The 288,358-nt window shown below is 47.8% G+C and overlaps 3 protein-coding genes across 5 annotated transcripts; 2 read left to right on the top strand and 1 right to left on the bottom strand.

Moving 5' to 3' along the window:
* The first annotated feature begins 59,241 nt into the window (after positions 1-59,241).
* Positions 59,242-127,512, top strand: VIPR2 (vasoactive intestinal peptide receptor 2). 2 transcript variants are annotated; one of them, XM_065883450.1, is made up of 13 exons: positions 59,242-59,428; positions 61,810-61,909; positions 83,726-83,833; positions 87,346-87,443; positions 105,214-105,311; positions 115,557-115,698; positions 120,233-120,383; positions 121,032-121,092; positions 122,026-122,095; positions 122,656-122,747; positions 125,699-125,828; positions 125,911-125,952; positions 127,237-127,512. In XM_065883450.1, exons 1-13 carry the CDS (start codon positions 59,366-59,368, stop codon positions 127,411-127,413), a joined length of 1,332 nt encoding a protein of 443 aa, XP_065739522.1. In that variant the 5' UTR covers positions 59,242-59,365; the 3' UTR covers positions 127,414-127,512. The 2 variants fall into 2 exon arrangements, with proteins under 2 accessions (XP_065739522.1, XP_065739523.1); XM_065883451.1 differs by lacking the exons at positions 105,214-105,311; positions 115,557-115,698 and having other exon boundaries at positions 59,366-59,428; positions 127,237-127,413.
* Positions 127,513-159,814: 32,302 nt separating this feature from the next.
* DYNC2I1 (dynein 2 intermediate chain 1) lies at positions 159,815-205,516 on the bottom strand. The gene is made up of 26 exons (XM_065883636.1): positions 205,502-205,516; positions 196,400-196,453; positions 195,191-195,590; positions 192,110-192,201; positions 189,721-190,011; positions 189,416-189,471; positions 188,060-188,114; positions 185,104-185,169; positions 182,440-182,517; positions 181,663-181,888; positions 180,383-180,479; positions 179,113-179,242; positions 177,689-177,800; positions 176,891-176,982; positions 175,516-175,645; positions 173,548-173,720; positions 171,794-171,956; positions 169,065-169,178; positions 168,906-168,967; positions 168,504-168,555; positions 167,375-167,435; positions 164,659-164,758; positions 164,386-164,517; positions 162,545-162,768; positions 160,740-160,910; positions 159,815-159,920 (listed from the first exon to the last, which is right to left on the bottom strand). Exons 1-26 carry the CDS (start codon positions 205,514-205,516, stop codon positions 159,815-159,817), a joined length of 3,252 nt encoding a protein of 1,083 aa, XP_065739708.1.
* Positions 205,517-215,791: 10,275 nt separating this feature from the next.
* On the top strand, positions 215,792-287,718 carry ESYT2 (extended synaptotagmin 2). Of its 2 annotated transcripts, XM_065883830.1 has the most exons (23): positions 215,792-216,103; positions 243,498-243,539; positions 244,385-244,519; positions 246,890-246,966; positions 250,914-250,986; positions 251,234-251,323; positions 257,890-257,945; positions 261,885-262,005; positions 264,023-264,199; positions 265,051-265,133; positions 266,580-266,628; positions 267,696-267,785; positions 268,207-268,302; positions 273,634-273,696; positions 278,610-278,684; positions 279,856-279,942; positions 281,569-281,718; positions 282,941-283,329; positions 284,476-284,574; positions 285,963-286,094; positions 287,063-287,168; positions 287,535-287,584; positions 287,673-287,718. In XM_065883830.1, exons 1-23 carry the CDS (start codon positions 215,792-215,794, stop codon positions 287,716-287,718), a joined length of 2,598 nt encoding a protein of 865 aa, XP_065739902.1. The 2 variants fall into 2 exon arrangements, with proteins under 2 accessions (XP_065739902.1, XP_065739903.1); XM_065883831.1 differs by lacking the exon at positions 273,634-273,696.
* The last annotated feature ends 640 nt before the right edge of the window (positions 287,719-288,358 follow it).

Genomic DNA, 288,358 nt, shown 5'->3' with positions numbered 1-288,358 from the left:
TTGTCTGGATTAGTATAGCTTTATTATACTTTTTTTTTTTTTTTTGCGATACGCGGGCCTCTCACTGTTGTGGCCTCTCCCGTTGAGGAGCACAGGGTCCAGACGCGCAGGTTCAGCGGCCATGGCTCACGGGTCCAGCCGCTCCGCGGCATGTGGGATCTTCCCGGTCCGGGGCACAAACCCACATCCCCTGCATCGGCAGGCGGACTCTCAACCACTGCGCCACCAGGGAAGCCCTATTATACATTTTTAAATCATGTATTTTAAGTTCTTCAAATTTAAAGTTTGTCAAAATTGTTTTGGCTATTCTACATCTTTTAATTTAACGTGAAATTTTATAATCAGCTTATAAATTTGTACGAAATACTGTCTTGGAATTCTTTTTTTTTAATTAATTAATTTTTGGCTGCATTGGGTCTTTGTTGCTGTGTGCGGGCTTTCTCTAGTTATGGCAAGCAGGGGCTACTCTTCATTGTGGTGAGCGGGCTCCTCATTGGGGTGGCTTCTCCTGTTTCAGAGCACAGGCTCTAGGTGCGCAGGCTTCTGTAGTTGTAACATGTGGGCTCAGTAGTTGTGCTGCACGGGCTTAGTTGCTCCGCGGCATGTGCGATCTTCCCGGACTGGGGCTCAAACCCATGTCCCCTGAACTGGCAGGCGGATTCTTAACCACTGCGCCAACAGGGAAGCCCCTCTCTTGGAATTCTGACTAGAGTTTTGTTGAATCTTTACAGCACTTTCAGATAATTGACATTTTTAACAATAAGACTTCCAATGAATTGACATGGTATCTCTATTTATTTGCCTTCTTTAAATTCTCTCAGTAATGGCTGCTGTTTTCAGTGTATGGATACTGCAATACTTCGTTAAACCTATCCTTGGGCAGTTTATGTTTTGTGATGCTATTATGGATGATGTTTTATTTTAAGTTCCAATTATTTATTGCTAGTATGTAGAAATACAACTGATTTTTGAATACTGACCTTGTACCCTAAGACATTTCTAAACATACTTTTTAATTCTATGAAATAGATTTTAAAAGATATACTAGATAGATAGTTATATTGTCTGTGAAAAAAATGAGTTCTACTGAATTCTTTTTAATCTGTATGGGTTAACTCTTTTCCCCCTTAGTGCTCTGGAAAGGACTCCTGGTACAACACTGCACAGAAGTGCTGACTACGGTGCCTAAACTGCCTTAGTCCTGATCTTAAGGGGGAAACAACCATCTTTCACTATCAAATGAATGTTAGCTGTAGGTGTTTTGGAAATGTCCTTCTATTTCTAATTAGCTACATTATACTGCTGTTGAATTTTGTGAAAAAAATGTTTCTGTGTCTTTTGGTTGGTTGGTTGATTCTTTTTAGTCTCTCAATGTGGTGAACTACATTCACTGATGTTTGGATGTTGAAACAAACTTGCATACCTGGGGAAGACTCTACTTAGTCATGATGAATTATCCTTTTTTTGTACTGCTTATTCAATTTACTTATATTTTGGTAAGGACTTTTCTATCTACGCTCATGAGGGATACTGGTTTTTGTAGTTTTCTTGTGATGTTTTGATTTGCTTTCGGTGTCAGGATGGTGCTAATCTCATAAAGCAGTGGTGAAGCGCTCTTTCCTTTTCCTTTTCTGGAAGGGTTTGTGTAGAAGGGTTTTATGTTTCTTTAAGTGTTTGGTAGAGTGCACTAGGGACTAGAACTGGGTTTCTTTTTCAGAATGTTTTACCATGAATTCAATTTTCTCTAATAGATAATGGGATGTCAAAGTTACACATTGAGTGAACTTTAGTAATTTATGTTTTTCAAAGAATTTGTCCATTTAAGTTGTCAAATTTTTTAGCATTCATAGTGTTTCTTTGTTGATAGTTTATACCTATAGCATCTGTAGCGATGTCCTCTCTGTTCCCCAAATGGGTAATTTGTGCTTTTCGGATGTTTTTTCTTATCAGTGTGGCTAGAGGTTTATTACTTTTATTGTTCATTTCAAAGAGTCAGCTTTTTGTTTTTAATTTTTTCTATAGTTTTATTTCTACTTCACTGATTTCTGCTCCTATTTTTATCTTTTCTTCCTTATGATTAGTGTGTGTTTAATTTGTCTTATTTTTCTTAGTTTCTCATGGTGGGAGAATGTTTTTGTTGACCCTGTTTATTTGTCGTTTAAGTTCTTTTAGATTTTGCTACACATTTTCTGAAGCTTTATTATTAGGTGAATACATATTTAGGATGGATATGTATTCTTGATGAATTGATCCATTTGTCTTTTTGAAACATTTTACTTTATACCTGACAATATTCCCTTTTCTGAAGTCTACTTTGATATTAAAATAGTTAATTCAGATTTTTTTTTATTGGTGTATGCATGGTACACTTTTTCCTTTTCTTATTTTAAAAAATAGACATAAATTTTTCCTTTTTGCAGAACATTTTAAAAATTGAGTTACAATAAGTAAAATTCACCCATTTAAGTATACATTTCTATGAATTTTGACAAGTGCATACTGACACGTAACCACTATCAATATCAGATATAGAACATTTCCATCAACCTCCAAAATTCCTTCACGGCCCTTTTAGTCAACACCTCCTTGCGTCCCCAGCCCCTGGTCAACACTGATCAGTCTTCTGTGCTTGGTGATTTGCCTATCACGGTTGTCATATTAGAGGAATTACGGCGTACTGAGCTTTCAGTTTGACTTCTTTCACCTTGAATGAGGCACATCTGAGACTCACCTAAGCTGTTGTGTCCTAGGTGCATCGTGCTCAGTTCCCACGCATGCTTTAGACCTCCTGCACAAGTCTCCTTGCCCCTTCCCAGGCTGGCAACTCCCAGTTCTCTTAGGTCTCCCTCTTGGGCAACGTGACACTACCGTCTTCATATTGTTTCACTATACTTAACACACTATAGAAAACTGTTTACTTATCTGCTTGTCTTCCTCACTAGGCTGTGTTGTTCTTTGAGTGTGGATCTGCAATGTGTTAATCTTTGCATCCAAAAGCCTGCTTAGTGCCTGGTTGTATTAGTTAAGGTAAGGCTGGATACTATTATAAATAAACCACAAAATGCCAGTGCCTTGGCACAATGAAATTTAATTTTTAACTACGCTAACAGATAACTGAGTGGGTCCCTGGCCATCAGGAAGAGGGTGTCATTAACATGAAGTTCATCATGCAGTCCATCAGCTCAAAGACTGACTGATGGGCGCTCTGTTGCCTCAGCTTCTTCAACCCCTGGCCTCCAGTGTTGCTTGAAATATTGATATTCAGCCATTAGGGGGAAAAGAACATGGAGCACCACAGGTGGGAGGCTTTTCTGGGGAAGGCCTGAGAGTAGCAAAGGTTATTCCTGCCACGTTTGCCTCCAAGTACTAGTTCACATGGCCAGACCACGGACAGCTGAGAAATGTATCCTATTCTCAGAGTGTCTGTGTTGGGCAGCCACTGCCCTAGGACAACCATGTAAGAAAGAGTGTAAATTGAGGTCTACAACTGTCTCTACACTAGCTGTGTATGGTAGGTACCCAGTAAACTAATTGAACGAGTGAAATCCTTTCAATTTCAATGTTGTGGCCCTAGGAGAGTTTCTTATGTATGTTTATATGCTATGGAATATTTACATATGTAATTTTTATTAAAATTGTTTTAGGATCATACATATTAAAGGCTTTAATATGAAATTATAATCATGAGCACAGATGCCCACAAAAGAGAGGTGTCAAATCAGATATAATCAATTGCTTCTGAGTAATTAAAGTTGGTATTCATTTACTCTTTATTTATTTTGCTATCTGCTGACGCTGGCTTGTACTCTAGTGGTAGCAAGTGCCAAAGGCTTAAGAAAAATCAATAAGAGAAAATAAAATAAAGAACAGTCAAGCTACTTGCTCACTACATTTTCAAAGGAAAAGACCAGCATTGCTCACTTTTGGTGAGGGAACACTCAGGACCCACTGGCAGAACGTCAGTGTTCCCTAGGACCACAGTTTAAAAAATCACTGGTTATGTGGAAAACTGGGTTCTAGAACGTGAGGTGCAGAAGTGGTCAAGAAAGGGGAGAAAAAACTAGAAAGATCCGGCATAGCTGGTAATATCTGAAGAGAGCAGATTGCATGAGACTCAGGAGAAGGCCCAGGCAGTGAGAGTGCAGCCCGGTAGACCCTGTGCTAGCCTGAGGTCTAGAGGCAAGTACGAAGAAGAACCTCTCTGGCTTTGCCTTCTGTCCTGAGCCTCGGCTCCAGCCACTGATTGCCTGCTGGCCGTTTCCATCTAGCTACCCTGATGCCCTTCAGATGCAGACAAATCCCCTTTACTCCCAAAGCAGTGCGCCCCCTAGCAGCCCCACTGCTGTAAACAGCGCTGGGATCTTCCGCTGCTGCTGGTTACTCGAGCTTGAAACTTTGGCTCTCCCCATTTCTTCCCCACTTGCCTGCCCAGAGGATTCTTCCTGGCTAATGCTCTTCCAGTCTCCTCCTTGCCATTGTCTCAGTCGCCAGCACGGTCCTTGTCCTCAGATGTTTCCACTGACTGTGAGTAACTGACTCCTCTGATCTGTTTCCTTTCCCTCTAATCAATCCTATGTTTCCTCATCATATTCTTGAATGCACTGAACTATTGAAGACACTGGGATAACTTGCTTAACTTTGTTTAATCAATTATTTCCCAGACTTTTAAACTGTGGATCTCCCCTTCTTTTTTGGAGGTACACTTATTAATAACCCAATGAACAAGCCTTCTGAAAAATAGTCTTTGGGAATGTGATCCATCAGATGAAGTCAAAATTTATTGGTTTGACATTGGTTTGACACTTGCCCCTATCCCTTGCTCCAATTTCATCCCTCATTATTCCTTTCTATTTGGTGTTCTTGACTGTACTACGCACACACACGGTCCATGCTACTATGTTCTCCATGACAGAGGAGTATCATCTCCGGGCTTCTGGCTTATTTACTGGTTTATCTCATTATGTTTAAGCCTCAGCCAAATGTCAACCCTTCCTTCAAGGACACCTGACTGTTCAGTCCCCCAAAGTTATCTTTTCATGGACTCGTGTGTTACTCAGCATGTGTACCACTCATGCGTCATGCCTAGAAGAGGCACCTTCAATGTGGGAATTGTTTTGTCTCTATCAGGGCTGGTAGCGCTCTCCCACTAACCCAACCTGAGCTCAGTGTTTGTGGGACTGCACGCCTCTAAGTTTCAGTCACATCCTGCATCAGCAGGATCTGTTCTCTTTTTGTATGGCAGCCCCTGCCAAGCCCACTGTACTCTAGCTCTGCTATTTTCTGTGTCCCCAAGGATGTGTGACTATTTCTGGTTCTTTCCACAGCACAGCACACAGGAGCTACAAGAAGCTTAGGTGCCGACTCCCCGCCCCCACTCCTTCCTGCTAGACGTCCTCACATTTGTTGGACTCTGCACACAGGGAGAATATTCCCAGAGTTCTAAGCAGGGAGTGGGGCACACATCCTTATGCATCTGGCTTTATCCACAGCCTCTCTAACTCCCTCCCCCAGTTTCTGGCATTTCAACTCGGACTGAGTGAGAAGCAGAAGCCAAGCTACTTGCTCACTTCCTGCTCGTCGTCCTTCCCACTTTCCAGGCCAGAGCGCCCTGCTTTCCTGCTCCTCGTATCAGGAGGCGTTTTCTCTGCCTTGTCTCCTTCTTCTCCCCAAAGCATTTGCCCACCCTTTCCTGATTCCATGAAAACAGAATGACATCTGGAGGACATACTCTTTGTGAAAGAGAAGAATTTTTAAAAATACTATCGGTTTAATATTTTCAAAATATTAATGTGTAACATATGTGGCAGTGTTATATAAATTATAAATCTTGCAAAAATATAAGGGAGCATAATATTATTAACAATTATTTGGAGAAATTGAATGTGGAGAGAAAACATTGAAGGTGGCTTTGCCTTTTGCCCAAGTCCATTCTGGGCTCAGTCAGGACACCGGGGTGATCTGGGAGAACCCCAAGTCCATTGTCCAATGCCCTGCGAAGTCCTAACGGTGGCCACACTGATGTCACTTGGAGGCAGAGGCCAGTGAGCCTGTGTGGCTACTGTCAGCATCATGGGACCTGTGAAAAGATGCTTCTCTCCATTACAAACTTGTTTATAAATTTCTCATGCCCCAGGCCTAGGGTCTGCCAAGGATAACACTGAATGTTTCTGTTTTGAGTGCTCCAAACTCAAGAGTCAGAGCGAGTGTCTTCATCCCTTGGTTATCACTAAAACAAAGCAGTTCTCCCTGTTACAGGGACATTCTGCCAAGTCTGACTGCAGATCTGTCCCCAGCAAAAACGCCATCACCAACAACAACAAAAAGACAAATGAAAAAACCAAAAAAACAGATCTGTCCCCAGCATCTCATGTCTCATTACTGAATCACCAAAGCCAAAAAGTCAAATGCCTAAAAGCGAAAAGGAGATTTGGGCCAAAATACCCTCCAGAGCCAAAGCTCAAGTTTCTGAAGAAATAGATTTATTTCTAAAATTAGCATCTTTCCAAATGAGATCATAGTCTGTAAAGCATTTACGGTCACAGGCCAAGAAAACAGGACCAGCATGAATTTGCATGTTTACTGAAAGGTGGTCAGCTCTTCTCAAAAACCAACCCAAAATTCCTAGGGCCAAGGGGATTTGGATAGACCTTCCTCACATAATAACTCCCAAAAAAGAAGACTCAGAAAGGTCTCAAGCACATCCTTAATTAGCATTCAAGTCTGGCAGCCACCTGACCATTTAGTCATCTTTTGATTAACGAACTCAAACATTCACCGAGTTTGAGAACATGCCAGGCAATGCGCTAGGAATGCGACAATGAGCCAGACAGGCCCCTCCTCCAGGGTGTCCAGGTCTGAACAGAGCCATGCGGAGCAGAGCCATATGCCCTCAGATGCTGTGCTGCTGTGGACGGGGGCACCGGCACTTTCCTGGACTGGCTTCCACGGCTGTTACGTAGCACCCAAGACTTAAATACACCTTAGGCTCAAACTCCACAGAAACAAAGCACTTCATTCTCTCCATCTCAGTCCAATAGAAAGTCTAGCAGTGAAAGAAGTTCCACTGACAGTTTGTTTCTTTGGTGGTTTATCTGGGTGGACATTCCTCTATTTTTGGACACAGAAAAATTTTGGAAACATTTTGGTTGGTCAAACTAATCACATTCAGGGGCCGAATTCAAAGGTGGTGTGGCCACAGCCCCATCTCCCGCACCTCCAGCAGCTGTGGCACAGGCTGTCACAGGCCCTGGTGGCTTGACAGCAGCCCCTGATCCTGAGCCCACCTGAGCAACCGTTAGAGCTGCTGCTCTCTCCAAGGAGCCCATTAAAAATCCTTGGTGGACACTGGGACCCTCTTACCACACCCTCCAGGGCAGTTCTCAAAGCTCAGAGCCTGTTTCACCTCAGGTCTCAGGTGAGGTTTTGCCTTCATGCCACAATCCTGAGTCTGAGGGTCAATCTGCTTGCTCTGGGCCTGCAACCGGAGGCCTCAAGTCCTTGGCCTGTCTCTCCTCGGAGGGCGTGCACGCCACACCATCAAGCTGGAGTAGAGAAGGAGGAGGTCAAGCACCACCTGCTGAGTCGTCTGTGTTCCAGCCTGTGGGTTGTTTGCGGCTGTGTTTAAAACTGGCTGATGTCATACAGATCCAGTCAGGGTATCATTTCCCCCAGGCGACAAGGACCTGGAGATTCTGCTATGGGGACTGTTACTCACTGCCTTCTCAAAAGCCTGAGGAGTTGAGCTCCACTCTTTTTTCATTCCTCTTGACCAAGCCATTATAAGAACTTAAGAGGGAGCCTGAGGGGCACAGATAACAAGTTGCAAACAGCCCATCACTCAAGTTTTGTGACTCCTCACTCCTGTCCTGTGTTTTCTATCCTCTGACTCCTTGCCAGAGTCTTTCCTGGTCTAAGATGCCTCCAAATCCCACCCATCAATTTGAGCTCCATCACTCAAAGCCCGTTTCAAATGCCATAAGGAAATGCGAGTACGTTTAAGCCTACTGAAGACTTCAGAGGCTCTGCCTTATGGAGATCCTAACAGGCAGTGGACTCGACCCATTAATGCAGGGTAGAGTCAACCTGAAAACACACTTGGTTTGGAAAACATGTCTTATGGTCTGGAGATAAGTGTCCATGCTTTATGTTGGTGTTATTGGTATGGAGCAGCATTTCCCAAACTTTGGTCACTAGAGTGTTACCCTTATGGTTTTCTACTTTATTTATATACAGCCTATACTGACAGTTCCTTAAGATGTTTTTCTTTGCAATTATTCCCTTTTAACTTACATTTATTTAAAAGAGTATCTTAAGTAATTTTCTGTTCTTTAAAATGTTTCAATTTTTTTTAGTTTGGGAAAATTACATCAATGGAAAAGCAGTATCACCTGTTTTATAGGAGGTAATTTTAAAAATAAATATTTTTAAAACAAAATAATATTGTTAATTACAAATTTAAATAACAATAAATAAGTGTTTTCATGCTGAAAAGTAGGCAGTGAAGAGAAGAACCCCAGTTCGCAGGGTGGGAGATGAGCCCTTCAGGGAGGACCACAGAGAGGTAGCATTGGCTTAGGGGAGGGAGTAGACCAATGGACAGAAGAGAAAGTCCAGAAATAGGTCCACACATATGGCCAATTTATTTTCAGAAAAGTACCAAGGAAAGTTAGCAGGCAAAGAAAGCCTGTTCAGTAAGTTGTGCTGTAATTTACTAGATATCCTTATGGTAAAAAAAAAAAAAAAAAAAGTCTTACTCTCAATCCTACCTCATTCTATACACAAACGTAATACAAAATAGATTTTATACCTAAATATAAAACCTTAAACTCTGAATCTTCTAAAAGAAAACAATAACTTTCTGAACTCGAGGTAGGCAAAATTTCTCTAGACATGAAACAAAAACAAAACAACAATAAAAAAAATAACAACCTACAAACCACAATGAAATCTGATAAACTGGACTTCATCAAAATCAACAACTTCTGTTCATAAAAATACACTTTAAGAGAATGAAGATAAACTACAGACTGGAATAAAATATTTACAATATATATATAACTGACACAGTACTCTAAAATATGCATTAAACTTTAATCAATCAGTAAGAAAAAGACAAACAATCCAATTAAAAATGGGTAAAAACTTGAGCAGACACTTCACAAAAGAAGATACATAAATAGCCAGTAAGCACAGGACAACTTGCTTGTCATCAGAGAAATCAAATAAAAACCTCAATGAGGTATCACTTCACACCCACGAGTATAGATAATCTAAAAATCAAACACTACCTTGCATTGAGAAGTGAGGCATCTTTCACATATTACTCATGAAGTGCAAGATGCTAGGATTGCTTTTGGAATAAAGGTGGTAGTTTCTTATGAAGTTAAACATAATTTATCCTATGACTTAGGCACTCCCCTCCTGGTATGGAACAAAGAGAACTGAAAACCTATGTCCACAACAAGACATATAGAATTTCATATCATTTATACATAATATAATATTCCATTGTATATATGTCCTACGTGTTGTTTATCCGTCATCTATTGAGGGATACATGAGTTGCTTCCACCTTTTGGCTGCTACGAATAAAGCTGCTATGAACAAAGCTGCTAAGAACCGCACTAAAGAATGAAACAGCAGTGGGGAGAAAACACACTAAAAAAGCCGCTGAAGTAGAGAAACTTACCAGTAACGTGGCCCTTCTGGCATCCTGCTGAACACTCTTCCAGGAGGAGTTCTGCATGGTTTCAGTATTATGCTGAAATATAAACCAAATACCACACCAAACTTACTGTATGTCAGATCTCTAGCTGTTTAACTATGCATGCTCAGCTACTAAACATTCTATCCCCATTTACACCCGAAGCCAAACAGCGGGACAGAGTGTAAAATGCATATTATAGCATGTCTTAATTGGCACTGAAAGTTGAAGAACCAGTTTCTGATTGGGAAGAAAAAAAAAGAATGGAAAATATCACTTAAAAATAAAATTCTCTCCTTCTTCCCTGTCAGTTTAAATATGTGTTAGAATTAAAGAAACATAATATACAAGTTCTACTTCCCTGTTAAATTCTCAAAATATTACTTTAAAAATTAATGTTAATGAGTTAAAACCCTATAAAAAGCTTCTGCTGCCCCATCCTTTTCTCTTACAGTATACACTTAAAATGACGCAGCTTCTTAAGCCAAGAAATTTTGGACCAATAGCTGGTACTGAAATGTTCATATAGCTGATTCAGCAAAGTGAATCAGCTATATGTATACATATATCCCCATATCCCCTCCCTCTTGCGTCTCCCTCCCACCCTCCCTATCCCGCCCCTCTAAGTGGTCACAAAGCACCGAGCTGACAGCGTGGCAGGAACTTGAACTGTTAACATTTTGTGTAATGTTAATTCATTTAATTTGTTCAGCATATGTCTATTGAATATGTGGTACATGCTGGGAAATGTTCTGAGGATAGAGTAGTGAAACAAAACAGGCAAAATTCATGTTTTCAGGGAGATTATGTTCTAGTGGGGAGCCAATGTTTAATAAAAGAAGAAAGTCCAACTCATCTGCAAGAAGAAAACTCAATGCTTCGAAAAAACAGGCATTTAATTCTGGCCAGACTTGCCAAGGATTTTGGTTTATGCTCATGTATTTTAGTGGACTGACTGTGCAACAAGCCCTTCCCACCCCAGGAAGAGCTAAGTGGCTCTTAGCACAACTACTACCGAATTTACCAAAATCCTGAAACAGCCAGTTTTATGATTGCTGCACACAAAATTTTCAACTCTCTGAGTCTTACTAGATAAAATGTAATCAAGCAACATGTAAAGGCAAGAATTTTTGTGATTTTGCTTGCAGTTTGTTTGACATAACTTGCGGTACGCGGGCCTCTCACTGTTGTGGCCTCTCCTGTTGCGGAGCACAGGCTCCGGAGGCGCAGGCTCAGCGGCCATGGCTCACGGGCCCAGCCGCTCCGCAGCATGTGGGATCCTCCCGGGCCGGGGCACGAACCCATGTCCCCTGTATCAGCAGGCGGACTCTCAACCACTGCGCCACCAGGGAAGCCCCCTGACATAACTTTTTAAGAGCTCGAAAGTTGAAAACCTTTTCACCAAATCCTTAAAGATAATTGCTGTTTCAAGAAGATGCACCTACCTTAATGCACAGCCTCTGTATATCATTGCTTGATCCTGACCCCTACACAACAGTTTGAGAAGTATAAGTGTAGAGAGAAAACAGTGACCTTTGGAGTCAGGTCAGCCAGGGTCTGAATTCCAGAGATGCTATTTATTCTGTCCCTAAAGTGGATATAATGATGCCTGCCCCTTATATTTATTGTAGGAATTAAATGAGACAGGTGATGCAGGAAAAGTATCTTGCACGTAGTAAGTGCTCAGTAAATATTACCCATCACTTTTGTATTATTGTTCAACGATGTTCATTGCGCCTCCTTCATATAAACAATGGAATAAATCATGGGAATGCTAATTTCTCTATGAAGTAGTGTTTTCTAAGAAGGTCTCTTTGAGAGACTATGCAGTTAGACATGTGGCAGAAAAGCTGAAAGAGAAATTTCCTCTCTTCTGACACTTTTCCAACTTGGTGTTGGAAACTTTTGTTCCACTCTTAACTCCATAGTTTTTTCAGTCAACATATTTCCAACCTCATCTTTTTGCCCATCTTTTCCTTCTCCCTCCCTTCACCCAACATATTGACATTTTGTCTCACATAACTCTAGAACACTCACACAGGACATTGTGTGTTGGGATTAACTCAACTGTGAGAACTGGAGCCCAGGCAGCCCCAGGGAAGAACCGGTTCACACCCTGCAGAAGCAGAATACAGATTCCCCACCAGAGGTGAAACAATGTGATTCTCCTATTTAGCAGGAAGCTGTAGATTCTTTTGAGATAACCTTTGAATTTGGGCCTCACCATAGGCTCTGCTTCTGAGGGACAAGGACAATGATTCCCCCCAGAAAATCCTCTCATGGGGACTTTGGGCTGCTTTCCATGTATGTGGTCCTCGTCGTGAGTCTCAGCTGCTGGATCTGCTTCAATGATTTTGTTTAGTTTTTCTCTATGTTCCTAATCATTGTTTTTGGGAGAAAAAAGCCACTTGTTTAAGGTAACTTATCCTCATATTTCTAGACTTAACTTGATTGCTGGCTATGAACACAAAGGATTAATTCTTCTCTTTTGAAAAGAATGTTCTTAAATATACACAGTAGAAAATGTAAGCACTCATGTTCCTTCATTACCTGAATTAGAAATAATGAGTGTAAGAAAAAAGTCACTGTAGGAATTCTTTATTTTAAAAGTAAAAAGATGTTTCCAAGAGACATCTCACTCTTGACCTTGTAATTTTAGTGGGAGGGATTCATTCAACCCCATAGCATTCAACTTCAATTATTAGAAACCACAGTAGGCTGGACCAGGGATTTATAAACCAGGGTCCTACTCTCGTGCAGTGCCCCAGTGGTGGGTCTTTGCTCGGTTCAAGTAGTTTGTTCCTGGTCTTCTTCTGAAAACTAGAAATGATAACATGGCTGCAGGTACTTCCCAGGTTTGCTGGTGGGGGCGGGGGGCGTCAAATCCTACAGTGCAGACTTCTCAACGGAGTCAGAGAGAATGTTTGTGGGAAAATGGGTTGCTTTGTCTCCTGCTTTGATTTGGTTTCAGTTATGCTCTTTAGTTGGAAATTTGAAGCATCATTAAGAGAGCTCATAAATAGTGGCGTTTGTCAGAGTGGGACATGGTTTTAAGAGTTTGAGAAGCAGTGAGTTGGGGTTTGTGCTTTGTGTAAATGATCTTATGCTAACAGCATTGTAAACATTCTCTTAAATGAATACAACTATTTTTCTCAAAAATAAAACACAATTCAAATATGTTATACTTTTTAAACTAAGGCAGAGAAGCAGTCAAGTACACTTTTTAAGATTTCTGTTGGACTGAGAAAGCTTTCTGGATTTCCTGAGTTAAAGCAAGAACTGCTTCAAATTCCTGCTCACTTGGATTACAGGTGTCAATTTACCATATTGCTCTCGAAGCTGGGTGGCTTGGGGTGATCTGGGGGGTGAAAGCATGACTACCCTGTGGGCAGATAAGAGGTCAGAGGGCTCATTACTTGGGATAGGACAGTGAGCTGAGGCGTCCGAGGGCCTGGGGAGCGGAGGAAGAGCAGCAGCACATTGTCTAGGGGGGTTGCTGCGGTCAGCTCTCACCTTCCCAGACCTCCGTTCCCATCTCCTCGGACAGAGGCCGTCTCCTTGCTTATTTTTACAGGATATCCATAGTTATTTGCCCCAGCCCTGTGCCTCTTTAGGAAAGACCCAAGTGAAAGGGAACCTGAGAAGCCATGAAGGACCCTCTCTCCCCGCTTCTCTCTGCCTGTCCACACCAGACCCTTCTGCCCGGGCTTTGTGTCCACTTCCACACCCAAGAAATGCCATTATATTCCAGGAACTGTGCCAGGCTCTGAGAATACAATGCTGACCAAAACAAATGAAGTTTACAATTTAGTGGGAGATACAATCGATTAAAAAGATAATTTTAAAGGGAGTGTGATATAGATTTGTATGGGGCTTAAAACAAGGAGAAAGAGACTCTCTCCTTTTCCCTGTTGAACTTGCTGTCAGTGCCGCTGCGGCTCAGATCTGCTGCTTCCTATCCATTCCACTTACACCCCAAGCTCCTTCCCCCTCTCACATATACACTTACTGGCAGCTAAGAATAGTACAAAATTTTCAAGGGAATAAAGAGTTGCTTAACTCATAAGTGTTTTCCAAGATTATTTAAAAATCACATCCATAAGTGATAATGTGAGACTAGATTCTCTGCCAAATTACCAGTTCCTCAGTCACAGTCTGGACTCTGTCAGGCTTGTTTTATTTATTAATCACTTAACTTCTGGAAAGACTCAGTTGTCCCAGTGAACTTGGACACAGCCACCAGGAAATCACCTGACTTCTTTTCCCTCTGCAATAGTTTTCAGATGGTATTATCTTGTTAGTGTGGGTGATACCTCATCAGTGCTGCCGATATTTCAAATCATCCTGCTTCTTTTATCATCATCCGAGAGTGGAGAAGTCATGGGACAGATGACATGATGGTTCAACCCAGACCAACACTTGGGCAAGATGGATCCTGCAACTGCTCCGCAGTGAGAATTTCCCAGCCAAGTGACCTTGCCACTTTTTAGCACTTGTTCCAATTAAGAATCCACAATTATTTTTTTTAATTAATTAATTTTTTATTTATTTATGTTTGGCTGCGTTGGGTCTTTGTTGCTGCACACGGACTTTCTCTAGTTGTGGCGAGCGGGGGCTACTCTTCGTTGCGGTGCGCGAGCTTCTCATGGCGGAGGCTTCTCTTGTTGCAGAGCACGGGCCCTAGAAGCGCGGGCTCAGTAGTTGTGGCAGGCGGGCTCAGCAGTTGTGGCTCGCAGGCTGTAGAGCACAGGCTCATTAGTTGTGGTGCACAGCCTTAGTTGCTCCACGTCATGTGGGATCTTCCCAGACTAGGGCTCAAAGAGTGTTCCCTGCATTGGCAGGTGGATTCTCAACCACTGCGCCACCAGGGAAGCCCAAGAATCCACAATTATTTTTTAAACCCCCAATTCCTGGTATTGGTCTATTGATTTGTACACACAACAGATAGCATCTCTCCGGAGAAATGTGTGCTCATTCAAGCTGAAACAAGACAAGTCCACCCAGCACGAGACAGAGTGAGGAAGCCCAACCTTCCAGCAGGGCTGCCATCAGCTCCTCATAAGCCACTTCTTGTCACTAGGGTGTTGGTAGCTTAGGGCTTAAAGATTTGCCCTGAGTATACTACTTTTATTTTTATATGAATATCTAGAAATTCTTAAGACCCAACAGAATGAGGCTAGAAGGGATGGAATTTCAGATACCATCTCAGAAAATGCACTTAGTAAGAAATCTTACATCTGCCATCAGTACTCAGGCATGCAAGTAGATGGTTATTCTCACTCTACAAACAGCAACTAAAATCGCTTATGGAGCCTCCATGAGGCTGAGGGAGTCACTGTAGGTCTGGCAAAATCAGCCCTACCCACATGCAAGTACACAGGTTCATTACTCTGCCAAGTGGAATTTTAAATGTATCCATGTCCCTGCTCCTGTACATCAGTAAAACACTCAAATGCTGCTACTGTAAGTGATCGACCTGACAGTAGGTGCGGTAGCATCCTGTTGTCGGAATACACATCATAAATACACGATGACGGACGGAACTCCTGGCCTCACACCGCCACCTCCCTCAGTGCGCGAGCTCTCTGCCGTGGGACTCTGCAGTTCCTTCCGTTAGAGGCAGGTGTACTGTCTCCACATTGATGTTAGGCTTGGCCCGTGCCTTGCACTGGCCAGGAGGACTCTGCAGCAGAGGTGACCTTACCAGAAGCTTGACATGGGGCTCATCCTCCCACGTCTCTGCTGACCCAGCCAGCTGATGGGTGGGGTAAGAGACAGGTAGAGCAGACCCGGACCCACCTGTAACTTGGAACCAACTAAACAGCCCAGATCTATTGACTTTCAGTCAATAACATGCTAAGGGAAGTGAACGACTGCTGTTTCAAACAGCAAGTGCTAACTGATAAAAATGCATATAAGTTATTGGTGGTTCTCCATGGAGTGTACAATTACTGAAGACTGTTTTCTTCATTGTCTTTTCTGTGTTTCCTAAATATGTTGCACTTCCGTCAATAAATAAGATGTTGCTGTGATCTCCACTGGCCTTAAGTGACTTGGAACTGAGACGGGCACTGAAAAACGTTAGAGGTTTTCCCTGTGCTATTTCCCAAGGGCCCTGCTGTATTCCCAGAAGACAGCCTTTGAAAACATGTGCAGTAACAGACATTTTTACTATTTCCACATTTGTACTATTTTCTCAGATTCGATAGCCACAGTCATAAATTAGATGCATTGTTTTAAGTCCAAAACTTGTACCCACCATTAACTGTTGAACTTTGATTCCAAGAGGTATTTTTAGTGCTTACTTAAGAGGTAGAGGGGCATGTAGAGGAGGTCTTTCAGAGAAAGGCTGGAACCCCAATACAGATTTTCAAAAAGACCCCAGGTTTAAACTTGACGTTTCATGTCATTTACTGTCTTTCTAAACACCAGCAGCAGTTAAAATGTTATTACAAAGAACTACACATATAATCCTAATAAAAATATGAGCTCTCGAGAAAAAAAAATCTAACAAATTATGTGCAAAATTCTTATGGAGAAAGTGATATAATTTAATTACGTTCATTAAAAAGACCTTAATAGAAAATGCACCATGTTCATGGGTAGGAAGGCAATATTATTAACATTTTCCATAAAAATTAATTATAAATTTAATTCAATACCAATCAAAATCCCAAGAGGGTTTCTTTAGTGAGTCAATTCTAAAATGTATATGAAAGAACAGAAGACCAAGTATAGTTAAGACAAATGCCTCCTAAGGTTAAAAATCTCACCACATGCAAGAATGTTGCATAAAGTCCTAGAGAATCACTTCAATGTGTACATTTCCTAATCTTGAAAAGTCAGCATGAGGTAATTTGATCCAAATACTATCAGTAACTTAATCTCACTCCCACCTTGATTAGAAGCAGGAAACCCCATGTGTTAAGTCCTACATTCTGTTTGCATTTACCGGCAGGATAGCTGGGACTCAGAGGACAGCTATCACTACAAATGTGAAGGACCGTCATGTGGAAGAATCCCATCCCCAGAATCCTGGAGTGAGGAAGACTTTTCTAACTATCAGAGTTTACAACAACTGAGGTGCAGCCTGGGCAGAAGAAGGCTGCCTGCCACAGACAACGTCTCATCCCCCCTCCATCCATTCACTAAACAACCCATTCAACAACTGCTCATTGAACACCTACTGTGCACTGATGTAAACCATGTAGATACACTACAGAACAAAACAGACATGGTCTCCACACACGCAACTCACAGTCTACTGGTGAAGACAGCAGTATAAAGAAACAAACAGACACTGATCACATTCTGCAATTGTGTGCATATGTAATTACATATGCACATAGTTATATACATTATTTTAGACTTATATATAATTTATAATGTGAAATATATAATTAAATTAAATATATACTTAAATAATTAAATATATAATTGCATATATATAATTATTATATGGCATATAATAATTGTAAAATACATATAATTAAAAACATGAAAAATATCTCAGTGAAACCAACAGAACACAGTGAGAGTGGGTAATGAACTGGGGCCCTATTAGGGAGGATGGTCAGGAGAAGAGTGACTAATGTGCGAGGGAGGTGACCTTCTGGCGGCGGGCAGTCCCTGGGCAGAGGAAAGAGCATGAATGAAGCAAGGAAAGAGCTGGGAATTCTCAGGGAAAGGAGAGAAGGCCAGTGTGGCTTGAGCTCAGTGGGCAAAGGGAAAGTGGCAGAAGAGGAGGCTGAAGAGGACACACACGGCCTCACAGGCTGCAACCATCAGCTTGTTACTCTGAGAGTAAAGGGAAACCACTGAAAGGGTCAGGCAGCTAACAGTGCTGTCTGAGTTTTGTGGGCTACAGCTGGAGGGTGGATTTAGAACTGGGCAGGAGTAGTAGCAAGGAGACAGGCTCTTATCATTGTCCTTGGGAAACAGTGATGCCCTGGCTCCGTGAAGACATGACGGTGCCTGGTTCCATCGTGGTGGCAACTGAGGTGAAGGGCAGGGAATATAATGGCGATAAGTGTAAGAGGGACAAGTCAGAATGCCTGGCTGGTGGCTTGACTGTCTGTTTTGAACAACTGGGATATACTGTTGTACCGTTCGTCTTGCGTCTATTGTCTGTCGACTACTGCGTTACCTTCCAGGCACAGTGCTGAGGTTACAGTGATTAGTGAGATCAATACACAAGAGTGAGGTGCTCCTGGTGGATATTAGAAAGGAGAGCCATGTGACAGCTCGGGAGATGCCCGAGAGTATCTAGGATGAAGTGAGGTGCTGTGGAGCCACTTGCAGGCTGTAAATAGCAATGGAAGATGGCACGGTTATGCTATGATTACGGTTCTACCACCTGATTCTCCTGAAATCTTACAATGAAGGGTTACCTTTTTTTTTTTGGCTCTTCCAGTTATTTATTTATTTATTTTTGTTTTTTGGTTATCTATTTTAAATATAGCACTGTGTGTACATGTTAATCCCAAACTCCCAGTCTATCCCTCCCCACCACCCTTCCCCATTGGTAGCCATAAGTTCACTCTCTAAGTCTGTGAGTCTGTTTTGGTTTTGTAGAGAAGTTCATTTGTGTCACTTTTTTTAAGATTCTGCATATAAGTGATATCACATGATATTTGTCTTTTTCTGTCTGACTGACTTCACTTAGTATGAGAATCTCCAGGTCCATCCATGTTTCTCCAAATGGCATTATTTCATTTTTTTAATGGCTGAGTAGTATTCCATTGTATATATGTACCACATCTTCTTTACCCATTCATCTGTCGATGGACTTTTAGGTTGCTTCCATGTCTTCTATTGTAAACAGTGCTGCAATGAACATCGGGGTGCATGTATAATTTTGAATGAAGTTTTTATCTGGATATATGGCCGGGAATGGGATTGCTGGATCACATGGTAGCTCTGTTTTTAGTTTTTTAAGGAACCTCCATACTGATCTCCATAGTGGCTGCACCAGTTTATGTTCCCACCAACAGTGCAGGAGGGTCCCATGAAGGGTTACCCTTAATTAACACTGAAACGCAGGGAATTTCTCTGGGCTGCTTCTGCCTTCCTCAGACCATCTCCCACTCCTCGGCCTCCCAGCTACCTTTCAGTCAAATGTATTAATATGGAAGCTGATAAATGGCTTAAGGTATTATTCTTTCTTGGAGTTCATGGATTTGAAATATGAATTTTTAAACACAAAATATCTTAAAGTTCAAAAGGAACAAATTTATAATAATCGATAACAGTATAATTTCAGAATGTGTATTACTAGTACATGTATTTGTTGAAGGTCCTGGGGATTATTTTCTAAATATACCTTAGCTAATGCCCTCATTGTGTGCATACCTGCCCCAGGTACATAGTAGAAGCCCTAAAAAGAAGCAGACTTGCTAGGAAACGGGTGCAGAGTGACTCCACAACAAAGAAATGAGGGCTCTGAGCCCCGGGTCCCCCCAAAGTCACTGTCGGCTGCTGGTAACACCTAAACTCACGCTCCAAGATACCTCAGTACCTGGGCATTGCAGAAGGGAGAAAGCGGAGCTAATAGGAGGAAAGGTCCAGAGAATGGAAAGTTTATGACCATAAAAAAGCAATTTTGGGGCTTCCCTGGTGGTGCAGTGGTTGGGAGTCCGCCTGCCGATGCAGGGGACGCGGGTTCGTGCCCCGGTCCGGGAAGATCCCACATGCCGCGGAGCGGCTAGGCCCGTGAGCCATGGCCGCTGGGCCTGCGCGTCCGGAGCCTGTGCTCCGCGACGGGAGTGGCCACGACAGTGAGAGGCCCGCGTACCGCAAAAAAAAAAAAGTGAGTTATGTAAGGAGCTGACCTCAAAATAGTAAGGTAGTTCATTACACAGTGTTTGGGGCTTGTTGACATCAGTGGGCGAGGAAGCACGTGTGCTGAGGAAGAGAAGAGACACTTTGGTTCCTCTTTAGAAGCTCCGTTAAGAAGCCGAGGAGAAAGAGCTTGAAGGCAGCTAGGCTGAGAGTACATTTGAGAATGTTTTACACTTGTTTGATGTCTTATTTATTCCCCCTGGGATGTAAATTATTTGAGAACATTAACAGCCTGAGGTAAAGAGCTAAGAGAAAGAAACGCTGACGCCTCAAGAGAGAAGAATAAAATGAAAATGATGCCAGTAGGCAGGGGAGGTTATGGAAAAGTCAAGATTCCCGAACGAGCTCTGCACACCCCCATCCTCCACGGGCCTCTGAGAGACTCGCTCATCAGCCAACTGTAAATCCTGGGAGTTTACAGCCCTTTTGAGAATTGTAAAAATGGGGAAACTTGGAAAATGGAAAGAACTGTAAAAATGGCTGTTCTTCCAAGTTTGGTATCTGTGACCTCTTTCATGTTTACCATTGCTCATGAGATGGGACGGGTTAGCATAGGTAAATAGCAATTCATATATTAATCTGGTTTGCCTGGAAAAATTCAAAAGTCAGTGAGAACTTTATGAAAATCCTCCTATTTCAAAACCAAATCAGGGACTTCCCTGGTCCAGTGGTAAAGAATCTGCCTTCCAATGCAGGGGACGTAGGTTTGATCCCTGGTCAGGGAACTAAGATCCCATATGCCACGGAGCAACTAAGCCCGTGCGCCACAACCGCTGAGTTCACGAGCTTCAACTAGAGAGAAGCCCGCGCACCACAACGAAAGATCCTGCATGTCTCAACAAAGATCCCGCGTGCCGCGACTAAGACCCGATGCAGCGAAAAACATAAATAAAATAAACTTTTTAAAAAAGCAAATCAATACTTGCTCTATGTGTCCCTTTTTAGGGGATGGCAGCTTGGACACCCTCTACCACAGAGAGTCGACAAAGAAGGGGATGTGGTTGGAAGATACAGTGGAGGCAATACTGAAAGAACATCAGGATCTAAACTACAACCCAGGTTAGTCTCCTTCTGAATCTAGTTGGCTGAACAGCCCTTGCATTTCATTCAATTTTCCTATAACATAAATTTGCCAGGCCGTCTGTTCTCATTTTATTTCAGCACATATGGCTTAAATAGAAATAGGATTCTCCTTTTTTCCTACATTTCCATCTAAATGAAATTCTATTTTTATTCAAGTGAAAATTCATTGGTGATCAGAGTATGTCTGTTCTAAAGATAGAGTTCATTGCCTAGCGATTCCTTAGGTGGCCTCACCTCGGAGTGGAGCCTTCAGCCGCTATGCATGTGCGACAGTGGGTTTCTGCTGCGGGTCTCTGAGCCATCCAGTGCTACTCCTGAGGCAGACTTCATGGGTCGTTTCATTTTAACAACTGGAAAACAAGAGGTCCTGATTAACAAAACAAAATATTGGGACCACCTGCTTCGTTAAATTTATGTTAACATTGTCTCTATTTTCTGATTCAGCTGTACAGTTTTTCCTTTCAGCAAACATGCTTTCTGTTTGCTACACAACATTGTATGGGGGATTCTCTGGTGGTGCAGTGGTTAAGAATCCACCTGCCAATGCAGGGGACACGGGTTCAAGCCCTGGTCCGGGAAGATCCCACATGCCACAGAGCAGCTAAGCCCGTGTGCCACAACTACTGAGCCTGCGCTCTAGAGCCCACGAGCCACAACTATTGAAGCCCGTGCTCCGCAACAGAAGAAGCCACCGCAATGAGAAACCCACGCACCGCAAGGAAGAGTAGCCCCTGCTTGCTACAACTAGAATAAGCCCACGCCCAGCAACGAAGACCCAACGCAGCCGAAAATAAACAAATAAAATCTATATTTAAAAAGTCGCACATATAGTCAACAATAACGTCTTGTGCACTTAAAATTTTCTTAAGAGGGTAAGTCTCATGCTAAGTATTCTTACCGCAATAAAATTTAAAACTTTAAATGCTATTTTTTTCAACTCAACAGGAATTTCTACCCTTCTCTGGCTTTAACTTTTTTCAGAGTAAACTCAGGAGCAACACATAGTTTTAGCTATTTTTTTTTTATGTTCTCAAATCTAAATTTTTAACTCTATCCTATGAAAGTGAGATTTTGTACAATATCTTAATATGACAATTTCTTTAGTTAAGAAACAAGACCTTATTATCATCATTATTAATTTTATAAAATCACTAGGTTTCCTTATCTGCAAGTGAACATGCATTTGTTTGGCGATTCCATGACGAGTGCCTTAAAGAAAAGCAACTGAAATGTTATGCCAGATTGGTAGGAAAGAAGAGTTACTTAAATATAAACTGTGCCTTTGGGGCCCATTATTCCTGCAGTATTTTCTATTTTACAAGCTCCATAGAATGCCGAGCTGTGAAAGTGGCTGAAATGGGTTAACACAGGCTGAGGACACTGTCCTCTCATTGTCCTGCAAAAGCCCTGATGCTTCCTACCCTCCAGGAAGCATCAGCATAGGTGTACGTGTGCGGAATAGGTAACTGGACCGCAGGAGATGTTTCAATATTGGGGGGAAATCTATTGGTCCTCCCAAATCCCAATATTACTTATTAAAATCGTTTTTTGGTTAATGACACATAGCCTAATGACAACTTACATTTATTCAATTTACTCTGTGCCAGACAAGTTAAAGTTCTTTCACAAGTTCTGACTTATTAGTTCTAGTTGAACAGGTAGAGTCCTGATGCCACAGAGTTCTCAAGTGTAGAGACGGAGACAAGGGCAGAGGTCTTTCATGCTCTGCATGAAAAATGAGAGAAATGTAGAGAGACCTGAGGTGTTGGGACTGGATGGTGGGAGGGGCCAGGGGAGATGAAGATGGCGCCCTGTGGGGCAGTGCAGACACAAAGCTCAGCAAAGGGTTTTTCACTCTCCACCTGTGAAATCAGGTTTATTTATGTTAATGGAATGATCTCAAGGTCTTGTTGGGGGGTGCACCTCGTGCTCACAAGGACCAGAAGTCACCTGTTGTCCAAGGAAGCTGGAGTGGCAGATGGTGGACCACTTTGAGTTTTAAATGCTCTGGGCTCTTTACTGTGCATCTCATATAATAAGCACCTAACAATTATATGCAGATTGAATAAATAAAAAGTAAACAAATCTATGAAAAGACTTAGGAAAATGTATATCAAAACATTGCAGATACGATCCCTGAAAGATAGAAATGTAGACAGTTTTAATTTTCTTTGAGTCTACCAAGTTTTCTACAATGAACGTTTATTATTTTCATGATTAGAAAAAAAAAAAAAAGATTTAAAAACAGCATCAACAACAAACTCATCAAGTGAAAGTAGCATCAGGGTAAGAAATGATGGCAGGCAGGGGGACAGAGGAGGCACCGAACACACCAGACTCTTGAGCACAGGTGTCCTGGGTGTGCAGGGCTCTCAGGGCAGAAACTCGGTGCTGTGAGGTAACTGCTCCTGGCCAGGTGCAGTTGCTGGGCACTTGAAAATGCAGATGTGCTGTACGTGCAAATTACACACCAGCCTTCAAAGAAAAAATGTAAAGTATTTTATTATGATAATTCCATGCACTTATGGCTTCTTTAATTCTCTCTGCATGTTTTGTAGTTTTCACAATACAAGTCTTTCACCTCCTTGATTAATTCCTAAGTATTTTATTCTTTGTGATGCTATTGTAAATGGATTATTTTGTAATTTCCTTTTCAGATTGTTCATGGTTACTGTATAGAAATGTAACTGATTTTTGTATGTTGACTTTGTGTCCTGCTACTTTGTCGAGTTCATTAATTCGAACATGGGTTTTTTTGGTGGAATCTTTAGGATTTTCTACATATAACAGCATATCATCTGTGAACAGAGATAATTCATTTCTTTTTTTATTTTCTTTTTTTAAATATATATAGCAGGTTCTTATCAGTTATCTGTTTTATATATATTAGTGTATACATGTCGATCCCAATCTCCCAATTCATCCCACCACCACCACCACCCTGGCCACTTTCCCCCCTTGCTGTCCATACGTTTGTTCTCTACATCTGTGTCTCTATTTCTGTCTTGCACACCGGTTCATCTGTACCATTTTTCTAGATTCCACATATATGCGTTAATATACGATATTTGTTTTTTTCTTTCTGATTTACTTCACTCTGTATGACAGTCTCTAGGTCCATCCATATCTCTACAAATGACCCAGTTTTGTTCCTTTTTATGGCTGAGTAATATTCCATTGTATATATGTACCACACCTTCTTTATCCATTCATCTGTTGATGGGCAGTTACGTTGCTTCCATGACCTGGCTTATTGTAAATAGTGCTGCAATGAACGTTGGGGTGCATGTGTCTTTTTGAATTATGGTTTTCTCTGGATATATGCCCAGTAGTGGGATTGCTGGGTCATATGGTAATTCTATTTTTAGTTTTTTTAAGGAACCTCCATACTGTTCTCCATAGTGGCTGTATCAACTTACATTCCCACCAACAGAACAAGAGCGTTCCCTTTTCTCCACACCCTCTCCAGCATTTGTTGTTTGTAGATTTTCTGATGATGCCCATTCTATCCTGTGTGAGGTGACACCTCATTGTAGTTCTGATTTGCATTTCTCTAATAATTAGTGATGTTGAGCAGCTTTTCATGTGCCCCTTGCCCATCTGTATGTTTTCTTTGGAGAAATGTCCATTTATGTCTTCTGCCCATTTTTTGACTGGGTTTTTTTTTTTTTATATTGAGCTGCATGAGCTGTTTATATATTTTGGAGATTAATCCTTTGTTCATTGATTCGTTTGCAAATATTTTCTCCCACTCTGAGGGCTGTCTTTTTGTCTTGTTTATAGTTTCCTTTGCTGTGCAAAAGCTTTTACGTTTCATTAGGTCCCATTTGGTTATATTTGGTTTTATTTCCATTACTCTAGGAGGTGGGTCAAATAAGATCTTGCTGTGATTTATGTCAAAGAGTGTTCTGCCTATGTTTTCCACTAAGAGTTTTATAGTGTCCGGTCTTACATTTAGGTCTTTAATCCATTTTGAGTTTATTTTTGTGTATGGTGTTAGGGAGTGTTCTAATTTCATTCTTTTACATGTAGCTGTCCAGTTTTCCCAGCACCACTTATTGAAGAGACTGTCTTTTCTCCATTGTATACCTTTGCATCCTTTGTCATAGATTAGTTGACCATAGGTGCGTTGGTTTATCTCTGGGCTTTCTATCCTGTTCCATTGACCTATATTTCTGTTTTTGTGCCAGTACCATACTGTCTTGATGACTGTAGCTTAGTCTGTAAGCTTAGACTGTAGTATAGTCTGAAGTCAGGGAGTCTCATTACTTCAGCTCCGTTTTTTCACTCAAGATTGCTTTGGCTATTCAGGGTCTTTTGTGTCTCCATACAAATTTTAAGATTTTTTGTTCTAGTTCTGTAAAAAACGCCATTGATAATTTGACAGGGATTGCATTGAATCTATAGATTGCTTTAGGTAGTATAGCCATTTTCACAATATTGATTCTTCCAATCAAGAACATGGTATATCTCTCCATCTATTTGTGTCATCTTTGATTTCTTTCATCAGCGTCTTATAGTTTTCTGAGTACAGGTCTTTTACCACCTTAGGTAGGTTTATTCCTAGGTATTTTATTGGTTTCGTTGCAATGGTGAATGGGATTGTTTCCTTAATTTCTCTTTCTGATCTTTTGTTGTTAGTGTATAGGAATGCAAGATATTTCCGTGCATTAATTTTGTATCCTGCAACTTTACCAAATTCATTGATTAGCTCTAGTAGTTTTCTGGTGGCATCTTTAGGATTATCTATGTATCGTATCATGTCATCTGCAAACAGTGACAGTTTTACTTCTTCTCTCCCAGAAAAAGTAAAAGAAAATCTTTTAGGATTTTCCACATATAACATTATATCATCTGCAAACAGAGATAATTTATTTCTTCGTTTCCAGTTTGGATGCCTTTTTTTTTTCCCCCTTGTATAATTGCTGTGGCTAGAACTTCCAGTACCGTTTTCCTCACACATTCTTTTCTTGACTTTCTTCACATCTTCTTTTAGTTCTTTGAGCACCTTTAAGGCAGTTGTTTTAAAGTCTTTTTCTGGTGTATCTGCCATCAGGTAAAGGTACAGTACATTCAGGGATGGTTTCTGTTGAATTTTTTTCCCTTTGAATGAACCATACTTTCTTGTTTCTTTGTACGTCTTGTGATTATTTTGTTGAAAATTAATTTGAATCTAATAATCTTGTAACTCTGGAAATCAGATTGTTTTCCCCTTCCCTAAGGTTTGCTTTTTTGTTACTGTTTTTGTATATTGCTTTTGTTTGGTTTGCTTTGGTTATTATAGGCTGTCTCAGTGCCAAAGATCAGCCTGAGGTGTAAACGTAAGATGCTCTCAGGTCTCTTCTGAGCCTGCACCTTTCCCAGGCATGTGTGGTCACTTTCTAACTTACCCTGTATATGCAAGTGTTTTTGAATGCCCTAGTCTTAATGTCTGGCTCCCAAAAAGTGAAAAAGAGAAAACTGCTCAAGCCTTCAATAGGCCCAAGACAGTTACATCAGACAGATTCTGCCAGTTCAGCTGTGGTCTAGGTGGGGGACAGCCTCCTGCTGCTCCTGCTTCACCAGTTTCCTGGAACCCCCCTGCAGTCAGCTCTGATGCTATCTGCCTTTCCAGGAACTTGTTCATTTCACCCGAGTTATCAGTTGCTCTTAGTACTTCCTTGTACCGCCTTTCATTTCATGAGGTCAGTAGTGATGTCCCCTCTTTCTTTCTTGGTTTCAGTAACTGGAGTCATCTTTCTTATTCCCCTAGTCAGTCTAGCTAAAGGCTTGTCATATTGATATTTTCAAAGAACTGACTTTTTGGTGTCACTGCTGTTTCTATTGTTGTCCTATTTTCCATTTCACCTGGTACTGCCTTAATCTCTGTCATTTCTTTCCTTCTGCTTCCTTTGGGTTTATTTTCTCTTATTTTCCCAGTGCCTAATGGTGAAAGTCAAGGTTATTGATCTAAGATCCTTCTTCTTTTTTAATATAGACATTTAGAGCTATAAACTTCCTTCTAAGAAGCATTTTAGCGGCATCTCATAAATTTTGGTGTCTTGTGTTTTCATTTCCATTAATCTCAAAGTATTTCCGAATTAACCCTCTGACTTCTTTCTTGATCCATTGGTTATTTAGAAGTGTGCTGTTTCATTTCCACACATTTGTGTGTTTCCCAAATTTCCTTCTGTTAATGATTTCTAATTTGATTCTGTTGTGGTTGGCAAAGATACTTTGTATAATTCAATACTTTTAAATCCATTGAGGCTTGGTTTGTGGCTGAGCATGTGGTCTATCCTGGAGAATGTTCCATGTTCTCTTGAGAAGGATGTGTATTCTGCCGAGGTAAGGTGGAGTGTCTTAAAGATGCTACTAGGACCCATTCGTTTACATTGTTGTTCAAGTTGTCTGTTTCCTTGTTGATCTTCTGCCCAGGAATTCTATCTAGTATTTAATGTGGAATTCTGAAGTTTCCAACTATTATCCTTGAATTGTCTATTTCTCCCTTTAATTCTAACAGTTTTTGTTTCATGTATGTTTGGAGACATGTTGCTAGGTGCATATATGTTATAATATCTTCCTGGCTGGTTGACACGTTAATCGTTATGCAACATCCCTTTTTAATCTCTAGTAACTAGTTTTGTTTGTTTTAAAGTTTATTTCATCTAATATTAGTGTAGCTACTCCAGCTCCTTTATGTTTGTTCTTTGCCTGGTATGGTTTTTCCCATTCTTTTACTCCCAATTTGTTTGTATTTTTCAATCTAATGTGTGCTCTTTTGGACAGTACATAATTGGATCTTGTTTGTTTTTTTTAATCTAATCTGACAAATTTTGCCTTTCAACTGGATTATTTAATCAATTCAGTTTGAATGCTGTCATAATATTGTTGAACTGACATATGCCATTTTGTTTTTTGTTTTTATATGTTTCATATTTTTTGTTCAAGTATTCCTCCCTTATTGCCTTCTTTGCATTTAGAGAATATAGTGTAACATTTAAATTGTTTTTATTATTTTTAAATATAATTTTTGTGTTATCGTCTTAGTGTTTGCTCTAGGGCTTACAGAATACATCTTAACTCATCGAAATCTACTTCAGATTTATACTAATTTATTCCAATGATGTATAGAAACTTCATTCCTATTTAGCTCCTTTCCCTCCCCTTTTTGTGATATTACTGTTATATATGTTCCAAGTCCAATGATACATTTTATTAATTATTGCTTTATATAATCTTATATCTTTTATCAAAGCTAAGAAAAGAAAGGAGCATAAGTATGCATTTGTAGCATCTGTCATATTAACCTTTTTAATTAATTCTTTTTGGTTTTCTTAAGTTATTTCTGTGGATTTGAGTTAGTCTGGTGTCATTTCCTTACTCCAATGCACTTTGTTCCCTCCCAGTCCATTGTACAGTTATTGGCCAATATATTACATTTCAGTATGTTATTGGCCCCCAAATTTATTATATACATATTGTTTTATGCAATTATTTTTAATCAGTCAAAAGAAAAATGGAGAAGAAATATGCAGTGTTGCTGTATTTTGTAATTGGCTACATAATGATCTTTTCTGGTGTCCCTTTCATGTGTGCATGGATTTGAATTACTGTTTTGTGTCCCTTGTTTTCAGCCTGAAGAACTTACTTCTTGCAGGCAGGTGTTCTAGCAAAAAAGTCCCTCAGTTTTTCTTTATCCAACAATGTCCTTGTCCTGACTTTATTTTGAAAGATAGTTTTGCTGGACTTTTTTTAGTTTCCACACTTTGAATATGCCATTTTGCCTCCTCTGACCTCAACTGTTTCGGATGAGAAGTCGGCTGTTAATCTGAATGTTTTGGGATGAGTCGGCTTTCTCTTGCTGCTTTCAAGCTTGTGGCTGTCTTCAGCTGTCAACATTTCAGCCATCATGTATCTATTTGTGGATTTCTTGGCTTTTATGCTTCTTTCTTTTCCTTTAATTTTTTTGATGGGTAGATTAATAGTTTTCCTCATGTTTGGGAGGTTACCAGTTATCGTGTCTTTGAATAGTTTTTCATTTTCTTTCTCTTTTCCTCAATTACCTCCTTTGCACATGTGTTGTGCACCTAATGGAGCCTCGACTTTGTCTTCAGTTTCCCCCCTCTGTTCTGCAGTGTGTGATCTCTACTGATCTTTCTTCTAGTGTGCTGAGTCTTTCCTCTGCCGGCTCGGATCTACTGCTGAGCCTCTCCAGTGAAGCTCTGATTTTGCTTATTGTTATTTTCATCTCCAGAATTTTTACTTTATTCTTTTCAGTAATTTCTCTCTTTATTAATATTCATATCCTCTGTTTAATGAGACACTGTCCTCCGACTTGCCTTGAGTTCTGTAGGCATTTAGCTCTTTGAACATCTTTATTATCGCTGCGTTGAAGTCTCTGCTAAGTCTACCATTTGGGACCCTTCAAAGGCAGTTTCTCTTGCCTGCTTTTCTCCCTGTTTATGGATCACACTTTCTTGTTTCTTTGCATATCTCAGAATTTTTGGTTAAAAACAGGATATTTCAGATAATACATTGTAGCAACTCTGGATACTGATTTTCCCTCCCTGGTGTTGTTGTTTGCTTGCTTGTTTATTTGTTTAGTGCCTTGGCTGACCCAGTTCTCTGAAGTCTATCTCCCCACCAGTTTGCCCCGCTGATATCAGGTGCAACCTCTAATATCTCCAACCAGATTTTCCCCTCATTTATTTTTATTTCTTCTAGTCTGGCTACCTAAGTTTCACCTCTGGGTCAGCACAAGTCACTTTTTTTGTCAAAGGCCGTGTTTAAGCCCCCTTAGGGAGATTTTTCACCCTTTCACATGCTATGTGTGTGGGGCTTGGAAGCAGCTAACACAGCTCAGAAAGTTTACCTTCTTTACCTCCTATTCATCCAGACAGCGGTAGCTTGTGCTTTCCCTTTCTGACCTCTCCTAAGAGACACTGCATGAGGCTTGAATACAGTCTTTCTACTGCCAGGGTTGACTCACTATTACTTACAGGCCTGGCTCCCTAGGAATTACCACTGGGTCAGAACAGCTTACTGTTTGCAAAGTTTTGGTCACAAGTCCCTTGTGCCTGTGTGACTTTGCCACGTGCTGATGGTCTGTGTGTGGCTGGGAAGTGTTTTCAAGTCTGCTGTTCTTGAGGTGTGCACAGCCTCATCAATGCCCAGAATTGATGTGAGCCCAGCAGAGCCCTTGCTGTCCCTGGTTGTCTCCACGAAACTTCTGGCTGCTCTGCCACTTTGCTTACAGCGTGGAGCTACCAGCCCTCTTCTTAGTTTCTCTCTACCAAGATGTCTATAATTGTTGACAAGGCGCTTGGGCAAGGGGCTCCCGGTGAAGTCAGGCCATCACGCAGGCTGCAGAGCCCCTCCAGGTTATGTCCTGCCTTCCTTCTGCACCACTGCCGCAGAGTGGTGTGGGGAGGGGGCCCTCTTCTCCTGGAGTGACACCCCTGCTCTACAAGTGGGTGCCAGGAGGGGAGAGGGGGCAGCCCTGATCTTCTTGCTTGGTTGCCCTCCCAGCATGGAGTCTCTGCCCTCGAGTGGGCTGGGGTGCAGATCATGGGGCTCAGCTGCTGGGGAAGAGCTTCCCTCCTACAGATGGGAACTGAGGAGAGGAGAGACTGGTCCCTTCGGCTGCACCTGCTTCGGCCACGTGGTGCAGGGGGAGGATGAGAAATGGCGGCAGCTCGTCCTTCCTAGGATGAAACCACAGCCCCAGCCCGGGAGCTGGAGGAGAGGGAGCCCATGTGCTCAGCTGAATCTGCCCAGGATGAAGCCTCTGCGACGCAGAGCCTGGGGGTGGGAGGGATCGGCCAGGTCGTGGCTCAGATGTCTCTACATTAACATGGTAAGAAGCAGGCGGAGAAGTTTTAAATCATCGTGGCCAATGCCAGTTGAGGCTCAATCAGAAATCATGATATTAAGTCACTATAGACGCTTGTACCTCAGCAACGAGTGCTTTTGCAGAGCTTTAGTAAGCTAGTCTCAATTTCCTAAGCAGATGAGAGTTTTTGACAGGCCTCCCAAGAGGCAAGAGGAAACATGCAGGGCAGGGTGGGCTTCCCTCTGGGACAACCCAAGGCCCCCAGGCAGCTCGGTGTGCACAGGAGTCCCAGACAGCTCGGACAGGAAAGGCAACAGAGCCAGAAGTCACGATGACCTGCTCAAAACTGTGCCCACAATTGACTCGAATAAATCAAGAGTCTCCTGCATTCCTGGATGAAAAATCTGCAAACTTTAAGAAGGTAGAATTTCTTCTGTCTGGAAAATAAAATCATAAATCCTGGTCAGGCAGGTCAGTCCACCCACAGGAAGTTCAGAAGCACTTTCTCTGGCTTGGTGTGTAGGAGTTTCTGGCTTAGATGAGGCACCCAGTAACGTACTGCTTTTCAGGGAACATGGAAACTAGCAGGGCCCAGGCCCCTTGTTGTATTAATGAGGCCCAGAGAGGTGAAATGATTTGCTGATGATCCCCCAGGCGTGGGGGCCAGTTCCAGCTGCAGTCCCTCTCTCTGATAGAGGAGCTTGAGAACACAGCATCCCTCCAGCAGCAATGGGCCAACAGGCTTGAAAGTGGAGACGTCTGCTCTCCAGCAGAGACTGTGTTGGACTCAGGAGGGCTGGTTGGTAAGAGAGGCTTTCCAAGATTGAAGTGAAATTTTAAAGCTTAACACATTAGCAAGTCTAGCCTCTCCCATCTCCACTTACTTTCTTCCTTCAGCTTTAATTTTTTAAAACTCACTTCTTTGGGTTAAAGTCTTGGAAGCTGGTATGAAAAGCCAAAAGCAGGTCACCTGAGTGGCTTGCCATTGTGACCACCATTAACAGCTTGATGTTTAATGCTTTGTTGGATTGAAGCTTGCCCAGTTGAGGAACATTTGGGAAAAAGCTCAGTGTGAGGAAGACCCAGGCTGGTCAGTCCACATGGGAGCCCCCGGGCAGGTGGGGAGGACGCAGGTGGGGAGATAGACCAGGGCCGTTAACAGAAGCAAGACCACCACGAGCAACTGCTAACTCCTGCCAGGTCCTTACTCTGTGCCTGGCACCGTTCTTATTTATGTTTCATCTTATTTAGTCTTCACAGCAACCTATGTCAGTGATATTATTATTATCTTCATTTTGCAGCCCAGTACCTCTACTGCCTTGTACACAGTGATAGCACTGGGATAAACTCAGGTTACGTTCTGGGTCAAAAGCTATGCTCCGCTCCACTGCCAAAGCAAAGCAAACACGATGATTTTCCCTAACACCATCTCCATGGATTATTGTCTCCCAGGGGTAATCTTTATAAATGACTCTCAATGACATCCCAAGTTACATCCAATGCCATAGGAAAGGCAAGGTGAAGGAGTATTTGACAATGTGCAAATCCATCTCCACCACTAGAAAAGTATACCTAAGTACCAGGCTTAGCATCAGATCCCTGGTTTCATTTAGTAAAGGGTATGGAGCTTTATATGTTCCCTCAAAGTTTATTCCAGGATGTGACAATGTCAGTTTTGAAATAGGCAACGGTAAATCTCCCAGGGCCAACAACTGCATCTCTACAGTTTCCAACCACCCAAACAACTTCTGGAAATTGGCCTGAAAGATGTAAACTTCAGAGCAGTTGCTTGTATTTCCTGGTCTTTTGCTGTTGCTCCGGCTCCCTGCCAGACCTCCTGCGATGAGGGCTGTGGTCTACACACAGCAGGTTTTTGTGGACTGAACTGAATTCTGGCTGTAAGAGTAAATAGAAAAAATTTTTGAAGTGTTGCTCTCTCCTGGAAATAAATAAAACTTGAGCTTTGGAGGTCTTCACGGAGTCCTAACGGCTTCACCTTGTTGTGCGAAGCACTGGGGACTCTGTATGGAAGGAAGACCCTGAGAGAAGCGGCAGACGCGCTCTACACCCCCCACACACACCCCGTAAATGAGACATTCAGGAAAGGACTTCATCTGCACCAAAATCTCTTAATTTTTTACATCAGGAGTAGGGAGATATTACCTGAAATACCTGAGTAATTATCTCCACTTCATTTTAGTTTTAAACCACAAATTTGTGACTTAAGAAAAAGTGACAAAGGTAAAAAGAGGTTTTTTTTGTTTTGGTTTGGTTTTCATGTGGGCCATTTTTAATGTCTTTATTGAATCTGTTACAATACATCTTCTGTTTTATGTTTGGGTTTTTTGGCTGCGAGGCATGTGGGATCTTAGCTCCCCGACTAGGGATTGAACCCGCACCCCCTGCATTGGAAGGTGAAGTCTGCACCACTGGACCGCCAGGGAAGTCCCAAAGGGAGTTTATTTTTATTTTCAGCTGTAACTTAGAAGCAATTCTGATGTCTGAGCACAGGGTGCATTGGAAATTCTTTCACGACCTCAGCATCCCCATCTCCAGGACATGTCCACCTCAGGCAACCCCAAGCCTCCACCTGGGACCTGGGGCAGGGGGAGCCCCAGTGGCACATGAGAACTGGAGGAGAAAGGCCTTGGCATTGGTGTTCCTTGGATGGGACGACCCTGGGGCCTCTCCCAGTCATCCACAGTGATACTCCGCTTATTAGTGACCTTCTCCCCACGGCCCCACCAGTGACTTGGGGGCCACCTCCCAAATAAACCACTTGCTCAGAGTTAGCTGCAGAGTCATTTGTGACATAGAGAAAAAGCTATAGTTTCCTACTGATGGAACCGAGAAGGGCATTGTTAAGAAATAGTGCCTGCTATTTGCTTCAAGAACTGTTTTTGATTGGCTTTTGGAGTATTTTCACTGTCTCTCAAAGCCATGTGAATGTAAAAAAATATTAAAATATTCTTAAAATCCAACTAACTGGCTGAAAAGTATGCAAAAAGTTAAATGTTAGAGTCCTCAGTCCTTCTCCAAGTGGACTTGAGTGGACGCCATGATCTGGGCAATGAAGCCACTTCCCTGTGACGATAAAAATTGCTGCTTCAGGGGCTTCCCTGGTGTCGCAGTGGTTGAGAGTCCACCTGCCGATGCAGGGGACACGGGTTCGTGCCCCAGTCCGGGAAGATTCCACATGCCATGGAGCGGCTAGGCCCATAAGCCATGGCCACTGAGCCTGCACGTCCGGAGCCTGTGCTCCACAACGGGAGAGGCTGCAACAGTGAGAGGCCCGCATACCACCAAAAAAAAAAAAAAAAAAAAAAATTGCTGCTTCAAATTTCTGGAAAAAAGCACATAAAATGAGCAAATCGTAAGTACATAAGTCAATGAATTTTACACACACATACAACCCCATGTATCCAACCCCCAGATCAACATATAGAACCTTTCTGACACCCTCGCCACTCATGACTCTGACCTCTATCACCATAGTTAGGATCTTCTGTTCTCAAACCTGGTATCGTTGGGCTCACCCTTTCTAGACTCTTGTATCTGGTTTCCTTCCCTTTCTGGTTTTCCTTTACTGAAAATTCTTAGGGTGATAAGCTGACAATGATCTGTCCTGTGCCTAAATGATCACAGATGCTGAGCCACTGAGTCCCATCCACGAGAGTTTGCATGAAAATGACACATACGGGGCTCAGCCTGGTCCTACAGCTGTAGAGTCCTTGGTCCTGTCATCTGCGTGACTGCGGTGGGTCACGTGGACATGCAGGCACAGGTTCTGCCTTGTTGAAAGTTCACAGTTCGTGGCTACTGCACTTCACCTACAGACACGAGCTGGGCATCCAGGTGCCCCCCGCTCCCCTCCCGTCCCTTCTGTCTTCTCAGAAAACAGCCTCGACTCCCATTTCCATAGCACCGTGCTGTCCAAATGCAGCCCCATCATGATTTGATTTGTTCCCGTGGTGACCTTTGAGACGGATGATGGGCATGACACGGCTGATCTCCATGATGAAGCCGAGTCAGAAGAAGAGCAGGTTCCTGGCCGACGTGAGGCTGCGGGGCCTGGAGGCAGGGCTGCGGAAGGGCCATGTCTCTAACCCTGGCAGCTCTTCCCTGCCCCACGCGTCACCAGGTGGCACCCACTCCTCCGGGCACCGCCCACCAGGTCACAAGCAACGGAGCCCCGATGCCACCTCCCCTGCTGCTCAGGGGCTGGGAGAGGCCCCAGGTAGGAGAGGTCACGTGGAGAGACAGGGAGGCGGACACACGAGTGAGAAGCCGCGTGAGGAGTGGCTCCTCCGGCCTCAGCCAAGAGGGTCAGACAGCGGCCCCGTCCTTCCTGCACTCCTGACCCAGAGTCATGTGCAAAAGAAAACGGGTGTTTTAACCCCCTAAGTTTTGCAATAGCTTGTTACAGAGCAATAAGTAACCAAACACACCCTGGTGGGGAGGGGTGCTGCCCACCTACGTGCTCTTCTGAGCACCCGATGCAGCAGGGAGCAAACACCCAACCACTGATTTCATCCCAGAAAAGGCACTAAGATCTCTGCCTGGGGCTCAGCGACATCGTGTCTTCTGCGCTCTTCCCGTCTCGTCTTCAGTGACGTAAACCTCAGGAGTGGACATCGTGGAAGCTGAGAGGGGCCTCCGGTCAGGGACCTGTGGGCTCTGTCAGCTCCTCCAGCAAAGTGAAGACAGAGGCTCGAGCCTCCTTCCTTAGGAACAGCCGTGCACGTGTGCAGTGAAGGGCTTGGTAAATGACACCCTGGTAACCAATGGCTCTAATTACGAGCGGGTGAGTCTTCTCTTTTAAGGACTTCTAGCTTGAGGCCTAAGGATAACATCCCTGGGGCTGCGTCTGAATCAGAGGCTGACTGGAAGCCTTCAAGGAAGGTGCTGGGTTTGTGGTCCCCCGCTCACCTGGAGGCCCTGTGTTTGAGGCCCGAGCAGGACCCCTCCCTGAGGATCAGGTGAGGAAAGGGATCATCTGTCAAGTTCCTTTTGCAGCTGCAAGATGTTCGACATCACTAGGACCTGTTTCGGCTACTTCTGCAGAACAAATCACTTCACAACTTAGTGCCTTCAAACAAGCACTTTATTTTGCTTTTACACAAATCTGGGGAGCCAGGAATTTGGCAAGAACGTGGCTGTGCCGTTTTCACTTGGGGCCTTTCACGTAGTTGTGGCCCAATGTCAGCAGAGGCCGCAGTTGTCCAAGAGCCCTGGGGCAGGACACCCAGGGGGGCGGGGAGCTCACTTCTGGGAGCATGGCTGGGCACGGAGCAGAGACCCTCATCCACACGGGTAACTCCTCACACAGCCTCCCACACTGGCTCCCCCACTGAGTGTCCCAGGAGAACCAGGTGGAAACCATGGTGACCCAGCTTTTAAAAAGTGAAAAATTCAGAGTTTATTTTTAAGGACAAATTGGAAGACTATATAAAAATACAGTAAATAAAATAAATTTAAAGAGCAAAATATTTCATGAACTTTAACTTCAAAAATAAGTTACAATTTCATTGGTTATTAAATTTACTGTGAAATTATTTCTTCTTGTGTGGAGCTTTGCCAAGCTCATCCAGACCTGCCGGAGGTGCGTCACTTTGCTGGGCTATAACTGCCTGGGGTGCAGAGGGAGGGCAGACGAGAGCAGAAGCAACGGGGCCAGGTGGGCTTGGTCACTACAGGGTGATTCTGAGTATTACTAAGGAAGGAACAGAGAGGAAGGAATGCCAGCATGGGAAATGGCTCCAGAGAAGTTGTGCCGGGTGGGAGTTCACTACTTTTACTTGGACTGAGCAGAGGGTCGGAGTGAGAAGGTAACAAAAATGCGTAGTGTAGTGGAGAAGTCAGGAGAAGAGGGAAGAGGCCACCTCTTGGCACTGAGCCATGTGGCTTTGGGGAAACACTCAAGGAAGAGCCAGCAGGGCTCCCCAACCCCCGTCCCTCCACCATCACCACACCGACCCCGTGAGTCCCCAGCCTTGGTCTCCAGCTCGAGACATGGCACTTTATTTTTCTATTTTCCTAGGAATTAAATTCTAAGAAGATGGCATTAAAATTGCATTTTCAAAAGAGCATTTCATAAACAGAACTGTAAGGAAATGGGAAATTAAAAGAAACATTTTCTTATTCAAAGGGAAGAGAATGAGAGCAGTGAAACTGCATTAATAAAGGTCACATGGGCCTGTTTCTCATGGATTCTTCAATCTCTTTAATTTGTCCTAACTTACTCTGATTCCCTGTCCAGAAATTAAAGGCTTGCTACAAGCCTTCTGGGTGACTATACACTTTGGCAGCGAAATAAATAATTAAAACTATATATATAGGGCTTCCCTGGTGGCGCAGTGGTTGAGAGTCCGCCTGCCGATGCAGGGGACACGGGTTCGTGCCCAGGTCTGGGAAGATCCCACATGCCGCGGAGCGGCTGGGCCCGTGAGCCATGGCCGCTGAGCCTGCGTGTCCGGAGCCTGTGCTCCGCAACGGGAGAGGCCACAACAGTGAGAGGACCGCATACCGCAAAAAAACAAAAAAACAAAAAAAACAAACAAAAATAACTATATATATATATATTCCTTTTCCACCTAAAAAACAACGAAAGAAAACGGGTCTACAGTATCTGCATCAGTGGCTGGCCTGGGCCTTGTCTCCAGCTGCGCAAGTCACGCGGCTTCTAAACAATAATGACCGTTTCTGGATAACTGAGGTTTTCTTCTTCAACGAACAAGCAAGCGCCCGAGCGTGGAGCCGGGGAACCCTCTCTGCTCCAGGACGAGGCGAGGTCGGCGGCGCGGTGGGCAGCGCGGGGTCCCTCCGCCCCAGCCCGCCTGCTGGCTGCGCAGGCCGGATGCGGCTCCCCACCCCGGGCCGGGCTTCACTCCGGTCCGTGAAGGGCAGAGGCCCAGCTGGTGCCAAGTTAAATCGCCAGGTCCTCCTTTCTGAACCCCAGAAACGAGGGGCCTCAGGAGGAGGAAGCATGAGGCAGACGTTAGTTACAGCCCGAAAATCAGACGCTGGGCCTCCACATCGGGCTCGCCTACCTCCCTTTTGTTTCCTTGTCCCTGAAACGGGGCCACTGACGTGGGGCTGAAGGCGTTTCCTAAGACAGTCACCGAAAGTGCCTCACAGTAAATACTAGCTGCGGGCCTCTCGGGCGGGACCAAGGACGGAGCCCTCCCTCGGGAGGGGCCGCCCCCGCCCGGCTCCAGCATCTCCCAGAAGCCGGAGCCGGACTGAACGCCAGCCCTGGGCGCCCGAGGCCTCTCCCTTCTTCCTGCCCTGACAGAGGCTGGTCATCCAGCGCCGTCCTGCCCTCCGGGCTTGGCCCCCAAATCCTTGCAACGTGCGTGGCCTTCCAAGAAGGTTCGACCAGCGGGTCACAGACAGCCACGGCCTAGGAGGCGGCCTGGGGGGCTGCGAGGCCGCTAAGCACCCCCGCCCGCGGGTGAGGCAGGCAGCCCTGCAGCAGGCCGCCCTCCGCCGGCCCCGGGCTGCACACCAGGGCTATCAACACCCTGGTGGTGCCGAGAAAACACCAGCTGCTGCGGAACCCGCGGGTACGCTTACCCGGTGACGACATCACGACGTCCGCCGGTCGCACACAAGCCGGTTACAGCCGCCCACACGCAGTGCGGAAATCGCCTTCCGCGGTCTTCCACGCAGGCGGAGGCGGGCGATGAACCGTCCTGCCCGCATCGTGCCTCTCCGTCTCCTCTTCCGGTTCCCAGCGTTCTCGTACTTTACAAGCTGCAGAGAGAGCGCACTGCAGAAAGAAACGAAGCAGGATGTGAACCTCTGAGAGATGAACACCTTAAAGCAATCAGCTAAAGTGCCCTCAGTTACAACAAGGCCCATTCTCAGGAGAAGCGTGGGTTGCTTTGTGGGTTTAACGCAGCTTCGTTTTCTGCAGTCACATCGCGTCCAACTTGGTTGTTGACTCATAAAGGCATATGAGTTAAAGCTCAGTGTTTACTTCATGTATAATCATCTGAGTTCTCTGTGACGGGCTGGTTGAGTGTACCGGAACAAAGCACAAGGACCGCACAGCTTTTCCCGTCTCCCAGCAGACGGTAAACCCTCCGAGGCCCGTGATGAGTCTCCAGTTCTCAGGGTTGCTTCTCCTCAAAGGTCGAGCGCTGCCTTGCATGCCCTGGGCTGGTTGCTAACCAGGTGGACATTCAGGTTTTCTAAGTTGCATGATCCTCCGAAGATGGGCTGGGGGCAGAAAGTTGCCCATCAATATGCAGCAAATACTGCAACTGAAGGCTTGCCCCTCACCGTGGGGGGTGGCAGAAATGTGGGCCACGGCCCGCCCCTGATGGCTTTTCAGCCCGGCTGAGAGGGGCGGACCTGAAGCAATCAGACAGCTGCGCAGATCGGCGTGTGATTAACTGCCAAAATGAGTGGGACAGACTCCAGCCATCATCTCTGCTGGACGGTCAGTCAGACCAGGTCCTAGCAGTGTTCTCCCTGCTGCCTTGCAGCTTCTGCACAGCTATATGGGGCGGTGAGATGGGACAGTGATGGGAGGGGGACAGCGGAGCCCCTGGGTTCTGGAAATGCCCTTGATCTGGTTCCCCAGCTGTTTACATACGCAAAACTCGTCAGCTGGACACTTGTGCGTTGTGCCCGTAGCTGTGTGTGATTTATGCCTCAATTTTTAAAAGTAAAGAGGGAAATGGTGTTTTTAAAGTACGGCCACGTGCACCATTTAGTTCATTCTGGAAACCTGTATATTCCTGCCACACAAAAGCCTTGCTGGCACCTGGCAGTATCCCCGGGGAAGTGACTGGCCACTGCCATACTTTTTCTCTCAGGTGAAGGGCTGACACCAGATTGCAGGTTGTAGGTCACATCGCACAGTGAGGGTAAGACCCTGCTTTGATAACAGGCTGCTTTCTCTGCTTCCAGGTGTGAAAACAGCCCTGAGCTTTTGTCTTTTAAAGATGCATCATAAAATAAATTATAGTAAAGGAAATTTTTTCCAGCTTTGAAAGCAAAGAAGGTAAAAAGCCTCATTCTGTTCCATTAAAGACTTTAAATAAATAAGAAAATGCAGCTGAATCTAATTTTAAGTATCGGTTTAGCTCACTTCCAGAGTGTTGGAGGTATTCAGAATAACCTATGAGCCTGTCTACCAGCTCACTGTACAAGTGGGAAGGCTTCTGTCCAAGAGGTAAAATGATGATACCATGGTCACGTGGCAGGACTGAGACAAAATTCCTGGATTCCAAGGCCCTTTTTTCTCAGCTACCACAGCTTACTTAGGGATTGGGCAGCTTTGTCCTTAGTGAGAGGGAAGCTCTAAGTAGCCACTAGCAGTACGAGGTCTCGGGAAAGCCTTATGTAGCTGTGGACAGTGACTGAGAAAATATTCTGTGTTCAGCGCATGACTCGCAGGACCCTCTCCCCTCCCTTTGCCAAAGTGCATCTGGAATTATGGAAAGGACCTCATAACAGGAATTAGAGAATAGGAAAAAAGACTAAACAACAGCAAATATACAGCAATATTTTAATGAAAGGAAGTAGGACCAAACTTTCCGATATTTTTATTAATACCTCTGGTTTTGTGTGTAAAAGGAGTCAGGGATGGAGAACCATTAGGCAAGAACATCCTGCACTTTCATGTGGTGCTTCAGCTGCTCCTGGGGGAACATTTGTAACCATCCAAAGGGGCCTTGAGTCATTAATTACCCTCCACTCTTCACTTTAGAAGCAAACTTTTAAATTTAGTCCCATTTGCCAGTTTACTCCCCAGAGTCTCATTTCTGCTGAATATGCTGTTAAAAACATTTCTTTATTTCGTCTTCCTTTAAACTTACTCATGTTCTTCTCTTCTCCCTAAAACAAGACGGAAACAAGTCATTCAAAAGGCAGCACCATCTCTCAGATCCTGTGCGTGTGAGGTCTGTCCACGCCACGGTCAGAGCTGCCCCTGTGAAAGAAACACCAGACGGGGCCCTTCTCAAAACCTTGCAGCCCTTTGCCCATGGGGCTCAGCAAATCCCACCCCGCGGTGTGTCCCCCGGGTCCTCCAGATCTGCTCTCCGGTCCCAGCCCCATGCTCCACCGCCCCCGGCCCTTCACTGCCCAGTCCCTCATCTCTGCCCTCCCCATCTCTCCCTTTTCTCCTTCTGGCCCTCCTCTCTGGACCTGTCACCCCGTCGGTGCCCTCTGGGTACCCCCACCTGTCTCCCCGCCAGCCAGCTCTAAGGGAAGGACCCCGCTCTTGCACAAAGCAGACACGTGACAAGCCAAGGCTCCGCCATGGACGTGGATGGAGTGATGAGCATCCCCCCTCCCCACCCCCCAGGGCCCTGCGGCAGGGCGCTCGCTGCCCAGGCTTCTCCTCTCAGAGAGGAAGGGTCTGAGTTACCAATTCATGTTAGACATGGGTGCTTTAACATCTGTCACCTGTGCCCCAAGGCCGGGGCCTGGCGTAGACCACAGCTTCTCCTCGCAAGAGCTGCCAGCTATGCCTCTGCAGGTCCCACCCAGCCTGGTGAGGGAAAGCTGGCACAGGGGACACTCCCCTGGACCCCTCGTGCCCAGCTCCCCGCTCTGTTGAGTGAGGACCCCGGCCTGGCCTGGCACTAAACTCTGCTTAGATGGGTGGAGGGTCTCCATTTTTCCCTCAGCAAGGAAAAACAAGATTACTTGCCAAGCCTGGGGGTCGGGGCAGCCTCTCCTGTAGCAGGGACCCTGGAGCTGAGAAGGGAGGAAGGCGAGGTGCTCACCTGGGGCTCGGTGGGACCTCAGATGGCCCAGTCAGAAGGAGCAGCTGTTAGGGGAGCAGTGGAGAAGGGGGTGAGGGTAGGGAGGGGCCAGATCACCTGTGGCCTTAAAGGTACGGCGACTGTGGAGTAAGTGCAAACCAGGACAGGCCTGAGAATGCAAGGGGCACTGGTAACGGTGGTGCTGGGGCAGCGGGAGGGGCAGGCATGGGCTCAGCTTGCGGTGCTGAAAGGCGTGTAGGTGGGCAGTGTAGAAGCGTGCTGGGCTGGGAGGTGTCGTGCGTGGTCACTGTGCATTTTGAAAGTGGGTTTGGCGGGTGTTCAGCAGCGCCTGTGTCTGCAGACCTCCCCCCGCCCTCCGCCCCATCCCTGCAAGGAGCTCATCATCAGGGCTGTCCTTCGAGCTCTGCAGGGACTCCGGTCTCACGCGCTCTCCTGTCATGGCCCCGACCACCTGCGTGCCCTGCACGGTGCCTCCCCCGGGTCACACCATCAGCACCTCTCACGGTGGCCTCGGGTAAGGTCCCCACGTCACTAGATCTTAGCTTTCTAAGCCGATGATGAGTTTCCGTCGAAGGCTGTGCCTCTCCAGTGGCTTTGTTGACGGTTTTGGAGGGTAGGTCTTTACGGTGAGGAACTGTTTGCTACATCTCAGGGTGCTGTGCCCCGGCCTCACTGCGCTGAGGCTCACAAGCCCCGCCCTTGCTGCACACAGCCTGGCGGGGACGGCTCCACCCGAGACAGCCAGTGGTCTGAGGCCTGCGCCCCCTCCCTCACAGTTCGTCTTCCTGGCGGCCAGCGAAAGCGAATCTGCCTCCCAGGTGGACCCTAGAGCTGGGGCTGAGGAAGAGGGTGCGGGGAGGACGGTGGGCGCGCAGGGCAAGTTCTGCCTGTCAGGACGTCAGCTTCGCAAAGGCTGCCCCGCCCCCGACCCAGCGTCCTGGGTAGAAGCGGCCCTGAGCCCTCGCCGGTCCCTTTACAGAAATATGTGTGACTCAGGCACCGGAGACGCTAACCGCCACGGAGAGGCTTGTGAAAGAAGAGCTGAGGAGATGACAGCTTAACGTGGAAGCAGCTGCCTCGTGTGGCAGTGACCGGCAGGCAGGAGAGGCCCTCGGAGCCCCCGGGGCCCCTCTGACGGTTGACCAGCCTAGGCAGCTCGGGCACGAGCAGGCAGCTGCGGGGCAGTCACGGCACCGTTCGGGGTCATTTAGAGCAAGAGGTGACAAGCACACGTCCAGACTGCAGAGCCTGCGTGGGGAAACCAAAGAGACTTAGAAGGTGCGTTGGAAGCTTTGCTCTGCTCTCCCCCTTCCCTCCCGCTGGGAGCGATGCACAGTCTGCGCTAAGTCCTGAGGATTCGACCAAACGGAGTCAGTGGAGCGGATGCAAAGGGCACTGTTCAGTCGAGGTCCCTACACTCTCCAGGCTCTTAATCTTCAGCTTTTTTCTTTAATTCATCAGCTCTGGAAAGTCAGCCTGCCATGTAAAACGTTAAAGCTACAGCTACCAAGGCTTTCCTGGTCTTAAAAAAGTACAGAATATCTCATCGCTTTGTCACTTAATCTGCTGATTGGTTAATCAGTTGATCCGTTTTCTCTGAACTTAACCAAATGTTGAGTAAATGTTGGAGTCCATCTGAGTTATACTCTGGAAAGCACTTTGAAAGGTAATCCAGTACATTTATGAAAATATCGTGCTATATTCCACCCACCTCTGGCTTCCATAGGCTTCCAGTTTCTAATTCGGGGTGTGGGGAGCTTGGAAGCCATTGCTCCCGCCTGCATAGCAAGAAAGAGCTGAACAACCTGGACATCAAAAACTCATCTTAGACACATCAGAAAATTGAGGTCAGAGGGCAACCGCTGGCCCCCCCAGACGAGAGACAGACCTGCTGGTACAGAGAACCACAGCTAACCAGACAAAAGCTCAGGTGCAGACACCTTCGTGGGAACCAGGGCTGGGGTGGGAAAACCTAATCTGTAATTTATTAATTGATGAAGGTTCACTGTGGACAAAGTTGAGAGTTAAAAACTCCAGGGGGGGCCCGGTACCAGGGGGGCCTCACACTTTTGTGACTTTTAACTTCAGCAGTGGACCAGGTACTCACAGTGAAAATCCCTTCGTGCTTCCAGCAGCAGGTGGAAAGAAGGAATCATTTTTCAGTACTCCAGAGCACCCTGTTCCTAACAAGGCCTGCCTCTAGGGGAGCTGGTTAACCAGAGCCTGACCTACCTGCAGGCAGGGAAATATTCAACTCCAGCCCCCTCTGGCCGCCCCATCCTGCTTAAGGGGAAGAAGAAAACTGAGAAACACTTGTGAAGTTCAGTCCAGGGACGTGGGCTTCTGTAAAGACTGAGGCCTCTCACAGGCCTGTAAGCCCCCTCCCCACACCTCACCTCTGTGTCATCAGTAGGACCCCTGTACAACAGCGGGGAAGTACACGGAAAGACCTGCACACCTCAGACCTTTTTAAAAAAAGAGATTTCTAAGGAAAACCAGAGACAACAGAGGAGGAGAAAACCAAGGGCACAAGAGGAAATTTTAGCCTCCAATACCTACAGCTATAGCAAACAGTAAACATAGCCCAACTTTTAGCCAGATGATCCTAAAAACTAACACCAAAGACCAGTTTACCTTAGTTGTTTTTTTGGGTTTTTTTGCGGTACTTGGAACTCTCACTGTTGTGGCCTCTGCTGTTGCGGAGCGGACGCACAGGCTCAGCGGCTATGGCTCACAGGCCCAGCCGCTCCACGACATGTGGGATCCTCCCGGACCGGAGCACGAACCCGTGTCCCCTGCATCGGCAGGCGGACTCCCAACCACTGTGCCACCAGGGAAGCCCTACCTTAGTTTTTTAACCGAGTACATCATGTCCAACTTTTAACCAAAAAATTACAGGACAAACTATAAGACAAAACTCAAAGTTTGAAGAGGCAAAGTAAGCGTCACTGGAATTATCAAACGTGGAAATTAAGACAACTGTGATTAATATGCTAAGGACTCTAAGAGAGAAGAGGACGACATGCAAGAACACACAGTAATACGAGCAGAGCGTGGAAGCCTGTGAAAGAATCAAAAGGAAAGTCTGGAGAGTTAAACACCATTAACAGAAATGGATGTCTTTGATGGGCTCATCAGTAGTCTGGACATGGCTGAGGGAATCAGTGAGCTTGAAGAAATGTCCATAACAATGTCCCCAACTGAAATGCAATGAAGAAAAAGAATGAAAGAGCTGGAACAGAAGCTCCAAGGACTGTGGGGCAATTACAGCATGTGTAACATGCACATGACGGGAAGAGCAGAAGAGGAAGAAAAGGAAAGAGAGAAATCAACAGGAAATATTTGAAGCAGTTAGGACTGAGAATTTTTCAAAACTAATGATGGACACCAAAGATCCAGGAAGCTCAAGAACAGCAAGCAGAGTGTGTACCAAGAACGTCTGCACACAGACTTATCACATTCAATTGCAGAAAATCAGAGACAAAGAAAAAAGTCTTGAAAGAAGCCACAGGCAAAAACTCTCTTACATATAGAGCAGCAAAGACAAGAATTACACCTGACACATCTTCAGAAACCATGCAAGGGAAAAAGCTTCCATTGTGGACTCAAATCAAGATGGCCGAGTAGGAGGACACGGAACTCACCTCCCCCTACTAACACACCAAAAATGCATCTATGTGTGGAACAATTCTCCGTAAAAACTAACTGGAAACCGTACAACCAAGGCTGCAAGAAAGATCCTCATGGAATCAGGTAGGAAGGGAAGAGAAGCGATCAGGCCAGGACCTATGCCCCTAGAGAGGCTCAGAGGGAAGGGCAATTACTCAGGCAGAGACCCTCCCTGGGGCATAAGCAGATCAAGCCACATATTGAGCACCTCAGTCCTGGGGTCCCACTAAGGAAAGACAGCCCCCTTGGCTAGTTGGAAGACCAGTGGGACAAACAGGAGGGCTGTGGGAAGCCTGGACTCTTGTGAGGAGCTTGTGGCGGGGGGGGACATATGAGTGCTGGCTCCTGAAGCTGGGGCCGGGGGGTGGGCAGAGAGGGTGGGTTGAAACAGTGGCTAGCTGACTGCCCAGGCGTGTGCCCCAGCCCGAGCCCAGCAAACACTCCAGCACCGCTTGCCTCACATGGCAGTTCCACACAGCAAGGGCCGCCATGACCAAGGAAGAAGCCTGGCTGAAAGATGCAGGGGAAGCTCAAACCCTATGCAGCGTCTGGGCAGGAAGGGCACAGCCATTGCTGGTGTTGGCACAGGCAGTGACCAGAAGCAGACCAGATCAGTGGGCAGACCGCCACAGCCCATGCCCAGACCCTCGCGGAAAACCCACAGCAGCCCCTCTTGCTCCAGCACTGCCCACCCTGGGCTCCCCTCTGGTGCCAGTGCTGGGAGGGGGAAGAGCATACATTTAAAGGAAACTGAGCCAGCTCAGACCTGAACCTCAGGGCTCCTATGCCAGCAACCTGGAACCTGACCCTAGCCCTGATAGAGTGGCGATGCCCCTGAGCAGAGGGAGAACGCTGCCTCACAGCTGGCCCCAGCCCTAGCCCCTCCTCCCCAGCCCCACCTCCTACCAAGGGAACAGCTGCCAGCACACCCTGAGGAAAGACATGACGTGTTCACATCAAATCCAGCTCTCCCACCGAAGCCACTGGGCACACGCAGACTCTATAGGGATGCTCCCACATAAGGACACCCTTCAAGACTGCCAGAGGAAACTGTTTCACCTAATTTCATAGAGAGAGAAAGATAAGCAAAATGAGAAGAGTGAGGAATTTGCCTCAACTGAAAGGACAAAAAAAAAACTCTGAAGAAACAACAAATGAAACAGAAATAAACAATTTACTAGATAAAGAATTCAAAGCATTAGTAAGAAGAATGTTAACTGAATTAGGGAAAAGACTAGATAAACACTGAGAATTTTAACAGGAACTAGAAAATATTGGGTTGGCCAAAATGTTTGTTCGAGCTTTTCCATAAGATGTTAAAACCCAAACGAACTTTTTAGCTAACACAATATTAAAAAGAACCAATCAGAAGTGAGGAATACAATAACTGAAATGAAAAACACACTAGAAGGAATGAACAGCAGATTGGGTGATACAGAAGACCATATAAGTGATCTGGAAGAGAGAATAATGAAAATCCCACAATCAGAACAGCAGAAAGAAAAACAAGTTTTAAAAAATTAAAAGTTTAAGGGATCATTGGGATAGTATCAAGCATACCAAAGTTCACATTATAGGGGTCCCAGAAGGAGAAGAAAGAAGGAGGTCAAAAATTTATCCAGTGAAATTATGGCTGGAACCTTCCCAAGCTGGAAGGAGGAAACAAATATCCAGGTACAGGAAGCACAGAGGGTCCCAAACAAGATGAACCAAAACAGACCCACACCAAGACATATCATAATTAAAATGGCAAAAGTTAAAGAGAGAATTCTAAAGGCAGCAAGAGAAAAACAAAGAGATATACAAGGGAACCCCCATAAGGCTATCAGCTGATTTTTCTGCAGAAACTTTGCAGCCCGAAGGGAGTGGCATGATATACTTAAAGTGCTGAAAGGGAAAAATCTGCAGCCTAAGATACTCTACCCAGCGTGATTATCATTTAGAAAGGAAGGAGAGATAAAGAACTTTTCAGACAATAAAAAATCTAAAAGATTTCATCAATACCAAATCTATCCTGAGAGAAATGTTAAAGAGTCTTCTCTAGGTGGAAAAGAAAAGGCTATAGGAAGAAGTGTCTACAGGAAAGGAAAAAATCCCACCAGTAAAGGCAAGTATATAGTAAAGGCTGAGAATCAACCACTTAAATAATTTAGTATGAAGATCAAAAGACAAAAAAATGTAAAATCAAGAATAACTACAGGGACTTCCCTGGTGGTCCAGTGGCTAAGGCTCCATGCTCCCAATGAAGGGGGCCTAGGTTCGACCCCTGGTCAGGGAACTAGATCCCACGTGCATGCCGCAACTAAAAGCTCACATGCCGCAACTAAGAGTTCACATGCTGCAACAGAATCCTGCACGCAGCAATGAAGATACCACGTGCCACAACTAAGACCCGATGCAGCCAAATAAATTAAAAAATAATAATAATAACTATCAACTGTAAAGGGATAAACATGAAGATGTATAAAATGACATCAAAGACACAAAGTGTGGGGGAAGGGAGTAAAATATATAGAACTTTCAGAATGTGTTTGAACTTAAAGGATGACCTGTTTAAAACAAATTGTTATAGGTCAGGATATATGAACCCCATGATAACCACAAATCAAAAACCTATAATAGATACACAAAAACAAGGCAAAAAGGAACACAAGCATACCACTTCACCACCAAACCACAAGAATAAAAACAAAAAAAGAAGAAAAGAAAAGGGAAAAACAAAAACAACTAACAAAATGGTAATAAGCATATACCTAGAAATAATTACTTTAAATGTTGTCAACTTAAAAAAAATGCACAACGTGAGAGGTGCGAGTTAAGTATTATTTGGGGCAAAATGAGGACTGCAGCCCGGAAAACAGCATCCCAGATAGCTCTGAGAAACCGCTCCAAAGTGGCAGGGAGAAGGTCAGTATATACGTGATTTTGGTGAAGGGGGAATACATGCAATCAAGCACATATTTTTTACAGAACATTTCTGTTAGTCTCGTGCAGGTTACTGCTAGTCACGAGGACCAGGCATCACCATGAAGGATTTTAGTGCTTTTCTAGATATGAGGAGATACAAGAACTGGGCTCATAAAATTGGCTCCTGAAAATATCTAACTATCTGAAGGCCGGTTCTGCCAGTTTTTCCCAAGCACAGAGGGCCTCATTTCAGCTGTCCACGCTGAACTCCTTTCAGGGGGTGTTGGAAGTCAGCAGCTGCAGCAGCACACGATTTAATCCTTGTAGATGAAGGTGGCAAATGCCAATGGAAAATGCCAGTTTGTAGTTGACAATGTCAATGGACTAAAGGCACAAATCAAAAGAGATAGGGTGGCTGATTGGATAATTATTAGAGAAATGCAAGTCAAAACTAAAACGAGGTACCATCTCACACCAGTCAGAATGGCCATCATCAAAAAGTCTACAAGTAATAAGTACTGGAGACTGTGTGGAGAAAAGGGAACCCTCCTACACTGCTGGTGGGAATGTGAACTGGTGCAGCCATTATGGGGAACAGTATGGAGGTCCCTTAAAAAACTAAAAATAGAACTATTGTATGATCCAGCAATTCTCCTCCTGGGCATATATCCAAAGAAAATGAAAACACTAATTCGAAAAGATACAAGCACCCCAATCTTCATAGTAGCATTATTTACAATAGCCAAGATATGAAAGCAACCTAAGTGCCCATCAACAGATGAATGGATAAAGAAGATGTGGTATATATATGCAATGGACTATTACTCAGTTATAAAAAAAAAATGAAATTCTGCCATTTATAACAACGTTGATGGACCTGGAGGGTATTATGCTTAGTGAAATATGTCAGACAGAGAAAGACAAATATCATATAATATCACTTATATGTGGAACCTAAAAAAGTAAAGCAAATGAATTAAAAAAAAAAAAAACAGACTCACAGAGATAGAGAACAAACTAGTGGTTACCAGTGGGGAAAGGGAAGTGGGGAGGGGCAATATAGGGGTGGGGATTAGGAGACACAAACTACTAGGTATAAATTATGATAAGCAACAAAGATATAGTGTACAGCACAGGGAAATATAGCAATTATTTTGTAATAACTTTAAATGAAGTATAATTTATAAAAATATTGAATCACTATATTGTACACCTGAAACTAATATGATATTTTAACTATACTTCAATTACAAGAAGAAACCATGCAAGCAAAAAGAAAGTAGAGGGAAATATTTAAAGTTTTGAAAGAAAAAAAAAACCCCACCAATCTAGAATTCTGTTTCCAGCAAATTAACTTTCAAAAGTAAAGGAGAAATAAAGACTTTCTCAGACAAGCAAAATTGAGGGAGTTTGTTGGAAACAGTCCTGCCTTGCAAGAAATGTTAAAATAAATTCTTCAGAAAAAAGACAAATTATAGGTTAGAAATCTGAATCTCCATAAAGAAAAGAATAGTGTTAAAGAAGGAACAACTGAAGGTAAAATAAAATCTTTTAGTTATTTTTATTTATAATTGATCTAACAGGTAACAATTTGCTCAAAATAGTAAAAGAAACAGTGTATTTTGTTATAGCTGATGGATGAGTAAATTGAATGACAAATTATAAAGGACAGAAGGATTTATGTGGGATACTTCGTTATAAGGTACTTGTGTTATTTTTGGTTTACTGTTGGATTTTTTTATATATATATAACTTTGTGAAATAAAACTTACTCAGAAGGACACTTCTATACTTTAACAGTTTCCCCCAAAAGACTTGTTAAAATTTCAAAGTGTTAGAACCAGAGTAGGGCTTGAGAGGTTGTCTTGGCCAACTTTCTTATTTTACAGATGGAGACTCCCAGGCCTGAGAGAGAAGGGCCACACAGTAATGCCAGTCCCCATCTGGGATGCAAACCCAAAGCTCTTGACTTCAGTGAGTTTTCTTTCCCTGTGTGTTGACCATCTTGTGGTTACACCTATGCAGGGATGTGTCCTCTTTCATAATATAGCATTATTTGAAAGTGGACTTGAATAGTTGTAAATGTACATTATATACTCAGGGCTATCACTAAAAAGTAATTTTAAAAATGTATAATTGACATGCTAAGAGAGGATAAAATGAAACCACATAAAATGCTAAAATAAAACCAGAGAAGAAGAGCGTGGAAGACCAAAAAACAAAAACAAAAAAAACACCCAAAAAAGGCAAGGAATAGAAAACAGTAACAAAAATGATAGATTAACCCAACTATATCAATAACCACTTTAAATATCAATGATTTTAATATACACCAATTAGAAGGCAGAGATTGTCAGAGTTGATTAAAAAACAAGGCCCAACTATAGGTTGTGTACAAGAAACTCCCTGGTGGCACAATGCTTAAGAATCCGCCTGCCAATGATGGGTTCAAGCTCTCGTCCGGGTAGACCCCCCGGGTAGACCTCAGAGCAGCTAAGCCCGTGCGCCACAACTACTGAGCCTGCGCTGTAGAGTCCGTGAGCCACAACGACTGAAGCCCGCGCGCCTAGATCCCGTGCTCCGCAACAAGAGAAGCCACTGCAGTGAGAAGCCTGCGCACCGCAACAAAGAGCAGCCCCTGCTTGCCGCAACCAGAGAAAGCCCATGTGCAGCAATGAAGACCCAACGCAGCCAAAAATAAATAAATTTAAAATAAATAAATACATAAAGATACAGCTAGATTAAAAGGAAAAGAAAGGAGAAAGATACATCTTGCTGACACTAATCAAAAGAAAGTTTGAGTAGTTATTTTAATTTCAGACAAAGCAGACTTCAGAGCATGGAAAATTATCAAGAATAAAGAGGGCCATTACATAGTCATTAAAGGGTAAATTCTGAGAGAATATATAGCAATCCTGAATGTGTATGTGCATAGCAACAAACCACCAAAATACATCAGGCAAAAACTGATAGAACTGCAAGGCGAAGTAGCTGAATCTGCTATTTCTGTTGGACTTCAGTACTCCTCAGTGAGTGGTTGGCAGATCAAGCAGGCAGGTAATCAGTAGAGACATAGTTGAACTGAACAACACCATCCATCAACTGGATCTAATTGACATTTATAGAATATGCCATTCAACAACAACAGAATACACATTCTTCTCCAGGTTACCTGGAACATTCACCAAGATAGATCACATTCTGGGCCATAAAACACACTTTAACAAATTTAAAATAATAGAAATCATACAATGTGTGCTCTCAGACCACAGTGAAATTAAACTAGAAATCAGTAACAAAAAGATAGTTGGAAAACCCCAAAATCTGGGGAGATTATACAACATACTTCTAAATAACATGTGGATCTAACAGAAGTTTTGTGAGAAATTTAAAAATATTTTGACCTAAATGAACATAAAATCCAACTAATGAAGTTTTCAAGATACAGAGAAAACAGTGCTTAGAGGGAAATTTACAGCATTGAATGCATGCATTAGGAAAGAAGAAAGCTCTAAAACCGGTCATCTAAGCCTGCACTTTAGGAAACTGGAAAAAGAAGTGCAAATTAAACCCAAAATAAGCACAAGAAAATAAGTATAAAATTTAGAGCAAAAATCAAAGAAATGGAATACAGGAAATTGATAGAAAAAAAATCAGTGAAACCCCAATGCTTTTTTTTGCAAAGATCAATAAAATTGATAAACTTCTAGGCAAGTTAACTCTGTGAGTTAACTAAGGAGAGAAGACACAAATTACTAATATCAGAAATGAAAGAGGGGCTATCATTATTGATTCCATGGACATTAAAAGGATAACAAATATTATGAACAACTCTGTGCCCACAAGTTTGATAACTTAGGTGAGATTAACCAGTTTCTATCAAAACTCATATAAAGAGAAATGGACAGGGCTTCCCTGGTGGCACAGTGGTTGAGAGTTCGCCTGCCGATGCAGGAGACACGGGTTCATGCCCCGGTCCTGGAAGATCCCACGTGTCGCGGAGCGGCTGGGCCCATGAGCCATGGCCGCTGAGCCTGTGCCTCCGGAGCCTGTGCTCCGCAACGGGAGAGGCCACAGCAGTGAGAGGCCCATGTATCGCAAAAAAAAAAAAAAAAGAGAGAGAGAAATGGATAATCTGAATAGGTCTATAACTATTAAAGAAACTGAATCAATAATTAATACCTTTCCAATACAAAAGCACCAGGTCCAAATGGATTGATTGGTAAATTCTACCTATCATTTAAGGAAGACAGTATACAAATATTCTACAACCTCTTCCAGAAAATAGAAGTAGAGGAAATATAGCTAACTCATTCTATGAGGCCATCATTACCCTAATAACAAAACTAGACAAAGACATCGTAAGTAAAGAGGATTACAGACTAATATCGCTCATGAACACAAATGCAAAAATATTCAGCAAAATATTAGCAAATCAAATTCAACAGTGTATAAAAAGAATTATGCACCACAAACAAATGAGATTTATTCCAGGTATGCAAAGCTGGTTCAACATTTGAAAATCAATTAATATAACCTTTCACATCAACAGGCCAAAGTAGAAAAATTATATTCTCACATAAAGTAGATGCCGAAAAAGCATTTAACAAACCCAACTCCCATTCATGATGAAAACTCTTAACAAAGTAGGAATTGAGGAGATCTTCCTCAATTTAATAAAGAATATCTAGGAAAAAAATAAAAACCTACAGCTAATATTATACTTAATGGTCAGAAACTAGATGCTTTCTTGCTAAGCTCAGAAAAAAGGTAAGGATGTCCCCTCTCACCACTCTTATTTAACATCATACTGGAAGTCCTAGCTAATGCAACAAGACAAGAAAAGGTATACAGATTAGGAATGAGGAAATAAAACTGTCTTTTTCACAAGTGACATCATTGTCTATGTAGAAAATCCCAAAGAACCAACAAGAAGAAAAGATCACTTGAAACCAATAAGTGATTACAGCAAAGTTACAGGAAAGAAGCTTAGTATATAGAAGTCAATTGCTTTCTTATATACCAGTAACAAACAATTGAGACTTGAAATTAAAAACACAAAATACCAGTAACATTAGCACAAAAAATCTTGAACTACTTAGATATAAATCTGTAAATCAAACAAAATATGTAAAAGATTATATATAAGGAAAACTACTGAATTCGGATGAATGAAACCAAAGGAGAACTAAATATCAGCAAATGGAGTGGTAGCCTATGTCCCTGGGTAGAAAGACTCAATATTGTCAAAACGTCAGTTCTTCCCCACTTGATCTGTAGATTCACTGCAATCCCAATTTAAATCCCAGCAAATTATTTTGTGGATATGGACAAACCGATTCTAACGTGTATATGGAGAAGCAAAAGACCCAGAATAGCCAACACAATACTGAAAGAGAAGAACCAAATCAGAGGACTAATGCCACCAGACTTCACAACTTACGATAAAGCTACAGTGATCAAGACCAGATGATATTGACAAATAATTATCAAATAGATCAGTGGAACAGAATAGAGAACCCAGAAATAGACCCTCACAAACACAGTCAACTGATCTTTGACAGAGGAGCAAAAGCAATTCATGTTAGTCTTTTCAGCAAATGTTGCTCGAACAACTGGACATCCATGTGCAAAAAAGTGATTCTAGACACAAATCTTATACCTTTCACAAAAATTAACTCAAAATGGATCATAGACCTAAATGTAAAATGCAAATCTATAAACTCCTAGGAGATAACATAGGAGAAAATCTTGGTGACCTTGGGTTTGGTGATGACTTTTTAGATGTAACACCAAAAGCACAATTCAGGAAAGAAAAAATTGGTAAGTGGAATTTTATTAAAATTAAAAACTTCTGCTCTGAGAAAGACACTGTTAAGAAAATGAGAAGATAAGCCACAGACTAGGAGACAATATTTGCAAACCACTTATCTGATAAAAGACTAGAATCCAAAATGTACAAAAAATTCTTAAAACTCAGCAATAAGAAAACAAATGACACAATTTTTAGAAATCAGTAAAAGATCTGAATAAACATTTCACCAAATTAGATAGACAGATAGCAAATAAGCATATGAAAAAATGTTCCACCTCATATGTCATCAGGGAAATGCAAATTAAAAGAATGAGACGCCACTATACAAACATTAGAATGTCCAAAATCCAGAGCACTGACAACACCAACTGCAGGCGAGGATGTGGGGCAGCCAGAACTCTCATCCACTGCTGGTGGGAACGCAAAGCGGTGCAGCCACTTTTGAAGTTTGGCAGGTCCTTACAAAACGAAACGTACTCTTTGGGGCTTCCCTGGTGGCGCAGTGGTTGAGAGTCCGCCTGCCGATGTGCGGGCCGCAGGTTCGTGACCCGGCCTGGGAGGATCCCGCATGCCGCGGAGCGGCTGGGCCTGTGAGCCATGGCCGCTGAGCCCGCGCGTCCGGAGCCTATGCTCCGCTACGTGAGAGGCCCGCGTACCGAAAAAAAAAACAACTAAACGTACTCTTACCATACGATCCCGCGGTTACACCCCCTAGGTTTTACCCACCCAAATGAATTGAAAACTTTTGTCCACGTAAAAACATGGTCACAAATGTTTTTAGCAGCTTTATCTTTTTTTTTTTTTTTTTTTTTTGCAGTATAGTTAATGTACAATGTTGTGTTTGTTTCTGGTGTACAGCACAGTGATTCAGTTATACATACATATATATATTCTTTTTCATATTCTTTTCCATTATACTGATAGTTTATTACAAGATATTGACTATAGTTCCCTGTGCTCTACTGTAGGACTCTGTTGTTTATCTTAGCAGCTTTATTCACAATTGGAAGAAACCCAGACGTCCTTCAGTAGGGGAGTGGATAAATAGACTGTGGTCCATCCAGATACTAGACTATTATTCAGTGCTAAAAATAAATGAGCTGTGAAGCCTCCAAAAGACATGGAGAAAACTTAAATGTATTTTATTAAGTGTAAGTAGCCAATGTGAAAAGGCGACACGCTGAGTCCAGCTTCATGCCATTGTGGAAAAGGCAAACCTATGGCGACGGTAACCACAGACTTTAGTTAATAATAACATTGGCTCATCAGTTTTAACAACGTGCCATGGTAGAGCAAGATGTTAATAAAGGGAAAATGTGTGTGGAAGGGTGAGGGATATGGGAACTCGGTACTTTCCACTTAGTTTTACTGTGAACATGTAATGCTCTAAAAATTAAAGTCTATTTACAAAACCACAACTTGCCAGATGCGTGTCATACACCACCTTGCTTCCTTTCCTCTTGGGAACCCCTGAGGACAGGTCTCTCTCCAGATGTCTCTGAAGGCCTCCGGGCCCCAGGCCTGAGAGTTAATGTAACAGACGTAGGGACAGCTCAGCCAGTTATGTCAGCGTTCAAGCCCAAAGGCCAACACAGTTATGATCAAGTCCCCCACATCCAAGTTGAGGGGCTAGACCATCAACAGCGTATTGCCAGGGGCGTGAGCCCGAGGGTCTGTGAGCTCCAGTTCGGGACCCACCTCCAGGCTGGTTAGAGAAGGCTCTGGCAGGGGGGGATTCTCGGCAGCAGGTGTCCACTGGGCTCAGCATCTCCCTTCTCCATAAAGGTGCTGGGGGTACTTTCCCGCCCTCAAACCAAGTGGAGGGGTCTCAAGATCCATTTGGGGAGCTCGGCCTGAGTCCTCTGCAGGCGGAAGGGATGGCTCTGACTCTGGCCTGGGGGTCAGAAGGAGAGGCCACAGCTGGCGGGCTGCCTAGCTGCCGCAGCCCGCTTCTTGTTTGGCAAAGCAAAGGATACGCTTTTCTTCTCATTAGCCAGATGCCGGCACCGGGGACCATCTGAAAGTCTTCTCCTGAGAGGACTGTCTGGGGAGGGAGGCTGATCCTGACGGAAGGGAAACTCTGGGGGCAGCAGGCGTCCTCCCTCTGCATTGAGGGGCTGCAGGACGCTGGGTCAGGAGAGGCCTGAGGAACTCACAAAAGCAACCCCAGCTGTACCAGTAAGTAGGGCGTTCTGACGCCTCCCACCCTCCCTCTGACCCTGGAGGACGCCCAGCCTGCGGCAGTGGAGGGGGCAGAGGAGAGATGCCCCACCTCACGCTCACACCGCTGTCCACAGCTCCTAACCGCAGTTTCAGGGCCTGCTGCAGGACTGGGTTGTGGGGAGAGACTTTTCACCTTTAAGGAAGTCAAGAGCTTTGCCATCCCTAGTACTGGGCTTTTTCATGTCTGGAAGAAAGACTATCACTAGAAAAGGGCCCAGGACCACTGGGATCTTGCAGGGATGCAGCTGTAAGGGAGCTTTGCCCTAATGAATCCGTCTCACTGGACAGGTCGGTTAGAGTTGAAAACAGAAGGGGCTGGAAACCACACAGGGCAGATGAGCAGGTCAAGCGGGTTGCTGACCTGTCCTGAGGCCAGAGCCCGGGCTCGGCCTGTGAGCGCCGAGGCGGGCACAGAGCAGCAGCGGGCCAAGAGGGGCCCATCCCCAAGGCAGCACTTCACATCTGTATACTTTAAAAACTGTTTGTGAAGGCTTTCCATGGCTGGTATTTGATTTTATCTTCATAATCATCTTGAGAAGTAGGCCAAGCACGTATTAGGAATTCTGCTCCAAGGCCTGGGCATCTAATTCAGTCTTATGTGACAAGCACGCGTGGGACACCAGCTCGGTGCCACAGTGTAGCGCGAGTGCTGGGGCCACCGAGGGGCCAGGATGCCCTGTGCCTATAGGAACCAGGACACAGCCAAAGAAGACATGCTCTAAGCTTTCTTCCAGGAACCCACGAGGCACAAGGCCAGAGTCCAAGCTCAGAAGAGTGCTCCCCCGACCGCCTGCACATCCCCTCAATCACAGCTGTGAGTGTGCAAAGGACTTAAAGCTCCAACTCCCCTGTCTTTTTTAGGGGGAGGAAGAAGAAAATTTTTCATTGAAGTCTGGTCTCCCAGCTTTCAAAAGACACGGAAAGAGGGACACAGGCAAATGCTGCGTTTCTTCATAGGTACAAGTTAAAGATGTACCTGGGGGTTGTGGGCATGTCCCCTCCCTCCAAGCTGATGTGGTCCCAGAATTACTCATACAGACAGAGCAGAGGGACCAGGCGAACCTCAGAGAGTCATGTGAGGCTTCCATCCTCTTTTGGACAAAGTATAAAGTCCCAGCATGGCATTTATTTCTGAAGCGATTTCACTCTCTCCTGATCACGAAGGCCCAAGGCTTCTCTCACTGAATCCATAGGTTTCCAGGCTTCTGACATGTGGGGTCAGCTTCCACCATCAGAGATTTGTTCTCTCCCCTCAAAGCTCAGCCTGGAAACCCGGGGAAGCCGCAGGTGTGGGAGCGGAGAGGGGCGAGGGTGCCCAGGCAGGAGGGTGAGGAGGGCAACTGACAAGTGCCTCACAGGGTCCGCCCCACCTGGGGCCTCAGAACACAGGCAGGCAGGTGCTGGTGTCCAGGGCCGCGTGGTCCAGGTCAGAAGAGGCCGCAGGAGCAGGAGCCAAAAGTGGGGTCCTTGTGACCAGAGAGGGGGCAGGGACCCACGCTTCCGCAGGCATCAGCACAGCACAGCCAGGGGGCTGCCACACCTTAGGGGGCCAGTGACAGAGGTCCAGAGACAAGACCACCAGTCCCACCACATCAGGTACCCACAGAGGAGCCCTTCTCCCAGAAGCCCTGAGTACACACAGACCACACCCCCTGCAAGGGGAAGTGGAAAAATTGTTGGAAGAATGGCCATTTACCCAAAAGAAACAGAGCAACCTTTAATTGACAAATATAAGTACCATCCATCCTAACATCCATTCCGAACAAGGAAAGAACAGTCAGACTATAAAGAACCTTGTGCTGTGCATTCACAGTGTTTAAAAATTTCTACTCTCATATAATCCAGATTTTGCTCTCCACTGAGTGAAGATTGTCTTTCAGGGCCCCAGGCCACCGGAGTTGACCATCTTTCTTACTCTGATGCTCCCAGCACAATCCTTGCCCCTTGGGCTTCTGTCCAGGTGCTCCATCTGATTGAGATGCCTTCTCCCTCCATTCTGATCTCTCACTCTTAACCCTTTTTCAGTCCCATTTAGACATTCACTCCACCAAGCTCCTCCCAGGAAAAATGGACTTCTCCTCCCCTCCCCTCCCCCTCCCCTCCCCTCCCCCTCCCCCCTCTCCTCTCCCTTCCCCTCCTCCTCCTCTCCCTCCACCCCTCCTCCTCCCTACCCCCTCCCCTCCTCCCCACCCATTTGCCTGTATCTTGTTCTTACCACACTTTTTCTCGCAATCACACACCCCCATCTGCTGGACTAGAGCACAGTATTTACACACACATAAAGAATCTAGATTCTCACTGCAACCTGACCCTCGAGGCGAGGAGCAGGTATCACCACTCTCATTTACACAGGCACTTGGCTCAAAGTTCATTGCTTGTCCGGCTTCAAATAGTGAGTAAAAGAAATATTTGTCAAATTGGATCCAGAGTCAATAAGCTTCCAGATCCCAAGCTGCATACCCAGAGTCCAGATCTCAGCCCGAGTCCAAATCCTGTCTCTACTACTGTTCCCCACCAGACAGAAAGACAGATGATAGGTGATAGATAGATGATTAATGGCTGATAGATAGAGAGATGACAGACAGACAAAAGTTATTGATGGATCTATTGGGGGATGAGTGTGGTCAGAGAGAATACAAATGACAAAGCCAGTGAGGTAAAACTTTAATAGCTGAATCTAAATAAAGGGTGAAAAGATGTCCTTTGTCCTAGTCTTACTTTTCTGTTAGTTTGAAATTATTTTCAAATAAAAAGTTAAAACCACAACAAAATTTCCTGTTTTATTTTTCATTTCCAGCGCTTCTCCTTGTGCTGGATAACAACTGGCTTTTACGCCACACTATCCTTCCGGAGGTTCCGAGGCAGGTGTGGGATGAGGCCGGGTCCAAGGCCCCTGCAGCCAGCGCCACCCATGGCCCACCTCTGCAGCAGGGGGAGACACGGGCAGGACTGAAGACCAGCCACCGCGCCAAGTCTGCCCCCACTAAGATGCACTCCACGCGTCTTTTTCTAAGTTTTCGGTTGCCCCAACCAACTCCAGTGGCTTCCAAGGCAGCCCACATGCTCTTCCTGCCACCTTCTTGGGGGTCTTTAGGTTGTTTAACAAGGACACAAGTAAGGGCCGGTCTCTGACCCCAAAGTGGGTCCCTCCCGAGTCGCTCTCCCGTCCACCTCTTCCTCCGAGTTGTGCTGGCCCAGCACGCCACCCCCTGTGCGCAACCCTCACCCGCTGCTGAACTGTCGGGGGGAGCGAGCCCAGCACGGGGGTTACGAGGGAGGGGCCAGGGGCACGGGGAGGGGGATACCGACGGAGGGGGTGCGGTAAGGGAGCGGGGCGGGACGTGGGGCGGATACCCGGCGCCGGGACGGAAGGGAGCTCGGGGGCGTGGGGCGCCGGGAGCGCGGGGCGGGGACGGGGTACCGCGGGGGCGGAGCGGCAGCCTCGGGGCACAACCCGGGCAGGGGACTTGTCGGCAGCCGCCGGGCGCCGCGCAAGGACCTCGGGAGGCGGGAGCCGCGTCGCTGCGCACGGGCTGCCCGGCCCAGGTCCGTGCCGCGGAGCCGGGATGAGGGCGCCCGCGCTGCTGCCGCCCGCGCTGCTGACCTGCTGCGGCTGGCTGCTCGCCCCAGTGAGTGCGACCCCGGCCCCGCCCGCCCTGCCCTGCGCGCCGCCCTCCCCGGAGGGAGCGCCCCCGCGCCCGGCTGCACTGCGCTCCCGAGTCCAGCTGCGGGCTGGGCTGGGGGCGCGGGGAGCGGGGCTGGTCTCGGGGTCCCCACCCGCCGGCCGGGCTCGCGGGAGGGAGCAGGGCCGCCGGGGACGCTCTGGACCCTCCCCGCCGAGCGCGAAGAACCGAGCTCCCCGCCCGGCCGGGTTGGAGATGGGCTGGGAGGATGCGTTTGCTGTGTCCCCTCCGCCGTCCCGGGTTCGCTGGGAATAAGATCCAGTTTCTTGCTCGACGCCCTTCCCAGCGGAGCGGGTCCGGCCGCGTCCTCCCGGAGGCTGTGGCCGGCGAGGACGGTTCGCGGGTCCGGGGACGCCCGAGTCGGGTGGTGGGTAGGGCTTGGTCACCTCCTTAGGCCTCACGTTTCCGAGGGAAATTGCAGTTAGATTTGTCTTTAACTACTTCCCCTTCCGTCTCCTAGTACTGTTGCTGCTTTTTGTCTTGCTTCAGTGTGTGTCAGGGAGACGCGATGTAGCTACAGAAAGTTGATTTTTTTAATCATTATTTAAGAGCACCGGAAGAAACGATATGCTGAATAGAAATTTGTTAAATGAGTGTATCTGTAGATTATTTAATTCTCAGCAATTCTTCCTTTTATTTGAAGACCCTTGAAAAAAAACCACAAAAACTGTGAACCCTATTTCTTGCTTCCCTCTCTGACAGACTGGAGTCAGTGTTGGCGTGTGTACACATTCGCATTTTATATCGCGGCCAGATCACTGTCTGTCTTGACTCATATCCCCCTTAAGGTTGTGGAGCCAAGGATGGAGCTATTTAGAGAAAGTTGTCATTGCTGAGGATCTTTCGGGTTCCAGGAGGGCATGAACCTAGCCCACCCCTCAGGGTTGCCAAACTCCCTTGTCTAGTGTGAAGGCAAACCAAGTCTTTCCTCCCTCAGAGGGATGCTGTGAGGATAAGAACCTCCCTACTAATTTTAGTGCTTTGAAAGAGCTAGTTAAAAGTACCAGGAATTATTACGGTTAATGCTGCTTTAACGTCTAGGATGTCCCCAAATAAGTCATTGCTGTGCATATTCCAAGAATGTCAGATATCGTGGTGTCTTTTAATATCTTAACAGAAATCCATTTTTCTTTTTAAGGCAAAATAATTTCCCTAATTCTGAAATTTAAGCTGTTGACTTGTTCAGGTGTGAAAAATACAGCCTGAAACCAGGAGTTTGTACAGTGATGGCTGCCCAGTGATGAGCCGGTGTTGGTGGGGGGGGGACCCAAGCTTCAGGTCTTTTTAAAAATGAGGGTAAATGTGGCAAAAGTATTCAGCATTAAGTGTCTTCTCTTCATTTTGTTAGGAAATGTTGTTCCTGGTTAGAATTCTGCTGACTTATTTCAATAGTAGGATAATTAAACATAGATGGCCATAATATACGCAAGGGTATGGTTTTCTTTAGTAAAAAGTTTGTTCTTACATGAGACCCGGGGGGGGGGGGGCCACAGCTCCAGCCTACAGCGTATTTGTGGGCAGTGGGAGGTGGCCAAAAAAAAAAAGAGGAAGTTGGACCTTTGTGAAAATAGAGACCAGAGAATATTATCTTCCAAGACTGAAACAGTATGTGGCTTTATCTTTTGCGCACATTGATGGACAACGTTGTTCACCGTTTGTGTCACATCTTTAGTTCCCGTGATGGAGCCTGACGGGAAGTCCCCCACGTCTTGCTCAATGGAAACCGCAGTGCTGTGACTCTCACCCAGGCCTCTCCCTACTCACCCCTTATCTTTTTGAAAAGCTCCTTCACACCAAATTCTAAAGTTCAGTTTTGAATGTGGCCTGCAGCCTCTAAAAATAAAGTTATCCTATTAGGGCTTTCCAGGGAACGCAGAGCCTGGCCTTAGATGAAGCACTCTGGCGTCTGGGGTTGTGTGCAGTCATTGAGAATGGGCTTAGGAGTAAACATGTATTTACTTTGATTAAATCAAGGGCTATGAAGTGGAGGACTCGAATATTGAAAGATTATTGGATTAAAGAGCTCTATTGCCACCAAATTAGTACTAACAATATAAAATGTATTACGTTAGTAAGTTTGCTTTCCTGCCCAGAAAAAGAATTCTATCAGGTTTTATATTTGTTTACTAATTCCTTTACAAAGTAAATAGTGAAGCTTTTTTTCAAATAACCATGCCAAAATATGAACGTGATTGCTTTTAAATGAGTGTTAGTTTGGAAGCAGTTTAGAACTGTGAACTTTTGAGGGCTTTTATGTAGAAATTTTACTTGACTTGCCCATTATAGTGGAATTTTCAGTTATTTCTATTTCTTTTAACCTTGAGCAGGTGAACAGCATTCACCCGGAATGCCGATTTCATCTGGAAATACAGGAGGAAGAAACAAGATGTGCAGAGATTCTAAGGGCTCAAACAGAAACATTCAAAGGTAAGGCAGATCCCTGGCGAATGAGACTGTGCCCTGGATGGTGTGCGTGAGCTGACATGCAAGTAGCTTTCACCTCACTCGGAAAACTGGTATTTAAGGTCACCTGTGTGTTTTTAAAAAAGTCTGCTCCCACTGTTTTTTAATGAACTGCTGGCAAAACTCATAGCATTGTGAGTAATGGGCAGCGGGGTGTGTTTGGGGCGGGGGGATCATTCACACAAACCTTTTAAAAGAAGGCCTCACCCTTAACAGTGATAGTTTCCATGGTCTGAGATAATAGCAGCAGTTACTAAAGTAATTTAATGGGCGTTGTTGCACTTTGCAAAAGCAACTCCATTTTCCATGGAATGAGTATTCATGCGATTTCTTGCATTTAAAATTCTTAAGTTACATCACAGATGATTTTGATCCCGTTAAAATGGTGCGAATTTATCAGAAATCAAACAGGAAAATGAGACTTTTGCTTTCCTGAAGGACAGACCGGTTATGAGCACAGTGGGCTTGCAGACTTTACTTCTCTACGTCCCAGAAGCAATGCCAGGACAACGTGCCCTCACCCGGGCACCATCTCGTATCTGTAAACTTTGAAGGCTCTGGGGTAACATCCAGATCATAAACAATAGCAAAAACCTTTTGTCCTTCCGTTTTCTTTTTCTCTGTTCTGTGTCATCATTTTGTTCTCCTCAAGAAAAAAAAATTAAAATCAAAGTACAGCCATGTGTTCAAAGTCTGGTGTCCTGCGGAGGCCTCAGATGGGAGTCACAGACATGGGCGTGTTCAGACCTGTGCTGCCCAGTAGAAGCAGGGTGCAAGCCTCACGGGTGATCTTGAACTTTCTAGTAGCCACGTTAAAATAAGTGAAAAGAAACGTGATTTTAATTTTTAAAATATATTTTATTTATCCAAATATATCCGAATCATGATCATTTTAACTTGTAATCAATATAAAACATTGATGAGAAATTTTACTTTTTTTTTTTTTTTGCGGTACGCAGGCCTCTCACTGTTGTGGCCTCTCCCGTTGCGGAGCACAGGCTCCGGACGCGCAGGCCCAGCGGCCATGGCTTACGGCCCCAGCTGCTCCGCGGCATGTGGGATCCTCCCGGACCGGGGCACGAACCCGTGTCCCCTGCCTCGGCAGGCGGACTCTCAACCACTACGCCACCAGGGAAGCCCAAATTTTACTTTTTTGTACATTAAGTCTTGGAAACTCAGTGTGCATTTTGCACTCACGGTGCATCACAATTCGGACCACACATTTCAGGTATTCATAGGTGACCAGCAGCTCTGGTGTGCCCCTTCCTGTGCCCCTGGAGCCTCCAGTCCCTCGGCTGAAAAATGAAGACTCTGGCCGTAGGGTTCCTTCCAGCCTTCAAGACCTGTGATTCTGCAGTGCACACGAGATCCCGAGAGCCATGTGTTCCAAAAGGTCTGCTCGAACTCTGTCCAGAGGAAGGCAAGCAAGGTGGCTCAAACGTGGCCTGAGGATCTACCCTGTACAAAGCCACGTGTGACCACTAGCCAGCTACTAGGATCCATGAGGCCAGGTCTTGCCAACCAGGGTCTCAGGACAAGACGGTTGTCATGGCCACTGAGGTCTGTTCCCTCAGAGAAATTTAAGAGACTTAGGGGAGCTAAAGGCCGAGAGGAGACAGGCTGAAACCCTTGGGAGCACCTAGTCGGTGGCAGGGACCAGGTCCAGTCAGAACAGCACACTGTCCACGAGGCCTCCTGAATGGGGGGGGCACTGTCTGCCACATCCGCAGTGGGTGACCCTTGGCCTCTGTTGGGAGACTCCCGAGGGAGGGGCCTCTGCCCCCTCACGCCATTATTGGGCAGTCTAGTTGTTGGGCTCTGAGGCTGCCCATAAGCGGCGTCCGCGCACTGGCATGAATTGGGGGCAGCCATGAACAGAACCCCTTCTTCACGTGGGGCATCTGCGGGCACTGAGTGGGCTCACAGCTCTGCTTCCTCTTCCCGGGGCTGAGTACCTCCAGTTCCTACGGCTGTCACCAGACACGCTGCCGGGCCCTCGGCCACAGGCTCCGGACACATGCAGACACTCTCGGAGCAGGAAGGGAGGAGAACTTTCCCACTGACATAATGGAAGGCAGACTGAATTGTAGTCAGTTGATGACTGTTGATAAATTCTCTGCCCACAGCCCACCTGTCCCTCACGTTCACCTGGGGACTGCTCCCCTCCCCTCGCCCCTCCCATAACTGCTGTTTTGGGGGAAGTACCGTCTCCCGAAGTACCATCTTAGTGTTTCTTTCTTGTCACTCTTCACTTCCCATACTCACCAAGAACATTTTGTTAACAAGACAAAACTGGCACAGCAGGCGGCAGGGAACACTTAACTTTTAAGGAATGGAGTTTGGCCGTGACTTTCCCTTGGAGGAGACGCCCTTGCGCTGGGTCAGGGTTGACCGGGCATCGGGTGCAGCACCTGCACGTTTGTGTCCACAACTCACCTTGACAGACGTGGCACCTGGGGGAACAGGGCGAGTCCAAGGAGGCTAGTTCTGTCCATTGTGCAGTAGGGTGTGTGGTCCTTGATCAGGTTTCTTTAATAAAAGGACTCTTCATCTCTGGTTGGCTCCGGTAGATGGAGTGTGGCCTTAATTAGCTCAAAACAGTGTCCTTTTAGTTCTGCTCCTTCCAAGGGCTCGGGTCTGTCCCTGTTCCCTGGCCAGCGGTGCCCGAGTGTGAGCCGTGGCGTGTGGCCGGGCAGGGTGACGTTTGGCCTCGGGGATGTGGGGAATGTCCCTCACCACCTACTTCTTGCTCTGGAGAAATGCAAGCGCCGAATTGCCCAGCTTCCTATTTTCACAGGACGTCAGAAATGCAAACTCTAGGTAAAATGTTCCAGTTCTTAAAGTTTGCAACGAGTACTTTTTAAAAAGTTCCTCAGGAGCAGGCAGACCTCCTGTGTGGTCGCTGCCTGAGCTGCCAGGTAGCTCTCTGTGTGGCAGCTGGGCCAGGCGGGCCCCAGTTGGGGAGCCCCTCGTGGTGCAAGATGGGCCGGGACGTTTAAAACACTCAACAGGGCTCCCTCGCGGGCCCTGCTGCCTGGTTCAGCGTTCCTCAGGGTGAGCTGTGTGTGACCCACACAGACGTGCTAGACAGTGGACGGCACAGCCTGTGAAGATCTTGGCATCAGCTTGAGCAGAAAGAACATCTTAGGTAAAGGCCATAAAACATCTCCCCTGTCTGGAGCCATAGGGAAAGGTGTCATTCACTCTTTGCAATGACAAGTATCAGTCCTTGGACATTTTCTTATATTGAAGGCTCTTATTTTAATAATAGCTCGACAGCAAAAATACCTGCCCCTGAGCCCTTTCACCTTTGACCCGTGGCAAGAGCTCGCGGATGGCAGCCGCCCTCGGGAAGGAGGTGGCGCCATGGGAGCCCGCCTGGTGCCCTTGGCTTTCTGTAGAAAGGCAACTCGTGTTCTAAATTCCCGTTTTTCTTTTTGCTCTTTGAAATCTGCATGGCTCGAATACCAAGGATATAAATAGTACTGAGTTACCAGAACGAAGACACTATAGATGAAGCAAGCTGGGAGCTGAGTGAAGGCCTTGCAGCTGGATGGGGTGCGGGCGATTCCAGGGCCAGCAATGTACACCTGCTTCACGAAATTGAAAGTGAGATGAGACATTGAGGGTCTGTAGGAGCTCCAAGCCATGGGTGTGAAAGAGCACCAAAGACGCAAGAAAACGAGTTGTCAGTTCCACTGAGATAATTTGTGTAAGTCTAACAAGGAATCCTTTTTATTACATGTTGAATCCAAATTCAAACAAACCAACACATAAATCTAGACAAAACCAATTTTAATTCTAAACCCCTTTAAGGGATTCACTTTGTAAAAAAGAAAAGCTTAGGAGGTATTTAGAGCTTTGTGAGTTAATACTGATTCATCGCTAAGACTAACTTAATCCTGCCAATGAGGCAGTCAGGCCACGGATGCCTGAGAATATAGCTCAAGGCAGCTCTGTCCCCGCACGGGGGGTGACGGCGGTGCTGAGCAGTGACTCGGCTCTCCAGCTCTGCCCGGTATTCCTGCCTGTGCGTGGGTCACATGGGAACTTCCCTGTGACTTCCCATCGTTTTCGCCCAGATCGGGGCGGGGAGGGGCCGCGGTGCTGGTGGTGGTGGAGGAATGTGACCTATATTTCGGAAGGACAAGGAGGTACCCATGTTTCTTGACAGCTCCACAGTCTGGGCCAGGTCCTGAAGGACCCACGGTCCTGGGCCGTGGCTGAGGTGGGTATGACAGTGAACATGAGCTCAAGACCGGGGCCCCGGGAGGTGCTAGACTAAAGAACTTACTTTTCTCTGACGTTTCTCAAACAAAGAATGCTGGACTAACTTTGATCCACTTGTCAAGGAGCCGTGGCGGGTATGGATACTGCCCCCTCAGGCTAACAAGTTACCCTGCCACGGTTTCCCGGATGCCCTCAGAAGGCACGGGCCCTGTCAGACAGCACCATCAGAGGCAACCTGCTCCTGGCAGCGCAGGCAGTGTGGGCGCCACGTTCCCACTCCTGTGGCTTCCCTTTTCCCCAAGCCCCTCAGGACCTGTGTGGAGAGGCCCATGGTGCGTTTCTGTCCTGGCTGAGGAGCCTGAACTTGGGAGACCCCAGCGTCACAAGGAGGCTGCTGGTGTCCTGCCCAAACTTCACTCCAGAGAAAGATGCATTCTTGGTTATTGAGATCAGCCTGAGGGCCGCACTCTCTGTCTGCCAAGGCTGTTGCTCTACAGACGTCCTCAAAAAGAGTCCGGAGCAAAGCTGCCAGTGCCTTTTCCCAAGACACGCCCATGCAGTGTCCCCAGCTCTAGGAGGGCGACTCTCAGTAGGCGTGGACGTCCTGCTTCTCTTCTCCAGGGCGTGCTGTGGCCTCTGGGCCATAACTCCCCACTCTGTGCTGTTGGTCCCTCTACGGCGTTGTCCACCGTCCTTGCAGCCACAAGACCCTGCACAGCACTTGGCACTTAAAAAGGTGTCGAATAAGCTTTTGCTGAACAAATTAATGAAAAACTTCATATTAAAAATTGTGATATATGCACGTAGAAAAAATGCCATAATACACAGCCTGTGCGTCCATCCCGCTTAGAACTCACGTGTGCACAGTGTATGTGCATCCCTCCCCGTTCCACTGTGCAGATGGAAGCCAGCTCTGGTCTGTACTTTGTTTTTCTTTGTTTTTTTTTTTAACTTTAGCAATGTATTTGGCAACCGTTCTGAATTGGTTTATACTTTCCTTTTAAGAGCTACGTAGTATTCTAACAGATTTCCTTAGTCTGTCCCAGGCTCCTGGACTTTGAGGTAGCTTACAAGCAATACTCTAGTGACTGCATTTCTTCATGACAGTAAAATATTTCACCAGCAATTGAGGGTTGACTTCAAGCCACTATGCATGAAATGAGAACGTCCTTCTCATATGATTAAATAACATCATTTTAAGAGACTTGCTTATTTCTGTGACGGTTGTGTCACACAGAACATAATTAATTACATCCCACTTTTCATCTCGTCTTTCCTTCCTGCATCTCTTTGTCACAGAGGAAACTAGGCAGCTTCATGAGCGTGTTCTCTTCAGAAAGTCCCGTGGGGGAGTGACCCTTGTCTGCAACTCTTCTCTGACCCCCCGCCCCCGCACCGAGGCAGCGCTGCCTCTGGCCCAAGGGCAGGTGGTGGTTGCCCCTCTCCCTGACGAGCGTCTGGTCCTGGTCCTTAGCTGACCTGCAAGTGGGACTTGTGAGCAGACTTCCCTCCATCTCACCTCCTTACATCCATGTGGGTCAGAGGGCGCCTGCTGCCCTTCTGAGGTCAGCGTGATGTGAGGCCCATCATTCCCTTTCAGTTTTCTCTCTGATGTAGTACTTCTTGTTCTCATCCAAATAGCTCTTTGAGCTGGTAAGGCAAACAGGCTGATCTGTTTTTTTCCTTAGGGTGGGTCTTTTTGTATGCAATTTCTTCTAACTTCTAAACTCAGTAAGATCAGCTACCAGCCTTGGATATTTAAATAATAATTACGCATTGGTTTGATTTTCTGAAAGTAATGGCTTTAACTTTACTTTTTATAGGAAACAAATCTCGCTGAAAACAATTCTACTCTGAGTTAAACTTTTATGCTTCAACCCATGAAAGGAATCATGCGCGAGAAGTCAGTTACTAGCAGGTAGAGCTTCAGCGCACCTGGAAGCCACAGGTGAGGAGGCTGTAACCCGTGCTCTGCGGGGCCACAGGAAGGGGCTTCGTGCCACTTGGCATTGCTGCTGTTGGGGACCAAGCTACTTCTCCCATGCATCTTTCTAAGGTGCTGGTGACCCCAAGACACAGCTCAGCCAGCTGCTCGCGGCCACCTCCCCCGCGAGCACCTCTCCGCCTTCCATGCCCCCACTTAGTGTCACGCAGGCCGCGTCCTGAAAAGATCCCGTCACTCTTCCCGCCAGTGGGGCTGGTTCTGAGGCTGCGGCTCCCCCTCCAGAGGAGCCTGCAGTGCAGGTTCCAGCCTGTTGAGTGGTTTCCTGTGGTCCACTGTCTCACATCCTGTGATATGAAAGCGCAGGGTCCCTCTCTGGGGTGGAAGAGCCTGCTGGAGGCTCCTCGGCACACTGCACTTCAGTCACAAGTGGCCAGTGAAGCTGCTGTCCCTGCTGCAGCCCCCGCCGTCTGGCGCTGGCTCATGGGTGCACGGCTGGTGCTGCCACGATGGGGGCAGAGTTACACGTGTCAGCCACGCGCCCCCCCCAGGTTCCCGGGGCTTCAGTTGTGCATGTTTTGGTTGCTTGGGCCGGTCGCAGCCCTTCCCGGGCACCCATTCACTTGCGAGTTTTTGTAGAGTTTTCTGGGTCAAGCATCCATTCCAGTGGTTGTCTCTGAGCCCTCGTAGCTGGGCCTGTTCTTGGGGGGTCGCCCTGGATCATGGAGTGGACTGTCATTGCTGGAGCCTTGGCTGGCTCTGTCGTTCACTGATTTTTCCAGCATGTTCTTATTGAGAAGATACCAGGCTAGAAGGGTGATGAGAAATTGGGCAGGACACGTCATCCCCTCTGGGAACTCCAAATCAAGCCCCCGATGGCGATGCACAGGGCGGGGAGCAGGGATAACGGGGCTTCGAGTCAAAGGACTGAAGGGTTTCTGGGGGGAAATCGGAGAATCTGAACATGGAATAACGTCAGTCTACTCTGAACGAGAAACTGACAGTGACAGAAAAATGGCTAAGGGCTTATTTTATCTTTACTCGGAGATTAAGGCAGAAAAAAGGTGAGTGGGGAAACTACCAAGAAGAATGGAAGCTTTTTGATCATAATCTAATTGGTGGTCGGTACTTTGGTAATTGACTATATAAACTTGCTGTGTGTTCAGGGACGGTGGTCTCGGCTTCCATGTGTGTCCTGTGCTCGGCCCTGGAGTGGATTCACTCCATGCAGCCCTGTCCCACCTGCAGCTGATCACCACCACCCAACCCCAGCCGCCACCTGGCCAAGACCCCCAGCCTCCTTGGCCTCTGCACTTGGTGTGGCCTTCCTCATGACGATGAGCGCACCCTCTTGTATTCCAGGGTAGGGGCCCATCTTGGTACTCCTCAGCCTCTTGGCACCAAGGCGTCTGCCAAGGACCCTCCTGTCCGGCGTCTGTTGACCCAGGAGCAGACATACGGACCCTTCCCGGTGCCCAGGACGGAGGGAAGGCTCCAAGTGTCCACTCTCAGGACAAGGACGGGAGATGTCCACAGAGCAGGCGTTGGGGGGTCCCAATCTTGATGCTGGAAGGTGGTCGTCAGCCCATCAAGGTGAGGAAATGGGAGTGGACTTTCTAGTCTCTCATCCAAGCTGGTGGCAGAGCCCAGCTCCCTGGACCCTAAGTCAAGCGCTCTTTTCACAAAGCCATACTTGGCATCTTAGAAAGAGAGGCATGCTTTAGATGAAGGTCTCCCTCTCTAAAGCCTGCTTCAAAGGTGAGGGACCTCCTCTGAACCGCCATGGCTACAGGGAGATTGGCCTCATGTCCATCTAATTGTCTGCACCTTCCACTGAAGCTTCCCCTTGGGGTGAGGATCCCCACCAGTTCACTCACTTTGTGACATCAGCCCCTTCTCTCCTCCGGCCATGGCGAGGGCTTTGGGGCAGCACGTTCATTTGGTGAGTCCTCCTTGACTTCCTGGCCGTCAGCTTCCTCATGGCACGCCTGGTTCTCTGTGTATCAACAGGAACCGTCAGAGGCGGCCGGGGTTCAGCTGCAGGCGGAGGCCCCGCAGCGCAGGACGTTGAATCAGGGCCCAGAGCGCCCCAGATGTCTGCACCTTAAACATCGCCCGGGCTATGACCTGCCCTGGGTAGGGCTCCCACAGCTCAAGAACTGACACTTTCAAGGCACCTCTTATCCACCCCAGGGGAGGGTTACTACTGCTTTGCAAGCAGTCTCTGACTTACAGCTACTTCCTTCTCTGCAAGGGAAGGACTGAGGCCTGTGTGAGGGGACACTGAGGGTGAGGCCAGGCCTCCTGGGTGCCCACTGGGCCCCGGCGATAAGGACAGCACGTGCCTCCTGTGTCCCCCCGGCAAGCGCTGTCGCTCTGCTCCTGTGTGGCCCCGTGCAAGGCACCCAAGCTCACCAAGTTCGGGGGGCGTGGGGAGCGTTTGCTCCTGGGGCTTGTTGCAGAGCTTGGAGCTGGTGGGCTGGCCGCGCGGGCAGGTAGGAGAGGTGTGTGTCGGCACCCAGAGTAGCCGGGTCCAGCCGCCGGGAGGGCTGGGGGCGCACACACGGGATGTGTGGGTGAAGGAAGGAGCACAGCGTTGACCCGCAGCCTGGAGCTGGCCCCAGGGGAATTCTGAAAAGTGCGCTGTCTGCTATGAGCTGTTTTGGGACGGTTCACGGAGCAGACACTTCTGAGAGGAGCTGGGGGGTGCCTCGCAGGCGGGTCACGTTTCAGGTGGAGGTGACGCAGGCGTGCTCCACGGCAGAGGACGGGAGGCTGGCGGAGCAGAGGCCAGGCCGCAGGGAGAGGGTGGCTGAGAAGGTGCCGCGGCCACATGGTGGTGAGGGCAGCCGCCCCAGGAGCGCAGGAGAAAGGAAAGCACACAGGAGGAGCTGGGGCCCGGGGAGGGCGCCTTCGGGGCTGTGGTGAGCAGAGGCCGCTTCTGGGGAGCCTAAGCAGAGGCAGAAGGAAGGGCTGGGAGGGAGGCTGGAGCCTGCTCACCAGTGGGACCATTTGGGGCAGCAGGTCCTGGAGGCAGGGGGAGTGGCCAAGGGCGGACCTGAGGGGCTCGGCCCAGAAGGAGGGGGAGGGAGGGGCCTGAGCGCCCGGCACAGCTCCCAGGGTGGACGGGGCTGGAGGGGCCAGCAGGATGGGACCCAGGGCACTGAGCTGTGGACGTGCCAGGGGCCCCTGGCCCCCAGCCCTCGCACACAGCCTGGGAGGATGGTCCCGCACGAGGCCGGTCTCGGCCGGGAGCTGTAGACGCCACGGCCAGGCGTCCTGCCCTGGGGGCACGCGCAGCTGTGTGGCTGCTGTACTGTATGAGGGCGATCTGGCTTCGCGCTGGTAGATGGGTGTCCCGGCTCGATCCCAAGACATCGCCCAAGTCCTGCTCATAAATCCACGCAAGATTACCCTGGGAATCCAGTCCCAGGACTCCCCACGCATCCAGTCCCAGCCTGTCAGCTGAGTCCAGACGTCCCCTCTCGGACGCGGCTCGGCTCTGCTTGCCTGGGAGCTCAGGTGGCACCACCAACAATGCCCCAAGTGGTCACAGACATTGGAGGGAAGGTTGAGAATTTGTACAAAAGACAACAGCAGACATCTCGATGGTGAGAGGCCCAGCATCTGCAAAAATTTACCTCCCCATCAGTTTTCCTAAACTGACTCCGTAGCAGGACCTCACCGGGACTCCCGAGGGCCCCCGTTGTACGGATGTCGGAAGAGAGGCGTGAAGGTGCTGGGCCCATCTCGGAGGGATCTGCAGTCAGTCCTCGGGCAGCCGTGCTGGCCGGGACCCCGACCGCAGGCACTAGGTTCACCCAGTTTGGAGGACGTTTTGATGTTTGGGGTTTATTGGATTCAGCGTATTCTTTAGACAGGTTCAAACTGGATCTCCGGATGTTCCTTTGAAAAACTCTTTTGTTCAGTTAACAGCTTTGGTTAGTTCTGGGTTTTGAGTCTTGGTTTAACGTTAGTTCAAGTCCCAAAATACGACTCCAACTAATGGAATCCATCTGAACTGAAGTTAAACTTTGCTACTTCCATATTCAAAGTTCCAAAGTGATTTGATCGAGGTGCCATCTGGTGGCATTGTCCCCCCAGATGGTCTTTCCCAGGCCTTGGTTCATAGGTCGCCTCTAGCCCACCAAGGGTGGGATCATTGTAGCACCCTAGTTAGAATATTGGGGTGTCCAGGAGTTGTCTGAAGAATGAGTTCCCGGTAAAATACTCCTTGCAGCCCTCTAAAGGCACTTGGAGTTGGAGCTCTGTCGTGGCGCCTGGGTTTGCCCCTGTGTAAAATCCAGGCTCTCATACAGGGGGCCTAGGGAGCAGCATGGCCCTGGGCCTCGGTCCACACCCGAAGGCTTGACCTGCTGTGTGGACTCAGTTATAAGCAGGGGGATGTTGAAGAGCCAGCCCGCCTTGGTGCCCTGGTCGGCTTGTGAACTTGCAGTGTTCCTGCTGCAGGAAGACCTGGTGAGGCCCTCCTGGCCCAGGTGCCTCCATCAGGTACCTCGGGCAGCCTCAGACCAGTGGGCGCTCGGTGAACATTTGCTGGATAGACGAATGCTCGTCACTGCAAGTTTTAAGAGAGCATGGCTGCAGCTGGTCCAAACAATGTGCCGAGTCGTGAAGAAAGGATGGTCTGCTGTTTGGAAGATGAACTGTTCCATCTCTGTCTGCACGGGCAGGGGTTTGTTATCAAAGGCCCTGAGCTTGTTCTGTAAGTTGCTTTTGAGTCCTGATTGCAGCAGCTCCCCTCCCAGCACGTGGCCAGATTTCACCTGCACTGACTGTCTCTGAGAAGCGCGCGGCCCAGACATAGGCTGTGATTAGTTCTGGTGGGTTGTCACTCGGGGCGTTTCCCCTCAAAAGGCTCCTTTCCACTCTGCTTCTGCCACTCGCAAGTACTGTCATCATGCCTGACTGCAGCATTACTAGAAAGGCGTTTGGCTCGGTACCCAGCATGGATGTAGCTCTCCTTATCTCACTACATGTATTTTAGGAATAAATGATGTAGATATGCATCCTTAGAGCAACAGAAAGAGAGACTCCTCCATTTGGTAGAGTTTGGTCATCACTGTTAGTGGAGAGATTAGCTGGACTCTGTAGGACACAGAGAAACAGGATATTTGTAATTGGACCCCTGAACAGGAAGCATCAAAGGTGCCCAAAGAGCAAATCCAAAGCTGAGGGCGGGGCTGATGGGGATGTGGGCCAGTGTTGCAGAGCTTCCAGGTCCAGGGCAGGGTTCGCAGCGATCGCGTCACCATCCACAGGGCCGGGGGTCTGGACCCGCTCAGCATCATGTCTGCTTCCGCGGTGAGCGCTGAGACGCCAGGATGCAGCAGGTGGAACAGCGGGGCGCCGCCGCTGCGGGGATAACGTCCACATCTCGACCCTGCCAACCCTGAGGTCAGGAAACAGACCCCCGGGGTCCTTCTTGTGCTGTATGGCCAGCTCACACCACTGGGGAACAGGGACTTGAGTGTCCAGGAATGGGAGTATTTGGAGGGGTGGTCTCAGCAGAAAGTCAAAGCAAGGTGTGGTGAGGATATGGCGAGATTTCTGCCGGTCATGACTGCAGCTGCCCTTTGAAGGATCCAAACGCAGGACCAGGGCTGAGAGTAGAAGTTGCACACAGCCCCATTTTGGCCGTGGGGCATAGGACAAATCTGACAGTGACCGGAGGCCCCAAGGGGATGGCTGCTCATGGCCGCGCTGCTCTCGCAGCCCTGGGACAAGTGAGAGGGTCGGGGCTGCCCCGGGCCACCTCTGTGGCCTTTTGAATGCGGGGCGCCCACTGGTCTGGGAAAGCACGTTTGTTGGTCAGAGTCCTCCTGGCCCCGGGGGCCTCAAAGACTGGCTTGTGTACTTACCTGCAGAAAACAGTAACTCACGTCCCCCTCCATAAGCCTGAAGCAGGGCCCTCAGACAGGCAGGCGGGCAGGAGGCAGCCTGTCCGGTGATTCGGGTCAGAAAAAATGGCTGGGTTCACAGAGAAGCACCCTTTTAAAAAAGGATTTTTCCCAACTCAGTTGGTGAGTCTGTCCATCAAGTTTTCAGTCCTTTAAAGTGATACTAGGCATGGGGGCGCTGGGAACAGGAGATGGATCAACGGCTTCGAGGGCCACAGTGAAGATAATTCCTCCCTATAGAACTGTTAAAGCAGAGTTTTAGCGCTCAGAGGATCCATGGAAATCTCCTGGATCAGCACGGTCCCCTTACGGGAGGAGAGGCAGGCGGCTGCCTGAATGTCAGCATTCTGGTGCCCGTTATGGCCCTCAGCATCCCATTATGCTGTTTGGTCACTGCTTAAAAGTGACTCCAGAATCTTGAAAATGAAATTCTTTTTTCCCTTTGCAGTTGGCAGGTGGTCTGTGGGGCTGCTGGGCTTTCCCAGGCTTTCCCACCTCCTGGCTTTCGTGCCCTGTGGATGATTCACGCTTGGTCAGCCGGTATTTAAGGTCCAAAATGTCAGCTTTTAAAATTCTAACCATTCTTTACATGTATTAATTAGCGTTCTCTTGAAAGAAGAGCTTTTCCTCATCATTTGGGGAAGAACTACAGTTCCTTCTGAAAGAGTGGGATAAAAGTCCAAGCACCTTGGGGGCACCTATTAAGTACTTAATAACTAGAATTCTGATCAGACAATTATTTCGTCTCTGCTATTTATAGCACAAGTAAAGTGGGTGTTGGAACATGTAGCCATTAAAAAAGATGGCACACGTCACAAATGACATGAAAAATACGAGATGTATATTGTTAAGTGAGAAAGCAAGGAATACTCCAGCATATAGGATATCCTGTGTTTGTGAGAAGAACATACGTGAGGTCTCTGTGTATGTGGTGTATGGGCAGGTGTATAGGATGTCATCGGGCCCTGTAGGGGCAGGAGCCAGACGCCCATGAGGGGCCAGGAGGAGGCTGCTAGGAGGGGGTGTTTCCCCAACACAAAGGGGGCGGGGGCAGGACTGTTTGGGGAGAGGGTTTCTTTGGGGAGAGTCCTTGGAATGCTCTGTGATGTCTGCTCTCCTGTGGAGGGGAGGGAGGTCCCCCACCGGTGAGAGGACTTTCATGTTGCTGGGGGACACAAGGATGAGAGGTGGCTGGCAGCCGTCTTGGTGCAGCTGGGCAGAGAGGTCCACTGGGTCTCTAGTTGTCCTCTACTCAGGAGGACAGCCACCAGGGCGAGGGCCAAGAGGGGTCAGGGGCCACAGCTGGGGGGAGGCGGCCCCTGGTCCATGGGAGAGGAGGTGCTGGCTTCCACCACGAGCACCTGTGCCAAGACCCCTGAGTGCCTCCAAGCCCCCTGGAGCCCCGAAAACCACCACCAGCAGATCCGAGCCCCAGTCTGCCCTCCACTCCCACTAGCCTGAAATAAGTCAGGTAGAGAAGGCATGTTAACTAAGCAGACCAGGCTGTGCCTTAGACCAGGGTGCTCAGAAACACGAGGGGCCTCACCTGAGTTTCCTGCAGGACAGAGACTGCCCTGAGCCAGTGGGAAGGGCCCAGCTCCACCTGCAGCACAGACGTCTCTCCAGGTAGTCCATAAACATGAGCGGGTTCACCCGCCACTGCAGGCTGCACATGGGCTCGCAGCACGGGCCACACCTCCTCGTGCCTGGACTGACGTGCTGTGTGATTGCACGGTCCAGGGCGTGTGCTGCTTTCGTAATTTAAAATCGCACGCCTGGAAGAGTCTGTCGAATTTTAAGGGTGTCTCAGTGAGGGGTTCGTATTGTCCCCTTAGGTACTGAGAAGTCCTTAGTGGACAGAGGCTGGTGTAACAGGATGTGGCGAAGGCTCTGATGTGCATGTAATGGGTCTCAAGACCTCGGGGGGTCACTGAGCCTCTTTAGGTGTGGACCCCTGCTGTGAAGCAGCATGTTTGTCGAGAGCCAGAAGGTCCTTCCCGACTCTGAAGTTCTGTGGTCCTTTTTTTTTTTTTTACTTTTTTTATTTTATTTTTTATTTTTGGCTGCGTTGGGGCTTTGTTGCTGTGCACGGGCTTTCTCTAGTTGCGGTGAGCGGGGGCTACCCTTCGTTGCGGTGCGCAGGCTCTAGGCGCACGGGCTCAGTGGTTGTGGCCCACGGGCTTAGTTGCTCTGTGGCATGTGGGATCTTCCCAGACGAGGGCTCGAACCCGTGTCCCCTGCATTGGCAGGCGGATTCTTAACCACTGAGCCGCCAGGGAAGCCCCTCTGTGGTCTTCTGGATGACCCCCCAGCTGGCCCTCTGCCCCGAAGTTCTTGTTCACCAGGCAGAGCCCCGGCACTTATTTAAGGGGTTCACGAGGAGGATGACAGATGGAGTGAGGAAACGTGACATTGCTTCCTAAAGTGCTTTCTTCCTGTTCAGAGATGTCCAGCAGTTAGTGTGGCCTGAATCAGCGCAGACGGAAGCACAGGAAACAAGAACAGCCCTGACAACAGCCCCTGCCCCCGAGGCACCGCCCAGCCGGCACGTGGCCTCTGCGTCCTTGGCCCAGCAGTGCGCTCTCGGACCCCACAGCGGGGAGAGCAGCCCTCACCAGGGGCTCCAGCGTCAGGAGCCCCTTGGGGCCACACTCCACCCAGGAGGTGCAGGTGGGTCGGCGACGTTCCATGCTGCCCACCCCCAGGCCAGGCTCAGTGCTGCCAGGGACGGCCAAGGGAGAAAGCGGCCTGGCTGGGCTGGGCCCCCGCTGTATGTCTGTGCCCCACCCAGCCCGGCCCACAGCACAGAGGCGCTGTGGGCAGGGCTGGGGAGCCTCCGGAGCTCAGCCAAGCTCCGTTCAATGCCTCGTTTACTCGTCTGTGCGATGAGACTGGGGACACCCCAGGCCTGTGAGTTTGGGGGATGAAATGAGCTCATGAGGGCGGGACCCGGCCCCGCTGCTGCTGTCACTGCCCGTCCCGAGAGCAGTGCTTTCCTCAGTGGGCTCGCGGGATGCGCTGGTCGTTGGCACTGCCTTCTGGGGGAGGTGCTGGGGGCCGTCAGGTGGAGCGTCCAGGGACGCCCGGCCCTTCGGCGGCAGCGTGAGACCGGGAGTCACCCCGCCGGCCGGACAGGCCTCCCTGTGCCGAGCAGGCCCCTGATGAGCCGCCCGGTTGGCTCACCAGCACTCACCCGCCCTGCACGGGAGGAAGCCAGGCTTAGCGAGGTTGGGGCTGTGGCCTGGCGAGCTGTGGGCTCCGAGCCCACCCTCCTTCCCGTGCCAGGTAGGGCGTGGCTGCCATGAGCCCCTGAGCGGTTCAGCACCACCGCAGGGACGGGGGTCAGCCTGGGTCTCTGGCGCAATGGCCTAGGGTGGAGCACGGGAGCTTTCTAACCACTCACCAGGGGCTGCTGCTCTGGGGCCCCGTCAGCACCCGCACTCGTAGTCCTTGAGGTCCCGTCTAGCACCTGCACCCCAGGACTGTGGGTCTCAGCCCTGGGTACACGTTGGAACCTCCAAGAATCTTAAAAACCGAGAAGTGCTGTCCGGGGGAATCAAACCAGAACCCTGGGTGCGGGTACTAACAGCGGGCCCCGGGGGCGTGTAGGAAGGACCCGGGCACACCCTCCACTGCCGCTTGGCTGCCGCATCACCAGCCTGGGCTGAGGGGCACTGACCTGCCCTCTGACAGGGTCGTCCACGGGGCACACGAGGTGCTGCCGGTCAGGTGAGCCTTGGAGACCGCGTCGTTCTGGCCACGGCAAATTCTATACAAGGAGTGACCAGGGAGCAAGAAGTGCCATTTCTCTGCTTTCTCTCAAGCAAGGTTAAGACAATAAAAAGCAAATAAAAATCTCTGTAATGAAGGGACTTGGCCTGGAGGGTGTGCTCATCATGGCGGGGGAGGCCAGTTGAGCTGAGCTGACCCCAAGCTGAGGCCTCTGCGTGGCTCTTCCTGCCGTCGAGCAGCAGCCACTCTTCAGTGTCCCTCGCCGTCTCCCCTTGTGTCGTCTTCACACTGACACCCGCGCTCGGCCGCCTGCCCACCGGGGTCGGGGCCAGGAGACAGGAGAGGAGGTGATGGGCCCTTCTTCCCATCTCGCTGCGCCTGTTCTCACCTGTTCACCGACACCGGCGTGACTGATGTACAGAAGCGCCTGGAGACAAGTAAACAGTGTCCAGTGCTGTGTCCACCACAACCAGGCAGTTGAAAGTCCTCTGACGGGACTGGACTGGGCTTCCCTGGGGCTCCGGCTTCATCACTGGGGGCAGAGGAAGTGGGATTGTGAGACCTCCACCTCAGGAGCTGCGGCTTGAGGGGTGTTTACCCGCCCGGTGATGAGGTCCCACCAGCCCATCCCAGAGAAGGACGGGTGGGCCAGGTCAGCACCTGCTGTCTGCGGGCTGGGGATCCAGTGACCAGCACGGCTCTGGCCTCGGGGCCCAAGAGCACTTCCTGGACTTCCCTGCAGCTTCTGATTCTGGAAGAAGCTTTGCCACTTAAGACTTCAAATTTAAACTAAACTTTTGAATGGAAGGTGTTATTGGTAATGTTAGCTGTCACCTGGCCTCACACGTTAGTGCCAGAAGCGGTTTTCTGTCTCCTTTTCCTTTGCCCGTGCCTGCTCCTGTGGCACTCCCCCTGTGCTCCGTCTTGAGCAAGGTGACCCAGGGGACGAGGCCTCCCGCCACTGGATGCCCGGGTGCTGGCCCGCCCACCCTCTCCTCACAGGCCGGGCCGCAGGAGCGGAGACCCCTCCCTGGAGTTCCTGGTCACGGTGGGAAGCACCTCCATCACACGGTGGCCGCCGTCGAGAGTCAAGCCTGCCTGGGTACCTCCGCTGTCCCACTGCTGTGCTGTCTCTCTCTGTGCGTCGGTGCTGGTAGGGGACTGGATTTCTCTCTTGGTAGAAATGTGGACAGATCGGAGCACGGCCACTGCTGGGGATGCCCCAGGAGCCTCACCCAGAGAGGGCGGGAGACCACGTCAGCCGTGGTCACAGCCTCGCCTGAGACATTAGCCCTGCATTCGCTGGACGAGTGCTCAGAGCCGTCTTAGTCTGCTCGCGCACCTGGACTCAGTTCATGCCTCTGGCTCTGTGTCCAGGGCTTTCGTCATAAAACACCTTGAACGTGGAAGACTGGAGTGGTAGGAGCACATCTCCCCAGGTCCCAGGAGGTCACAGAGGGCCAGTGGGGACAGTGGTCTTCAGGGAGAGGGCAGTGACAGCAAGACGGGTTCTGGCCCCAACCTTGCTCTGCGAACCCATGAGCAGGAAACACAGTGTTTGTAAAAGCTCTGCCCTAGACGAAGTGTAACACCTAAGTAGTGACTCACCTGATTTTCTTGAAAACGAATTGCTGTTTATATCATTGAAATAATGAGAAAATAAACCCGGGACTCAAAACAACACGTGTACCATCATCTGTGAGAGTATGACTTGCCCGGGGATATTTTGGAGAGAGAGTTGGTTTTTCGGGTACAAGCTTCTTTTCCATGGTGGTCGGTTCCTCCCCCTTCATAAGACTGCTTCAGGGGCTTCCCTGGTGATGCAGTGGTTGAGAGTCCTCCTGCCGATGCAGGGGACGCGGGTTCGTGCCCCGGTCCGGGAGGATCCCACATGCCGCGGAGCGGCTGGGCCCGTGAGCCATGGCCGCTGAGCCTGCGCGTCCGGAGCTTGTGCTCCGCAACGGGAGAGGCCACAGCAGTGAGAGGCCCACGTACCGCAAAAAAAAAAAAGACTGCTTCGGGCCAGGTGAACTGCAGCTGTCTCCTCTGAGTTCCAGAACACAGGCACGTGTTCTAATAGCAGCCTTTCCTGAGCACAACTCATCCATGTCCCGAGTATGTTCCGTTCAAGTTGCCATGAAGTTTAAGAAATTTCTGGAGGCTGCACCGTGCATAAGACCAGTTTTTCTGAACCTCTTGATCTAGAATGTTCCTTTCAGGGGACTAAGCTGCCTTCCCAAGAGGAACTTAGGAAGCCACCCCCGCCGGCTTACGCTGGGCTCCTGTGCGCGCTTTTCCTGCGAAGCCTGGCAGTTGGTTCACGGAGGCACCTCGGTCAGGCCCTGGTCGGGGCTCCTCCACCACCTCCTCTCTGCAGCTTCTGGGACACTTTGCCAAGTTTACAACGTGTCAGTGCCTCCCGAGTCTGTTACTCACCCAGGTGCTAAATTAAACAGTATGGAAGCTGAGGAGTACAAAAAGAAGCACTTGTTTCTGGGAAAATCAATTTGTGTGCTTTGGAAAAACTAAAAAATTGAGTTGCTACGCAGCCATAGGGTTGGAGGTGAGCATGACGGCTAGGATCGAGTCTGGAGACCTAGCTTTGCGGGAGCCTAAGTCAGCCCACTCTCAGTGCTCTGAAGTTGGACATCACCAAGGACAGGTCAGAGTATGATTTACACAAGAAAAGCAAAGAGGAGCCCAGTCAATAAGCCCACTCGCAAAGGAAAGGCTTTGGCTGTGTGTTCTATGTTGAAGGAATAGAAACACACTTTGTGTTTCAATCAATGGAAGATACTTAAGGTATTAAGCACCTACCGTGCTTTTCGGTTCCCCAAGCCACTGACCCCCACTTTGGATAAGAGACCTCCTCCTCCTTGTTTTGGGTTTTGAAAGACGGAGAAGATTTGTGTGATAAGTGATAAATTTTTACCAAAAAATTCTCATTCTCATTTATAATTTATTCATAAAATATTTCAGGTAATTTATATGGCCATTTTTAGTTGAAAAACCATGACCTGAAGAAAGTTGCATCTGTTTGGGCTAATTTACCCCCAGCAATAGCTTATGTACAGTAATGATGGGTTTGTTATTTTCTCTCTTTGCTTTGTTTCTTGATCATTTGTAGGAGTGGCTTTTTAGTTTTATTTTTTGCTCGTTTTAGCTACAGCTCGAGGGTGACGCTGTCCTGGGATGATGGAAATGTGTGTCTGAGCTGTGAGATGAGAGCCACCAGCCACATGTGGCCACTGCAGCTGAGGGGCTGAATTTTCAATTGCATTTAATTTCAGTCGATTTAGGCTTAAACGGTCACATGTGGTAACCACGTTGCGAAGTGCAGTTCTGGGGTTTCTTCTCTTCTTTATTTTAGCGAATCTGTTCAGTTCATTTTATCTATTGTTTTAGCTAAAGCGCTAATGTATCGTTGAAGCATGATGGTGACAGCAAGTGCCCAGTAGGGTCCTGGTTTGGGTTGTACACTGTGCTTAACCGTTTCTAATAATAGCTACTTCTTTTAACAAATGGTCTTTGCTACGTTAAGGCAGTCTCAGTATTTCGTTATTCTGTTTAGAGCTTTTAAAAATTAGCAATGGCTGCTGAATTTCGTCAAGTAACTTTTCAGTCTATTGATGTGAGCAAAATTTTCCTCTTTTCAGACTGAGCCTTGATTTTATTATCACCATCTCAAATATCTAGGTTGCTACGAGAGTGTAACAAAAATAAATTCTCACGCAGACCCTGCTTGCCTCACCCACGCCACTTTTTCTCATGCAGTCTGGACTATTCAGCACTTTTCAAACAAGACTCCTCTCCCCAGTTTGTCTTGGGTCCGGCTGAACTCTGCTGGGAGTCACCCCTGCCTGGCAGCTCTCTCCCCTTTCTCCAAGCTGCGCCCCACCACCCCCCCCCCCCGCCACCCCGCCTGCCGAGTCCCTTCACGGTTGTGGTTTACGTTATTATGACCACAGTTGACCCTGTAACAGTCCCAGGCTCCTTTCCGGTGTAGCTCTATGTTATTCCTGGAACTATAAGTTAGTTTTCCACCTCTCTATCAATAATTAGCATCAAACTTTGTACCAGAACAATGGCAAGACACTCTCGCGATAATCTAGTACACAGGGTGGTCACCAAGTGCTGTTCTCGGAGCCATTCCTGTGCCCTCCATCCCATGCCAGGCGGCCTGGTTGGTCCAGGGCTCCCTGGTGCTCCTCCAGCAGAGCTTCCAGAAACACCCAGCAGGGCAGGGAAGTCTGGAGTTCTCAGAGTTCAGAATTCAAACTCGATGTGATTCTCCCAAACGTAGGCCACCTGTGCCCTTTAAGGGCACCCCCATTGCTCACCTACTGCGGGCTGGGCTGCCGCCCCCTTTGCTCCATCTGAATCTTTAACACACATACATGCTGTCTGTCTTCAGTTTTATGACATCTCTAGGAACTGCCATTTCAAATTTCTCAACTGCCATTTTCATGAGACTTGGGAAATGGAGCGAGAAGCTCGTATGTCCCCAGTTGTCTGTCTCTTGCCCTCACCGCGTAGGCACATCCCTCCTTACCACCCTGCTCATCCGTATACTCCAGGTCTGCAGGCTGCACTGCCCACCGGCCGGAGGTGTGTTTCTAGTGATGTCTTTGTCCTTGATGATGTGTCCTAAGTAATTTTTCAAAAAGCAACGTTTTCTTTAGATATGTAAGAATGTTAATATAGTATGAATTTATGTACTCAATCTTCGGTAGGTAACTCAGTTTTTAGGATGAATGTATTTTCATTTTATTTTAAAAAGCCTTTAGAAAGTATTTTCATGGGTTTTTTGTTTGTGTTTTTAGCCGCACCGCGCGGCATGCAGGATCTTAGTTCCCCAACCAGGAAACGAACCCAATCCCCCTGCAGTGGAAGTGCGGAGTCTTAACCACTGGACCACCAGGGAAGTCCCTATTTTCATCTCTTTTTTTGCAAAACTTGGTTTGTAGCCAACTTTTCATTACCTCTGTTCTTAGAAGTAAAACATTCCCGTGGTCAAACCAAAAATGCATAACCCCATTGATGTGTTTGCGCAGTTATCGTACAGGTGTGGGTGGCGTGTCAGAGAGCAGAACTGTTGTTTCTTTCTTTGTTTTAATTGAGGCTAGCACCCTGCTCCTCCAATACTGAAGTTTAAATGAAGTATAAAAGTTTAGAGGTCACAAAATACAGTAGAAACACCTTGGACTTGTGATAAAAATTTCCTGGGTTCAAACGTGGATTCACTCACTGTCTGTTTAATGTTGAGAGGCCCCTGGACCATTCAAACCTCAGCGCTCCTTGTCAGTGAGATGATTGATACACTGTTGGTATGAATTACTGTCGTGGGGTGGTTATTAAACCAAATAAGAGATCTGAAAAGTGTTTTAAGCTATAACATAATGCAAATTAAGTTTTGATAACTCCATGAGGGTAACCTAAGATTTCACCGCTAATATGTCATCTTGACTGCTGAAATCAACTAAATCTTTTCAAATATTTAAATTTGCAAATTGTCCTTGAAGTCAGAATCCATAAACGCACAAGTATATGTGCATCTAGGGGACCCTAACCTCCAAGACTTACACAATACTCAGTGTTGCCCATTTTATCACATGGGGGGTGGGCGGGAAGCACTTCAGCAGGAAAAAGTAATGATTCTACTACAATTCGAAAGTGCGCAGTGCATGCTGGGTTCCTCAGAAACGTTCTACCGCAGATCTGCTTATTCCTCCAAAGCTGATTACAATGAACCCATGCCAAGTATATTCTCAATAATATCGTGGTGTGAGTTTCACAGAAAAATAATTTGCAAGATAATTACCTAATTAACAGGCTTTCTATTTGAAAAGCTTCTGAGCAGATCCGGTCCCACCACCCTGGGCACCCCACACGTGGCCTGAGGGTGCTGCCCTAGTGCTGGGCAGAGGGCCCTGCTCACCCACGTCTCCCCTCCAGCCTGCAGCGGCGTCTGGGACAACATCACGTGCTGGCTCCCCGCGGACGTCGGCGAGACTGTCACGGTGCCCTGTCCAAAACTGTTCAGCAACTTTTATAGCAAACCAGGTACTGTCGTCTGTGTTGTTTCTGAGCCGTGCGGGGGTGGGGGGGGTGCATACGAGGGGCCGGCTTCTCCATGGAGGCACAAGAAGCAGGGCGTCAGTTTCCTTGGCCCAGTGAGTCAGGGAGCAGCTGTGCTGAGCTGGCCTTAGAGACTGGGAGCACAGAAGGCTTCCTGCCAGGTCATCCACCCTACAGCACACACGGTGGGGCGGACAGGAGACCCTGGGCAGGAGCCAGACACACAGGTGCCCAGCGCAGACGAGGGGCCGCAGCACCAGGCAGGGAGAGAATAGAAACACCTGCCGCACTTGGGCACCCGTAACCCCCAGAGAGCGTCCTCCAGGGTGTCCCTTCTTGGCCGGGAACGCACGTTCTGCTTCACGGGAATCCTCTCCTTTCCTGGACCGACTCTCTGGGTTCTCAGCCCCACCCTTGACCCGGCCCCCTGTCACCTGAACACCTGCAGTCGCGTAGCTTCCAGCCTCAGAAGGTGCTGACCGAGATGTGCCGACCCCTCCTTCCGGGGCTTGCTCTGCACACAGGCCCAGGAAACCCAGATGTTCGAGAAATAGACCCGTTTTTTATAAAAAGTTGTAAGTGGGAAACTGGGGGGTGTCTCTACACATCAGTGTATGTTGTCATGGCAACCAGCACGTTGCTCTGCTCTCCCCGTGCGGGTGAGCCCTGGGGCCCACGCGAGGCCCCTGAGCCGGGCTAGGAAAGGGGGTGTGAACAGGCGGGTGGGAGACTCTACTTCTGTGGGAGGGGAGAGCTGGGGGACTGGGCACAGTTCCGAGAGCAGGTCTTTGCAAGGGACAGTAGCAAACCATCAGGTGGAGGAGGGCCAGGTCCCAGGACTCGAGGTTTATTCTGACGAATTGGAACCTTAGGGCATCATGGATACCGTCAAGTATTAGTGTTCTCTCAGCTGGGGAGAAGGCGCCTATGCTCTGCGTCCAACAACGACACAGCCAGGAGCCCGTGCCCTCGGCCAGGCAGCCCAGTTCTGAGTTCTGCTCCCCATCTTCTCCAGAAGCCACGTGGCCAGTCCCCAGAGGGCTGCGAGGGCCCTGGCCCGCCGTGGGAGCACATCCGGTGGACTGGCCGCAACCTGGAGCCTGCCCATCACTCCTGCCTCGGCCCAAGGCAGGACCCTCCTGACAGGGTCTGAGCCCAGATGGCCGTGCTCAGGGCCAGACGTGTGACTGTGGCCTTTTCAGGACAGTCACACTCAAACACACACTTAAGGACTGAGGACAGGAGTGTGCAATCAGCTTTAGGGAGCTGGGCTGGGGCTACCTACACCACTGTGCTGAGGCCCCAACACTTCAGCTAAATTGGGGACACAGTGGGGAGAGGCATGGAGATTGCGGGGGTCCTCACAACAGGTGACCAGATTTCTGAGTCCTAAGCTGTGCCCCACTTTCGTTCTCAGGTCCCTCTCTCGCCTCCCCTCACCCTCTCCCTGAGCTTCCCCTCACTTCCCTGCCCTCACCCCCCGCCCCCTCTCCCTCACCTCCCACACCCTTCTCCCTGAGCTCCTTGGCCCCGCTCTCACCCCTTTGTCCATCTCTCTCCCCCGATGCCTCTCTCACATCCGTGACCCATCCCTCACCTCTCTGCCCCTCTCTCATCTCACCTCCCTGACCCCTCCATCACCTCCCCAGCCCCTCTCTTTACTTTACCATCTCAGGCATTTCCTGGAAGCCCACCTTCCACTTTTGCCCAAGGTTCCACTGAGGAGTGTGAAGCCAGGCAAGGTGACAACCCTGTGGGCGAATCTCGACTTCGTACGATGAGGTTTATTTAAGTGTCCTCTTTAGTGTTTGCCATATTATAAGTGAGGAATGGCTAGCTCAGCACTCCTTGCCCTCCCACAGAGCTTAGGGTACAGGTCCCAGGAGCAGGTAGGTAGCAGGTGTGCTGTGCAGGCGAGGAGCTGACTGCCCAGGTCTGAAACGGGCACCTAGCTTGTAATCTGGTAGCTTTGGGCAGGTGACCCAGCTTCTTTAAGCCTCAGGTTTCTCACCTGTAAAATGGGATCATCAAAGGGCCTCCTCGTGTAGCTGTCAGGATTGCATGAGTTAAATACGGAAGAGCCGGGAGGAGCCGGTGAGCCCTACGCTGCCGACACCACTGTTGTTCTTGTCCTTTCTTGTTCCCGACTCTGACGGGCAGGTCATTCCCTTATGTGGGCCTCGGTCTCCCCTCTGTAACGTGGGGCAGGGGAGCCAGACCTCAGCAACCTTGCCCCTTTCAGGTCTCTGTCTGGCCCACAGCACTGCATCCCTGTGCCCGAGCTGCCCGCAGGCCCCCCGGGAGCTGGAGCAGGAGGTTTCGGGTCTGGAATCGGAGGACCCAGGGGATGGCGGTGTTGGAGTGAGGCCGGGCCGGGAGAGCCTAGGTGCTCTTTTCCAGGGGCTTTGCTGAAGCCGACCCAAGCCACTTCCTCTCCAGCGGGTTGGGGTCTGGACTCCTCCGGCCTCTCTCCCCACGGGGAGCAGAGTGGCTTATGCTTATCTCCTCCCCAGGGCGGACGCACCGCACTCTTGGTCCCACCTGATTCATCAGCCAGAGCAGGTGAACCGCTGCGCTGCCCTGGGGTAGAAGAAATGAGGGATCTTTAAGCACAAAACTCAGTTGTTACTGACCCTCAGAGCCTCACTTTTCCATCTATAAAATGGGAACAGTGATGCCACCAAGTGTGCAAATAAAAAGAGATGGTGTGAGGAAACGTTTGCTATTCTGAAAGCCCTGGGCCTGTGGTCCCAGCAGGAAGCAGAGAAAGCAGGGCCAAAGTCGCCACGCCAGCCTGGGTCCGAGCTCCCGAAGCCCAGCCAGCAGGTCCATCCCCTTCCCCTCACCACCCTGTGTGTCATCTGCTAAAGACGCCTCTTCCTGTGCAGGGGACCCTGCATTGCTGAGTCTGACGTGCACATCAGGTTCCTAGGAGCAAACAGTGGGGCTGTAAAATCAAAGCTGTCTCTTTCGTGCCACGCGAACCTGACGTCCACGGCCTTTCCTGCAACCACAGCGGCCAGTGGTGCCTGCCCTGGCTGCTCCGGTCACTGTGCCTCGGGGCCGCGAGGTGAGGACTGGCCCAGGGGAGCAGGAAAGCGCAGGGCAGAGCAGGGCAGAACGGCCAGGGTCTGCCCACGACGCCTCTCAGTGGACGGAACAGCCTGTTCGCTTCCACCCTGCTCCGTAGTGAGTAGAACACACCGGCACCTCTGTCCCATCATAATTGCCCCAGACGTCGCGCCCGTGCTTTGGCGCCGAATCCGCTCCCTCCAGCCGCCGAGGCCCCGGGGATGCAGGGGCCGCTGCCCAGGCTTCGTGGGCGAGGATGCCAAAGAGGGGGACGCACCCTGAGCAGGTGCCCCGGGTTCAGGCCCGGGCCCCTAGCCGGCCCCGAGGGAGAGGGAGCCTCTCAAGCCAGCGTAGGTGCAGGCGGGGGCCCTGGCCACCAGGCCAGCCCTGACGTGCAGATCAGACACTTAGCCTTTACCTTCCAGGAAACATAAGCAAGAACTGCACCAGGGACGGGTGGTCAGAGACGTTCCCGGATTTCATGGATGCGTGCGGCTACAATGACCCCGAGGATGAGAGCAAGGTAAGGGCTGCGCGGGCCTCCCTTTCTGGTCGTTTTTCCGAGGTGCCTGGTAAACCGCGACCATTTGCTGCTCCAAGCCTAACTCAGGTGTTCTTTCACTTCTGGCCAAATCCCGCCAGTGAGGTCCCTGGTTTCAGTTCAGCCACCCAGCCTTTGGAATTATGTGCTGGTTCCGTAGTCTTGGAGCTGGGAAAGGCTGGTTTTCTCCACCTGCTGTGGTGTATCTGGAAGGTGACACCGAGAGTGGCTCTACCTGCCGAACTGAGCTTAGCCAGTGTCCCTTCTGCCATGAGGGTTTCTTTGTTCCCTTTAGGGTGTTGCCACCCGTGGGCTGTCGAGAAACCACGTAGTTGTTCTCTTAGCCCTGAGCCGGCAGCGGGGATGGAACCAAACTTGGAGCATCTCTGCAGACTTAGAGCCCGCGTTGCTGGTGTGGGCTGCCCAGGCTCAGCTGGCCGCTGGTGCCTCTCTCAGGCCGTGGTGGAGACTCGGTGTGGGGCAGGCATACTGTGAGGAGAGCCTTTCTCCGGGAATGCGGTCCTTTAAGCGGTGGGTACCCTCAGCCCGGCACCCGCACCCGGCCGTGCCCCATGGTGGGGTCTGTTTTGTTTGCCACCGGGAATTCAGGTCAGTGTCTCCCCTTGAAGCCCATCGCTCGCCCTGTGACCCCGTGTGGACGGGTAAGGGCCTTGGGAGCCGGGAGCCGGGCTGTTTCAGACGTGCTCCCTGACGACGGGTATGAGGCCCTGGCGAGTGCCTGCCCCCGACGCCTGAGCCCACACGGTGCGGGCAGACCGTGTCTGTGCCGCCGAGGCCCATCTCCTGCCCTCCGCCCATGCCACCTCACCTCCGCTGTCCCTGGGTCCTGCCCCCAAGTGAGGCCCTTAGGGATGTGGCTGTCCCATGACTTTTCTTGGGTAACGGAGGGGCTTTCTTTGCTCTCCTCACTAAGAGTTACAATTTAAAGCCTGTTCTTTTCCTACCAAATTAGTAAACCTAGGAAAGGAAGTTCATTGTATTTTAGCTGGTACCCCTCTAACTGGATGACAAGTGACCTGTCACCAGTGGTCAGTGAGGGTAATCATGGTGGTGCAGCTCTGAGCCCTGCGTCATGTGCTTCTTACTGATGGACGTGGTATATATTTAACGTACACGATGTGATGTTCTCACATCTATACAATATGAGATGATTCCCCAGTCCATCGCCTCACAGATTCCCTTTGCTTTTATATATATATATATATATATATATATATATATATATATATATATATATATAATTTATTTATTTTTGGCTGCGTTGGGTCTTTGTTGCTGCGCGCGGGCTTTTGCTAGTTGCGGCAAACGGGGGCTACTCTTCACTGCGGCGCACGGGCTCCTCATGGCGGTGGCTTCTCTTGTTGTGGAGCATGGGCTCTATGTGCGAGGTCTTCAGTAGTTGTGGCGCACAGGCTTAGTTGCTCCGCAGCATGTGGGATCTTCCAGGACCAGGGCTTGAACCCGTGTCCCCTGCATTGACATGCGGATCCTTAACCACTAGTCTACCAGGGAAGCCCCTCCATTTGCTTTTGGTGAGACACAGAACCTATTCATCTTATCACTGCAGGTTTGTGCTTGTTGACCGATGCCCCCGCATTTGCCCACCCCTCATCTCATTTAGTCTGGGTGACAACCCACTTTACAGATGGAGAAACTGAGGTTTAGAGAAATGATGTGATGTGGCCAAGGGCCCCACCATTCTGACGAGAGCCAGCCTCTTTGACCCCCTCCTCAGGGACCACTCCCGGGCCCCCCGCTCTCCCTACACAGGTGGAAGCAACAGCAATGGTCCTGGGACACACCTGGGCGGGCAGCCAGGCCAGGGCTGTGCTGACCCTTCCCAGCCATTGTCCCGCCCGCACCCGTGGACTTGTGCCCCTGGGGCATTCTGCACGAACCCCTTTTGTTCTACAGGATCCCACAGAGAAGGCCCAGCCTTTCCCCATGGGCGTGGCCAAGAGGCAGGTCTTGCGGGGCCCCCATGACAGCAGCACAAATGGTGAAGCCCCCCAACGCTGGGCCCGAGGCTTGGGCAGCGTTTAGCCTCTCCCGCCATCAGCCGTTCCCCACCCCCACCCCACTCCCTGGAGGATGGGGGTAAATGCCACTGCCCACGTGCTTGCCGGTGGCCGGGTGCACAGCCAGGTCAGAGGCCACTCGTGGAATCAGGGTCCAAGCACGTTTTCATTGGACAGTGAGGGGATCTCAGTTTCCAGACTCGTAGCAAACTGCTGTTCAGCTACTTAAATGTGTCCAAACCAGGAAGCCGTCCTATTGGTGTCTAAGAATAAGACCTTAACTCGTGTAGAATTTAACCCTAGTTTCAGGGCTGTTTCCGTAGAGAAAAGCGTCCCAGGCCCTGTTCTGAAGACCCTGAACTCTGACCAGGGGTGATGACAGCCCCATGGTGGCCGGGACCCTGTCACGTCCCACCTGCCTCCCAGGTGGCCCTGCAGGACGGGGGCAGCAGCTGGAGAGTGTTCAGACTTCTGTAGGGGTGGATGGGGTGGGGCCTCAGCAGCCGCCTTCCATCACCCACGTCTCCCTTCTACCTCGGCAGCCAGCCCAGCGTTCGTAACTCCGAGGCCTCAGGACACACGTCAGGGTGAAGAACACAGCGTCCTGAGGCCTCGCCAGCAGCATTTATTCAGAGCCTGTACTTGTTCCACAAGTAAACATTTCCCGGAACCGCAACGTTCCGACTCTGGCCTTGGGTTACAGAGAGCCCAAGGTGGTTGTAAAGGACATCGTCGTGGGAACCATGTCAGCTCAGAGCCCACGAGGACAGAGCACCTGTGATCTCCTAATGCTTTTCTGTCCAGTGCCAAGAGCTATTTTTCTTCTCAATTAAACATTTCAGAGATTCTGCAGTTATCATGAATGCATATTCTCTGCCAATGGATTAGAAACTCAAGATATTTTAACATGCGAAGGTGAAGAGAATAATGGCACAAGACCAAAATGAAAAATGTTCTTCCTGATTGCAGCTTCCACTGCTCTCACGCTTCGAATTCTCGGTTGTTTAAGGAGTCACTTGGAAGATGAAAACCGCAGCCCAGAGTGAGGCGGGGACGGTCTTCCCCGGGGGGAGGGAGGGAGCGGCCCCTCGATCCACGGGGCCTCCTGCTTCCACGTCACTCTTCATCTCATCAGCCACTCTCTTTCTTCCCAGTTTTACGATTTTAATTGGATTTCCGGTGCTCGTGCAGCCAAACTCTGCCCTGGGCGCTGTGTGTGCAACCTTTGTTGGTTTCAAAATTAATTAAATTCAAGGGAAAAAATTAGCTTCCACAAAAGCCACATACAGTGAGGGAACTGAGAGACAAAGCAGTTGGGAATGGGAGTCCCGTGAAGGAAAAACGAGTTTGAAGACCCCAGAGGACCCCTTGGACGACGCGGGAGCCGTGATTGCGAAGCTGCTCCTCGTTTGGACCATGGGAGCCCGCAGAGTCATGGAGGGGGGGTGGCGGTGGTCCAGGCCTGCGTGTCCTGGTGCAGTGAAACCCTGACGCCAGCCAGGCTCGGCTCGGGGCGCCCCGTCACCACATCCCGCTTTCCATAAAGCAATGTCTCCCCAGTCTGTGTCGCTCTCCCAGCAAAACCTGCCTCAGGTGTGTGCATCTTTGTCTTAGGCCTTTTTTCTTTCAATCCTTGGATAAAGGGTTTAATCCCATTAAGAGGCTTTCAGGACCCCCTGCCAACCCCAGACCCACGGGGGCCACACCGGCAGCTCCTCTCCCCCTTTTGCCTTGTCCCAGCCTGCTGAAGCCTGCGGGGAGAGCAGGGCAGCCGGAGACCACGAGCCCCTCTCGCTGCCCCCACCCTTATCATGGGAGCCTACGGGTCTCCCGAGCCAAAGAGGCTTTCCTGGCATCAAGGTCTCAGCCTCAGGCGGGCGGTCGTTCCACCTGGTGCCGTCTGCCTGGTCACCTGCCCCCCCCAGGCCCCCCGACCCATCATGCCCCAGACCCGGGGACTCTCCTGACCCGGTGGCTCCTACTGCGGCCCGTCGGGTGGACCCTGGTATCCTGACCTCCTTCCTCCACCGACGGCTGTCTGGAGGCTTCTGGTCAGAGCACTCCCTGGCCAGCCTCCCTGCCTCAGTGTGCCACCCGCTGCCCAGTGTTCCCGTCTCTCTGATCTCCCAGGGATGCTGAGAGTTGGCAAAACATGAAAAGCGCTAGAAATGAGCACCCATGACAAGTCTCGTGGGCCCAGGGTGGTCTCCTTTTCCCTGTTATTGGGAGTCTCCCAGATGAATCTAGAAGGACCCCAGGGCTGTCCCCACTCCATGGCCACCACCCGCGACTCAGTCACCACATAAGATTCTGCGCCCGGCCTGCTGCCACGCCGCCCTGCCAAAGAACAGCAGCGTCAGTGACACGCAGGCACCCTGTGCTGGGTGGACACACCAAGCAAAGCGGTCCATACGTCTCCTGCATTATATATTTGCTACTATAGTTCTTAAATAAAGAGCACTTCTGCTAAATTTAGCCAAGAGAACTGTTTGGCATTTCAGCCTTCCCGTGCTCCGAGTGCACACATCTCCTCCACGTTCTGCCATATTCCCGTGCTCCGAGTGGACACATCTCTTCCACGTTCTGCCATACTTTCCTAAAAATAGTCTTGCAGTCTCTTCTCAGCTTTCAGACCGTTGCAGTAACTCTTTGCCACTGACCGCTAACGTCACCCCCCCAAGGGTCCCCATCCCTGGCGTGCTCAGTCCTTCCATGTCAGGCACCCTCGAGCTCTCACTCCCAGGCCCTGCAGGACCCCTGATGTACCCATGTCAGAGGACGGTCGGGCGGAGACATGCTGAGCAGCCTGTGGGAGGTGGAGGCCAGGACTGGAGCACCTGGAGGTGCAGGAGGGCCTCACACTCGCTTCCGTTACGGTGGCCGATTGCGTTCCGCTTCCGAACAAGCACCAAGGGCGGTGGCTTCGCTTCATTCTGCATCAAAGGGCGGGAAGGAGCTTCGCCGCGGCTTTCAGGGGCACGTGAGGGCCACACTCCCGCGTGGACAACTCGTCGAACGATGGCGAAAATCCATTTTCCTCTGACCCGTCCGCACCAACAAAGGAGCGCTCCCCACAGTGACTGAAGACAGGGGCGGGTTGGGTCAGCGGCAGCGAGGCAGGCAGGGCAGGACCTGGGGGTTCAGGACGGGGGAAGCGGTGCCAGCGGGACTGGGCGGCAGCTGTAACCAGCACTACATACCACGCCGCCCGCTGACGGTCCAGGCAGAGATCTGACCGCCGGCAGAAGCGTGATCAGAACATTCGCGAGACAGACGCGATTACTAGCCAGTTTCACCTGAACCTGTAAGCGTCATGCTTAACACTTGCCCGATAGAGAAGTGAGTCTTTCCAAGGCCAAAGGAGAACCAGGGCGAGGGAGAGGAGGTTAGCCAGGACATCTGCAGAAGCGGGGTAGGTGCCTGGCTCCGGGAGGTTCTCCTACAAGAAAGGAGAGGAGGGCACAGAAATTGGGGTCGAATAATGGAGAAGCAGCTCGGGAGCGCGTAGGAAGCAATGCAGGTGTCCAGGGAAGTACAGAGAAACAACCCGCCTTCGGGGAAGGAGATGCGGGGTGCCTGCGAGGCAGGCAGCCCCAGCCTTGCAGGGGTGAGGGGCCGAGCCAGGAGCCCACCCCACTGCGGACACCAGGCCGTTTCTGTAAGACAACCAAGGAGGCCAGCCGTGTCCACAGTGCTGGGGCATCAGGCAGGACTCGGGGCTGGGGCCCCGGCACAGCGCTGGGGGCACCAGGCCGGTCTCAGCCAGGAACAGGTCTCTGAGGGAGGGTCCGATCTCCCTGATGACCCCCTCTTCATTGGGCTTGTACGTGACAGCCTTGCCTGGGGGAAACAGACATTTGGGGCCCAGGCAGCTGGCAGTCGGCGAAGCTGGGCGCACCGGCCGTCCCAGCCAGGCGCTTGAGGTGGGGACGGGAGGGAAGGCACCGTTTCTGGGGCAGGTTGGGGGCAACCAGGACATTCACTGGGCGATCCGGTCAGTTTCTCCACGTGACGTACAAGTTCAGGACTAAAAGTCTGTGGTCCGAAGAGATAATTGAAGAAAATATGGCAATTAGCAATATTTGCTTTACTGGGTACTCGCAATCTCTGTTAAAGACCTAGAAAAAAGAAGACAGAGTTTTGGAAAGGTTCACCTACCAATTGTCAAGTTGACACTACCTGTCACATGGGTGTCATTTGGGGAATTCGAGTGGCTGGACATGGGCCTGGAGAGGCCGCAAGCCAGGAAATGTGCTGATGAAGGACAGTGGCCTCGTTACTGCAGGTTCCCTTTAACAGTTTGCCTATATTTTCTACTTTCTCAAAAATCAGCAAATACTTAACTCTTGTGTTCAAATAAAATCAAATTTTAGCCCCCCCCCAAATCACTTAAATTTATGCTGTTTGACAAATCATTTCTCAGTGACATTTGCTTCCCACCAGGGACCCTGACAGGACAGCGAGGAAATTTCCCTCTGTCGTGCGTTTCCGGAAACCTGTTTTGAAGCGATGTAGTAGCCGGGTTGGTGCAGGGGCGCCGACTTGCTGGGGCGCCCTGCAGCCTCCGCGATCAGCGCGCGGGTGCGCGGCGGGCGTGAACGCGGACATGGCGCCCGCGCTGCACACATGCGCCTCCTCCGCTCGTGAACGGCGAGGCCGTCCTTCCTAAAGGGGCGTGTGCTGTGACGTAGCCTCAGCACCGGTAGCAGACCTGGGAGCTTTCTAGTGTTACACAGCTGTCATCTAACCCGCCGTCTGGGTCCCAGGACGGCTCTCAGGGCATGTCTGCCAGCACAGGCGGCACTGGCGCACGTGACCCAGCCTCTCCCCACCCCTCAGCCTTGCTCTGTCTTTCATGTGTCGTGTTTGGAGAACATCGGCCTCGACCTCACAGACGTCACAGGCTCTCGGAGGGGTTTGTCTGATGTTCCTAGAATCAGATGCGGGTTATCTGCCAAAGGTGAGGACGCTTGGTAGCAAAACAAAGGCTCCCAATCTCTCTGTCGGTCGCCTTTTCTTTATCATAAACTCTGTGCTGTAAATAGGTCTCAGTGGGAGAAACTGCTGCAGAATATCTGGATGTTTCTTTGCCTCAGAAACATCGTATTTGGGTTTTTAAAAGAAAATCCATTTTCCTCTAACACGTTCACACCAGCAAAGGAGTGCTCCCCGTAGCGACTGAAAAGAGGGGCTCTTTGCCAGCCGGTCACACAGCCCTGGCGACTGTGCCGACAGCTCCAGCCCCGCATCCCCAGCGCCACCTCCTCTGAGATGTCACCGCCGGTGCCCTGCTCCCAGCTACACAGCAGTGCAGCTTCCATGGGAGATCAGCCCTGTGGCGAGTGGGCGTCAGTCACCATGAGCACCCGGACGCCCCCCTCTCCTGCCCCTCCACGAAGCATCAGACACCTTCCCGACATCTCCGCTCGTCCTCAGGAGAGAGGTGATCTCGGGGACAAGGAGAGCAATGTCACCTGTGTGCCACCCAGACTGGCTGTGCCGGGTGCCTGGTCGCTTCCGCCCGGGGCACTGCTGTCCAGTGCCCTCTGACCTGAGAGCCCAGCGACCCCCTGGGGTCGGTCCGCTTCCTCAGACGGCCCTGAGGGCTGCAGCGGGACTGGAGGAGGCCCCAGCGCGAAGCCAGCGTGCTTGCGTCTCCCCTTTGGGTTCCTGCAGTGCCTCTGACCGCCCACAGACTGAAGGGGGCGCCGCCGTCAGCAGGAGCCCCGCCCGTCCGCCTGTCCTTGCGTCCACCCGTCCCCTCACCCTCCACCGCAGCGCTGGTCAGGGCCGCGCGGGCGGCGGGAAACACGCTGAGCGTAGGGGCGGGGGACCCCAGGTCCTCTGCGAAGCCGACTGTGTACAAAGGAGGCTTGACTCAGGACTCGGGTCGTTGGGCTGAATAACCTTGAAGACCTCTTTCGTCATAAAAATGGTTTTCATTGTAAAATCAAACCCAGTCACATGAGTCACGTAGGGGCATTTACTAAGAGTGTTTACAAGCTCTTTACATGGATTATCTCGTTTAATCCCCCGACAAGTCCATGAGGTAATGCGCTGGTTTTCATCATCCTTTTATGGTTGAGGGAAACTAATGCACAGTCTCATCAGTGAATAGAATTTAGACCACAAGCCCCAGAGTCCTCACGCCCCTGTTCGCTGTGGGTTTTACTCTTGGTTGCGTTAGACCAGCTTGATGATACCACGGTCTGTGCTTTGGTGTGGAGCACCTTTTCATTTGCCTGCTTGCCATCCGGTCTGTTCTGTGGCGAGGTGCCTGTTAAGGTTTTTGGCCCATTTTAAATTGGGTTGTTTGTTTTCTTATTGTTGAGTATTAAGAGTTCTTTGTATGTTTTGGGGTTTTTTGTGGTTTTTTTGCGGTACACGGGCCTCTCACTGTTGTGGCCTTTCCCGTTGCGGAGCACAGGCTCCGGAGGCGCAGGCTCAGCGGCCATGGCTCACGGGCCCAGCTGCTCCGCGGCACGTGGGATCTTCCCAGACCGGGGCACGAACCCATGTCCCCTGCATCGGCAGGCGGACTCTCAACCACTGCGCCACCGGGGAATCCCTCTTTGTATGTTTTGAATAACAATCCTTATCAGATGTAACTTCTGCAGATATTTTCTCCCAGTCTGTGGCTTGTCTTCTCATCCTCTGCATTTCTTTCACAGGGCAGAATTTTTAAATTTTATTGAAGTCCACCTTATCAGTGATTTCTTTCATGAATGGTGGTGCCTTCAGTGCTGTATTTTAAAAAGCATCATCAACTCAAGGTCATCTAGGTTTTCTCCTATGTTATCTTCTAGGAGTTTCATAGTTTTGCACTTTACATTTAGGTCTATGACCCATTTTGAGTTAATTTTTGTAAACGTGTAAGGTCTGTGTCTAGGTTCATTTTTTGCATGTGGATCCAGTTGTTCCAGCAACATGTGTTGAAGAGACTGTCTTTGCCCCATTGTATTACCTTTGCTTCTCTGTCAGAGACCAGTGACTACGTGAGTCTGTTTCTCGGCTCTATTCTGTCCTTTCAGCCACACCAGTGTCTTCACTCCCGCAGCTTAACAGTCAGTCTCATGACTCTGCTCTGGGAACCCCCAGCTCCTGCTGCCGCCTGTCCCCCCACTGTCCTGGGGCAGCTGTTCGTCCTGTGGACCCAAGGAGGTGGGTGATGTTCCAGTCCTTTCAGAGTTCTACTCATTGTTAGGATGTAGTGGTGACGTCCACGCTGCTTACACGCAGAACCGACCAATTCCTCTTAAAGGAAGAAAGCTGAAACAGACAAGCAACGTTCCCCAGGGAGGGCGCCCTCTGAGGGAGGGGACACTGGGGTACGGGTGGACTCTCAGCCCTGCACCTTGGTGGCCTCGTGTTCTTAAACTGACCTGTCACCCCCAGACGCAGGTCCCCCATCTGCATAAGGGGAACGTGGCAAAAAGACTCCATCTGCTGCTTCACAGGCCGTTGGGAGAAGTGAATGGATTAACTTTCGTGATATATTTTGCAAATTGCAAAGCACCCAGCACTATTGGGTTATCATTACAGTCTCCTAAGCAGAATAAGCGGGTCTTAAAAGATATTTGCCAACGACTTTCAGGCAGAAAAATTCAACTCATAGCATTGTTGCAAATGTGACAGCGAGCCTCACTCATCCTGAATCTGAGATGGTGCCTGAGTCTGGGGAGTAGCTTGGATGACCTGTGTGCGCTTTGGACCACATTCCCATGAAAACAGGCTGTCATTTCTGCTGGTCTCTAAAACATCTGCTTGAAAACAAAGAAGCCTCAGCCTTCCATTTTTCAGGTGAGAACAGGCACCTCCTTGCACCCAAGACAGAGGCTGTCCCTTGGCCCCGGCGAAGGCTGCTGGTCCAGGGGATCCGAGGTTCTTGCGCAGCCCTGCTCCAAAGCCGCCACGAGAAAAGGCCCCGGGCTGGCCGCTCCACTCGGCGTGCTCTTCTGAGTGAAGCAGACGCTGCCCGCTCGGCCCTCTGCCTGCTGCCGCACGGGACATGGCGTGTGTGGGCCCCTGCAGCGCCTTCTCGGAGGAGCCCAAAGACCTGGCCGAGGAATCAGAGCTGAGGTGCTGCCCTGGGAAGCCAGGGAGCCGGGCAGAAGCAGAGTGAGCGTCACCCGTGACTAACGTCTCCACGGAGAGCCCAGACGACCCTGCCGCACCGGCCAGCGATGCTGCCCAGGTCCCCAGCCCTTGGCACGTCTCCTCCGGGCCACCCGCCCATCCATGCTGCCCTTCAGCTACTAGGTGCCCCTGCTCATGCCCCAGCCACTCGCTCTGAGTTCAGAGTAAGAGACGCGGGTCAGCGTTTTTCAGGGTCTGTGTTGGTCTTATTTACCCAACAAGACCTACATACCCTGGAGACAGGGGCTGTGCCTTCTGTTCCAGGGCGACCCGTCCTTAGACAGATGCTGGGTAGCAATGGTGGTTTCACTCGCATTCCCTCGGCCCTTCGTGCGAAGGTTAATCGTTACTAAAAGGTCTGGGAGGAGCCACTGTTTCCCAGACAGTGATGCACGTGGCATCAGCAGGTTCAGAAGAGAACACGTCAGGGGGTTTCACGTCAGCCGAAGAGTGAGGCGTCGGGCCAGGCAAGGTTCTAATCAGAAAGTTTCCTGAATCAGGAACCTCTGGTCTAGCCAAGGGGCTTTCAACTTTTTTTAATTAAAATCCACAGTTAGAAATGCATTTCACACTGTGACCCAACACAAACATTTCACAAAGCCACATTTTCTGTGCTACCTTCTTTAAATGTTGGTTGTTACCTAGGAAATTGATTGCATGGCCCACTACTGAGTTATAAATAGGGTCATCGTGTAAAAGGTCAGCCAAACCTGGCCTCTCAAGAGAAAAAGGGGAGCTATTAATAGTCACTCCGGGACAGCAGACATAAACCAGGCCTGGCCCAGGCAAGGGAAGGCTTCAGTCACCTAGTTATGACTCAGTGTTTGGAAACACTGGCCGGCCTGCAGTGTTCCTTGAGGAGGGCTATGCGTGTAGCTCCAGGGCGATGTATGATTATGGAAAGTTAGAGCTGGAAGACGACTTGCACGTCACCCGGTCCCACACACTTGCTGGGGACTAGGAAGCCGCCCTGGGTGACAGCCAGTGGGGAAGGGCCGCCATCTCCTCCCAGGCAGGACCCCCAACGGAAGGCTCAGAGTGGCGGGTCCTGTGTTTGCCCACCGCAGGCCCCTCAGAAGCATTGAGAAAGGGGAGCATTCCTGACCTGTTTTCCTCGCTGCCGGATCATGTGATGATGGTGACACATATTCAACTACTTTTTTACAAGTAAATCCAGTCTCAAACTTGCGATTGTAACGTGAGACTGTTTGAGAACATCTTCCCTGGTAAAACCTTGCGGTGACAGGAATCCTGGTACGTGTGCATCCGGTGTCAGTGGGGGGCTCATGCCGAAGCCCTGGAAATGTGTCCCCCGGCTGCCCCTCGGGCGTCCCACTGGCGACATTCTCAGGCCCACCAGTGCGGACCGGTGTTCGTGGACACCTGTCATTTAATCATCTTCGGGGGCAAGTGCCCCCGACCCCGGTTGTCTTCTGCTCTCCACACTGAGTGAGGCCACAAGCCCAGGAATCGTCCTGTGGGCCTCACGCTTAAACAGTATGAGGACTTTCTGTAAGAAAAAGAATACAACCTTAAATATAAAAGTGAATTTATTCAGGATAAGAAAGGAGATGGCAGGTTCCTTTTCATGGACCTCAAGCATAGTGGATGCCCAAAATACTTACAAAGAAAAGAGTTAAAAACTGCAGAGTGTCCTACATGTTCTTTGAGCACCTTTTGTTGGCTTAAGGAAAACAAGCCCTTATAGATGTCTAGTCCTAAGACTTCTATAAACTCATAAAGCTCATAAGAATGAGTGTTGGGAGGATGTCATTCTATCATCCTGATAGTGTCAAAAATGAATATTAAATTCACCAGACGTTTGGAATAAATCTTTTGTGTATCAAAAAATTATCACAATGGAACATTTAAATAAGTTCCCCACCCTGACAGGGAGCAGCACATTCTAATCTCAAAGAAGTTACGAGGGGAGAGTGAGCCCTGGACTCACTGCGTTTCCCCCAAGGACTTGCGCCTTTAGTTCTGTTTTGTGAAGTTTGTGGTGCAGATTATGGATGTTACAGGTGGTAAAGAAAATAGGTATTTTCTCCCTTAGGGACTTGATAGTAATTTTACTAGGAACTGAAGACTGAAGGCCCTGCTACAAACCCGTGAACAGCGGACTGTTCTCGTGTGGTGCGTGCGTAACTGGTTCCCGTTTCTGCCCCTCTGGTCATACCTGCACGAGTGTGAACAGGAAAGGGGGGACCTTCCAAGAGGAACACATGAGCAGCACACCACCCCCGTCTCTTCCCCGTTTTTATGTATTTACTTCAAAATTACCATTGTACTTAATGTACACTCTGCTTGTTTTGTTTTATAAAATATATCATGAACACTTTCTTAAATCAGTCAGTATCCTTCGAAAACAAGGTTTTTAAGGACAGTGTGATATTCTATTTTATGAATATGCTGAATTTACTCAATTGTTCACAAATTAGGTTTTGTCTAATATCTTGTTATTTTAATCAATAAACAAACCTGTGCACAAATCTCAAATTCCTGGTTAAAGGATGTGAAGTAAGACAAGGATATTTTTCATCTTTTTAATTATACTGTCAAATGGCTTTCCAAAAAATGTGCCAGTGCACCTTTCCACTAGGAACAGATGTGATGCCCATTTAGCTAATACCTTCACCAGCAGTTTCATATTTTTTCAGTTATCACCAATTTTATAAAACAAACAAAAATGCTCTCTTATTATTTTAGTTGCACCTGGTTCACTGCTGATGGGCTCAGGCTTTTCCTGGTCATGATTAACTTGTTTGCTTTGCCAGCTCCCCTGCTGAGGTGTCTTCCTTCCCATCTACCAGGCTTTCCTGAGAATCTGTCACGACAGGTGTGCCTTCCTCCAAGTTGGGTTTTCTTGTTATGCTGCCCAGTATGGAAACTCTGAGCTGAGACATCCAGGTAGAGCGTTCATGAACTGGTAGCATTGGGGAGCCTGGCAGATGCAAACACGGGTTCTTCTGGAAGAAAATCCTTGCCCAGGCCTCCCAAATTCCCATAGATCAACCCCAAAGATGAGCTCACACCTAAATGTACAAACTACACAAAGAACCAGTCAGCAGATGACAAACAGTGAAATTACATCCTCGAAACTGGAGACGATGGATTCATCTGGCAAAGAATACAAATAAGTGCGTTTAAAATGTTTTGTTAGGGCTTCCCTGGTGGAGCAGTGGTTAAGAATCTGCCTGCCAATGCAGGGGACACGGGTTCAAGCTCTGGTCCAGGAAGGTCCCACATGCCGTGGAGCAACTAAGCCCGTGCACCACAACTACTGAGCCTGGGCTCTAGAGCTCATGAGCCATAACTGCTGAGCTTGCAAGCCACAACTGCTGAAGCCCACACACCTAGAGCCTGTGCTCTGCAACAAGAGAAGCCACTGCAATGAGAAGCCCAGGCACCGCAACGAAGAGTAACCCCTGCTCGCCGCAACTAGAGAAAACCTGTGCACAGTGACAAAGACCCAACACAGCCAAAAATAAAAATAAACAAAATAAATAAATTTATTTTTTAAAAAAAGAGGAAATTGAAAATAACCAAAAATGAGATACTCTAAAAAGGACCTGATCTGGGGGGAAAAAATAGACCTTAAAAAAAAAAAAGAAAATTAAAACATACAGAAATCTGTTGCATTTCTTTACAGTAACAATGAAATATCGGAAAGGGAAAGTAAAAAAAAAGATCCCTTTAAAAATTGCATCAAAAAGAAAAAAATACTGAGAAATAAGCCTGACCAAGGAGTTAAAAGACTTAAATGCTGAAAACTATAAAACATTGATAAAGGAAATTACAGATGATTTTAAAAATGGAAAGCTATCCCATACTCTTGCATTGGAAGAATTATTATTGTTGAAATGGCATATTACCCAAAGCAATCTACAGATTTAATGCCATCCCTATCAAATTTCCCATGACATTTTTCATAGAACTAGAACAAGTAACCCTAAAAATTATATGGAAGCATAAAAGACCCAGAATTGCCAAAGCAATCTTGAGGAAAAAGAACAAAGGGGAGGCATAACCCTCCCAGACTTCAGATGATGCTACAAAGCTACAGTAATCAAAACAGCATTGTATTGGCACAAAAACAGACACATGGATCAATGAAACAGAACAGAGAGCACAAAAATAAACCCACACACCTACAGTCAATTAATCTTCGGTAAAGGAGGCAAGAATATACAACGGAGAAAAGACAGTCTCTTCAGCAAGTAGTGTTGGGAAAGCTGGACAGCTGCATGTAAATCAATGAAGTTAGAACACTCCCTCACACCATACATAAAAATAAACTCAAAATAGCTTAAAGACTTAAATATAAGACGGGACACCATAAACCTCCTAGAAGAGAACATAGGCAAAACATTCTGTCACATAAATCAAAGCAGTGTTTTCTTAGGTCAGTCTCCCAAGGCAATAGAAATAAAAGCAAAGATAAACGAGTGGGACCTAATCAAGTTTATAAACTTTTGCACAGCAAAGGAAACCGTAAACAAAATGAAGAGACAACCTACGGAATGGGAGCAAATATTTGCAAAAAAAGCACCCAGCAAAGGCTTACTTTCTAAAATATACTAACAGCTCATACAACTCAATAACAACAAAAAAACTCCAAACAACCCAATCAAAAAATGGGCAGGGACTTCCCTGGTGGCACAGTGGTTAAGAATCCACCTGCCAATGCAGGGGAAATGGGTTCGAGCCCTGGTCCGGGAAGATCCCCCATGCCGCAGAGTAACTAAGCCCGTGTGCCACAACTACTGAGCCTATGCTCTAGAGTTCTTGAGCCACAACTACTGAGCCCCTGTGCCACAGCTACTGAAGCCCACGTGCCTAGAGCCCATGCTCCACAACAAGAGAAGCCACCACAATGAGAAGCCCGTGCATCACAACAAAGAGTAGCCCCTGCTCGCCACAACTAGAGGAAGCCCACGCGCAGCAATGAAGACCCAACATAGCCAAAAATTAATTAATTAATTAATTAAAAAAAAAAAACGGGCAGAAGACCTAAATAGACATTTCTCCAAAGAAGACATACAGATGGCCAATAGGCGTATGAAAATATGCTCAGCATTGCTAATTATCAAAGAAATGCAAATCAAAACTACAATGAGGTATCACCTCACACTGGTCAGAATGGTCATCATTAAAAAAAAATCTACAAATAATAAATGCTAGAGAAGGTGTGGAGAAAAGGGAGCCCTCCTACGCTGTTGGTAGGAATGTAAATTGATACAGCCACTATGGTAAACAGTATGGAGGGTCCTTAAAAAACTAAAAATAGAATTACCATACAATCCAGCAATCCCACTCCTGGGCATATATCCAAAGAAAACTATAATTTGAAAAGATACATGCACCCCTATGTTCATAGCAGCACTGTTTACAATAGCCAGGACATGGAAGCAACCTAAATGTCCATCGACAGATGAATGGATCAAGAAGATGTGGTACATATATATACAATGGAATATTACTCAGCCATAAAAAGAATGAAATAATTTGCAGCAACATGGATGGACCTAGAGATTCTCATACTAAGTGAAGTAAATCAGACAGAGAAAGACAAATATCGTATGATATCACTTATATGTGGAATATAAAATATGATACAGATGAACTTATTTACAAAACAGAAACAGACTCACAGACATAGGAAACAAACTTATGGTTACCAAAGGGCAAAGTGGGGGAGGGATAAATTAGGAGTTTGGGACTAAGATATGCACACTGCTATATGTAAAATAGATAAACAACATCCTACTGTGTAGCACAGGGAACTATATGCCGTATCTTATAATAACCTATAATGGGAAAGAATCTGAAAAAGAAAATATACGTGTGTGTGTGTGTGTGTACACACACACATATATAACTGAATCACTTTGCTGTACACCTGAAACTAACACAACATTGTAAATCAACCTTAATTTAAAAAAATGAAAATCAAGTAGGTATATCAAACAGCAAATCAGATACAGATGAAAAGAGAATTCTGGAACAGGGAAGGTAGATCCAAAGAAACTGCCCGGATGCAGCAGAGGGACGAGGGGGTGGGAAATAGAGCAGTTTCTGGGCACCAGGTGGTGGCCCAGCATCAATCTGATCACAGTCTCAGCAGGAGAAACGGAGACCCTGACCACCGCAAGCACCGTGAATAAAAGAAAATGCACAGCCAGGCCACTGTGATGAAACTAGAACACACCAAATTGCGGAGAATCTTAAAGACAGACTGCGCGGACGCAGCCGCCTCCCAAGTGGGGGCCTCGTCCGTACCCAGAAGCCACCCGCTGAGCTGCTGCTCGGAATTGAAAGAGAAACAAAACCCGATGGGTCCACAACCAGCAGACCCCCACTAAACGTGCGTAGGGAGTGTGCTTCAGGGGAAAGAAGAAACCAGAAGGAAGAACTGAGAATCAAGAAAAATGTAAGAAAAAAAGGTAAATATGGGGAAGCCCAGCAAAGACAATGTAAAGCAATACTAAAGGGCGGGCAGCTAAAAACAGGCGGAAGCGGCGCAGACACACGCGTGAAGGTGTAAAGGCTCACGGGGGGCGGGGTCGAGCCTCGGGTCGGCAGTGGGCCCCCCGCAGTTTTACTCAATTGCCGGTTAGGTTCTGGCGTCTGTCTGCAGGTGCGTGTGCGGTCATCACGTTGTTTTCTGTGCTTTCAGTGGGTTTGAAATATTTCATTTTGCAACTGTTTAACCTGAACTGTTGCCACAGGTGACGCGGTGGCAGCTGCCCCGAACACCCCAGTCCTGCCTGTAATCCTGCGTCAGGAGGCGAACAGGAGAGGGACAGAACCTGAAATCAGGGTTTCCAAGGACGGTTCAGAAGCCCAGCTCGCCCTCTGCTTTCTCCCCCGCAGGCTGGAAGCCACGAAGCGACAAATCCCACACGCCGACCTGCGAGGCCTCAGACGGGGTCGCTCGAGGCAGGATTTGCTGTTTCTTCACACTTGGCTCCGCCGTCTTCACTGCCTTAAGACACAGATCACACCAGGAATTCACTGGGGGAGGAAGAACGCACCCTGCGGGAGGCAGGCGGCAGCCCCTACGTAGGGCGGTGCCTTCCTGGTCCAGACCCGCTTGGTTCTAGCGGGAGCTGGCAGGGTGGCCTCGGGGAAGACCGCAGGGCTGGGCCAGCGCCCACCTCAGCGGGCTGCTCGCTCCTGGAGGTTAAGACGGGCTCAGTGGTTTTCCTCTCTCCCACCCGGAAGGCTGAGCGCATCCAACCTGCTGCTTCGGGGCGGCGCCTCGAGGCCTCCTCCGAATGTGGTCCCCACGTCCTTGCTTCCTTTGCTTCCCCAGGCGGCTCCCTCCATGCAGGTTTGCTTTATGGAAACCATCCCAGGTTGTTCACAATGAATTATAGGGGAACAGGTTGGTGTTTAGAGTGCCGTTTTGGGCTCAGGATGGAAGTGGAACTCCAAGACAAGGCTGCCTCGTGTGTTCCAGCGTCAGCAGCCCATAGCCCGACCTGAAGGGAACGCACGGGGGGATCAGGAACCCGGCCCGTTGTCCAATGCCGGCCACCAGTAGCTTACAGATGCACTTTCCTCTCTTTCAGATCACGTTTTATATTCTGGTGAAGGCCATTTACACCCTGGGCTACAGTGTCTCTCTGATTTCCCTTACAACCGGAAGCATAATTCTTTGCCTCTTCAGGTAAGTGGCAGAAATGAGCGATCCTGCCAAAAACGTGAGACAGGAAATCATCCATGTAAGCTGTCTCGGCCCATCAGAGGAGGGCAGAAACCACTAGCTCCAAGCCCTCCTCTGTGCCGAGCCAACCACACTCCCTGGGGAAATGCCAGCATGAAATATGATGCTGACGTTGACATTTGTATTTAAATACTCTGCATTGCTCATATGAGGAGACAGTACTGACCATGGATAAGAATGCAGTTCAGGGGCTTCCCTGGTGGCGCGGTGGTTGGGAGTCCGCCTGCCGATGCAGGGGACATGGGTTCGTGCCCTGGTCTGGGAAGATCCCACGTGACGCGGAGCGGCTGGGCCCGTGAGCCATGGCCGCTGAGCCTGCGCGTCTGGAGCCTGTGCTCCGCAACGGGAGAGGCCGCAACAGTGAGAGGACCGCGTACCGCAAAAAAAAAGAATGCAACTCAACTGTTATTTACTAAGCAGCAATATGCAAATGCTTTGAAAATACAGAGGCACCCTGGCCTTCCCCTCCCACTCAGAAGCACCCACATCTGGGCCTCACAGTGGGTGCTGTGTTAAGAGACACTGTCATTTGTTCAGGAGCGTGAGGACAGGTTCAAATCCTGGGTCAGTCTCTTAGCAGCTGTGTGACCTTGGACAAATTGCTTAACCTCTCTGTGCATCTACATGGAGGCTGATGGAGCCTACATGGCATGTGGGAGGTGCTCTCTGAACGGCACCTGTTTTTCCCCTGCTCCTGGACCCTCCTAGGCCTGTGCTAGGTCTCTGGGAGTTAATGACAGACGTTGTATGGCTGGTGGTCAGGGTTCAAGGATGGAGGTCGACGCTTCTATCTGGGAAAAGGTTCTAGTTTTTAGGATTAAATCTGTCTTAAACATCACTAGCCTTAAGTAAAATGGGTGATATCCAGCTTATTTTAACAGGGTTTTGATCACCTGTCAAAAAATAATCTGTAGAGAACAGAGAGCATTATTTGGGGTCTCAGGAATTGCAATTCGAGAAACACAGACTCAGGTAAAGCTGAGAGGGTTCCAGGGAAGAGAAGGAGTCGGGGCTTGTAAAGGCAAAAGCCACAGGTTGTTAAAATTGTCTGGCAAGAGTTAGGATTGGCTCTGATGCAAAAGGAAATATTGTCCTTAAGGGACAGGCTGTCACAAGTTGTTCAGGGGGTGGGGTCTGATATGTATCTGAGTTTCTGGAACACTGTGCAGACCTTCTGGACGCCTCGTCAGGACAGTGAGTGGTCAGAGCTCAGATCCCGTCTGGCTGAGACGTGGTGGCCTCAGGCTCCATCTGGAGGTTCTCTTGGCAACACCAACTCCACTTTTATTTTCCTCCCACACACCACATATCTTATTTCCTTTTGCTAAAATATAGTTCAAATGTTAGCCGGTCTTCATATAAAATCAGTGATATAACAAATGGAGTGTTTTTAGAACATTAAGAGGTCCATACTTGGAAGGAAACTGAGTGAGTGGAGGTGATGGAGCAGGTAGCGGAGATCTCAGCAGTCGTTAAGTGGTGCTCCTCTAGTTTCAGGCATCTCGGCTGTGTGAGGTAGTTGATAATTCTCAGAAAGAATGAGGCAATGCCTTTAAACCAGAACTGCACTTTGAAAAGTGTGGGGAAGACCTATAATATTTTATATGATAAAAAAAGTTCTTAAAAAAACACTGGTATTATATTAATATTTGTTCTGCTATCTTCTGCATTTTATTGTACATTTTTAAATCTTGAAATTGTTAAATATAAAAAAGAAAGGAAACATTTAGGGAGGTAAGCCAGCACAGGGTAACTTGAATTAGAAAATTTTCAGTTTGTTTTTAAGGAGCTCCCATGTTGAGCAATCCATATTCTTGACACAGCAATTTCCCTCAGGTTTGCACTTCGTGATGTATTTAACAACTAGCCAGCAATAGCATTCTGGAATTATTGCAAATACGGTCATGATCCATTAAGAGAGTCTCAAATGCTTTTATGCATATCACAGTCTTCTTTACGTGGACATCATTCTTCAGCTGCAGGTGACACTTCTTAGTTAGAAAAAGGACGTGTCTGCATTGGCTGTCCTTCTGCTGGTTCAGTGTGTAATGATCCCAGGAAAAAGTGCCCAGAGCCCAGGGATGGAGTACAGTCCCAGGCTCTGCCTTCAACTCGGGCACCCTTCCCACTTCCGTCTGCTGATGCCACCTCCCTGGAGAGCTGAGAGACTGAGTTAATTCTAAAATCCATGTTATAAAAATAACACGCTCCATTGTCATGGTGAGTACACCCAGGAAACAGAATTCTTTGCAGTCATCGAACATTTATTCTCCAAAATATAGCCCATAAGCTACGAAAGCATCAAGCGACCATGTTCTTTTTTTTTTTTAACATCTTTATTGGAGTATAATTGCTTTACAATGTTGTGTTCGTTTCTGCTGTATAACAAAGTGAATCAGCTATACGTATACATATATCCCCATATCTCCTCCCTCTTGCATCTCCCTCCCACCCTCTCTACACCCATCTAGGTGGTCACAAAGCACTGAGCTGGTCTTCCTGTGCTATGCAGCTGCTTCCCACTAGCTATCTATTTTACATTTGGTAGTGTATATATGTCCATGCCACTCTCTCACTTCATCCCAGCTTACCCTTCCCCCTCCCTGCGTCCTCAAGTCCATTCTCTAGGTCTGTGTCTTTATTCCTGTCCTGCCCCTAGTTTCATCAGAAGCTTTTTTTTTTTTTTAGATTCCATACAGTGTTTGTCTTTCTCTTTCTGACTTACTTCACTCTGTATGACAGACTCTAGGTCCATCCACCTCACTACAAACAACTCAATTTCGTGTCTTTTCATGGCTAATATTCCATTGTATATATGTGCCACACCTTTATCCATTCATTTTTCAATGGACACTTAGGTTCTTACTTTACAGTGGAGAAATGGAACATCTCATTTCTTCATCTCTTTCTTTCCCGAAGGGCATGCAGACTTGGGTATCAAATGCGGGGCCTAGTTCTGTGTGGGAGTCATGGGTGGTCACTGTTGCTGGCATCCTCGAGTGCGGCCGGTGGTCCAGGCGCTGACGAGGCAGCCCCGGTCCTCACAGCCCCAGGAACAGCCGCAGTAATCGCTAACACACTGTACCATGCATTCCATAGGGGCTTGTTAATTTGGTCCTTACGACACCTCCACCAGGTAAGTGCTGTCACGTCCCAGCTTTACCAGTTAGAGGAGGAGGCCTCGGAGGTGCCATGTGTCCCAGGCTGCTGAGCGGACGAGCACAGGGCCCCAATCCACCACCACCTTCACCCCGTTCGCCTTCGGGAGTCCATTCATGCCACCATCAGGGGGCGGATTCCAGCCTGGCTCATCTGGAGACACACTTTCAGTTACATCCGTTAGATCTGTACCTGGAAGTGAAACTTCAAATGTGTGGTGAAGGCGTCGCTGAGAGACCCGGCAACATGACTCGTTTGGACAGCTTGCTGACCTGGAGGGGCTGTGCTCACCTGGGGGACAGCAACAAACCCCAGCCCCACTCAGTGGAGAGACATGGGGAGAGGGAAAGGGAAGAGGAGTGGAGAAAAGAAGAAAAGAAAGAAAAGGGTTTGGAGAGATGAGAGCTCCCAGCACGAGGAGCACACGAGGCCGAGGCAGCGTCGAGCCTGCAGCCGTCGGACCACAGCGCAGGGTCACTGAGCTTCAGAACTGCTCCTGTGTCGTATTTAATGTCGTCATTACTGAGGTCCGGGGTCATGCTGAATACACAGAAATAGACTTTTCTGAGTAAAGTGTGCATGCAGGGACGTGGGCAGGGCTCCACATGCAGCGTGATGCTTGTGCCCAGGGAGCACAACGCCCAGGTCGCCGTCCAGCACGGTTAGCACCAGGAGCCAATCTCCAGGTCGCTGCGTGTCCGTCACCACCCACTTCCCAGAAGGTGACCGCTATTCAGAGTTCTGCCTATTTTAGAATCTTACAGAAGGAACGCCCCAGTCTCCCCAGTTCAGCGTTTTGCAGGGAGGTTCATCCGAATTGTTGCGTGCGGTTATCCTGTTCTTTTTTATTGCTGTGTGAAGATAACACAACTCATTTCTTCGTCCAGTGTCCACGGAGACGTGGGTGCCTCTCGGTTTGGGGCAGCCACAAGCAGGGCTGCTGTGGACATTCTTGTGAGTTCTCTCCTGCAGGCGCGTACACGGTTCTTCAGACGTGCGTGTGTGTGTGCACACTTGTTTTCACATTTATTTTACGTTTACATGTCTCTCCTGTCATAGGCCATGCACAGGTGTAGTCTCTCCAGGTACTGCACATGCTCGCCTGCCTTGCGGAGATTCCTTCCACTCCACCTCCCACCCCCACTGTCTATAATAATATAGAATTGTGGTTTTAATATGCATTTCCCTGGTGAATAATGATATAGTGTGTTTGGAAACTTTTTTTTCTGCAGGACCATTTCAAGTGTTTGCTCATTTTTATATTCAGCTGTCTCTCTTTTTTTTAAGTTAATTTTTAGGAGTCCTGTAAGAGCAGCCTTTCGTCAGATATGGGTATCACAGATTTTATCTCTAGCTCTGTGGTTGGACTTTACACCCCCCTAATGAGTCTTTTGATCAGAGAAAGTTCTTCATTTTAATGAAGCCTATTGACCATCTGTCTTTATAGTCAGAGCTTCCTGAACCTGTTTAAAATATCTCTGGCATGTTCTTCTTTGTTATCATCTAGAAATTTTTATTATTTTAACTTCTCATGTATAGGTTTATGATCCACTGGTGATTTATTTTTGTGTATGGTGTGAGGTAGGGGTTAAGGTTCATTCACTTTCTCTGTATTCAGTTTCTCCAGGACCATTACCTGGAAAGCCCACCTGTGCCGGTGCGTTGCAAAGGCATCTTTGTGACTGTGTATCAAGGGACTGGATGCCCTGCTCTGTCCTATTTCCCTCTTTATCTATCACGTGCCGTTTTTACATTGCTGTCGTTGCTGTGCCTTTATAATAAGCCCTGACTTCCAGCAGTGTAAATCTGTCAGCTCTTCTTTCTCACTAAGAAGAGGTTGGTCATCCGCACTTACGTGTGAATTGTTTTAATCAGCTTGTCAGTAGCCATTAAAAAAACTCTCCTGGGATTTCATTTTGGATTGCATTGAATCTGTAGATCAGCCTGGATAGACTGGACATCTTTACAGTTTTTAATCATCCAACCAGTGACTATAGTAGATCCTTCCATTGGTTTGGGCCTTCTTAATTTCTTTCAGTAATATTCTGTGGTTCTCTGAGTAAACATCATGGGCGTCTTTCGATAGTCACGCTGTTGTATATATTTGTGTACACGTAACGTTTAGAAAGGGATTGACGTTGATATATTGACCTTGCTTCAGCAGACTTGCCAAACTTATTTATGAATTTTATAATTATTCTGTAAACTCGTCTGGATTCTTCTTACATGCAACTCAAGTTTCTGTGAAGCACAGTATGAATGGAAGTGATGACAGAGGACTACCTTTTCTTATTTTTGAGCTCAGAGTGAAAGTTCTCAATATTTCACTTGTAAGCGTGACGTTTGCTGCAGACACTTTGAAGATACTCTTTACCAGATTAAGAGCATTCCTTTCAATTCCCAGTTTTCTGAGTTTTTAATCACAAATGGATGCCGAATTAATGATGATTTTTCTGCGTATATTGAGATGAGCAGATGGTTTTTATCATTTGTTCATTTAATGTGAAAAAATACATAGGTAGATTTTCTGATATTAAATCTACCTTTCGTTCCTAAAATTAACCCTAGTTGGTTGTGATATATTATCCTTTTACTATATAACTGGGTTTAGTTTACGAGTGTCTTGTTGAGGATTTTTGTGTCTACAGTCATGAATTTGATATAATTTTCCTTTCTCGTAAGATAGGCTCTGATATGACAGTTGTGCTGGTCCGTAGGTGAATAAGAAAGTGCCCCCCTTTCCTATTCTGTGGAATAGTGTGGGTTAGATAAGGTGCTATTTCTTCCGTAGCGTTTGTGGAATTCACCAGTGAAGCCATCTGGGCGGAGAGTTGTCGTGTGGGAAGGTTTTCTTTTAAGGTTCAAGTTTTTAAAACAGACATACGACAATTCAGATTCTCTGTTTCTCCTATGTTAGTTATAAGTTGTATTTTTCAAGGAATCTATTCATTTCACCTACATTTCTATATCTCTTATTATAGTTTTCACGTATGTAAGAGCTATACTTATATCTCCTTTCTCATTCCTGGTATTGGTCATTTTTATTTTCCTTCTTTGTATCCTGATGAATCTTACTGTATAAAACTTTATCAGTTTTATCAGTGTTTTCCAAGAACCAACTTTGGACTTTAATTTTCTCCCCTGTATGCTTATTTATTAATTTACTGACTGGTGCTCTTATCTTTATTGTTTCCTTCCTTCTGTGTTCTCTGGTTTCTATTTGGTATGCGTTCTCTAGCTTCTTAAGTTAGGTGTATGTTCAGCCTTCCTTTGTTTAAAATGCGTTTATTTATACCTACGCATTTCCCTCTCAGACCTGCTTTAGTTCCATCTTTTACATTTAAATATGTGTTTTCCATTATCATTGAGTTCTAATTTTTCTAAACTCTTTTTTTAAATTATTTTTTAACTCATAGGCTACAGAAAACTATAGATTAATTTCTAAGCTGAATAGAAAATTAGTAACAAGTTGGATTGTGGCTTAATTCATGGTAATCTGGCTTAATTCATGGTAATCAGAGAGCATACCACATGAATTAAATCCTCTACAATTTGTTGAGACTTGATTTATGACTCAGAATGTGGTCTATTTTAGTAAGTTTCATTTTCATTTGAAGACAATATAATTTCCACAGTTATTGGTTTGTAGGCTACATGTCATTTACATAATTTTGTCGATCATGTTATTTAAATATTCTAAATTTTACTGTTTGTTTTAACTACTTGTTCTATCAGTTACTGACAGACATGTATTTAAGTTTCCAACTATAATTGTGGACTTGTCTATTTCTTCTTTTATTTCTTTCACTGTTTGCTTTATATATTTTAAGGTTATGCTATTAGGGGCATACCCATTTAATGTTTTATTTTCTTATTAAACTGTCCACGTTTAGTAATGTCCCTTGATTTTAAAAAAATCTACTTTTATATTAATGTAGTTATATTAGCTTTCTTTTATTTGATATTTGCAAGATATATTTTCTGTGCTTTTACTTTGAACTTCCCTGTTTTATATTTAATTTGAGTGTTTTACAAGCTCCATTTATTTTTTTTACAAGCTCCATTTAATTGAGATTTGCTTTTTATTTCCAGTCTATTTTTATTTTTACATACAGTATTTTACACTCACATTTAGACTAGTTACTGACAACTTGGAGTTTCAGTCCGTCTTCTATCTCTTTGCTTTCAATTGTCTCAGCTGCTTCATTGCTCCTGCACTCACTTCGTGTTTCTTTTTAAATTGTCAAGTATTTTTATTATTCCAATTTTCCCCTTTCAGATTGTTAGTTATATATTCTATTATTCTTCTTCTGGTTTTCACCCCATATTAACAACATGCATCCTTGTCTCATAGGTGTTAACCTCCAGTTACTATTTTTACTGCTTCCCAGTCAACTCAAGACTTCACAGCATTTTATAAGTACCACAAGGCATGATTACGGTTGTTGTCTGGAAGTCAGTGTTTATTTACAGTAGCCTGTCTGTCTGTCCTGGTGCTCTTCATTCCTCCTTCAATTTTCATGTTTCCATCCAGGATCATTTTCCTCCTGCCTGAAGATCTCCTTTTAGTGTTTCCTTCAGCACAGGCCTCCCAGGAGTGAATTCTCATGATTTTTGATTTTTGATTGCCTGAGATCATCTTAATTTTGCATTTTTTTTTTTTTTTTTTTTTTTTTTTTTTGCGATACACGGGCCTCTCACTGCTATGGCCTCTCCCGTTGTGGAGCACAGGCTCCGGACGCGCAGGTTCAGCGGCCATGGCTCACGGGCCCAGCCGCTCCGCGGCCTGTGGGACCTTCCCGGACCAGGGCACGAACCCGCGTCCCCTGCATCGGCAGGCAGACTCCCGACCGCTGCGCCACCAGGGAAGCCCTGCCTTCATTTTTGAGGATATTCTTGATAGTATTCAATTTTTTGTTGGCAGTTGTTTTCTTTCCTCACATTAAAGATGTGCATCATTAGTTCTTTTGAAAAAGTCAGCTGCCAGTCTCACCATTATTCCACTGAAGGATGAGTCTTTCTCTGGGTGCTTTGAAGACTTTTTTCTTTGTCTTTGGTTTTTAGCAGTTATACTATCATGGGCTTTAGTGTGGTTTTCTTTGTAATCCTCCTTCTTGGAGTTAGTGGAATTTCTTTAATCTGTTATTGTATTTTATCAATTTCAAAAATTCTTGGCTAGTATCTCTTCAAATATTGCTTCTACTTTATCCTCTCTCCTCTCCTTCTGAAGCTCCATTTTCAAGTATGTTTAACGTTTTCATCATTTCACATATATTTCCTATTTCTTTATATTTTACATTATTTTGTTTCTCTCTATTTTCGTCTAGACATATTCTACTGATCTATTTTCCAACTTATAATACTCTGATTTACAGTGTCTACTCTAATGTTAGACCCAGCTATTTAATTCTTAATTTCAGGGTTATTTTTTAAGTTTTCAATTTTCCATTTGATTTTTACAATTAATTCCATCCTCTAATAAGGTTCTCCGTATCTTCACCAATTTTCTTGGCTATATTAATCAGAGTAATTTTACAGTCCATGTCTTAAAATGCCAGTTTTAAGTTCTCTGTTCTCTGTTTATTTTTGTTTTTGTTTTTTCCTTTTTAACTGTATTTGATCACTTGGTACTTTAATTTATTGAAATTACATATAATTAAATTGTAGAGACTTTAGATGATCTCTTACTACAGAGAGGATTTAATTTTTCTAGCAAGATGGGCAGACCAGCCTGAGCCAGGCAGGGACTGAGTTGACTTGAGGCTGTATTTCAGGCTCTGTGAAGGCTGTTTTGTCATTATTCCTACGTCATAGCCTTTTAGGGGTTTCAGATGAAGGCCTGGGAATCTTTCTACTCATCCAACACATGAACACCTTAGGAAATGGAAAAAGGAAAGGAAAACCTCAGTAGATAACTGCGTGCTGAATTTTGGGCTCTCTGTGTTTTCCTTTTCTCCAGAATCATTGCTCCTGGAATCTGTTAACTTGAAAGCCCTTAACTTCCTTTGTTGTCCATTCCATCCGTCCAGTGACGATGTTATAAGCTCTGGGCCCCTGTTCTCTAATTGGCTGCTGTGCCCTGAGACATAGGTTAACCAACAGCCCAGGAGACGAGAGAAGGTGGGTGCCCAAAGAGCCTCAGTGCCTCCCTCCTCACCAGCACCCGGTCCTTCGAGTCCTAGCTGCTTCCGCTGCTCTCCAAGTAGATAATTTTTTAAATCACATTGACCCCCTAGTGGGAGGGAAGTCAGATAAGCTTCCCTTCGAAGCCACAGGTGGAAGTCTATTTTAGTATACATTTTTTAATGTTCTTCAAAAATTGTAAACTTTACTTAACCCTAAAGAGTTAATGTTTAACAATGTTGGAAGTGCATCTGTGTGGAACAGCTTGTTTCTCAAAGACTCCAAACAATTAAAAGTCAGAGTTAAAGCAAATATCCAATTAAGTCTTCTCCAAAGCAGAATTTAAGTGTTGTAAAATAACTATAAACAAAATGTTCTGAGCATTTTTTAGAGAAGCAAAATATCACATAAAGTTAAGTTCAGAGACAGGTCCTTTGATGTGGGTCTTGCCGGAAATTTGCTGCAAAGATGGGTGGTCTGCACATCTGTGAAGTGGGGGCATGCCACTGCAGGCTCGACTGAGCAGGGCTTTGCTTTATACTTTTATGCTGAACTCCTGTTTCTAGGACTCTGATCTAAGGCGCTAAGTCAGAAATAAGGGAAAAGGTTTATGCACAAAAATATTTATCATAATGCAAAGCTGTAAACATCTTAAATACATAATACGGAATAGTTAAATAAATGATTAACTTCCATAGAAAAAGAAGGCTTAAGGTTAAAGCCACACAGGCAGCTATGAAAGTGTGCCTCAAAGCAGTGTTATCTATTTCCTCTCCCTTCCCATCCCCCTCCAATTCCCCTCCAATTCCCTTCTGTCCCCATCCATGCCTCCCCCTCTCCCCCATCACCCTCTCCCCACCATTCTACTCCCCTCTGCCCTCCCACCACCGCCTCCCCCCTCCGCAGAAAGCTGCATTGCACCAGGAACTACATCCACCTGAACCTGTTCCTCTCCTTCATCCTGCGGGCCATCTCGGTGTTGGTCAAGGACGACGTTCTGTACTCCAGCTCAGGGACTCTGCACTGCCCCGACCAGCCGTCCTCCTGGGTAAGGCTGTCCCTATGGGCGGGGTCCTCTCATGGGGGGCGGGTGCCTGTGTGAACTCCAGCCCCACCGACCTCCCTCCCCACCGCCCATCGCTTTACTCCATTCCCACTTGGCGTCGGGAAGAAGTCCCAGAGCCGGTGGTCCCCGTCAGGGCGCGGGAGCGGGCCTGAGCTCGGAGCAGGCCCACGGTGGCCAGAGACACAAGGTGGGCACGTGGGCACCGCCCCGTGGGAGGTCACAGCCGGAGTGCTGACCTCAGGCAGAGCCGGCCTCCCAAGAGGCCGCTGCTCTGAAGCAGCAGTGGCAGCTCGAGCCGGATGTTCCTGGCATGGGTGGGCACGCACGACCGCCGTTTTCTCCGCACGTGTCCGGGATTCTGAGCAGTAGATGCTTCCCCTGACTGCTGGGTGGAAATCACCTGCGCGGTGAGTGCGTCCCCGCAGCACCTGCTGGGAGCGCAATGCGTCCGTGACCCACGGGCCCAGCTCTTTGCAGGAGGATGAATCACCTTAACTGTTAGTTTCTGCAGTGCAGGCTTGGCTTGTGGTGGACATCAGTGGGCCTTTAAGGCATAGTTGAGTTTAGTGCGTTTATATTGAGCTCCTCTGAGATCAAGTCCTCCTACCCAGTCTTCCGACACCCAATCGCACCCTCCACCTGGGTTCTACACGTCACCCTAGTCCTGGTCACAGCTCTTCCACACTAGCCGGAATGCTGTTCTCCACCCGCATCCCAAGCGGATGGATTCACGTGCTGGCACCGTTGCTCTGGACTGAGCAGATTTGAGTCAATGTCGTTTTCACATAGTAAAGCCTTTATCACACCGAAGAACTTCAGCTGCTTCTTAGGTCTGCAGGTGCAATAAATATCAACATACGCCTGGGATGATCTTGACCAGGAGGCATGTGGACCGAATATAATAAAGAAATTAGCAACAAGATCCTCCACCTGGCAAGTCCCAGCCGCGGGTGGAAGTGCGGCCCCCGGGCTCTCGTCCCGAGATCGAGCCGCCACTGCACAGCTGGGGGTGCGCCCGCAGGCCTGGAGCAGGGGTGCCTGGCTGTCCTCCCGCTGAGGAGCCTTTGGTCCCGTCTGTGTCTCAAAGCTCTGCTCGAAGCAGCGCTCCGTACTTAGCTCTTCATTAAAGGACGTAGTGACCCTGACGGACCCACAGACAGCAGGCCCTTGACCTGGAGTGGTGCTCTCAGCTTTCTCCTGCTGTGTAGATGGAGGATCTGGCTGAGGGACGGGCAGCAACAGGGACCTGGGTGTCCCTGCCCTGAGTCCCACCTCCCTAGGGGTAAGCTCGGAGGCCCTGAGCTCTGCAGTGAGGCTGAAGCATCTGAACAGGGAGGCACCCGGCCCAAAGCTGAATGCTGACCAGCTGCTTGCTGTCCCGGGTGGATCGGGGGGAAGTGGAGAGCCAGAGACAAGGGCTGGAGGCTGGGCTGGGGGTCTGCACATTGCAGAGGGTCCTGGGCCCACTGAGCTGCCATGTAGGCCCACAGCCCGGGCCAGAATGGCAGAGGGGGCAGGAGAAGGGGAAGTGAGAAGAGCCCATCAACACACACGGGTGCACAAGTGCACACACGCAGAACACATGCACACAGAGGTGCACGGGCACGCAGAAACACACAGGCGTGCGGACGCTCACACAGAGACACAGGTGCACAGACCCAGGCACACACACACACCCTTCAGACTCTGTCCCATCACGAGTCTGGCTCCGTCCCTGGAAAAGCCCTCAGGGGCTTTGCATGGTGCTGGGGGAGCCCATGTCCTCGAGTGTGGAGCAGCTGTGGACACAGGACGAGTGAAACTGCACACGTGGACATCACCACGGCCATCGCCTCTGCCACTCATTGCGCACTGAGGGCTCCAGGCGTGAGACCCACAGAGGCACCAAGGCCCATATCCCCAGCCCAGCAGCTGTCATCTTCACGTGTTTAAACAAAACATCCTGTTGGCTTGCTCTTAGCCAGCACCTACAGATGCTGTAAGTCTCCCCAGCACTCTAGGGAAATGCCATCTGGCCCCGTAGAGCCTGAGAGGACACGTATTTCCAGGTGTGACACCTGATTTTGCCTTTGACAACCCTCGTGGTAGGTGCTGTTTTCTCATCCTTTTCAAGGAGTTGGGCCTCAAAGAAGCCAGTGTCTTTATTGGATCAAAACGTGGACTGGGAGACAGAACCCCTGCCTCCGTCCCCACCTAGGCCAGCCCGCACATGTGTGGGCGCCTCGTTCTCTGCACTTGTTGGTCTGGGTTTGATCTAAACCTGTGGAAACCGTGCTCCAGTCTAGAGAAAATGAGCGCCCAGAGGGCCACCTGAAGCCGACCGTCAGGACCCCCACGGACAGTGGAGATCGGCCCCCTGGACATCTGGCCGTGTGCAGTGACGGAGGCTCTGAGACAGGGGAAGGGGCTGGCTGAGACCCTGCTGGGGTCTGTGCGGGGCGCTGTCCCGGCCGCATGGCCATCGGCCTCTCCACACCAAAGAAGACGAGGTCAGCCGACAGCCCGTCAACCCCCAAAACCTCCTGTCCTCAGAGTGTGTTGATGGTGGATGAGCAACAGGAAAGAAATGCAGACATGGCGTTTTAAACATTTTATCAAGAAAATGGAATTGGAATCATCTTAAACACGCTGTGTCCTCTTTCCTCCTCCAACAGGATATCCTGGAAATCCTCTGAGTCTAGCGGTGTCTCAGGGTCTGCTTTGAATCTACCGTGCAGGTGTGACGTAATCTGCACGACCGTCCCACCAATACCAGGCACACCCTGTTTTTGTATCTTCTGTCCCCACAAGCGTCAGTGTACGTGTATCTCCGTGCACCAGTGCTCTCACCTCGGTCAGGGGGGTCCGGAGAGAGACTGGAGGGACCAAAGGGCACATGTGTTTACATTGCAACAGATAAGCTTCCAGAGGCAGAGATGCCACAGGTGCTACGGGTGCAGGACGTGCCCTCCTGCGCGGCCAGCAGGGCGCACCACAGGTTCCCTCCACCCGTGGGTGTGGAGCTCTTCCCTCCTCGACACCCAGCACGCGCCTCTGTCACGTCCCAACGAGGTCTTGGGTCGCTTCTCCTGTCTCCACAGCAGTGTTGTCACGTGCGTCTTTCCACTTACGGCGGCCCAGCCCCGATGTCCAGTGGGCCGCCTCCACATGCAGACCCCCTCCCCGCCCTCAGCATCAGTAAACCGTAACCACCCTAGAAAGAGACGGAACCACACTCCACTTAGGCAAGAGAGACCTGGTGTGAGGTAAGGGGCTGGAGCATCCTGGAGAGGATGGAGCCGCTGTGAGTCAAAGCGCCTCATGACCCCGGGGAGCCAGCTTGAGAGGCTGCCGTGCATTGCCTGCAACTCTGTCCACCCCATACACGTGTATGAGTGTGTCCACATATATGGAAGTACATCCACCCATCCATCCACATACACATATTAGGGGAGGCGGCTGCAAAGATATAGAAGAAGAATAGAAGTAAAAGTACTGTTCTTTTTTTCAGCTCACTTATATAAGCTTAGTGATTTAAAGCCTCAATTTCATGTTTGCTCATGACGTGGAAATACCTGATAATGTTTACTTATATGAAGGTCTGAGAGATTAAAAATGCATTTACTTTATGTAATACATAATTTTTCCCTTTCAAAACTCCTGGGGAAATAATTTATTTGGTGGGTTTCTCTTGTTTATTCCTTTATTTTTCCATCTCTTGTTAAGAGTGCACAGTGAGGAAGAACAGAGGAGAAAAAGTGGAAGTGAGTGGAGGGTAAGGATGCAGCGAGGAGAGGGGGATGCAGGGAGGAGAGGGGGATGCAGGGAGGAGAGGGGATGCAGGGAGGAGAGGGGATGCAGGGAGGAGAGGGGATGCAGGGAGGAGAGGAGGATGCAGGAGGAGAGGGGGATGCAGGGTGGATGAGGATGCAGGGAGGAGATGGGGATGCAGGGAGGAGGGGGGATGCAGGGAAGAGAGGAGGATGCAGGGAGGAGAGGGGGATGCAGGGAGGAGAGGGGGATGCAGGGAGGAGAGGGGATGCAGGGAGGAGAGGAGGATGCAGGAGGAGAGTGGGATGCAGGGTGGATGAGGATGCAGGGAGGAGATGGGGATGCAGGGAGGAGGGGGGATGCAGGGAAGAGAGGAGGATGCAGGGAGGAGAGGGGGATGCAGGAGGAGAGGGGGATGCAGGGAGGAGGGGGGATGCAGGGAGGAGGGGGGTCGGGAGGAAGGAGAGGGGTGTCAGGAGGAAGGAGAGGGAGGTCAGCCAAGCGTGCCAGGCCCCACGTGGTCACTCTCAAAGTTACATGTCACCCTCAGGGACACTGTGTGCTTCTGCCTGGGCCCCATGCTACCCTCCAGCGAGTTCCAGGGCCTCACCTGAACAGGCACACACCTCCAGGCGGCACCTCTGTGTTGGGTGTCCACGTGCCTCGTGCAGCATGGGCTCGCGTTGGGACCAGGAGCCGGCTGCCTGCCCCGAAAGTCCTCATCCAAACGCAGTGTGCTCTCTCTCACTCTGTCTGTGGCATCCAGGTGGGCTGCAAGCTGAGCCTGGTCTTCTTCCAGTACTGCATCATGGCCAACTTCTACTGGCTCCTGGTGGAGGGGCTGTACCTCCACACCCTCCTGGTGGCCATCTTCTCCCACAGCCGGCACTTTGTGGCCTATCTCCTGATTGGATGGGGTAAGAACTCCCCCCAACAGTCCACTGCCACCCCCAAACCCCCCAGGTTCCTGATTGCTGTCCTCTCTGACCTATAAATGCAGGTGCTTTCAGCTCAGAAAAATGCTGTGCCGCCCCTGTAGGAAGAGCTTTTCTAGAGCCAACAGCTTAGTATTTCTGGGAGCCAGGACCTGATTTAAAACTGCTCTGACTCTCATTCCTGGGGCAAACCCTGATGGTGGGCAAGTCAGAAGGAAGAGGCCTGGGAGGAGAAGAAGCAGGGAGACCATCCATCACGAGGTCCCACTAACGTGCCCATCAGCAGGGCTGTGTGTCAGCTGCGGGACCCCCACCTTCACAGCGAGGGACTCCCCTTCAGGTCTTTGCCAAGTCTGAACACAGCCTCCCCAGCACGTTGACACCGACACCCAGAAACACAGAGATGTGTTTCAGGACCGTGAAGCCTTCAGACACATACTCAGTTATCGTCACTGCTTAGTAAGGCATGAGCACAAGCCTGTATGTATTTATGAAGAGTTTCCACTTGATCTTTTCATCGGAAGGCCCTTGTCCTTGACCATCAGGCTAATGAAAGCTCCCACGTGTGCCCCTGCTGGGCCGGTCCAAGTAACCAGCACGGGGTTGTGGTCACCAGGTGTCTTTCTGCAGGCATCCCCACCGTCTGCACAGGTGCGTGGACTGCGGCCAGGCTTTCACTAGAAGACACAGGGTGAGTGCCATGCCTGTAAAGAGAGATCAAGTAGCACTGAGGTCCTGGCATCACTGGTCTCGGGAAACCAGAGAGAAGCTTCGTATCTGGTCAAAGGCAGCCTTTGGACACGGATGGGGAGGACGTTGAACTGCATGGGGAGGAACACGGGTTGGAGGGCTTGGAGAAGAGCCAAGGGACAGGTGGGGCTGAGCTGGGCCTGGCAGCGGAGCTCAGGTTGGGGTCAACCAGGCAGAGACGGAGCAGCCAGCGCAGCGAGGAGGCCGGGTTGAGAGGCCAGCTGGGGCGCAGCTCTCTGAGGTAGCGCGGCTGGACCAGGGCCCAGAGCACTTCTGCTTCGTGTGCAGTGAGCCAGACCGTGGCCCAGACCCAAGCACCAAGAGCTCCCACCGCCAGCGCTGTGCCCCATGCAGGACCCAGGGTCTACCAGTTGTCCGCTACCAGTAACAAACCACCCAAAGCTGGGGGTTCACGTAGTCCCGGTTGATTTGGTGTGTTTCTGTCCCTGGAACTTGGGGCAGTTCTCCTGGCCTCAGCCTGGCTCACTCACACGCCACAGGCACCTGCAGGGGCAGCCAGGGCCATGGGGGTCTAGGCAACGTACGCTGGGTTCCAAGGACTCCACATCCTGCCGTCAACCAGCTAGGACCCAGGACGAGGGTGGGTCTCTGCCCCTGCTGGGAAGGGGTGTGGGTAACAGAGTGAGCTGGAGGCATTTTACAAGCCGCCCACCCCAGCTTCCTGCTGGAGAGAGCGCGTGGCAGTCAGGCGGGACCACCTAAGGAGCCGCGTGAGTGAGAGGGTTCATGGTGGGGGGCGCTTTGTTTCGCAAGCCCCCGGGGAAAGGGTGAGTCTGCAGTGTGCTTATCCTCCTGTGCTTGGTTTGCAGATGGAATTGGTGGTAACGTGATTTTCCTTCTCTCTTTTCAACAGTTGCTGGGATACCAATGACCACAGTGTTCCCTGGTGGGTTATACGAGCACCAATTTTAATTTCTATTATAGTAAGTCATTTCTGTATTGAAACGTGAGTTGCCTGCCAGGTTGCACCCTTGGGCAGAGAGCGAGCCCACTGTCTGGTAGTAACTATAAAGGGCCCGTTCTACTAGGTCTTCTGAGACAAGTACCCTGAGGCTGAGCTCTTGCATGGTGGGCTTGGCCCACCTTCAGGATGAATTCTCAGTGAAGCGGAGGGCGAGAAAGAGACAGTCCTCCAGGGGAACCTCGGGGTGGGGTGGGGGTCAGGGTCAGGTCCCCCAGGTGTGCAGCCTTAGAGCAGAACTGGATTTCCACCTGCGGATTTCACGTCTCAAAATTAATTTTCTCAACTCAGATGCCGCGCCCTGGGGTCGGAACGTGTGTGATGCTGCAGAGAGACGCTGTCTGGCTCTGACTCAGGGGGGTGGGGCAGGGAAGAGCAGGACTAGGGGGCAGGGCCCTGGTGCTTCTGAAACAGTGGGGCCTGGAGCCCCGTTTAGGGCGGGGCTGAGCCACAACATCCCGGCCACACCACCTCCCTTGCAGGGGACTTCACACACAAACGTGTCGTCTCTTTTTCGTGCAGGTCAATTTCATCCTTTTTGTTAGTATTATACGAATTTTAATGCAGAAGTTGACATCCCCAGATGTCGGCGGCAATGACCAGTCACAGTACAAGTGAGTATTTGTTTAGATCCAGCTCTGAGCCACCCTCACCAACCTCAGGCAGCCTGGAAACTTTGAGTATATATGTGGAGAGCAGAAAAACTGGGGTGCAAGGACCCTGCAAATGACCCCAGCTTTTCTCCTTTAGTTGCAGGAGTGTGCTCTTGGCCACTTTACAGGGACCCCCGGAGATGGACTGTCTTGTCCAAAGGCCAGCGTTGCCATGGCAATTTTTCAAGTCATGTTCCTCTTCTTCATTCCAGCGTGGATGTCCTCTAGATAGCAGCTTATTGAAGTGTTCTGCCTGCTCTCCTGTTTTGTAATCTGACTTTTCTCTCCTTGGCCACACGTTGTATTTTATATTTAGTTCTTTCTTCCGCATCAGACCACAGGGTCCAGGGGACACCTCATGTCGCACCTTGTACTTAATAATAACTCAAGGGCTGTTTGTTGCCTGGATGATAACATGAACATGGCTGTCATCATCTCCCTCATGGGGAAGAGAAGTTAAGTAAATCACTCACCATCATCCAGCTAATTAATAAGGCTCTGAGAACTCTGTAAAGGAACTTGAGGGTCATATAAATTTCTATCAAGAATTTATAAAGAAAAGATAAAGCCCACAACTCGAGTATAAAATAAAGCTAGTTTAGTGTGGAGTGGTTGGTCCAGCTGATAGGAGCCTTGGGTACAGGCAGATTGGGGTTGGAATTGCAGCTGCAGAAGCTGCGTGACCCTGGGTGGGTTACCTGACTGCCCCTGCAGGGTGGGCCCCCCCCTCAGCTGTCTCCTTCCCTCCCCTCCTTTAGACAGCAGGGTGGACCTGGGGAGACAGGTGGCATCCCCTGTGGTCAGCAGCCCAGTGCTGGGTTATGTACCAGCTGGAGGCCTGGGAGAGGTAACTGCACTGCTCTGCCTCGGTTTCCTCACCTGTGAAGTGGAAATAATAATAATACTTGTCACAAGGTTATAAGGACTGATAGAGTTAATATTCAAAAGACATTTAGTGGCTGGCACCAGTAAAGTGTTGCGATAGAGTTTGGTAAACATATACATATAACTGTGCCCTGAGGTGTGACAGTCTCTGCCCAGCCCACATTAGAGGTCAGGCCTTAGAGATAGGATTCCACGTCAGACCACAAAGGATAAAGTGGTTTCAGCCAAACCTTCCAAGTAGCATTTTTACTGCTCAGGTGAGAAGCCGGGCTGGTTCCTGGACTCACCCCATGCCTGCAGCTCAGGCTGCCCTTCAAACTGAACTTTCAGTTTCTGCACGTCTTATTCAGGGCCACGCTGACCTTCCCTTTGGGCTCTTTGGGAGTGTTCCTAAGTGGATCTTAGAGATGGATGCTTTTATTTTGGAAACAAAATAAAGCGGGGATGATAGAATCTGTTCTTCTTCCAGGATAACAAAAAGGCAGAGCACATCTTTTCTGTGTATCTGTCTCGTAACAGTAGTGGCAGATCTCCAGGCACAGGGCCCCAGGGGTCCAGCTTCTAAATCCCTTTTCTAGAGACTAGCACAACAGCAAATTCCAGATGGATCAATAGTGAGAATCCAGGCAGGTTCTCTCTAACATTTAACTAAAGGGCAGCTCCCTGCAGAATCCCAGCCTTCACTCACTGGGCTGGCAGAGACCCGAGGTAGTGAAGGCAGCAAGTGCACCGTGGGTGTTGCAAAGTCAAATGTTCAAAGCTGCACGTGGCGGCAGCCGGGTGGTCAGTGAGGCCTTCCCTGCCCGCCAAGGCCCGGGGCATGCTCACACCTGGTGCAGAGCGGCTGGGATTCAGAGTTTGTGCAGATTGCCCAGTACAGAGGAAATCTTGTTGTAAGTGCCACAGTGCCTCAAAAATACGTAAAGCAAAGGGTGACTTTTTTCCAAGTGTGGGCTGGGGTCCACCAAGCAGAGGAGATGCGGGAGGAGCACGGAGGTGCCTCCCGCCTCAGTTCCCACAGCTCAGAGTTGCCAGGATGAGGCGGGTTGTTGGAGCAGCTGCTGGTTGCTGGGGTCACCCAGGGGCCTAGACATGCACACGTACCACCTGGGGGCCCAGGCCCCTGCATTCCTGACCAGCCCCCCAGTGATCCCAAAGCTCCTGATCCTTAGAACATGCTGGGCTTGCTACACCACATGTGGCCAGGTTGAGTCACCTGGGAAGATGCTGGGCCACCTGCAGAGACCTGATGATTCTCATGTACAGCCGTGAGAGTCAGAAGTGGCTTATAGAAGTGGTCCTCAAAGTGGGGTTCCAGGCAGCAGCCTCAGCATCTCTGGGCACCTGATAGAAGAATTCTCAGGTCTGCGTTTTAACATGACCTCCAGGTCGCTCTGGTGCAGGTGGGGCCTGAGAGCCCTGACTTAAAGAATGTGACCTGTACCTGCTCGGGGGAGTGGGAGGGGCTTCGAAGGTGGGGGATGGGGGAGGATTGAGGTCAGGTATTTTATTTTCAACACCAATGCAGTGAGAAGAAAATCTGCTCTTTGATTAGGGAGGGTAAGAGCTCTTTGATAGGCAGAGAAATTAGATCTGGTCCAGGTTCCCCGATTCCTCAGACTCTGTGCGATCCAGAGCAGGGTCGCCTGCCAGGACCTATAAACAGCCGTCTGTGGGAACACTTTCTGTCACGCTTGTGCTCAGGGGGCCACCCCTGCTGCGTCTGCTCTTTTGATCTGAAAGTAAAACTTGCCCCCATCCTCCAAAGGCTGGGGATGGGTCTCGGCTATTAAAGCCAGTGGCACACGGGGCCGTCAGACCCGCTCAAAGCAATGTCATCCTTGGCAAACTCGTCAGGATTTCTTGGAAGAGCTTTGCTGCTTTATGAGGCAAAGTGGTGGCCTTCATCGCGTTTGCACACTCAGTCCATACGGGGTGGGGTGGTGTCAAAGCTAGGGGGCCCCTGGGCTGGCCAGCAGGCGGCCGTCGGGTCACCTCGGGAGCTCGGGCCCCCCCCTGTGGTGCAGGAGGCTCACCAAGTCCACCCTGCTGCTCATCCCTCTCTTTGGAGTCCACTACATGCTGTTCGCCGTGTTTCCCATCGGCATCTCCTCCAAGTACCAGATACTCTTCGAACTGTGCATCGGATCCTTCCAGGTGCGTGGGAAGGGGCTGGGCGTCCCGGGGAGGGGAGGGTGTGAGTGAGCTCTGACCCACCCCCCTTCTCGCTTGCTTGCAGGGCCTGGTGGTGGCAGTCCTCTACTGCTTTCTGAACAGTGAAGTAAGTCCTTTGACCTCCTCGGGAAGCACAGGTTCTCGGCTTGTGAGGGAGTCCCTGAAACCCCTGGGGAGGGCCCGCCCTGAAACCCCTGGGGAGGGCCCGCCCTGCTGTGGGGGTCAGTGCCGTTGCCCGGCGCCCGCGGCGCTCGGCTCCGTCTTCCCGCACACCTCGACCGCCCCCGCCGACCCGCAGCGTCCCAGAGCCTGTCCGCAGGCGAGCGCCCGGCCAGCCCCGCCCGCCAAGCCCCGCCCCCAGGCGGCCGCGCCCCCGGCCAGCCCCGCCCCCCCAGCCAGCCCACACCCCCGGCGGCCGCGCCCCGCCCGCCCGCCGCTTTGCCTCTGCCGCGACCCGCATATAACCTCGCCTCACCTGGGCGGCGGCTGCCTCTCCAGCGGCTCGCCCGGCGCCTCGCGCGTCTTCCTTGTCGCCCCGCGCGGTCCTCAGGGTCCCCTCCCTCCATCGGTTTCCTCGCCTCTTTCGGGGCTGCCAAGCGGGAGGGCCAGCCAGCATCGGCGGCGGGAGTAGCAGGAAACTCCAGGCCGAGGAAAAGCGCCGGCTCTGCTCTGTAAACGTTTCCCATCCCCAAGCAGCACCTCCGCGCAGAGAGTCCTCAGATAGGGGAGGGGTCAGCCTGGAGACCCTTCCGCGCCCAGAACCCCGGCTCTGGACCGCGGGCGGCGGGGAGGCGGGCAGGGGACGCCTGGCTCCCAGCCGGCCCCGCCCCCTGCGCCGGGGCGTCCCAGGTCCCCCGTCCGGGCCCCACCCCGGCTGTGTCCAGCCCTCTCCGCTCCCCCGGCCGAGCCGGCGTCTGCTGCGTGCTCCGTGCCTCCCTGTCCCGTGTCGTCTGAGCGACTCCTGCACCTCCCTCCCCTCGTTCTTTCCGGACCCCCCTTACACCCCCGCCCCCCGGGAGCCAGGGAGCAGAACCAGGACTGTAGGGCAAAGCGCTGGGGCCCCGGCTTCCACGGGAGGTCTTTTCTGAAAAGGCGAATTAGCCCTCTCGGGTTCTGGGTGTAGCGGCCGCTGCCTCTGGATTGAAGCCTTGGGCTCCGTAGTCCGACCTCCTTTCTCTTGGTCCCTCGTCTGGTCCCGCATCCTTCTCCGCCTCTGCATTCCCAGGCCCGCCTGTCCCCGCCCCGCGCCCATGGATATCACACCCTCCACACCCAGAAAAGGGCCGAAGGGGAAGCGCTCATCCACGGGCATTCGCCCTAGGGGGAAGCTGGGGTCTCGGCTCCAGCTTGCCCACCGCCTGAGCCCCGCCTGCTCTCGCCCCCGCGCCAGGTGCAGAGCGAGCTGGGGAGGATGTGGCGGCCGACTCTGTGCCCCAGCCGGCCCTCCGGCCGGGACTGCAGGCTGCACAGCTTGTCCGGCTCGACGAACGGCTCGGAGGGCACCCTGCAGGTCCCCCGCGGCTCCCGCGCCCTGTCCTTCCTGCAGACAGAGACCTCGGTCGTCTAGAGGTGCCTCCACACCGCAGCTCGAGCCCCCAGCCAGGGGTGCCTGGGGTGAATCAGCTCGGACCCACTGGAGCGCGCTTGGCTTATCCCACCCGTGGAACCGGCTTACCTTGTAACCGCCCGGGGTTTAAACCTAACGATTGTTACACTCCAGCATTTCGGTAGTTTTGTGCTTTATGTTGTTTGGCCGTGCAGACAGACCCATTTTCAAAGAGACCAGGAAAGATCAAGGTGGCAGTAGCCCAGGACTTGGATCCAGCGACTGTGGAAGAAAACGGGGGATTTTCTGATCTCAGTGCCTGTTCTCAGGGGGCACAGGCCTGGGCTGGGATGCTGGCCCTGAGTGACGTGGTCACCCTTCCTCTGCATGACCTACATCGCCGGCCTCAGCCCCCAGGTCCCCCAGGGCAGCCCCTTGTATGCAGGACACACAGGCGCCCGCTGAGGGCTTCCGTGGAACCCTCCCCCAAGCCCAGGTGGGCCCCGCCTGGCACAGTCATGCTCACACCGCCATCGGGGCTCTTCTTTCTGTGCCGCTGCACTCGGTTCTCCAACCCCTTTATGATACTGGTCCCCTTTAACAATGAGGCCACGGAGTCTTCGTTCTGAGGCATCACAGACCTGAGCGCAAGTGCCAGCCATCGGGATGACTGGCTCCAGGGAGCGGGGCCTGGCAGGCAGGGCCAGTGGAGGGGGGGGGAGGCGGGGCGGACGTCCGGGGACGGGGGGTTGGGCGCCGCGAGGCCGTTGCCCTGCGGCGTCCCTCTGGGGTGTGCACCCAGGCCCCCTGTGAGAGGAGCCGGCTCCCCAGCTCAGACGATTTGCTGCAACCAGATCTGCACGACCAACTGAAGAGCCAGCTCCCAGGGTGCCCGGGGCCGTTGGTGGAGCGCGGGAGTCAGATGTGCACCTGGACATCCGTTAGCTGCCGGGAGCCAAGGCCGCAGGCCTGGAACGGGGAGGCCTGGCCTGACTGACAGCAGAGGGGAGAGTGAATATCGCTCACTGTTAGCAGAGGAGGGGGTGACCAAATAAAATGTTGTAAACGTGTGTGGAATGTCCTCAAGCCGCCATGTGTGACCACTTGAGTAAAACCCATTTCGTGTCTGTTCGCTGGGTGACCCTGACCAGCAAATGCTGAGGCCCCAGGATCTCAAACTGAGGACATTCGGAGGAAATCTTCCCGTGTCTAAAGCGGAGCCTGGATGGCGTACAGGGTGGGAAGCGGGGCACGTGGCAGCTTGCGGCCTTTGCAAGCAGCCACCTTCCCCAGGGCACTTACGCCGGCTGCCTGGACGTGCTCCTTGCAGCATCCGGTCAGCGGTGGGGGTGATGCGCGGGGCGCCCGGCAGCTCTGCAAGGGTGGGGGGGGGACACCTGCGGCTCCCAACACACCCACCCCACAGCTCCACAGAACCTGAGAACCTGCTAACTAGGGCCAGGGCTGAGCACATGCGTGCTCGCATATGTGCACGTATGTGTGTGTGCCTTCTGGGAGCTAACCCCTAACTGCATTTGTGCCACAGGCAGATAAAATCTATTTCTAGTAAGCTCCATGTTCAACCAAACTGCTTCATTCCAAGAGGAATACCGCACACTGCTAAAGGTCAAGTTCTCCAGAAGCTGACTTAGAAATGAGCAGACGGACCAGCCTCCTGTGAGTTTCTGAGAGCCCCAGGTGCCAGGTGATGGTACGTTGTGAGCTGTCCACTGGTGGAAAGAGCTTCATGAGAATTTGCTTAAGGTAGGAATGCGTTGCATTTGCAAAGAAGGGAAGTGAATAGGTGATGTCGGGACGGGCAACAAGCACCTTCCTTTCTTAGCAAGAATGGTGTTTTTTCAATGGTGCTTTTTATCAGGTTTTCAGGTTAGAGAAATTATACAGAGGAGTTACCAAACCTCAGATATTATAGGCAGATATTACCCAGAAGGTGAAAAAGCTCTGAATTTCGCCCTCCATCTGGCTCTTACTGCTTGAGAAGTAAACATCAAGAGTGAATCATCTTGTTCCCAATAGTTTCCTCTACGTCTATGCAAACCTCTCCCTCCCGCACTTTCTTCTTTTTCTTCGTGGAAAGTAGGTCATATTGTATAGAAGTTTCTACAACTTGCTTCTTTAGTTAAGACAGGCTGTGTGGATCTTGCCTGTCTGCACACAGATGTGCTTTACTTGTAACAGCTGCGTGATGTTCCATGGCACGGACGCGCTTGGTTTATTCAACACCCCCTGTTGATGAATGTTTGAGCGCTTCTGCATGTGCTGGAGCATCACCACAGAACAATGTCCCAGAAGTGGGAATGGGTTCCGGGCCTGCGCTTTTGGCTCTGGGCGGGTGCGGCCCTGGAAGAGGTGGCCCCAGCGCCGCTCTCACCAAGCTGCGGTAGACACCAGCATCACTGGGGTTCCCATCTCTCTTCGCCCCAATGTGCTGTCTTTAGTCTTGGAGACAGTGAGCGTCTCTTCTTTACAGAAAGCTTTCTTTTTAGTTCTGAGCCTCAGCCTGACCCACGGACGTAGACGTCAGGTAGCCAGGCCCCTGCTTCTCCAGTCAGCTGCCCCACCTGAATGTAGGTCCTGCTGAAAGTTTACAGATTAACTTCCTTATTCGTGGAAACGGGGACAAGACTCCGCAGAGGTCGTGGGCGGTGTGTCATCATCACCTGTTTGCATCGCCGACCACCAGGCCCTGTAAGAGGCCCTGCTTAGCTTGGGGACGTCACAAAGGATTTAGGGCATCGTTTATACTGAAGAGTGTTCTTTGCAAGATGGAGAGAAAAGGGCCTGTCACTTCCATTATCTTCTCTAAAGGTTTAATGAGCAAAGTGGAGCAGGCACAGGCGGTGGGGGCCCCCACTCGTGACAGCAGTCCCACCTCCCCCTGCCCAGGGGCGTCCCGGACTGAGCCCTGGATAGCAGGCCTCAGCGCCAACGATGACCCCAGAGCTGTCACTGGGATCTTGGTTAAAGCTACTTATATTCATTATATTCGACCCCTGACACCGAAGGACCAACAGGGGGAAATAAACTATTGGAATATAATCACAAAATAACGAGGCCAAGTAGCACCAACTTCTCTTCTGGAGATTTAGGACTTTACAAATCCTTATACGCTGAATGCTACAGATAGCAAAGTGTAAGAAGCAGCAAGGGAACTCAACACACCCGAAAAACACAAGCTTTCCTGGTTTCAATCATTATAATCATGAATCTAGAATATGCAAAATCTGTGATTTTCAGTCACAACAAAAATAACTGCAATGCATTCAGGTTTAAAGGCACACAATACACTAAACCCCGTCACGACGTGACTCATCACTCTGCAGACTTCCACATGCACGGGCACATGCGTTCTCCCAAACCTCTCAGCCTGCTGTGAAAACCCACGTACCATCTGTTCTGGGCTCTGTAGGAGCCCCATCTCCGTAAGTTTAGTCCCAGTCTCTGTGCGCGCATGAAACACACTCATGAATGCTGGACTAGGCGTTTCCGGAAGCAGCCCCGGCCGCCTCCCCGGGGCCTTTGGAAAGGGTTTTGGCTGGCTTCCCTCCCCACCCACAACCGAAGAGAGTCCCTCCTTGTCAGACAGGCTTAAGGCTGGGGGATGGAGAAGCTGAAGGAAGAGGAGGGGGGCGGAGAGCGTTTACTCTTGGGGGGGCAATGGGGCAACTTAACAGAGCAGCGCTGCAGACAGCACATCCGTGTGCAGAGCAGGGGTGCAGGGAAAGGGAGCTCGGGAGTTACTGAACCCACCAGGCGCCCACTGGTACAGAAGGTAGAGAAGGGGCTTCCCTGGTGGCGCAGTGGCTGAGAGTCCACCTGCTGATGCAGGGGACGCGGGTTCGTGCCCCAGTCCGGGAAGATCCCACATGCCACGGAGCAGCTGGGCCCGTGAGCCATGGCCACTGAACCTGCGTGTCCGGAGCCTGTGCTCCACAACGGGAGAGGCCACAACAGTGAGAGGCCCACATACAGCAAAAAAAAAAAAAAAAAGAAAGAAAGAAAGTAGAGAGGGACCCAAGTTACTTAAATTACCTTCGTGGACTTCACTGTGGCTCACGGTCCTCGACCGCAGCAGGTCTGCATTGTGTCTCCTTCTCCATCCCTCCATTTGTCCATCTGTCCGTCCATCTGGCCGTGAGACCATGCAGGGCTTTGCGGACAACAACGCCGAGAGCTCAGGAGGGGAAAGAAGGGTCACAGTGCAGGGCAGAGGCAGTAAGGGGCTTCAAGCCCACAGGCAGGAGAGGCGGCGGGTGGGGACAGCTGTGGCCTGAACAGCAGCCCCACACCCTGTGCCCAACTGGCCACTGCTGAGAAAATCTGTGAGGCCAGAGCCAGGTTTGGTGCTCAAGAACCATGACTGGGTGTCCACTCTGTGACCACCAGCCGGGCAGTTGGAAAGCGCATCCTGGGGCCACCTCTCCTGGCATTCACCTGCTGGCCCGTGCCCTTGCAGCGCTTGGAGCAGGGGTCAAAGCAGACTGTCGGTGATGGCACCGACCCCCACCCCACGTGGCCCCATGCCGCCCCCGGACCTTGGCTCCCAGCCTCGCCGGCCTGACGACAGCCTTGCAACGGCAGAGGGAGGCCACAGCCCAGGAGGGGGCGCCCTTGGCTGAAGCCACGGGGTAAACGGGCCGAGCTGGCCCAGGGCAGCCCCGCCCTCAGCAGCCCGCGGGCCGCGGCATGCCGGTCACTGCAAGCTGCCTAGGCTCTGTTTCAGGTGGGATATCCATAAAGCACCAGCCCCCCTGTGTGCCCAGCCCCTTGCTCTGGTCCCCAGGCCCTGCCCAGGGTGAAAACTCAGCAGGGAATGAGAAAGACAAGTGAGGGGACCTTGAGCTTCTTCAGAGTCTGTGCGGGGTCACCTTCGGGCAGACCTGAGATCAGATGACGTGAGTGGCCGCTGCCAACCTGCCTCTACAATGTCCCAGCTGCTCCAGAAATGCCAGGGCTCAGGACGCAGGGTGTCACCCTCCTCTGTGGCTTCGGGCAAATTTCTTGAATAATCTGGGCTTCAGCCATCTTCCCTGCAGAACAGGAGCGGGGGAGGAGAGGACGCGGGGCAGGTTCCCCTAAATGCCCCAGCGCCTCCACCTGCCCCGCCTGCTTCCAGGGCCCTCCCATCCCTGCTCACGCCCCCCGGCCCTGTCCCCACAATGATGAGGCCCCCGTGGAGACCAGTGGGCAGCTTGCCCACCAGACCAGCGAGGGCTAGACCAAGCCCGGCCTGTCCTGCCGGCGACACTCGAGGCTGCCTGGTAACTGAACCTGGGTCAGCGAGAGGGCTGCTGGGAGGCGTCACGTGCCCCCCCGCCACTGATCCTGAAGGCACCGTGGTGGGCTGTCAAGAGGGTGATCAGGAAAAGAGGACGTTCCCCACGGCACCTGCTCAGTCCCGGGTCAGGGGGCACCTTTAGCCCTCGGAAGCGCAGGGTGACCCTGCGGCAGGCGCCCTCCAGGAGCGGGAGGGCAGGTGACCTCATGTCTCCGTCTGCCCACCCGGGGCTGGAGAAGCATCTCCGAGAATGTTTTCTAAATAATGTTTAAGAGCAAGTTGAAAGGATGCTTGTTTGCAAAATATACCAGAAGAGTGAATGGTGTCCCAGTGGCGTTTGACTGTGATGTCATCTGAGCAAAGTTCCCGATGGGCTGGGACTCACCCAAGCTTCGGCCCCCTCTACGCCCCCTCCGGATGGTGCAGGGGTCCAGGCCATCATGGGGGGACGGCATTTGCCCCCCGGCAGCCCCGTTCTGGCCCTTGGCTCTCAGAGGAGCCGGGATAGGACGGGTGCCCAAGCCCACTCCCTCCGTCATCCGGGGACCTTGCCCAGGCCCACCTCCCTCCAGCTGACCAGCAAGGGGCCAACGTAGGGAGCACTTCCTGACAGGCACGTGAGGGGCGCGCTCTGGCTCCTCCCACACGGGACGAGGACCGCTGTGCTCGTGCGCTGATGAGGTTCCCTCCGAGCCGCAGCCTGGGTGTGGGCGGACCGGCAGGCTGGGCCCCGAGCCCACGCCCAGCCTCACGACCTCTGTGGGGACAGACTGTGTCCACTGTGGACGCCCTAGAACCAGCCTGATGCCAGTAAGAGCTAAATAAGTGTCAGCCAGTCCCGACTTCTTCTTGTGGCAGAAACTCCATCTCCCCACAAGGAGCTTCTAAGTAAGAAAAGTATCAACACTTAGAAAACTAACAGAAACAGATAATCAATGGTCAAAAATTATAAAAGACAGAAAGGATGAGGAAAAGGTTACACTCCCCATAAGTAAAATAAAAAGCTGGATGCCGTAATTGCCTATAAAAATGGCACTGTTCAGAGGTTACAGCTGTATTATGTGGTATGACATTACAAACTATATCTAGTGGCTTTATTATACCATAGTATTATCATAATACAATACAACTCATATCATATAGCATGTTATTATTCCATATTTACTCTATAAACCTTAAAGATATTCTAACTTTAAAATGTTCATTTCACTTGGCCCAGTAATTCCATTTCTAGGAATTTTTCCAATTTAAGTATTCAGTTGTGCACACGATTTATGTGCAAGAATAGTCATCACGATGTTATTTATGATATCAATGTCAAAGAGAAACAGTAGAAACATTCAGTCATTCCAGAGTGATTAGATGTTGCGACTGGACCACAGTGAGGAGACTGAGATGGAAGGCACAGGTGGGAAGCCTCACCAAGTCAGCCAGGAGCCGCTAGGTGCTCTTCAAAGAGGCCAAAATCCTGGGAAGGAAACAGCTGCATAATCTGAGAGGCCATCAGAGGCAGCCCTCAGGGATGGCCAGCCTGCAGTTCCCACCACCGCGTACCCCTGCAGTAATTAACTCGATCAAGCAAACCATTAATAGTGCGACACAAATTGCATGGTCCAGTTACTCACCTAGCAAGGGTATTTAGGGATAAAGTTTACAACAGCCGTGTTTTGATCAAACAAACTGGGGAAAGGAAACGGCCAGCTCATCTCGCACAGGTGGGGTCACTTATAAAGCAGAGACGGGTGTGTCTTCCCTTATGGCTCGGTGTCTCTTCCTGAGATCCAAACTCAAATTTCCACTGGCACATCTGACATCATCCCCTGTACACCCACATCTTCTTCCCCTTCACGACGATGAAGGGTCGATTCATCAGGAAGACGTAATAGTCCTAAGTGTGCCAGCACCTGGGGACAGAGCTTCAGACACACGAGGCAATGGACAGAACAGAAGAAACAGACGCATCTATCACCGTAACTGGAGATTTAAACACACTTCTCTGTGACTGATAGAACAAGCCCGCCAAAAAGTCACTGATACAGAAAGTGTGAACAACATTAACCAAAAATATCACCCAACTTGGCCTAATCAGCATATATAGAACATATACATAGAGAGAACATATACATAACATACAAAACACATCGAGAACACGTGTAAAGAACACACATAGAACGTATCTACATGTGTAGAACATATATACAGAACATATACAGATGGAACACATATAGAACACGTCAGCCAACAACTGCAGACTGTGTATTTTTCAAGTGCACATGGAATGCTCACCAAATAGACCACGTGAAAGTCTAGACAAACTTCACAGAAATAAAACCATACAGAGCAGGTTCTCTGTACGAAATTAAGCTAGAAGTTGATAACAAAAGTTAACCAGAAAATATTCAGTATTAAAAGTTAAACAACACATGTCTAAATAGATCTGAGAAGAAATCACAAGGGAAATTATAAAATATTTTGAACTGAATGATAACAAAAATACAATGTATCAAAATTTGTAGGACTGAACTAAAGCAATCTTTGGCGGAAATTTTATAACTTGAAATACAGATAGAAAAAAAAGAAAATTAGGAAAATCAGTGACCTAAGCTTCTACTTCATGAGAAGAACAGATTAGCGTCTTCCTCCCAAATCGGTTTGTCCCCTTACACTTTCAAGCAGAAGCCCTGGAATCACCCCGTCCTCACAGCCAGGTCATCAGGGCGTCTCGTCGGCTCCACCCACCACCTACCCTACCCCATCCCCTCGTTTACTGTCTCATGTTGTGGGTGTTAACCCGCAGCTTCTTAGCTGGTCTCTCTGTGAACCTTCTCCCCCCATATTCTTCCCCAAACCAGCCGCAGGGCGACCTTCCAGAAGCGCAGCTTGGCTCACCCTGTGCCCGCCAGCACCTTCCAGGGCCTTCCCCCCCTTCGGGGGCTCCCGCCGTCACGAACACTCTAGTCCCGTTTTCCGCTGGACTCTAAGTCTCCTGGGACAAATGATGTCTTGGTCACCTCTGCACCCTCCGAACTGAGGCGTCACTGCAGAAAGCAGGCCCCTATTCACTTGCTCCCTGTTAATCTGCTGGTGGTGGCCGAGGCCGCATGCCGCCTACAGAAGTGTGTAGGGATCTGGCCCAAGTTAGAAGTCACCCCGCTCTGCCCATGTCATCAGGACTTGTAAACCCAGGAGGCAGATACTTTGGGACACAAAGAAACAAACGGGCCAAGGGTCTCCTACCCCTTCTATTTCCAGTGAAGGGCAACGTCCGAAGGATTCCTAGACGTTGACCTGCTAGCTTTCTCTCTGCTTGGAAGTAGAAAACCTTAACTCAGTCACAGAATTCCTAGAGATTGGCCCTATTAGATCTTTCCAGGGAATAAAGATCCGGGGGACTCTTAAGCCAGTTCCTTATAAATCTGTCAAAGTCACAGCACACACGGCACTGCTTATCTGCACACAGTGGTGAGTAGATGAGGCACCTGAAGGCTTTGAAGGGCCAGAGTAGGGGCGGCCTGGCTGGAGGGGGGGAACAGAACCCTGAGGACTCGCCCTGGGGGCCGGGCTTGATCACCGCCTCTGCTTCTGCGTCCATGGAGTTCTGGGGCGGCGTCTCAGTTCATCTACAGGCGCCCCATCGGCCTTGGTCTCTCTGGCCCTGGACAAGTTGGTAAAAAAGATGCACTTTAACTGAGCATCATTTAAAATGAGGTGGAACATTCCCAGTTCGGCAGACTCTATATTTTAAAAGACGTCAACCAGAACCTAATAAATCTAATGGCGTAATTCCAAACAAAAGGCCAGAGGGGCACCACTCCTGCCAGGCTGGACAAAACAAATCTGACGCTCGCCTGCAAGAGTAAGTGCACGAAAGACTGGGACGCGGCTCCAGTTTGCAGACAAAGGAGCCAGATAATCAAGGGCAACGCACTTAGGTTAACAGCAGAGCTGCGTGAACGCTGTTTCCAGTGTTGACGGCTGAGTCACCCACCGCGCTCCTCTCCTCCCACCCCAGCGGTCGGGGCAGGATGCGGCCGCCTGAAACCTGCTCATCGGGGAGAACTCGCCCCAGAAATCAGCAAGCCCCACCCATCTCCCGCCGCCCGGTGACCCCTCCCTGCCCTGGGCCAGCCCGGGAGCCCCGGCGCCCCAGTCCCTCCGCGCCTGCACCCCAAGCCTCCAGGCCCTGACCCGCTTCCCAGGCCCAGCCCCTCCGCAGTCCTTCTCGAAGTGCCCTCCACCAGCACCTGTCAAGAGCCCACATCATCCACGATATTTGCAAAAAGATCCTAAGTTTGGGATTGGAAAACGTGACCTCCACAATATTTACATGGCTTATTTTGCAAGGAACTTCTCTAAACTTTCAGCGATGTAACGATGGTGTGGAAATACGCAGGTGCTCACCGTGCCCACGTCCTGGTCCCCGGCCCCAGGTCCACCTGCACCTCCGTCCTGTTCCCTGGGGGCGGCCCGGGGCTGTGCGGGAGGCGCCAAGGGCCCCCGGGAGGGCCTGCACCTCAGGCCCCTCGGAAGGCTCAGCCGAGGGCAGCAACTGGCCCTGCTGGGGGCTGACCCACTAAGTAACGCGGCCCGTTTGCATTTTATAAGCGAAGGGCCAGGGACAGAAATGCACACGGTAACAAGGGTTTGAGGAGAGGAACTTAGAGGAAAAGCCATTTCCAATAAACCTCTCAACCCGCCATCCACCTTCACCACCACCAACTCAGCCCCTGTGACTCTGATGGGGACCCAGGGACACAGACGTGCCCAGGGACCCGCCACTGTCTGCCCCCTGCCCTCCGAGCTGCTCCAGGAGGTTGGGGATAAAAGGACATTAGCACTGCACACACACAGACCCAACAGACATCACTGCTGTGGCGATAATGCGTAAAGCCAGGAACAAATGGTTTTACTCACAAATAAACTTTCTTTCCCCTCAAAGACTAGGACCGAGCAGGCCTCCAGGGAGCCAGTAACTAAAGGAGCAGCACAGACCGGCTGGGCCTGCTCTGGGTCGTGCCCCAGCCTGAACAGCCGGCGGCCTGGAGCTCGGAGGGGAATGAGGTGCTGAGCTGGAGACGGCAGCCAGGGTCCTTGCTGGAGGGAAGCAGAGAGGCCGGGCTGCCCCCAGATGGAGACTGGGCCACCCTGTGGGCCGAGGGGGCATGTCCATCAGAGCAGCTCTGAAGCCACAAGGACCAGACTGGGGCCCCGGCCTCCCCCTCAGAGGCTACGCTGCTCGGGGCACATGACTTGGGCTCCCAGAGTCACGGCAATGGGGGAAACCCTGCCTCCTCTGTGGGAGCAGCAAGTGTTCAAATGGAGGGACCGGCACATCGCGGGGCCCAGTGCACATTGACTCCGTGCTACCCCTCATGGCCACTCAGACTTCAACACAGAGAAGCTACAGAGGAAAAGATAAAAGTGCTTCAGTGATGAAACTGTAGCTGACAACTCAGGAAAGAACAGCCATCATCGCCCTTAGATGTGCACAAAACAATGTCCCATGGTTGAAGGAAACGATCACCCGCCTAGGGACCTCCAAGCCACCGTGGGATCCACCTGTGTGAGTCCGCTCAGGACAGTGGGTGACAGACCACAGAAAGGCGTTTCCCGAGTTCTGGAGGCTGGAAGGCCAAGGCCAAGGCCCAGCAGACTCAGCATGTAGTGGGCCTCTTCCTGGTTCACAGATGCGACCTCACGGGGGGTGGCGGGTGAGGGACAGGGGTCTCTCTGGGGTCTCTTCCTATAGGAGCTCTAAGCCCATCATGGGGGCTCCACCCTCCTGACCTCACCACCTCCCCAAGGCCCACCTCCTGACACCATCGTATTGAGGGTTTGGTTTCAACATATGAATTTGGGGGCACAGACATTCAGCCCACAGCACCAACAAGTGTGTAGGGCTGTTAAAGAGAAGGTTCAGAGCAAGCGTGTAGTAAGAGGGAAATGTTTAAGTTGTGGTGTCAAGTGTGAAGACAGATCAGTGCACATGATCCTACAGGCGCCATCGTGAGAAGCCCAGAGGAGCTGTGCGGGACACAGCGGACACCATGCCCAGCTGCGAACCCAGCACTGTCAGGCCGCCTCTCCTGTGGCCTCTTCTCTTCTCTCTGCCGTTCTAAACCTTCTATACTTATGAGCATGAATTATTTTTATAACAGAAAAACAGATAGTAAACCATTTTAAAAATAAGTTACAATTATAAAGGAAAAAATCAGCTTAGTAAAGAAGTCTGGTTATATAATGAAATGGTAGGTTTCTCACCAAGAAAGTCAAATGGGGCTGTTGTAGAAGAGATTCCCCTTCCAATGTTAATATTCTGAAATTCTAACGTACTTTACTTCCCATAATCAGAAAGCTCTCCAACGCTTAAACAAACTACTGTGTAAATTAGACACCTCATTTCCAGGCCGCGGAAAAATTAACTGGGGACATCATTTTTTAACATATGCTGCTAATCTGGGACACAAATGCCTTTACTTTGGCATTTCTCTTCCGGCAGCTAATCTGTTTCTCCCACAGTGAGAGTGGACGTTTGCCTTGTGGAGAGAGTTTACATTGACACCAGCTGACAGGGAAGCCTCACCTCAGGGCCAGGAGGTGCCAGAGCTGATGTAAGTGTTCGGTGCCGTTCTTAATACAGAAGTTTCTATTATTCTTAGTAGAAGGGGCGTACTTTAAATATTAACAACAAAATTACCAACATTAGCATTTTCTCTTTGAGATTTACGCACGGTTGTCTTGGCCCTAAACAACGCATTGCTTTCCTCTTTCAAATCCCATTTCATTTCCTGCCTTTTTTCCCCACACTACTGCGTTTTCAGAATAAGTTCTCTGGTGTCTCAGGCCATCGAAGTGAAGAAACCAGTGTAATTGATTGGTCTGCCTCGAGAAATGATGGAGATCCCAACTTCCTGAACTGAGTCCCCAGACGCTGCCTCTGAGACATCGGAAGGTACGAGGAGGGACGGTCCGGTGTTTAAGGGATTTTCCTGCATCTCATATCAGTGGGTTATTCACACACAGTATCACACATGCCTGTGCACATACAGCGACATGCTGCTTCACTGTGGGGGTCTTGGACTCCCTCCTGAAGACTCGCTGTCCACACTAAGGCCGTAAAGTCCGGCAGTCAACGAGCGCTTTGTCTTTAGTCCAGTTTTTCCAAACGCACTGTATCTCATTGACTGTCAGAAGCCATTGCTGGAAAACCTGTGACCAGTTTATGTACTAAGTAAGTAAGAAAGAACAAGTAATCACTGCTGATAAACTACGACACGCTTGCTATGAATGATAAAACACATCATGGCTCTGAAAACGCTAAGACGTTCAAATGAGCATCTTAGGATCTACTGAACTACGTTCCCTCTAGGTGTATATCGCTTACCTACTGCTGCCAAGCACAGCACCCAAAAGTGGCTGGCGTAAACAGTTGCTTTATTTGCTCAGAGTCCATGGGTCTGCATCGTGGGCTCCGCAGGGTGGCTCCCTTGCCCTCTCCAGGCCCTTCTTACAGCCACGGACACGTGCAACCCCATGGGGACGGCTGGGCCCAGAATGCCCTCCCTCACGCGTCTGCTGGGTGGCCTGGAAGAGGCAAGCTCAGGGCCATTCCCGCTGTGGTCTCAGGGCTCCAAACAGCCGAAAGAGGGGGTCCCGGCGTGCAGGGAAGAGCCAGGATGAAGGGAACCCTGTCTAAAGGGCTTCCAAGGCCGATGGAAATTGAGGGGATTCTGGAGGAGAGAAGGGTGAGGAGCCCGCAAGTCTGAGTTTAGTTCCCTCAGACCCTCGCTGAGCCCTGACCTGCACAACAGGGAGGACCCCACGGGGCGGGGGAGAAGGGGCCCTGGAGACCTGGAGAGCTGAGTGGACGGCACCTCCGCTGGGGCCACGGGGTGTGGATCCCAGTCTCACCAAGCTCAGAGGCTGGGTGCTCACTCCTCACTGAAACCCTGGGAGAAACACGCCTCACAGCAAAGATGACCAAGCTGTACTCGATCCAAGGGGCAACTAAAATAGATCTGTCCTAGTAGGCTGTGAAGCTAGCCTCCACAAGTTCAAGACCCTCCAGAACGCAGCCCAGCACTCTTCCGAGAAGTTCAGAGAAGGCAGCCTCCAGGAGGTGTCCCTCACAATGCCAAGTAAACAACCCAAAAGTTCCTGCAGAAACAGGAACGTGTGACTTATAGTTAAAAGTCAGTCAAGGGCTTCCCTGGTGGCACAGTGGTAGAGAGTCCGCCTGCCGATGCAGGGGACGTGGGTTCGTGCCCCGGTCCAGGAGGATCCCACATGCCGCGGAGCGGCTGGGCCCGTGAGCCGTGGCCGCTGAGCCTGCACGTCCGGAGCCTGTGCTCTGCAACGGGAGAGGCCACAACAGTGAGAGGCCCACGTACCGCAAAAAAAAAAAAAAAAAAAGTCAGTCAATAGGAAACTCACCAATGACTCAGAGATTCTAACTAGTAAAAGGGGGCTTTAAAATAACTGTGATAAACGTGTTAAAGATTCTACAGGAAAAAGATAGATACAATGAGCAGGAAATTTCAGAAGAGATTTAGAAACTTTTCTGAAACGATATTCTAGACATGAAAAATATGGTGTCTAAAATAAAAAGTCATTGATTGGGATCAACATTAGATTAAACATATCAAAATAAAATATTGGTGAATTTGAAAACAGGTCAATAAAAAAGATTTATTTAAAGATGAAGAAAGGGCTTCCCTGGTGGCACAGTGGTTAAGAATCCGCCTGCCAATGCAGGGGACATGGGTTCGAGCCCTGGTCCAGGAAGATCCCACATGCCGCAGAGTAACTAAGCCCGTGCACCACAACTACTGAGCCTGCGCTCTGGAGCCCACGAGCCACAACTACTGAAGCCTGCGAGCCACAACTACTGAAGCCCACGCGCCTAGATCCCATGCTCCGCAACAAGAGAAGCCACTGCAATCAGAAGTCCACGTACCACAACGAAGAGTACACCCTGCTTGCCACAACTAGAGAAAGCCCGTGCGCAGCAACGAAGACCCAGCGCAGCCAAAAATAAATAATAAATAAATAAAATTTTAAAAACTCATATTAAAAAAAGCTATAAAAAAAAAGGAAGAAAGCCCAAATGACCTATGGACAATATCACATGGTTTACAAATGTGCAGTTGGAGTCCCAGAAAGAGAGAGGCAGAGACAGAGACAGATAGAGGCAGAGAACAAGAGAGGGATGATGCATAAAAATTACTTAAAGCAAGTGTTGAAGAAAAGAATATTCGATGACACTTGCTAAAGACGGTGAGGGTCCGTCCAGAGGAGCCGACAAGGAACGTCCCCAGACGACAACTCCCCTCCCAGGGGGCCAGCAGAGGTGCCTTTAAAGGACAAAGTTATCTTAGACTTTCCCCCGTTTCTGGGTCAGTGTTTGCTCTTCTGTTGCTGTGGCAACACCCAAACTCTGGATTTTTTTTGACTAATGAGCAGATTTCTCATGCACGACCCCAAGCCAGAACATGCCAGGGGATCCTGACTTTCATTTTTTTCACAGTAAGTAACCATACTCAACCATAACTTACCCATGTTACTCAACCATCACTTACCCACGCACTCAGCTGTCCTTCAGAACTGACTCAGAATAAGACTCACATTTATTCAGTTCTTACCACGTGCCAGGAACCGTGCTAAACGCCCCACGTGGAAGGTGAATTACTTCATTAAACTTGCCCATCAGCTCCACGCAGGGGGCGTCATCACATCCCCTGTGCAGAGGGGACAGGAGCACAACCAGACCAGGAGGAGCCCCCAGGCCTGAGAGCAGACGCCAACGCACTGTCTAAACGCCATTTAAATCCATGCTTCCTACAAGACCCGAGTGTTGGAACAAGACAGAAAACGGGTCAAAGCAACCACGTTGCTACTTCCCTCAGGAAGTCTGTGTGTCGCTGGTGTCAGAAAGAAACCCGGGCGGGGGGAGGCTCATCAGGGTGCCCCATAATGAAGGTACTACTCGGGGCCTTGCCCAGCAGCCGACCTCAGATAAGACACACACACACATCCACGTGTACAAATCCATACAAGGGGAACCATGAAAGTCCCTGGAACCAAGCAGGGTTCAAACATGAGAAAAGCGGTTAAACCCAGGCAGGAAGGTCGGTCACTTCCCCCAAAGCTGTCTAGACAGAACCTGCTCAAGGGCCAGATTATCTAAGAGGAGCTCTTTTTTTTTTTTTTTTTTTTTTTGCAGTACGCAGGCCTCTCACTGTTGTGGCCTTTCCTGTTGCAGAGCACAGGCTCCGGGCGCGCAGGCTCAGCGGCCATGGCTCACGGGCCCAGCTGCTCCGCGGCATGTGGGATCTTCCCGGACCGGGGCACGAACCCACGTCCCCTGCATCGGCAGGCGGACTCTCAACCACTGCGTCACCAGGGAAGCCCTCTAAGAGGAACTCTTATTCAGAAAACCAGTCATTCAGTGCTCACCATGTTGGAGCACACGAAGAGTCTAGCTCTGCCCACGAGTGGGAGACAAAGGGCTCTGGGAACCCCAGCAAGGCACAGGCATGCCCACACACATACACACGCACACACGTGCACCTCTGGGCAGGGTGTTGGAGCTGGCCCGTAAGTGAGCAGAACATCTTGGCACGGTCAGCAGTGTGACTGATTGGGGTCCTCGGGGACCCCAGGACCTGGGATGTGCACTCACCGGGCAGGTGCTTCACACACTGCTAATTATTCCAAGCTGCCCGGCAGCCCACGGGGCCACTGTTCCAAGGTCCCCTCGGTCGACACGTGGCGTGGACGTCACCTGAGCATGGTCTCTTTTAGGGCCCAGGGTGCCTGTGACGACAGAGGCTGGTATTAATGACCAGAAAGGCTGGCCTGATGTGCTGCTAGGCCCTAGTTTAAGCACAAACACAATCTTGGCCTTTTGTTCCCTTCCCTCCTGCGTTTGAAGTCTGAGAGCCGGGGCATCTGCCCCGGGGGTCTTCCAGGCTGGGGACGACGGTCGGGGACGGCAGACAGGGACATGCAGTGGGCAGAGAGGTAAGATGACTTCCCTCAAGAAGTCAGGTGAGGGGACTTCCCTGGTGGTCCAGTGGCTAAGACTCTGCACTCCCAGTGCAGGGGGCCCGGGTTCGATTCCTGCTCGGGGAACTGGATCCCGCATGCTGCAACTGCATTCCCACACCACACCAAAGCAGAACCCGCATGCCGCAACGAAGACGGAAAAGCCTGTGTGCAGCAACTAAGCCCCAGAGCTGCAAAATAAATATCTTTTTTTAAAAAAACGAAGTCAGGTGTGGACAGCCAGCGACCTGATTTCACAGATCAGGATCCGAGCACGTCTAGGCCGGGGTGAAGCTGCCTCTAGGGGATCAGGCTCACGGCTGGAAGCCCCACGAGCTGACCAAACACTCACCATATTCACCAGGCCAGATGCCAAATGCACCCCAACGCACTTCAAAAGCCACATCCCCTTCGGAGATACGGATTTCCCAACCATGTCCAAAGAGACAGTCATTGGAAGCCGGGAGGGGCCCCTCTCCTGCCACTGGGGTCCCTCCTCACCACGGCCAGCAGGGAGGGCAGCAGCCCCAGGAGGCCAGTCCATGGCCTTGGGGTGACCGGCCACAGTCACCTGGGTGTGAACAGCCGTCCTAAGGGGCCACACTCCGGAAGCTGGACGGGGCGGGCATGGAGAGTCTCGGTCCCAATGGGCAGGCGGAGACCCTTGAGGGCCTTCTTGGAACCTAGGCCCTTGGCCTCGCGGCCTTTTCATTTCTTGTGTGTTTCAGGTTGTTTCTAAACACAAACCCTGGCCCGTCCTGAGGTGAGAGGACCTGGGATTCGCCTCCCTCAGGGGACGGCAAAGGATCGGAGGCTGAAATCAAGAGGGAAAGCATTTATTGTTTCTAGATTTTTTGATGATGGCCATTCTGACCGGTGTGAGATGATATCTCATTGTAGTTTTGATTTGCATAAGAGTCATGTACCAAAATGTTCACTGCAGCTCTATTTACAATAGCCAGGAAATGGAAGCAACCTAAGTGTCCATCATCGGATGAATGGATAAAGAAGATGTGGCACATATATACAATGGAATATTACTCAGCCATAAAAAGAAACGAAATTGAGTTATTTGTAGTGAGGTGGATGGACCTAGAGACTGTCATACAGAATGAAGTAAGTCAGAAAGAGAAAAATGAATACCATATGCTAACACATATATATGGAATCTAAGGGGAAAAAAAAAAGGTCATGAAAAACCTAGGGGTAAGACGGGAATACAGATGCAGACGTAGAGAATGGACTTGAGGATATGGGGAGGGGGAAGGGTAAGCTGGGACGAAGTGAGAGAGTGGCATATATACTACCAAATGTAAGGTAGATAGCTAGTGGGAAGTGGCTGCATAGCACAGGGAGATCAGCTCGGTGCTTTGTGACCACCTAGAGGGGTGGGGTAGGGAGGGTGGGAGGGAGACGCAAGAGGGAAGGGATATGGGGATATATGTATACGTATAGCTGATACACTTTGTTATACAGCAGAAACTAACACACCATTTATACTCCAATAAAGATGTTAAAAAAAAAAAAAAAGAGGGAAAGCAGCTCCAGGAATCGACAGGCACAGGCGTGAGCGTGGGGCAGCTTGGCCCCACTTAACTCCCCCCCTCCTCCCAGGAGGCTCTGGGCTGTGGGAACTTTCCCTTTGAAACGGCTGGTTCTTCATCCTTCTAAGAATACAATGGGCTGAGTTGGAAATGAATAATCACCACTTACAGTGCTGGAGAAACGGATTTGAAATCCCAAACAACAAATTTAAAGGAGGTTTGAAATAATATCCATTCATAAATCCCAGATTATTTGCATATAAATGAATGCATGATTAACTCAGAAGAAAAGAGGCTCTAATCTTGATAGATTAAGAAAAAAAACACCTAAAAAGTTAAACTTCAGTCATCCAGTTATTTGGAATTGGGCAGACAACGTAAAAGAACCTTTCAGAAAACACAGAAGCTGAGTCTGATGAGAGGAGGTTATCCTACAAGACGATATGTAACACTGAGAAGGAAAATCTGCTAAAAAATCATTAATAGAACAAAGCAATCTTAGAGATTCATTCTCACTGAGCAACTTTCATACAAAACCTGTTACCCAGACTTTTGGGAATTCCCATGACAGCCCTCAAAGAACCTATGCATCATAGATCAGGGCTTCTGTAAACTCTGCAGGGGAAAGAGAATCCATTTCCACACACAGTTTATTGCAAAACAGTGGAACAAGAATGCTGGTTAACCAGAAAAATTATGACATTAAATAGCGATAGCCACAGCTCATTTACTTCCATTGTCACTGTGCAGACAGCGGCAAGCACAGGACTTCTCACACCCTCGTCACCTGCTTTCCGCCCTCAACAGCCTAAACTCTAAGGGCCTCCACTGGGAGAGGTCCTCACAGGAATTCTAGCCTAAAAACCCTGCAGTTAATTCAGTGTTGCTTTGCACATAAATTAGAAGCAATCTAAATACAAAAGGTTCTGCCTGTGGTGTCTGGGAAAGAGCCTGCTGGTCAGATTCCCAGTGGCTCCTTCCTCTAAGTGTTGCTTTTCCTCTGGGGCCCTCTTCAGGGTGTTTATGAAACTGCCCCGAATCTAAGGCCTCCGGGCCCATCTCCGTGGAGACCAGGTCCTGCTCCCTGGATTACTGACACAAAGCCGGGGTAGTTGCCAGCCTTGGAGTGTAGGGAGGGACACGCTCGCTGCCTCGGCCGGTGCGGAGCTGGGCCCCGGGGAACCGCAGCCACCCCCAAGGGGCAGACGGGTCCTGATCAGAGCCTGCGAGTCACCTGTGCGCCCATCAGCACATCTCTCTCCTTCGCTTCAATCTGAGGCAGCTGTGGATGCGCTTGCTGGGGGTCCCTCCTTTAGCAAACAGGAAGGTAAGAGGCACCGTCCGTGTGAAGGTCCAGCGAGAGGCCACTTGCAGACCCCAGGGCGCCGTGTTCGTTCTGGGAAAGGCCTGGCTCTCTGCTCGGCAGGACTGGGCCCCTCAGCGAGAGGCTCCCGGCCTCTGCCCGCGGTGGCCTGCGGTCCGGAAACACACAGACCCGTGTTGCGTGGAGAAGCCTGGTCGGGATCTCCCACAGAGGAAAGGGTTTAGTTCATCTTCAGTGTATCTCCCTCAGGTGCTCCAAGGTGTCACAAAGCACGCGGACTGGCTTCTCCTGGGCCCACAGGATGTTGGTCTCGCGAGTGGTCTAAACAGTCGTAAATCACAGGCTTTTAGAGTCAGAAGAAAGCTTGGAGCATCTACGCTGTGTTCAGTGCCTCGGATTTCATGCCGGGGTCGCTCCCTGAGGGCCGGGCCCCCCAGGATTCAGCAGGAAAGGCTCCAATCACCAGGACAAGCCCAGAGGTAGGGGAGGATCGCCCTTAGTGTGGCAAGAGCTGCAGGAAGAATTTTATGTGTAAATGTTTTTACAAGAGGCGGGGAGGCCTTTGGGGACGGAAGCAGTTACCGTACAGTTTTTGGGGGTGGGATTTAGACACGAACATGTCACCCACCCCAGATTATTCTGAGCTTTCTAGACGTGTGAAGCCAAGGAGCTGATGGGAGCAGGACAAGACGGGCATGACATCTGGGCAGCCTCCTGGGACGCCGGCAGCCACTCGAGGCAAGAGAAGGACTCTGACCAGGAGTCCCGGAGCCAGAAAGTAGGCCCAGTGAGGAGGGAAGAGTGACCGTGTTGTGGGTCTCCAGTCGGCAAGTGGTGAGGCTGCCTCAGATTGAAGCGAAGGAGAGAGATGTGCTGATGGGCGCACAGGTGACTCGCAGGCTCTGATCAGGACCCGTCTGCCCCTTGGGGGTGGCTGCAGTTCCCCGGGGCTCAGCTCCACACCGGCCGAGGCAGCGAGCGTGTCCCTCCCTACACTCCACGCCGAATTCTCAGGCAGGACAGGCACAGACATGCTTTCTGAGCCACGGTGTTTGCTACGCTTTGACATTTCTGGAATCAAGATGCAGCTCGTAACCAATGTTAACAGAAATCAAGCAGGGTCGTGTTCACACTCCCAGCACCAGCCCCTCGGCCTCCCGGGGCTTCAGCTCCCTTCGTCTGCCACACCACACACAGCGTAACTGTAATTTCAATTTTAATCCCCAATTATGACTTTAGGTAGTCTCAAAACATCTTCAGTCTGACGCGTCAGAATAAAAAGTGGGTATACAGTTGGCTACCTGTCGTCTGCAAAATAAAATTAAAGAAAATTTTCCTGATCTCTCAGAGTATGTCACAAAATTTTCAAAATGAAAGTGCTAGTGTGACAATTCCTGTAACACAAAACGCACATCCCGACCGCCGAGCAGCTGATGGAGCTGGCGGCGGATGCTGACAGGAGCCATGCAACCCTCCACCAGTTCAGCTGCAGAAACGCGTGGACCTGCAGGACAGACCCCCGGAAGGCAGGTGACACCCATCCCCAGGCAGCAGCACCCTCTCCATCCTGAGGGTGCCAAGGAGGCCGAGACTTTCCAGAGACAGCAGCCAAGGCAGGTTCAGGGGATTCAGAGGGCGGGTGTGTGACACCGGGAAGAGCGCTCCCAGGGACGATGACTCGGAGAGGTCGGGGCTGTCTAGAGGGGACACAAGCCGGCCCTCATCAAGGCTGCGGGAGCCCAGACTTTCTGGAAGACTCCACCTCTGAGAGGTGACAGGGCAGACGGGGGCTAGGAGCCAGAGGAGAGAGGCTGGGGCAGAGACATCTGCCCCTCCCAAGGGCCCCCAAACTTTTGGGGCCTATTATTATTAAATCACTAGCTGCCCAACAGAGTGAACTCAGGGCAGCTGTGGGTGCAGAGCGAGCTCCCCAGCCCAGTGGACACTGGGTGAGCTGAGGCGCTTCCGTAGCAGACAGAGGGGCCCCCAGGGATGCACAGAAGAGGAGGTGATGGTTGGCGAGTACGGCAGCAGGGGTTCGGAACAGTCCATCTTACTGGAAACCCCGGGGGCAGAGAGGTGTCCCCGGCATCTAAGTTGCCACATACAGTGTCTGTTCAAAACGTGTACGTGTGTTGTTTCCTTTCACCCTGGGATGAGGTTAGTGTGACCCACAGACCGTGGGGGGCAGGGGATGTGGTGTCGGCGCCTGGGCTGTTGGTGGTCACTGACTCTACTCCAGGTGCTTGCAAAGTCTCCAGTGACCCCTGTGTGGCTCAAGGCTGGTGGGAACGGCTGGGAGCAGAGAGGCAGGGGCCGCAGCTGTCATCCTCCAGGTCAGTCCCATCAGTTGGAGGAAGAACAGCTGGTGACCGCTGGCTCATGGGATGCGTTGGGACAGCAAAGCTGATCATGCGTGTGCCAGCCCAGATCAGGGTCGGGGAGAGCCGAGACGGCCCCGCAAGAGTCACCCCTACATGAGCAGGGCCCCCAACATTTGGGAGCTTCAACGGCAGGCGACCCCTTGGAAAATGGAATCACAAGAGGACGTTATTAACCCTAAAACTGTAATAAAAGTTTGGATGATATGAATTTGGGATTGCCTATTTTACAAAAGCATAGATTTCTTAGATTTAAAGAAGACAGCAAAAAACTCAGTTGAGTGGGATTAATATGGACCAGAGTTAACAAATATAGGACAAACGGCCAAGTCTGGGAGAGGCAGACATGTTCCAGGGGTCAGCAATGGCATAGACCACAGTCAGTAGGACAAGCTCACACACAGGACTTGGGGGAGACACTGGCATCAACACTGAAGTCAATAAGCAAACAGGGTTTGGAACCCAGGGTCTGGAAGAGAGAGAGGAGATTGACAAAGAAACTGGTCCCAAGGAAGGACCCCAGGAACATGCCAGCAGGTGCCCTCACCTGTCTGCCCCTGGCTTGGCTCAGACAGGAGTCTTGAGCCCCAGTAGAGACAAGTCCACCAGCTGGAGCAGATGAGGGAACCGAGGAGCCACCCTGCAAGCGTAATAGGCGCCCCAACATCTACCAACACTTCACAGGTCACGGTGTAGCACACTTGTGGAATCTCATGCCCACAACAAGTTAAGGAGGAAAAATACATCACTCCCATTTCACAAGTAGGATGTAGGGTCTGAAGAAGTGAACTGACTGGGCCAATGACAGGGAAGCTGGGAACCCAGGTCTTGTGAGTCCCCACCATTCATCTTCCCATCTCACCTGCTTTGTGCACAAAGGCCAAGGAAACAGAAGGAACATGCGCTTCTCTGGGTGCTGAGAGACCCCATGCTGGCTTCTGCCTAAAGGTCCCCATGTAGGGCTTTGCCCCCGCCCCAGAGTGAGAGGCCCTGACCTTCGGTGGACACATATCTGGCTGGCTTCCCTGCAGGATGGCACACTCCTGAATGGGAGTGGATTATAGGACGTACCCTACCACTGTAGACGGTACACACGTTCCTGAACAGAAGTGGATTATAGGGAATACCCATAAATGTAGACGGTACACACACTCCTGAACGCAAGTGAATTATAGGACGTACCCTACCACTGTAGACGGTACACACTATCCTGAATGGAAGTGGTTATGGGACGTACTCTACAACTTAGTCTTTACACACACTCCTGAACGGAAATGGTTTTAGGGCGTACCCTGCAACTGTAGACAGTACACATGCTCCTGAACACTGGTGGATTATAGGGCATACCCTACAATTGTAGACGGTACACACACTCCTTTGGGAACTAAGGGAAATTTTTCCTGCATCTGGATGGATTTGCTTGCTGTTAGAGGCTCTGTTTTTTGGCTGCAGACTGAAATCTTGGTACAGTGCCCGCTGGACTGCAAAGCACAGCCTGGATCACGGCAAATAGATCTGTGCGAACTATAAACACCTGTGGAAAACAGCTCAAAGGGCGGACACTGCAGAAAACGGGTCAGGAGTTTCCTTCATAAATAACGGGGTTGAGCATTATGGAACGGGTGTGTCGGGTGATTTTATTTAAGAAAAATTATGCTTCACTAAGACAACACTGCTGCCAGCATCCTTTGATGCTCTTTTTCATAAGAAAATAAAAGTAACCTTTCTATATGCCTCTTTGTGATATACATTTAAAAACACAGGATCCTTTGGAAATGTCTTCAAATCTTACTTTCCATCCTCACCTCTACCTCCTAAAATCACCCCAAAATACCAGTCTAGAAGAACTGAATGTCCCACTTGAATGGAGATCTTGGTGTAGCAACACAGAACTATTAACTTTCTCTTGAGGAGAGAGGAGGCTGTGTCTAAAGACATAAGAGGGCAGGTGCTCTCTCTGGGCCTTGCATGCTGCCGGCTGCTGAGGAGGGATGACCTTCACCAAGGATGGACCAAATACATCTTCAACAAAAAGGAACAGGGAGTTGAATTTTCATGTCATGAACAGATTTACTATACACATCCCGACTGCATCCGCGTGTGTGTATATATCTCATTAAAAAGACCATGGTACAGCCACATTCAAAAGAATGATATTGGGCCCCAGTCTCACACCATGTACAAAAATTAACCCAAAATGGACCTAGGAAATAAATTTAAGAGCTAAAACTAGAATATGTTTAAAAAACCGAGCAGTAAGCCTTTGCAATTTCTTGTTAGGCAGAACCTCTTACACGACACCAGAAGCACATGCACCAAAGAAAAAGAAATGGATTGCATCAAGATTAGAAACTTGTGCTACAAAGTAAACCATCAAGAAAGTGAAAAGACAACCCACAATGAGAGAAAATCTTTGTAAATCATATATCCGATGAGAGACATATCTAAAATGTATGAAACCACTTACTCTTCAACAATTAAAAGATAAATAGCCCAATTTAAAAAATGGGAAAATGATCTGAATAAACTTTTCTCTAAAGAGAATATACAAATAACCAATTAGCACATGAAAAGATGCTCAACAACATTGGTCTTTAGGGACACGCAAATCAAAACCACAGTGAGACACCACTGCGTACACGCTGGGATGTCTATAATCAAAACGTCAGATGGTAAGTGTTGGCAAGGATTCCACTCTGAGGTGTGCATCCAAGTGAAATGAAAACATGCACCCACACAAAAGCTAGTGCACAAATATTCCTAGTAGCATAATAGCCCCAGAGTGGAAACAATTCAAATGTCCAGATGATGAATAAATAAAATGTGGTAGATCCATACAATGGAATAAAAAGAAATGAAGTACTGACACGCAGATGAATCTTGCAAACATTATTACGTAAGTGAAAGAAGCCAGTCATAAAAGACCACATATTATATGTTCCATTCATATGAAATGTCCAGAATAGACAAATCTATAGAGACGTAAAGTAGATTAGCATTTACCTAGGGCTGGTGGGACTGGGGAACACTGGGGAGAATCTGCTAAGGGACACAAGATTTCTTTTCACAGATATAAAAATATTCTAAACTTGGATGATAGCAGTGATTGTATAACCCTGTGGCTTTAATACCCAAAGCCATTGAAGTGCACACTTTATTTTTTTTTGAATATTTATTTATTTTGGCTGTGCTGGGTCTTAGTTGCAGCACACGGGATCTTTTAGTTGCGGCATGCAAACTCTTAGTTGCTGCAAGCATGCAGGATCTAGTTCCCCGACCAGGGATTGAACCCAGGCCCCTGCATTGGGAGCATGCAGTCTCACCCACTGGACCACCAGGGAAGTCCCAAACTGCATACTCAAAATGGGTGAATTGCATGGTATGTGAATTGTATCTCAATAAAGCTGTTTAAAAAGTGCAAAAACAAAAAAGACACTGGAAATAAAAGTAATAAAACTAAAGAGTATTTCCCTCTGGGTGGCCCAAGTACAATTATCTTTTTCTTATATTTTTAATATAATTCTCAATTATCTTCAATATGCACATATTACTTTTTATAATTTCAGAAATAAACCCAATTTTAAAAGAATATATAATATCCTTGACGCATGATAGGTTACGTCTTTATTCTAGTAAAACTGGGGGCGGAGTCACGATGATGGCAGGCGAGGATGCGGAGTCTGTGTCTCCCCACAACTAGGGTGCCTGCCGGACACTAACACTAGTGTGGGACCTCGAAGCCCAAGGAGATGGGAGGAACCCTCGAGCGACCGGGTAGGACGAAGGGGGATTGATGGGGGAGGAGAAGCGGAGGCCAGACAGGACCGGCGCACCTGAGGGGTGGCTGGGAGGGCGAGGGGTTCCCACGCCTATAGGGACCCTCAGGGGCTTGGAGAATCAGGGGGAGGGCAGCTAGCATCTCCCCTGCCCAGGCAGGCCTGCTGGGCTCCCAGGCCAGGTCCCCCGCCCACTGGGCTCCCAGCCTGGTCCTCCATTCTCTGGGGCCCCCTCTGGCCTTGTGGGTCCTAAGGGCTGGGAGAGAGGGAGGGAGGAGGGGGAAAGACAAGGAGAGGCAGATGGCGGTGGGGGGACCCTCCAGGACCAGAGGATCAGGGGAGGCATGGCAGGCGTTTCCCCCCATCCACTTGGGCCCCAGGAAGCCTGCTGGGCTCCCAGGCTGGTCCTCCATTCTCCAGGGCCCCCTCCGGCCTCATGGGTCCTGGGGCATGGGAGGGAGGGAGGGAGAAGAAGAAGAAGAGAGGCCAATGGGAAGGGGCCCTCCAGGATCGGAGAATGGGGGAAATGTGCCTAGCATTTCCCCCGCCCACTCAGGCCCAGTGAGCCTGCTGGGGTCCTGGACCTGGTCCTCTGCCCTCCAGGGCCAGAGGCACACCTGGGCCCCTTCTGCTGCAGCCCCTCCTGCTGCACCTAAGCCCCACCCCCCACCCCCCACCCCCCCAGGGCCTTTTCCCACCCTGTGGGTCCTAAGCATAGGTACCACCCACCACCTAAACCCTGCCCCTTCCTAAGCCCCACCCCCACAGCCAAGGTCTTGTCCAGCTTTTTTTTTTTCTCTTCTTTTTTACTACTGTAGGTCTGTTTTACCTTCTGGTTGTTGTTTCATCTATATTCTTATTTTGTAAATTCTTTCTAACATATCTCTTAGTTTTCTAATCTAATTTTATTTTTTACTCTTTGTTATTGCTCTCCTCCTTTTTTCCTTTCTGCTCCTTTTTTTTTTCCCTGCCCCACATGGCTTTCAGGATCTTGGTTCATGAACCAGGGTTTAGGCCGGAGCTCCTGTGGTGGGAGCTCCGAGTCCGAATCACTGGACTAACAGAGAACCTCAGACCCCAGGAATATTCACCAGAGTCAGATCTCCTGGAGGTCCTCATTTCGGCACCAAGACCCAGCTCAACCCAATAGCCTACAAACACCAGTGCTGGATGCCTCAGGCCAAACAACCAGTAAAATAGGAACATAATCCCACCCATCAAAATAAATAATAAATAAGGTGACAAAAAAATATGTCACAGATGAAGGAACAAGGTAAAAACCTAAAAGGCCAAATAAATGAAGAGGAAATAGGCAACCTACCTGAAAAAGAATTCAGAGGAATGATAGTAAAGGTGATCCAGAATCTTGGAAATAGAATGGAGCCATGGATTGAGAAAATACAAGAAATATTTAACAAAGATCTAGAAGAACAAACAAACAGAGATAAACAACACAATAACTGAGATGAAAAATACACCAGAAGGAATAAATAACAATAACTGAGGCAGAAGAATGAGTAAGTGAGCTGGAAGACAGAATGATGGAAATAACTGCTGAGGAGAATAAAGAAAAAAGAATGAAAACAATTGAAGACAATCTCAGAGACCTCTGGGACAACACTAAATGCACCAACGTTTGAATTATAGGGGTCCCAGAAGAAGAAGAGAAAAAGAAAGAGATTTGAAGAGATTATAGTGGAAAACTTCTCTAACATGCGAGAGGAAATAGTCACCCAAGTTCAGGAAGCACAGGGAGTCCCATACAGGATAAAGAGTAGGAGAAACACAACAAGACACATATTAATCAAACTAACAAAAATTAAATTAAAAAAAATACTAAAAGCGGCAAGGTAAAAGCAAAAAATAACATACAAGGGAATCCCCTTAAGGTTATCAGCTAATTTTTCAGCAGAAACTGCAGGCTAGAAGGGAGTGGCAGGATATACTTAAAGTAATGAAAGAGAAAAACGTACAACCAAAATTACCCAGCAAGGATCTCATTTAGATTCGATGGAGAGATCAAAAGCTTTACAGACAAGCAAAAGCTAACAGAATTCAGCACCACCAAACCTTTAGCATTACAACAAATGCTAAAGAAACTTCTCTAGGCAGGAAACACGAGAGAAGAAAAAGACCCACAAAAACAAACGCAAAACAATTAAGAAAATGGTAATAGGAACGTACATATTGATAATCACGTTGAATGTAAATGGATTAAATGCTCCAACCAAAAGACACAGACTGGCTGAATGGATACAAAAACAAGACAGGTATATATGCTGTCTACAAGAGACCCACTTCAGACCTAGGGACACACACAGACTGAAAGTGAGGGGATGAAAAAAGATATTCCATGCAAATGGAAATCAAAAGAAAGCTGGAGTAGCTATACTCATATCAGATAAAATAGACTTTAAAATAAAGACTGTTACAAGAGAAAAGGAAGGATATTACATAATGATCAAGGGATCAATCCAAGAAGAAGATATAACAATTATAAATATTTACGCACCAGACATAGGAGCACCTCAATACATAAGGCAAAGGCTAACAGCTATAAAAGGGGAAATTGACAGTAACACAATAACAGTAGGGGACTTTAACACCCCACTTACACCAATGGACAGATCATCCAAATAGAAAATAAATAAGGAAACACAAGCTTTAAATGACACAACAGACCAGATAGATTTAATTGATATTTATAGGACATTCCACCCAAAAGTGGCAGAATACACTTTCTTCTCAAGTGCACATGGAACATTCTCCAGGATAGAGACCCACGTCTTAGGTCACAAATCAAGCCTCAGAAAATTTAAGAGAATTAAAATTGTATCAAGAATGTTTTCTGATCACAATGTTATGAGATTGGAAATCAATTACAGGAAAAAAACTGTAAAAAACACAAAGACGTGGAGGCTAAACAGTGTACTACTAAATAACCAAGGTATCACTGAAGAAATCAAAGAAGAAATTTTTTAAAAATACATAGAAACAAATGACAACATGAACACGACAACCCAAAACCTATGGGATGCAGCAAAGCCAGTTCTAAGAGGGAAGCTTATAGCAATTCAATCTCACCTCAAGAAACAAGAAAAATCTGAAATAAACAATCTAACCTTACACCTAAAGCAACTAGAGAACAAGAAACAAAGAAAACCCAAAGTCAGTAGAAAGAAAGAAATCATAAATATCAGAGCAGAAATAAATGAAATAGAAATGAAGAAAACAATAGTAAAGATCAATAAAACTAAAAGTTGGTTCTTTGAGAGGATAAACAAAATTGATAAACCTTTAGCCAGACTCATCAAGAAAGAAAGAGAGAGGACACAAATCCGTAAAATTAGAAATGAAAAAGGAGAAATCACAACTGACACCGCAGAAATACAAAGGATTATAAGAGACTACTACAAACAACTATATGCCAATATTCTTGGAAAGGTACAATTTTCCAAGACTGAACCAGGAAGAATTAGAAAATATAAACAGACTTATCACAAGTAATTAAATTGAAACTGTAATTAAAAATCTTCCAACAAACAATAGTCCAGGACCAGATGGCTTCACATTCACATTCTATCAACCATTTAGAGACAATACCAATCCTTCTCAAACTCTCAAACTCTTCCAAAAAATTGCAGAGGAAGGAACACTCCCCCAAATTCATTCTACAAAAGTGACCATCACCCTGATACCAAAACCAGACAAAGATACTACAAAAAAAGAAAATTACAGACCAATATCCCTGATGAACATAGATGCAAAAATCCTCAATGAAATACTAGCAAACAGAATCCAACAGCACATTAAAAGGATCATACACCATATCAAGTGGGATTTATCCCAGGAATGCAAGGGTTCTTCAATATACGCAAATCAATCAATGTGAAACACCATATTAACAAATTAAGGAATAAAAATCGTATGATCATCTCAATAGATGCAGAAAAAGCTTTTGACAAAATTCAACAACCATTTATGATAAAAACTCTCTCCAGAAAATGGGCATAGAGGGAACCTACCTCAACATAATAAAGGCCATATATGACAAACCCACAGCAAAAATCATACTCAGTGTTGAAAAACTGAAAGCATTTCCACTAAGATCAGGAACAAGACAAGGATGTCCACTCTCACCACTCTTATTCAAAGTTTTGGAAGTTCTAGCCACAGAAATCAGAGAAGAAAAAGAAATAAAAGGAATGCAAATTGGAAAAGAAGAAGTAAAACTGTCACTGCAGATGAAATGATACTATACATAGAAAATCCTAAAGATGCCACCAGAAAACTACTAGAACTAATCAATAAATTTGGTAAGGTTGCAGGATACAAAATTAATGCACAGAAATCTCTTGAATTCCTATACACTAACAATGAAAAATCAGAAAGAGAAATCAAGGAAACAATCCCATTAACCATCACAAAAAAACGAATAAAATACCTAGGAATAAACCTCCTAAGGAGGTAGAAGACTTGTACTTAGAAAACTATAAAACACTGATGACAGAAATCAAAGATGACATAAACAGATGGAGAAATATACTATACCATGTTCTTGGACTGAAAGAATCAATATTGTGAAAATGACTATACTACCCAAAGCAATCTACAGATTCAGTGCAATCCCTATCAAACTACCAATGGCATTCTTCACAGAATTAGAACAAAAAAATCTTAAAATTTGTATGGAGACACAAAAGACCCTGAATAGCCAAAGCAATCTTGAGAAAGAAAAACAGAGCTGGAGGAATCAGGCAACCTGACTGCAAACAATACTACAAAGCTACAGTAATCAAGACATTATGGTATTGTCACAAAAACAGAAATATAGATCCATGGTACAGGATAGAAAGCCCAGAGATAAACCCATGCACATATGGTCACCTAATCTATGACAAAGGAGGCGAGAACATACAATGGAGCAAAGACAGACTCTTCAATAAGGGGTGCTGGGAAAGCTGAACAGCTACATGTAAAAGAATGAAATTAGAACACTCGCTGACACCATACACAAAAATAAACTCCAAATGGATTAAAGACCTAAATGCAAGACTGGACACTATAAAACTCTTAGAGGAAATCATAGGAAAAACACTCTCTGACATAAACCACAGCAAGATCTTTTTTGACCACCTCCTAGAGTAATGAAAATAAAAACAAAAATAAACAAATGGGACCTGATGAAACTTAAAAGCTTTTGCACAGCAAAGGAAACCATAAACAAGACAAAAAGACAACCCTCAGCATGGAAGAAAATATTTGCAAATGAAGCAATGGACAAAGGATTAATCTCCAAAATATACAAACAGCTCATGAGCTTAATATCAGAAAAACAAACAACCCAATTAAAAAATGGGTGGAAGACCTAAAGAGACATTTCACCAAAGAAGACATACAGATGGCCAAGAGGCACATGAAAAGATGCTCAACATCACTAATCATTAGAGAAATGCAAATCAAAACTACAATGAGGTATCACCTCACATCGGTCAGAACGGCCATCATCAAAAAATCTACAAACAATGAACGCTGGAGAGGGTGTGGAGAAAAGGGAATACTCTTGCACTGCTAGTGGGAATGTGAATTGGTACAGCCACTATGGAGAACAGTATGGAGGTTCCTTAAAAAACTAAAACTAGAACTACCATATGACCCAGCAATCCCACTACTGGGCACATACCCTGAGAAAACCATAATTCAAAAGGACACATGTACCCCAATCTTCATCTCAGCACTGTTTACAACAGCCAGGACATGGAAACAACCTAAATGTCCAACGATAGGTAAATGGATAAAGAAGATGTGGTACATACATACAATGGAATATTACTCAGCCATAAAAAGGGATGAAATTGGGTCATTTGTAGAGACGTGGATGGACGTAGAGTCTGTCACACAGAGTGAAGTAAGCCAGAAAGAGAAAAACAAATACTGTATATTAATGCATATATGTGGAGTCTAGAAAAATAGTACAGATGAACCTATTTGTGGGGCAGGAATAGAGATGTAGACGTAGAGAATGGACACGTGGACACAGTGGGGTAAGGGGAGGGTGGGACGAATTGGGACATCAGGATTGACATATATACACTACCATGTGTAAAACAGAGAGCTAGTGGGAACCTGCTGTATAGCACAGGGAGCTCAGCTCAGTGCTCTGTGATGACCTACATGGGGGGGAAACGGGGGAAGGGAGGTGCAAGACGGAGGGGATATATGTAGGCATATAGCTGATTCACTTCATTGTACAGCAGAAACTAACACAACACTGTAAAGCAATTTTACTCCAATTAAAAAAAAAAACCGGTAATATCCCATTTTATAATTTTAAGATGGTACCGTCATATTTAAGAGAATTCTTCTATTCTAACCACTGTACATAAATTAAATATTCCCGATGGATTTACAGGTTCCGGTCAGTTCGGCTCAGCCCAGTGGGGCTGGCCTTGCGGGAGGCTGCTGCTGACCCGGGCAGTGGAGCGGACTCCGGGGCTCCGGGGCGGGTCCCGTGTGGCGGTCTGCGCGACCAGGTCTCGGTCTCTCGGGGGAGAGGGGGGCGGGGAGCTGGATGCGGGGCTGGGGAGCGTCGCCTGCACGGGGGTCGCCCTCTCTGGCCTCTGCTTTGCACTGTTCACTTCCACCCGTTTCAGACTCTGTTGGTTCCCTGGGAATTGACACGACACGACACGACACTCTCATTTGCTGTTTCCCGGGACCGGTCGCGCGGAAGGAGCAAAGGCCTCGGCGGGCGGGTCCGCGAGTCTCGAGGATGGAGCCCAAACCTGGGTGGAGGAGACCCTGGACTGGACCCGCGAGAAACCCCCGGGGAGCCGCTGGGGTGGGGGGCTGCCGCGAGGGGCTCCCACGAAGGTCACCCACGGGAGGCACCCACTGGACACCGTCCAGGTGAGCGCCCGGACCCGCCCCCCCCACGACACCACCCGACCCCTCTTCACCCCGCGGCGCTGGACACAAGGTGTGCCGGGCGCCGAGCTCCAGTGGCGCAGGAGGCGAGCGCAGGGGGCCCGCATGGACCCCACGGTGGGCCGTCAAGGCCCGACGCCTCCGTGCCCGCAGGTCGCGTCGCCCGGTTCCTGGTCCTTGCCGGGATCTGGGCAGCGCCGCAGTTCTGAGGTGTAGGCAGGGCGCAGCATCCTAAGAGGACGATGGGAAGTTCAGGGATTCATGAGAAACTCGGTGAACAGCGCCAGGTGCTGGCCTGCTGAGGGTGCCCCAGGCCCTAGGAGCCTGACTGTTCTCTGCCTGGTCCCAGTTCTGGGGTGAAACCGTCCCATCGCTGGCGAAGCAGCAGACACATGTGGCCCAGAGAGAACAAACCTGCCTCCCACTGAACTCTCACCTGTCACTGTGTCAGTGACACTGGGTGTAGGCAAAGGCCGTCACCCCAGAATTCTCCTGTCCTTAAATCCCTATAACTGTACAATTAAGAGAATTTATATATTTGCATCATCTTTAGACAAAACTAATTTTTAACAATAAAGCATAGTGCAAATGTGTCTGAACAGACATCCCAACATTACCAGCGGAAGTCCAACAAAGTATCAAAGAAACACAGGTGGGAGGTCATTTCAGCAGTCAGTCCTTTAATTTAAACCTGTGAATATGTCATTTTATGTATGACTAAGAAAACTGTTCATTAAATGCATTTTTATTTGGATTGTTTAAAAATCTAGTAATAAATGTTACAATATTTTAAAGCTGCTCTGAAAATCAGTAGAAATATTCTTGGAAAAGAGCATCCTACCTGGCTCTCTGTTGCCTTTGAAGTTCAGTATACACTAAAATGTCTGCTGTTTCCATTCAAAAATAGTAATTTATTTATGGCATATTGAAGTGACATTCTTGAAAAATTAACTCTGGACAGACACACGCCTTCTATCTACACGAATGTACACCCATCAGCTGTAACATCGGGGTCACCACACGGCTTCCTCGCGGCATCCCATGACCTACAGGGCTTCCCGCAGCAGCAGCCGCAGCCTCTGCAGCTCGTCGCCCACCGGGGCCACCCACTCCCGCCGCAAGTACTGGACGTCCAGGTCGCCTGAGGCTCTGGCCAGCACCAGGGCCAGGAAGCCACTGCGGGTCTTCTCTGCTTCACCCACGACAGTCATGGCCACCAGCCTGAAATCGAGAAGCACACGCCGTGTGATCCCGAGTCTCCCGATTGCCCACCTTCCCAGGGGGGAGAAGGAAGAGGAGAAACGCTGTAAACACAGGGGGGAGGAGCTCCTTGGCATCAACCTGGGGATGACTTTGGATCTGGCTCCAAAAGCAAAGGCAACAGAAGCAAACAGGTGGGACTACGAAGCAGCTTCTGCACAGCAAAAGAAACCAGAAACAAAATGAAAGGGCAACCTACAGAATGGGAGAAAGTATTTGCCAATCATACATCTGTTAGGGGGTTAATAACCAAAACATAAAGATCTCATATAACTCAATAGCAGAGAAACCAAGCAATCCAATTACAAAATGGGCAGAAGATCTAAACAGAAAATTTTTCCAAAGAAGACACACAGATGGCCAACAGACAAGTGAAAAGATGCTCAACATTATTAATCACCAGGGAAATGCAAATCAAAACCACAATGAGCTATCACCTCACACCTGTCAGAATGGCCATCATCAAAAAGATAAGAAATAACAAATGCTGGAGAGGGTGTGGAGAAAAGGGAGCCCTCCTGCACTGCTGGTGGGAATGTAAATTGGTGCAGACACAATGGAGAACAGTGTGGAGGTTTCTCAAGAATTAAAAATAGAGCCAACATACAATCCAGCAATTCCACTCCTGGGTATTTATCCAAAGAAGATGAAGCCACTATCTCGAAGAGATATCTGCACTCCCATGTCCAGTGCAGCATTATTCACAAGAGCCAAGACATGGAAACAACCTAAGTGTCCATCAAGGGATGAACGGATAAAGAAGATGTTTTGTGTATATATGTGTGTGTGTGTGTGTGTGTGTGTGTGTGTGTGTGTGTGTGTGTGTGTGTATATATATATATATATCCATATACATGTCGAATATTATTCAGCCATAAAAAAGGAAATCCATTTGTGACAACATGGATGGACCTTGAGGGCATTACGCTAAGTGAAATAAGTTAGACAGAGAAGGACAAACACCGTGTGATCTCACTTCTGTGTGAAACCCCACCTCCACCCTGCACACATACACACACAAAACAGGCTCACAGACAGAGAACAGCCTGGTGGTTGCCAAAGGAAGGGGGTGGGGTGTGGACCAAACGGGCAAAGGGGTACAAGCTTCCAGTTATAAAATGAACAAGCCATGGGACGCAGTGCACACATGGCAACTATGGTTAATAACACTGTAGTGCATATTTGAAAGTTGATGAGAGTAAATATTAAAAGTTCTCATCACAAGAAAAAGCTTCTGAACTATGTAAGGTGACAGACGTATCATAAGACACTATATGCAAACTTCGCATCGTTATGTTGTGCACCTGAAACCAGTATGTTTTACATCAGTTATACCTCAATATAAATAAATGAACGACAGATAACATAATTCTTTGATCCTTAGACTATTTTGGACTAAATATGAAACAAACACACTTTAAAGTGGTTTTTCAAGATCTTACTCAAATATATAAATATAAAACTAATATTTAAATATAAATAACCATACTTTAAAGTGTGGTGGCCTTATACATAAATCAAGTAAGAAAGACCATCAGTGATGCTTCTGCAAAAAAACACCTAGGAGAGCTCATCCTGAGTTTCATCAGACTTACCTGTCCGGATAGACGGGCTGTTTGGCGACAGGACCCAAATCGCTCTCCAGGAGGTCCCAAATATACACACAGGATGTGTCGTCCTGGACCAGGAACACAGCCGGTCTCGTCGAGGACCACTGCAGGCCAATGACGGCGCGGCCGTGGGTGCTCTCGTCCCACTGCAGGAGCGGGTGCTCGGCCGTCAGCTGGTGCAGCCTGATGCTCCCGTCAGAACAGCCAGCCTGCGGGAGGCGGGGAAACCTTATCACAGTTCTTTCCTCTTCTTTACTCAAGCTCAGTAGCCAAGGAAAATTTTCAGGACATCAGCTTTTTTTGTTGTACAGCAAAAATATTTGGTTTATATTTTGTTTTCCAAACATAAAATCGTAACATTAAATCTTGTCCTCACAAATCACGAAGGTGAGCGTTTGGAGATGCTGATACACTTTGTACCCCCTGCCCCTCCCCAAAAGGGCTAATAATTGGTGAATTCAGTGAACATATAAATAGGTGTTTATTTTTAACATAGCTGAATATTGCTGACTCAAGCATACGACATTAAGACTGGCAAGACGGACATCTTTTTTTAAAAAATCACATACGTTTGCACATATAATATGGCTTTACGTTCCTTTTGGATTGAAATTTCCATAAAACAAAACTCAGCTGGCCTAGTTAAAGACTAAACTTTTAGCCTAGGAAAAGGAAACAATTCCTTTTTACTCAATATATTTAATTCTTCACATATTTAATCTTTCAAAAAAAGCAGAGGCAAGATATAGCAATCACGAAAGCTTCTAAAGTAAATGAACAGATTTATGCATAATAGAGCCAGGTGCCCACTGTCGGGAGGGTGGAGGGGACCCTGGGCCAGCCGGGGACTAGGGTGTGCGTGCGACGCCGGGTGGGTGGTGAGTAGATGGAGACCAGAAGAGATCTCGATGTCGTGTCCTGTACACAAGCACTTCTGACTGCCCAGGTCTTGGTTTCTAAGTATTTTTCTCCTAACAGGAGCCAGGACTCCTTGGAGTAATGGCTGATACCGAGGGTTCCTGTGCCAGAAAGCAAAGAGGGGCTCCCGGAACGATGTCAGAACCACCTCCAGGGACCCCTTCCCCCGGGGGGACCATCTGAGCAGTGGAATAAAGGCAGGCAGCGAATCTGAGACGCACTGAAGACAGTGAAAAGCCTCGTGTGTCCACGTTTAGACAAGAAATACACACGATCGTGAGGAAAGGCAGTCTTCCGACCAGCGACAGCTCCCACGGAATTAATGACAGGGCGACAGAACCCGCCTGGTGACCGACACGGGGGCTAAGACGCAGCAGCAGGCCCTGGCTGGCCAGACGGGGAAGGGGGGGCCCCATGGTCAGGAGAGGCCTGCATCTAATCGTGAGGACGCCCAGGCCCTCTGTGTGATGCTGAGGCCGGTCCCAGTGAAGGCGGTGAGGAGCCACGGTGACTGAACAGGACACGTGACCCGGGCCACGACGCTGCTCACAAAGGACACTGTCAGGACAGTCGCGGGCTTGCACTCAGACCCGCAGAGAGCAGGGCTGACCTGGGCTACAGGAGACCAACACCCAGCCCCTGGGGTGGAGCGTCCTGGCCACGGCAAGTGTGTCACTGCACACTCAGGCTGGTGGGGGGCGAGGGGGAACGCTCTGTGCCGTCCTTGTAACTGTTCTACAAGCCGAAAATGACGTCAGAATAAAAGGTCTGAAGAAGATCCAGACGACAGCCTCATGGAACGAGCTGTGCTGACCACACGGATGGGACTTCAGGAGACCAGACCCGAGCGCTGTGGATCCCAGCAGACGCTGCGAAAGAATCAGTGCTTAAAAAACAGGCGTTCTTACCAGGAATATCGGTTCTCCAAACGGTGAAAAGTCAATCACGTTCACCTTCACCGGCCTCATGCCCTGCTGCTGGGGCCTGAACAACCTGGGAGACACTCTCATGTCTTGTCTGGTGCCATGGCTGATGAGGCCCTGAAGGGAGAGTAAGGGGGGAACCAGGCGGGGTAAAGCTCTTATTCTTGAAGCAATTTAATCAACATTCTGATTAAAGCAAACAGTAAGTTTACTTCCAACAAAAATACTTACAGAATGAAATCTAGACCGTTTACTCACCATGTCTGTGCCAACAACAAAGCGATTAGAGTCTGAAGGCAGAAATTTAACGCTCAGTGTCTGTGTGGAGCCCCAAAACTCATAACCTTTATGGGAAAGGCTGGAAAACAGCAAAGATGAACAGATGGGCAGTCTTGAAACTGTCAGGGCGGAGGTGACACTTAACACCGTCACCTGCCATCTGCCACTGGACGCGCTTCTAGTTCCTTTCCCCTTCGCTTACCATAGGCTCTGCACAGTTCCTTCAGCCCGTCCTCTTGCTCTTTCTTCTACTGTCTAAGCCACTCTTTCATTCACAGACTTAAATTTCAGAGACAACAGTTCCATTTCTAGAAATGTCTTTCTGATCGCACAATTCTCTCTCGTACCCTGCTGGGTGTCCCTCACATGGCAGCGTCGTGACCCTCCCCATGAGCCTGGCCGTGGACGTGCCCCCCACAGGCAGCTGTCCCAGTGCTGACAGCCCCCAGGCACTGGTCTGCCCCACACTCGCTCCTCAGCTGAGGACCCCTGACCGCACCCCGACTCGGCTTCTGGGATTCTCCCGCTGGAGAGGCGGTGCGTCCCAGGGTCCCAGGCGGGGGTCAGCTCCAGCTCGCTGCCCTGCAGGCTGACTTGAAGCTCCGCCCTTATTCTGGCACTTTCCTCGCTTTTTAAAAGACCGTATCTAGTGTGCTGTTGCTTTTCTACCTTGTAGCAGCCAGGGCCCAGGGCTGCTCCTGCTACGCTGCCCCAGTCCTGGGTCGGGGATCCGGCCCCTCAGTCCTCCCCTCTCTTCTTACCTCCAGCCGAGATCCCCGCCTCGGGGCCCGCTGCCCTGGGCACCTCCACGCTGGGCCGGGTCCCGCCCGTCCGCCCTTCCCGCCCCCAGGCCCCCTCCTCCCCCCGGTCCTCAGCTGCATGGTGCCCCTCAGCTGAGCTGGACACCTGGGCGAGAGGCAGGCTCTCCCCGGTTCCTGGAGCCAGCCGGCCACCAGGTGTGCTCAATCCCACCCTTGACTGAGCCCAGCCCTCCGTCCCCGCGAGTGCCGCCTGGTTCAGGCTCTCATCTCGGATCTCCAACCACCCCCACGGCAGCTCCCGAAGCTCTCCCCAAGTCCCCTCCTCTGCTCCACGCTTACACTGCTGCCAAGTTCATGGATCTAAACTGCAAACAAGACACACCCCTCCTTATGTAGAGTTCCAAGAAGAGTCCCCGTCACCCTCGAGAGAACTGTCTGAACCCTCGGCGCAGCGGACCCTCCTGAGGGTCAGGCCACCGACTCTACCCTTCTCCTGACAGCAAACCTACTGGCAGGTCTGAAACCGTCGGCGTCTTCATGCCTCTGGGCTCCCTCTGCCCGGGGCAGGCTCCCTGACTCTCATCTCAGCCCCTGTCCCACGGCCGTCCCTCCTCCGAGCCCCCACTCAGCATGGCTCCCCCCAGCACTTGACGCGTGTGCCGAGCCACGGGGATGAGGAGACGTGCCACCCGGCCACTCTCAGGGGAGGCCTTGCTGCCCCAGGGGCCAGGGGCACTTCACCCAAGGTCCCCCCTCCTCCCCGGGATGCCCGTGTTCGGGGCCGAGGGAGGGAGGCTCAGGCCTGGCAGAGGGGCTCTGGAGAGCCGCTCCTGCGGAGCTCCGGGCCAGGCAGCCGCCGGGGGGCCTGCCTCTCAGCCCAGCCCCTCGCCACCACCCCTGCCAGACGCCAACCCCACGGCTGCAGTGGCTACTGGACACTTGTCTGCACTTAAGGGCCCTCCCTGAGGGAAGAGGCACCACGAGGCAGCCGGTAGAACACACGCCACTCGGCAAGTGTGCGGACACGGTCTGGACAGATGTTTGTTACACCCGGACCTGGGGGAGGCAGTGCCACGCATTTAGCGGGGAAAACCCAACATCAGCTACAGGTGACGCCTTCCTTTAAAGAGCGTATGGTTAAGTACAGGAGAAACTTATAGTTAAAAGATAAATGCAATGCATGGTATGAAGTGATACGGCCATAATGGAGATGAGAATGGTCTCACAGAAATTCAGTGAGCCGTCAGGGGGCCACCCGTGGTGGGGTCTGCAGTGTATTAGATGAGTTTTTTCAGCGTAACTCACTCCTTGTCATAATTATACTGAAATCAACAGCAGGTGATTTACAATCATGAAGCATGTATGAGTTCACTGATACAACCCAGAGGTGTTCTGTCTGATGAGGAAAAGTCAGGCTAATATCAAAGCGTTTTCCAGGGTAAATCACAGGCTGATAGCTAGGCCCTGACTGCGGTGAAAAGATGAGAAAAGACATGTTCGGGAAATAAATTAACATGAAATATATAAATACCACAAACAATATTCATACATCTAAGATTTTTACATCATATTATTTGAGTAAAAACAGAAACCGAATTTCTGAATAAAACTTTCATACCAATGCTTCTAGTTCCTGAAACTTGTCTACTTAACTTCAGGGTTGTATTAAAACTGGATGAAAAAGAGTCAAATCGTACCAATTCATAAGATAGAAAATATTTTAATCAAAGAAAAATGTTAGCTCTATACCTGGCAATTGCATTTATTACTTTGATTCATTAATAATAAACTAAGTAGCAAATAAACTATTTAGCAAAAATACAGTGGGGGAAGTTGGGGCTCTTCAGTGCCAGCCTGGCCATGCCTTACTACCTAACGCTATTTCCTCCTGTGGGAAACAGGGCCTTGTGAGCAGGGATGCGGCACAGACCTACCTGTCACTCAGCTGAACCGCGGCACCGTGCACCAACTTTATCCTCCCTCCAGGTAGTAAACCTACAAACAGAGAAACCAGAAGTAAATGCACCTCGTAATACAAGTTAACCAAAATCCAATTACATCTGCCTGGAATTATTTTTCATTGCTTAAATATCTGTGTTAGGAAATAATACAAAAATGCAGATTGATGAAGAGTGTTCTGTCCCTCACGCAGGGGAGGTTCCTGCAATTGCCTTAGGATATGAATTAAGAATTTGCATTTCAGGGCCTTAGGGGAAGAGCGTTGGTGGATTCAATATCAAAAAGCCTTTACATTTTTAGATTTGATTTAAAAAGGGAAGTACACTTAAGCAAGAAAAGAAAAAAAATCAATATTTAACAAACCGCCAATTCCCCACAGAAACCCTCTCCTGCAAATGTCCTCCCGCGCCGGTTTCGGTTCGTCATGCAGGTGGGGAGGCCCCCTCCGGCCCCTCTAGCCCCGTCCCGCCCCGCCCGGTGTCCCACACCCACGGCAGCCCCTGCTCACAGGGAGCAGAGCGGATGCTGCACGAAGACGAGGCTGAGAAGAGAGGCCCCTCAGGATGGTTTCCACCGCATCCTTTCTCCAGGAGAGGGGGGGGTCCACAGCACCGGCCCCTCCTCATTTCAAGAAGTCAGAGTGACTCTGGTCCTATTTTCTGGCTGGCTCTACGGGGGTGCCCCCGGCCCAAACAAGGTGAAGGGGCCGGTCATTAAATAAGCGGCTGGAGCTGCTGAGGAAGTGCAGGCGGGCGGCCCCTCGGTGCCCCAGCCCAGGGCGTCGGGACAGCAAACTGCCGGCCGCAGAGCCCCCCCACCCCCGGTGGCTCCAGTCTCAGAGGTCTTGGGGGTCACACACACCCGGGCCTTTAGACACCGAGTCTCGGGGACGCCCTCAGGGAGCACAGAGCAGACGACACACACGGGCCTCCCGTGACAAGGGCATCAGGGGCCTGTTCAACAGCCGACAGGTTATAAAATACACAACTTAATCTTCATTTTCCATGCAGCTAATCACTGATTCTTCAAAGCGGTTATCGGTATCTTTAATCTTTATTGATTTTAGCAACCGTTGATTAAACTCAGTTTTCATTTAATAGTTACCTAAGTCACTTACTGCACCTGCAGTATCTGCTTTTGCTAATTCAACCACCACCTGAAATGAACACTGAAGATGAGTGTCAGCACGTGTAATAATCGTGAAACAGTCACTAAAAATTTAATTGCTCCAGAAAAAAGACTAGCGTTTAAAAGTTATAAATTCCCTTCTTCGACCTGTTCCTCTACACTCTGTGACCGGTCAATGCCCTGTGCATCCTCCGGCCCTGACACTGCTCCCCTTTCACTCCCACAGGCATTCCCAGCAAGCCCGTCTCGTCCTGGTTTCCCCACCGTAGCTGACTGCATGGTCGCCCCTGCTCCGCACGCATCTCCCCCTGCCACCCCGACCACAGAGCACCGACCACCACGCAAACCCTGGGGTGAGCGCTCGCACGTCCGACTCACCCACACGTTGAGAACCCCACTCTCGTCCAAGGAAGCGACGTGGAAGGACAGGCCTGCTGGCTCTAGTGAAGACAGAACCGGGGAAAGACCGGCTCATGACCAGGAAACCACATCTCACAACTTGAGCTCAGGACTTTATGGAAGTGAAGGGTCACGTACCTTCTTGAGTAGAAAACGGTGAAAGCACACAGCTCTGTCTTTTGCAGACAGACCCTGCGATGGGTTCTATTGCCTGGAGGGGACTGCGGTGGTTTACAGACGTCAGGACACCGTCTGAGGATGAAAAGCACAGGCACCACACGCACGCCGTGAGTCGTGGGATACAGTTAACATTGTGCAGGGACAGGCACATCTTCCCAAGCACAGGCCACGCGGACCACAGTGAAAGGACACGTGCCATGGCTCTCAGCATCACCGAGGAGCAGAGGCCGCAGACCTCGTCACACCTGTGAGAGGCGGGCCCTGTGTCTGCAGGACGGCAGGTACAAGGATGGACAGAGCGGGTGGGGGGCTCTCCACGGCAAGAGGGAGTCGCAGAGACAGAGCAGAAGCTGGGGCCTCCCCGGCTGCGGGGGAACGGGGGCCTCACAGCCAGAGCAGCACAGGGAACGGGGAGTAGGGAGACTCGGGAGCTGCAGGCTCACCACCCCCACCAAGGGCAGCACCTTTAAAGAAACGACACCTCACAGTCCAATGGAACAGAGCTCCTCTGACCTGGCATATCCACCTACAAAATGTCCAGGAGTAGAAAAGAACAGACCAACTCCACACAAAGCTACCGAAGGAAATGCGAGAGAAAATGCAAATGAAAGCATTTCAACCCAAGAAAATTCCCCCTCCAAAAAACAAGCATGAAACAGAAGACCAAAATCCAACACTCCAAACTACATCACATCTCTTCAAAAATACATTTGGAAATGTATTTAAAGCACGTAAACAAACAAAAACACCTGGAATCAGAAACCCAGAACAAAAATGGATTAAAAAACATCAAGAAAGAAAATGAGAGTTAGGGCTGAACTCAAGAAAGAAACTGAAGAAAAAGACAAAACGGTCTCAGGAATGAAGAATAAGTGACAGGGTTTCAGATTCAATGAACTTGAGGGAGGCCAGCTGAGGAAGGGGTGTCCTCTGGACCTGAGGTTACTGAAACTTCGAAGGTTTTAATGACAATGTTTAGATGGCAAAAGAAAACGAAGGCAGCATGTTAATGGAGTAATTAAGTTTAAAAACTTAAGAGTTTTAGTGTTTTGAACACGGTGGTGAATTCAAAGTTGAATTAGTAATAGCAGCAGTTAGAAAACGCACATTCTTAAAAGGTATCTTTTCTAACAGCATCAAACCCGTAAGGTACCTATAAACTCATACATTCTCAATAGTGGCAATTTCACCCCCAAAGCGGCAAAAATTGGTTGCTGGGAGACAAAAGAAACCTTGCCCTTTTATGTATAAAACACAGATGTACTCAGAGAATGTATAGAGATACGCAGTATATGTGCGGTGCTCCAGGCAGGGGCGATCAGGCTCCTTGGCGAAGAGGAGGCACACCCGACACGCCTGACACAGGACTGTGTCCAGAGAACACAAGGCCTCAGAACAACACAACAGTAAGAAGCAACAAATCAATTTACAAATGCGTGAAAGACCTAAACACACCCCACTGAAGACAGACAGCAAATAAGCACCTGGAGACGCTCCGCATCACACGTCCTCAGGGAAACACAAAATAAAACCTCGAGACACACTCGCACCCACCAGAAGGGCAGGAAGTCTGCCGGCCCCGCGGGTGAGGACGTTCAGCCCGTGGCGCCTGGGGTGCAGGCTCCAGTCCTGACCGCCAGCCACAGGAATTAACCAGGAGCCCACCCACCAGCCGGCGCAAAAACCCACGTGGTGCCCAGCAGAGGACCCTGCCCAGAGAAGGAGGGGTGACGTTCTGAGCCCCACACAGCCGTGACCACAGGCACATCTCCCGAAGGGACGGAGGCCAGGCTTGAAGGCCTGGGCCCTGCAGGGTCCCATCATTTGCCTTCTGAGAAGGTAAAACTACAGAGAAAAAGCCGATCCTGGGACTCATGAAGACGGGGAGACGCAAAGCCAGCTGTGTGTTGGGTGCGTGGGTGGGGGGTGTCCCTGGGCAGGAACAGGGAGAAGGACGGTGAGAGACGGTCAGGTCTGAGTGCAGGCCCTGCCCCGAGGTCACTGTGCTCGTGGACGAGCCTCCCACCCCTGAGCACTGGCAGGTGGGCAGAGACGGGTGCTGAACAGGTCACGTCCACAAAGCACTGAGAGAAAACCCCGGAACACAAGTGCCTACGCAGGGGCGGGGCAGGGTGGGGTGGTGGTCGTGCTTGTCCTTGTTCGCGGTTGTGGTTGTGATTGGCTGTGGCTGGAATTGTAATTGTGATTGTGGTTGTGGTTATGGCTGTAGTTGGCTGTGGTCGGAATTGTGATTGTGGTTGTGGTTGTGGTTGGTTGCGGCAGCAGCCGCATTGGCATGAAGTATTCACAGGAGTCTGACTAGGGGTCCTGGCAGCTCCAGTGGTTCTGGTGCCTTTTGACCCCTGAGAGGCCACTACTTCTCTCCTTCAGCCTCCAGTGGGGCTGTCTGAGCCACAGGAGCGCACACACCAACGCACTTCAGACTGATTTAAAACTGGGCGTCATCTCACTGAGGACCTGAAGTCCCCAGAGCTAACAGGACGGAGCGCTCCCATCACCACTGCCACTGCCCGAGCAGCTGCCGGAAGGAGGCTGTTTCTCCTGTTTATCACAGGTCTCTTTTGCTCTTAGGTCAGAGCCGTCCTCTGGGATGACCTGCATGAACGATGCAAAGGGATCTCACGGCTGCTCCGGAAGACCCTGGGCTGGCGGGCAGTGTCACTGACCGGTGGAAAAGGTTGCGGTCCTGAACGTCCAGAAGCACCCGCTCAGCTTCACGTAATGATGGATCCTGGCATCTTCCCTCAGATCCCACACGACCACCGAGCCGTGCACGGTCCCAGCAAACAGCAAGAAGGCTTTAAAGGGGCTAAAGCAGCAGCACGTGACCTAGAAAGATGCATAGAAAGCCGGAGGCTGACAAGTGGAGGCACCGGTGCCCGTGGACCTTCCACCTGGAAGCCGAGGGCGTCTGCGTGCCGTCTCCCTGGGTGACGGGAGGGATGGCGGCTGCGGGGCGTGGCCACGGTGCCTCCATTCAGCCCCATCAGGTGGCCCAGAAGGGCTGATGCCTCTTCTGCCATTTTATTTACATCCTGCATCACAGTAAGTCGTTATTTTCAAGCCCCCAAAACTGATACCCATAAAAGTAATCCTTCTCCACAGCTCTGGAGGAAATCGACGACTTTGAGGTCAAGGACCACATGACTAGAAACACACGCGTAAAAGGGCAGCTCTCCCACTGTACCCGCGTGGTCGTCACACCACAGCCCCACTAACCAGGGGCAGGAAACGCACGCGGCCAACGACCTGGAAAATCTCAGGCACATTAAGAAAGCTCTATACAGAATGGCCATCATAAGAAATCTAGAAACAATAAATGCTGGAGAGGGGGTGGAGAAAAGGGAACACTTTTGCACTGCTGGTGGGAATGTGAATTGGTTCAGCCACTATGGAGAACAGTATGGAGGTTCCTTAAAAAACTACAAATAGAATTACCATATGACCCAGCAATCCCACTACTGGGCATATACCCTGAGAAAACCAAAATTCAAAAAGAGTCATGTACCAAAATGTTCATTGCAGCTCTATTTACAATAGCCCGGAGATGGAAACAACCTAAGCGCCCATCATCGGATGAATGGATAAAAAAGATGTGGCACATATATACAATGGAATATTACTCAGCCTTAAAAAGAAATGAAATTGAGCTATTTGTAATGAGATGGATAGACCTAGAGTCTGTCATACAGAGTGAAGTAAGTCAGAAAGAAAAAGACAAATACCGTATGCTAACACATATATATGGAATTTAAGGGAAAAAAATGTCATGAAGAACCTAGGAGTAAGACAGGAATAAAGATGCAGACCTACTGGAGAACGGACTTGAGGATATGGGGAGGGGGAAGGGTGAGCTTTGACAGGGCGAGAGAGAGTCATGGACATATACACAAACGTAGTAAGGTAGATAGCTGGGGGGAAGCAGCCGCAAGGCACAGGGATAATAGCTCGGTGCTTTGTGACAGCCTGGAGGGGTGGGATGGGGAGAGTGGGAGGGAGGGAGATGCAAGAGGGAAGACATATGGGAACATATGTATATGTATAACTGATTCACTTTGTTATAAAGCAGAAACTAACACACCATTGTAAAGCAATTATACCCCAATAAAGATGTTTTAAAAAAAAAGAAAGCTCTACAATATCCGGACCCACTGCAGCAAGCCGGGAAGCACACTTCTGGGGTCCCAGCGGCGCCAGAGCCCATGTGTCCATTAAGTCACAGGCACAACAGTGCTGAACGCCAGGGACTGAGAGGCTGCAGTAACCTGGCCCCTCCGTCCAGCTGGTCCTGCCAACTAGGAGTTTCTGCACCTCGTCACCCTGCACACATCTGGGGTGGCAGGGACAGAAAGCAGTGGCCTTGGAAGCCCTCCTGGTGCCTGCCCTCTGCTAGTAACACCACGGCTCTCCCGGACTGTACCTTCGACTCGCATATCAGGACCTTCTGGGGCCCCGATGGCTGCCAGATGTCCCACACGCAGAGCACGTATCTGCCATCCAGCAGGGGCGTGAAGGCTTTCCCAGGTCGCCCGTGCACGGACACCACCATCCGCCTCTGAACCTGAGAGGCATGCAGGTAGGATACTCTCCGGTCTGAGGATAAGACAAGAAAAATGTTTCTGCATTTAGTGATCTGCCAGAATCCACGTTAAACTAACATACTTCAGATTATTCAGATACATTTCAGCCTAATGAAGAAATAAACATGGTCTTTCGAAGATGCCCGCACCTGAAATCGAGGTTTTTACAAATGGCCAAGCTCGACTTGAAAACGTCCAAGTTGGCCTCGTCTGCTAGAAGCCACCCTCCTCCGCACTCGGCACAAAGCGGCCTGGGACTCCGCTGTCCATCAGCTACTCCCACGGGCCCGTGGGAGCGCAGGTGACCTGGGTGGGGCATCACAGCTGCCCCATCAGTGCCTCCTCCCCCGGCAACGGGACCCTGCCTGACACCCATCTTCCTCCTGATATCTGTCCCTCAGACGCACTGTCTGTTCCCCTCGTTCGGTCCACTTACAGAGGCAGGATTTGTCTGTCTGTCCACTGTGACTCCAAGGCCTGGGACACTGCAGACACTCCTGAGTATCTGTGGCACCCAGAGAAGAATGAGTGGGCCACCAGCGCTGCGCGTTTCCTGGCGATGGTGGCATCGAGCGGACTCTGTGAGGGTCCCGGGTCACTCCCTCGGAGCTCAGCTCCAGGTAACGTGAACCAGGCCCAGGTCAAGGACACCTGCCGTCCCAACCTCCTCTCCTGTTACCTCAAAACTCACTTTACTAAAACAAAAGAAAAACCTCCAATCTGCCCACACTCGGAACTAAGGGGCAAGTTCCGGACAACACCCGTGCATCCTCTGTCTCTAACTAAGGGCTCTGGAACAAGCACACCCGGCCCCCAGCTCTGGATCTGTGAAGCTGCCATCACTCATCAGCTCCTGGAGGAAAGGACTGCTTTAATTCCTGTTTCTTGGGCTGCAGGGGGAGGTGGTGGTGTGGACAGCTGTATTTTGAATGCTATAGATGCAATGATTTATTGTTTTTCTAATAGGATAACTCTTACCTTTTAAAAACAAAAATACCCTCAAACAACATGAGTTTTTTAAATTAACAATGCCATTTGTGCTAATGGTCAGTGCAGAGGCATGGATACGAATCTAGATCTCTACAGCAGGCAGGATAGAGGAACTTCTAGAACAAGCGGCACCAATGCACCGGGTCACGCAGGCCCAGAAGCACCAGGCACAGCTGACTGCGGGGCCCCTGCACTCCTTGCCCTTCTCCACGCAGACCAGGACCGTGGTTGCCACCCAAGCCCTCACCAGACACTTGTTTTAAAAACAAGGAGGCGACCCGCTTAAGCAATTTACACTTGGTCACGCCCAAGCAGTTTGTTTCGTTTACGACCACATGCAGTCACGCTCCATGTGTGATGACACGGGCTTCACTTTGGTGGATTTTATGCTCTGTAACCACAGATCAACTTAAATCTAAGTCAACGCTGGGCTAAGTTAACCACACGACTCCCACCCGGACGCTCCCTCACGCCGCTCCCACCGTTCCTCTACCCGTGAGTGCCCATCATTCCTGGAACACACGCGCTCGAGTCTGCAGAAGCTGGACCTCCGCTCCCTGTTCAATAATCCCCCTGCTAACACAGGGTGTAACAGTAAGGGTCACTGCGTCAACGTCATGCTAACACAGGGTGTAACAGTAAGGGTCACTGCCTCAACGTCATGCTAACACAGGGTGTAACAGTAAGGGTCACTGCCTCAACGTCATGCTAACACAGGGTGTAACAGTAAGGGTCACTGCGTCAACGTCATGCTAACACAGGGTGTAACAGTAAGGGTCACTGCCTCAACGTCAATGTTGACTTTGAGGACCGCTTACTTTGAAGGAACGGCAAGCTGGTATTCAGCTGCGCGGAGCTATCGCTGAAGCGCAGGGGGCAGTCCTGCGCCCGGGGTGTCCAGGTCGGCTCCGACGCCACCCGATCCTCTTCAAGCAGAACCGCAATCACCTTCCAGAGACACATGAGCAGTCCTTCTTCAACACTCTCAAATGGACTCATCTTACAAGATAAAACAAAGCACTACCTAATCTTACCTGTTTCTTAAAATAACTGCCTAAGTCCAAGATATCGTATAAACGGACAGAATAAAATTATTTTGTCCTTTCCACACAATAATAGAAACTACCAGGTAAAGTTCCATTAACATAAACTCCAGAGCCATTATTTAACACTGGATGTCATTTTTCATAGTAAACCTTTTGCTAAAATAACGGGAGTGGGGCAAGGGACCCTCCAGCTTTCCGAGAAGAAACAGGGGCATGGAAATGCCACCTACAGCACCACTTCCTGCTCACCGGGCTGCGGTAAGGACCCAGTGTGACAGCAAATCACTGTCACTGCCCTCATGGGTCGTGGGTCACGCTCAGGACGACGATGGGGAAGAGAAAGGTGAGGTGGACTCGGGAGAGGTGCCCACTGAGAACAGACGGGACAGGGCGGGAGGCCCAGCAGTGAGACCAAGGTCTCCGACCCCGGCCGCCCCTGCTTCCTGCTCCAGCCCACCTTTCCTCCACGTCACCGGCACCCGAGTGTGTGAACCCTCACTGAGAGCGGCTGACGTCACGTGCAAGCGTGTGAAAGCACGGTCGTATCTCGTAAAGAACAGACGCTCCGCCACGCAGCTCGGAGACCAGCACAGGGCTGAGGACAGGCTCATTCTGAATCTACATGTCAGGTTCATGTGTATTATACTTATCGGTGCTTTATACTTGAATTCTGAGCTGACGTGGAAACAATACGAGACAACTGAAGAAACACAAACGCCGACCTTGCACTTGATGTACTGAGAAACATTACGGACCCTGATCCTCTTCCTCCAGGGGCTCAAACAGAAACACCCACGCAGGACCAGGATGGTGACCGTGGTTTGCTTTGACATAATTGAGGGGTGGGTAACGGGGCTCAAGAGGTGAAGGGCTGCAAGCTGGGACCTCTGAAGCACGCAGCGGCCACCTGCCGCCCCTCGACCTTTGTACGGACTTTGAAGATTCCATAACCAGTTTTTAAAGTCATGAGTTTACTAGTTTCAAATACCCTAGATGTGTGCTCACCTTGCTGACTTTGTATGTCTGTTTTTTAGTCTATATTCATTTTAAAATGCAAGCAACCAACGTTACAGTACAGAATCCAAACACACAGACAGTGCCTGCAGCCACAGAAGCTGCTGGGGTCCCTGCCCAGGGCAGAGCGCACCTGGCAAGCGGCCCGGAGGAAGCTGCACAGGCGGGGCGTGTTGACCTTCGGGACGACGGCGGCGGCATCAAGGGGGCCGCTCCGCTCACTCCCTGAAAAAAACAGCGCACATGAAACCAGCCAGCGCGACTCTCACAGTCATGGTCGCACACGTCAAAGGGCGTACGAGTGAACCAGGAGCCCTGGAGGGGAAGCCAGGGGGTTCCATCTCATCCTCTAGATCGCCTCCTGATTTCTCAGAAGTCTGTAAACAGAATCCTACCTAAAGCATCAGTTTATCATGTATGTGTTACGTTTAGGTGTGTTATTTTCTTACGATGAGGCTTCCCTGAGGAAAGGGAGTAACAGAGGTAATTCCTCAGAAGGAACAATCCACCACCAGTAAAGCAATATTTAGCACATAAATAACCGAGGAGAACCCAAGGTGAGCAGAACTCTGCATATTCCAGGGGCTTCCATCTGTCTTGATATGACATACCTGGAAAATGTACTTAAAGATGAAACTTCTCTAAGAATGAGAACAGACTACCCCAAATTAAGAGCAGAGAGTGTTCTAGAAGCCCATCTGCAAAGTGCTGGTTTGGCACGTGGGCTCTTTCCTTTCCATTTAGGAACAAGTGTTGTGAACCCTGATCAGGGCCCAGCCCAGGCCTCCAGCTCCACGCAGGTGCTAAGGGTGGTGTCTGGAAGAGCTCTGGTGTTTCCACAGTCACGTGGTGACAGCCACACTCGAGACGGAGGAAAGAACAAGAAAGGGAGTGAACACAACTCCCAGGGTCGAGAGCAGAGGCTGGTTACCCCCAGACACGGCCACGCCTTCCCCTGGGTGCTGGGTCCACACTTCCTGAGTCTCAACCTCTTCAGTCTGGACATTCCTGTCCACGTTATCTTCATTATACTGAACGTAGGCCTGAAAAACAAAGCTGGGCTGAATTAGCTTTGGATCTCAACCTCAGAGCCATTTCTCATTGCTGAAAACAACTAACAATTTTTAAGTTAATGATGACAGTCTTCTAGTCTGTCAAAAGTAAGCATATGGCATAAATAACAATCATGCAAAGACTGGTTGTGTCTTAAACATTTGATAAATATGGGCCTAAATTTCAAAAGCGTTTTCAAAAAGTCACAACAAACAATTCAGCTCTGGCTTGAAAAGATGATGACCTAGTCCACCAACACCCTATTCTCTTAGAACACAGCAGCTTTGCAAAACCAGACACAAATTTATTTATTTCAAAAATGTACATGCTTCAGCAAAGACAGTTTTGATACTAATAGCTTTAAGATGAGGAAAACAAGTAAAAGAAGTTAGATAGTCTGCTCAAGGTCAGAGTGAGTCAGCTGCAAAGCCAGGGTTAATCAGTCAGCTTCTTAAATTTCCTCCTGTGATCTTCTCCCCAGTGAAAGATTACTGACTGATATATCCAAGAGCATGTTGATAGGTGCACTGTGGGGACAGAAGAAAAATGTCCCAGGAGATCCCTGACTCCAAGACTTCACCACCTTGGGAGGTGGACTGTCACACAGTCAACAACTGGAAGTACTACAGGGAAAGACAGGGCTGTGTGGGTCGTACTGTAGCAACCTTGGAGCCAGAGGACACAGCGGAAGTCATCGGGAAGGGGTCACCTAGTTGCCTAGAGGGCAGGACAAGGACAGAGAGCAACAGGCAGGTAGATGGCAGGAGAGGCTGCGTGGCCTAAACCAGGTGATGGAGAAAAACAGGTAGATGACAAAGGGACCTGGCAAGAAGGATCCACAGGCAGGTGGTGGGGGGCCTGGCACAGGAAGACCTTGAGAGGAGGGTGAGGAGAATGGAACAGGCAGGAGGGATACTGAGGTGAGCCCAGTGTCTTGGGATTTGGGAGGCACTCGGTCGCTGATCTTGGAGTCCCTACATGCAGGAACATACGTGCAGGCCTCGGAGGCAGTGCAGGACGCTACAGCCCACATGAACCCAAGCAAGTGATCCGAGGTGACTTCCCAGTGACCTTCAGTAACCCCCCTACTTGGGGCTGTCCTCAGGGCTTGGGAGCGATCCACATCCGTGCCCAGGAGCCTCCAGGGCGCCGAGGACGCTGGCACAACCTCCAGGCAACGAGCACATGACGTCTGCGTCCCTCACAACCACTCGCAGGTCTAACGTCCGGAACAGGGCACCGCGCCACACGAACTCCTGCCAACGCACTGCACTCGCACTTGGTAGCTAACCCTGTGCTCACCTGCTTGGTGTTTCTTCTCCCAAAGTTTCGGATGTACATGTCGTACTCGCTCACTGGTGGGAGGTCCAGGAGGGAGAAGGTGAAGGAGAAGTCCAGGTCGATAAGCCGGAGCAGCTTCGCACTGCGTGTCCTGGAGACGAGACGACGTGACGTCGACCACGTGCAAAGGGAAGAATGGGCCGGGGCAGGGAGCCTCAGGAGGAGCTGGTGGCTCCGGCCAAGGGGCTCGTGAAGGTCTGTCTGGTGGGAGCCTGAGATACTGACAGTCACTAAGGTGGGAACTCACGCGTGTACAGCGAGGCCCCGGGGCTGAAAACCCCACCTGTGCCGTCGGCGCCCTCAGGCCCCCATCCCACCTGCCCGCCACCCACCCCGCTCTGAGGGACGCGTCCAGCCAGGCGAGCCCCTGTCCACCCTCACCCCCGCCTTCATCTGATAAGACACTGGAAGAGCTGTGCTGCTGCAGAGGTTGGCGGCCATGAGACCCGGGGGCGGAAGAGCCCGCTCCGCCAGTGCGTCTCCCTGGCCGATCCCACTCTCTCTAAACCTATTGCATCCATCCCAGATCTGGGTGGACTCTTACATCTGCTCCCAGACTGTACTGGGAGTACAGCAGACCACGGGCTGAGATTCTGTTCTCCACTTTCATGAATCTAGGAATTCTGCAAATTTCTGAGTTCACAGTCGTGTAAGCTTGGACTCTGACGCCTGGTGGCCCTGGCTGTTCAAAGCTCACATCCACCTCCACCAGAGGCTAACCCGGGGCCTGCGCTTCATCGTCTACACAACTGGCCTGCGGCACCCACGGAGGACATCAACACAGGAGGCACAGCGCCCGGGCCAGCGTGGGGCTCTTCACCCACGAATCCCCAGCTTCCTCACGCGAGAAACAGAGCGCTGGCCCTGAGTGACGCCAACCACAGGGTAGGAGGGGGCAGCACCACAGGCGCAGGCTGGGCCAGGCCGACTCTCTGCTCGGGGTTCCGGCCACCAGCCTCGCAGGCCCCTGACTGTGACGCTGCCGCAGCCGTGACGTGGGGGCTCCCAGGGGCCCCCAGAACTAACGCCAATGCTAGGGCCGATTTTGTCTACAGCACTGCACACCCGCACCAGGACACAACATCTGGACACAGGGAAACGGAGCACAAATGAAATCACGTGCCTGAACACCAGCAGTGAAAACAAAACAAGAGCTAATTTTTAAGGGTACGTTGAAGAAAAGTGTATTAAAACTCCCTAATTCCTCCTGCAAAGTTCCCAACACACCTACTTTTGCTTAAGGGCCTGAGTCCGACTCTTCTGGCGGCGTGAGGCTGTCGCAAAGTCCAGGAAAATCCCACAAGCAGGGGTTTCGGAGGGGGAAACGTCTGCAGCTGCACACAGACAAAAAGCGTTTTCGTGACACTGAAACGTTTCTTCAAGCAAAAGGAATCAAGAGTAAACCAGCCAGAAGCATGCATACCAATTACGTTCAGTAAGGTCTTTACACATAACTAGTGTTAAACATCTTCTACGAGCATTTAAGAACCACTCCAGCTACCGTCATCTAAAACTTTCAGCGACAAAGCAAAACTTCCTACGCATGTGCCAATCACACTATGTTTAGAAATATTTAAGAATACACATACAAGGCAGCCCTCCACTCCCGCCCCACTCTCCCCCTCCCCCTCCCAAAGCGTGTCCTCTGGTAAGGGAGCTGAGACGTGAACGCACAAAACAACTGAAGAACAGAGACAGATGCAACTTAATGCTGGATCAGCCACTCACTGTGGCAGAGAGAAAACAGGCAGACGCGGGCAGGGGTTCGTCAGGTCACAGGGTGCGGAGGTCGTTGGCCTGGTGACCCACCATCAACTGCCGAAAGCTCCCACCAGGACGGACAGCTCGGGCCCTCACCCTCCCATGCAGACAGCCTCTGTTGCCTCTATCCCCCAAGGATTTCTGCGCTTCCCGTGCAGACTGACCGCCGTCTGTCTACACATTTATTCCAGTTGTATCTTACTCTGTCTTCTCATTCCTCTTGGATATGTGTTTGAACTCCTGCAAAGAGCGTGCCCTCCCCTGCCGTCTCACAGCTTGATCAGACCCGCCAGGCACAGCCGGATCCCAGCCAGGCACAGCCGGATCCCAGCCAGGGCACCAGCCTGGAGGCCGCGAGCAGGTTGCCGACCGAGCGCCTCCTGCTTCTCATCCCTCAGAACACCTGGCACTCAGGACAGTCAGGAGCGTTTATGAAAAGAACTCTCCTACCCTTACAAGTAGCCCTATCACACCCAGATGCCAAGAACTTCTGAGCGAAATACATTTCCAATCTCCTAAAGAAAATCGCCGGGAGAGGACAGCTCCCTGGGGAACAGACCCTGTGCCGCCACGCGGCCCCTCTGACACACCTGGGGCTCCAGAAAAACAGCAGCCTGTGCAGCTGACGGACGACACGGCGCAGGGAAGGAGCAGGGCTGCGCCCAGGCCCCACGCGCCGAGCACCTGCCGGGCGCCGTCACGGGGGTGGAAGGGCCGGGAGCGACACGGGACCAGCATGCACTCACGTACCCGGCCCCGGCCCCGGGCCCCTGCCACGCTCCGTCTGGCCTTGCTTCTCAAACAGCTTCGAGGACAGCTCGCCGACCCGTTCATTTTCTGCGTGGATGGCTTTCTGAATTTCCTGTATCTCCCTCCTTCTGGCCAGAGGAAGCTCTTCCGCTGTCTCTTCTGATTCAGGCTCGTGTGCAACATCGTCATCGTCCCCGTCACAGACCTCAAAGTCATCCTCGTAGCCCTGCAAATGTAGCAGACACGCACACAGGACAAAACGCACAGCTTACAGCCTGAAACAGACGTGGTCCTCAGTGTGGCTCAGGGCGACTTCTACAGCTCACAGATTCCCACATCATTGCATCACAGATCTGTATGAACTGCTGCGTTTGTTTTTCTGCACCTGTACAAACTCTACAGAACTACGTACACTGAGCGCTCTGAATGAACAATAACGTGCAAACGCCTTTGTGCTGAGAATGGGAGTGTATGTGCACATACACGTGTGCTACATGCATACTCCATGTAGATGGACACGTATACATGCATACACACGTGCACATGTATGTACACATTTGACTGCAGTGCACTAACAATAGCTTAAATAGAAAAACCACTTAATTACATCATATTGGTCAGCAACGGTAGACATAGAGCAAACTTTTTATAGGTGCCAGACCTAAATCAAACAGCTAAGGAGTATTGAGAGCAACAGAAAGAAAAAAAAACTATTAAGTTACTGATTTTAGAACAAATTATCTTTAAGCTGAGAAAATTTTAAATTTTTATACCTACTTCAAAATCATCTTCAGAACCGGCTGCACATTCGCCAGCTCCAGCATTTCCTAAGTCGGTGTCTTCCTTTTCAATTTCCTAGAGTAGAAATCAAACATACAATTAAAATATTCAATCATAAGTTGACTCTTGCAAATCGGTTGGGAAAATACATGTTTTCTCAGATTCACTTGATGTTGCTAATTTTAAAATTCAAATATCTATAAAATGAACATAACCTAATTACAACTCTTAAAGAAATACCCTAACTTATAAGCATAGCCAGAAAGAGAAAACAGTGAACAATCATATTCTTTTTGGGAAACCTCTATAATTCTGGTGGCTAAAGAAAAAAGGTGTGGTACTTCCCTGGTGGCGCAGTGGTTAAGAATCCGCCTGCCAATGCAAGGGACACGGGTTCGAACCCTGGTCTGGGAAGACCCCACGTGCCGCGCAGCGACTAAGCCCATGCGCCACAGCTACTGAGCCTGTGCTCTAGAGCACGCCAGCCACAGCTACTGAAGCCCGTGTGCCACAACTACTGCAGCCCGTGCACCTAGAGCCCATGCTCCACAAAAAGAGAAGCCACCGCAATGAGAAGCCCACACACCACAACGAAGAGTAGCCTCTGCTCGCCACAACTAGAGAAAGCCCGCACGCAGCAACGAAGACCCAACGCAACCAAAAAAAAAACCAATGGAACAAAATTTTAAAAAGTGAAAAAGAGAGAAGGTATTATACAAATAACCCACAGACTGGCATTCAGCACTGCCTTCCCCACTGTGCCTCTCATCCATGATCACAGCCCGGCATCTGCAGTTAAGAACAGACACACTGACACATGTGCTCAAGCACACGCCAGCCAGGTCCCGTGTGGCCCACCACAGCTCCAGTAACCAGGACCAGCAGACAGCCCTGCCCCACGAGCAGGCAGATGTGCTGCCCTGCCCCTGGCCCGGCCATCACTGACCACCGCCAGCCTCCATTTCTCCCCTGAAGTCTGAGTAAGTCCTGCAGTGGACGTGCGCTCAGTCGTGCTCTGCAGGTTTGGGTGGCTGCACGTGTCACCCTCAGGCCGACCCGGTCTGGGTCTGAGGGATGAGGAAGAGGGTGCCGGGAAGACGGAGCAGAAGGACGTTCCAGGTCTCCAGGGCAGGAGGTGGCAGAAACGAAATACAGGTTCAGGAAACTCACACTTTCCCCCAAGGCTGTTCCTTCTCTTGTCCACCTCCGCTCCCCCTCGCCCGATTTACTGGTGACATGGCACCTCCACCGCTCACAAGCCTACACACCAGGAGCCCGCCGGGACCCCGCTCTCCCCGCCCGCCAGCCGGCCCTCCGCCCCAACGCTGCCACCCCCCAGCCTAGCCCCTACCGTCCCTGCCGTGTCCCCTCTCGTGCCCTCGGAGTTCAGAGACAACCTTCTGAGCAGGAAATCTGATCACACCACACCTGCTTCATACCCCCACGGCTCCCCAGCACCCGTGGTGGACGCCCCAAGCACCACAAATTCAATCACCGAAGGGGCTTCCGTCTCCATCCTGGAGGAAGAAACAAAACATTCCTGGCGCCTGCAGGCAGGACAGATGTGGGGAGGTGAGACCCACCCGCAGGCCTGCTGCGGAGGTGGGCACTGCTGATCTGCCCAGGGGCAAGGAGACAACTCGCAGGCTTTCGGGTTTCACACAGGATAGATGTTGGGGATGGAGAGCAGAGGGTGAGCCTGCGGAGTGTGGACCGTCCAGGAGGGGCCGACAAGCTTGGAGCTCAGGAAGGGGGTGGGAAGGGCTTCATCTTCTCTCCAGAACCTAGTGCCCTGCTGTGTGGTGACCAATGCCAGGAAGTCAGTGATCGGAGCCACAGAGAAGCCAGCTGAGCCTCAAAGTGGACATTCGGTTCTGAGCCCGGGGATGAGGACGTGCCCCGCAGGCCCAGAGGACCAAAAACCTGCCTCACGAGCAGGTGCTTTGGGCACATCGTCATACAAAGTCACCGTACGTTATGGTGCATGACATGCCACGTGTACGGTACCAATAAACAGGACCCTGCTGATTGAGAAGAGGAACTAAGACAAACGTCATGCAGGAGTTTTAAGCAAAACTCATAGCATCGCAAGCTCGCTGCGTGCCAACAACTCATCACTCGGCAAGCACCCAGGGCCTCACAGTGCCCAGGGCGCCCGTCAGGGGCAGACAGGAGGACGGTGCCAAGGAAGTGTTCCTCCACCTCCCACGGGGGCCCCGAGCACACAGCCTTCTGCTTCACCCCCCAGTTTTGGAGAGAGTGCCTTGGCGTCACCAATGGCCTCTTACAGGAGGAAAGGGCCGTTTCCTTTGCCTCTGGTTTGGCTTTTGTTTTTGAAAATTATCTGCTACGTGGAATATGTCTCACTGACGATGGCCAGAACTGTGTCTCTGTGACGCCTCTGTTCAGTTTCTTCCATTCTCCCCAGACCTGCTTTCAACGCAGAGCAACAACGAGAAGGCTGAGGACGCATCCAGCCCACGCTCCTCAGGAAGCCGCACACCCAAGGGCAGTGGCGGGGCAAGCACGCACCTCCCCCTCCATCCTAACGTCCTGCTGCCTAAAAGAGGAGGGTATCACCCCCAGGAAACACACCGTGAGAGCCGGGACACGAGTGACAGCGCGCGTTGGGACAGAAGCAGAGACACGTCCTCTCCTTACCAAGGCCTCTTCGCTCCCTTGCCTCCGGTCCAGCTTCCACGCCGAGGGGCCCTCTTCGCGGCCATGCTGGGGGACACAGCACAGCTGGTCAGCGCAGAGGGACGGAGGGAGGGTCCCAGGGCAGCCACAGGGCCCACCCCCCCTCTCATGGGGACGCAGGTCCTTGCTCAGAGGGGCACTGGCGGTGTGACTTCACACAGGAACTCAGCTTCTCTGGGCCTCGGTTTTCTCTTCCAAGAAATGGGGAGAACTGTGAACCTTCTTCCTTGTGCCAGTGAGGTGGCAGGTAAAACGGGAGAAGCTGGCCATCCTGCTGTGGTCACTGGCCCCAGGAAGGCACAGCTCTCAGATGTCACTGCTCAAAACCATTTGGTGCCAAAGAGTGGGGAGTGCACAGCGTATCACCATGAAGAAAATGAGCAGTTTTCCACGTGTCCATAAAACTATTCTGGCATATTGTGGGCTCTCCATAAATGCTGAAGAATGTTGATGTTATAAAATATATGACCCAATCATAAGCCAGAATGAGCTGCCAAACATCTTCAAAATCACTTCTGGGCTCTCTCAGGGGGAAAAGACATCACATATTTTGCTCCTTTGGCAAAAAAAAGAATGTAAAATGTCTCATTCATAATTTTTTATATCGGTTACATGTTGAAAGAATAATATTTCAGAAATGTTGGATTATATATGTTATTCAAATTAATTTTATGTTTCTTTTTTAAGGTGACTACCAAAAACTAAAAATTACAAATGTGGCTCACATTGTAAGTCTAGTGAATAATGCTAACACTTACCAAAAACATTGGGAGACAGAAGGAAAACATTAAAAACTATATATTTTCATCCAATAATTCCAGTTCAAGAAACTTAGGGCTTCCCTGGTGGCACAGTGGTTAAGAATCCGCCTGCCAATGCAGAGGACAAGGGTTCGAGCCCTGGTCCGGGAAGATCCCACATGCCGCGGAGCAGCTAAGCCCGTGTGCCACAACTACTGAGCCTGTTCTCTAAAGCCCGTGAGCCACAACTACTGAGCCCATGTACCACAACTACCGAAGCCCGCGGGCCTAGAGCCTGTGCTCCACAAGGGAAGCCACCGCAATGAGAAGCCTGCGCACCGCAACGAAGAGTAGCCCCTGCTCGCCACAGCTAGAGAAAGCCCACGTGCAGCAACGAAGACCCAATGCAGCCAAAAATAAATAATAAAATAAAATAAAATAAAAGCCCTTCTCTAAAAAACAAAAAAAAAGAAAGAAAGAAATTTACCCTCGAAAAGTAGGAGGGAGATCTGTATCATTAGAACTGGAGGGGTTTCCACAACAAATCAGGAAAAACAGTATATGCTGCATGGGGTGTATGTGTATATAAAACAGAAAAGAAGGCATTCAAATCCCCCAAATATATATATCAAAATAGGATTGTGAAAGATAATATAGAAAAAAAGGGCTTCCCTGGTGGCGCAGTGGTTGAGAGTCCGCCTGCCGATGCAGGGGACACGGGTTCGTGCCCCGGTCTGGGAAGATCCCACATGCCGCGGAGCGGCTGGGCCCGTGAGCCATGGCCGCTGAGCCTGTGCGTCCGGAGCCTGGGCTCCGCAACGGGAGCGGCCACAACAGTGAGAGGCCCGCGTACTGCAAAAAAAAAAAAAAAAAAAAAAAAAAAAGAAAAAAAAAAGATTATGTGGGAAGAATTATTTGTAAGGCTAACTTTTTTTTCTAAGGTGTGGCTACAGCTAGACAGTAAGGAATCCAACCACTGCCCCAAACTGAGTGAATAAAACATCCTCACATCAAACAACACATGCCGCATGACCTGGTTTATGAAAGATTACTGTGCTTTCGTGTATGTACACGGAATAAAGGTCTGTAAAGACATGGCACGAGATACTAAGGACAGGTATCTCACAGGCCAGGGTTTCAGACAACTATCAGAGAGAGAAAACGATTATTCTTCACAGGTAACAGAAGCCAAAATCTGCTTGCCGCGTTATCTATAAGAAGACAAAAACCCAGGAAGTGGTTTGATAATAATTTTAACACCACAGCATACAATTCTAGAGATACCAAAGAATCATTCTGAAGACTCTTCTGATGATAATTATGAAAATGGCATACAAGATGAAGACTGGGAGTTGTGGTGTCCTGAGTGACACCGCATCACCGACACGTGCTTCTCGAGTACACACACACGCACACGTGGTCCAGAACATGAAACAGCTCTTACACCTTATGACTTGCATGTGCTTCTCGAGTATACACACACGTGCGCACAAACACGTGCTCGCACACCTAGTCCAGAACATGAAACAACTACGTAAGGAGCAGGGCCGTGAGGGCGTCAGTGATAATAACGAATGTTTGACAGAATTCGCCAGTGAGGTCATCTGAGCCTGGGTCGCTCTGTGGAGAGATTTTCTACACTAACACAGTTTTGTTACTAACCACAGAGCTACTCAGACTTTCTGTTTCTTCTTGAGGCAATTCCACCAATTTATGTCTTCCAGGAATTTCCCTTTCATCTAAATTGTCTAATCTGCTAGCACGAAATGCTGTCATTCTATTAGTGAAAGTGGGTGCTAAAGTCTCAATCACCGTTGAATTTTCTATTTCTCCCTTTAATTCTGTCAGTTTTTGCTTCTCGTATTTTGTGCCTCTTTTGTGAGGTGCATGTTCATTTATAAATGTCACATCTTCCTGCAAGCTAATTATTCTATTACTACCATACGTTCCTCCACCTCTAGTCCAGCCACTCAAGCTCTGTTACAGCTGCTGTTTGATGGTTTACCTTGTCCATCTTTTTACTTTTAATCCATTTGAGTCTTTGAATCTAAAATGTATCTCTTCTGTGCCTCCTGGAATAGCCAACCAAATAAGCCATCTGCAAACAAGGCCCGCCTCAGGGTCTGAGTCGCAGGACCACGCCCACTGCATAACAGAATCAGTGTGAAGTGTCTTACCTTCCTTCTGGAATCTTTATCTTTCCCATTATTCCTCTCTAAATTCTCTGCATGCCTAGGAAGCAAATATGATCAAAATCAAAATTAATTTTAAACGAAGACTTGAAAATTAAAACATTGACATCCCAGTGAAGGCTCAGCAACTGATATGATTAAGATGGCAGTAGTTTGGCATATTGCAAAGCATGCTATGTTAGAACTATGAATACTCAATCCTTTTTTAAACCATTTTTACTGTTTCAGCAGTAGTACAAGATAGGAAATATCTTCAGTAGAGAGAGAAGAAACTATGCGTTTTAACAAACTTGTGTTTGTGTATGACTCTAAATCCTTATAAGACTTCTAGAATATTCCTGTAATTTTATTAGAGAATCTCCCAAATGTTATTTTGTGTTTAATATAATATTTGTATTTCCAAAAGAAAGATTTATCTTGAAATATGTTCTATTCTTTAATCATATTTTATATGTTTACCTGGGACCTAAAATAAAGGCTTTCAAAATTGCAAGTTGATTTTCAATTTTTGGAACTTACATTCATACCAATTCAACACAGCATACGTTTAAAAACATACAGAACCAAGCAAAAGCTTCACTGTGCATTCCAGCAGATCTGCAACATAAAATCCAGGAATCTGCACCCCCAGGTTTAAGAACTAACTTTGTTCAAACTTGTAAGAATTTGGGCAAGGCATTTAACCTGAGTCTTCCTAATCTGCGAAAAAGAATTACCAAATATAGTTGTCACAAAGAACAAATTATAACGCAGAGCTCATATACAAAATGAGGGTTTACACACAAACTCTAATCTGTAATCTTCATGAGCCGCACAAAATAGGTATCATCCAGGCTTCACCAGAAAAGATGAGGCTCCAAAGGGCCACCCAACATCCCAGGGAAGATGCAGATGTGCAGCGGCCTGGCCAATGCCCTGGCCTTTGTCTGACTTGCAAACACTGGGCAGCGGTGGTCTGCGGGCGTGTCTGCGCTTAGTGTTTAGGGGAGGTGAACCATAGGCCGGTAAAAGGTGCCCAACAGCCCACCTGCAGACGCTCTCCCCTCGCAAAGCAGAGACTCCCAAGCAAATCGGTGACGGTGGACGGTCTAACGCTGCATGAGCAAGTATGCAAAAGGCAGAACAGGACTAATGATTCATTGATATAACAAGCTTCCAAGCTCCACGAGTACACCAAAAATACAATTTAGAGGGTTTGCATTGAGAGTAAATGAGGTGCATCTATAATTTATTCTCACTTACTGGCCCTAATCAGGCCCAACAAGAAAAATTCATTTTGAAGCATTGTGTGAGAACTGTGTTGTAAACAGAATAAACAACCAAAGGACGAATATTCCTTACTCGCTTCCAGTCCCATCTCTCTTCGAACTTGCACCTCGATTTCTGCGTTCACCATTCTATCAAAAAAAATTCCATAACCATTAGTTAGTATATCATAATGAAGTAACCGTAACTAGTGAGCTCTGTAAAGGAGGTCATGAGCTCAAAATTTAACAACAGCATCGATGTTACAGGCATCTCTTAAAATAACGGTTTTTACAACCTCTCTTTAGTAAATAAGGGGCTTGACATAAGGGAGGTGAATAAGGTACACCAAAAGGGGATGCGCCCTTCTCTGAGGGGGCTGACGCATCAGGAAATGGTACCTCGGCCTCCCTCCTCCTGTGCTCCTTCTTGCCCACGCTGCTTCGGCGCTTCTCCTCGTCCACATGGAAGCCTTCTTTATGGCGTTTTTCTTTATGCCTTTCTTCCCCTTCCTTGTCAGAGAATGAATTGCTTTTTTCTTTTGAATACTTCTCTCTTTTCTCCCTTGTGCTGCTTTTTTCTCGATGTTTCTTTTCTCTGTCTGGCTCTTTCTGCTTCCTGTGTCGTCTTTCACCTTCTTCTTTATAGAGCCAATACTTGAGAGGATTGTCTTTGCTGTCACCATACTGCAACTTTGGACGTGACATTGAAAAACACATGAGCGTATAAAACAGACGCCTGCTGTCTTATATACACATTACAGCAAACACAGGGAAAGACACAGAGCTCCCCTGGCTCTCGCTCCCCTGTCCTGCCACAGGCACCTTCCCATACTCACCTGGCGATGGGAAAGGAAACCACGCAGACCACACACACACACACACACACACACACACACACACACACACACACGACAACAGACACCGCAGCCAGCAGCCTCGCCCTAAGGAGGAGCGTCGTCCCGATTCCTCTGCATGGCGGACACCCTTGCCCTTCCTGCCGCCCTCTCCTCGACTCCCCCGCGTCCTGAGCGCTACCAACACGCAAGGCCCTCCTGAGAGAGCCATGTGACTTGTCTGGAAGGACATCTGCTTTCGTAGGCGCACACTGCGCCTCTCTTCATGGCACACAGCTCACATGTCTGCCCCCACCCGCAGGGAGATGGTTCAGCCATCCCTGCATCCCCCAAGCCTCCAGGGATGTCCAGGGACCACGGGTGCCGAGGCCACAAGGCAGCGATCTGCAAGCTTACACAGTGGGTCATGAGCGCCCGGTTCGGGGAGCATCACCACCATGTCTCAGCAGGACCCAAACTGAACCGTCCTTCTCCGTTCACTCAGGGCCTCCTCCGCCTCTGTTCCCCGTGGTTCCATCCCCTCCAGCCCCCACCCGCTCTGCTCATGGCCACCAGGATAACCTTCCCAAAGAGAAACATGGAGAAGCTCCTCAGGTGTGAAGTTAGATTCCTGCACACCCATCACAGACTGAATTCGAAGGGAATTAAAGATTTACCGTTAAAAAATTATGAGGACCCAGAACAAAACACAGGCGACTCCTTACATGACACCAGCGTGGGGAAGAGGGCTCTCCAAGCATCACAACAACAACAGAAATAAGGAAAGACAGACCTGACTACTTCATAACTTTAAACTTACTTATAAAAATAACAACTGCACAGTAAAACAAACAGAACACTGACATATATAACTAGCAGAGAGCTCATCTTTAAAGTACTCTTAAAGTTAACAATACACCCCACTAGACAAGTATGCAGACGTACACAGGTAGTAACTAATAATAGGACAATAAACCCTTTTATAAAATGCCCTTTGGGGACTTCCCTGGTGGTCCAGTGGATAAGACTCTGTGCTCCCAATGCAGGGGGCCCAGGTTCGATCCCTGGTCGGGGAAATAGATCTCACATGCATGCCGCAACTAAGAGTTACATGCCACGACTAAGGAGCCAGTGAGCCACAGCTAAGGAGCCTACCTGCCGCAACTAAGACCCAGCACAGCCAAATAAATAAATAAATAAAAATAAGTATTTTTTAAAAATACCCTCTGCTTCTGAATCAAATTAGCAAATGTTAAAAATTATGATAATGCCCACTTGCTGCTTAGGACATGGGGAATCACACTCTGATGTATGAACAATTACAGTCTAATGTAAAACAAATGGGGTAACACTTACTTTGATCTAGCAAGTTCACTTCCAGAAATTAATCATAAGGAAATAATTATGAATAAACGCAAAAAGTTTATACCATGGATGTCTTTACAATACCAAAAAAATTTAGAAGCAACGTAAGTATCCAAAAAAAAGCAGATGTGTCCAGAAAACATCATTGAATACTGTATTCTGCAGGTATTAAAATACTATAGACAGACGTGACAGCTCAGAAAAAATGCTCCAAGTGCATCAGAACAGTTACAAAACAGTAAAACTCCAACGTAAGGAAATAAAGCTTCTATGCACATATCCAAACACATACACTTATATGAATATATGTACATAAACCTATAGGGCATATATCTAAACATTATCAGTAATTATCTCTGTTTTTTTAAATTTTTTCTCTTATTATTATTTGCATTTTGTAAATTTTCCAAGATAACCAAGGTTTACTCTTGGAATTGGAGAAACACACTTGCCTGTGAGAACTTAGTGCCTGAGAACTGTCCTAGGTCTTAGATTCCGTTTTACAGTATTTTCCAGAAGCCCTCAAACACCTGTGCCTGAGCGCCCTGAGCTTTGCAGCTGGAGCCCCTCCCAGGCCTCGCCCTACGTACCTTTCTTTCTCGGTATCTTCTTTCTCTCTCCTCATCTCCTCTCTCAGAGTCTTTAGCTCTCCGTTCCCCCTCTGCAATTCTTGCTTTACTTACTACAAAAATAAAACGGACTTTTAACATTCTCAAACTTTAGCACAGCAAAAATATCTTCTAACATCCTGCTGCAGTCTTTACTGTAGGTATCACACAGTAACACATATGAAAACATATTCTTTAATTAAAACACATTCTCCAATCTCAAGAATGGAAAGTTCTAGAATCTAAACTTAAAATGGAATAAAGAAGGAAACCTGGAAAGCATGTCAGAAGAACGCCTGGGAACCCGAGAGGGGCCCCGGCCCAAACACAGGCCTTTGGAGCTCCTGCCCTGGACTGAGATGCTCAGGGAAGCAAAGTCCAGTCCAGCTGGGCAGACTGCTTCATTCATCTGCAGGCAAAAGCCGGCTTCGGATGACTGGGGGACTGCCCCCCGCCCCGGGTCTCCCACAGCCCTGCCGCCTGGGGCACATGGATGCAGGAGGCCCTGTGATGCAGGTGGGTGCACCCATCCCACCCCATGATCTCTCCCTGCCATGGGGGAACCCAACAGAGCCACCTCAGTCACTGGTGACGCCTGCAGCCCCGTTCAGTAGTGAAAAACTAGACTTTCATTTTTGAATTTGCACCAAGTTATTAGGCTTAAAACTAAAAGAATCCACATTTTTAAAGGTGAGGACAAAATTCAACATACAGAGATCATCGAAACAAAGTTCATTCACTCCAGAAGTATTCACCAGGGGCTTCCCTGGTGGCGCAGTGGTTAAGAATATGCCTGCCAATGCAGGGGACACAGGTTCGAGCCCTGGTCCAGAAAGATCCCATATGCCACGGAGCAACTAAGCCCGTGTGCCACAACTACTGAGCCTGCGCTCTAGAGCCTGCGAGCCACAATTACTGAGCCCACGTGCCACAACTACTGAAGCCCGCACACCTAGAGCCCGTGCTCTGCAACAAGAGAAGCCACCGCAATGAGAAGCCCACGCACCGCAACAAAGAGTAGCCCCTGCTTGATGCAACTAAAGAAAGCCTGCGCGCAGCAACGAAGACCCAGTGCAGCCATAAATAAATAAATAAATTTATTAAAAAAACAAAAGTATTCACCAAACCTGACCACTTTCTAGGAGCCTGGGGTACACAAGATCAAAACAACCAGTGGGGGTCTCCTGGGGGTACACAGGAGTGAAGGGCTGGGTTCCAAGAGACTGGAGAGAAAGAGTGGGGGGTCAGGATGACCGTCAGGATTTCTGACCTAAGGAAGGAAGGGAGGGCCCCGGGGATCCAGGGGAGACACAGAGGAGATGAGAGAAGAGGCACGAAAACAACCAGGGGAGGAGGGAGGACCGTCAGAGTCTAGTTGTGCAATGAGTCTCTCCAGAGCAGCCCACTCAACACTGCACTGAAAAACCAGATCAGGTAGCAGACCAAAGGACTGATCTGAAACCAAAACAGACTGTATTACTAAAAAGTACCGGGCTTCCCTGGGGGCACAATGGTTAGGAGTCCACCTGCCAGTGCAGGGGACACAGGTTCCAGCCCTGGTCCAGGAAGATCCCACATGCCGTGGAGCAACTAAGCCTGTGCGCCACAACTACTGAGCCTATACTCTAGAGCCCGCGAGCCACAACTACTGAGCCCGTGCACCACAACTACCGAGCCCACGTGCCACAGCTACTGAAGCCCGCACGCCTAGAGCCCACAAGCCACAACTACTGAGCCCACGTGCCACAACTACTGAGCCCGCGTGCCACAACTACTGAAGCCCACATGCCACAACTACTGAAGCCCACGCGCCACAGCTACTGAGCCCACGTGCCACAGCTACTGAAGCCTGCACACCTAGAGCCTGCGTGCCACAACTACTGAGCCCACGAGCCACAACTACTGAGCTCGTGTGCCACAGCTACTGAGCCTGCGCTCTGGAGCCCGCGTGCCACAACTACTGAGCCTGCGCACCACAGCTACTGAACCCACATGCCACAGCTACTGAAGCCCACATGCCTAGAGCCCACGAGCCACAACTACTGAGCCCATGTGCCACAACTACTGAGTCTGTGTGCCACAACTACGGAAGCCCATGTGCCACAACTACTGAAGCCCACGTGCCTAGAGCCCGTGCTCCACAACAAGAGAAGCCACTACAATGAGAAGCCCATGAAGAGGAACGAAGAGTAGCCACCGCTCGCTGCAACTAGAGAAAGCCTGTGCACAGCAACGGAGACCCAACACAGCCGTAACTAACTAAACAAATAAATTTATTTTAAAAATAAAAAATTTAATTAAATTTAAAAATACCAAGAACATCAAAATAATAATCCTAAAGAGAGGCAATGGATAGTAAGGTAGTCAGTGTTAAACTTAATTAGAGATAACCCTCTTAACCCCAGCTCTGCCCCAGCATTCGGCCTGGCAGAGATGCACACTCGGGTCCTCGGGGCCTGAGCCCCTGCACAGGAGGGACACACTCCAACAGGGACCACAAACCGAGGTCCTAGTCCCATCGTGTTCACAGCCTGAGGATTCTAAGAGTCACTACATGCTCTTCTCATATGTTCCTTTTTTGTTTATGTTGGCTAGTTTGAATTTTTTTATAGGAAGCAGACACTATTTGCATAATAAAAAATAATGAAGATACTTATTTCCATTTTGGGGAGGAAAAAGTTATGTACCTCTACCTTAGAATTCCCAGGAATTTGGACAAATAATATTTAAATACGGCTTAAATCTGACACTTTTGAGGAATTCTCTTTTATCAAAGAGCATTATTTTTGTTTATTTACAACGTGGATTGTGATCTATTGAGGTAATAAACCTAAAATATACTTCAATGGTAAAACTCCAGCAAATCATGAGAAAACTGTTACTCCTTTTGTTCACTGAAATGAGTTTTAAAATAACCCGAAAGAAAAGAGTGCAAAGAGCACACGCGTGCACCACCGGGGCCTCCCACTTCACAGCCAAAGCCGAGACCTTCATAAAAACCAGGAGCGAAAACAAGCGGGGAGGGGCCACCTCCAAGGAGGAAAGTGCCCCCGAGTCACAGACCTGCCCGCCTGCGCTCAGGCCTGTCTCGGTCCCTGTCGCGGTCGCGGTCGCCGCCCAGCCGGCTGGGGTGCACGGCCACCTGCCGCAGCTCCGCTGGCCGCGCCCGGCCCCTCTCATGCTCCTTCGCTCGGCCGTGGGGCTTCTCCGCGTCCCGCTCCCGGTGCTTCTCCTGTGGCCGGCCCCTGTCCTTCCTGCTGTCCCGCGGCTTGTCCCTGTCCCCGCGGGGGCGCCCCCCGGCAGCCTGGCCGTCCCTCTCGGCCGCGCTGTCTCTGTACTCGGCGTCACGGTCTGGGGTGCTGGGTCTGCGCTCTTTGCGGTCCGCCCGGTCCGCCTCTGACTCCCTCCGCGGCTTCCTGGCTCTGGGCCTCGTCTCTTCCGTGGGTCTGGCTGATCGAGCGGCCTGCGCGAGAGAAGGACAATGGGGCTCTGAACCCAGGCTCACACTCACTGAAGGGCCCTAGGAAGCGCTGGCGTCAACTGCTCCCCGTCCCGGCACGACGGGCCGGGACGCAGACTCTGGAACCCGCAGAAGCGGGCTCAGCTTGGCAGCCCGTGCTTGGCGAGGCGCTCACTTACAGGGACGTCCCCGTGTGCTGGCAGATCAAACCTAAAGCGCTACGTGGGTCAGAAAGAAAAGAAAGGGGCGCTGAGGCTGTGCGGGAAAGTCTCCAGGACACTATCCGCCGGGGCCCCCCTCAAGGAACAAGGACTCTTGTCGGAAACTCTCAGGAGGTCGTTTGTTTGGCCATGCTGCGCAGCATGCGGGATCTTAGTTCCATGACCAGGATCGAACCCGAGCCCCCCCCCCCACCCCCGCACTGGAAGCACGGAGTCTGAAACACTGCCGGACCACCGGGAAAGCCCCCTCTCAGGAGCTCTTGATTGCAACCCCTCAGCCCCGCACACACATGCACACAGACCGCACACGCGCACACGCGCTCACACACTCACAAGGCCCGAGCTCTGAACGCTGACAGGAACCCGACTGGTGGAATGCTGGGCCGAACTGGGACGGAAAACCCGATCCAAGAGGGTTCCAGAGCAATTAACCACATGGCTTTCTCTCTGAGTCAAAGCACCTCTGAGATGAGCCACACGGAAGCAAAGTTGTGCAGAGCTGAGAACCCGGTAACACCGGGCAAGATTACCATCCAGGGTCCAAATAGACCCAGCTCAAATCTTTTTTCCCAGATCTTTAAAATATATTACCCAAAGGTGTTTTCTGAGCTCATCTTCTTTCCAAGTATCATCTTTGGTTCTTCTCTAAAAAGAAAAGTATAGAGTTAGAATTTTTAAAGTTTAAAGTATCTAATTTTTTATGCTCCAGTGAGCTGATTTTTCATCAGACCATTTTAGTCAATGGCAATCCTCGGTATGCCAGAAATTACTGTCTATCTACAAGAATAAAAGGCAATACGAACACCAATTTTTTAAAATTACCCACAAATGATCACAGGCTACTTCATATTCATGCTGCTCCGAGGCTCGGGCCCACCACAGGCACCCAGCCCCACCTCCCCTCGGTGGACTCAGGGCGGACTCCTCGGTGGGATCTGTGCTGGGCAGGTGCCTCTTCAGGTGCTAAGAGCACACAAGCCCACAACAAGGGGCTCCGGCCACGTGCACGGGGTGATAAATAACAAAAACCACCAAGGATGTTTTCCCATAGAGAACAAGATAAATCTACCCTGTCTACCTCATTTCCCTTTGAGACACTCTGCCTTATACAGGGCGATTTGGTGTGTTTAAAATTTAAAGCAAATTGAGTACAAGTGAAAATGAAAACATATTCACGGATCAGCCACCAAAAATTCTCCTGTTGATGTGAAAATGAGGGAAGCAGAAAAAAATTCACAACAGCTCATAAACACTCTAAGGAGAAATAAATAAAAAGCAACCAGGCCAAGAATCTACTGAAGTACAACCAGAAAGTACATCGTGCTCTGCTGTCACTGGAACACATATTCTTTTCTGATAAATTGGTCGATTTAGCAAAAGGGGTCCACGGTAAGACGTGGTGAAGACGGTCAGCGGCAGTTAGCATAGCTATAACCGGCAGCTGCTGAACTTTAAAATGTTCTCTCTCAAGTTAACTGCTCTTTAGAGAGGTTAATACGTGACCCTTTCCAAACAAATGGGCCAAACCCGACAGAGAGCATACGCGCTGCTCGAGGAGCGGGTAGCCTCTGTGACCAGTGTGTGGGAAACGGGCTCTTCACGGCTGTGATTGTATTACTGAGGCCAATAGAGTAAAAACACCTGAAGGCAACAGGTCACCAGAGACCCCAGGGCTTCCCGGCCGCCTCTTCCGTTTTCACCAACAAAACCCAGCTTCGGGCTTTACTTCATCCTGAAGCTTTTCTTTCTTTCCTTTCTTTTTTCTCTTGTAAATTTTTAAAGCTGTAAAATGACACAGAGCTCCTTGTGCCCAACACAGCCCCATGTGTCACATGTATACCCAGAAACTCCACGCACAGCCCGTGTACGTGAGACCACAGCACTTCAGACCAGGAGCCCCCCTGCCCCGTGCCCTCCACTCAGCCAGGGTTCTGCCCTGTGAGGCAGGCAGGCAAGTAAATTAAAACTGACGCTCCAAGTAGGCAGGCAGCATTTCCTCCTGCGAGAGGAAGAAACCCCACCCTGAGAACAAAAGAAAACCCCAGGAGAGCTGCCTGAACAGCAGAACCTCCAACCTCCTTATCTAAGGATAACGTAAATACAGACATACCCCTCCTACTTACCTGTACATACAGGTATGTACGTGCTCACACTGCTCCATGTCCTTCCTGATCCAATCACGCCACACAGCTCTGCAGTGGACACTGCCTATATAACCACCGAATGATAACTGATGACAGACCGACATTACAACGCAGTGATCCCAGTTCAGGCAAACAAAAGCGGTGGCCATCGAGGGTCTGGTCTCAGACACGTACCTGCACCACTGAGAACCTGAACTTTTCCTGAACTGCAACAGATCCAAGAACACTACCAGTCATCAGAACAGCACCTGCCAGCTGCGAGGACCCCAGCCAAGCCCTCACTTCTTCCAAGCGCCAATGATAATTCTTGACAAACAGCTCATGGAGCTAACCGTTTTGCCTTTATAAGCCGCCCTCACTTTGCAGCTGAGAGAACACAGTTCAAGAGCTTGAATCTGTGTCTCCCAGGCTGCAGTCATAACAAACGCCAAATAAACACGTTTTTATCTCCATCAAGTCTCCATTTCTAAAATTTTGGTTAACACAACTTTTAAAACATCCTATAAACAAATCACAGAAAACTTAAGTTATGGAATAACTTATGAAAATGTAGAGAGATTGGTTCAAGATGGCGGAGTAGAAGGACGTGCTCTCACTCCCGCTTGCGAGAACACCGGAATCACAACTAACTGCTGAACAACCGTCGACAGGAAGACACTGGAACTCACCAGAAAAGATACCCACATCCAAAGACAAAGGAGAGGCCACAAAGAGACAGCAGGAGGGGCGCAATCACAGTAAAATCAAATCCCATAAGGGCTGGGTGGGTGACTCACAAACTGGAGAACACTTATACCACAGAAGTCCACCCACCGGATTGAAGGTTCTGAACCACACGTCAGGCTTCCCAACCTGGGGGTCCGGCAATGGGAGGAGGAATTCCTAGAGAATCAGACTTTGAAGGCTAGCGGGATTTGACTGCAGGACTTCGACAGGACTGGGGGAAACAGAGACTCCACTCTTGGAGGGCACACACAAAGCAGTGCGCATATCGGGACCCAGGGGAAGGAGCAGTGACCCCATAGGAGACTGAACCAGACCTACCTGCTAGTGTTGGAGGGTCTCCTGCACAGGCAGGGGGTGGCTGTGGCTCACTGTGGGACGCTGGCAGCAGAAGTTCTGGGAAGTACTCCCTGGCGTGAGCCCTCCCAGAGTCTGCCATTAGCCCCACCAAAGAGCCCGGGTAGGCTCCAGTGTTGGGTCGCCTTAGGCCAAACACCAACAGGGAGGGGACAAGCTGATTAAACTTTTACTGAGCTCTGCCCACCAGAGTAACAGCCAGCTCTACCACCACCAGTCCCTCCCGTCAGGAAACTTGCACAAGCCTCTTAGATAGCCTCATCTACCAGAGAGCAGGCAGCAGAAGCAAGAACTACAATCCTGCAGCCTGTGGAACAAAAACCCCATTCACAGAAAGATACAAAAGATGAAAAGGCACAGGGCTATGTACCAGATGAAGGAACAAGATAAAAACCCAGAAAAACAACTAAATGAAGTGGAGATAGGCAACCTTCCAGAAAAAGAATTCAGAATAATGATAGTGAAGATGGTCCAGGACCGAAAAAGAATGGAGGCAAAGTTAGAGAAGATGCAAGAAATGTTTAACAAAGATCTAGAAGAATTAAAGAACAAACAAACAGAGATGAACAATACAGTAACTGAAAAAGAAAATACACTAGAAGGAATCAATAGCAGAATAACTGAGGCAGAAGAACGGATAAGTGACCTGGAAGACAGAATGGTGGAATTCACTGCTGTGGAACAGAATAAAGAAAAAAGAGTGAAAAGAAGTGAAGACAGCCTAAGGGACCTCTGGGACAACATTAAATGCAACAACATTCGCATTATAGGGGTCCCAGAAGGAGAAGAGAGAGAGAAAGGACCCGAGAAAATATTTGAAGAGATTATAGTTGAAAACTTCCCTAACATGGGAAAGGAAATAGCCACCCAAGTCCAGGAAGCACAGAGAGACCCAGGCAGGATAAACCAAAGGAGAAACACGCTGAGACACATAATAATCAAATTGGCAAAAATTAAAGACAAAGAAAACTAATTTAAAGCAGCAAGGGTAAAATGACAAATAACATACAAGGGAACTCCCATAGGGTTAACAGCTGATTTCTCCGCAGAAACTCTACAAGCCAGAAGGGAGTGGCATGATATACTTAAAGTGATGAAAGGGAAGAACATACAACCAAGATTACTCTACCCAGCTAGGATTTCATTCAGATTCGATGGAGAAATCAAAAGCTTTACAGACAAGCAAAAGCTAAGAGAATTCACCACCACCAAACCAGCTCTACAACAAATGCTAAAGGAACGTCTCTAAGTGGGAAAGACATGAGAAGAAAAGGACCTACGAAAACAAACCCAAAACAATTAAGAAAATAGTCACAGGAACATACATATCGATAATTACCTTAAACATGAATGGATTAAATGCTCCAACCAAAAGACACAGGCTTGCTGAATGGATACAAAAACAAGACTCATATATATGCTGTCTACAAGAGACCCACTTCAGACCTAGGGACACATACAGACTGAAAGTGAGGGTATGGAAAAAGATATTCCATGCAAATGGAAATCAAAAGAAAGCTGGAGTAGCTATACTCATATCAGAAAAAATAGACTTTAAAATAAAGAATGTTACAAGAGACAAGGAAGGACACTACATAATGATCAAGGGAACAATCCAAGAAGAAGATATAACAATTGTAAATATATATGCACCCAACATAAGAGCACCTCAATACATAAGGCAACTGCTAACAGCTATAAAAGAGGAAATCGACAGTAACACAATAATAGTGGGGGACTTTAACACCTCACTTACACCAATGGACAGATCATCCAAATAGAAAATTAATAAGGAAACACAAGCTTTAAATGACACGATAGACCAGATAGATTTGATTGATATTTATAAGACATTCCATCCAAAAACAGCAGATTACACTTTCTTCTCAAGTGCACACAGAACATTCTCCAGGATAGATCACATCTTGGGTCATAAATCAAGCCTCAGTAAATTTAAGAAAATTGAAATCATATCAAGCATCTTTTCTGACCACAACGCTATGAGATTAGAAATGAATTACAGGGAAAAAAACGTAAAAGACACAGACACATGGAGGCTAAACAATACGTTACTAAATAACCAAGAGATCACTGAAGAAATCAAAGAGGAAATCAAAAAATACCTAAGGACAAATGACAATGAAAACACGGTGATCCAAAACCTATGGGATGTGGCAAAAGCAGTTCTAAGCGGGAAGTTTATAGCTATACAAGCCTACCTCAAGAAACAAGAAAAATCTCAAATAAACAACCTAACCTTACACCTAAAGGAACTAGAGAAAGAAGAACAAACAAAACCCAAAATTAGCAGAAGGAAAGAAATCATAAAGATCAGAGCAGAAATAAATGAAATAGAAACAAAGAAAGCAATAGCAAGAATCAATAAAACTAAAAGCTGGTTCCTTGAGAAGATAAGGAAAATTGATAAACCATTAGGCCGACTCATCAAGAAAAAGAGGGAGAGGACTCAAATCAATAAAATTAGAAATGAAAAAGGAGAAGTTACAATAGACACCTCAGAAATACAAAGCATTCTAAGAGATTGCTACAAGCAACTCTATGCAAATAAAATGGACAAACTGGAAGAAATGGACAAATTCTTAGAAAGGTATAACCTTCCAAGACTGAACCAAAAAGAAACAGAAAATATGAACAGACCAATCACAAGTAATGAAATTGAAACTGTGATTAAAAATCTTCCAACAAACAAAAGTCCAGGACCAGATGGCTTCACAGGTGAATTCTATCAAACATTTAAAGAAGAGCTAACACCCATCCTTCTCAAACTCTTCCAAAAAATTGTAGAGGAAGGAACACTCCCAAACTCATTCTATGAGGCCACCATCACCCTGATACCAAAACCAGACAAAGATACTACAAAAAAAGAAAATTATAGACCAATATCACTGATGAATATAGATGCAAAAATCCTCAACAAAATACTAGCAAACAGAATCCAACAGCACGTTAAAAGGATCATACACCATGATCAAGTGGGATTCGTACCAGGGATGCAAGGATTCTACAATATACGCAAATCAATCAATGTGATACACCATAGTAACAAGTTGAAGAATAAAAACCATATGATCATCTCAATAGATGCAGAAAAAGCTTTTGACAAAACTCAACACCCATTTATGATAAAAACTCTCCAAAAAGTGGGCATAGAGGGAACCTACCTCAACATAATAAAGGCCATATATGACAAACCCACAGCAAATATTCTCAATGGTGAAAAACTGAAAGCATTTCCTCTAAGATCAGGAACAAGACAAGGATGTCAACTCTCACCACTATTATTCAACATAGCTTTGGAAGTCCTAGCCATGGCAATCAGAGAAGAAAAAGAAATAAAAGGAATACAAATTGGAAAAGAAGAAGTAAAACTGTCACTGTTTGCAGATGACATGATACCATACACAGAGAATCCTAAAGATGACACCAGAAAACTACTAGAACTAATCAATGAATTTGGTAAATTTGCAGGAGACAAAATTAATGCACAGAAATCTCTTGCATTCCTATACACTAATGATGAAAAATTTGAAAGAGAAATTAAGGAAACACCTCCATTTACCACTGCAACAAAAAGAATAAAATACCTAGGAATAAACCTACCTAAGACAAAAGACCTGTATGCAGAAAACTATAAGACACTGAGGAAAGAAATTAAAGATGATACAAACAGATGGAGAGATACACCATGTTCTTGGATTGGAAGAATCAATATTGTGAAAATGACTATACTACCCAAAGCAATCCCTATCAAATTACCAACAGCATTTTTTACAGAACAGAACTAGAACTAGAACAAAAAATCTTAAAATTTGTATGGAGACACAAAAGACCCTGAATAGCCAAAGCAATCTTGAGGGAAAAAAAAGGAGCTGAAGGAATCAGACTCCCTGACTTCAGACTATACTACGAAGCTACAGTAATCAAGTCAATATGGTACTGGCACAAAAACAGAAATATAGATCAATGGAACAAGATACAAAGCCCAGAGATAAACCCACGCACCTATGGTCAACTAATCTATGACAAAGGAGGCAAGGATATACAATGGAGAAAAGGCAGTCTCTTCAATAAGTGGTGCTGGGAAAACTGGACAGCTACATGTAAAAGAATGAAATTAGAACACTCCCTAACACCATACATAAAAATAAACTCAAAATGGATTAGATAGCTAAATGTAAGACGGGGCACTATAAAACTCTTAGAGGAAAACACAGGAAGAACACTCTTTGACATAAACTAGAGCAAGATCTTTTTTGATCCACCTCCTACAGTAATGGAAATAAAAACAAAACTAAACAAATGGGACCTAATGAAACTTAAAAGCTTTTGCACAGCAAAGGAAACCATAAACAAGACGATAAGACAGCCCTCAGAGTGGGAGAAAGTATTTGCAAATGAATCAAGGGACAAAGGATTAATCTCCAAAATATATAAATAGCTCATGCAGCTCAACATTAAAGAAGCAAACAACCCAATCCAAAAAATGGGCAGAAGACCTAAACAGACATTTCTCCAAAGAAGACATAAAGATGGCCAAGAAGCACATGAAAAGCTGCTCAACATCACTAATTATTAGAGAAATGCAAATCAAAACCACAGTGAGGTATCACCTCACACCAGTTAGAATGGGCATCATCAGAAAATCTACAAACAGCAAATGCTGCAGAGAGTGTGGAGAAAAGGGAACCCTCTTGTACTGTTGGTGGGAATGTAAACTGATACAGCCACTATGGAGAACAGTGTGGAGGTTCCTTAAAAAACTAAAACCAGTATTACCATATGACCCTGCAATCCCACTACTGGGCATATACACTGAGAAAACCATAATTCAAAAAGACACATGCCCCCTAGTGTTCACTGCAGCACTGTTTACGATAGCCAGTACATGGAAGCAACCTAAGTGTCCATCAACAGATAAATGGATAAAGAAGATGTGGTATATATATACAATGGAATATTACTCAGCCATAAAAAGGAACAAAATTGAGTCAGGTGTAGAGACATGGATGGATCTAGAGACTGCCATACAGAGTGAAGTAAGCCAGAAAGAGAAAAATAAATATCGTATATTAATGCATATATATGTAACCTAGAAAAATGGTACAAATGAACTGGTTTACAGGGCAGAAACTGAGACACAGAAGTAGAGAACAAACATACAGACACCAGCAGGGAGTGCGGCGGGGGGGTGGTGGTGGGATGAATGGGAGATTGGTATTGACATGTATACACTGATGTGTATAAAATGGATGACTACTGGTAACTGACTACACTGCTGAACTGAATGAATAAGCATTTTCAGAACTCTAATGGAAAACTGATGAATTCATAAAAGTCCTAACAAAAGATCAAGATAAAAAAAATTAATTACACGGGACTGAGTGAACTGATGAGGATGATTATAATTTTTGTGACTTTCTGTTTGAATAAAAAAAAAAAATCCCACAAGGACTCAGAGACAAAAAATATACAAATCAATTTTCACTGCAAAGTAAAGGAGCTGCGGGCTTCCCTGGTGGCGCAGTGGTTGAGAGTCCGCCTGCCGATGCAGGGGACGCAGGTTCGTGCCCCGGTCTGGGAAGATCCCACAGGCCGCGGAGCGGCTGGGCCCGTGAGCCATGGCCGCTGAGCCTGTGCGTCCGGAGCCTGTGCTCCGCAACGGGAGGGGCCACAGCGGTGAGAGGCCCGCGTACCACAAAAAAAAAAAAAAAAGAAGTAAAGGAGCTGTTACAGTGGAGGATTCCTGGACTGAATATCAATATTAGGACACAGTGTGAGTGTGTTTCGTGCTTGGTAATTGCAATCATTGTTGCTTTTGTTGTGGTCATCCAGTTACAATGCTTGGTGTCAGTTTATTTGTCTCTTGTAAAAATAAAATACAGTGTGTGTGTGTGTGTGTGAAAAACAATAAAATGAATGACTACTAAGAACCTGCTGTATAAAAAAATAAATAAAATAAAATTCAAAAATCCAAAAAAAGTAAAAAAGGAAAGAAAATGTAAGGGACCGGTGTAGAAGATGACAGCGGTCAGGAAGTTTGTGAGCTTAAAAATAAGTGGAGGGCAGCCAGGGCACTAACTTCCTAATCCATATTATTAACATTATAAAAGCGGATGATAGAAAAAAAATGGAATAGGAGGGAAGGTACGAAGAAATGCGTGCAAACTAAATTCCTCGTCTTTTAGCGGGAATCCACAGACAAGCGGAACGACTACAGTTCACAGTTAGTGAGTTAATAACACCATTCTAAGCACTTTTATTTGTAGAACCTCATCCAATCCTACTAGTACTGTCCCTATTTATTCGCTGGGAAATAGACACGTCGGTAACTTTCCCACGGTCGCACGCGCAGCCAGAATTCCAGTCCCGGCCCTGGTGCGACCTCCGCCCGCGAGCAGGTGGACGGTCCCGGCGGGGACAGGTCTCCCCGCGCGGCGTTCACACTCACCTTCCCGGGCTCCATCGCCGCGCGCAGGACCGGGCGGCCACGCTGCCCTCAGCAGGGCCAGGCCCCGGGAGGAGACGCCCCGGCACCCGCACCCTTGGCCGGGCCGGCGTCCGGCCTCCTAGCAACCGGCAGGCTGGACAGCCGAGCGCCAAGCGACCGTCGGCCCAGCGTGCCCCGCGGCCGCCTCCAGCTCGCCTGCGCCTCCCCGCCTCCTGGCAACTGGTAGGAGGTGCAGCGGAGCGCCGAGCAACCGCCGGACCGGCATGCCCCGCGGCGCGCCTGCGCCTCCCCGCCGTCTAGCAACAGACAGGCGGGGCAGCAGAGCGCCGAGCGACCGCCGGCCCGGCATGCCACGCGGCTGCCCCCAGCGCGCCTGCGCTTCCCCGCCTCCTAGCAACCGACAGGCGGGGCCGCAGAGCGCTGAGCGACTGCCGTCCCGTGACTCCCGGGAGGCCCAAAGGAAGCGGGGGGAGGTGCAGAAGGAGGCTGAGCGCTGCGGGGACTCTCCTCGGGTAGGATGTGTGTTTCCGGGGCGGGGAAGAAGCCGGGCTGAGCCCGCGGGCTGCCGGCAGGACCGGAGCTGCAGCAGGGAAACAGGCAAACCCGCCTTTCGAAGCGGGAGCGGAGGGAGCTTTCCTTCCGCGGAGGCTCTCGATCCTCGAGTTACTTGGCCTGTGGTTGTCGTTTCGTAGGACACACTCTGCAGGATTGGTAGGAATCACAAAGTATCTGAAAAAGTGTTGAAAGACGCAGTTTTTATACAAATCAAGAGACGAGAGGACTGAAATACTAAGACACGTGGTCTGCATCTCACATTTATTTTACCACAACTATTTTCTTTAAAGCTTAAAATAAAAGCCAGCCTTAAACCTGCAAGGCTGGAGAGGTGTGGGTCCCACGCCCGTGTTGCACGTTATAAATGACATTTAGCCCTGATTCTGCAAACTGTTTCGCGTCTGTTTAGCCTGCAAATGTTACTTAGAAAAGATTCCACTTACCGTTTTCACACGAGAGAGAGAGAGAGAGAAGGCTCTCAAATCGTGTGCTAAGGAGCACATCGGTGAGCGTGTTATTAGGGGTCTGTGCTTTTGATGTCATGGTTTTTCTGTAGACATACTATATTTCAGACGTTGTGTTTTTGAGTCACATACTATTACGGTTTATGGATCAATCTACATAAAAGCCATTTACTCAGCTCCTTGCCTTAGAGAAGTTAATAACAGATCTAATCGTCCATTTATATTTAATTGTGCTCCGGTTTTGGAGTTTCCACTACTACCTTTTTCATTTTCACTCAGCAGGGCTTAGGAAGAACCAAACACGAAAGGACGGTAGGAAAGGTAATTTCAGTGACAGCTATGATTTATTTAGGAACTGCTCCAAAGGAGGCACCAAACTGAAACCTTCCCCTTGGTAATTCATTTAATTCTCATAGCGTCCCTGTGAGATAGGCATGTTACTGTTTTTCAGATGAGGAGACTGAGGGCCAGAAAGATTAATTCAGTTGCCTAAACTCAGAAAGCTAGGGTGGTGGATGGTCTGACGCCAAAGTCCATTCTCTTAACCACTGGGTCACTCTCTGTCAGCTGAGAAAACAGCTCATATTGGGAAAGCTTCAGACTGTTGACTGTAATGACAAAGTCATCAGCCACAGTATTAGATTAAGTCACGGACACGCACATTGCATGAATGAGCTGGGCTTGGCCCTGGAACCCTCAGAACCCTTCTTCCCCTCCCGAGTGCAGTCAAAACTCCTGTCAAGATGTGTCTTGAGTCTCTTCCTCATTTTTTTCCACTCCAGCCCCACCAATCCATCCTCCGTTGCAGGCAGCAATCCAACAGGTGACTCACCTCACCCCCTGCTTCTGCCTCCACCTGGCTCTCACTCGGTTGCACTCTTTTGTCACCAAACAGAATGATTTAGGGTTCCCCAAATGCACCATATTCACAGGGCTATCTCCTCTCTCTCACCATCCCCACAATATTTGCCGAAAAAATGTCAGTAGAGGAAGTTAAAACAATCTTTCTCTCCTTGGACTTCTTAAAACAATTATTTTCTAAGTAACTTATTTGCCAATCACATTTTATCTTGTGGTGTTTTTTCTATCATCTTTCTTCAGTAGATGACTCACAAGTTCATATGATGACATGGGGACTGTTAGAGTGCTGGAGACATAAATAAAACACTGCCTGGACCTCTAGTCGCTCATAATCGCCAGGAGCGAGAAATATGCAAACAATTATTAAATAATGTGAAAGTGTAAGAGCTACTCATAAAATGCAGTGCATGAGGAAGTGGCAAAATGTGCCTGGAGGAAAGGAATGAGGATGGGAAGGGCCTCATTTCAGGTGGAACTTGAAGCACAAAAAACCCAGGCAGAGACCTGCAGAGAACATCTTAGGGGAAAAGAAATATAGGTGCAAGTGCAGAGGGAGGGAGAGGTTTGGAGAGTTTAGGAAATGTAATAATTGTATCTGTAACAGTGCTGTCCAGTAGAAATATAATACGGGCCACAGGGGTTATCATAAATTATCTAGTAGCCACATCTTAAGAAGTGAAAGGGGCTTCCCTGGGGGCACAGTGGTTAAGAGTCCGCCTGCCAATGCAGGTGACACGGGTTCGAGCCCTGGTCTGGGAAGATCCCACGTGCCGCGGAGCAACTAAGCCCGTGCATCACAACTACTGAGCCTGCGCTCTAGAGCCCGTGAGCCACAACTACTGAACCCGCGTGCCTAGAGCCCATGCTCCACAACAAAAGCCACCGCAATGAGAAGCCCACGCGCCACAACGAAGAGGAGCCCCCGCTCGACACTAGAGAAAGCCCGCACGCAGCAACGAAGACCTAACGCAGCCAAAAATAAAAATTAATTTAAAATAATAATTAAAAAAGTGAAAAACTCAGATGAAATCAAATTTAATAAAATATTTAATCAAATATATACAAAATATTATCATTTTGTCATATAAAATATATTTACAATATTGAGTTGTTTTATACTTTTTTAATACTGGCTTCGAAATCCGTTGTGTATTTTGTACTGACAGCACACCTCAGTTCAGGCTGGCCCCGTTTCCTGGGCTCACAGCCCCTCGTGGCCAGTGGCTTCCACACTGGGCAGTGCAGGTCAGAGCACAGGGTGTGTGAGTGGAGCGGGATGGCAGGAGACAAGGCTGGAAAGAGGGACTGGGCCAGTTTGTCAGGGGCCCTGGAAGGCTCGACATAAAGACTGAAAGTGTTAGGCTGGGCAGTGATAAGTCATTAACGTGGGAAGAGAAGGCTGTGGCTGAAGGGTGGGTGGGTGGAGAACTCCTGGAGCCCAGAGACTAGGTGGCGGCTTGGTGGCCTTTGGGCTCTGTTCAGCCTCGTGGCCTTTGTGCAGGCTGCTTCTCTGCCCGGATCCCTGCAGCTTTACCCCCTGCTCACGCCAAGGCCTCCTCTGCTTCACCTGTGTCTGATTCGCTTGTTACAGTCTCCCATATCCTCTTCCGTGTAATTTAAAAATGTATGTCTGGGCTTCCCTGGTGGCGCAGTGGTTGAGACTCTGCCTGCCGGTGCAGGGGACACGGGTTCGTGCCCCGGTCCGGGAAGATCCCACATGCCACAGAGGGGCTGGGCCCGTGAGCCATGGCCACTGAGCCTGCGCGTCCGGAGCCTGTGCTCCACAACGGGAGAGGCCACAACAGTGAGAGGCCTGCGTACCGGAAAAAAAAAAATGTATGTCCAACTCCTTCACTAGACTATCAACCAGTACAGTTGCAGGTTGTGATAGAAACACAAAAGAGCTTTTTTTTCACAGTATTAAGTAACTTTATTACAAAAGTCGCATCACGATAGTGTCACTGTAGTGTGTGGATATGAAACCTACCTGCCATGTTAACTAAGGGCTGGTGAGAAGTCACTAGCAGCGTGTTTTACAGCCTGCAGTAAAAGTGGGAATTACAGGGTACCTACTCTGTAGGGATTGTGAGGATTGAAGGAGTAATTCTGTAGAATAGTGAGCATTTTGTGTCTGGCGCAAACTGAACCGTCAGTAAAAGTTGTTATTAACACTTTTATTATTGTTGTTCTTATAGGTTATCACCTAACTTACAAGCATTTAGAGATGAAAATGGGTGGGATACCAAAATTATAGGCTTCCTTTGTAAATTCACAAATTATCCACTACCATATGAAACCATAATTGGAGCACATTTTGGAATTTCAGAGGGCCCATCAACACCCCTTTCTTCTCTTAACCCACAGAGACTGTAGTGGCAGAACCCTAAATGCCCCTCGAGTCCGTGGCCCACTCTCCTTGAGACTGTGATGATTTCACGCCTGAGACTAGCTTACTAATCAGCTAAGTCAGAAAGGAGATTGTCCTTAGTGGGCCTAACACCAAAAGAGGTGATGCTTCAGAGAGACACTCCTGCTGTCCTGGGAGAAGAAGCAAACGGCCACATCAGGAGGGGTCATGTGGAGGGAGCCGAGGGGGAGCCCTGACTGTCAACCCCCAGAAATCAGGACCTGAGTCCTACAGCTGCAATGAACTTGGGAGAGGATCTCAGGTGAGAGTCTCCAAGAAGACCACAGCTCAGCCAACGCTTGACTTGCCTTTCTAGGCCTGAGCAGAAGGGCCCAGCCAGGCCGCGCAAGTATCATCTTCATTATCGGTAAACACTGAAATAGGGCTTGTGACTCAGTACTCGGCTCCAGTTGGGGACTCTAATAGGTACCGCCTAATTCAGACTCCTCCACGAACATCAGGGCTCCCCTCACAGGCACAGAGCTGCTTCGGGGCTCCTGAGGCCTGAGCTGTACTCAGTAGATAAGTTTCATCATGGAGACAAGCCTAGACAGGATTAACTCACTGCCACAGAAGGCTTCCCACAGGTGGAGACATATAAACAAGGTTTTGAAAGATGCATAGGAGTTTTGCATAAGGACAGAGGAGAAGTACAGTTCAGACACAGAGAGCAGCAGTGCAGGTGCAAAGGCACAGAGAGAGTAGACAGAGTGGTTTGGGGAGAGTGAGAAGCAGTGAGACCGTGCAGGGCACAGACCCTGGTAGGGGGGCGGGCGTGTGAGGTGAGACGCAGGGTCAGAGCTCTGCTTGTTCTGCAACGGATCTTTTCTTTAATTGTTATTATATTTAATTTAGTTGGCTGAGTTCGGTCTTAGTTGTGGCACGTGGGATCTTCGTTGCAGCGTGCAGGATCTTTAGTCGCAGCATGCAAACCCTTTAGTTGCGGCATGTGGGTTCAAGTTCCCTAACCAGGGATCGAACCTGGGCTCTCTTCTTTTGGGAGCGTGGAGTCTTAGCCACTGGACCACCAGGGAAGTCCCTGCAGAGGATCTTTAATTTCACAGCAGAAGCAAAACAAACAGTTCATAAGCAGGGAAGAGATTCAATCAAATCTGCATTTTATATTGGCCGTTTGATAGAAATAGGGACTTTAAAAAATAATTTTCCAAATAATTTCAAATTTAGAGAAAATATTTGAGTACAAAAGTCTCCATCACCCAGATCATACAGCATGTGCTTCCACTTGCCTGTCCCTGTCTCACACTTATCATCTATCTACACACACACTTGGCCATCATCACTGGTCTTTCTCTGAGTCATCTGACAAAAAGCTTCAGATATGATTACTCATCTCCCTGAAATACTCCAGTGCCTGTTTCCCCAAAGCAAGGACAGCCCCTGCTCCACAACCCTCCCGGTCCAGAAGTAAAGATTGATTCAACTCTGCTGTCTAATGCACAGGCTGTCCCCCAAGTATTTCTTTTCCTTTGTGGCCCAGATCCCACTCGGGAACATACATTGCATGTAGTTGTGCCTCTTCAGTTTCCTGCGATCTGGGATAATTACAGTTCCTCAGTAAGAAAACAGGGGGCCCCCCAAAAAATAAAAAATTAAAAAAAAAAGAAAACAGGGGCCTCTAACACTTCACCTGTCCAGTGAGCCCCCCCTAGGCCACACCTGGATCAAGCTTTCTGGCAGAGACGCCCAGACATGCTGCTCTACTCCTCTCAGCTCGTGAAGTCAGGATGCAAAATCCCAACGTGTCCCTAGCTCGCTGGCAATATGTAGCTGGGTCACACCTGCCGGCTTTTCCCTTTGGGATTGACGAGTACCTAGTAGCAGGTATTAAAACCTCCACCTACCATCCTTAGCCTCCACTGATAACTCACTCCAGCCCTACGATGACGGCTAAATGGCAATTTCCTGCTTCCGTCACTCCAATGATTTATTTCGCATGCATTCCTCACTTGCTCCTTCACCTACATCGGTATGGACTCCTGGGTTCCTGTTTTACTCACTGGGTTGTAATCTGCCAACATCATCCTTGATTTTGCTGCTCAAATTACCCCAGATTTAATCAGTGGGCACCCCTCCCGTCGTCTCCTATGCCCTTTGGCATCATGTGATTCTTTGAAATTTTTCTTACTTTCTGGCACAACAAAATATTTCAGGCTTATCTTGTACTTACACTGCTCCAGCCCTGAAGTCAACTGTTTCTCAGAAGATCCCTGGCTCCTTTTGCTGCAGAATGGTATTTAGAAGTGAGATCTGGAAGCTACACGTACGTCTACCTGTACACTTACATCAAAACACACGAGTTCATACTCCCTCCAACTCTAATCCAACACCTCAGGGCTCTTTCCACCTCCCCCTTTGCATGCTTATGAGATCTCCAACAGCAAGAAGCCTGAATTGCATTATCCTGGATAATGCATTATCCTTGCACTATCCAGTGTATGTGTCTATTTGCCAGTATAACCAGGCTGACTGGTCACCAGTACTAGGCCTAACACTGTCTCCTCTGTGCTGGGGAGCAAAGGTCTCTAGGGAGCTTTTAAAGAGGGCAAGATTAAAGAGATACCAATCAATTAAGAAAATGTTGTAGTAATCTGGGCAAGCAAGCAAGGACCAAGCTTTTCCTGATTCCTCTAGTTGCACAGCAAAGAGACACACTCAGGTGGCTCAGGTAAAGAATGTGTGATTGTGTCACCAAAGAATCATCTGAGAAAAAGGAACAGGAGTCTTGATGAGTCTGGGAAAAATGAGACTCGTTGGTAGTGCCAACTAAAAATTGTCGCTCGCCATCTGCCTCTACAAAGATGGGGTCACCAGCCACTGCAGTCGCTGGCCTTCCACACCCCCTGAAAGGAGTTCAGGGCAGAGATCAGGAATGAGGCCCTTTGTGCTCTGCAAAAACTGGCAGAACAGGTCTTCGGATAGTTAGATATTTTCGGGAGACCATGTTATGAGCCCAATTTCTTGCATATTCTCATAGCTAGAAAAGCACTAAAATCATTTACAGAGACATCTGCTCCTCGTGACGAGCAGCCACCTTCTGCCAAAATGTGTGCTCGATTGCGTGTACCTCCTTCACCAAAATCACACATATACTGAACAACCCTCCGTCCCCACCCTGGCCCGCTGTTTGGAGCAGTTCCGCAGAACCATCTGAGAGGCTGTCTCCTGGGCTGTGGTCCTCATTTGCCCCCAATAAAACTTAACTCACAACTCTCACTTTGTGCATTTTTTTCAGTTGACAGTAGCATGAAAGGAAGGGAGGCAGACTGTGCCCCTCCCCTCTGCACTGAAGCCCACGTAGAGGTGCTGGGGAAGGAGCTAGGACAGGCAGAGGGGAAGAGGTGGACGAAGGGTTGATAAGGCCCAGTGCTAGGCAGGAGGGGATCTAAAACAAAGCAGAACGGATTGAACTTAAACTGAAGGCAGCACTTTTCTCTGAAACTAGAAAGGAGGAACGCAGAGGCTGAACCTTTACAGTTCTGCACTGGAACGCTCCCAGTGATGCTCCTCTTTCCTCTGAGAAAGCAGTGCCTTTCACTGGAGAATTGTCTGCAGAGAAGGTAAGGAAAGAGGTAACACGAAGAGGTCACAGGAGATTGAGGTAGAGAGTAAAATGTTAGCAAAAACCTAAGAACTAGGCTGGGCCTGCCATTAGACTCAGCAAAGAATGAGATGGGTTCTGCCTTGCTGGGAAGTGGCCAGAAGTTCAGGGGGGTCACAAAGGCAGCAGAGGCTGGAGGCTGATTGGTGCACAGCATGGGCCTGTCTCTTCAGTGTATTTTATATCCCTAGACCGCCCAGGTCAAACGCTTTATCACAGACATGCAGGATTTCTTGTGTGGCTCATGTTCACCCAACTCTTTATCTATAGGATGTGATTCTACAGCTTTTTAGAGGAAAGACTGCAAGACAGAAAGGGTCATGCTCCTTCCTGTGTTAACAAGGCAGCTACTTGTTTTGAGGTTGTAACTTGGTCTTGAGTGAAAGGTGGCATTAGAGCTTTAAGCTGTTGCGTAGGAAAAGGGGTAAGACTCACCATTTTACATATTTGCAACTCACATAATGTAATTTGGGAAGGAAAACCATTCCTTTCCTTGCTTGTGGTTTAGTGCCCTTGCCCAAAGTTGACTGTTCTAGCCCCTGGAGCAATGTTTATGAGATTATATATATATATATATATCTCCATAGCCACACACACATATATGCATACATAATTACATACAGACTCACAGATGAGGTGAGGGGAGGTATCCTTTATTCATTCAGTACCTGCTGTGCCAGGTACTGTGCTAGCGTGAAGATATGATACACATAATACAGTTCTTGCCCACAGAGACTTCAAGCCTAGTTGAAAGATGAATGAGACTCTGGCAAAGTTACCAATGCACGCAGATGCTAGCCTTCCCACTGCCCCCAAAGTTCATGGGAGCAGCAAGTCTTCACTCACTGCGTTTAACAGGGCTGTGACTGCAGTTCTCTTCAGCTGATGATCCTCTTCATCTTTCAGCCTTTCACTCTCCTGTCTGCACGGCAAGATGGTCTGTGGGATATCACTGTTTTGTCCTGAAAATGGCAGTCTTTGCCCCTGCAACTACTGCACAGTTATCGTTATTCCAGAATCCCTACAATATGGCAGGGAAGGGCCCATGTGACACGAACACATCCGCCAAGAACTTAAAAACATGTAAGCTGCTACATTTCTCTCCAGTAGTCCCCGCCCCTCCTAAAGATGATCACGCAAGGCTCCCAGTAACATAAAGATTTGAAGAGCAAGAGAGGGGAAAAAACTAGCCCTATTGTTACAAACTGAATTAAAATATCCTTGGGACTCACTTAATATGCTTAAAAAACTTCCTCTGCAACTGTTTGGCTTTAAGGAGACTACAAAATAAATATAATTACCCTGATTGAGTTTTGTGGAAAGCAAAGCGATCAAGAGCTGTCTGTGCTTCTAGAAGCGATTCAGAACTCGCGGGCAGGATGTCAGCGCCCGCAGCAGAAGCTCCCGGGCACGGACAGCATCCTGCTTAGTGAGCGGGCGCTGGGTCCCCGCTGTCCCGCCGGGCGAGGACAGTTCTTGTCCCACGCGCACACAGGGGCCTATCCCGCACGCTCCTCACGCCTCCGGGACCGCTGGGAGAGTTCCATCAGTAAAACGTCTGCACGCTGGGGGCTCTCACCACAGCCGGGGACACACAGAACCACTCGGATTTTCTAACAGCCTGGAAGTGCCTTTAACAGCGACACCCTAAAACTTGGCAAGTGTAGCGCAAACTCAGGAGCGTGTACTTCTCCTTCCACAGCAGCCCTGCACGAACCGCGACCCAGGTGACGGGGCGAGCTGAACCCTCACCGCCCGCGGGTCCAGCCCCAGGAGCCGACCCTCACCAGCCACAGAACCCACCCCCTCCAGACTCACACCCTGCGGCCAGTGAGTTCCGCTCCTTGACGTCCACGCACGCCCCGCCCACATTCGCCTTATGGGCGCCCCGCCCCGCGTGTGGACGCCCACGCAGGACCCGCCCCCCTCGCCTCATCGGCGCTCCGCCCGCCCGCGCGATGACGCCACAAGGCCCCGCCCCACCCGCCTCAGGGGCTCTCAGCCAGGCCTGTGGGGTGACACCCACGCCGGCCTCGCCCACCCTGTGGCAGTGGCGCCCCGCCCGCCCGCGCGATGACGCCACACACCAGTCCCGCGCACCAGCCTTCGCGGGTCTCCCGGGTCCTGTGGGATGACGTCCCACGCTGGCCACGTCCACCCAACGTTAGGCCGCGCCCAGGCCCGGGGCCACGCCCGACCGCCGCAGTAGAAGCCCTCGACCCCTCGCCGCCGCCGCACCGCCCGGCGTGCTGACGTCGCACGGCGCCGCGGGCTGAAGCGCGGGCGGGCGGGCAGGGCGGCTGCGCTGTCCACTCAGAGGGGCGCTGGCGGGCGGGCTGAGGCGCGTCGGCCCGGAGCCAACCGGAGCGCTGCGCGGCGGGGCGATGAGCGGCGCCCGGGCCCCGGGCCCCGAGGCCGGCGCCGCCGGGGCCGAACCCCCCGGCGCGGCGCTGAGCGTGGACGTGGCGGGGCTGCTGGTGCAGCTGGCGCGCAGCTTCGCGCTGCTGCTGCCGGTGTACGCGCTGGGCTACCTGGGCCTGAGCTTCAGCTGGGTGCTGCTGGCGCTCGGGCTGCTCGTGTGGTGCCGCAGGAGCCGCGGCCTCAAGGCCACCCGTCTGTGCCGCGCGCTGGCGCTGCTGGAGGACGAGGAGCGCGCCGTGCGCCTGGGGGTGCGCGCCTGCGACCTGCCGGCCTGGGTGAGTGGGCGCAGCGGACCGCGACACGCCCCCGGCCCTTACCTTCCTGTCCGCCACGGCCCCGCAGGGTCCGGCGTCCCCGCCCGCCCCAAGTCCTCCCGGGTCTGGGGTCCGCTCACGCCCCAGCCCACCCGCCCACGTTGGGGCGTCCTCACCAGGGCGGCACGTACGCCTGGGTGGGCGCCGGCGTCGGGCCTGGGCTCTCGGCCCGCGAACCCCTTTGGGTTGGCGCCTTCCCTCCGCCGCGCGGGTCCCGAGCAGGGCCGCACAGGTGAGGCGCTGTCTGCGCTGTCTTGCCTTGGCCACGTCGTCACGCCTCGCTGTGCGGTGCCGTGACTCCCGCCTGCGGAATGTGAGCTCGCGGCCGCCGGGTGCCCTGCGCGGGCCTGGACGCCACTCCCTGCCCCCTGCGGAAACGGCGGCCAGCGGTGTTGGGAGAAGGGCGGTTTCCTCCTTGCGTGCGAAGTCTCAGCCGTTCTTGGTGGTTTCTGGCACAGTTGAGGAGCAGTGGGGGTCCCCCAGAAGATTTGCTGGTACGATGATTGGAGGTGTGTTCCGGTTCTTTGGAAGTAACGTTATAAGCTGAGTAACTTTTATGTAGGGTGAACTCGAATCTCGGGTGAATTTGGGGGTGGGTGGGGCAGGCGTGGTATTGAGCGTTTGTGCCCCAAGCGGTTCTCTGCATATTTTACTTAGGCAGCGTGGAAACTAACGGAGTTGGTTCCCTCGTTCTTTCTTAACCGTGAGTAGGTGCCAGAGTTTCAGACGGTAGGAAACAGTGCTTGTTTTAAGATAAATGATGCTGCTGTTAGGCTTGATGTAAACTTCTCGGGAAGATGGTCAGCCAGTGAGTTTCAAAAGCGTCGTTTTCTCTTAGAGGAGAAAAGGGCTTGCAGTACGATCCCTGTTTCCAATCAGAAGACGCTTGTGAAGCAAGGCATGGAGTGCATGACACAAGGCAAACAGGTTGCAAAGCAGGAGTGCCCACGGCCAGGAGGAACTCAATGGCTTCTGCCTTGTGGTGACAAGTTGCAATTGCAGTAAGAACCTCACAGTCAGGGACTTGGGAAATTTAAAATTCCGTCAATACGTGGTGGACGTGTGGCACAGGGCTACTTGGAGCAATCACAGTAACCAGCGTGGTGTAGCTTTTTGCCAGAAGCAGGAAAGAGGAGGGTGGTGTAGAAAACGGGAACTCAGTAACAGAGGTGCGAAAAGCCAAGAGCAGAGGTGCACTTTGGAAACGCAGAAGGACTTTCAAGTGGTGTCTGGTGTCTTGTGTCACACCGAATTAAGTGATTCCAGAAGGTAGCTAAAAACAGAGTAGGGGCATTACCAAAACAGCAGACATAATCAGGGCAGAGATTCACAGAAACTGGGGGTGCTGACATTCATAGACACTTGGTTATGGAGCAGTTGGCTAACATCAAATTTGCTTGTAAAAGCTGTGAAATGCACCCTATTTTCACATAATGAATTAACAAGTATCGTTGTTACCATATTGAAGGACAGGGCAAATTATTATTATTTTTAGCAGAAGAAAAGGGTGATTAGCCAAAGCTTCCTTCCTTGGGTTTCTCCCCGGTGTGACTTAAACTCATGAACTGTGTTGTTCATGTTGTACAGTAAAGAATTTATGTTTTTTCCAAAATTTTTTACTTGTTCATTCCAAATTTGTGTGTGTGCTCATGTCACACACAGATGTATACTTAAACATGCCTGTATTGCTTAGAAAACTACTGTGAGGATTCACACGAAACTTGACGGTGATCATATCCAAGAAAAGCACTAGGAATCTGGGGTTTGAGGCAGATTTTTTAATACTTTTTTAAAATTGTAATACCCATGTGTTGTTTTCACGACAAAACCAGTGAATTACACTGTCTAGAAGTGGACCTGCTGTTCTGCTGTAGCCAGGGAGTCCGTGCGTAAGAAGAGTTAAGTTTTCTGTATCAGTAGTTCTTTGATTTTTACGGTACATACTTAGGTTCTTGGGGTTCAGAACTTTGGGCTGATGTTTTGCTTCGAACAACATATGTTTGTATGGATTTCATAGTGTGTCATTGACAACTGTGATTCACAGCAGGGTAGAAGCAGAGCAAAACTAATGTGGGGCTCACTTCCTAACCTCCCTTTTGAATATGTTCACTGACAATTTTTCTTCTGTTTATTTAGTAAAGTAAAAATTTATACTGGCTGTAAAATGAGATGATTAACAAATATGAATACTTGGAGAAAAAAATGCATATACTGTTTCAAATTAAGGCTATTAGGATATGAAAAATGGCTCTCAACATGATAATTCTGTAAGACCTTAATCCTACAGCTTTAATGTATACCACATTACTATTCATTCTTTACTTTTTTTTTTTTTCTCCCCCTTTAACAGGGAAAAGGCCTGCAGGTTGGAGTTGGTAGATTGGGGACTGGCCTTTTTGTTGTATCAGTGGTCTCCCCTTGTTAACTGGGCCCTGTAAAATTAGACTGTGGTTGAAGAATATTGTTGAAGAGCTTTTATAGACGTGAGTAGGGGTGATTGCCCACTGCTAGTTTTGTTTATTTGAAAAATTAGAACTTGGTGTGAAGTTTGTCCTTTTCCTGCTTTCACTACTGCCAATAAATGCTGATTCCATGGCTGCAAATAAGTAGAGACCCAAACCTGTCATAAATGACAACTGGTCTTTTATTCCTCTAATACTTCGATGATTGAGATTTAAAGCGTAGTGAACTTCTGTGTTCTGTTTTTGTTATTATGCACCAGCTTTTCTTTAGGGAGAGCTTTCTTCCCATGGTTCTTCTGGTAAGTTCAGGAGAATTTAACTATAGCCAAAATTTAATATGTATAGGCTAAGAACCAAATGGACAAAAGAAAAGAATACACTTTGGTCTCATGTAAAGGAAGGGCAAATACTTTTATTCTCAGTGTTAATCATTGACTTATAGTTTAAAAAATTTTTGTGAACACTTGTAACAGACTTGTAGCTAAATCGGGATCCACAGTTTAGCTATTTTAAACTGTGGTTGCAACTTGAGCATCTAGATCCTAGAGCAGTTATGTGCTTTGAGAAGATGTTAGAACCTCCTCAGAGCTGTGAAGGGGATGTGGATAATCTTTGGGTTTCTTGTTTATGTGCGCACTACTGCTGTTTTTCAAAGAGAAAAAGGACAGTCACCCTCAACACCGCTGTTAGGCTGTCTAAATGCTTCATGAAGTTAGAGCAGAAGGCCCCATCATTGCTGGACACAAAGCAGTAACTATTTGTTTTTTAGTTTAAGCTAAAAGCTGGATTTAAATTTAGGATATTTGCATCCATCAGGTTGTGTGCTCTGGTTTTTCTGCATCAGATGAATATTAGCCTCACTTTACATTCAAGATGGGAGCTAGGACTGAACTATATATAATTTAAGTAGATACAGGAATTGAAAATATATGTAGTATATTTATGTTAAATTATATTAAGTTAATACATGTTGTGTTAAATCATATTAAATATGTTTATAAAATATAGACCTTGATCCTGTGAAGAACCGATGATGAACAGCTGACTCATGAGCTATTGTTCTCCTTAGGCCTGGTGGACCTCTTTCCTATTTTCTCTGTGGGTTTTCATGATTTCTACATTGGTTGCAACATTTAACCTTGAATGATATCACAGACATTGTGAATAGATTAAAACCCATTGAATTGTACACTTTAAATGAGTGAATTGTATGGTATCTGAATTATAAAAATAATACATATGCATTTTTGTTAAATCCAAAAAAAGTATATAAAAACATTATTCATAATTCCAAAGCACCCATCATAGTAGTTGGTAAAAACTATAACAACTTTGAATGGAATTGTTAGTGTGTATTCATCTATTTGTACTGATAAACCATACTAAAAATCATTTGTTCAGAAAAATATGGTTTAGCGTTTAAAAGTTTTCTGGACTCTTAACTACATGTGGAAAAAGAAAGGCAGACCTTTATTAGGTCTTTCACTTGGTGAAATGGTATGTTCATTTTTTTAAAAAGACTATGCCTTTTAGAGCATTTTGTACATTTATTGAAGTAATAGCTCAACTCTTTAAATCAGTGTATTGTAAAAGATTTTACTGATGAGGATTAACTTTTTTCTAGGGTTTGTAGATCTAGCTGTGCGTATAAGTTTTATGCTATCCTGTCTTTCCTATTTTGTGAAAGGCAGTCTTATGATTACTCATAGTGGACGCCTCTGAGACCTGTAGTTCAATATCTGGTGTCTTTTTTTTTTTAATTAATTAATTAATTTATTTTTGGCTGCATTGGGACTTTGTTGCTGTGCGCGGGCTTCTCATTGTGGTGGCTTCTCTTGTTGCGGGGCACGGGCTCTAGGCGCCCGGGCTTCAGTATTTGTGGCACGTGGGCTCAGTAGTTGTGGCTTGCGGGCTCTAGAGCTCAGGTTCAGTAGTTGTGGCGCACGGGCTTAGTAGCTCCACGGCATGTGGGATCTTCCCAGGCCAGGGCTTGCACCCGTGTCCCTTGCATTGGCAGGCAGATTCTTTTTTTTTTTTCCAAGATTTTCAGTTTTATTTTTTTCTCAAAAGCCTAGTCATATTTTTTTAAGACATTTAATCTGCGAATAGAAAACCCTGAATCTTAAAAAAGCTAAGGGTTTGGGTTTTTTCTTTTTTAATCTTTTTAACATCTTTATTGGAGTATAATTGCTTTACAATGCTGTGTTAGTTTCTGCTTTATAACAAAGTGAATCAGTTATACATATACATATGTTCCCATATCTCTTCCCTCTTGCATCTCCCTCCCTCCCACCCTCCCTATCCCACCCCTCCAGGTGGTCACAAAGCACTGAGCTGATATCCCTGTGCTATGCGGCTGCTTCCCACTAGCTATCTACCTTACGATTGGTAGTGTATATATGTCCATGCCTCTCTCTCGCTTTGTCACAGCTTACCCTTCCTCCTTCCCATATCCTCAAGTCCATTCTCTAGTAGGTCTGTATCTTTATTCCTGTCTTACCCCTAGGTTCTTCATGACATTTCTTTTTTCTTAAATTCCATATATATGTGTTAGTATATGGTATTTGTCTCTCTTTCTGACTTACTTCACTCTGTATGACAGACTCTAGGCCTATCCACCTCATTACAAATAGCTCAATTTCGTTTCTTTTCATGGCTGAGTAGTATTCCATTGTATATATGTGCCACATCTTCTTTATCCATTCATCCGATGATGGACACTTAGGTTGTTTCCATCTCCGGGCTATTGTAAATAGAGCTGCAGTGAACATTTTGGTACATGACTCCTTTTGAATTATGGTTTTCTCAGGGTATATGCCCAGTAGAGGGATTGCTGGGTCACATGGTAGTTCTATTTGTAGTTTTTTAAGGAACCTCCATACTGTTCTCCACAGTGGCTGTATCAATTTACATTCCCACCAACAGTGCAAGAGGGTTCCCTTTTCTCCAGACCCTCTCCAGCATTTATTGTTTGTAGATTTTTTTTTTAACATCTTTATTTGGGTATAATTGCTTTACAATGGTGTGTTAGTTTCTGCTTTATAACAAAGTGAATCAGTTATACATATACATATGTTCCCATATCTCTTCCCTCTTGCGTCTCCCTCCCTCCCACCCTCCCTATCCCACCCCTGTTTGTAGATTTTTTGATGATGGCCATTCTGACTGGTGTGAGATGATATCTCATTGTAGTTTTGATTTGCATTTCTCTAATGATTAATGATGTTGAGCATTCTTTCATGTGTTTGTTGGCAGTCTGTATATCTTCTTTGGAGAAATGTCTATTTAGGTCTTCTGCCCATTTTTGGATTGGGTTGTTTGTTTTTTTGTTATTAAGCTGCATGAGTTGCTTATAAATTTTGGAGATTAATCCTTTGTCAGTTGCATCATTTGCAAATATTTTCTCCCATTCTGAGGGTTGTCTTTTGGTCTTGTTTACAGTTTCCTTTGCTGTGCAAAAGCTTTGAAGTTTCATCAGGTCCCATTTGTTTATTTTTGTTTTTATTTCCATTTCTCTAGGAGGTGGGTCAAAAAGGATCTTGCTGTGATTTATGTCATAGAGTGTCCTGCGTATGTTTTCCTCTAAGAGTTTGATAGTTTCTGGCCTTACATTTAGATCTTTAATCCATTTTGAGCTTATTTTTGTGTATGGTGTTAGGGAGTGATCTAATCTCATACTTTTACATGTACCTGTCCAGTTTTCCCAGCACCACTTACTGAAGAGGCTGTCCTTTCTCCACTGTACATTCCTGCCTCCTTTATCAAAGATAAGGTGACCATACGTGTGTGGGTTTATCTCTGCGCTTTCTATCCTGTTCCATTGATCTATCTTTCTGTTTTTGTTCCAGTACTGTACTGTCTTGATTACTGTAGCTTTGTAGTATAGCCTGAAGTCAGGGAGCCTGATTCCTCCAGCTCTGTTTTTTGTTCTCAAGATTGCTTTGGCTCTTCGGGGTCTTTTGTGTTTCCATACAAATTGTGAAATTTTTTGTTCTAGTTCTGTGAAAAATGCCAGTGGTAGTTTGATAGGGATTGCATTGAATCTGTAGATTGCTTTGGGTAGTGGTCTTTTTCACAATGTTGATTCTTCCAATCCAAGAACATGGTATATCTCTCATTCTATTTGTATCATCTTTAATTTCTTTCATCAGTGTCTTATAGTTTTCTGAGTACAAGTCTTTCACCTCCTTAGGTAGGTTTATTCCTAGGTATTTTATTGTTTTTGTTGCAATGGTAAATGGGAGTGTTTTCTTGATTTCACTTTCAGATTTTTCATCATTAGTGTATAGGAATGCCAGAGATTTCTGTGCATTCATTTTGTATCCTGCTACTTTACCAAATTCATTGATTAGCTCTAGTAGTTTCCTGGTAGCATCTTTAGGATTCTCTATGTATAGTATCATGTCATCTGCAAACAGTGACAGCTTTACCTCTTCTTTTCCGATTTGGATTCCTTTTATTTCCTTTTCTTCTTTGATTGCTGTGGCTAAAACTTCCAAAACTATGTTGAATAAGAGTGGTGAGAGTGGGCAGCCTTGTCTTGTTCCTGATCTTAGTGGAAATGCTTTCAGTTTTTCACCATTGAGGACGATGTTGGCTGTGGGTTTCTCATATATGGCTGGCAGGCAGATTCTTAACCACTGTGCCACCAGGGAAGCCCTATCTGGTGTCTTTTTAATGAACTACAGCAGGATGTCCAGAGCAAAGTATCAATGCAGAGTAATAGCACATCTTAAGTGCACCCCGTGTGTCAGCAGCAGTGATTCCCTTTTTAAAAAAATGCCATTGTTGTACCTGGTGACTACACTTGAGAATGGGTAATAACCACACAAAGGGCAGATGTGGAAATACTAGTATGGAAGTTTTTATTATGCTTTCTTTTTTATTCTTTGTAAAAATGTCATTGAAGTTGAGCTTGAAGTTATTTTGTTTGTTCAATCACTTAGTGAACTTATCTTTCTGCTTTTAATGAACATGCAGTCGTGTTTGCCTTTATTTCTTATGTTATGGCTAGACAGGTTTTAAAAACATGATTTTCCTGGTATGAAAAGAACACTTGCTCATTGTAGAACATTTCAAGCTTTGGAGAGTAAAAAGGAAAAAAGCTACCTGGAATCCTACTAACCAGTGATAGCCGTTATTAACGTTTCAGTGATTTTCTGAATCTTTAGTACGTCTAGAGGTACGTGGATGTTGTATTTGCCTACACTAAGGATTATGTTGTGGACGTTATATCATTCTTCTTCAGAAATATGACTCTTTTTTTGCAGTAGTATCTGTTTTACTTAAATTATGTTTGGTGGACAGATTCCAAAAATCAGATTGTTAGTTACTATATGTTGAGAAAAGGTAAAACTAGAGTTTAAGATATTTAATTTTCTACTCTTTTCAAGTTATAAAAGATTATTTGCTTGAACTATTTGTCAGATTTTTCAGGATATATGAACTATTTTTGAACTCATAAGAGTAGCATGATAATTTTATAAACAGAAGTCTAGCTTTAGGGGGCAGTGTTTGTTTTTGAATGGTGTGATGTTAAAATAAGCACAGTAGATTTATCCAGATCCCCTCTTATGTACGTAACCTTTGGAAGAAGAGAGTTCTCCCACGCAGAGTCGCTCTTCCAATGGCTTTTCTTCCTCTGCTGTGTTGGGATGTGAGAGTTGGTTAAGTTGAAGTCATGGCTTTGTGTCGGACAATGTTGGGATTGCTATCTGGAGACTGCTGAGAAGGCTCACTGCATTGTCCTTGATCTCATCTGAAAACAGCAGCCGCGTGATTGGTGTTGTCAGTGTCACTTGGCAGCCCTTGGGCACTGAGTGATGTGGGCCACCCTCGTGGGTACCCATGTCACACGTGCCGGCATGGCTGCTTGGGCGCACACTCGAGAAGCAGGCTCTGGATCTGATAGATGGAGGTTCCTGTCTGAGACCCACCCACTTCCAACTCCGTGCACTTGGGCAAGTTGGTCACACGTTTTAGAACCTTAGTTTCCTCATCGTTAGGTGGGCATGGAAATGAGCCCGACTCTGTGTTGTGGTTGTGAGGCTGGAATGAAGAAAGGCCCAGGGATGTGGCAGAGGTGGCTAGTGGTACCCTGGGTTAGTGATCCCAGTACTGATGCTTCCTTTCAGCTGCACCGGTGTTAACGGGCCAGCTTCCTGCTGCCTGTGGCGCTTCTCTGACTCACCTTGCCACCTCCTCCCCACTTCAGCCAGAGGGGGCAGATGAGATCAGAGCTTCTCTTTTACTGTGGTTTGTTTATCTGGTGTTGCTAAGAAGTTATCTGCCGTAATGCTTTGTTATTAGTCACACTCTAAAGTATTCCTTGTAATTTCTTTCTCTTTTTCTCTGTATATCCCTAAAGTAATTACCCCTCATCCTTGCTGCTTCTTCCTTAAAACAAATTCTGTGCTGAGGTTGTGGTTAATCTCTCCTTGCTCTGCTTGCAGCAGCTGCCCTGATGCAGTAGATAACCGTAGTTAGTTCCATTATGACAGTATCATGTTGTAAAATTTTTAAATTCTTTTAGTCATTTCCTTGATCTTGTGACTAAGTGTTGGTTAGTGACTAAAGTGGGGATTTGAAAATGTATATCCTATTTCTGGGTCAGTTGTAATAGTTTAATTTAACCTATATTAGATGTGGAGTTGTTTTCCTTCCGTTTGCATCCGAGGGGTTGAGATATGTTTTAGGTTTCCCAGAGGATGGTGGATCTGCAGAAGATAAATCCAGTAATGTGGGAAGAGAACATCGTCCAGCTTGCTTCGTGCCGTAAGTATTACACTGGAGTACGTGTTGTATACTGGTTTTCGGGTCTGCCACTCATTCTGAGATACCAGCATGAAATTGCTAAAATTATTTCTCTGAGTGATACTTGTACCTTCTGTTTTCTTACAAAACTTTGCTTACATATTTGTTAAATCATTTAGTTAAGTGTGCTTAGTCCTGTAATTGTGTGTAGGATCAGGAGTTTGAAGACAGGGACTTTTTATATCTGCCATAGCATCTAACAGTATTTGCATGGAGTTTGCACAGTGAACCTAGTGAGTTGTTGGAACAGTGAGCTACTAATTGCTTGTTTTATTAGGAGTGTCTATACCCAATTATAAATTGTCGTATAATGCCTATGTTGCCATTATTACACATATTTGAGGTGAGCTGCCTACTGAGATCATTAATTTATTTCATTTGTGCTATAAACATTTAAATGCCTAGCAAGCAAATGCATAAGATCTGTTAATAATAAGTTAATATCTGAGTACTGAGTTTTTAAAACCAAAATCCCAAATATAATCTGAAACATAAATGAGAATACAGTCTCAATTTTTTCACATACATAAAGAAAGGTCTTGAAATTTATCCAGAGCTATTAGAAAGTATTGATTTTACTTAATAGCTTGAATCAGATTGTGGTTTTATACTGGGTGAAATGGAGTGAACACTGCTGTATGTATGAAGGACGGTTTTAACAGGAATTATCTGTAGATTGTATTTCATAGTGGATGGTGCAAGAGGGGAAAGGTAACAGCTCGTCTTTGCTTGCTGCCTGCACTGGGGCCACTGTAAGAAAATGCAGCAAACTTGGTGGCTTAAAAAACACAAATTTATCATTTACAATTCTGGAGGCCCAAAGTCTGGAATCAGTTCCTTTGGGCTGAAACCAAGGGATCTGCAGGGCCGTGCTCCTCTGGAGGCCTTTCCTAGCTTCTGGAGCTGCGTTCCTGGGCTCATGGCCCTTCTGCACCTTGAAAGCCAGCAGCTGCTTCGATCATCACGGTGCTTTCTGTTTTCTTTCTGTGTCATTTCTGCCTCTGCTCCCTCTTGAAAGGATACGTATGATTGCATTAGGGCCCATCCAGGTGATGCAGGATAATTTCCCCAACTCAAGATCCTTAATTGATCACATCTGCAAAGTCCTTTTTTTTTGTCTCATAAGGCAACACTCAAGTTCTAGGGAGTGGGACATGGATATCTCTTGAAGGGCCACCAGCACTGCCCTACCTCTTGGAGTACTCAGGAGCCAAGGTGGCTGAACACAGTGATGATGGCTCAGCTTTGTTTCATCAGTTCTGAGAGGCACTTTCCCTCCACTTAACATATCTGGTCTCAGATTCATCTCACGACCGCGTGTGATTCAGTTAGTGTACTCTTTCCTTCTTAGTGGCACAAAAGTGGTGGTGTGTCTTATAATTGGTCATTTCTTGGATTAAACACTGTGGCTGTTCCCTTTTTCTGCCATAGCCCTGGTGCCTGAGAGTTACCTGTGGTCTTGGAGAGGCAAATGGGGGAGAGAGAGGAGCTGAGCTATTGGATGAAGGGCGGCCCACTTGGGCCAAAGTGTTTGCATTGGGAGATGAGGAGAGACTCCCGGGGAGGGCCCTTATGCCCTGTGAGTGCAGGGGTTTGGGCTTGATCTGGACGACGCCCGGAAAACACCAAAACATTTAAAAGAGTGGTGTGTCCCGATTTTAAAAAGGCATGTGTAGCAAGGTAAATCTGGCAGTGATGTCCAGCTGGACTGAGGGGACTGAGTGGTGGCCAGAGCCAGGCACGAGAAAGGAAGGAGTCACCCTGGGAGGATCTGATGGGGTCACACTGGGAGGGAGGGAGGAAAGGAGCGGGATGCGGGAGTGAAAGGTGGCTCCAGGTCACTTGCTTGGCTCCTGGGTGAGGACGTGATGATATTTGCCAAGAATGATTCTGTAGGAACAGTAGTTTGGAGGCCTAGAGATACGGATGGGAAATTGTTAATTTTGTTTTATAAACGTTGAGTTTAAGAACCCTAAGGGAGTTCCAAGAGGAGTTATCAAACAGCAGCCAGCGGCTGGTAGGTGAGATCTGGGGGACACACCCGGACACTTTCAGTTCGGGTGGCTGAGATCACGCTTGAAGTGGAGAAATGGAGAAAGCATGTGTAGACAGCATAACAAGACCAGAGGGCCCAGGACAGACCTTTGCACTCTGGAGGAAATCAGGGGATGGAAAATGAGGGGAGGGAATTCCCTGGTGGTCCAGTGGTTAGGACTCAGCGCTTCACTGCTGTGGCCCGAGTTCAGTCCCTGGTTGGAGAACTAAGGTCCTGCAAGCTGCAGTGTGGCCAAAGAAAAAGAAAAGAAAGAAAGAAAATGAGGGAAAGGGTTCATTCATTCAGTGCTCACTGTGTGCAGGTTCTCTTCCAAGCACTCTGCGTAGACACCTGTTACCCTCATTTTACAGGTGAGGGGACAGACCACCCTAACACTTGTCTTTGGTTCCAGGGCATAGTTTGAACTGGGAAGTCTCTTGGTGGTGAGGAAGAAACTGGGAATTAGACATTGTCTATTCTAGTTATTTTGATAATTTCTACTTTTCAAAGGAGGAGGCTAGGGCCCAGGGGTTCAGCGGTCACCGCAGTCACACAGAACTGGAGGCAGTGCCGGGCTGGGGTCTTGTCCCTGCTGGCCACGCTCTCTCCACTGCCCCTCGGCTCAGCTCACTTGGTTATACAGCGTTAGCCTAGCCGTCTCAAGTATCTCAAGTGTTAGGCAGCGGGGTCGGCTGTCAGTGTTTTCAGTCTCTATAATTGGGACAAGTCCTTTTTCCGTTTCCAGGTTTTTGTCTGGGATCATTTTCCTCCTGCTTGAAAAACTCACTTTAATATTTCTTTTAACGCAAGTTGGACAGTAACAATTTTTCTCAAGTTGTGTTCATTTACAGAAAAATCAAGCAGAGTTCCCATATCCCACCTGCATCTACTTTCTTGTATTAGCGTCTTGCATTAGTGTGGTACATTTGTTGTAATTATTGAACCAGTGTTGATACATTAATAAGTTCCCAGTTTACATTAGGAGTCTCTCCTTGTTTGTAGAATAGTTTCACTGCCCCCGCGCCCCCCGCGATCCCCCGAGTCTTCCCTCCTCCCCATCCCCAAACCTCTGGGTGGCCACTGATCTTTTTACTGTCTGTAGTTTTGCCTTTTTCAGAATGTCAGAGAGTTGCAATCATACACTGTGTAGCATTTTCACATAGGCTTCTTTCTCTTAGCAACATGCATTTAAGATTCCTTGTTTTTTCCTGGCTTAAGAGTTCATTTATTTTTATTGCAATAAAATTCAAATAACATACAATTAACTATTCAGTGTCATTTAGTACCTTCACAGTGTTGTGCAACCATCACCTCTGTCTGGTCCCCCAAATTTTCATCTCCCCAAAAGAAACCCTGTATCCTTGAGCAGTCACTCCCACTTCACCCGCACCCACATGCAACCACAAATTTGCTTTCTGTCTCTATGATTTTACGTATTCCGGATATTTCATATAAATGGAATCATTACAATATGTGACCTTTTGTGTCTGGCTTATTTCACTTAGCATAACATTTTTAAGATTTTACCCTGTAGCATGCTTTGTTTCTTTTTTATGGCTGAATAATGTTCCACTGTACAGATATACCCCAATTTGCTTATCCATTCATCCTTGGAAGAACTTTTTGGGTTGTTTCTGTCTTTAGGAGTTGTTTCTATGCTATTATGAGTAGTGTTGTGAACATTCCTATACAAATTTTTGTTTGAATACCTGTGTTTAGTTTTGTAGGGTATATACCTAGAAGTGGAATTGATGAGTTTAACTTTTTGCAGAGCTGCCAAACTGTTTTCCATAATAGTGGGAATATTTTATATTCTCACCAGCGATGTAAGAAGGTTCCAATTCCTGCTGATGCTTGCCAACACTTGTTATTTTCTGTTTTTTGATTCTGAGTCATCATAGTGGGTGTGAAGTGGTGTCTCATGGTGGGTTTGACTTGCATTCCCTGATGACTTATGTGCATTTCCTCTCAGCTCCACATGTAGTGAGATTTTTTTGGTAGCTCGAAATTGGCCATGGCGGGAATATTTACACCCTGGAAGTTGGCAGTCTCAAAGAATCGGTTGTGAACACGTATAGCCAGAGCAGCTGGCTATACCACTGCTCTGAATGATGTTTGTTCCCCTCCTCCAGAGAGGGTGCACCCCAGTCTCTAAAGGCAGAAGGGGAACAGATCACCTTAACCTAGTAGGGTTTGAGCTGGCCTGAGGATGGGTTGAAGGGAAAAGCTCTCTGTGTTCTGGACCCATCCATGCTAGGGTTCCATCCAACAGAGGCTGTAACTGAAGACCTGCCGTGTTGACGGAGTGCCCCCTCAGTCCACCTCAGAGTCCAGGCCGTGCTTACTCAGTGCAGTAAAAGCTCTATTTTGCTTTTTAATAGGCTAGCTTCTTGCCCTAATAGCTCAAGAATTTGGCAAATGCCTGAAGGGAAACTCAGCCGGCTTCACCTCCGCCTCCCAGGATCTGGCCTCTCAAGTCTGGTCACTCAGCTGACCTGAACTCCAGTTCCTGTCTCCCTGCTCTGGTGAGGTTTCTGTAAGCTCAGCTGGCTTCTTAGCCACATTTCTCTGGATTTCTCAACCTCTGGTACCACAGCCATGGGGGAAAAACAGCCACAGAATGTCACACCATTGCCCTGTGGGGGCTTCTGCCCTGCGTTTTCATCTTTCACGCCTTGAGTTGCCCAGTGTCCTCTCGCGGGCTGGTGAGCGGGTCTCATCTGGCTTTTCCCAGTGTTATCAGCAGAATGGGTTGCTGCAAGGTGCTCTAATCATCATAGCTGGAAGCCAGTGCTATTTTTAGGGAAAAATAGATTTGAACTCCTAGTGTATTTCCCTGTGAAAGTTAGGAGAACAGATACTTTCTGTTGTTGAGTGTACACTTTGGACAGGGAATGGGGAGATAGGTTTAGGAGAAAGAGGGCAGGTGTTGAGTGTTCCTTGTATGATTTATTTCAGAATGTTTCCCTGGATAAATATTTTAAGTTTAGCTGGGTTTCATGGTTTTGGGGGTTTGTTGCTATTGTTGCTTTCAGGAAAATACTATTACTGTTAAACACAATGTGTGAGGTGATTTGTAAATTTTAAGCAGTGGAGCTTGAAGTAAACAGCTATAGAAAAATTCCAGTTAAGGCTTCACTTATTTTACCTGTGAAATGTCACCTGACAAGTCAGGTAAACTCTGGAAATACCTGTTCAACATGACCGTGTAGTGAACTTATCTTTTTATGAGTGGTGAGTATTATTTGTTTCATTCATTTTATACTTTATAGCTTCAGCCTGAGAACACTGGGAGTGTTATAAATAGAGGAGGAAAAAGGTTTTGAAAAATGGATTTTAAAACTTTTCACAAGAGCCCCCTTCCTGTGTAAGGAGGGGCAGGAAATCTGGCCGCCCCAGCACTGCCTCAGGGACCCCAGGAGTTGGCCTGGTGCAGGCGTTAGATCTGGAGTCCGAGGCCAGTCTCAGTGTGGCCACCCGTACTCCATGGCCAGTGCCTACCTCGTGGGACTCAGACTCTTCACCCGCAAAGTGGTGAGGAAGTGCAGTGATCGATCTGTCGGGTCCCTGCAAGCTCTTAACAATAAAACAAAAAATGAGCCAGGAGCTGGACCTTAAGTGAGGGGTGGGGGCAGGTGGAGTAGCGTAGATGAGGTGAGAAACTGCTCTGAAGTGGGCAGTGAATGTTGAATAGGGTAGAGGAGACTGAAGCAAGAGATTGGGTGGGAAGGAGTAGGTTGTAGGAGGGAAACATAAGCCCTGGTCGTTAAATACACTATATCAAATGATAGGGCAGTTTATTCACGGAATTTTATGGCCTCACCAAATATTTTGGTTCCGATGCTTGTATAGGTTTTTAATTTCAGAAATCATTTGGGGCCCACAATGGCATGACTCTGCTCTTCCTTCATCCCAGGGGCCCTTTAAGGCCAAATACATCACTAATGTGTCCTTGTTTGTTGACTAATTGACTAACAGCTACTAGTTTACCTTGAGGCTACTGGAGTTACTTATTTGGTCTGTTATTATTTGGGGAAATATCTGATCCACACGAGTGCAGGTACTACACGATCCGCGGTTGGTTGGGACTGAGGATACGGAGGGCTTACTGTAAATTATATGTAGCTTTTTGGCTGCGCAGAGGGTCAGCTCCCCTAACCCCCGAGTTGTTCAGTGGTCAGCTGTATACAATTTAGTGTTTTGGGTATATTCACAGGATTGTGTAAGCATCACCAAAATCAAATTTTGTAATAGAACGTGTTTGTGCGTATGCAGTAGCACTCACTCTCCATTCCCTCCACATTCCTCACGCCAGCCCTGGGCAACCACTAGTCCACTTTCTGTCTCAAGGCTTCCCTGTTCTGCACATCCCATGCACATGGAATCAGACAGTATGAGGTCTTTGTGGCTTTGACTACCTGTGTGATAGATGATAGAGATTGCTAGATAGGTGATAGAAGATGAGAGAGGAGACGTGATTGATAGATACAAGGATGATGGATTGATAGATTGATGACACCGCATCCATCTCCTGCTGTGATGTTGTGCTATAGCTGTATAAAATGTAACCATTGGGGGAATCTGGGTGAAGTGCACACAGGGGCTTTCTGTGCACTTTTGCAATATCTGTAATTATTTCAAAAGAAAAAAATTTTGAGGGTGATCTTGTGATCTAGTTATTGGTTTCTATATAGAGGTATGCGTTTATAGTAAGTAAACTAGTGGGTTTTCTAGGAAGAATTGGAGAGAGTTTGGGGTTTGATCAAGAGATGTACAAAAATTTTCGTAATTTTTTCGTGAGGTACCTTGTTATTATTTACTCTTTTGTATGGAAAACAAAGAAAGATAGTGAAAGCCATAGTGTTTCTCCCTGGATCATCACTGTAACACCAAAACTGAAGGGTTTCTTTTTTGTTTTCGTTGTTGTTTTAGGTATTTCTGTATTGCATGATCACAGTTAATGACAAACAAGCACTATGGGGGATGTACTGGAACCTTGGTCTCAAACGTCCAGTAAAGATAAATGATTATATTCAGGAAAAACATCTTAATGTTTTCAAGTGCCTGACTACCTATTGTTTCTCCATTGCATACAAATAAAGGAATAAAAGGAGAAAACAAGATTTTAGGTTGGTAAATTTCTCTGACTTTGTTCTCATAACTTTTGAGATATTTACTGTCTGTGTGAGAGAATAAAAGTAAGCTTTTAGAAATATCGTATAAGTGTATTTCTTTTTTCTTTACTGTAAATCAAAAGATTTATTCATAGCTTTTCTGAATTGCTTTAAAAAAACATAACCAGGGCTCCCCTGGTGGCGTAGTGGTTGAGAGTCCGCCTGCCGATGCAGGGGACACGGGTTCGTGCCCCGGTCCGGGAAGATCCCACATTCCGCGGAGCGGCTGGGCCCGTGAGCCATGGCCGCTGAGCCTGCGTGTCCGGAGCCTGTGCTCCGCAACGGCAGAGGCCACAACATTGAGAGGCCCGCGTACCGCAAAAAAAAAAACAAAACCCCCCCCCAAAATAAACATCCCCCCCTAAAAAAATTCCCACACAGATTCTCTCCAGTATAATTTCTCAGAACTCTAAGATTTTGCCACACTCATTACAATGGTAGTTTTTCCCCAGGATAATTCTGTAGGTTTGAAATACTGCAGAAAGTCACCCTATGTTAATTTATAGGGTTGCTTTTTCTCCTTAGAAGAGTATTTTAAAATTTAATAAATATTACATGGTACTAAACCTATTTCTTGAAAATGGAAAATTCACAGTAAAATTTCAAACATGATGTGACTTCTGATTCCGTGTAGATGTTTGGTAAACTTGTCAGTTCTGTAATCTGTAAATTTAATCCCAACTTCACAGTCTCATACTTCCTCCCTCCTTCCCTCCCTCCCTTCCTTCTACTTTCCCCTCCCCTTCCTCTGCTCCCCCTTTTTTTATAATAGAACAAAGCTGGGTGGATCCCACATAGTACACAGAATGTGTGCAGTTAATTCAGTGCTACAGTTACATCTCTATCTTGTCCATCCCAGTCAAGACCTAAGCTTGTAAATTTGAATAGAAGCATTGGATTGGAATTTAAAATAAAAAACAAAAAGATTTTCTTATGTGTTTAGTGAGGGAGATGAGAAGACGTGTTTTCTATTCTTGGACTCATTTTAGTTTATGAGATTGATATATCTCATGCCAAAACCTCAACTTTAAATCAAGATTGTCAAATAATTTCCATGTGTGATTTTTTTTTTCTTTTAGCAGTTACAGAAAAATGTCTAAATGACTTTAGAATTTTGTTAAAATATACTTCAGGTCTTTGAAGACTATCATAAACATGCATCTGTATGTAAGGCATTAAATAAATCTCTTGGCATTAGTATTTTGATGAAGGGATGTCTAATTGTTCTGCTGGGTAGAAGTTAGATGTATCCCTCTTTTGACCCTGCCACTGACTCTTAGTCCTGGCTTTAATTTTCTTTTCATTCTATGCATGCACTGAAATTTAAGTCCACCTTCAAAAATAAATGGATGGATGAATAGTATATCTAACATAGCAGATATATTATAGAAAGCCTCATAGTAACATTCCTTTTTAGCAAATTAGAAATAAGAATTGTTTTTCGCATAATTTGGACAGCTTTGTTAGTTATAGGAGGTATGCTGGGATAAGCCTAGCTCCACGTGGCATGCAGGATCTTAGTTCCCGGACCAGGGATCGAACCCGTGCCCCCTGCAGTGGAAGTGCAGGATCCTAACCACTGGACCGCCAGGGATTCCTCAAGGCTAGCTTTTTTTTTTTTTTTTTTTAAATTTATTTTAGGCTGCGTTAGGTCTTTGTTGCTGCCCATGGGCTTTCTCTAGTTTCTCTAGTGGCGAGCGACTCTTCGTTGTGGTGCACGGACTTCTCATTGTGGTGTCTTCTCTTGTTGCAGAGCACGGGCTCTAGGCGCATGGGCTTCAGTAGTTGTGGCTCGCGGGCTCTAGAGCACAGGCTCAGTAGTTGTGGCGCATGGGCTTAGTTGCTCCACAGCATGTGGGATCTTCCCGGACCAGGGCTTGAACCCATGTCCCTTGCATTGGCAGGCGGATTCTTAACCACTGCGCCACCAGGGAAGCCCCCAAGGCTAGCTTTTTAATTTTTATTTTACTGTTTACCGATTTGCAAAAATAGTGGTCATTTATATAACAAAGAAATAGTAATGAATTATTGGGTGATAAACATGCTCTAAACAAGCATTTGTCAACAGTTGTATATAATTATTTCCCCTCTCCTGCCACCTCTGCCATCCTTGAGCCAGGAAGAGCCTCGGGTCCACGAGCTGTGGCTCTCCACTGTGGTTTCAGCCATCTTTCCTCTTGTCAGCAGCCAGTTCTTAGAAATGACAGAAGAAAGCAACAAATTTACCCTCACTCTGGTGGTTTGTAGTGAGCAAGTAGGAGAGGTCCGGTCACTCCCTACCTGTGGGTTCGGGTAAAGACGGCAGGAACAGTAGTGCTTCTTCAGACTCCCTAGTGAAATTTCTCATGAACGACAAAGCACCTTGGAGAGAATTTTGAAAGTGTTTCCTGGTAGGAAAGGCCTTAAACAAATGGCTTTTCCAGTTTTATTTTAATGTCTTTGTACTACAGTGTTCTTGGTGTATCAAATCACCCTGTTACACAGTAGTCAAAGTCTACATAAAGCTGGTAACAAACCACTGGGAAAATTGTAACGCTGTGGATGTCGAAAAATATAAATGGCTGTATTTACTGTGTGAATTAATTGATTGCCTACTTTTTATGTACACTAGAAATAGATAAATCCAGTTATTTTGTGCAATTTCTTTTTACCATCCAAAGGAGTAATTTGGCCGTACTGTTACCATTTGATAGAGGTTCTGAGAGAGACGTTCCTCTCTCACCTTTTTAGCCTTGAATACTTTCTTCTTTATAGAGTAGCTATTAGGAGGAAGCATCCCAGTATTTTAGAAAACATATCCTATTAAGACTTCTTGATCCTATTTTTCCAATTTCCATGCATACTGAGTCCCTGGAGAAGGTGGGAGGTGGCAGATTGGAATTGGGGTTGTGAGGAAAGACGGAGATGGTTTAATGGGTAAAGAAATTTTAATGTAAAAAGGTTGGAGGGCACAAATTTATGTTGGTGCCAGTTTACGTTTGAGTCGTTTTCTCCTGACATGCTCACCAGCCAGTCTTGAGGAGTGCTCAGAGCTCCCCACTGCGGGGCCACAAAGGGGTAGCATGGATGCTGCAAGATGCTGGTGGTTTAACATTGCAACTTTGTTTAAATCCTCTTATTTGGAAGTCTTGTCCAATGTCAGTATTTATTAGTGTTTCTAATGATTTTTTCCCATGATAATTACATAGCATGAAGAAATTGTAAGGGGCTTTCCTCTAAGACTCATACAGATGCTCCCCGGTCCCCCTAGTTTATCTCAGCAGACTGTATACACATGGTTTTCTGTGTCTGTCATGATTGGAAAGCACTGGCATAGAGAGCTGTAGATGGCCGGTTGACCCAAGGTCGAGAGAGTGAGAACGACTCTCTTTCCCCATCAGTGACAACAGCTCCCAAATCCTGGGTTCTCCAGGGAGCCCTTCTATATGTTGGAACCTTGGACTCGCTTTGAATTTTTCTGGGCAATTTTAACTGTCTGTGAGTCTTTCCTTTCCCATTTGCATTGATTTTAATACTAATCCATATGCAGACAAAGGAACATTAGACATTTGAAGATTTCTAGTTAGTCTTTCCCCAGCCTGTGAACTCTTTGAATGCAGTCAGGTCTGTTTAAGTAAACTGCAGTGTGCTTCCAGGTAGAGATATGTGTTGATTGCTTAAAGGCTTCCTGAAAACAGTTTCTGTTGTGAGATGATAAAGTACAGGCTTCTCATGGTTTCATAGAACCTGTGGTTCGATTGTCCTAGTCTTGCCTCATCTATTCTTCTTTTTTTTTTTTTTTTAGTGGCCTAAAACACAGTTTTTATCTCTCATGGTTGTGTGGGTTGATGGGATTCAATTGGCCATTCTTCCTCGGCCATGCCTCATCTATTCTTATTTTTGAGATGTAAGTGTTAGTTTTAGACAGGAAAACAAAACTCCTGCTTAGATCTTTTCAGCTTGTGGACTTAGGTAGAACTCTTCGCATTGTGCAGGAAGATGGGTGTTAGGGGATCGACGAGAGCGGGTGACACTCCGGTGTGCTGGGTGACCGGTGAGGTAGCGCCTGGAGGGCCGGCTGCCCAGTGGGGACCTCGTCTGGGCCCCAGGGCACACATCTGTCCCAGATGAAGTGAATTCTGCCACTGGGATTTTTGATGTTGGTTTTTTAGTTTTTGGTTTTTTTGAGACACTGCCTAAAGGAATGTAGAAATGAGCAAAGCTCAAATCCTTCTTGGAATAAGGAAGAATATGAACAAATGAACTTGATTGGCCAGTTGGCTATTTGAAGTTTAATGACATTTGGTTTCTAAAATGATCATTTTATCCATTATCTTTTGTATTTTACTTAAAGACATTAAATCAGTAATGCTTCAGGTGAAATAGATATGTTATCTTCACTTGTATTTCCCAGACATTGACTACCTTATTTTAGATTTCTAAAATAAAGGGATGGGTTACTTTACACTGCGTGTTTCACCACCACTAGTGGTGGTGGGATTTCAGCAGGACTCCCTGCAGCTGCACTTTGTGTAGTTGCCTTAGACTGAGCAGGGACGTTTGCACAAGTGCCGACTATTAACAGGGTCTTCAAGGGGAATGCTGTTTAAAGAAAGACAGTTCTGTTTAGCTTCAGTTCTAAACATTATCCCATGTTCAGAAGTGGGTGAAATATGATTTAAGTAGAAAATTTTAGCTATGTATAAATTTGTTCCATCTTTTATACTTTAGGGAGGACTTTAGAGCCCTGTGGGTCTGGGCCTCTTCCCTCTAGTTCACTTATTCCCTTGTGATTTTAACAAATTATCCCTCGGGTGAGTCTGTTTCCTCATCTGTTAGGTGGGGCATTAACTGTGGACAAGGTTGTTGTGAGGATTAAACAAGACATTGTCTGTAGGTAGGGTTCTGGCACACAACCAGTGCTCTGTCTTTTGTATTTGGTTTATTTTTTTCTAAACAACTTTGATAATATCAATATCATATTAGAATCCAAAATATGCCTTTGTTCTTTTTAAAGAAAAGATTAAAAAAGATTTCTTGGGTAGTGTCAACTCTTAAAAATAATCAAAATTTCAGTACTCATACAATGGTTATTTCTAGTTTGTAAAGATACTATGAATAATAAATATGAAAACTTGTTTCATAATTAGACTTGTAGAGGAGATTTGAGTGGGTTTTTTTTTTTTTTGGTGATGTTTTGTTTTTTAGGTTTTGTTTTTCAGCTGAAAAATTAGATTTGAAACCAAATGACATGTGTTCATCATTCCTGTATGCCTTAGGAACACATTTTCTGTTTTCCCTGTACATCTCTACCTTTCTCTGTGATGTTTTAGCTACTTTAAATTCTGTTTTGTGGAATATAAACAAGTGTTTATGAATATGTATTAGTGAGAAGCAGATTTTTGACTTAGTGAACAGAATTAAAATTTGGTAACAGATTTACTGTCTTCAATTTTGATATATTCTTTTTCTTTGGCACTTTGAAACCATCCCTTACAAATTAAAAACCTCAGAATTATTGAATGTCCTGGGATTCTCCACTAAGAGATGGCTTGACTTTCAGAATTCATCTCACATAAACTATAGTGATGTGAGCCAGTTCACTTATACTGGAAGTCTACTTGTGCAGATGGTTTCTCTGCCTTCTCCTCTGGTAGTTCCAGAATACGTTTCCTCAAATATTAATCTTACATAATTTCTATCCTGAAAACTCCAGCGTTGACCCATTGCCAGTAGAACAAAATCCACACTCCTTTGCATGGCACAGAAGGCACTTCAGGCTGGTTTTGACCTGATTTTTCAGCTTCAGCATCTACCATTCCTCCCTTCTCTTAATCCAACCAGAGTAACTTGCATGCACCATTATTTCTGCTTAGTGTATTCTCTTTGCATGGCAACCCCCAGCTAACCCTTTCAAACCCATCTCACGTAGTCTTCCTGAGTCTCTCGTGGACTCTTGGAGGCAGCATCAGACCCTCCCCAGCCCACACTGTTCTTTCTTCCTAGGCTGGCGGTCATACCTCTCCACGCCCGTCCACCCGCCAGCATGAGCCTCCCAAGGACAGGACCACGGCCAATTCCGTGTCATGTCCCTGGCTTTGGGCACAGAGCCAGACCCAACTAACTGCTCGAAAAATGACTTCTTCAGCCTGTTTTTCAAAAAGAACAATCTATACGTTTGCGATAGATTAAAGCACAGTGACGAAAATGCAGTAACAGAATCAGAATTCACACTAGGCGAATTGTATTTCTGTCCTGGTGCATGATGGTGAGTAGAGAAGCTCTGTTATTACATGTAGGTGACTCGTGGGACTGGTGTGTGTCTTGCCTGAGGTGTGACAGGATGAATAGGAATTGCTGGTGTACTGGCAGACCTAACTTGAGAAATACCGGTGAACTTAGAGAAATCAACTACTGTTAGGGAAGGCGAATATTTCATTTTGGAATATTTTTTACAGGAGTCATTATTGTTTTTGGTCGTTAAAGTGTTTGTTTCAACATAGTTGTACTTTACCTTTAAAACTTGATGATTCAGAAAAAAAAATTTTTCAAATCAGATTTGGAGTAGATTAGTTATAAGAGCGTCTTGTTTCTAAGTATCATTCTCGCTAATATAATTAAAATGTAGTTTATGAAAAGTCTATTGTCACATAAATTCAGAGTCATTTATTGTATAAAGTAGTACTTCTGTGTTAGAAAATTCTTAGTTTTAATTGTAAATTACAAAAATAACTAGAAAAGTAGTTTATGCTTCTTAGAAGTAATTCAAACATATAGAAATAGAGGAAAATATAAAAGCCTCATTCCCCTCCTTGTATTATTATTATTTTTTTTTGCGATACATGGGCCTCTCACTGCTGTGGCCTCTCCCGTTGCAGAGCATAGGCTTTGGACGCGCAGGCTCAGCGGCCATGGCTCACGGGCCCAGCCGCTCTGCGGCATATGGGATCTTTCCGGACCGGGGCACGAACCCGTGTCCCCTGCATCGGCAGGCGGACTCTCAACCACTGCGCCACCAGGGAAGCCCCTTCCTTGTATTTTTAAAAAATTAATTAATTTTTGGCTGCATTTGGTCTTTGTTGCTGCATGTGGGCTTTCTCTAGTTGTAGCGAGCGGGGTCTGCTCTTCGTTGTGGTGCTCCGGCTTCCCGTTGCGGTGGTTTCTCGTTGCTGAGCACGGGCTCTAGGTGCGTGGGCTCAGTAGTTGTGGCTCACGGGCTCTAGAGCGCAGGCTCAGTAGTTGTGGCCCACAGGCTTAGTTGCTCCGTGGCATGTGGGATCTTCCCAGACCAGGGCTCAAACCTGTGTCCCTTGCATTAGCAGGAGGATTCTTAACCACTGTGCCACCAGGAAAGTCCCCTCCTTGTATTCTTTTTTTTTTTTTTGCGGTACGCGGGCCTCTCACTGTTGTGGCCTCTCCCATTGCGGAGCACAGGCTCCGGACGTGCAGGCTCAGCGGCAATGGCTCACGGGCCCAGCTGCTCCGCGGCATGTGAGATCTTCCCGGACCGGGGCACGAACCCGTGTCCCCTGCATCGGCAGGCGGACTCTCAACCACTGCGCCACCAGGGAAGCCCCCACTCCTTGTATTCTTGCAAACTTTTTCTGTACGTTTATAAACTTGTATAACTTATATAAAAGTATATGTTTATATACACACATATAAACATAACAGTATTTTTAAGAATATATGGCCTCTATTAATAAATTTTCATTAATTGGAAAGTCTGGCAATGTTTTCTATTACCAAACATAGTAGTTTCTTGTAATGCTTTAATTGAAAGTAGAAGTTCATTTGATGGTATTTGCACACATGAATTTGGTACGACATACTGACTGGAAGAGAGAGGGACTAATACGGGCTCAGTTGGTAAATTAAATCACTCGTTTGGTATCAGTAGGAATTCTCTGATGCTGGGAAGATTAGAAAGGAACCACTTAAGTGTGCCAAGGATTTTAAGAGTTGGACTTGGAGGCAGGAGGTGAGGGTCTGCCCCTGCCCATGGTTGTATAACTCGAGACCTGTCTGCATGGTCGTGGTGGTGGCTGTGAGGATGGCTGGGCGTGTTCCCAAACAGGAGCAGAGCGGGGTCCCCTCCAGTGGGGCTGCACTGGGCACTGGGCAGGGCTGGGGGGCTTGATTCAACCTAGGGCTCTTCTCATGAGCTTTTTCTTCTACCCTGTCCCCTTCTTCCCCGGGCAACAGTGTTTTAAGTTTTTGTTCATTTTTTATTAAAATTTTTTTAATATACCCGCCCTCCCTGAGGTGAATGGTAGCAGTTGTACCTGCTTTTCTCCATTCGTACTTTCACTTAAAAATAAATCCTGGGGGCTTCCCTGGTGGCGCAGTGGTTGAGAGTCCGCCTGCCGATGCAGGGGACACGGGTTCGTGCCCTGGTCCGGGAAGATCCCACATGCCGCGGAGCGGCTGGGCCCGTGAGCCATGGCCGCTGAGCCTGCGCGTCCGGAGCCTGTGCTCCGCAACGGGAGAGGCCACAACAGTGAGAGGCCCGCGTACTGCAAAAAACAAACAAACAAACAAAAAAAATAAATCCTGGGAGTTATTCCACAGCAAGTATTCAAACAATTGTGGAAATCACTGTTGTGGAGCCCCTCTCCACTTCTGTAGCTGCGCAGCACTTCAAGTGTGGGTGCAGCGTCTGTTCCACCCCACGGTCCTGGCCGCTCCTGCCACAGGCAGTGCTGTGCATGCATCTTCTTTCTAGAAGAGATTCTCAGAAATGGAATTGCTGGGTCACAGGGTGGTTGGATGCACATGGAATTTTGTCATTACTACTTAATTACTAATTCGTGTTGATGGATACTAGCTCTTTCCTAGGAAGGAGTTTGAATGTTGAGTGAAACCAGTCTTAAATCGCTCTCTTCTTAGTCTTGGGTGGAACACTGGGTCTGGTAACAGTGTTTTATTGTGAACTGCTATTGTGTTTGCTGAACTTTGCCATCGGCTGTTTCAGGATTTGTGTAACCTCTGGAGTTACTCGACGAATCACTATTAAACACAAAATTTTCTACTTCTGGCTGACACTCAGGACCTCGTACATTTAAGGCATGGAATCGGAGTTTCAGGCTCTACTCTGATCGAGTGTGTCCTCCTGAGGGCTCGGCGAGCTCCACGCACTTTGCACATCCCTTAGTAGCGAAGTGGCCAAAAACATGAGCAGACCAATCTGGTTTTCATCCCCATTCTGTCACTAGTAGCTGCCCTACAGATATGGGATAGTAATAGTTCAAATTTGTATATCTGTTGTAAGAATGAACTCAGATACTATGTGCGTGACTAGCTCAGCACAGAACCTGCTGCGAAGATAGCACTCATACTCAGTAAATGGTAGTTACTTGTATTATTTTACACAAGTATAGTTGGTAGCTTAGTCATGTTGCCCTCATTGATCTTCCAGAAACCTAGTTCAGGGAGATTTACAGTCTGTCCGTCGGCCATCCCTCGGCATCTGCCTTCCCTCACCTTCTGCTCCTCTGAACCTTTCAGCTGAAAGGCTTTGAAGAGAGCTTGCCCTCATCAGCCACCTCATGCCACGATCTAATCCTCTTGTGGCCTAGCCCAGCTAGTCTGGTAAGCCCTCCAGTTCTCCCCACCCCCAGCCCCAAATGCCTTCTGGGGGGAAAGTGCAGTCCAGTTCCCTTCCGGTCAAACCTCTGCAGTGACGTAGCCTCCAGATCTGAGCAAGCTTCACCAGCAGTCCTTTCCTGAGCCTTTGCTTCTTGAGCGTCATCTTTCTCAACTCTTGAGCCTTTTCTTCATTCTGGAAGGTTGCTATCCATTTGGTTTTGTCCCAGGATGGATTCAAACTAACTTAATTTAGAAAAACTTATTTGTCATGCTAGCCCACCCTCGGGTTCAAGCAAATTAAAAGCTTCACATCCTGCAGCGTAAAGGAGTAGGTCTGCTCAGGCACGTGGATGTGGGGCAGGTGGAACCTGCTGTGGCCTCTCCGTGAAGCTGTGTGACCACAACAGACATGATGACGGTGGCCTCTCCAACCTGGACCTGGCTGCTTCCAGCCCCATTCCATGGTTTGTGCTTAGAGGCCAAGCCTGAGAGTGGAGTTGGTCCTCAAAGAGGCATCTTCTTGGGGACACCCCACCCCACAGTAATATTCCCTGACCAGCTCCTCTCAGCCAGAGGATGGGGTGGGGCTTGTCTTTTACTGGCTACAGTATCTGTGTTACTTAGGAAGGTAGGTGTGGCAGTTCCAGACCATGTCCCAGTCACCGGTACAAACCTGCCTGAGATGCATCGTGCAGCTGTGCCAGAACTGCAGTTTTCAGGATGTTAGTGTGGCCAGCGTGTTCTTCTTTCTTCGAGGGGTGGGGGAGTACGGAGCATTTCTCAGAGGAGAACTCCCTGCCCAAAACAGCTTTAGCCTTTTTCTGCAGGGGTTGTTTTAACACCAGGTAGGTTTTTTCCTCCCTCTGTGCTTATTTTCTCCAGTATACAGGCCCCATCATGGAGAACCATTAGAATTCTAATCCTCATCTGGGAGACGGTGTGGAGAGGAGCCGAACATGGAAGATTTGTGCTGGCTCCTTTGGGCCAGAAGGGGAGGGAAAGGTGGGCTTCTGAGGCTCTGAGCCTAGGTGCTGCAGGCAGGGGCCATGCTGGTGGCGAAGGAGGAGCTTGAGACTGTGCGCTCCAGGAGCCCCTCGGCCCAGTGGCAAGGTAGGCAAGGGCTTCAGAGTGTCCTTAGAGCGTGGAGAGCCAGGGCCGCGTGGTTCTGTGTAGGGCTTCCCAGCGGCGGGCTTAAACAGCATTTTACAAACAGTAGATATACAGGAAGAATACTAAATGGCCTGTGTGGCGTTTTACTTAGAGTTGTCAGGAGATTGTAAGTCGTGTGTATGTTTTTCTCTTAGGTTCATTTTCCAGACACTGAAAGAGCAGAATGGCTAAATAAGGTAAGAGAAGAACACTGAACACCAGATATCAGTGGGAATTAGAGGGTGACATGCCATATTTCCATATTTGGGGATTTGGACGCTGACAATATGTGAACGCATTTGGACTTAGCGGGTTGGCTTCTGCTCTCAGAAGAACTCGGTCATAACTGAGACATTACTTTCCTTTTCTAAACAGTGCAGACTGTTTCTTTGACACGAGGAAGTTAATGATATATTCATAGTTGGGTGTTTGGCCCTGTGTCTTCTCTTCTGATCAGCTACTGCTCAGGTCTCTTCTATGATAGTCATAAGCGAAAATTTTGGAACATTATTGTGAAGAGGGAAATAACTCCCAAGAAATCTAGTGGTAGATAATAATCTTTTTTTTAAAGGTTATGTTTTTAGATCATTATACTTTGAAGTAGATCTCTTTTATCTCTATGTTTTATATATCCTTGGAGTTATATAGTAAAAACTAATGTGAATAATGATTACCCAAAAAGTAATCACTAGAAGTTAGTCCATCCTTAAAGAAAACTCATTAATGTTGAGAACGATACAGTTTTAGAAAGTTTTTTAGCAGGGAGTTGAAACCACAGGATTTTCTGACTTTTTAGCAATGATTAAATGTGCTGATATGATTAAACAGCATATTTAACTAGAATAACTAATTCCTGCAACATATTGGTTGGTTAATCAGTAGTTTACTGTTGTAATACATTTAAAAATTTTAGGTGCGTAGCAAAAAGGACGCCTCCCCCCTTTGCTTTTCAAAAATTCTGGTAAACTATAGGAGCATAATTTTCCATGATGATTTAAGTACTATACCATCTTGTTTAACCTGAGCTCTTTCTCCTTTTCAGACTGTAAAACACATGTGGCCTTTCATTTGCCAATTTATAGAGAAGTTATTTCGAGAAACCATAGAGCCGGCTGTGCGGGGAGCACACACCCACCTCAGCACCTTCAGCTTCACGAGGGTTGACGTGGGGCAGCAGGTTTGTTTCTTCTTAAGTGTTCTCACCTGTGCACAACTGAAAAGAATGGTAAACTACCTGAGACTGTCTCTAGAGAAAGCTGTTTTGCGGAAGGTTGGCAGTGTGTGCGGGTCCTTCCCCAGGTCTGCCTCCCATGGGGCCCTCTCCTCCTCTGTTGGGGCCTCGCTTCGTTCGTCCACTGTGGTCTCTTGGCCAGTCCAGGTCCGTCGGAGGTCCCCTCAGCCCCAGAGAGTCTCTGCCCCACGTTCTTCTGTTAGAATTACCTTTGTACAACTTTCTACCATCTGTCCTGCTGGAAAGGGAGTTTGATGTGTAAACTCACTAAGGATGATGAGACTGACAAAAGCTGGAGGCACCCGCTCCACCACGGCGTTTACAGCAGCAGCTCAGGCTCCAGTGCTGGGCTTGCGGTGTGGCGGTAGTGACACAGGGGAAGGGAAAGGTAGGCTTTGTTGCTGGAATCATATTATGTACAAAAGAAAGTCACTAATTCCAACACTGCTAGGAAGCCTCAAGACCACCATTAAAGGCAAGTTTCCTTTTTTATGTTTTTAAGTCAGTGTTTACAATAATTAGCAACAGTTGAAGGTAATATTTTTTCTGTTGAGGTGTAATTCACACATAACATAGCATTAGTTTCAAGGTAACATTGTTTTGGAGTTCAGTAGTCCTTTAAACTCACACACCAGGGCAGAGCCCGACAACCCACTCTCACCGCGCCCTGCGTCCCGATGTCTGTGCTTCAGCCTGTCGAGGTGTTAGTGAATGTGGCTGAGGACCATCTGACCCCCATCCATGTCACTGCCCCCAGACACGTTCCCATCGCACACTCCCCAGGCTGTCAGTCACCCTTCCCCATCAAGGCCTATTTTCTATGGGCAGAGAATGCTCCTTCTCTTCCGCGGTGCCTCAGGTGTGTGTGTCCTGCCAAGCTGTGTTGAGCAGGCCGTTTGCCCGCTTGGCTGTGAGGTCTGCAACACGCTGCAAGTCGGGGTGTGGGCATCCTTTTGTTTGAGCACACCGGGCCAGCACAGGACCACCATGGGACACTACCTTTAATTTTCACTTTACCTCAGTCACCTCAAACAATCATGACAGGTGAGAAGACACAGCTACAAGCTAGAATGCACGTGACTGTGAAGGGCGGATGGTGACTAGCTTAGGCCTCGACAGCCGTGTAAGGTCTCTGAGGCGCGTCCTTCCCCTGCCTGCCCCTTCTCCTCCGGCCCTACAGTCACTGTCTCCCTCTGGCTGGCGTTTGTGTCTCCCAGAGTTAGGTAAGCTCATGCTTGCACAGATCTGGAATTCTCGCTCCAGCTGGGTTTGTCTCAGGAAGAATTACGTCCCTGTTCACATGCGCTTCAGTTTGATGCTACGTAAGATCATCGTCAAGGAGACGGCAGGACTGCAGAGAGTAGTGCGGGTTCAGTCGGGGAGCTCGGCATCACCGTGGCTGCATGGACCTCTTTTGGGCACACAGGACCCGGGCTGTTTGATTGAAGGGAAGGAAGAGAGGGGCAGGAGAACCCGAGCAGAAAAGCCTGGGACCTGGGACGGTAGGAAGTGTAGACTTAGAGTTTCTCCTGCAGCTGGTTGAGGAATAAGGTTTCAGGACACTCACTGTCAGAGTGAGCACTAAGACTCCAGAGGTCTGGGAGTTCTTCAGCTTGAGTTTTTAATGCTCAAATGTCATGTTGAAAACTTTCTTAGGAGGGGTTTCAAATCAATTAATGGGAAAAAGGTTTTGAAATGATGTTGAAATATAGCATTTATTGTAGGTCTGCCTTTTCTTTTTACAGTCATTTGTTTGTGACCTTGTAGCCTGTATTAGGTGTTGTATTAGGTGTTGAAAATATAGCTAGTATTTTTGATTCACTCAAAAGCCCCATTTTTATTAAAATCTTAAGAAATGGAAAATTATGACATAAAGAAATTATGACATAAAGAAAAAATGAAAGGAAGTTATATTTTAAACAATTAGTAAGGATGGAGTAGAGGGAAAAGGTCAAAGTCATCTGGAGCCCAAGGCTCCTGGGAAGGAGCGAAGCAGGGTCATAGCGGAGCTGTGTCTGTGGCCTCTGAGCACCTGCTGTACCAGGCCGTGCTTCTCGACCCGCATGGTCCTGTGTCCTGTAGCCTCGCTATTGCCCATGTGGAGCTGCCCTCCCGACCGTGTTTTACAGATGAGGGCGCTGAGGGACAGAGGTTTAACAACTTGCTGGAGGTGAAACAGCTAGTACATTGCAAAGCAGAGGAGCTTTCACTCCTGTGGCCTGATGCTGAAGCTCGTTGTCTCAGCTCTGCTACGTCACAGGGCTTGGTTTTTCTTTCACCCTTCCTACGTTTTAAGTAAGCCAGTTCTTGTTTCAGCCCCTCAGGATCAATGGTGTTAAGGTGTATACTGAAAATGTGGACAAAAGGCAAATTATTTTGGACCTTCAGATTAGGTAAGTTTGTATTTATGTCATAGTTAATGATGTGTGATGTCACTTAGCTGTACCCATAAGGTGGAGGTTATAATGAGCACATTTCTTACCTGCTGTTTGATGGAATTGGACTAACTTCTTGTTGAAGACCTAAATTTATTTACTTTCTGGTTTTAGTTCCTGGCAGCCTAGATAATTGCTATCATTCATAAAACATGTTAAATAAAAGAAAGTAAAGGCACTACAAGAAAAGAAAACGACAGACCCATATCCCTTGTGAACATTGATGCCACAAACCTCAAGAAAGTGCTAGCAAACTGAATTCAGCAACACAGTAAAAGGATTATACACCGTGACCAAGTGGGATTTATTCCTGGGATGCAAGGATGGTTCAACAAAGAAAAGTGATCAGTGTAATGCCCCACATTAACAGAATGAAGGGGGAAAAAAAAACCCCTGCACGATTATCTCAGTTGATGCAGAAAAAGCATTTGGTGAAATTCAACACACTTTCATGATAAAAACACTTAAACAAGAAACAGAAACTACTTCAGCATAATAAAAGGCATATATTCCCAGCAAGCGGCATGCTCAGTGGTGAAAGACAAACCTTTTCCTCTGAGATCAGGAACAAGACAGGGATGCCTGCTTTCACCACTACTGTTCAACATGGTACTGGAAGTTCTTTTAGAGCAATTAGGTATGAAGAAAACGAAGTGAATGGCATACAAGTTGGAAAGGAGAAAGTAAAATTATCTTTGTACACAGGTAATATGATCTATGTAGAAAACCTGAAAGATTCCACAAAAAAAAGCTTTTAGAACTAGTAAATGAATTTAGCAAAGTAGAAGGATACAAAATCAATGCAAAAAAAAAAAATCAGTTGCATTCTGTATGCTAACAACGAGCAATCCAAAAAGGAAATTAAGAAAACAATTTCATTTACAATAGAAACAGAAAGAATAAAATACTTAGAAATTAACTTAACCAAGGAGGTGGAAGACTTGTACAATGAAAACTACAGAACATTGCTGTAAGAAATTAAGACATAAATACATAGGGATACATCCCATGTTTGTGGTTTGGAAGACTTAACATTGTTAAAAGTCAACACTAAAAGCAATCTGTAGAAGCAGTGTAATCCATATAATCATATATCTGATAAGGGATTGAGATCCAGAATGTATAAGGAACTCCTACAACTCAACAGCAACAAAAAAACAAATAACCTGATTCAGAAATGAACAAAGGACTTGAATAGACATTTCTGCAAAGAAGATACACAAGTGGACACAGGCACACGAAAGGGTGCTCAACATCACTGTTAATCAGGGAGAAGCAAATCCAGACTACAGTGAGATACCGCCTCACACCCATCAGGATGGCACCTATCAGAAAACAGATTAGTGAGGATGTGCAGAAATTGGAACCCCTGTGCACTGATGGCGGGAATGTAAAAGGTACAGTTGCTATGGAAACAGAATAGTTGTTCCTCAAAAAATTAAACAATTACTGTATGACCCAGCACTTCCATTTCTGGGTACGTACCCAAAATAATTGAAAACAAGGTCTCAAAGAGGTATTTGTGCACTTGTGTTCATAGCAGCTAAAACATGGAAGCAACCCAGGTGTTCATTGACTGTTGAATGGGTAAGCAAGGTGTGTTATGTACATACAGTGGAGTATCATTCAGCCTTTATAAAGAAGGAAATCCTGCAGTGTGTAGTGTCCATCCTGCTACAACAGGGATGAACCTTGAGGACATTATGCTAAATGAAATAGGATAGTCACGAAAAGACAAATCCTGTCTGATTCCATTCATGTGAGGCCCCCAGAGGAGTCAGATTCACAGAGACAGAAAGTAGGATGAAGGCTGCAGGGGGCTGGGGGAGGCAGGATCAGAAGTTGCTGTTTAACGGGTATAGAATTTCAGTTTTGCAAGATGCAGAGAGATCTGGAAGTGATGATGGTGGTGATGGTTGCGCAATCATCTGAATGTGCTTAATGCCACTGAGACGCGCACTTAAAAATGGTTGAGGTGGTCATTTTATGTATATTTTACCACAATAAAGGATAATTGGGAAAAAAATTACTTAGGGGTCTGCCAGGTGCCTTGCCTGCATGGTAGAGAGGTTTTCTCTGGCTCTTGTCTTCACTGTTCGTGGGCGTTTTTTTCTTTTTCTTTTTTGGTGTCTTAGTGACTGCCAAGATTCCGGCTTTCCCTGAGGCCCCAGCCCAGCTGTGTGCAGGCCGCTGCTGAGCTGCTGACTGACACATGGCTCCGCAGGGTTTGGTTTGTTGTTTTGGCTAAGGATCGTTTTATTTTATCATGTCATCTTTGAGTTTCTGAAGTATATTAATATAGTAAATGAACAGTCAGTACCAATTACCTTTATTCTAGAAGGGAGCATAGAATGTTGTGATGATGTGATACGGAAAACTCTGCGTCTTTAACATACTGGGAACTACTGCAAACGCTGCTGCTGTCAGTGCAGTAGGAGAGGAAGCCCCGCGTGTGTCTTCGGGTCAGCCGCACCCTGGGAGGGCTGTCCACTAGGCCGAGGGTGAGCTTCAGGAGCGTGGGAGCCTTGTTCTCTTGTTCCAGCGCTGAGGGAGCACTTCATACACGTTCATTAAATAAACATCGGAGTGAATCTGCTACTGGACGCCATTTTGAAGATGCAGCCTGGATTTTGTGGTTTCAGCAGACATGATGGCATACGCAAGTTATGCAGCTCAGATATTTATGTCTCTAAAAAGTCTGCATTCTGCTTTTTCCTGTGTTCCAGATAAGGACCGTAACTAGGTTACTGGCCATGGAGCTGGGGAAGGAGTAATTGAGAGCTATGAGGAAACAAGTGATCAAGTCTTGGTGTGTGTGGGCGAAAACCTGTCACTCACCATCTGCCTCTACAAGGGTGAGGCCGCCAGCCACTGCAGTTGCTGACCTTCCACACACCCTGAAAGGAGTTCAGGGCAGAGATCAGAAATGAGGCCCTCTGTGCTCTGGGAAAACTGGCAGAACAGGTCTTCAGATAGATATATTCAGGAGACGATGTTATGAGCCCAATTTCTTGCATCTTCTCATAGCTAGAAAAGCACTGCTGTCATTAACTCAGATGTCTGCCCCTTGTGGCTAGCAGCAACTTTCTGCCAAAATGTGTGCTTGACTGTACGTCCCCCCTTCACCAAAAGAACCTACAGGTATTGACTTTTACATCAGAACTGTGAATATTGGAAGACTTTTATCCCAGACGCCTTCTGTCACTATTTTGCTCATGTGCTTGGACAGTCTCTCTCATGATTATCAAATTGCCCCCCCCCCGACGCTCCCACGCCGGAGTCAAGAGTCCAAGAGTCAAGGGTGGGAGTCAAATCATACGGATCCCACGCAAAATGTAGTGGACGTGCCATGTTCACACTAAAGATGGGTGCAAGCCTTACATTCAGCATCATGCTGTATTCATGTTTGTTTCACATTAATGATTGAAAAGACTTAATCGTTGAGTAAAATTGATACCTCAGATGGATGTAATGTCTTTAACCTTTGACATCAGAGGGCCCTGAGCACTGCTAATTTCCTCAGTACGGGGAGTTTGGGCGCAGCGTTTATTTGTGGTGAAACATAATCTCAGCATTTTTTATGTTTTAAACAAGCATAGTTGTTTATAAAACAAATGAAAACTACGCTCCGTCAAGAGACTGCTCCAGAAGCTGCACTTCGAGAAGTGACATTTATACCAAGGCCTCTGGCCAGGCTGCCTGCCTCGCCACCCATGCGGTGGTCCTGACTGGTGTCAGTGACCGCTCCAACGCAGGCACTAGAACACTCTGGCACGGCCAGGCTGCAGGTTACAGCTTTGCCTACAGTCTTGTTCTGGCTGCTTTACTATCATTGTATTCAGATTATATAGCTTGCAGGTCTGTGGTGATTAAGAGAATGTAATACAGAACTTTTTCTTTGCTAGTTTTGTAGGAAATTGTGAGATTGATTTGGAGATCAAGCGATATTTTTGTAGAGCTGGTGTGCAAAGTATACAGGTAAGGTTTTTTTAAGTTTCATAGTCTTCTCAAATTCTCTGTGCTCTATTCAGAAAGAAAATCATGAAGTTTTTATTAACTCAGAATTCCTTTGAAGTTAAGTTTTTGTTTATAGGTTATACCTTGAGAGAAACCTGAAGTCAGATGCTCAGGAATCACTGAGAGGATCCTGCATCCTCCTTCTTGCGTCTGTAATGGCCTGTGGAATTGTTTTCTTTTAACGTTTCTGTTTCCCATTTGAATTTAGATTCATGGTACAATGCGGGTGATCCTGGAACCACTGATTGGAGACATGCCCTTAGTGGGAGCTTTGTCTATCTTCTTCCTTAGGAAGCCAGTAAGTCAATGTTTATTTCATTCTTTTCTTGCCATTCACTGACAAGAATGTGTACATATCGAAGAATAGACAGAGTGGAGAAAAAGAGCTTAACTCACTTTATTCCCTTTGATGCATGAATCCTGCGTGCTTTCATCTCTTTGTGCCTTAAAAGAGGGCTTCACATCTCTTGATGGACAACTTTTTTCCTCATTATAAAAATGTTAGCTGCAGAAAATTTGAAAGCAGACCTTAGAAAGTATAGGTTGTAACTAACATTCAGCACCTATCACTGAGTATGATATATATTTACTCATTCAATCCTCATAGCTCTGTAGTTAAATAACTAACACTAAATACTTTTGCTGACCAGGACCTGAGAGTCTGATTTGTCCAAGTCACAAAACCAGTAAGTCTGGGGATCTGCACCTGGACCTGCCCTGGTCTGGCAGAGTTGCTATCCTCATACCCACCCTAAGTCTCCCTGCAGCCGTCCCCCACCCCGCCATTGCCTGCCTCTTGGGGTGTGTTGAATGAAGCACACAGTATGCTGTGTTTTTAAGAGTCACAAAGATTAATTTTAACTAAATTATATTTTAACACTTGGATAAACCATGATATTATTATTTCACATTCCATTTTTGTTATAAGTCGTCAATACTTATTACTCATTATTAGCCACAAAAGTAAGACAACAAACATGTCACCTACCTAGACTCTCCCTCACTGAGACCCTATCTCCTCGCCGAGGCCCCTCCCCTTACTGAGACTGTCCATCCTCACCTGGGTGGCTCCATTCCTACAAGGCTCCTCATCTGGGCTTCTGCAGCCTCTGCTTGGCTTTCTGCCTTGGCTCTGTCCTCAGTGGACTTCACTGCTAGGGGTCTTGCCCCGGCAGACTGACCCGCCAGGGGCCGGCTGTCACTCGCAGACGGTCATCTGTCCAGTGCAGTGGTAGTACCACCCCCACCCCTCCTCCATCATCCCTTCCACCCCCTCCTTCTCTCTCTCTCTCCTCTCCCAGAATGCTGCCCTTCCCAGGACATGGGCAGCCAGGTTCCCTCCTTGTCCCTGTGCCTCGCAGCACACTTCTTAATCTTTGGAAGCCACAGCCATATCTGTCTCCATACAGTTCAGTAAATGTCTGATGAATGAATGATCTGTTTCTCAGATACCTCTTCACGGTGTGCCATTTTTGTAACCTGCAATGAGTCCTTTCTGGAGGTGTCATTAACATCATGTGTAGTGTAAAATGGGGATATTCATTTGTATAATTTGATTCAAATAACTTAATACAAGTTATTGTTGCTGGTTTTTAAAATACAAGTTTATCTAGACCAAACAAGTGGTGCTTTTCTGCATAAAAACATAAGAAGTAAGTGTCATCACTTTTTGTTACCACTAAAATTATTATTCTCATTTGCTTTTTATTGCTTAAATAATTGGCTTATTTTGAACGTATCTTAATGACACAAAGCATGGTAAAATTCAAAAGCTATTAAGGAACATCTGTGTTAAATTTTAATTTATTAAAATTTTGAGAAATGAAGAAATCCGTAAAAGATTCAACATTCATGGGTTTTTTTCCCCCCACATACAAGTTATTGAAAAGACAGTACGTTTTAAAAAATTCCTTCATTAATGAATATAAAAAACTAATCCTTAGCAAGTTGATAAGTATTTTTAGTTTGCAGGGAATTTTTAACAATTTAAAGAAAGAGTTCTTTATTCAGCTCAGAATGTAACAAAATCCAAATCTTTAAATCTTCCTCAAAACTTTGTAATATTCTTCATTGGATCTTTCTTAGGTATACTTAGTTTAAAAATAACATTGTAGGGACTTCCCTGGTGGTCCAGTGGTTCAGACTCTGTGCTTCCACTGCAGGACCCAGGTTCAGTCCCTGGTCAGGGAACTAGGATCCCACAAGCCGTGCAGCCAAAAAGTAAAAAATAACATTATAATATTAATTTCCAAATGAAATTTTAGTACTCAGAAATGCAGGATGAGGCTGTGAAAGGTTGAGGATCACTTGTATCCTTATATGGTGAATTACAGTCACCAAGCACAGGCTTCAGAGAAAAGGGACTTTTTCAGTCGCTTTCATCTGGAAAATGTAAGAGCAGAATTCCCTGCTGGCTGCCAAGTCCTTCCTCACCCCAGTGAAAAACAGAAAGATTTGAGGGTTTGACTATTCAGATGATTTAGAAGCATGGCAACCTTCAGAAGAATATGAAACTTTCGCACGTTTTTTTGCTCGTTGATTTGTTTAGATTAGTTCTGATAATGTGCTACTTGTTTTTAAAAAAATAACCACAGGTGTCTGCAGTGCTGACTTCGTGCACAGTGGGGGCAGGGCGGATGTACTGTCACCTTATTTCAGGTTAAGTGACAGATGTGAGCGCCACACAGCCTCACTTTCCGCTCCTGGTTCTTTCTCTCCTTTGAACTGCATGCTTTGAGCAAACTACCGTCTTCTCCCAGTATCCACAGGGGATTGGTTCCTGGACTCCCATGGACCGAAATCCGTGGGTGCTCAAGTTCCTTATTAAATGGCGTAGCATTTGTACATAACCTACGCACATCCTCTCGTATCCTTTAAATCATCTCTAGATCACTTATAACACCTAGTACGGTGTAAATTCTGTGTAAATAGTTGAAAGTCCAATGTAAATAGTTGCCCTAGTGCAGCAGATTCAAGCTTTGCTTTTTGGAACTTCTGGAATTTTTTCTTTCTGAATACTTTTGATCCGTATTTGGTTGAATCTGAGGAGGCGGAACTGGAACCCTCAGATACAGAGGCCCAACTGTATTTAATTTCTGTAAGCCTCAGTCTCCCCGTCGGTAACATGGGGAGTACACTTATACCTCCCTCAAAAGATTAGAGGTGACGATTAAATGTAAAACGCTTGGTATAGCACCTGGCACATAGTGAGTCTTCAGATGTTTCAGAAATTAAATATTTTCCTGTACGTAGGGTTAGCATTCTGGTGGGGTCCTGGCAGCAGAGGCCGAGCACTGGTAAGCACAGAAGCTTGGGTTAAGGTTCTGGTACGAGCCAGGGCGTGACCTACTCTCTGCCCTTGGACGTGTCCCAGGGAAGTGGCGGCCACCTACTCATGCTAACTTGACAGTTGTTGGGATTGCCTCTGGCATACACTCTTAAGGGTGTTTCACAATCCTGAGGTCATTTTTAGGTTTGTCTCAGGAGTATGGATTAGAGTAGACTGAGTCAGGAGGTCCTTTCTAGAACTTCTCCAGGAGATGGTCTGGGGCTCACTCTGAATGTGTTTATCCTAAAGGGGTCCTCCCAGCTAGCAAAGGACATGCCTGCTGAGGCTTTGGTCCACAGATTGAGTTTCTTCATCTATAAAATGTAAATAACATCTTCCTTTTAGTGTGATTGTGAAAAGAAATTGAATCCTACTAGCTAGGACTCCAGCAATTGAGGTACCTTAAGCAAAGGAAGGGGGAGAAGGGGAGGCTTTATTTAAAAACAAAATGAGCATATATCGATGTCTTATGAAACCCATGCAGGGGCTGCAGTTGGGAGTCAGGAACAGGACGGAATGTGGACGCCGTGGCCACTGTCTCTTGTGCCTGTTCTGCCTCAGCTTCGTTCTTCTCTCACCCTGAGACCAGCTTCCTCTGGTCCTTCAGGCCACAGGCCAGAAACACTGGCTGCCGGTGCCCCCAGGAGTGAGCCTCCTGGTCTTCCCTTCGTCCTTGCCTGCCCTATTCCAGCTGCATCAGATACAGACCCTTAACCCCGAGACCAGGAATAGGAAGGTTGCAGCATTCGAATGAGGCTTCCCGAAACCGATTCCTGCAGCCCCGCATGGGAGGCGGCCATGAGGGGCGAGGCAGGGCTGGGCTGGCAGGTCCATGGAGCCCACTGGACGGAAGAGGCCCAGTCTTAGGCCACACATTAAGCCACTGGGGAGTTTGCGGCTGTTTATCCCGCCAGGTGTTCTCTGCATTTCTTGCATCTGGGGTTTGATATCTTTCATCATTTTGGAGCGTCTTACCCCACCACCATTGTTGCGGTGCTCTTTCAGTGGCCCTGCCCCCTCCCTGTGACTCTGTCTTTGGAGGGTCTTGTGCAGGAGAGAGTGTCACACCCACCCCCAGCAATACTGGATCTCTGTGGTCAAGGCATAGAGGGTGAATTCTGTTCCTGTCCTCTGAGTGGCTGTGGGCCCTCGCCTCTCGAAGGCAGGGCTTCTGCCTTTCCTGCAGCAGCTGTGCTCTCCCGGGCCCGCCCTATTTCTGTGGATTTCACAGGGTTTACTCTGGCTCTCCTGCCCTGGGATGGCCCTGTCGCCTCAGCTCTCCATGCATCCAGGAGTGATGCTCTTTCCAGTTTTCTACATCCCAAGTGAAAGCTGGAAGTCCTAGGAGCTTTAAGACATAAGAAAAATATTCGTGACCTTTACCACCAGCCCAAATGAGAAAATTCAGAAACTCTGGAGAAGGGCGGAGCCACCAGTCTGTTTTGTTTTGTTTTTAAATATTTATTTTCATTTTGGCTGCATCTGGTCTTAGTTGCGGTACGCAGGCTCTTCCTTGTGCCGCGCGTGCTCAGTAGTTGTGGTGCGCAGGCTTAGTTGCTCCGCTGCATGTGGGATCTTAGTTCCCTGGCCAGGGATCGAACCCGCGTCCCCTGCATTGGAAGACGGATTCTTAACCACTGGACCACCAGGGAAGTCTCCACCAGTCCGTTTTTAACAGACTTCCCGTGTAGGACGCCTGGCGTGTCGTCAGTGCTGAAATGAGCAGTGGCTGTTGCCGACTCTTCTGCAACCCTCAGATGGCACGGAGGGCAGAGGGCAGCTGGCTGAGGTTCTCGTGAACACATGCTGCGCTGGTGGGGTTCCAGTTGCAACGTGCCCACCTTACTCACTGTTCCTCGGCAGCCCAAAGAGCTGATTTCCTGTCCTTTGGAAGCACGTCTCACTGATTCTTCAGTTTCCTGAAAGGAGATCCCAGTCATCCAGACTTGGTGGGGGAGGCACTAATTTTAGTTGCTTTCCCAAAGCGCTGCCTGGATCTGCCCCTCCCGGTGGCTCCCCTCTGTGCCCCCGCCCTCACACCTGTCCACCTGGTCACACACTCACTCTCGTCCTCCCACACACGGTCACTCACACTCCTCTCCCACCCCCTCAGCTTGGCTCTTCTGTCCCCTGGCCTCCCTGTGTTCATGGACAGGCCAGCTCCCCCTTCAGGGCCTTGAACGTGGAGGCCCTTCCCCTGGGGCCTTCTTTCTTGCATTCAGATCTCTTCTTTTCAAACTCACCTGAGTCTGTCCTTCCATGAATTCTGCCCCTGCCTCCCTGGCATTTTGTTTCTCAGAATTTGGGTAGCATTCAGGTATATCTTATCATTTTGACCAGGGTCCTGCAAGTAGGCCCTCTGTCACCTGAGAGTTTGTAATCTGGTTATATTCCCTTCCAGGTGACCGCCCTTTGGGAGGGCCTTTGAGTGCTTCTTTACTCCTGATTCAGCAGGATGCCCCAGGCTCACGTTAACAGTTTTTGTCCCAGTCCTGGAATCAGCCATTTCTTCAAAATCCCCTGTTCCTTTTAGTGGAAAATGCGTTTAGAGATCATAGTCAGGGTGCTCTAGGGAGTCCTAGGGAGGTTAGTGTTTCAGGACTTTATTAAAGTTGTTGCTTTTGAGTTTTGCTCTGTCCGAAAGAATCTTGACCCTTCCAGTTCATATTTATAACCACCTACTCCCCAGCTTTGTCACTCCGGCTATATGGGTAATAGAGGTCATGCAGTTTCACTTAGCATCTTCTACAATATAAAGCACAAGTAATTTCATTATGTGCAGTATCCATCTTGACAGGAAAAGCAGTGTTTCCAGTCAGTACTTTTTACCTGTCCACATCCGTTTAATAGAATCTCAGCCAACTATATAGGAATTATTATAAGATAAATACCCACTAGAAAAATGAGCAATAAAATACAGATGTTGAATGAATGAATGGAACGTGTCCCACTAATACAGGAATATGCAGACTGAAGCAGTGATAAAGTACCATTCTTTAACTGCTGGATAGACTGATTTTTAATATAGGTGTAAAATATTTTTAGTAGGGTGTAAAGAAAGGACATTTTACACAGTTTTGATGGGAATGTAAGTTTGTACAATATTAGGGCAATTATGTAGCATCTATCAACATAAAAAATGAAAATGTATCTTTGACCAGAATTTCGACTCTTTGAATGCTAGTCTCCATGTGTATGTAACAACACGTGTGTACAAAGATATTCACTGATTCATTACTTAAAATAAAAGAGAAATTGTAAATATTCTAAGTGCTTGTCAATAGGAGGATGGGTATATAAATAATTATGATTTTACTGGAGTAAATTATGACATCAAAAGAACAAAACAAGAACAGGCAAGGTATCTATACCAACAAGGGACAACGGCCTTGATGTTTTACAAAGTGAAAAACAAGATATAGGACAGTATTATGTACCAAACCCATTTCATTTATAAAGAAACAAACCTGCATGATTTGATATGATAATTGGAAATAATTTGCATACTTAATATTTTTGCCCTTTCTTTAAAACAGCTTTTAGAAATTAATTGGACAGGACTGACTAATCTTCTCGATATCCCCGGATTGAAGTAAGTACTCTGTCACGTCCTGTGGGTAGCTTGCTGGTGGTGTCGTGTGCGTTTCCATTGTCGCGAAGACGACACAGATGTTTGAGAACTGTGTCTTCCGAGCATGGTCCATGCTTTGTGGGCGGGCTCTCTTGGGCTCTGGTGTTGTCGCCCCGTCTGAGGCTCTGGGTCAGAGCTGCATGAGAGCCCTGTTAGGACTAGATGAAGCCTTTTCATTAGTCATGAGATGTCTTTCCAGTTTTGGTGTTTTAATATCCCAGAAGATTAAAGAGAACTTTAAAAAGTTTCCAAGCTTAGATGTTTCAAAAGTAGCCCTTTCTGGAATCTTTTCGAGCTGTGCTGCGCCTTCCCTTTCTGCGTTATGTGCCTTGACCCGCGCCTCCCTGGAGGGGTAGGTGTCAGCCCTGGACCTGGGAGCTGCATCGTGTGGCTGGGAGGCCCTCATTGTTCAGTGTACCCTAGTGTCTGAAACACGACGCAACCTTCCACCACGAGCATGTGAAGCCCTTCGGGGCTTGTCCCGCCTGTGAGAGAAGTGATGCTTCCCAGTCGCGTCACAGAGTCCATCTGTCCTCCAAGGTGGAAGGCGGTGGCAGCAGACCTGTTAGCCACCTCTGAGCAGGAAGGTCTGAGGCTGCAGCCACCAAGCCTGCTTCTGCTGGTTTCACTGTTGCATTTGAAGGTTAAAGTGTGTTGCTTGTTGGTTAAAGTTACATATGTTTCTAGTGGACACCGCTAATCTGTGGGGGGTTTTTCCCCCTAAAATAGCTTAAAAATTGAAATACGAAAACCTTGGTTTCAATCTGTTTTTTTCTCTTCCCGTGTATTTGTTTATGCCCTTGAGATGGCCATTAGAAAGAATTTTATTTTGTTTCGTTATAAGAGAAAAATTAAGGCTACACTGAGGCATAGTCATAACAATAAAAGTCTTTTTTAGGTGCTGTGGTTTATTGGAGATAGAAAAATACTGTTATCTTTAAAAGATTTTTGGAATGAAAGGAAAACTTTTAGAGTTTTGTTAAAGTGTTGATTAGGATTCTTGCTTGCAACAACAAACCCAACTTACCTGGTCTTCATTAAGTGAGTAAATAATTGAGTAAACAAATACTGTTTTTTAGAGACAGTCTATTCACTCATCCGACAGATGGGTACGGAATGCCTGCTGTGAGTGCCAGCCGTGGCCATGAGCAGAGTGGAGCCTACACCCTTGGCTGGTGTCGCCGAGAGGCCTGTGGCCCTGTTGGGTAGCCAGGCACAGCCAGGTGCTGGCGTCCACAGGACGGCTCCTGACTCTGCTTTTCTGTGTGTGGCTTTGTTGCCAGGCAGACTCTTGCTGTGAAGTAACAGCTTCTAGCTTCTATTCTACACGCTCAGCAACCTCAGTTGGAAAAAGAACCTTTTCCCACGAGTTCCAGCAAAAGTTCTAAGGTTGACTTCTGTTTGTCTGCCTGTCCTTGGACAGACCCTCCTGGTTCTGAGGATCAGGTTGGGCCTCGTGCCCACGCTGAGAGGAGGCAGAGAAGTGCTTGAAGAAGCGCCAGTGAAGGGGGGTGGGCGGGGGGGCCCCCCAGGGAAGGGTTCCAGAAGTCGGAGGAGAGGGTGCTGCTTAGCTGGCAAAAACGACAAATCCCTGCTGTCGTTTAGTGTAGAAGAGTGTGGTCTGCTTTCCTCCCCTCTGCGTCCTGGGAGGGGTTTGTCGAGCATCTGCCCTGCAGGCCATGTTGTGCTGGCTCCCTGTAGAGGGCCAGAGGGCGGGCTCTGGCATGAGCCTGCAGCACAGCTCGGGGGTCAGTCCCAGAGCATTCGGTTAGAGGGGAGAAATGCATGCACGCTCGCACGGCGCACACATACAAATACAGCGCCATTTCGTTGCATGATTTTATATGAAGGCAGGCTCTTTTTGTATAGTAGTAACTTCCAGCTGCTGTTTTATATATGGGTTTTCATATATGCAGTATATAAAACCTATTCTTCTGTATTCATTGTGTATAGGATTGCGTTTGTCATTAAAAATATCAATATATCCTCATATATATTAGAAATACAGACGGAAATAGACACACACCATTCAAAAATGAGACTATGGTATAAAAGAGATATGGTTAAATACCCCTTTTAAATTATATACATTTATATATGATACATAATTATGTAAATTTTATGTGATAAAATATACACATATCTACTTAACGTAAAACTTGGGCTACTGTTTCTCAAAGATTCTGTCAAACAGCTCACAGCTGTGGCGAGCCTTGTCTTATAAAAATAGATATTTAATAACTTTGAACCTAACATAATGAAATCTTGTACCAAGCTTTACAAAATGAACATCTACGTGCTCTATCCATTGACTACAAAACAGAATCCAAGGTATTATAAAGTAGCAGTGATGCCTGAATCACTTTACTTTACCACAAATTTTAGCTATCCTTACCATTTTTCAACGAAGAGCCATAAACTGAGTGTTGAAGGGATGAAGGTTGTGACAGAAACAGAAGTAGGGTGATGAGCAGGGTCGGTTCCAAAGGACCAGAAGGGTGGGACACAGTGGAAGCTGTTCTGTGTGCTGAGCCCCAGCGTAGTCAGGACGAGCAGAGCGGCTCAGGGGATGCCCAGCCCCACTTGGGAGCCCACGGTGGGGCTGCCTAGCTGAGCCTTGTGCTGGCACCGTAGGCGTTAGAGAGAGGTGAGGCGGTGGCCGACCACAATAGCAGCTAAGGGATTCTTGAGACATTTATGTCATCGGTGAGGGGTCTCCTGTTTCAACAGATTTTCAATATAAACAAAACTGGTACTTCTGCGGGGAAATGCCTGAAGTCAGACTATGCTTGGTCTTAATGCTTTGAAGGGCCACCTCATCCTCTGCTTGGTGAACACTGATCCAGTGTCTGCCGGCTTAGACCCTCTGAGTCCCCCTGGACTGTTAGCGCCTGAGTAACTGGCCTCTTCAGCAGTAGAGTGGAGCTGTCTGTGGGTGTGTGGTTTGTCTTCTGCCCACGTCGGACTGAAAGGTGCTGTGCTGAGGTTCCGCATCTTGGCCTTGCATTCGGACCCCCAACCTGCAGTGAGGCTCAGTTATCACTCAGTGAATGACCGCACTTTCACTGTGTCCCAGTGGATGTTCCGTGTGTAGTTACTTTACATCTGCGTGTTCATGATGTTAACATCTGAGAAGTACTGGCAAGAAGTAAGGTTCTTTTAAAACTTTGCACTTCTGGCTAAAGGTGTCCTTCTATAGCAATGAAACTTGGTTTACGTATGCCTTCAAAAGTGCTGTCACACATACGTTGCTTGATTCTCACATTTACACCAAAGAATAGACAAAAAGCATATTGAAAGTACATTTGTTTCTTTAGCCTCCACAGTTTTATTCTTGCTACTGAGATCTCTGTGCAGTGGTGTATAGTATTTCAAATTGATTACAGTATTCAGTACCCAAATAAAGTGTGAAGAAAGAATGAACTGTAAATTCCTTTACTTCATTGGGACCTCTGCATATATATCAGGAAAGATAAATTTAATGTAATAAACATGGAACGAGTAAATAAATGGATGCTTGTTTTGGTATTCTCTGTACTTTTATGGGTGTTTGAAATAGTTTATGTTAAAAAAAGATTTATTTAAATGTATTTTACTTATTCAATATTAAATCAGTGATAAAGTTATGTGGAAATGTATGAGATGTTATTTAGGACGCTGTGAAATATAGCCAGAATAGTATCCTGTGTTCTCAGAATAAATCCCACATAATCGTCACTGTAGCAGTACTGCATCTAAAGTATTAAACTGCTGGCTTTAAATACTGTGTTAGAGGGATTAGCTCCGCGCTGTCAGTGGGATATTGTGTCACGTCTGTACTAAGTTCACTGTTAACAGGAGATAACTAGTACTGGAGTGTCTGATAGTTGGTTTGTTTGTTTTTTACCTCCCACCTAACAGTGGTTTGTCAGATACTATCATTTTGGACATAATATCAAACTACCTGGTGCTTCCCAACCGAATCACAGTTCCTCTCGTCAGCGAAGTTCAAATAGCACAGTTGCGGTTTCCCATACCAAAGGTAAGCATCCGTTCATTAACACTTACAGACTGGAGGAACTCTTCACATACTTGGGTGTTGTGACTTCTTGTATTTCTCCTAACAGCAGCCTTGCCACGTGGATCTTGATGCAGTAAAGGTGGTCTGTCCTGCCCTGTTCCTTAGGAGATTGGCTAAGGGGCATCTGGCCGAAAACTTTCAGAGACTTGAGGACAGTTCTTAAACCTCAGCTGTGAGCCTCAGAGCTGCTCATAGGGATTTAATTCTGCAGATATCATTGCAAGTTGTAAAGAGCAGCTATGACAACTTATTTATTGCCTCAGAAAGCACTTCCTATTTGTATGTATCAAGATGTAACAGTTCAGCCTAAGCTGGGAACGTTGTACAAGCCTCCTCTCAGATATGACAAAGTGGGCATCTTTGGGGTCATTCAGTGAGGGATGTGGCAGGCCCGTCGTTAGTGTTACAGCTGCCCTGGGTGGGGTGGAAGGGCGTGGCCGGGGCTGAGTCACAGCCCTGGGGTTAGGCAGCAGCTTCACTTCGGGAGCATAGTCCTTGGTGTGTCTGGGCTGCAGTTTCTTCATCTGTAAGTTGGGGTGATGCCCTGCACACAGAGGCGGGTCACACATGTTGGAGTCACCTTCGTTTGAGTAAACTAAACAACCTCAGCCTGAGACTGTGAGAGCCTGCTGGCCAAGGACGTGGAATCCTCTGCTGGGCACAGAGCTGGAGGGTTGGCCCCAGTTAGCAAGGGCTTCTCCCCCCTGGGCTTCACCCCACCCGTCTGGTCTGACCAACCTTGGGCTCCAGAAGTGGAGTGGGCAGCCTGTCACATGGTGTCTGGTCCTAGTTCAGTGTCTGTTTCCTGAAGTAGAAGTGGCCAGCCTTTCCCCACTGCCCGTTACTCTTTCTAGGTAAATTCGATCTCAGTAACAGTGCACAAACCAACAAACGTGCGTGAGCACTCCTGTATTTCTTCAAGTAACAACACCCCAGTCACTCATGCCCAAACTAGTTACATTGCTGGCATTCACCAGATGTGATGGGACGTCGTGTGTGAGACAGGGATGCCTTTTTTCCCTTAACTTAGGATTCTCATCTCTGGAAACGCAGGCCTGCCTTTTCACATAGAAATCCCCGTGCTCCTAGGCCATTAGGCTTTGTATTCTCTGAGCACAGGTGACCATCTAAGCCTGCCCGGATCCAGCCTCCCTGCTGCTCAGATATGTTTGTTGCCACATTATCTAAGCTTTAGACCTGTGAAAATATAAGCCAGGGATTTTGTTTTGTTACGGTTTTAAAAGCGTATTTATCTGTAACAATGTCGATCTTTCTATGCTGGTTGGTTCAGAAATACTACCTGGTAATTTTTTTAAAAGTGTTTTGTGGTGTAGAATGCTACCCTCCTAAAGGTAACTTTACAGGTTGTGTTTGCCTTGAAAGAAATATGAGTGGAGGTTTTCAATTTTATCAATTAAACAACATTTTTGAAAAAGATAACTCTGTTAAGTCTGTGAGTCATATGTATCTCAGATTTTCAGTTTCCTATCCATAAAATAGGTTTAATGACAGTATTTCACAGGATTCTTGTAAAAATTCAGTGAAGTAATTGCATATCAAGGACTTAGGAACAGTCTTGTGCATCCTGTAGTGCCAGTTATCACTTGTTATCACTGCAGTTACCACTAATGTTACAACTACCGAAACACAGGATTGTTTGCTGACCCATGAGGCCCTGTGCCATCTGACCTCCTGCCGTCCTGCCCTGCCCAAGTTGGGCTCCTGGGGTCCCTGGGGCACAGTGCCGCTCTGGGACCACCCCGTCCCAGGAGAAGTCTGCAAGAGGTGGTGGCTCACGCTAGCCCCTCCTGTCTCTGGCTCCGGTCAGACCCCTGGAACCCCATTGTGCTGCTCCTGGCATCACGTGTTTGCCTTTTTTGCTCAGGGAGGAGGAGCTGCCTGGTCCCTGTGCACAGGCTTCGCTCCGTGTCTGTTGGGTGAGCCAGTGAGCAGTCTGCTCTGTCTTCCTTCTTTCCAGGGTGTCCTGAGGATACACTTTATTGAAGCTCAGGATCTTCAGGGAAAAGACACTTACCTTAAGGGACTTGTCAAGGGGAAGTCAGACCCCTATGGAGTGATTCGAGTTGGCAACCAAATCTTCCAAAGCAAGGTCATCAAGGAGAACCTCAGTCCAAAGTGGAACGAGGTGTATGAGGTGAGGGAGTGGGTGCTGCTGCCGTCCCCCTCCACGTTCCTGTTTCACTCCTGCTGCGGGGTCGTGGTGTGCTTATTTAGTTCAGGGTAATCTCAATTCTCTTTGCTTTCATTTTCCATTTTTAAAACTATTGTACCTTGTATCCCTACCTCACACAAAATTTTAAACCTTAATCGCATCAAGCTATCACAGTAAATAATTAGCCCTTAATACACATAAACGTATTCCAAAATGAGGTTGATTATTTACTGTTTTGTAAATTTTCATTTAATACATCTGGACATCTCTACATGTCAATAAATATAACTGTTCACTTGAGTAGGTACCATCATGTTTTTACTCAGAGAGATCTGGGCTTTTGGGTTCATTGTAACCAGTGCTGTATGAGTGTCATGGGTTTTCTGCATTTGGCCAAGTTTTCCCCACGTTACGCTCCTCAGAGTGGAATTGCTGCATCACAAGGTATGCGGTTTGGAAAGAACTGAGAAGTGGTGCAGTTTATACCCATCAGCTTCCCGTCCTCCCAGCCTGGTCTGTTGCCAAATCTCTCAATCTTGGAGTAGTGGTGAGTGGGGCACTTGCGGCCACCCTGCAGCCAGCACTGACCGGGGCCGCTGCCGGAGCGGAGAGACATCCAAGCTTGTGGCCCCCGGTAACTGGGGACAAGGCGCAGTGGCCCATGGCCGTGTGCGTGGATACAGGTCCCTAGCAGGGACCCTGCCATTCAGAAGTGTGTCGGGTCCGGCCGCGGGGACCTCAGTGCTGTGCAGCTGCTGCCGCTGACTGCAGTCACGTACTCAGTAGACACGATACTAGTGAATGTGAGATAACTGTGAGCTGCTACCTTTCAGGCTCTGGTCTATGAACATCCCGGACAAGAATTAGAGATCGAGCTCTTTGACGAAGACCCAGACAAGGACGACTTCCTTGGAAGGTAAATCCTTCGTGACTGAGGAGAGCGTAGACTCTTTTTCTTTGATAATCACTGTTAAACATGTAATATAACTTCAAAAACAGGATTACGTACATGTTATGTGTATGTTAAAATGGCTCTTAGATGTAGCGTTGCTTCACCTTAGATTTCTTAAAACACGTTTTGTTCCTAAAACATTCACATTTGAGTAAGAAAAGGAAAGCTGCTAGATCTGTGTCCATCATAGCAGCCACATGTTGCTATTTAAATTAAATTGATTAAAGTTAAGCAAAATTTAAAATTCATTTTCTTAGTTGTGCTGCCCCATTTTAAGTGCTCAGCAGCCATGCGTGGCCCCCAATCCAGCCCAGCTCTCCAGCCTCTACACCACGCAGGCAGGTGTGCGCTAGGTTATAGAAACAGGTTTTTTAACTTTTGATTTGTTATTGGGTTATGGGGGCGGGGAGTAGATAGTAATTTATATTGTGCCTGTATACTGGAAAAGCAAATACTGACCTGTTTGCTTAAATTGAACAACCTATACAGCTGAAAAAAATACCAAAAAACACACTTTAGCCTAATCTTTATTATTTAACTGAATTTCTTGTGGCAAAAAAGATATAAGGATAGATGACATTGGACAGGTCTGGCTTCATCAAGAATGGGCTGTGTGTTAGGCTGTGACCTCAGAATTCATTCATGAGACAGTTTAATGAGGAGCAACCAAAAGATTTCAAGCAAGGCAGTGAACAGATCAGACCTGCATTCCAGTAAAGCCACTGTTAGGTTATCAGGGATTGAGAGTGGGGACTGGCCGGCCTTCAGGAGGCTGTTGGGATAGATCAGGAGAGAGATGTCAGGTCTGACCTGGGGCAGAGCTCGGGGGCAGAGAGGAGGGGTGGCTGCAGAAGAAGGGGGTGTCACTGTCCCGTCCTGGTCGTCTCTGGCTTGGGGGGCCGGCTGCATGCTCCCAGCAGTGCAGGATTATTGGGGGAAATGCAACGGGCTGTCGGGGACATGCCGAGTATGAGGCAGAGGCCTCTGCGGCCACAGAGACGCTGGTCAGAGCTGAGGAGCGAGTCTGGGGAGGCAGTCAAGGCCTAACTGAGCGCGCAGGTGGCTGAGCCAGAGCGATGGGCAGCAGCTCGGAGGGCATGCCAGGCCCAGGGCGGAATATGCCTGCACATTTGGGGTGCGTGTGAGCAGCTCCGTGTGGGGAAGACCAGCCCTCCCAGCTCTGACCGCAGCTGTGCCTCGCCAAGTGTTCCTACCTCCCCGCTCTTCCCTACCTCGCTTCACTCTCATGGGTGGAAGCTTGGGGAAGCTTTTGGAAGGAGTCTGTTTCTTGACAAACTAGCCTTTTGTTGCATTTCTGGAGTACCTTTTCATAGACTAATGCTTAAGGTTGTTTCAGTTGTAAGAAGTGTGTTTCTATGTTCTAAAGTTGTTGTATTGTTATCTCTATAGTCTTATGCTTGATCTTATTGAAGTTGAAAAGGAGCGCCTTTTAGATGAAGTAAGTTTCCTTTGAGTACTGTTCTATTTCATGAGTGTTGCCACCGCCACCTGATGGTCTGAGAACTTAACATCTGCTCACAGACGTTGAGGACTTAGGCCTTCTAGTAACAGCAAAGTGAAAAGAAGTCAGCACCTACCAGACACTCGAAATTCCTGAGGATCCAAACACACACCAACTTTGTTTCAGGCAGGCACGCTCTCCTTCGGAGTCAGGGCAGAATCTGGGAGAAACTCCCCAATAACAGGCATTTTAAAGATAGTTGGAGTTCACAGCAGAGCTGGCACAGTGCCGTTGGTGAGAAATTGTCCCATGAAAGATACCCACAAATACAGTGTGAATTGACAGCAGCAGACGTACTTCAAGCAAGATATTGCTATCAGAATAAAAAGGATAAAAAAGGAAGTTTGTGGTGGCTTCTAAAAGATGGGTAAGATTTGGATAAGTAAAGCGTAATTAACCAAATCACTGCTGAGATCTGCTTTCAAAGTAACATGTTTCCCTTCCCATGCACGCCAGCACACACTCAACAGGTATCTGCAGGTTATCATGTTGTGTGCCAGGTGCTGTGTGCAGTGACGGGCAGAGCAGACAAAGCCCTGCACTCGGGGCAGTCTCTTCTTAATACTGAGTGTTTGGGGCCCATCCTCGATTAATTGCTTTGTGGCTTTTAAGCTGAAACAAGTGTATACTAATTATTAGTATATAGTGATGAGGAAAAACAGACCTGTTAATGTGTCTGATATTGAAATTCAGACTTGGGATCAATGTTATATTCTCTCTTGGCCCATAAATTCTATGGAAGTCCATACGTAAAAGCCCGACAGTGTTGGGTGGTATAAGAGGACATTTGAGTCCTTGAGTGTGAATTGGGGGTGGAATTGGGAGTCAGTGAGTTAAGACACGCAAAGCGGCCACTGCTGTCGGTGTCTGGGGCCAGCAGCCGGTTCTCAGGCCTGGAGCTAAAGGTGGCAGGACTCAGGCCTTCTGCGTTTGTGGAGACTGTTCAACAGTTTGCGTGTCTGATCCAGGAGGACTTTGGCTGAACTGTCTTGCTTTCTCTGCAGTGGTTCACCCTGGACGAGGTCCTCAGAGGAAAGCTGCATTTGAAACTGGAGTGGCTCACGCTCATGCCAGACGCTTCAAACCTTGAGAAGGTGCTGGATGGGGTCCCATGACAGCCTGCACTCCTGATCGCTAAGATTAGTACCTTTAAACTGTGCTGCTGCTCACTTAAAAAAAATACAGCAATCATTTTGACTCCTGTGCTGTAAATCACTACAGTAGTACCAGGGATAAATTAGAGATAATGGAGTTTACAGGTCATTCTCACCTGTTTTATGAGATCTTTAAATTTTGTGCTTGGTTATTGTATAGGGATTTGAAGAGCCACAGGTGACCCGAGTGCTTCGTTTGATTGATCTGAATAGAATCTTATGTTCATTCTCTCTGTATTGCATATATCAGATGCTTATTTCTCCACTTTTCTTATTTTCTTGAGGATTATAGACATAATCAGGAAGAAATAGTCAGGAACCTTGGAAACCCACCTACTGAAGCTTTTTCCTTTCCTTGTAGGTGCTGACAGACATCAGAGCTGACAAAGATCAAGCCAATGACGGGCTGTCCTCCTCGCTGCTCGTCTTGTACTTGGACTCAGCCAGGAACCTCCCGGTAGGTGCCTCCGAGAGAGCCCACTGGGTGCTTGTTTCCTGGCAGTGGATCCTGCTGTGTTCAGCCGCGCCCACGCCGTGTCCCCATTCTTGTTGCTGTGTTTTCACTTCAGTCCAAGAGAGCAGCAGTGGAGAGGGATATGTGTACATTTCCTCCATGAGTGTAATTTTATGTTTACATCTTATTGGTTTATCCAGGATGGTCAGAATTATCTTACGTGTTTTAAGAAGAAATCTCCAGTACATAGGAAAAGAATACACCTAGTAGTTAGAGAAGAAGATTTTCTGTAGAGAATCACTAATTATTAAAATGTAGTACCTAAAGATGAAAATTATATCCCTTTGGCATCATCCTGGAAGTGGCACAGCAGGGTGACGGGGCAGCGTTGGGTGATCCCCTGCACACACGGCTTCTGGCCCAGAGCAGTGCCTCTCCTCGTGGGCGTCAGAGTCATTTCACTCTTAGAAAAACTGTAGAGAACAGTTTTTATAGACAACGACTAGAAGCGTGGAGAAGGGTCGATCAAGCCCTGGTGTGATGCTCGCCTCCACAATGAGGCTAGTGTGCTCGTGATCAGTGTTTATCGTTTTGATAATGTTTTTTTTTGCTTGGTTTTCTTTTTGTTTTTGTTTTGCGGTACGCGGGCCTCTCACTGTTGTGGCCTCTCCCGTTGCGGAGACAGGCTCCGGACGTGTGGGCCCAGCGGCCATGGCTCATGGGCCCAGCCGCTCCGCGGCATGTGGGATCTTCCCAGACCGGAGCACGAACCCATGTCCCCTGCATCGGCAGGCGGACTCTCAACCACTGCGCCACCAGGGAAGCCCTGATAATGTGTTTTGAGTGCCTATTCACTTGTTCAATAGATGGCCTTCCTTGTTCCATTTCACTGTTGGAGGCCAGTTTTGTTGAAAGAAAGACAGCTACCTCCAGATGAAAGGTGTTTCCTCCTGAAATGATACTGGTTCCAGGTCACCCAAGTGCACCTGTAGACAGTCCCCCAGGGTGTGTCCTTGATGCGGGTGGACGTCTGGGCATCTCACCTCACTGTGATCGCACCATGCTGTTCCTTTACCTCGTGAAATGCACACCCTGATTCTGTTTAGCACCTCTCAAGGGTTTAAAATTGTGCATTACTTGGGCTTTGTTCACAAGCAGAGTCAATGTATTTTGGGCATCTCTATGTTTTATTTAAAGTTTTTAACGATTAAAATCTGATCATGTATTTTTTTCATATTGGGAAGATGTAACAATTGTGTGTATAAATGTATATAATTGTACTCTTTCTTTCAGTGAAGGTTTAACCTTTCTGCAGAATTACTTGTACGGTAGAACTTTTTGCTTTTAACCACAATAATGTTTTAAAGTCTTTCATAATGCCTGATGGAAGTGAATTTGTTATGTATTTTAGGATATAGAGCAAAGTGGTGGGGAATTGGCCTCTCTTTAGAACTGTATGTTTTGTCACATTAAATTAAAATTGAATAACGTCATGTAAGCAAAAGACAGAAAAGTGATTGTACAACCTTCTGTTAAAAGGGCACTTTGTGCATGAAGGTATGCTCTGGCCGTCAAAGGCAAAGGATCTTTACAAAACCGCTGCCCGGTTGGGCCTGTCTCCACGGGAGTGCGTGCCGTCTCCTGCGTTTCTGCGTGATTCTTTGACTCTGCCTGTTGCATCCTGGTTATTAGTGCTCTTGTGCCTTCATTGACCACAATCCACCATTCTTTGCTTTCTTCTCCCATTTCCATTTTCCCAAGAGTATCTACGAGGGAAACTTTGGGTGTGGCTACTTAAAAGAGAGGCGAGCGTCGGGACTAGTGTTTTGTGAAAATACTGCCTCAGTCTGTAGAGCACTATTTGTGAGTTCTCAGTGTTCTTCCTTCCTTCTGTTTGGTGGAGACTGCTAGAATGTGGACTGGAACTTCAATGCCATCTGCTCAGTGGTGGAATGATGTGCATGCTTTTCCAGTTTCTTGCATGATTTCAGTTACTGGGCATGTTTCTTTCGTGCTTGTTTTGTGAAACGTAACACTGCTGTAACTAATGTTGGTGACTGCATCTGATACCGAGGTGGACAAACCCCATGAGCCATGGAGGAGCCTTGGGCTCTGACGCTGCTCCTGGCCCTTAAAAAATTAAAAAAAAAAAAAAAAAATCATCTGAGGAAAATGTAGTGAAGCCATAATGATTAAAATGGATTTTCTTACGGTTCATCTCAATGTGAGATGTAAATATTTCTTTGCAAGCTTTCAAAAAACTTCCTTAAATCTACTTTCTCCTCCTGACCAAACACAAGTGTCAGAGCTTCGCTTTCCACGAAGTCCCCCGTGGCCTTGGGGACAGTCAGTGAAGACAGAAACTCACTGCTGCTCTGAAAACGCGCCTTCTCCCTCCCCATTTAACCAGAGCTCCTAGGGTGCAAAAACATGTTGAGTTTATGATTCACTTCTTTTAAGGAACTTAAAGAATTTCCTGGGGTGGATAATTGAGCATTTCTGCCTTTATCTGGGAAGCTGATTTTCATCTCATATGTTTCCCTGAGGCCTTGCTCTGGTGCCTTGATTCCTGGCATTCTTCTTGGTCCTTTTAGCAGTTATTTTCACTTGCTTTGGGGTCAGAGAAAGCCACCGATGGCTTAGTCATTAGTCTAGAAACTAATTATTGATTTAATTCAATAACTAGTGAGATTCTTAAAGTTCATTTGTTTCATTTTAATTTGTTATTTCTATTTCCGCATGCATTCTCAGTTTATTTTTATTTAAAAAATAAAAAAGAAGGGGGAGAGCAAAACTGAAAGAATAGGCATTATTGACCCACTTTATAGGTGAGGACAGTCAAGCCCCTGAAGAGTGGGTGAGCTGCTGTTGCGTCTCCTCACATCCCCTGCCCACCTGCTGGGAGGTCAGAATGAGGGCAGTCATGCATATCAGCAGCTGTTTTCTGTCATTTCCAGGTGTTTCCTAGTGGAAATCTGTGTTGTAAGCTGCTGTAAATGACAGTCTTGCTCAGCTGCATGAGTTAGTGTTTTCTGTAACTGCTGCTTTTAAAGGAAATATTTCTGAACTTGTGTCAGGATTTTTTAAATTGCTTTGTAATATTTAGCTAAGACGTGGCTGGGTTATCCAAACTAACTTTCCTCCCACATTACCAAAACCACATGCTCTGCTTGATGATTCAGGTGTAGGAATCGGCAAAATGTCCTACAAAATAAATTCGAATAGATTGATCACTTTTCTCCCCTTTGATTGTCAGTGTGAAGTGAGATCAGTTGTCAGTTGTCCCTAAAGGCTGAGCCTGTTGCTATTTCCAGTAGAGGTTTTGGGCTGCTGCCAGCCCGTCGCTCTCTTACCTTTTGCTGCTCAAAACTCTCTTCATGTTCAGCCTCACCAGTGCATTTCCACCAGTGGTCCTGTCTGGAAGCCTCAGCACAGCAGGACTTTCTCCCAAGCTGGGAACGGCCTCTTTATCCTGTGGCCTTAGCACTCGGGCCTCCTCCTTTTGGCCAGAGGAACAAGAGGGTGATTTCTGACCCCCGGAGGCCAGCTTCAGACCCTGAGGCCTCCGTGACCACATGCATTTCCCAAGTACTTTCCAAGGGCTCTGCGTGCACAACTCATTGAGTCTCAGGCTGGCAGGATCCTTTCTCAGATGAGGCACTGAGATTAGAGACCCAGGGTTGCCACTAGCAAGCCGCAGAGCCAGGATCTGAGCACCGCTGTGTGACCCAGAGCCCACGTTTTCCACCCTCCTGTCTGGTCCATCCGTGTATAAAGTGAATTTGTTACCACTTCATTAAGTTTGTAAGTTCATAGTGCTGTATATGGAGTTTATCTGAGGGGAGTGGTGTTTGCACTAATGTCCACTTTATACATAAAAACGTTGGCTGTATAACATGGAAACCCTTGGGCGTGATGCTTCTCGGTGCTCTGTGAAAGTGATTTTAGCTCTCAGTTTAAAAAAGTGCAGGTTACTGTTAACTGCCCCCGCTTACGGTGAGCAGCCCAAGCGTGGACGGTGCAGTGATGTCTGGAGGCGCCACGCTGGGCCCTCACCAAGTGCAGCTTCCCACGCCCATGCTCACAGGCTCCTCTTGCACCCCTGACACCCACCATGGCTTCTCTCTTTGTTTCACTTCACTTGATGCACTTTGAATAACCTGTGCACAGAACAGGTCACATCCTTGCAAAGTTAGCTACAGGAGAGTTTCCTTGATGCCCGCAGATGGTCCGTCCTCACAGCTCAGGGCAGCAGTTCCCAGCCCGGCCCCACCCTCTAGGGGCATCTGCTGGGGCTGGTGTTTCAGGCTGCTTCATAAAGAATAGAATTCAATTTGAAGTTAATTACAACTCAAGTGATCAAGTGATCACTCGATGAAGTGATCAAGTTTTTCATCTTAAATGTTAATCCTCAAAGGATCTTGCAAAACAACTCAGTCTTGCCCTTTTGAGGGCAAGAAAGTAATGAGTTTTTAAAAATGAATAAAAGTAGGACATAAAACCTGTAATAATAGAACTTTAAAGCGAGGAGGAACTTTTTTTTTTTTTTTTTTTGCGATACGCGGGCCTCTCACTGTTGTGGCCTCTCCCGTTGTGGAGCACAGGCTCCGGACGTGCAGGCTCAGCGGCCATGGCTCACGGGCCCAGCCGCTCTGCGGCATGTGGGATCTTCCCAGACCGGGACACAAACCCGCGTCCCCTGCATCGGCAGGCAGACTCTCAACCACTGCGCCACCAGGGAAGCCCGAGGAGGAACTTTTGAGGTGATCTAATCAGCCTCTGCATTTTGTGCTTGGAAAAGAATGGGGGACGAAATAGATCGGGTCCCATCTCTGCTGTGGTTTTCCACTAGAAGGTAAAGTTCAGAAGGAGGAAAAGTAGGGTTTGGTGTTATAGAATATGATTTGGTTTGAGAGCAGTTGGGGCGTCTGTGGCCCATTCATTTGTACTTTAGGTAAAACCTTTAGGTTAATAATGGTTGATATTTTAGGGGTTCAAGCAAAGGATAGTAAATAGAACCCTTTCCTCAAGTTTCACTCTTGGATTTTTCAAATCCCAAAGACAGGAGGGGTGGGGGAGTAAAAGAACAGTAATCATAGAAGGTAAGGAAATATGTTTTGATATTTATAAAGGTTTAGTCTAAGATAAAATCTTGGGCAATAAGAATACTTTTACAAATGATTTATACTGTTTCTTTGTTTAATTCTTGGTGGTTTTTGTTTAAAGATTTTTTGTTGTTGTTTTCGTAAATTTTCATGTCATTAACCTTAACATAAACTCCTCATTGCATGTTTTATTAACCCTTGGTGTATTCATTTTCTTCTGACTTGAAAGAGTAACCCATTAGAATTTAACCCTGATGTCTTGAAGAAGGCTGCAATTCAGAAAGCTTTAAAGGTAAACTAATAGTTTTCCCTTCGAAAGTTAATTAAAACATATTGAAAGAGATGATGCTCTAACCTTTATCGGTTTATTGACAAATTCTTCCCAAAGTAATAGAGTAGTTACTTGTTTAGTTGCGGAGAACCTATTTTTGTTGTCAAAGAATTAGTAGTTAGAAGAATTTAAGTCGATTTTGACGATAAACTTTACAAAAGACCAATATGGTAAATTAGACTTTTGTCCTGTTGGCCTTAGGCAGCAGTATCTAAGGTGGTTTTAAATCATCTGTACTTTAATTGGATTTGAATTTGTGAAAATGGTGAAGTAAAGTTCTGTTTAAAATCTTAACCAGTTTTTAGATTATGATTAAAACGTATGCCCTGTGACTTTCCATTAAAAAATCACCTCTTCCAATATGCTGAGTCAGGGCTGTCTCTGAGTCAGTGACCTCATGGCTTTTGGTGCTGCTAGTTTGGGTGAAAGATCTTTTAAGAAGCTTTAAATCTCATTAAATGAGGTATATTAAAAACTAAGCTCCACTCCTGAAAACGACATGAGCATGTATTTTCTGGCTAAATTGTTAAAGGTTTTCTATGGCTTACAAATGTTTTATTATTTTTTTCTAATTTCTTTGAGCATGTAAACTTAAATATTTTGGGAGGTGAGGGGTTAAATGTAGTTGCTTTAAGAAAATTCTATCCAAAGGAATCAGGAATGGTTTTTAATCAGTTTCATCCAGCAGAATAAGTTAAATTTCAAAAGTGAAGAAGACTAGCATTCTGCTTTGATGCAGCATTTAGTAAGCCCTTAACCCCACCCCACACTGAGGAGGTGAGGTGGCCTACTCCTTTGGAGTACTAGTTAGTTAGCAGAGTAGTCGAAATACCTGTTCAGATAGAAAGCCCAGAGATAAACCCACGCATATATGGTCACCTTATTTTTGATAAAGGAGGGAGGAATATACAGTGGAGAAAAGAAAGACAGCCTCTTCAATAAGTGGTGCTGGGGAACCTGGACAGCTGCATGTAAAAGAATGAAATTAGAACACTCCCTAACACCATACACAAAAATAAACTCAGAATGGGTTAAAGACCTAAATGTAAGGCCAGACACTAAAAAACTCTTAGAGGAAAACATAGGCAGGACACTCTATGACATAAATCACAGCAAGATCCTTTTTGACCCATGTCCTAGAGAAATGGAAATAAAAACAAAAATAAACAAATGGGACCTAATGAAACTTCAAAGCTTTTGCACAGCAAAGGAAACCATAAACAAGACGAAAAGACAGCCCTCAGAATGGGAGAAAATATTTGCAAATATTTGCAAATGAAGCAACTGACAAAGGATTAATCTCCAAAATTTACAAGCATGAGCAAAATTTACAAGCATGAACTCAATATCAAAAAAACAAACGACTCAATCCAGAAATGGGCAAAAGACCTAAATAGACATTTCTCCAAAGAAGATACACAGATTGCCAACAAACACATGAAAGGATGCTCAACATCACTAATCATTAGAGAAATGCAAATCAAAACTACAATGAGGTATCACCTCACACCAGTCAGAATGGCCATCATCAAAAAATCTACAAGCAATAAATGCTGGAGAGGGTGTGGAGAAAAGGGAACCCTCTTGCACTGTTGGTGGGAATGTAAATTATTACAGCCACTCTGGAGAACAGTATGGAGGTTCCTTAAAAAACGAAAAATAGAACTACCAATAGGACCCAGCAATCCCACTACTGGGCATATACCCTGAGAAAACCATAATTCAAAAAGAGTCGTGTACCACAATGTTCATTGCAGCTCTATTTACAATAGCCAGGACATGGAAGCAACCCAAGTGTCCATTGACAGATGAATGGATAAAGAAGATGTGGCACATATATACAATGGAATATTACTCAGCCATAAAAAGAAACGTAATTGAGTTGCTTGTAGTGGGGTGGATGGACCTAGAGACTGTCATACAGAGTGAAGTAAGTCAGAAAGAGAAAAATAAATACCGTATGCTAACACATATATGGAATCTATAAAGCAAACAAACAAAAAGGTTCTGAAGAACCTAGGGGCAAGACAGGGATAAAGACGCAGCTGTAGAGAATGGACCTGAAGACACGGGGAGGGGGATGGGTAAGCTGGGACGAAGTGAGAGAGTGGCACGGACTTATATATACTACCAAATGTAAAATAGATAGCTAGTGGGAAGCAGCCGCATAGCACAGGGAGATCAGCTCGGTGCTTTGTGACCACCTAGATGGGTGGGATAGGGAGGGTGGGAGGGAGACGCAAGAGGGAGGGGATATGGGGATATATGTATACATATAGCTGATTCATTTTGTTATAAAGCAGAAACTAACACACCATTGTAAAACAATTATTCTCCAATAAAGATGTTTAAAAAAAAAAAAACCTGACCCTCACCAAAACACTGGGAGGAATCATATCCATAGCCTTCGCTCACCATCTCTTTAATAACTGAAGATTATTGACCCACAGAGCGTGATGGTTAGAATGAAGGCTCTCCAGTTAGGCTAGACTGTCTGGGCTTGAATCCCAGCACAACTGCTCGTCAGTGGGACCTGCAGCAGGCTGCTGAGTCCTCCCTGGTTTGTTACTCAGAGTGGTAGTGATACTCTTCTCTGTGGGAGTGTTGAGTACATTAACTAAATACATGCATGTAAAAGTGCCCAGTGAGCATAATATATATTTTTAATTGCTATTCTATTATTTAAGCCTAACAGCTGACTTCTGGAAATGATATTATGCCCATTTTATAGATATGAAAACTGAGGTTCAAATAAATACGTAAATCTCAGTAATCAAGTGGTAAAAAGCTAAGATTTAAATTCAACACAGTCTGACTTAAACGCTTATATTTTCATTATACCTTGTGTGTCTTACTTGTGCTCATGCATTTTGAATATTGCGTCCTGATAGAAAACTTAGTCACTGATTTAACCTTATTTCATAGAATCCAAAACATCATCCATTTTAGGATGCAGGTTTCGCATCCACGGGTTCAGCCAACCGAGGATCGAAAATATCCTGAAAAAATCTACAGATAAAGTTCCAAACAGCAGCATTACATTGTGTTTGCAACTATTTACATAGCATTTACACTTTATTAGGTATTATGTGTAATCTGGAGATGACTTAAATTATATGGAGGATGACACCAGGTCATTTTATAGATGGGATTTGAGCATCCTCGGATTTTGGTATCCTGGGGGGTCTTGGAACCAACCTCCCACAGATGCTGAGGGACGACTGTACACCATTATTTTATGTACTGCTAGGAAAGAAAGTAAGGTGCCAGTTAAGGTTTGATAGTCTTTATTTTATACTTACTGAAAGAATTTTTAGACTTAGGATAAACATAGATTTTTATCATGTCACATGCACACACAAAAGGAAAATATAAGCAAAATAAATTGATGAAGGCAGTGATAACTACCACTCCACTGTAATCTGCCCAAAAACAGGCGCTTAAAGTCATCAATTGTAAGTTTCATTTTGTTTTCAGTGATGTTAGAAAGTTTAAAAGGCGGGGAGGAGGGTATATTGAAACTGATGAGCTACAGTAAACCTCTAGGAATGAATGGCTACTTTTTCAGAGATTAAGTAAGTGTATTAGTTAAACTCAGCTTCTGTATCAAAGACTCAAGAGTAGCAGTAGCTTAAGTAAAGACAAGTTTATTTCCCTTGAATGTCGCAGAATTCTGGCCCGTGGCTTCGCAGTGCTCAATGCCTCCAGCCAGAAGTGGGGCACAGCAAAGGCCAGACCTCCCCAGACTGTTACAGGGCCACACCTGACTACAAGGGAGATTCGGAAATAGAATCTGTGTCACAGAGGATTTGTGTGCTCAGCTGTGACGCTAGGACTCATGTTAAGGGAAGAAGGAGAAATGGATTTGGGGGGAAATTAGTATTCTCCCACTGTAGTCTATAGCCTTGGATTTTTTTAACAGTGTTTATTTCATTTTGCAGAATTCATTCACATCAAAAAGATGAACCAGAAACTAGATTATCGCAGTAGGTTTGGGCTAGTAATATTTTATTCCAATAGTCATGAATTTGACGCCTCTGTCATCGTTGCAGTGTTGAGGATTGACTCTAAAATTATTTAACTTAAAAACGTTTTGTGACCTTCTAATGAATTTCCACTAACACAAATATTTAACAGCATCTTCTTGTGGGGCTAAGTTATAAATAAACCTCATGTCCCATATATGTTGCATTTTACTATGTATTCTTCTATCAGCTGTCTCTGCTAAAGTATGCTTCTTACCATTTTTTCTTATTCCTGAATTTTTCTCATTGCATTTGTATCTGCTTAAATGCAATTTAGATTGACGTTTATTCTTCCGTCAAAATTACTTAGCAGCTGGTAAGCAAGGTTCGATAATCTGATAGGTACATGTTTGAACAGAAGATACTAAATTAAAAACGTGAAAATGTGCCTCTGACACTTTATTATTTTTACAATTCCAACCAGAAGACTGTTCTGAATGACACACTCTCACATTTGTCCTTCCTGTGCTTTTCTGTTTCCATTTGTTGCACTTTATTCATTTTGTTACCCTAGTAAAATAAGTTTTGAGAGCTGGAATTAACAGTAAAGATTTTCAGAAGATTCCGTTTTTCCAAAGTTGCTTGCTTTAAAAAATAAAAGACCTTAACGTTTTAAAATTGTTTGCAAATACAAGTTTTCTTGATTTATTTTATGTAGATACAATTATGGCTTTGGGGTGTGTTAGCAATTAATTGTTTTCCAGTTAAATTGTGCCTAGATACTCCCTGTAACTGAAGTATCAGAAGTAAATAGAAATGACTGTTAATATAAGCCAATAATCCCATTTTTAGTGATCCCCATTTCAAGATGTGTTTATTGATTTTTATCTGTTTTTTGTTTTTGGATAGTCAGGGAAGAAAATAAACAGCAACCCAAATCCTCTTGTCCAAATGTCAGTTGGTCACAAGGCCCAGGAGAGCAAGGTAAGGCACCGGCAGTCTGACTGGGGCACTTCCCTGTGACCGCGCTGTCACTGTCACCAGTTGGGGGTGGCGCAGGCATCAAGACCATTGATTTATGAGTCTTTCTTTTGTTTTCTCAAATCAGTTGTTTGATAACCAGCTACTTAATTTGGTATCAAATATATTCATTTAAAAGTAACATTAAAAAGTGACACGAATATGTTAATTATGCTTTTGCTTGATTTCATGGGTAGATGACATGGGACAAATTCTAAGTTTCCTTTGAATGTCCTATTAATATTTTGTTTAAAAGACAACCAGCAGTGCACAGGAAGTCCCCTACATACGAACGAGTTTCTTTCTGAGAGTGAGTTCGTAAGTCCAATTTGTTCGTTAAGTCCCACAGAGTTGGCCTAGGTACCCAACTAACACAATCGGCTATATAGTACTGTACTGTAATAGGTTTATAATACTCTTCACACAAATAATACATAAAAAACAAACACACAAAATAAAGAAAACATTTTTAATCTTACAGTACAGTACCTTGAAAAGTACAGTAGTCCAGTCCAACAGCTGGCATCCAGGGGCTGGCATCGAGGGAACAGGCGAGGAGAGTGACCGACTTGGAGGAGGGAAAGGAGGGATCGTCAGCAACAGGAGCCAGAGGGCAGGCTGCAGTTTCCCTCCGCCTGACGTGCACGGCACAGGCTCTGGTTCCTCTCTGGAACCGGATACACATTTGCGTCTTTGAAAGTTCACAGCTTGAAGGTTCATATGTAGGGGACTTGTTCAACAAATATGATTCTGTTCAAAAACTGAGAGAGGGCATTGCTGTTGCTGTAATATGTGCTACTTTCAGGAAACATTTCAGGAATTCCTCCCTTTTATTAACTGCTAACCATTCATCTAAGAAACTTCCTGACGTGCAGCAGTCCGCCGGCCTGGGGAGGTCGTGGAGTGAGGACCACACATGCAGATGGCGCATTGTCATGGGGCCTGGGACCCAGGCTGGGAGCTGCTGGCAGCTCATCCGCTGACACGCTCCGGACCTTCCACAGTTAACTCTTGATAGGACAGCCCAGAGGATGGGTGTCATCCGTAGCTGCCAAGTGCGATACTCGATAAACACAGTGTGGTAGTGCTTTGCCACAGCAAATATCCCAGAGCTGATTTTGGATATTTCTTTCAGATTCGGTACAAAACCAATGAACCTGTGTGGGAGGAAAACTTCACTTTCTTTGTTCACAATCCCAAGCGCCAGGAGCTCGAGGTGGAGGTAAGTGATTTGCATATTTACGGGGTTGTGTTTGTATCTCTGCGTCACATAGTCAACACAGGGAGAACCGCCATCGTGGGCCCACCAGATGTGTTCATGCCCTAGGTGTCGGGCGGGGGGCTGTCAGTTTTTAATTTTCAATTTTTGACTGACTGTTACTGGCATCCAGAGGTGCAGTGGGTGTTGGTGTTCACATGTTGGCACCACTGTCAGCCCTGCTGGACGTGCTTATTCTAGTCGCTTCCGTGTGGATACCTCAGGGTACTGCTCGTAATGACACTTCCCTTCCTGTTCCTTCCCCGCTGCCAGCCCGGCCTCGGTGTCAGTGGACACCTTTGCCTCCTTCCAGATCCTAAGGGCAAAGCCTTTGTGTTTCACTTCCTTATACTCCTCCTGCCGGTTTGCTGAGAGTTTTTGTAATGAATGGGTGTTGAATATTGTCAGAGACTTTTCTACAAGTATTGAGATGATCACGTGATTTTCCTTTTTAAGTTTGTAAATATGGTGAAATGCGGTGTTGACTTTTAAATCTTAAATCTTGCAAACATTTACTGGTTTTCAAGATCTAACATGAGAAAACCTTGCAAACAAACCTTTATTTGGACATAACCCCACTTGTGATGTAGTATCCTTTTTATTTGTTCCATTTAATTTGCTAAACTTTTAAGAATTTTTGCATCATAAGTGAACAATAGAGGTATGTTGTGCAACACAGAGAACTAGAGCCGTTGTTTTGTAACGACTTTAAACGGAGTACAGCCTATGAAGTTAGCGGGTCACTTCTATGTACTTGAGACTAGTATAATATTATAAACTGTACTTCAATTAAAAACATAAGGTGGGATAACCTTTAAAACAAAGAATTTTTGCACTCCTCTTAAAATAATCTATAGTATCTGGACCTTGGATTTAAAAAAAGAATTTTTAACGTTCTGTAAACTTAGTTATTTCATTAAAAAATGCTTTTGCGGTTACAGTTTAAACAATAAGCAATCAGGCTGTTCGGTTTTTACGTGTAGTTAACTTACTTGATCATTGCTGTAGAGCCAATGAAACCACCAAAGTTCTTACCCCTTTTGGTTAAACTACCTGTATCTCAGCAACCTAACAGGAGTGGTTCCTGTTGCAGAGGCAAAGCTGAAGGTTATTATTCAGGAGCCAGAAATTGTCATGCAGTTAAAGCAGATATTGTACATTTTGAGTAGAAGTCTTAAAATAAACTTAGAAATGGGTCTTCTCCATGAACAAGTGTCACCACTAGAACTTGGCACACCACTAGGCATGTGTTTTGTCACCGTTTTCACAGGACTGAAGACATTTCCTTCTCATCTTCAGATTTGTGTGGACTGCTGCCTCTCAGCTCAGGGTCCTCGTAATGGATTCCTCGAACGGGGTTTTCTCTTTTTCGTGCTCATTATGACTATGTGATTGGGAGATGACCGGCCCTGTGACATGGCTACACTGTAGCATCACTATTTGCAATGTTTTGAGTCTCCCTGACGGGGTTTCCTACTGCGTTGTACATGGCGACAGGATGTAGAAGGAGGTGGCCGAAGATGGGGTTTGGGGCCTTCCTGCGTGTTCTGTCTCCATCCCCAGCGTTGAGCGCTCTGTCGTGTTTGGCAGGTGAAAGATGAGCAGCACCAGTGTTGCCTGGGGAACCTGAGGATCCCTCTCAGCCAGCTGCTCGCCTGCGAGGACATGACCCTGAACCAGCGGTTCCAGCTCAGTAACTCAGGCCCCAACAGCTCGCTGAAGATGAAGCTCGCCCTCAGGGTACTGCTGTCTCCAGAGCGCAGCTGGGGGAAGGGTCCTGGGTGGGCAGTGCCCGTGGTGCTCACGGTGCTGGGTGCGGGGCAGGGATGACAGGGACATGCTTTACGGGGAGTGTGAGTTTTCACATTGCTGCTGGCTGTGTAGCTCAGGGGAGAGATGACCAGGGCTTGGACTCCGACACCAACAGCAGCAGAGTTTCCAGGTTGCTTGAGCAAGCCCGGAATTGTTCCTTGGGCTTTCACATGAATCCCACCAGCCTTTTTTTTTTTTTAATCCTTTTGTCCAGAAAGTATTGCTATCTGGATCAATAAAGTTTTCTGCTAATGTTAAATTTTCAAAGGTCATTCAGAAAAAAGAATTTAAAAAAACTCTGCAAGACAGTAGAGATTACAGGAAAAACATTGTCCCAAATAGACGATGATTCATTTGTAAGTACCTAAGGAAATGCTGAAAATAAAACTGGCAAACATACGGGAAAATGCTAAAACTCTCTAATTTTTAAAATGCAAATTAAAATGCAGAACCAACTTTTTTTTAAAGTAAAACAAAGTCTGTGGAAGGTGTGATGGAAACGGCCTCCTTGTGCCTGGTCACAGCCTTTCCAGAAGGGACTTCAGTGTCTTCAGCTGTAAACCACAGAGCCCTTTCTCTGGAAACCTGACTCCTGGTAATAACACAGAACTGGGGGTGTTGGCTGCAGCTTTACTTGGTAAAAGCGGGAAGAAGCTTCAGGCCGTCGGGATGACCCCCAATGCAGGGTGTAGACTGCTCAGGGACATGTGCACGCTCAGAGCTAATGTGAAAGGAAGCAAAGCAGGGAGGTGTTGCTCCCATGTCAACCCTAGGGGTCTGGCAGCCTCGCCCTTCCCCGGTCGCTGGTGGAGACGGTAGGATAAGGGTCAGTGTAGGATGGGGTTTGTGGCTCGGGCTCTGCCACTGTCAAGCTGTCACCACTGTGCAGAAGAGTGGACAGGAGGAGGCCGGAGAGAGATGCACAGAAGTGTGGCTGGCACCACGCGGTGCTGTGATGGTTACCCGCATGTGCCTTTTTCTACACTTCCTGTAATATGGTAGGATAGCTGAACAGAGAGGCTAGATTGTTTTTCATGTTTTGTGCCAAGCTTTAAAGAAACGTTTGCAAATGAGTATCTCTAAAGCTGTTCATGTATGAGGCTGTTACCAGTGTCACCCGTTTTAATTTTGTATCTATTTTCACCTCAAGGTACTCCACCTTGAAAAGCAAGAAAGGTCTCCAGACCACCAGCACTCAGCTCAAGTAAAGCGACCCTCGGTTTCCAAGGAAGGGAGAAAAATATCTGTCAGATCTCAGATGTCTGCATCGCCAGGCACTGGTGACAGCAGCACAGCCCCATCCACGCCGGTCATGGGGGGCTGCGATAATAAGCCAGGTGTGGAAGAGAGAGCCCAGCCCACAGAGGCCAGCCCGCAGGGTCCGCGGGACCTGGGCAGAAGCTCCTCCAGCCTCCAGGCCGGCAGCACCGGCTCCCCCAGCCACGTCTCTGTCAAGGAGCCCACCCCAAGCATCGCCTCAGACATCTCGCTGCCCGTCGCCACACAGGAGCTGCGACAGAGGCTGCGGCAGCTTGAGAAGTAACTAGACGCCCCTTGCTCTTGCTGAATTGGCTCTTGACCCGCGGGCTGCAGGGAGGGAACGCGGTCCTAAGCCAAACAGCTTTCAGGCAGTGTGGCCCTTCCGCTCACCGAGCCTTTGGCTTTCAAAGTAAACCTGCCATTTTCCAGGGCCTAGTATTTGGCTTATTTAAAGCTTAGGAACAGTGAGGGGATCCTCAGACCAGGAAGGCAGAGTCTAAAGCTGACCTGACGCGGAAAGGCTTGGCGGAAGCTGGACACGTTTGTCACGTGAGAACAGGTCCTGCTCTTTCATGCTTGACCCCTACCCATTTCACCACCCAGCGGGTTTGTCTGTCTGTGGATGTTTGTGTGGATTTCTCACTTATGCCCCGTGAGTCATGGGCGTGTCCGTGGTTTCCTTAGATAAGGACAAAGTCTGCAGTTACCCTAACGTGAGCCTTTTCCCCTCAGCAGGGGGAGTGGATTGCTCTTTGGGGCGGTCTCCTCTTTGCTGCCCTGCGGTGTGCTGAGCACGGAGCAGAGGCCGAGGTGTGGAGCCTGTGGCCCGGGGCTCAGCCGGGGCAGGCAGCCGTAACCCATGCGCAGAGCAGCTCTGCTCGTGGCTGCAATTTCAGGAGAAAGGAAGCAGTCCTGTCTCTCCCTTGCTCTAGAAAGAAATAGAATTTTAAATAAGAAAACAGTTTTTCCCAGGAGCTAAATTTGGGGAGAAACCGAGAAGATCTCGGAGCTGAGTCAGAGCCGTCATTGGTTGTCCTGGAGCTGGTGCCTCAGCCTGAGATGGGGATGGAGGGGAGGGGGTGTGACCTCATCAGACGACCCGTGAGGTGCACAGCAAGGGGCTCTGAGAAAGGAGCGCAGATTTGGGCAGTTCTAGGGTAGACGTAGCTTCAGAAACTCTGAAGAGTGGATGCTTGTAAGGAGAGGCCTGTGTCTTGTTTTCACTTTGGGCCACATGGTTGTCAGCAGTTGGGTTATAGTGAACCCTCGGAGGAAATATGAATCCAGCTGGTCCGTTCATACCCAGAAGTTCAGACTAGGTTCATGTTCATGGGTGCTTTGCTTCCCGCTTTCTGAGTGAATGAACGTGCTCACAGCCGCTGTGCTGTCTGAGGAGTGCTCTCACTCTCGGCTTTGTTTCCTCAGTGGGACGACCCTGGGACAGTCCCCGCTGGGGCAGATCCAGCTGACCGTCCGGCACAGCTCGCAGAGGAACAAGCTGGTGGTGGTCGTGCACTCCTGCAGGTGAGCCGGGCTCTCGGCTCTCGCGTCACGGACAGCAGTTTGTTTCATTTACAGACGAGAGCAAGTAGGCGATACTGCAGTTAGATACCGTAGTCCTGGTTTTCAGGTTCTTAACCTTGTTTCATAACATTTCCTGTTACTAACCATTTTGGTTGCTTTGTAACACTCCCTTAAACTGCCATACTGCAGTTCATAAAACATTCCCTGTGGTTGAACGTTTACAACATGATAATAAGCATAGTTTTCTTTTAGTGAAGTGTCTTTTGGGGATTCAATTTCCAGGAGTGGATTTATAACAGTTCAGAGAATTCAGGCAAGTCTGTGGGATAGTGACAGGAATAGCTGTAGTTGTTCGGGAAGAGCCCACGAGCTCTTTTCCCCACAAGCAGGACGGTTTGTACCGGTTCGGTAAACGTAATGTGATGTGACGGTGTTGCTTCAGTTTGTGTTTGATGACTGATGATGGTGTGGCGCTGATTATTTTCCTTTATGTGACTTGATTGTCTCACTAGTAGCTGTGATGGAGATATGTGGTAGAAATATTTGGATGTTATAAAAAGGCGTGGAAACAGGAAAGTAAAATTAGTAACACTTAGAAACATGATTATATAAATGTCGAGTTCACTTCACTACCTATTTATTGAGCACCGTCTATGTTTCTGCTGCCGAGATAATTACTATGTGAGATTCCGGAGCAGCAGTCTGATTCAGAGGACTCTCCCTCGTGGGCTTTCGGTCCATCAACAAGTGAACAATTGGAAGTGGTTGCAGGGACAGCTGACCCTTGAACAGCGTGGGTTTGAGCGGCATGGCTCCACCTACACGAGGAGCTTTTCAGTAGTAAATGCCACCACCCTACACGATTTGCAGTTGGTTGACTCCAAGGATGCGGAACCACATATGCGGAGGGTTGGAGCCCTTAACCTCCACGTGGTTCAAGGGTCGGCTGTAATTAAATACTAGCATGTTTGGCCCAGTTGTCCGAGGACGAGAGCAGCGTGAAGCTGCGTGAAGGAGGTGGGCCTGCATCTGTGAAGCGTTCGGGTGGACGAAGGGCAGAGGGTGGGGTCCATGGCCTGAGCAGGAGCCGGGGAGGGGTCTCCCGCGAGGCTGGCCGCGTCCCCTCACTGGGAGGGGATAGTGAAGCAGTGTGGAAAGGTGATTCTCTGCGGGTCAGAACATCCCCCAAACCCTGGGCGCAGGAAATGGGGCAGAGGCCACCTCTGCAGAGCCGCTGACCAAAGTGCGCATGGGAAGGAGGCAGTCACGGGATGCAAGTAAAACCAGGTAGTAAGTTCCAGTGCGGTGCTCCTTAGATAGATGAGGTATCTAGGTATCTAATCTTAGGTAGATTCTAATACCGAGCATTCTCTGGTCTGTGTTATAAGAAATCTCATTGCCTTCTCTGAAGACGGCTCTGATCCCTACGTCCGCCTGTATTTGTTACCGGACAAGAGGAGGTCAGGAAGGAGAAAAACACACGTGTCAAAGAAAACGCTGAACCCCGTGTTTGATCAGAGGTACGCGTCCACTCAGTGGGGTAGACAGTTGTGTTCACCACTCAAGGAAGGCCTGGTGGTGCCTTGGAATGATGGAGGCATTTACACCAGTGAGAGCATGAGTGAAAAACGCCTCCCGAAGAGCGGTCATAAACTTGTTAACATAAATAAATAAATAGGCATTTGAGCATCACATCGTGAATCCTCAGGCCACACTCCACCAGCCTTGGCCTGTGCACATGTGGAGAAATAGTAAGTCGAATGGTGTTGATATCCATTAACTCAGTTACTAGTCACTTAATCATGGTTTCTCACCAGTGACTTTATTTATGCAGAGATGAGAAACCGATGGGCAGGCACCCGGTCCTGGTGTGGGTGTCTGGCTCAGCCGCAGCCTCTAAGAGTTCCTGCAAACCTGGGGTTCAGGCTGCTCGCTCTTGGGAAGGCCGTCCATGTCCACGTGTCCCCGCGTCCCCACGAGGCCCCCGACCTTGTCCTCTGCTTTGCCAGCTTCGCTTCTGGAGGCTTTTGTTCTGCAGCATCCGGTTTCAGCCTCCAGAAGGTGCCTGCAGATCCCCTCCTCTGTGAGGCTGCTTCTCGGACACCCCACTTCTGTTCACTTGCAGGCTTGGAGCTCACCCTCTTTGGGGGAGCGGACTGGTGGGCCCCCCAGTGTGTCGCACACCATGGCCCACGTTTTACACTGGGAGTCAGGTGTTGTGTCCACACGGGGCAGCCACAGGGTCAGCCTTTCGCATGTTTAGGATTCCAGTCTCCTCTTATGTTTGGAGAATAATGGAAAAATAAAAAACTTTGAGTCTTCCTGAAGGGCCAGGTCCAAACATCTAGCAGGAGAGATCAGTTTTATAATAAAAAATGAACATCACATTTGGAATGGTCTCATAAGCAGCAATGTCATTTTTTAGTTACGGTAAAACAGAGCAAAATTATGGAGAAATTTAAGGATGATCCTCTGTTTTCCACTTCAGCTTTGATTTCAGTGTCTCGTTGCCGGACGTGCAGAGGAGAACCTTGGATGTGGCCGTGAAGAACAGCGGTGGCTTCCTGTCCAAAGACAAAGGGCTTCTCGGCAAAGTAAGTTCGGAAAAAAAAAAAAATCCTACGCTTTGTAAAAATTAAACACTTAACCCAGAGTACTCTTTTTAGACTAGATTTATGTACGTGGATAAACCACGTCAGCTAAGCTGCTGTGAGTGGTTTGTGAGCCGGTATCAATGTGAATTATCCCCCCTGGTACTTTGTGATAACTTCCTGTCAAGACTGTTGGATACAGGAAGGGCCTCTTGGGTATAATTGACCGTATAGGTCATGGGTGGATCATAAGGGTAGAAAAGTTGAAAAGTGAGAGGCTGAAAATGAGGGAGAGTGTGTTGCCAGAGAAGATCGGAAGCGATGGTGAGAGGCCTGAAACCCACTGTTGCAGGCCTTTTCTCACCACAGGTCCTGGTCGGTCTGGCATCTGAAGAACTCGCCAAAGGCTGGACCCAGTGGTGAGTGCCCCCCAACAGACAGACACAGAGCCCCGTGCGTCCAATCAGGAGCGCTTCCCCTGTGACCGTGTGTCTTCCTGTGTCTCAGGTACGACCTCACGGAGGATGGGACGAGGCCCCACGTGGTGACGTAGGCTGCGCTGGCCGAGGAGCCCCCGCTGTATCCGCCAGCCCCGTGCCGACACGCAGCCTACACAGACGCACCCATGCTCTTTTTATAATTTCATGTACTTGGTTACTTGTCCCTTAGTGGTTACTTGTCCCTTAGTGGTTTTATAAAACATTGACGTTTTAGACGTATTTGGCCATTATTAGCATTAAGTTTTGTATGTTTAATTTCCTCTAGTATTTGACCAGTTTTTTCGGCGTGCATAGGATAGTGGTCAACCGTTGTGTGCATAAAGCTGTATGTCAGTTGTCTCTCCTAGGAAGCCGATATATGGTTGTGCTTTTTTATTGCTTTGTTTTGTATATCACTGAGGTGCACTATGCTGTGTAAATAGACTATTTTTTATAATCTCTACATGCTGGTTTGAATTCAGAAGAAAATGGATCAAGGAAATATATATATTTTTTTCTTCTAAAACTTATTAAATTCTTATGACAAATAACCGTTTTTGTCTCTGCAGGAAAAAGCTCTCAGTGACCTATTTTTTGGTGTTTCTTTTTAAAAAGAAAAGCTGAAAGATTAGTAAATATTAGTATATTTCTGCCCATTATGAATGATGAAAGAATGTATTCAAAGTATTTACACTTTCATAAATATAAAGATGT

This window comes from Phocoena phocoena, chromosome 9 (genome assembly GCF_963924675.1).
Source record: "Phocoena phocoena chromosome 9, mPhoPho1.1, whole genome shotgun sequence".
Taxonomy (NCBI): domain Eukaryota; kingdom Metazoa; phylum Chordata; class Mammalia; order Artiodactyla; family Phocoenidae; genus Phocoena; species Phocoena phocoena.
The sequence above is the reverse complement of the archived record's forward strand: the minus strand, read 5'-3'. Positions and strand labels throughout refer to the sequence as shown.

Excerpts from the sequence above, each read along its gene's own strand:
- VIPR2 (XM_065883450.1), top strand. The coding sequence starts at position 59,366 with ATGAGGGCGCCCGCGCTGCTGCCGCCCGCGCTGCTGACCTGCTGCGGC. Across the intron at positions 115,699-120,232 it reads CCGACCAGCCGTCCTCCTGG|GTGGGCTGCAAGCTGAGCCT; the intron begins GTAAGGCTGTCC and ends TGTGGCATCCAG. Across the intron at positions 125,829-125,910 it reads TGTGCATCGGATCCTTCCAG|GGCCTGGTGGTGGCAGTCCT; the intron begins GTGCGTGGGAAG and ends GCTTGCTTGCAG.
- DYNC2I1 (XM_065883636.1), bottom strand. Across the intron at positions 173,721-175,515 it reads CAGCTTGCCGTTCCTTCAAA|ACCGGAGAGTATCCTACCTG; the intron begins GTAAGCGGTCCT and ends TCTTATCCTCAG. Across the intron at positions 168,968-169,064 it reads ACCGTTTTCTACTCAAGAAG|AGCCAGCAGGCCTGTCCTTC; the intron begins GTACGTGACCCT and ends TGTCTTCACTAG.
- ESYT2 (XM_065883830.1), top strand. The coding sequence starts at position 215,792 with ATGAGCGGCGCCCGGGCCCCGGGCCCCGAGGCCGGCGCCGCCGGGGCC. Across the intron at positions 251,324-257,889 it reads TCTTCTTCCTTAGGAAGCCA|CTTTTAGAAATTAATTGGAC; the intron begins GTAAGTCAATGT and ends TCTTTAAAACAG. Across the intron at positions 284,575-285,962 it reads GTGGTCGTGCACTCCTGCAG|AAATCTCATTGCCTTCTCTG; the intron begins GTGAGCCGGGCT and ends CTGTGTTATAAG.